Raw genomic sequence first — 288,358 nt, forward strand, 5'->3', positions numbered from 1 at the left:
TTTTCTCGTGAACCTTCAACTGACGGGATGCATATGCCACCGGTCTCTTGTCTTGCATTAACACGCATCCGAGTCCTTGATAAGATGCATCACAAAAAACTTCGAAAGCTTTACTAGTATCTGGGACAATTAAAACTGGAGCAGTTGTCAACCTTCGCTTCATCTCTTCAAAACTAGCCTCACACTTGTCAGACCAGATAAAAGGTTGATCCTTGCGTGTCAACTGGGTCAAAGGTCCCACAATTTTGGAGAACCCTTCCACAAACCTCCTATAGTAACCAGCCAAGCCGACAAAACTTCGTATCTCCGTTACAGACTTCGGTCGCTCCCACTTTAATATTGCCTCCACTTTTGCTGGGTCTACTGAGATCCCTTTAGCAGAAATCACATGCCCCAAAAACTGCACTTCTTCTAACCAGAACTCACACTTGGAGAATTTTCCATATAGTTGACGTTCTCTCAAGATCTCCAACACGGTTCTCAAATGTTTAGCATGCTCTTCCCGACTCTTAGAATAGATGAGAATGTCGTCAATGAATACGACCACAAACTGGTCCAGGCAAGATCAGAAAATGCGATTCATATAATCCATAAAAATTGCAGGAGCATTCGTCACTCCGAACGGCATCACCACATACTCATAGTGTCCATAACGTGACCGAAAAGCTGTCTTTTGAACATCATTTGGCTTAACCAACATCTGATGATATCCTGACCTTAGATCAATCTTTGAAAACACACCGGCGCCTCTCAACTGATCCAATAAATCCTCGATCCTAGGCAAAGGGTACTTGTTTTTAATCGTGACTTTGTTCAGCTGTCGGTAGTCAACACACAACCGTGAACTCCCATCCTTCTTTTTCACAAGCAAAACTGGAGCTCCCCATGGTGATACACTTGGACAGATAAATTTCTTTTCCAAGAGATCTTCTAACTGCTTTTTCAATTCTGCAAGCTCAGCGGGGGCCATTCTATATGGAGCTACTGACACCGGACCTGCTCCTGGCACTAAATCAATTGCAAATTCGACTTCCCGACTTGGTGGTAACCCTGGGACTTCTTCTGGAAAAACATCCGCGAATTCCTCCACTACTGGTATGCCAGTGATTTTCTCTTCTGTGTTCTTCGGTTTTTCTTCTTCAACCCATACTACGTAGCATTCAGCTCCTTCTCTGATCTCCTGTATGACCGCCCGTGATTTTACAATCTGCCCATCTTTTATGTCTGGAACAACCACCTTTTGTTTCCCACAATCTATGATGACATCATTGGTCGTCAACCAATCCATCCCTAAAATCACATCCAACCCTTCTAGTGGCAAGCGTACCAAGTTAACCATGAACTTGCGTCCAGCTACTTCAATCGGACACCCAACGCAAACTGAACTGGTTGAGACTTGTCCTGATGCTGGCGTAGAAACCACTAACTCACATCCGAGATCACGGACTGGTAACCCGAGCTTTTCCGAACACATCAAGGATACAAACGAATGCGATGCACCCGAATCAAACAGAACATTCACACGTTCACCAAACAACAAACAAGTATCCTGAATTAATTTACCTGACTTATTTGCCTCTGATCCAGACATAGCGAACACCCTTCCTGCTGCCTTCGTCTTTTCTCCGAAAGACTTTTGCTGCTGCGGAGGTGCTCCAGACTTCTTCTCAGGACAAGAGTTCGCGAAGTGACCTGGCTTCTGGCAATTGTAGCATTTCCTCTCATCTGGCTTTGCCCCATGGAGTTTAGGACAATTACGCCGGAGATGAGCTCCTCCACATTCATAACACTTCATCAATCCCTGTCCACCACGCTGAGGTCTAGAATAAGGTTTCTTCTGTTGTCTACCTCCAGTGTTATTACCAGGGTGTGACCTCATAACTCGATGCGGGTCCGCTTCCAATTGTTCTATCATCTTCGCCTGCTCTACTAAAAGTGGAAACTCTCTGATCCTCATAGGCATTATCACCTTCATCAGATTGTGACGCAATCCCCTTTCGAATTTTCTGCACCGCCACTCTTCACTCATGTTATGAGAGTAGAATCGAGCTAGATATTCAAAGCGATCAACGTAAGCTTGCACTGATTTGTCTCTCTGAAGTAGTGTCAAAAATTCTGCTTCCCTCTCATGTCTAGCGCTATCTGGAAAGTACTGCCCCATAAACTTTGTCCGGAAATTTGTCCAATCGATGACCTCGTTACGAGCTTCCATCATCCGTTGCATGCCTCCCCACCAGTACTCAGCCTCGCCATTAAGCAAAAAAATAGCATACTCCAGCTTTTGTGCGTTACTGCAGCCGAGCACTCGAAAAATCTTCTCAATCTCTCGAATCCATGCATCTGCCTCATCTGGAGTTGCTTTACCATCGAACTTTGGCGGTTTGTGACGCATGAATTCATTCATACCATTATGTTGCACTGGTGCGTGCACCGCCTGCGATTGTTGGTGTTGCATTGCGTCGACCAACCGCTGAATAGCTTGAGCCATTTCGTCAACAGAGTTGGTCGAATTCTGAGATCTACGTGCCATTGTTCTAATATGTATATAATCAAATAATTACCAGTTAAATATTATAAAACACAATACAGTTCAAAGTCACACAACATCAACTAGACGAGCTCACTCCCCACAATCCCAAAGTTTTTTCGAAAACCTGGCTCTGATACCAAAATGTAACACCCCAAATTTTGGGACGTCACAGAACGTTAGAAAATTTTTCTGTTTCGCAGAAAAGAAATAACCATTGAAAATGTTCTAATTAAAACCTTTTAATTTAAAAGTAAGTAGGTAATCCAAATGTTAACTTGAAATAATAATATTAATAAATAAACAAAGTTCCAACTAAATACTAGAAATTAAAAGAAAATAGTCTTCCATGTTCAATATACTAAGAATCCAAAATAAAATCTCATAGTCTTCACTGTTTAATTTAAATCAACAAAATAAACCATAAATCCCCGAGTCCACTCCATCCTTTCCGATATCTACTTCGAGTCAGAATTATCTGCATTACCGTCTGCTCCCGTATAGCACACACGTTATACGATCATCGCACAGGCAACAAACATACAAACAAACAAATAGGGGTAAGCTAACCATAAACAATGATATTCATAAAAGAAATTTATACATAAAATATATGTCTAACAATACTTAACGTCGCATTCCAGAAACAATTAACCAAAATTAAATTAATCATGCCAAATTAAGTATAACATCACACTCATCTCAATTCTTCAAATATAGTAATCATAAACAATCCTTGGTTTTCCGCGGCCTCTCACCCCACAACAACATCTAGTTTCCTAGAACAGATGGTTTGATGTGTCCTGCTTAATGCAGCCAGACTGTCTCCCTTATCCCTCAAGGAATTATGAGTAAAAACGTCGATGCATCGCACATCGGGCACTATACTCGCAACTAGCCGAAATAAGGAGAAAACATCTTTCCCCTCCCCACTGCTTCACACAGGCGAGAGGGTACAACACTCTAACCAATCCTCTACCACTGCTTCACACAGGCGAAGAGGACCCCTTTCCACTGCTTCACACAGGCGAAAGAGTCTCCACTGGGCTCCTAGGTACGGAAAACCTCACACAACATTTAATTCCACCAAGAGCTCTTCAAGCAAGACAAACACTTCCAACATACAACACATAAAAATCACATATCGGCAACAAAGTACTCACCACCACCTCACGCATAGCACCCCAAAATTTAACGGGAAAAGAACAAAACATGTGAGAGAAAATACTATTGTAAACCAAAGCTTTCAGGATGAAAACTTTGCATGCGGAACCATGACTTTTCACCATTTAAACCAATATGATGAGAGAGAAATGTAAACAAGATAAAGAAACCACTGCAACATGGAGAGGAAAATGAAAAAGAAAGGAAATATCATTGGTTGGACTACTTTTACGTGTGATTAAAGTTAAGGAAAGAGAAAAATAGTTTTACATTGAGCCCAACTAACATGTGAAGTAAAACCCTAAAAAAACAAAAGCTAATCAATGAAAAGAAAAAGTAACGTCAATGCACTATCTCTGAATGCATGCTATGTATTTTTACATGTAATAAAAGACCACATAATACCCCTTAAAATAAACTCCAAAAGAAAAGAAAAGGTACTTATGGAAGGCACGTGACTGCACCGTAAAGAGAAGACCTTCTATGCATGTTAAGGTTTCAAAGAAATCTTTACACAAAACCCATGCCAATTATAAGCATCAACCAATCCATGCAACAACCCCAAAAACTTAAAAGAAAGTCTAATGTATTTGTTATCCATGGCAAGGTGCAAAGCTAACGGATGAAGAATAAGAACATAAAACCTGCACCAAGAAAATTGGCTAGTGTACAAGCAATAGTATCCCATCCAAGGATCAATCTACAATTCATCTACAACAAGGCACCCTAACCCTCTATTACCATGCAAAACTATTTAACAAGTAAGATATAAAACCAAAAAGAACTTCAACACGTGAAAAGTGAGAAAGTTTCTCACTCTGCGGCCCCAGAAGAAAGAGAAAAAAACTAAGAAAATGATATGACTTTTCCTCCATCAATGAACACATTACACTGCAACGTAAAATGAAACACTTGATGCATGTTATGGGTTCCTATAATGAAATCAAAACTATCCCAGCAACCTCACACAGCGTCAGGAAATTATGGGAAATTTGAATATTAACGAAAACACACGATACATAAAGGAAGCAGATGCGAAAACATGCCTCACTCATTCCATAACGCATGCATGCCTTTCACAATTTAAACATCAACAAATACAAACATAAAAAGAGAAAAGAGACAAGATTAAGCTTCCCCATGCATACTTTTCAAGTTTTATCAAGCAAACAAAAAGAAAACAAGAGAAGAAAGCAAGGTTGGCTTCCCCTACCTCTCTTGATGATTCCTCTTCTCTATCACAGTCACTAAAAACTCTAACTTTCACTCTTCCTCTCTTTTCCTTCTCCCGTCTCACCCCCTTCTCTTCTAAGGAATATTTCTAGGGTTTTACTTTATCTATTCTCACCTAATAATTCTGTTATGATTCTCTTAGTTTAAATTTTTTCACTGGCCCATTTTATTTTTTCTTATCTTTTAACTCCAAAAGATAAAAACCAAAACAGAAAGATAAAACAGAAAAGAAAAATAAGCACATGAAGAAAATAAATTGGCTGCAGTGTGCTTGAACCCAATATTTCCGCATGCAGCATGCTTGGAAACCACAACCCCATTCGCTCCCCATGGGTCCCATCCCTTCCAAAGAGAAGAAAAACTGAATTTAAAATAAAACACAACATTAAGGCCCTTTCCGTCCCCGCAAGATTCGAACCCCTGCACCTGCCCATCTATGCACGGAACCAACACCACTAGGCTATATGCCATCACATGATTTAATTTGCATTATAAGCATTAAAGTCTTATACTCTACAAACCATAATTTCTTAAGGTAGATAAATAGCAACTCTAATTACCTATTTAATTAAATTTAGTCCTAGATCATGACTAAATTTATTTATAGATCCATACCAGAATATACATCACTATTTAATTTTTACCTAAAATGTTCCAAGTTGTTCGTGGGTCTTACAAGGGACATGAAACGAAGTTGAAATTTATGACCCCAAGACAACCCAAGAAGGATCAACATACGTTTAAGGAGAAAATAGAAAAAGAAAGAATAGAAAAAGAAGAAATATAAACTGCAGAAGGAAGGGAAATTGAAGAAAAAGAAAAGGAAGTAAAGAAAATGGTTAAGGAAAAGGTAGTAGAGAAACAAGGTGTTTAATTGAAGGCCACCCATGTTTAGTTGCATTCGTTTATGAAAGCAACAACAATGTTGTAAGCCAAAGATTGATGGAGAAACTCCAGTTACCAACAAGCTTTCATTCGAATCAAGCGAGGATCAAATTCAGTACAGGACAATGTGTGAAAGAAGTATTATGTGATATTGCTCCCATGAACTCTTATCACATTGTTTTGAGATGGGCATGGCTTAATTTTAAAACACTCAATCTTGATGAACGTTCCCTTTATTGGAGGCATGAGGGACATGAAATGAAGTTGAAATTTATGACACCAAGACAAGCCAAGAAGGATCAACATACGTTGAAGGAGAAAATAGAAAAAGAAGAAATATAAACTGCAGAAGGAAGGGAAATTGAAGAAAAAGAAAAGGAAGTAAAGAAAATGATTATGGAAAAGGTAGTAGAGAAACAAGGTGTTTAATCGAAGACAACCCATGTTTAGTTGCATTCGTTTACGAAAGCAACAACAATGTTGTAAGCCAAAGATTGATGGAGAAACTCCAGTTACCAACAAGCTTTCGTTCGAATCAAGCGAGGATCAAATTCAGTACAGGACAATGTGTGAAAGAAGTATTATGTGATATATTATGTGATATTGCTCCCATGAACTCTTGTCATCTTCTTTTGAGATGGGCATGACTTAATTTTAAAACACTCAATCTTGATGAACGTTCCCTTTATCGGAGGCATGAGGGACATGAAATGAAGTTGAAATTTATGACACCAAGACAGGCCAAGAAGGATCAACATACGTTGAAGGAGAAAATAGAAAAAGAAAGCATAGAAAAAGAAGAAATATAAATTGCAGAAGGAAGGGAAATTGAAGAAAAAGAAAAGGAAGTAAAGAAAATGATTATGGAAAAGGTAGTATAGAAACAGGGTGTTTAATCGAAGGCAACCCATGTTTAGTTGCTTTCGTTTACGAAAGCAACAACAATGTTGTAAGCCAAAGATTGATGGAGAAACTCCACTTACCAACAAGCTTTCGTTCGAATCAAGCGAGGATCAAATTCAGTACAGGACAATGTGTGAAAGAAGTATTATGTGATATTGCTCCCATGAACTCTTGTCATCTTGTTTTGAGATGGGCATGACTTAATTTTAAAACACTCAATCTTGATGAACGTTCCCTTTATTTGAGACATGAGGGACATGAAATGAAGTTGAAATTTATGACACCAAGACAAGCCAAGAAGGATCAACATACGTTGAAAGAGAAAATAGAAAAAGAAGAAATATAAACTGCAGAAGGAAGGGAAATTGATGAAAAAGGAAAGGAAGTAAAGAAAATGATTATGGAAAATGTAGTAGAGAAACAAGGGGTTTAATGGAAGGCCACCCATGTTTAGTTGCATTCGTTTACGAAAGCAACAACAATGTTGTAAGCCAAAGATTGATGGAGAAACTCCAGTTACCAACAAGCTTTCATTCGAATCAAGCGAGGATCAAATTCAGTACAGGACAATGTGTGAAAAAAGTATTATGTGATATTGCTCCCATGAACACTTGTCATCTTGTTTTGAGATGGGCATGGCTTAATTTTAAAACACTCAATCTTGATGAACGTTCCCTTTATTGGAGGCATGAGGGACATGAAATGAAGTTGAAATTTATGACACCAAGACAAGCCAAGAAGGATCAACATACGTTGAAGGAGAAAATAGAAAAAGAAGAAATATAAACTGCAGAAGGAAGGGAAATTGATGAAAAAGGAAAGGAAGTAAAGAAAATGATTATGGAAAATGTAGTAGAGAAACAAGGGGTTTAATTGAAGGCCACCCATGTTTAGTTGCATTCGTACGAAAGCAACAACAATGTTGTAAGCCAAAGATTGATGGAGAAACTCCAGTTACCAACAAGCTTTCATTCGAATCAAGCGAGGATCAAATTCAGTACAGGACAATGTGTGAAAAAAGTATTATGTGATATTGCTCCCATGAACACTTGTCATCTTGTTTTGAGATGGGCATGGCTTAATTTTAAAACACTCAATCTTGATGAACGTTCCCTTTATTGGAGGCATGAGGGACATGAAATGAAGTTGAAATTTATGACACCAAGACAAGCCAAGAAGGATCAACATACGTTGAAGGAGAAAATAGAAAAAGAAGAAATATAAACTGCAGAAGGAAGGGAAATTGAAGAAAAAGAAAAGGAAGTAAAGAAAATGATTATGGAAAAGGTAGTAGAGAAACAAGGTGTTTAATCGAAGACAACCCATGTTTAGTTGCATTCGTTTACGAAAGCAACAACAATGTTGTAAGCCAAAGATTGATGGAGAAACTCCAGTTACCAACAAGCTTTCGTTCGAATCAAGCGAGGATCAAATTCAGTACAGGACAATGTGTGAAAGAAGTATTATGTGATATATTATGTGATATTGCTCCCATGAACTCTTGTCATCTTCTTTTGAGATGGGCATGACTTAATTTTAAAACACTCAATCTTGATGAACGTTCCCTTTATCGGAGGCATGAGGGACATGAAATGAAGTTGAAATTTATGACACCAAGACAGGCCAAGAAGGATCAACATACGTTGAAGGAGAAAATAGAAAAAGAAAGCATAGAAAAAGAAGAAATATAAATTGCAGAAGGAAGGGAAATTGAAGAAAAAGAAAAGGAAGTAAAGAAAATGATTATGGAAAAGGTAGTAGAGAAACAGGGTGTTTAATCGAAGGCAACCCATGTTTAGTTGCTTTCGTTTACGAAAGCAACAACAATGTTGTAAGCCAAAGATTGATGGAGAAACTCCACTTACCAACAAGCTTTCGTTCGAATCAAGCGAGGATCAAATTCAGTACAGGACAATGTGTGAAAGAAGTATTATGTGATATTGCTCCCATGAACTCTTGTCATCTTGTTTTGAGATGGGCATGACTTAATTTTAAAACACTCAATCTTGATGAACGTTCCCTTTATTTGAGACATGAGGGACATGAAATGAAGTTGAAATTTATGACACCAAGACAAGCCAAGAAGGATCAACATACGTTGAAAGAGAAAATAGAAAAAGAAGAAATATAAACTGCAGAAGGAAGGGAAATTGATGAAAAAGGAAAGGAAGTAAAGAAAATGATTATGGAAAATGTAGTAGAGAAACAAGGGGTTTAATGGAAGGCCACCCATGTTTAGTTGCATTCGTTTACGAAAGCAACAACAATGTTGTAAGCCAAAGATTGATGGAGAAACTCCAGTTACCAACAAGCTTTCATTCGAATCAAGCGAGGATCAAATTCAGTACAGGACAATGTGTGAAAAAAGTATTATGTGATATTGCTCCCATGAACACTTGTCATCTTGTTTTGAGATGGGCATGGCTTAATTTTAAAACACTCAATCTTGATGAACGTTCCCTTTATTGGAGGCATGAGGGACATGAAATGAAGTTGAAATTTATGACACCAAGACAAGCCAAGAAGGATCAATATACGTTGAAGGAGAAAATAGAAAAAGAAGAAATATAAACTGCAGAAGGAAGGGAAATTGATGAAAAAGGAAAGGAAGTAAAGAAAATGATTATGGAAAATGTAGTAGAGAAACAAGGGGTTTAATTGAAGGCCACCCATGTTTAGTTGCATTCGTACGAAAGCAACAACAATGTTGTAAGCCAAAGATTGATGGAGAAACTCCAGTTACCAACAAGCTTTCATTCGAATCAAGCGAGGATCAAATTCAGTACAGGACAATGTGTGAAAAAAGTATTATGTGATATTGCTCCCATGAACACTTGTCATCTTGTTTTGAGATGGGCATGGCTTAATTTTAAAACACTCAATCTTGATGAACGTTCCCTTTATTGGAGGCATGAGGGACATGAAATGAAGTTGAAATTTATGACACCAAGACAAGCCAAGAAGGATCAACATACGTTGAAGGAGAAAATAGAAAAAGAAGAAATATAAACTGCAGAAGGAAGGGAAATTGAAGAAAAAGAAAAGGAAGTAAAGAAAATGATTATGGAAAAGGTAGTAGAGAAACAAGGTGTTTAATCGAAGACAACCCATGTTTAGTTGCATTCGTTTACGAAAGGAACAACAATGTTGTAAGCCAAAGATTGATGGAGAAACTCCAGTTACCAACAAGCTTTCGTTCGAATCAAGCGAGGATCAAATTCAGTACAGGACAATGTGTGAAAGAAGTATTATGTGATATATTATGTGATATTGCTCCCATGAACTCTTGTCATCTTCTTTTGAGATGGGCAATACTTAATTTTAAAACACTCAATCTTGATGAACGTTCCCTTTATCGGAGGCATGAGGGACATGAAATGAAGTTGAAATTTATGACACCAAGACAGGCCAAGAAGGATCAACATACGTTGAAGGAGAAAATAGAAAAAGAAAGCATAGAAAAAGAAGAAATATAAATTGCAGAAGGAAGGGAAATTGAAGAAAAAGAAAAGGAAGTAAAGAAAATGATTATGGAAAAGGTAGTAGAGAAACAGGGTGTTTAATCAAAGGCAACCCATGTTTAGTTGCTTTCGTTTACGAAAGCAACAACAATGTTGTAAGCCAAAGATTGATGGAGAAACTCCACTTACCAACAAGCTTTCGTTCGAATCAAGCGAGGATCAAATTCAGTACAGGACAATGTGTGAAAGAAGTATTATGTGATATTGCTCCCATGAACTCTTGTCATCTTGTTTTGAGATGGGCATGACTTAATTTTAAAACACTCAATCTTGATGAACGTTCCCTTTATTTGAGACATGAGGGACATGAAATGAAGTTGAAATTTATGACACCAAGACAAGCCAAGAAGGATCAACATACGTTGAAAGAGAAAATAGAAAAAGAAGAAATATAAACTGCAGAAGGAAGGGAAATTGATGAAAAAGGAAAGGAAGTAAAGAAAATGATTATGGAAAATGTAGTAGAGAAACAAGGGGTTTAATGGAAGGCCACCCATGTTTAGTTGCATTCGTTTACGAAAGCAACAACAATGTTGTAAGCCAAAGATTGATGGAGAAACTCCAGTTACCAACAAGCTTTCATTCGAATCAAGCGAGGATCAAATTCAGTACAGGACAATGTGTGAAAAAAGTATTATGTGATATTGCTCCCATGAACACTTGTCATCTTGTTTTGAGATGGGCATGGCTTAATTTTAAAACACTCAATCTTGATGAACGTTCCCTTTATTGGAGGCATGAGGGACATGAAATGAAGTTGAAATTTATGACACTAAGACAAGCCAAGAAGGATCAACATACGTTGAAGGAGAAAATAGAAAAAGAAGAAATATAAACTGCAGAAGGAAGGGAAATTGATGAAAAAGGAAAGGAAGTAAAGAAAATGATTATGGAAAATGTAGTAGAGAAACAAGGGGTTTAATTGAAGGCCACCCATGTTTAGTTGCATTCGTTTACGAAAGCAACAACAATGTTGTAAGCCAAAGATTGATGGAGAAACTCCAGTTACCAACAAGCTTTCATTCGAATCAAGCGAGGATCAAATTCAGTACAGGACAATGTGTGAAAAAAGTATTATGTGATATTGCTCCCATGAACACTTGTCATCTTGTTTTGAGATGGGCATGGCTTAATTTTAAAACACTCAATCTTGATGAACGTTCCCTTTATTGGAGGCATGAGGGACATGAAATGAAGTTGAAATTTATGACACCAAGACAAGCCAAGAAGGATCAACATACGTTGAAGGAGAAAATAGAAAAAGAAGAAATATAAACTGCAGAAGGAAGGGAAATTGAAGAAAAAGAAAAGGAAGTAAAGAAAATGATTATGGAAAAGGTAGTAGAGAAACAAGGTGTTTAATCGAAGACAACCCATGTTTAGTTGCATTCGTTTACGAAAGCAACAACAATGTTGTAAGCCAAAGATTGATGGAGAAACTCCAGTTACCAACAAGCTTTCGTTCGAATCAAGCGAGGATCAAATTCAGTACAGGACAATGTGTGAAAGAAGTATTATGTGATATATTATGTGATATTGCTCCCATGAACTCTTGTCATCTTGTTTTGAGATGGGCATGACTTAATTTTAAAACACTCAATCTTGATGAACGTTCCCTTTATCGGAGGCATGAGGGACATGAAATGAAGTTGAAATTTATGACACCAAGACAAGCCAAGAAGGATCAACATACGTTGAAGGAGAAAATAGAAAAAGAAAGAATAGAAAAAGAAGAAAGATAAACTACGGAAGGAAGGGAAATTGAAGAAAAAGAAAAGGAAGTAAAGAAAATGATTATGGAAAAGGTAGTAGAAAAACAAGGTGTTTAATCGAAGGCCACCCATGTTTAGTTGCATTCGTTTACGAAAGCAACAACAATGTTGTAAGCCAAAGATTGATGGAGAAACTCCAGTTACCAACAAGCTTTCATTCGAATCAAGCGAGGATCAAATTCAGTACAGGACAATGTGTGAAAGAAGTATTATGTGATATTGCTCCCATGAACTCTTATCATCTTGTTTTGAGATGGGCATGGCTTAATTTTAAAACACTCAATCTTGATGAACGTTCCCTTTATTTGAGGCATGAGGGACATGAAATGAAGTTGAAATTTATGACACCAAGACAAGCCAAGAAGGATCAACATACGTTGAAGGAGAAAATAGAAAAAGAAGAAATATAAACTGCAGAAGGAAGGGAAATTGAAGAAAAAGAAAGGGAAATAAAGAAAATGATTATGGAAAAGGTAGTAGATAAACAAGGTGTTTAATCGAAGGCCACCCATGTTTAGTTGCATTCGTTTACGAAAGCGACAACAATGTTGTAAGTCAGAGATTGGTGGAGAAACTCCAGTTACCAACAAGCTTTCATTCGAATCAAGCGAGGATCAAATTCAGTACAGGACAATGTGTGAAAGAAGTATTATGTGATATTGCTCCCATGAACTCTTATCACATTGTTTTGAGATGGGCATGGCTTAATTTTAAAACACTCAATCTTGATGAACGTTCCCTTTATTGGAGGCATGAGGGACATGAAATGAAGTTGAAATTTATGACACCAAGACAAGCCAAGAAGGATCAACATACGTTGAAGGAGAAAATAGAAAAAGAAGAAATATAAACTGCAGAAGGAAGGGAAATTGAAGAAAAAGAAAAGGAAGTAAAGAAAATGATTATGGAAAAGGTAGTAGAGAAACAAGGTGTTTAATCGAAGGCCACCCATGTTTAGTTGCATTCGTTTACGAAAGCAACAACAATGTTGTAAGCCAAAGATTGATGGAGAAACTCCAGTTACCAACAAGCTTTCATTCGAATCAAGCGAGGATCAAATTCAGTACAGGACAATGTGTGAAAGAAGTATTATGTGATATTGCTCCCATGAACTCTTATCATCTTGTTTTGAGATGGGCATGGCTTAATTTTAAAACACTCAATCTTGATGAACATTCCCTTTATTGGAGGCATGAGGGACATGAAATGAAGTTGAAATTTATGACACCAAGACAAGCCAAGAAGGATCAACATACGTTGAAGGAGAAAATAGAAAAAGAAAGCATAGAAAAAGAAGAAATATAAATTGCAAAAGGAAGGGAAATTGAAGAAAAAGAAAAGGAAGTAAAGAAAATGATTATGGAAAAGGTAGTAGAGAAACAAGGTGTTTAATCGAAGGCCACCCATGTTTAGTTGCATTCGTTTACGAAAGTAACAACAATGTTGTAAGCCAAAGATTGATGGAGAAACTCCAGTTACCAACAAGCTTTCATTCGAATCAAGCGAGGATCAAATTCAGTACAGGACAATGTGTGAAAGAAGTATTATGTGATATTCCTCCCATGAACTCTTATCATCTTGTTTTGAGATGGGCATGGCTTAATTTAAAACACTCAATCTTGATGAACGTTCCCTTTATTTTAGACATGAGGGACATGAAATGAAGTTGAAATTTATGACACCAAGACAAGCCAAGAAGGATCAACATACGTTGAAGGAGAAAATAGAAAAAGAAGAAATATAAACTGCAGAAGGAAGGGAAATTGAAGAAAAAGAAAAGGAAATAAAGAAAATGATTATGGAAAAGGTAGTAGAGAAACAAGGTGTTTAATCGAAGGCCACCCATGTTTAGTTGCATTCGTTTACGAAAGCAACAACAATGTTGTAAGCCAAAGATTGATGGAGAAACTCCAGTTACCAACAAGCTTTCATTCGAATCAAGCGAGGATCAAATTCAGTACAGGACAATGTGTGAAAGAAGTATTATGTGATATTGCTCCCATGAACTCTTGTCATCTTGTTTTGAGATGGGCATGACTTAATTTTAAAACACTTAATCTTGATGAACGTTCCCTTTATTTGAGGCATGAGGGACATGAAATGAAGTAGAAATTTATGACACCAAGACAAGCCAAGAAGGATCAACATACGTTGAAGGAGAAAATAGAAAAAGAAGAAATATAAACTGCAGAAGGAAGGGAAATTGATGAAAAAGGAAAGGAAGTAAAGAAAATGATTATGGAAAATGTAGTAGAGAAACAAGGTGTTTAATCGAAGGCCACCCATGTTTAGTTGCATTTGTTTACGAAAACAACAACAATGTTGTAAGCCAAAGATTGATGGAGAAACTCCAGTTACCAATAAGCTTTCATTTGAATCAAGCGAGGATCAAATTTAGTACAGGACAATGTGTGAAAGAAGTATTATGTGATATTGCTCCCATGAACTGTTATCACATTGTTTTGAGATGGGCATTGCTTAATTTTAAAACACTCAATCTTGATGAACGTTCCCTTTATTGGAGGCATGAGGGACATGAAATGAAGTTGAAATTTATGACACCAAGACAAGCCAAGAAGGATCAACATACGTTGAAGGAGAAAATAGAAAAAGAAGAAATATAAACTGCAGAAGGAAGGGAAATTGAAGAAAACGAAAAGGAAGTAAAGAAAATGATTATGGAAAAGGTAGTAGAGAAACAAGGTGTTTAATCGAAGGCCACCCATGTTTAGTTGCATTCGTTTACGAAAGCAACAACAATGTTGTAAGCCAAAGATTGATGGAGAAACTCCAGTTACCAACAAGCTTTCATTCGAATCAAGCGAGGATCAAATTCAGTACAGGACAATGTGTGAAAGAAGTATTATGTGATATTGCTCCCATGAACTCTTGTCATGTTGTTTTGAGATGGGCATGACTTAATTTTAAAACACTCAATCTTGATGAACGTTCCCTTTATTTGAGGCATGAGGGACATGAAATGAAGTTGAAATTTATGACACCAAGACAAGCCAAGAAGGATCAACATACGTTGAAGGAGAAAATAGAAAAAGAAGAAATATAAACTGCCGAAGGTAGGGAAATTGATGAAGAAGGAAAGGAAGTAAAGAAAATGATTATGGAAAATGTAGTAGAGAAACAAGGTGTTTAATCGAAGGCCACCCATGTTTAGTTGCATTTGTTTACGAAAACAACAACAATGTTGTAAGCCAAAGATTGATGGAGAAACTCCAGTTACCAACAAGCTTTCATTCGAATCAAGCGAGGATCAAATTCAGTACAGGACAATGTGTGAAAGAAGTATTATGTGATATTGCTCCCATGAACTCTTATCACATTGTTTTGAGATGGGCATGGCTTAATTTTAAAACACTCAATCTTGATGAACGTTTCCTTTATTGGAGGCATGAGGGATATGAAATGAAGTTGAAATTTATGACACCAAGACAAGCCAAGAAGGATCAACATACGTTGAAGGAGAAAATAGAAAAAGAAGAAATATAAACTGCTGAAGGAAGGGAAATTGATGAAAAAGGAAAGGAGGTAAAGAAAATGGTTATGGAAAATGTAGTAGAGAAACAAGGTGTTTAATCGAAGGCCACCCATGTTTAGTTGCATTCGTTTACGAAAGCAACAACAATGTTGTAAGCCAAAGATTGATGGAGAAACTCCAGTTACCAACAAGCTTTCATTCGAATCAAGCGAGGATCAAATTCAGTACAGGACAATGTGTGAAAGAAGTATTATGTGATATTGCTCCCATGAACTCTTGTCATCTTGTTTTCAGATGGGCATGGCTTAATTTTAAAACACTCAATCTTGATGAACGTTCCCTTTATTGGAGGCATGAGGGACATGAAATGAAGTTGAAATTTATGACACCAAGACAAGCCAAGAAGGATCAACATACGTTGAAGGAGAAAATAGAAAAAGAAGAAATATAAACTGCAGAAGGAAGGGAAATTGATGAAAAAGGAAAGGAAGTAAAGAAAATGATTATGGAAAATGTAGTAGAGAAACAAGGTGTTTAATCGAAGGCCACCCATGTTTAGTTGCATTCGTTTACGAAAGCAACAACAATGTTGTAAGCCAAAGATTGATGGAGAAACTCCAGTTACCAACAAGCTTTCATTCGAATCAAGCGAGGATCAAATTCAGTACAGGACAATGTGTGAAAGAAGTATTATGTGATATTCCTCCCATGAACTCTTATCATCTTGTTTTCAGATGGGCATGGCTTAATTTTAAAACACTCAATCTTGATGAACGTTCCCTTTATTGGAGGCATGAGGGACATGAAATGAAGTTGAAATTTATGACACCAAGACAAGCCAAGAAGGATCAACATACGTTGAAGGAGAAAATAGAAAAAGAAGAAATATAAACTGCAGAAGGAAGGGAAATTGATGAAAAAGGAAAGGAAGTAAAGAAAATGATTATGGAAAATGTAGTAGAGAAACAAGGTGTTTAATCGAAGGCCACCCATGTTTAGTTGCATTCATTTACGAAAGCAACAACAATGTTGTAAGCCAAAGGTTGATGGAGAAACTCCAGTTACCAACAAGCTTTCATTCGAATCAAGCGAGGATCAAATTCAGTACAGGACAATGTGTGAAAGAAGTATTATGTGATATTGCTCCCATGAACTCTTATCATCTTGTTTTGAGATGGGCATGGCTTAATTTTAAAACACTCAATCTTGATGAACGTTCCCTTTATTGGAGGCATGAGGGACATGAAATGAAGTTGAAATTTATGACACCAAGACAAGCCAAGAAGGATCAACATACGTTGAAGGAGAAAATAGAAAAAGAAAGCATAGAAAAAGAAGAAATATAAATTGCAAAAGGAAGGGAAATTGAAGAAAAAGAAAAGGAAGTAAAGAAAATGATTATGGAAAAGGTAGTAGAGAAACAAGGTGTTTAATCGAAGGCAACCCATGTTTAGTTGCATTCGTTTACGAAAGCAACAACAATGTTGTAAGCCAAAGATTGATGGAGAAACTCTAGTTACCACCAAGCTTTCATTCGAATCAAGCGAGGATCAAATTCAATACAGGACAATGTGTGAAAGAAGTATTATGTGATATTGCTGCCATGAACTCTTATCATCTTGTTTTGAGATGGGCATGGCTTAATTTTAAAACACTCAATCTTGATGAACGTTCGCTTGATTTAAGGCATGAGGGACATGAAATGAAGTTGAAATTTATGACACCAAGGCAAGCCAAGAAGGATCAACATACGTTGAAGGAGAAAATAGAAAAAGAAGAAATATAAACTGCAGAAGGAAGGGAGATTGAAGAAAAAGAAAAGGAAGTAAAGAAAATGATTATGGAAAAGGTAGTAGAGAAACAAGGTGTTTAATCGAAGGCAACCCATGTTTAGTTGCATTCGTTTACGAAAGTAACAACAGTGTTGTAAGCCAAAGCCTGATGGAGAAACTTCAGCTACCAACAAGCTTTCATTCGAATCAAGTGAGGATCAAATTCAGTACAAGACAATGTGTGAAAGAAGTATTATGTGATATTGCTTCCATGAACTCTTGTCATCTTGTTTTCAGATGGGCATGGCTTAATTTTAAAACACTCAATCTTGATGAACGTTCCCTTTATTGGAGGCATGAGGGACATGAAATGAAGTTGAAATTTATGACACCAAGACAAGCCAAGAAGGATCAACATACGTTGAAGGAGAAAATAGAAAAAGAAGAAATATAAACTGCAGAAGGAAGGGAAATTGATGAAAAAGGAAAGGAAGTAAAGAAAATGATTATGGAAAATGTAGTAGAGAAACAAGGTGTTTAATCGAAGGCCACCCATGTTTAGTTGCATTCGTTTACGAAAGCAACAACAATGTTGTAAGCCAAAGATTGATGGAGAAACTCCAGTTACCAACAAGCTTTCATTCGAATCAAGCGAGGATCAAATTCAGTACAGGACAATGTGTGAAAGAAGTATTATGTGATATTCCTCCCATGAACTCTTATCATCTTGTTTTCAGATGGGCATGGCTTAATTTTAAAACACTCAATCTTGATGAACGTTCCCTTTATTGGAGGCATGAGGGACATGAAATGAAGTTGAAATTTATGACACCAAGACAAGCCAAGAAGGATCAACATACGTTGAAGGAGAAAATAGAAAAAGAAGAAATATAAACTGCAGAAGGAAGGGAAATTGGTGAAAAAGGAAAGGAAGTAAAGAAAATGATTATGGAAAATGTAGTAGAGAAACAAGGTGTTTAATCGAAGGCCACCCATGTTTAGTTGCATTCGTTTACGAAAGCAACAACAATGTTGTAAGCCAAAGATTGATGGAGAAACTCCAGTTACCAACAAGCTTTCATTCGAATCAAGCGAGGATCAAATTCAGTACAGGACAATGTGTGAAAGAAGTATTATGTGATATTGCTCCCATGAACTCTTATCATCTTGTTTTGAGATGGGCATGGCTTAATTTTAAAACACTCAATCTTGATGAACGTTCCCTTTATTGGAGGCATGAGGGACATGAAATGAAGTTGAAATTTATGACACCAAGACAAGCCAAGAAGGATCAACATACGTTGAAGGAGAAAATAGAAAAAGAAAGCATAGAAAAAGAAGAAATATAAATTGCAAAAGGAAGGGAAATTGAAGAAAAAGAAAAGGAAGTAAAGAAAATGATTATGGAAAAGGTAGTAGAGAAACAAGGTGTTTAATCGAAGGCCACCCATGTTTAGTTGCATTCGTTTACGAAAGCAACAACAATGTTGTAAGCCAAAGATTGATGGAGAAACTCTAGTTACCACCAAGCTTTCATTCGAATCAAGCGAGGATCAAATTCAATACAGGACAATGTGTGAAAGAAGTATTATGTGATATTGCTGCCATGAACTCTTATCATCTTGTTTTGAGATGGGCATGGCTTAATTTTAAAATACTCAATCTTGATGAACGTTCGCTTGATTTGAGGCATGAGGGACATGAAATGAAGTTGAAATTTATGACACCAAGACAAGCCAAGAAGGATCAACATACGTTGAAGGAGAAAATAGAAAAAGAAGAAATATAAACTGCAGAAGGAAGGGAGATTGAAGAAAAAGAAAAGGAAGTAAAGAAAATGATTATGGAAAAGGTAGTAGAGAAACAAGGTGTTTAATCGAAGGCAACCCATGTTTAGTTGCATTCGTTTACGAAAGCAACAACAGTGTTGTAAGCCAAAGCCAGATGGAGAAACTTCAGCTACCAACAAGCTTTCATTCGAATCAAGCGAGGATCAAATTCAGTACAGGACAATGTGTGAAAGAAGTATTATGTGATATTGCTCCCATGATCTCTTATCACATTATTTTGAGATGGGCATGGCTTAATTTTAAAACACTCAATCTTGATGAACGTTCCCTTTATTGGAGGCATGAGGGACATGAAATGAAGTTGAAATTTATGACACCAAGACAAGCCAAGAAGGATCAACATAGGTTGAAGGAGAAAATAGAAAAAGAAGAAATATAAACTGCAGAAGGGAGGGAAATTGAAGAAAAAGAAAAGGAAGCAAAGAAAATGATTATGGAAAAGGTAGTAGAGAAACAAGGTGTTTAATCGAAGGCAACCCATGTTTAGTTGCATTCGTTTACGAAAGCAACAACAATGTTATAAGCCAGAGATTGATGGAAAAACTCCAGTTACCAACAAGCTTTCATTCGAATCAAGCGAGGATCAAATTCAGTACAAGACAATGTGTGAAAGAAGTATTATGTGATATTGCTCCCATGAACTCTTATCATCTTGTTTTGAGATGGGCATGGCTTAATTTTAAAACACTCAATCTTGATGAACGTTCCCTTTATTGGAGGCATGAGGGACATGAAATGAAGTTGAAATTTATGACACCAAGACAAGCCAAGAAGGATCAACATACGTTGAAGGAGAAAATAGAAAAAGAAGAAATATAAACTGCAGAAGGAAGGGAAATTGATGAAAAAGGAAAGGAAGTAAAGAAAATGATTATGGAAAATGTAGTAGAGAAACAAGGTGTTTAATCGAAGGCCACCCATGTTTAGTTGCATTCATTTACGAAAGCAACAACAATGTTGTAAGCCAAAGGTTGATGGAGAAACTCCAGTTACCAACAAGCTTTCATTCGAATCAAGCGAGGATCAAATTCAGTACAGGACAATGTGTGAAAGAAGTATTATGTGATATTGCTCCCATGAACTCTTATCATCTTGTTTTGAGATGGGCATGGCTTAATTTTAAAACACTCAATCTTGATGAACGTTCCCTTTATTGGAGGCATGAGGGACATGAAATGAAGTTGAAATTTATGACACCAAGACAAGCCAAGAAGGATCAACATACGTTGAAGGAGAAAATAGAAAAAGAAAGCATAGAAAAAGAAGAAATATAAATTGCAAAAGGAAGGGAAATTGAAGAAAAAGAAAAGGAAGTAAAGAAAATGATTATGGAAAAGGTAGTAGAGAAACAAGGTGTTTAATCGAAGGCAACCCATGTTTAGTTGCATTCGTTTACGAAAGCAACAACAATGTTGTAAGCCAAAGATTGATGGAGAAACTCTAGTTACCACCAAGCTTTCATTCGAATCAAGCGAGGATCAAATTCAATACAGGACAATGTGTGAAAGAAGTATTATGTGATATTGCTGCCATGAACTCTTATCATCTTGTTTTGAGATGGGCATGGCTTAATTTTAAAACACTCAATCTTGATGAACGTTCGCTTGATTTAAGGCATGAGGGACATGAAATGAAGTTGAAATTTATGACACCAAGGCAAGCCAAGAAGGATCAACATACGTTGAAGGAGAAAATAGAAAAAGAAGAAATATAAACTGCAGAAGGAAGGGAGATTGAAGAAAAAGAAAAGGAAGTAAAGAAAATGATTATGGAAAAGGTAGTAGAGAAACAAGGTGTTTAATCGAAGGCAACCCATGTTTAGTTGCATTCGTTTACGAAAGTAACAACAGTGTTGTAAGCCAAAGCCTGATGGAGAAACTTCAGCTACCAACAAGCTTTCATTCGAATCAAGTGAGGATCAAATTCAGTACAAGACAATGTGTGAAAGAAGTATTATGTGATATTGCTTCCATGAACTCTTGTCATCTTGTTTTCAGATGGGCATGGCTTAATTTTAAAACACTCAATCTTGATGAACGTTCCCTTTATTGGAGGCATGAGGGACATGAAATGAAGTTGAAATTTATGACACCAAGACAAGCCAAGAAGGATCAACATACGTTGAAGGAGAAAATAGAAAAAGAAGAAATATAAACTGCAGAAGGAAGGGAAATTGATGAAAAAGGAAAGGAAGTAAAGAAAATGATTATGGAAAATGTAGTAGAGAAACAAGGTGTTTAATCGAAGGCCACCCATGTTTAGTTGCATTCGTTTACGAAAGCAACAACAATGTTGTAAGCCAAAGATTGATGGAGAAACTCCAGTTACCAACAAGCTTTCATTCGAATCAAGCGAGGATCAAATTCAGTACAGGACAATGTGTGAAAGAAGTATTATGTGATATTCCTCCCATGAACTCTTATCATCTTGTTTTCAGATGGGCATGGCTTAATTTTAAAACACTCAATCTTGATGAACGTTCCCTTTATTGGAGGCATGAGGGACATGAAATGAAGTTGAAATTTATGACACCAAGACAAGCCAAGAAGGATCAACATACGTTGAAGGAGAAAATAGAAAAAGAAGAAATATAAACTGCAGAAGGAAAGGAAATTGGTGAAAAAGGAAAGGAAGTAAAGAAAATGATTATGGAAAATGTAGTAGAGAAACAAGGTGTTTAATCGAAGGCCACCCATGTTTAGTTGCATTCGTTTACGAAAGCAACAACAATGTTGTAAGCCAAAGATTGATGGAGAAACTCCAGTTACCAACAAGCTTTCATTCGAATCAAGCGAGGATCAAATTCAGTACAGGACAATGTGTGAAAGAAGTATTATGTGATATTGCTCCCATGAACTCTTATCATCTTGTTTTGAGATGGGCATGGCTTAATTTTAAAACACTCAATCTTGATGAACGTTCCCTTTATTGGAGGCATGAGGGACATGAAATGAAGTTGAAATTTATGACACCAAGACAAGCCAAGAAGGATCAACATACGTTGAAGGAGAAAATAGAAAAAGAAAGCATAGAAAAAGAAGAAATATAAATTGCAAAAGGAAGGGAAATTGAAGAAAAAGAAAAGGAAGTAAAGAAAATGATTATGGAAAAGGTAGTAGAGAAACAAGGTGTTTAATCGAAGGCCACCCATGTTTAGTTGCATTCGTTTACGAAAGCAACAACAATGTTGTAAGCCAAAGATTGATGGAGAAACTCTAGTTACCACCAAGCTTTCATTCGAATCAAGCGAGGATCAAATTCAATACAGGACAATGTGTGAAAGAAGTATTATGTGATATTGCTCCCATGATCTCTTATCACATTATTTTGAGATGGGCATGGCTTAATTTTAAAATACTCAATCTTGATGAACGTTCGCTTGATTTGAGGCATGAGGGACATGAAATGAAGTTGAAATTTATGACACCAAGACAAGCCAAGAAGGATCAACATACGTTGAAGGAGAAAATAGAAAAAGAAGAAATATAAACTGCAGAAGGAAGGGAGATTGAAGAAAAAGAAAAGGAAGTAAAGAAAATGATTATGGAAAAGGTAGTAGAGAAACAAGGTGTTTAATCGAAGGCAACCCATGTTTAGTTGCATTCGTTTACGAAAGCAACAACAGTGTTGTAAGCCAAAGCCAGATGGAGAAACTTCAGCTACCAACAAGCTTTCATTCGAATCAAGCGAGGATCAAATTCAGTACAGGACAATGTGTGAAAGAAGTATTATGTGATATTGCTCCCATGATCTCTTATCACATTATTTTGAGATGGGCATGGCTTAATTTTAAAACACTCAATCTTGATGAACGTTCCCTTTATTGGAGGCATGAGGGACATGAAATGAAGTTGAAATTTATGACACCAAGACAAGCCAAGAAGGATCAACATAGGTTGAAGGAGAAAATAGAAAAAGAAGAAATATAAACTGCAGAAGGGAGGGAAATTGAAGAAAAAGAAAAGGAAGCAAAGAAAATGATTATGGAAAAGGTAGTAGAGAAACAAGGTGTTTAATCGAAGGCAACCCATGTTTAGTTGCATTCGTTTACGAAAGCAACAACAATGTTATAAGCCAGAGATTGATGGAAAAACTCCAGTTACCAACAAGCTTTCATTCGAATCAAGCGAGGATCAAATTCAGTACAAGACAATGTGTGAAAGAAGTATTATGTGATATTGCTCCCATGAACTCTTATCATCTTGTTTTGAGATGGCCATGGCTTAATTTTAAAACACTCAATCTTGATGAACGTTTCCTTTATTTGAGGCATGAGGGACATGAAATGAAGTTGAAATTTATGACACCAAGACAAGCCAAGAAGGATCAACATACGTTGAAGGAGAAAATAGAAAAGGAAGAAATATAAACTGCAGAAGAAAGGGAAATTGATGAAAAAGGAAAGGAAGTAAAGAAAATGATTATGGAAAAGGTAGTAGAGAAACAAGGTGTTTAATCGAAGGCAACCCATGTTTAATTGCATTCGTTTACGAAAGCAACAACAATGTTGTAAGCCAAACATTGATGGAGAAACTCTAGTTACCAACAAGCTTTCATTCGAATCAAGCGAGGATCAAATTCAGTACAGGACGATGTGTGAAAGAAGTATTATGTGATATTGCTCCCATGAACTCTTGTCATCTTGTTTTGAGATGGGCATGGCTTAATTTTAAAACACTCAATCTTGATGAATGTTCCCTTTATTGGAGGCATGAGGGACATGAAATGAAGTTGAAATTTATGACACCAAGACAAGCCAAGAAGGATCAACATACGTTGAAGGAGAAAATAGAAAAAGAAAGCATAGAAAAAGATGAAATATAAATTGCAGAAGGAAGGGAAATTGAAGAAAAAGAAAATGAAGTAAAGAAAATGATTATGGAAAAGGTAGTAGAGAAACAAGGTGTTTAATCGAAGGCCACCCATGTCTAATTGTATTCGTTTACGAAAGCAACAACAATGTTGTAAGCCAAAGATTGATGGAGAAACTCCAGTTACCAACAAGCTTTCATTCGAATCAAGCGAGGATCAAATTCAGTACAGGACAATGTGTGAAAGAAGTATTATGTGATATTGCTCCCATGAACTCTTGTCATCTTGTTTTGAGATGGGCATGACTTAATTTTAAACCACTCAATCTTGATGAACGTTCCCTTTATTTGAGGCATGAGGGACATGAAATGAAGTTGAAATTTATGACACCAAGACAAGCCAAGAAGGATCAAAATACGTTGAAGGAGAAAATAGAAAAGGAAGAAATATATACTGCAGAAGGAAGGGAAATTGATGAAAAAGGAAAGGAAGTAAAGAAAATGATTATGGAAAATGTAGTAGAAAAACAAGGTGTTTAATCGGAGGCCACCCATGTTTAGTTGCATTCGTTTACGAAAGCAACAACCATGTTGTAAGCCAAAGATTGATGGAGAAACTCCAGTTACCAACAAGCTTTCATTCGAATCAAGCGAGGATCAAATTCAGTACAGGACAATGTGTGAAAGAAGTATTATGTGATATTGCTCCCATGAACTCTTATCATCTTGTTTTTAGATGGGCATGGCTTAATTTTAAAACACTCAATCTTGATGAACGTTTCCTTTATTTGAGGCATGAGGGACATGAAATGAAGTTGAAATTTATGACACCAAGACAAGCCAAGAAGGATCAACATACGTTGAAGGAGAAAATAGAAAAGGAAGAAATATAAACTGCAGAAGAAAGGGAAATTGATGAAAAAGGAAAGGAAGTAAAGAAAATGATTATGGAAAAGGTAGTAGAGAAACAAGGTGTTTAATCGAAGGCAACCCATGTTTAATTGCATTCGTTTACGAAAGCAACAACAATGTTGTAAGCCAAACATTGATGGAGAAACTCTAGTTACCAACAAGCTTTCATTCGAATCAAGCGAGGATCAAATTCAGTACAGGACGATGTGTGAAAGAAGTATTATGTGATATTGCTCCCATGAACTCTTGTCATCTTGTTTTGAGATGGGCATGGCTTAATTTTAAAACACTCAATCTTGATGAATGTTCCCTTTATTGGAGGCATGAGGGACATGAAATGAAGTTGAAATTTATGACACCAAGACAAGCCAAGAAGGATCAACATACGTTGAAGGAGAAAATAGAAAAAGAAGAAATATAAACTGCAGAAGGAAGGGAAATTGATGAAAAAGGAAAGGAAGTAAAGAAAATGATTATGGAAAATGTAGTAGAGAAACAAGGGGTTTAATTGAAGGCCACCCATGTTTAGTTGCATTCGTTTACGAAAGCAACAACAATGTTGTAAGCCAAAGATTGATGGAGAAACTCCACTTACCAACAAGCTTTCGTTCGAATCAAGCGAGGATCAAATTCAGTACAGGACAATGTGTGAAAGAAGTATTATGTGATATTGCTCCCATGAACTCTTGTCATCTTGTTTTGAGATGGGCATGACTTAATTTTAAAACACTCAATCTTGATGAACGTTCCCTTTATTTGAGACATGAGGGACATGAAATGAAGTTGAAATTTATGACACCAAGATAAGCCAAGAAGGATCAACATACGTTGAAGGAGAAAATAGAAAAAGAAGAAATATAAACTGCAGAAGGAAGGGAAATTGATGAAAAAGGAAAGGAAGTAAAGAAAATGATTATGGAAAATGTAGTAGAGAAACAAGGTGTTTAATCGAAGGCCACCCATGTTTAGTTGCATTCGTTTACGAAAACAACAACAATGTTGTAAGCCAAAGATTGATGGAGAAACTCCAGTTACCAACAAGCTTTCATTCGAATCAAGCGATGATCAAATTCAGTACAGGACAATGTGTGAAAGAAGTATTATGTGATATTGCTCCCATGAACTCTTATCACATTGTTTTGAGATGGGCATGCCTTAATTTTAAAACACTCAATCTTGATGAACGTTCCCTTTATTGGAGGCATGAGGGACATGAAATCAAGTTGAAATTTATGACACCAAGACAAGCCAAGAAGGATCAACATACGTTGAAGGAGAAAATAGAAAAAGAAGAAATATAAACTGCAGAAGGAAGGGAAATTGAAGAAAAAGAAAAGGAAGTAAAGAAAATGATTATGGAAAAGTTAGTAGAGAAACAAGGTGTTTAATCCAAGGCAACCCATGTTTAGTTGCATTCGTTTACGAAAGCAACAACAATGTTGTAAGCCAAAGATTGATGGAGAAACTCCAGTTACCAACAAGCTTTCATTCGAATCAAGCGAGGATCAAATTCAGTACAGGACAATGTGTGAAAGAAGTATTATGTGATATTGCTCCCATGAACTCTTGTCATCTTGTTTTGAGATGGGCATGGCTTAATTTTAAAACACTCAATCTTGATGAATGTTCCCTTTATTGGAGGCATGAGGGACATGAAATGAAGTTGAAATTTATGACACCAAGACAAGCCAAGAAGGATCAACATACGTTGAAGGAGAAAATAGAAAAAGAAGAAATATAAACTGCAGAAGGAAGGGAAATTGAAGAAAAAGAAAAGGAAGTAAAGAAAATGATTATGGAAAAGTTAGTAGAGAAACAAGGTGTTTAATCGAAGGCAACCAATGTTTAGTTGCATTCGTTTACGAAAGCAACAACAATGTTGTAAGCCAAAGATTGATGGAGAAACTCCAGTTACCAACAAGCTTTCGTTCGAATCAAGCGAGGATCAAATTCAGTACAGGACAATGTGTGAAAGAAGTATTATGTGATATTGCTCCCATGAACTCTTGTCATCTTGTTTTGAGATGGGCATGGCTTAATTTTAAAACACTCAATCTTGATGAACGTTCCCTTTATTTGAGGCGTGAGGGACATGAAATGAAGTTGAAATTTATGACACCAAGACAAGCCAAGAAGGATCAACATACGTTGAAGGAGAAAATAGAAAGAGAAGAAATATAAACTGCAGAAGGAAGGGAAATAGATGAAAAAGGAAAGGAAGTAAAGAAAATGATTATGGAAAATGTAGTAAAGAAACAAGGTGTTTAATCGAAGGCCACCCATGTTTAGTTGCATTCGTTTACGAAAGCAACAACAATGTTGTAAGCCAAAGATTGATGGAGAAACTCCAGTTACCAACAAGCTTTCATTCGAATCAAGCGAGGATCAAATTCAGTACAGGACAATGTGTGAAAGAAGTATTATGTGATATTGCTCCCATGAACTCTTATAATCTTGTTTTGAGATGGGCATGGCTTAATTTTAAAACACTCAATCTTGATGAACGTTCCCTTTATTGGAGGCATGAGGGACATGAAATGAAGTTGAAATTTATGACACCAAGACAAGCCAAGAAGGATCAACATACGTTGAAGGAGAAAATAGAAAAAGAAAGCATAGAAAAAGAAGAAATATAAACTGCAGAAGGAAGGGAAATTGATGAAAAAGGATAGGAAGTAAAGAAAATGATTATGGAAAAGGTAGTAGAGAAACAAGGTGTTTAATCGAAGGCCACCGATGTTTAGTTGCATTCGTTTACGAAAGCAACAACAATGTTGTAAGCCAAAGATTGATGAAGAAACTGCAGTTACCAACAAGCTTTCATTCGAATCAAGCGAGGATCAAATTCAGTACAGGACAATGTGTGAAAGAAGTATTATGTGATATTGCTCCCATGAACTGTTATCACATTGTTTTGAGATGGGCATGACTTAATTTTAAAACACTCAATCTTGATGAACGTTCCCTTTATTGGAGGCATGAGGGACATGAAATGAAGTTGAAATTTATGACACCAAGACAAGCCAAGAAGGATCAACATACGTTGAAGGAGAAAATAGAAAAAGAAGAAATATAAACTGCAGAAGGAAGGGAAATTGAAGAAAACGAAAAGGAAGTAAAGAAAATGATTATGGAAAAGGTAGTAGAGAAACAAGGTGTTTAATCGAAGGCCACCCATGTTTAGTTGCATTCGTTTACGAAAGCAACAACAATGTTGTAAGCCAAAGATTGATGGAGAAACTCCAGTTACCAACAAGCTTTCATTCGAATCAAGCGAGGATCAAATTCAGTACAGGACAATGTGTGAAAGAAGTATTATGTGATATTGCTCCCATGAACTCTTGTCATCTTGTTTTGAGATGGGCATGACTTAATTTTAAAACACTCAATCTTGATGAACGTTCCCTTTATTTGAGGCATGAGGGACATGAAATGAAGTTGAAATTTATGACACCAAGACAAGCCAAGAAGGATCAACATGCGTTGAAGGAGAAAATAGAAAAAGAAGAAATATAAACTGCAGAAGGAAGGGAAATTGATGAAAAAGGAAAGGAAGTAAAGAAAATGATTATGGAAAATGTAGTAGAGAAACAAGGTGTTTAATCGAAGGCCACCCATGTTTAGTTGCATTCATTTACGAAAGCAACAACAATGTTGTAAGCCAAAGATTGATGGAGAAACTCCAGTTACCAACAAGCTTTCATTCGAATCAAGCGAGGGTCAAATTCAGTACAGGACAATGTGTGAAAGAAGTATTATGTGATATTGCTCCCATGAACTCTTATCACATTATTTTGAGATGGGCATGGCTTAATTTGAAAACACTCAATCTTGATGAACGTTCCCTTTATTGGAGGCATGAGGGACATGAAATGAAGTTCAAATTTATGACACCAAGACAAGCCAAGAAGGATCAACATACGTTGAAGGAGAAAATAGAAAAAGAAGAAATATAAACTGCAGAAGGAAGGGAAATTGATGAAAAAGGATAGGAAGTAAAGAAAATGATTATGGAAAATGTAGTAGAGAAACAAGGTGTTTAATCGAAGGCCACCCATGTTTAGTTGCATTCGTTTACGAAAGCAACAACAATGTTGTAAGCCAAAGATTGATGAAGAAACTGCAGTTACCAACAAGCTTTCATTCGAATCAAGCGAGGATCAAATTTAGTACAGGACAATGTGTGAAAGAAGTATTATGTGATATTGCTCCCATGAACTGTAATCACATTGTTTTGAGATGGGCATGGCTTAATTTTTAAACACTCAATCTTGATGAACGTTCCCTTTATTGGAGGCATGAGGGACATGAAATGAAGTTGAAATTTATGACACCAAGACAAGCCAAGAAGGATCAACAGACGTTGAAGGAGAAAATAGAAAAAGAAGAAATATAAACTGCAGAAGGAAGGGAAATTGAAGAAAACGAAAAGGAAGTAAAGAAAATGATTATAGAAAAGGTAGTAGAGAAACAAGGTGTTTAATCGAAGGCCACCCATGTTTAGTTGCATTCGTTTACGAAAGCAACAACAATGTTGTAAGCCAAAGATTGATGGAGAAACTCCAGTTACCAACAAGCTTTCATTCGAATCAAGCGAGGATCAAATTCAGTACAGGACAATGTGTGAAAGAAGTATTATGTGATATTGCTCCCATGAACTCTTGTCATCTTGTTTTCAGATGGGCATGGCTTAATTTTAAAACACTCAATCTTGATGAACGTTCCCTTTATTGGAGGCATGAGGGACATGAAATGAAGTTGAAATTTATGACACCAAGACAAGCCAAGAAGGATCAACATACGTTGAAGGAGAAAATAGAAAAAGAAGAAATATAAACTGCAGAAGGAAGGGAAACTGATGAAAAAGGAAAGGAAGTAAAGAAAATGGTTATGGAAAAGGTAGTAGAGAAACAAGGTGTTTAATCGAAGGCCACCCATGTTTAGTTGCATTCATTTACGAAAGCAACAACAATGTTGTAAGCCAAAGATTGATGGAGAAACTCCAGTTACCAACAAGCTTTCATTCGAATCAAGCGAGGGTCAAATTCAGTACAGGACAATGTGTGAAAGAAGTATTATGTGATATTGCTCCCATGAACTCTTATCACATTATTTTGAGATGGGCATGGCTTAATTTGAAAACACTCAATCTTGATGAACGTTCCCTTTATTGGAGGCATGAGGGACATGAAATGAAGTTCAAATTTATGACACCAAGACAAGCCAAGAAGGATCAACATACGTTGAAGGAGAAAATAGAAAAAGAAGAAATATAAACTGCAGAAGGAAGGGAAATTGATGAAAAAGGATAGGAAGTAAAGAAAATGATTATGGAAAATGTAGTAGAGAAACAAGGTGTTTAATCGAAGGCCACCCATGTTTAGTTGCATTCGTTTACGAAAGCAACAACAATGTTGTAAGCCAAAGATTGATGAAGAAACTGCAGTTACCAACAAGCTTTCATTCGAATCAAGCGAGGATCAAATTCAGTACAGGACAATGTGTGAAAGAAGTATTATGTGATATTGCTCCCATGAACTGTAATCACATTGTTTTGAGATGGGCATGGCTTAATTTTAAAACACTCAATCTTGATGAACGTTCCCTTTATTGGAGGCATGAGGGACATGAAATGAAGTTGAAATTTATGACACCAAGACAAGCCAAGAAGTATCAACAGACGTTGAAGGAGAAAATAGAAAAAGAAGAAATATAAACTGCAGAAGGAAGGGAAATTGAAGAAAACGAAAAGGAAGTAAAGAAAATGATTATAGAAAAGGTAGTAGAGAAACAAGGTGTTTAATCGAAGCCACCCATGTTTAGTTGCATTCATTTACGAAAGCAACAACAATGTTGTAAGCCAAAGATTGATGCAGAAACTCCAATTACCAACAAGCTTTCATTCGAATCAAGCGAGGATCAAATTCAGTACAGGACAATGTGTGAAAGAAGTATTATGTGATATTGCTCCCATGAACTCTTGTTATCTTGTTTTGAGATGGGCATGACTTAATTTTAAAACACTCAATCTTGATGAACGTTCCCTTTATTTGAGGCATGAGGGACATGAAATGAAGTTGAAATTTATGACACCCAGACAAGCCAAGAAGGATCAACATACGTTGAAGGAGAAAATAGAAAAAGAAGAAATATAAACTGCAGAAGGAAGGGAAATTGATCAAAAAGAAAAGGAAGTAAAGAAAATGATTATGGAAAAGGTAGTAGAGAAACAAGGTGTTTAATCGAAGGCCACCCATGTTTAGTTGCATTCGTTTACGAAAGCAACAACATTGTTGTAAGCCAAAGATTGATGGAGAAACTCCAGTTACCAACAGGCTTTCGTTCGAATCAAGCGAGGATCAAATTCAGTACAGGACAATGTGTGAAAGAAGTATTATGTGATATTGCTCCCATGAACTTTTGTCATCTTGTTTTGAGATGGGCATGACTTAAGTTTAAAACACTCAAGCTTGATGAACGTTCCCTTTATTTGAGGCATGAGGGACATGAAATGAAGTTAAAATTTATGACACCAAGACAAGCCAAGAAGGATCAACATACGTTGAAGGAGAAAATAGAAAAAGAAGAAATATAAACTGCAGAAGGAAGGGAAATTGATGAAAAAGGAAAGAAAGTAAAGAAAATGGTTATGGAAAAGGTAGTAGAGAAACAAGGCGTTTAATCGAAGGCCACCCATGTTTAGTTGCATTCATTTACGAAACCAACAACAATGTTTTAAGCCAAAGATTGATGGAGAAACTCCAGTTACCAACAAGCTTTCATTCGAATCAAGCGAGGGTCAAATTCAGTACAGGACAATGTGTGAAAGAAGTATTATGTGATATTGCTCCCATGAACTCTTATCACATTGTTTTGAGATGGGCATGGCTTAATTTTAAAACACTGAATCTTGATGAACGTTCCCTTTATTTGAGGCATGAGGGACATGAAATGAAGTTGAAATTTATGACACCGAGACAAGCCAAGAAGGATCAACATACGTTGAAGGAGAAAATAGAAAAAGAAGAAATATAAACTGCAGAAGGAAGGGAAATTGAAGAAAACGAAAAGAAAGTAAAGAAAATGGTTATGGAAAAGGTAGTAGAGAAACAAGGCGTTTAATCGAAGGCCACCCATGTTTAGTTGCATTCATTTACGAAACCAACAACAATGTTTTAAGCCAAAGATTGATGGAGAAACTCCAGTTACCAAGAAGCTTTCATTCGAATCAAGCGAGGGTCAAATTCAGTACAGGACAATGTGTGAAAGAAGTATTATGTGATATTGCTCCCATGAACTCTTATCACATTATTTTGAGATGGGCATGGCTTAATTTGAAAACACTCAATCTTGATGAACGTTCCCTTTATTGGAGGCATGAGGGACATGAAATGAAGTTCAAATTTATGACACCAAGACAAGCCAAGAAGGATCAACATACGTTGAAGGAGAAAATAGAAAAAGAAGAAATATAAACTGCAGAAGGAAGGGAAATTGATGAAAAAGGAAAGGAAGTAAAGAAAATGATTATGGAAAATGTAGTAGAGAAACAAGGTGTTTAATCGAAGGCCACCCATGTTTAGTTGCATTCGTTTACGAAAGCAACAACAATGTTGTAAGCCAAAGATTGATGAAGAAACTGCAGTTACCAACAAGCTTTCATTCGAATCAAGCGAGGATCAAATTCAGTACAGGACAATGTGTGAAAGAAGTATTATGTGATATTGCTCCCATGAACTGTTATCACATTGTTTTGAGATGGGCATGGCTTAATTTTAAAACACTCAATCTTGATGAACGTTCCCTTTATTGGAGGCATGAGGGACATGAAATGAAGTTGAAATTTATGACACCAAGACAAGCCAAGAAGGATCAACATACGTTGAAGGAGAAAATAGAAAAAGAAGAAATATAAACTGCAGAAGGAAGGGAAATTGAAGAAAACGAAAAGGAAGTAAAGAAAATGATTATAGAAAAGGTAGTAGAGAAACAAGGTGTTTAATCGAAGGCCACCCATGTTTAGTTGCATTCATTTACGAAAGCAACAACAATGTTGTAAGCCAAAGATTGATGCAGAAACTCCAGTTACCAACAAGCTTTCATTCGAATCAAGCGAGGATCAAATTTAATACAGGACAATGTGTGAAAGAAGTATTATGTGATATTGCTCCCATGAACTCTTATCACATTGTTTTGAGATGGGCATGGCTTAATTTTAAAACACTGAATCTTGATGAACGTTCCCTTTATTTGAGGCATGAGGGACATGAAATGAAGTTGAAATTTATGACACCGAGACAAGCCAAGAAGGATCAACATACGTTGAAGGAGAAAATAGAAAAAGAAGAAATATAAACTGCAGAAGGAAGGGAAATTGAAGAAAAAGAAAAGGAAGTAAAGAAAATGATTATGGAACAGGTAGTAGAGAAACAAGGTGTTTAATCGAAGGCCACCCATGTTTAGTTGCATTCGTTTACGAAAGCAACAACAATGTTGTAAGCCAAAGATTGATGGAGAAACTCCAGTTACCAACAAGCTTTCATTCGAATCAAGCGAGGATCAAATTCAGTACAGGACAATGTGTGAAAGAAGTATTATGTGATATTGCTCCCATGAACTCTTGTCATCTTGTTTTGAGATGGGCATGACTTAATTTTAAAACACTCAATCTTGATGAACGTTCCCTTTATTTGAGGCATGAGGGACATGAAATGAAGTTCAAATTTATGACACCAAGACAAGCCAAGAAGGATCAACATACGTTGAAGGAGAAAATAGAAAAAGAAGAAATATAAACTGCAGAAGGAAGGGAAATTGATGAAAAAGGAAAGGAAGTAAAGAAAATGATTATGGAAAATGTAGTAGAGAAACAAGGTGTTTAATCGAAGGCCACCCATGTTTAGTTGCATTTGTTTACGAAAACAACAACAATGTTGTAAGCCAAAGATTGATGGAGAAACTCCAGTTACCAACAAGCTTTCATTCGAATCAAGCGATGATCAAATTCAGTACAGGACAATGTGTGAAAGAAGTATTATGTGATATTGCTCCCATGAACTGTTATCACATTGTTTTGAGATGGGCATTGCTTAATTTTAAAACACTCAATCTTGATGAACGTTCCCTTTATTGGAGGCATGAGGGACATGAAATGAAGTTGAAATTTATGACACCAAGACAAGCCAAGAAGGATCAACATACGTTGAAGGAGAAAATAGAAAAAGAAGAAATATAAACTGCAGAAGGATGGGAAATTGATGAAAAAGGAAAGGAAGTAAAGAAAATGATTATGGAAAATGTAGTAGAGAAACAAGGTGTTTAATCGAAGGCCACCCATGTTTAGTTGCATTCGTTTACGAAAGCAACAACAATGTTGTAAGCCAAAGATTGATGAACAAAACTGCAGTTACCAACAAGCTTTCATTCGAATCAAGCGAGGATCAAATTCAGTACAGGACAATGTGTGAAAGAAGTATTATGTGATATTGCTCCCATGAACTCTTGTCATCTTGTTTTCAGATGGGCATGGCTTAATTTTAAAACACTCAATCTTGATGAACGTTCCCTTTATTGGAGGCATGAGGGACATGAAATGAAGTTGAAATTTATGACACCAAGACAAGCCAAGAAGGATCAACATACGTTGAAGGAGAAAATAGAAAAAGAAGAAATATAAACTGCAGAAGGAAGGGAAATTGATGAAAAAGGAAAGGAAGTAAAGAAAATGATTATGGAAAATGTAGTAGAGAAACAAGGTGTTTAATCGAAGGCCACCCATGTTTAGTTGCATTCGTTTACGAAAGCAACAACAATGTTGTAAGCCAAAGATTGATGGAGAAACTCCAGTTACCAACAAGCTTTCATTCGAATCAAGCGAGGATCAAATTCAGTACAGGACAATGTGTGAAAGAAGTATTATGTGATATTGCTCCCATGAACTCTTATCATCTTGTTTTGAGATGGGCATGGCTTAATTTTAAAACACTCAATCTTGATGAACGTTCCCTTTATTGGAGGCATGAGGGACATGAAATGAAGTTGAAATTTATGACACCAAGACAAGCCAAGAAGGATCAACATACGTTGAAGGAGAAAATAGAAAAAGAAAGCATAGAAAAAGAAGAAATATAAATTGCAAAAAGAAGGGAAATTGAAGAAAAAGAAAAGGAAGTAAAGAAAATGATTATGGAAAAGGTAGTAGAGAAACAAGGTGTTTAATCGAAGGCCACCCATGTTTAGTTGCATTCGTTTACGAAAGCAACAACAATGTTGTAAGCCAAAGATTGATGGAGAAACTCCAGTTACCAACAAGCTTTCATTCGAATCAAGCGAGGATCAAATTCAGTACAGGACAATGTGTGAAAGAAGTATTATGTGATATTCCTCCCATGAACTCTTATCATCTTGTTTTAAGATGGGCATGGCTTAATTTAAAACACTCAATCTTGATGAACGTTCCCTTTATTTTAGGCATGAGGGACATGAAATGAAGTTGAAATTTATGACACCAAGACAAGCCAAGAAGGATCAACATAGGTTGAAGGAGAAAATAGAAAAAGAAAAAATATAAACTACAGAAGGAAGGGAAATTGATGAAAAAGGAAAGGAAGTAAAGAAAATGATTATGGAAAATGTAGTAGAGAAACAAGGTGTTTAATCGAAGGCCACCCATGTTTAGTTGCATTCGTTTACGAAAGCAACAACACTGTTGTAAGCCAAAGATTGATGAAGAAACTGCAGTTACCAACAAGCTTTCATTCGAATCAAGCGAGGATCAAATTCAGTACAGGACAATGTGTGAAAGAAGTATTATGTGATATTGCTCCCATGAACTGTTATCACATTGTTTTGAGATGGGCATGGCTTAATTTTAAAACACTCAATCTTGATGAACGTTCCCTTTATTGGAGGCATGAGGGACATGAAATGAAGTTCAAATTTATGACACCAAGACAAGCCAAGAAGGATCAACATACGTTGAAGGAGAAAATAGAAAAAGAAGAAATATAAACTGCAGAAGGAAGGGAAATTGAAGAAAACAAAAAGGAAGTAAAGAAAATGATTATAGAAAAGGTAGTAGAGAAACAAGGTGTTTAATCGAAGGCCACCCATGTTTAGTTGCATTCATTTACGAAAGCAACAACAATTTTGTAAGCCAAAGATTGATGCAGAAACTCCAGTTACCAACAAGCTTTCATTCGAATCAAGCGAGGATCAAATTCAGTACAGGACAATGTGTGAAAGAAGTATTATGTGATATTGCTCCCATGAACTGTTATCACATTGTTTTGAGATGGGCATGGCTTAATTTTAAAACACTCAATCTTGATGAACGTTCCCTTTATTGGAGGCATGAGGGACATGAAATGAAGTTGAAATTTATGACACCAAGACAAGCCAAGAAGGATCAACATACGTTGAAGGAGAAAATAGAAAAAGAAAGCATAGAAAAAGAAGAAATATAAATTGCAAAAGGAAGGGAAATTGAAGAAAAAGAAAAGCAAGTAAAGAAAATGATTATGGAAAAGGTAGTAGAGAAACAAGGTGTTTAATCGAAGGCCACCCATGTTTAGTTGCATTCGTTTACGAAAGCAACAACAATGTTGTAAGCCAAAGATTGATGGAGAAACTTCAGTTACCAACAAGCTTTCATTCGAATCAAGCGAGGATCAAATTCAGTACAGGACAATGTGTGAAAGAAGTATTATGTGATATTCCTCCCATGAACTCTTATCATCTTGTTTTAAGATGGGCATGGCTTAATTTAAAACACTCAATCTTGATGAACGTTCCCTTTATTTTAGGCATGAGGGACATGAAATGAAGTTGAAATTTATGACACCAAGACAAGCCAAGAAGGATCAACATAGGTTGAAGGAGAAAATAGAAAAAGAAAAAATATAAACTACAGAAGGAAGGGAAATTGATGAAAAAGGAAAGGAAGTAAAGAAAATGATTATGGAAAATGTAGTAGAGAAACAAGGTGTTTAATCGAAGGCCACCCATGTTTAGTTGCATTCGTTTACGAAAGCAACAACACTGTTGTAAGCCAAAGATTGATGAAGAAACTGCAGTTACCAACAAGCTTTCATTCGAATCAAGCGAGGATCAAATTCAGTACAGGACAATGTGTGAAAGAAGTATTATGTGATATTGCTCCCATGAACTGTTATCACATTGTTTTGAGATGGGCATGGCTTAATTTTAAAACACTCAATCTTGATGAACGTTCCCTTTATTGGAGGCATGAGGGACATGAAATGAAGTTGAAATTTATGACACCAAGACAAGCCAAGAAGGATCAACATACGTTGAAGGAGAAAATAGAAAAAGAAGAAATATAAACTGCAGAAGGAAGGGAAATTGAAGAAAACAAAAAGGAAGTAAAGAAAATGATTATAGAAAAGGTAGTAGAGAAACAAGGTGTTTAATCGAAGGCCACCCATGTTTAGTTGCATTCATTTACGAAAGCAACAACAATTTTGTAAGCCAAAGATTGATGCAGAAACTCCAGTTACCAACAAGCTTTCATTCGAATCAAGCGAGGATCAAATTCAGTACAGGACAATGTGTGAAAGAAGTATTATGTGATATTGCTCCCATGAACTGTTATCACATTGTTTTGAGATGGGCATGGCTTAATTTTAAAACACTCAATCTTGATGAACGTTCCCTTTATTGGAGGCATGAGGGACATGAAATGAAGTTGAAATTTATGACACCAAGACAAGCCAAGAAGGATCAACATACGTTGAAGGAGAAAATAGAAAAAGAAGAAATATAAACTGCAGAAGGAAGGGAAATTGAAGAAAACGAAAAGGAAGTAAAGAAAATGATTATAGAAAAGGTAGTAGAGAAACAAGGTGTTTAATCGAAGGCCACCCATGTTTAGTTGCATTCATTTACGAAAGCAACAACAATTTTGTAAGCCAAAGATTGATGCAGAAACTCCAGTTACCAACAAGCTTTCATTCGAATCAAGCGAGGATCAAATTCAGTACAGGACAATGTGTGAAAGAAGTATTATGTGATATTGCTCCCATGAACTCTTATCACATTGTTTTGAGATGGGCATGGCTTAATTTTAAAACACTCAATCTTGATGAACGTTCCCTTTATTGGAGGCATGAGGGACATGAAATGAAGTTGAAATTTATGACACCAAGACAAGCCAAGAAGGATCAACATACGTTGAAGGAGAAAATAGAAAAAGAAGAAATATAAACTGCAGAAGGAAGGGAAATTGAAGAAAAAGAAAAGGAAGTAAAGAAAATGATTATGGAAAAGGTAGTAGAGAAACAAGGTGTTTAATCGAAGGCCACCCATGTTTAGTTGCATTCGTTTACGAAAGCAACAACAATGTTGTAAGCCAAAGATTGATGGAGAAACTCCAGTTACCAACAAGCTTTCATTCGAATCAAGCGAGGATCAAATTCAGTACAGGACAATGTGTGAAAGAAGTATTATGTGATATTGCTCCCATGAACTCTTATCATCTTGTTTTGAGATGGGCATGGCTTAATTTTAAAACACTCAATCTTGATGAACATTCCCTTTATTGGAGGCATGAGGGACATGAAATGAAGTTGAAATTTATGACACCAAGACAAGCCAAGAAGGATCAACATACGTTGAAGGAGAAAATAGAAAAAGAAAGCATAGAAAAAGAAGAAATATAAATTGCAAAAGGAAGGGAAATTGAAGAAAAAGAAAAGGAAGTAAAGAAAATGATTATGGAAAAGGTAGTAGAGAAACAAGGTGTTTAATCGAAGGCCACCCATGTTTAGTTGCATTCGTTTACGAAAGTAACAACAATGTTGTAAGCCAAAGATTGATGGAGAAACTCCAGTTACCAACAAGCTTTCATTCGAATCAAGCGAGGATCAAATTCAGTACAGGACAATGTGTGAAAGAAGTATTATGTGATATTCCTCCCATGAACTCTTATCATCTTGTTTTGAGATGGGCATGGCTTAATTTAAAACACTCAATCTTGATGAACGTTCCCTTTATTTTAGACATGAGGGACATGAAATGAAGTTGAAATTTATGACACCAAGACAAGCCAAGAAGGATCAACATACGTTGAAGGAGAAAATAGAAAAAGAAAAAATATAAACTACAGAAGGAAGGGAAATTGATGAAAAAGGAAAGGAAGTAAAGAAAATGATTATGGAAAATGTAGTAGAGAAACAAGGTGTTTAATCGAAGGCCATCCATGTTTAGTTGCATTCGTTTACGAAAACAACAACATTGTTGTAAGCCAAAGATTGATGAAGAAACTGCAGTTACCAACAAGCTTTCATTCGAATCAAGCGAGGATCAAATTCAGTACAGGACAATGTGTGAAAGAAGTATTATGTGATATTGCTCCCATGAACTGTTATCACATTGTTTTGAGATGGGCATGGCTTAATTTTAAAACACTCAATCTTGATGAACGTTCTCTTTATTGGAGGCATGAGGGACATGAAATGAAGTTGAAATTTATGACACCAAGACAAGCCAAGAAGGATCAACATACGTTGAAGGAGAAAATAGAAAAAGAAGAAATATAAACTGCAGAAGGAAGGGAAATTGAAGAAAACGAAAAGGAAGTAAAGAAAATGATTATAGAAAAGGTAGTAGAGAAACAAGGTGTTTAATCGAAGGCCACCCATGTTTAGTTGCATTCATTTACGAAAGCAACAACAATTTTGTAAGCCAAAGATTGATGCAGAAACTCCAGTTACCAACAAGCTTTCATTCGAATCAAGCGAGGATCAAATTCAGTACAGGACAATGTGTGAAAGAAGTATTATGTGATATTGCTCCCATGAACTCTTATCACATTGTTTTGAGATGGGCATGGCTTAATTTTAAAACACTCAATCTTGATGAACGTTCCCTTTATTGGAGGCATGAGGGACATGAAATGAAGTTGAAATTTATGACACCAAGACAAGCCAAGAAGGATCAACATACGTTGAAGGAGAAAATAGAAAAAGAAGAAATATAAACTGCAGAAGGAAGGGAAATTGAAGAAAAAGAAAAGGAAATAAAGAAAATGATTATGGAAAAGGTAGTAGAGAAACAAGGTGTTTAATCGAAGGCCACCCATGTTTAGTTGCATTCGTTTACGAAAGCAACAACAATGTTGTAAGCCAAAGATTGATGGAGAAACTCCAGTTACCAACAAGCTTTCATTCGAATCAAGCGAGGATCAAATTCAGTACAGGACAATGTGTGAAAGAAGTATTATGTGATATTGCTCCCATGAACTCTTGTCATCTTGTTTTGAGATGGGCATGACTTAATTTTAAAACACTTAATCTTGATGAACGTTCCCTTTATTTGAGGCATGAGGGACATGAAATGAAGTAGAAATTTATGACACCAAGACAAGCCAAGAAGGATCAACATACGTTGAAGGAGAAAATAGAAAAAGAAGAAATATAAACTGCAGAAGGAAGGGAAATTGATGAAAAAGGAAAGGAAGTAAAGAAAATGATTATGGAAAATGTAGTAGAGAAACAAGGTGTTTAATCGAAGGCCACCCATGTTTAGTTGCATTTGTTTACGAAAACAACAACAATGTTGTAAGCCAAAGATTGATGGAGAAACTCCAGTTACCAATAAGCTTTCATTTGAATCAAGCGAGGATCAAATTTAGTACAGGACAATGTGTGAAAGAAGTATTATGTGATATTGCTCCCATGAACTGTTATCACATTGTTTTGAGATGGGCATTGCTTAATTTTAAAACACTCAATCTTGATGAACGTTCCCTTTATTGGAGGCATGAGGGACATGAAATGAAGTTGAAATTTATGACACCAAGACAAGCCAAGAAGGATCAACATACGTTGAAGGAGAAAATAGAAAAAGAAGAAATATAAACTGCAGAAGGAAGGGAAATTGAAGAAAACGAAAAGGAAGTAAAGAAAATGATTATGGAAAAGGTAGTAGAGAAACAAGGTGTTTAATCGAAGGCCACCCATGTTTAGTTGCATTCGTTTACGAAAGCAACAACAATGTTGTAAGCCAAAGATTGATGGAGAAACTCCAGTTACCAACAAGCTTTCATTCGAATCAAGCGAGGATCAAATTCAGTACAGGACAATGTGTGAAAGAAGTATTATGTGATATTGCTCCCATGAACTCTTGTCATGTTGTTTTGAGATGGGCATGACTTAATTTTAAAACACTCAATCTTGATGAACGTTCCCTTTATTTGAGGCATGAGGGACATGAAATGAAGTTGAAATTTATGACCCCAAGACAAGCCAAGAAGGATCAACATACGTTGAAGGAGAAAATAGAAAAAGAAGAAATATAAACTGCCGAAGGTAGGGAAATTGATGAAGAAGGAAAGGAAGTAAAGAAAATGATTATGGAAAATGTAGTAGAGAAACAAGGTGTTTAATCGAAGGCCACCCATGTTTAGTTGCATTTGTTTACGAAAACAACAACAATGTTGTAAGCCAAAGATTGATGGAGAAACTCCAGTTACCAACAAGCTTTCATTCGAATCAAGCGAGGATCAAATTCAGTACAGGACAATGTGTGAAAGAAGTATTATGTGATATTGCTCCCATGAACTCTTATCACATTGTTTTGAGATGGGCATGGCTTAATTTTAAAACACTCAATCTTGATGAACGTTTCCTTTATTGGAGGCATGAGGGATATGAAATGAAGTTGAAATTTATGACACCAAGACAAGCCAAGAAGGATCAACATACGTTGAAGGCGAAAATAGAAAAAGAAGAAATATAAACTGCTGAAGGAAGGGAAATTGATGAAAAAGGAAAGGAGGTAAAGAAAATGGTTATGGAAAATGTAGTAGAGAAACAAGGTGTTTAATCGAAGGCCACCCATGTTTAGTTGCATTCGTTTACGAAAGCAACAACAATGTTGTAAGCCAAAGATTGATGGAGAAACTCCAGTTACCAACAAGCTTTCATTCGAATCAAGCGAGGATCAAATTCAGTACAGGACAATGTGTGAAAGAAGTATTATGTGATATTGCTCCCATGAACTCTTGTCATCTTGTTTTCAGATGGTCATGGCTTAATTTTAAAACACTCAATCTTGATGAACGTTCCCTTTATTGGAGGCATGAGGGACATGAAATGAAGTTGAAATTTATGACACCAAGACAAGCCAAGAAGGATCAACATACGTTGAAGGAGAAAATAGAAAAAGAAGAAATATAAACTGCAGAAGGAAGGGAAATTGATGAAAAAGGAAAGGAAGTAAAGAAAATGATTATGGAAAATGTAGTAGAGAAACAAGGTGTTTAATCGAAGGCCACCCATGTTTAGTTGCATTCGTTTACGAAAGCAACAACAATGTTGTAAGCCAAAGATTGATGGAGAAACTCCAGTTACCAACAAGCTTTCATTCGAATCAAGCGAGGATCAAATTCAGTACAGGACAATGTGTGAAAGAAGTATTATGTGATATTCCTCCCATGAACTCTTATCATCTTGTTTTCAGATGGGCATGGCTTAATTTTAAAACACTCAATCTTGATGAACGTTCCCTTTATTGGAGGCATGAGGGACATGAAATGAAGTTGAAATTTATGACACCAAGACAAGCCAAGAAGGATCAACATACGTTGAAGGAGAAAATAGAAAAAGAAAGCATAGAAAAAGAAGAAATATAAATTGCAAAAGGAAGGGAAATTGAAGAAAAAGAAAAGGAAGTAAAGAAAATGATTATGGAAAATGTAGTAGAGAAACAAGGTGTTTAATCGAAGGCCACCCATGTTTAGTTGCATTCATTTACGAAAGCAACAACAATGTTGTAAGCCAAAGGTTGATGGAGAAACACCAGTTACCAACAAGCTTTCATTCGAATCAAGCGAGGATCAAATTCAGTACAGGACAATGTGTGAAAGAAGTATTATGTGATATTGCTCCCATGAACTCTTATCATCTTGTTTTGAGATGGGCATGGCTTAATTTTAAAACACTCAATCTTGATGAACGTTCCCTTTATTGGAGGCATGAGGGACATGAAATGAAGTTGAAATTTATGACACCAAGACAAGCCAAGAAGGATCAACATACGTTGAAGGAGAAAATAGAAAAAGAAGAAATATAAACTGCAGAAGGAAGGGAAATTGATGAAAAAGGAAAGGAAGTAAAGAAAATGATTATGGAAAATGTAGTAGAGAAACAAGGTGTTTAATCGAAGGCCACCCATGTTTAGTTGCATTCGTTTACGAAAGCAACAACAATGTTGTAAGCCAAAGATTGATGGAGAAACTCCAGTTACCAACAAGCTTTCATTCGAATCAAGCGAGGATCAAATTCAGTACAGGACAATGTGTGAAAGAAGTATTATGTGATATTCCTCCCATGAACTCTTATCATCTTGTTTTCAGATGGGCATGGCTTAATTTTAAAACACTCAATCTTGATGAACGTTCCCTTTATTGGAGGCATGAGGGACATGAAATGAAGTTGAAATTTATGACACCAAGACAAGCCAAGAAGGATCAACATACGTTGAAGGAGAAAATAGAAAAAGAAGAAATATAAACTGCAGAAGGAAGGGAAATTGATGAAAAAGGAAAGGAAGTAAAGAAAATGATTATGGAAAATGTAGTAGAGAAACAAGGTGTTTAATCGAAGGCCACCCATGTTTAGTTGCAATCATTTACGAAAGCAACAACAATGTTGTAAGCCAAAGGTTGATGGAGAAACTCCAGTTACCAACAAGCTTTCATTCGAATCAAGCGAGGATCAAATTCAGTACAGGACAATGTGTGAAAGAAGTATTATGTGATATTGCTCCCATGAACTCTTATCATCTTGTTTTGAGATGGGCATGGCTTAATTTTAAAACACTCAATCTTGATGAACGTTCCCTTTATTGGAGGCATGAGGGACATGAAATGAAGTTGAAATTTATGACACCAAGACAAGCCAAGAAGGATCAACATACGTTGAAGGAGAAAATAGAAAAAGAAAGCATAGAAAAAGAAGAAATATAAATTGCAAAAGGAAGGGAAATTGAAGAAAAAGAAAAGGAAGTAAAGAAAATGATTATGGAAAAGGTAGTAGAGAAACAAGGTGTTTAATCGAAGGCAACCCATGTTTAGTTGCATTCGTTTACGAAAGCAACAACAATGTTGTAAGCCAAAGATTGATGGAGAAACTCTAGTTACCACCAAGCTTTCATTCGAATCAAGCGAGGATCAAATTCAATACAGGACAATGTGTGAAAGAAGTATTATGTGATATTGCTGCCATGAACTCTTATCATCTTGTTTTGAGATGGGCATGGCTTAATTTTAAAACACTCAATCTTGATGAACGTTCGCTTGATTTAAGGCATGAGGGACATGAAATGAAGTTGAAATTTATGACACCAAGACAAGCCAAGAAGGATCAACATACGTTGAAGGAGAAAATAGAAAAAGAAGAAATATAAACTGCAGAAGGAAGGGAGATTGAAGAAAAAGAAAAGGAAGTAAAGAAAATGATTATGGAAAAGGTAGTAGAGAAACAAGGTGTTTAATCGAAGGCAACCCATGTTTAGTTGCATTCGTTTACGAAAGTAACAACAGTGTTGTAAGCCAAAGCCTGATGGAGAAACTTCAGCTACCAACAAGCTTTCATTCGAATCAAGTGAGGATCAAATTCAGTACAAGACAATGTGTGAAAGAAGTATTATGTGATATTGCTCCCATGAACTCTTGTCATCTTGTTTTCAGATGGGCATGGCTTAATTTTAAAACACTCAATCTTGATGAACGTTCCCTTTATTGGAGGCATGAGGGACATGAAATGAAGTTGAAATTTATGACACCAAGACAAGCCAAGAAGGATCAACATACGTTGAAGGAGAAAATAGAAAAAGAAGAAATATAAACTGCAGAAGGAAGGGAAATTGATGAAAAAGGAAAGGAAGTAAAGAAAATGATTATGGAAAATGTAGTAGAGAAACAAGGTGTTTAATCGAAGGCCACCCATGTTTAGTTGCATTCGTTTACGAAAGCAACAACAATGTTGTAAGCCAAAGATTGATGGAGAAACTCCAGTTACCAACAAGCTTTCATTCGAATCAAGCGAGGATCAAATTCAGTACAGGACAATGTGTGAAAGAAGTATTATGTGATATTCCTCCCATGAACTCTTATCATCTTGTTTTCAGATGGGCATGGCTTAATTTTAAAACACTCAATCTTGATGAACGTTCCCTTTATTGGAGGCATGAGGGACATGAAATGAAGTTGAAATTTATGACACCAAGACAAGCCAAGAAGGATCAACATACGTTGAAGGAGAAAATAGAAAAAGAAGAAATATAAACTGCAGAAGGAAGGGAAATTGGTGAAAAAGGAAAGGAAGTAAAGAAAATGATTATGGAAAATGTAGTAGAGAAACAAGGTGTTTAATCGAAGGCCACCCATGTTTAGTTGCATTCGTTTACGAAAGCAACAACAATGTTGTAAGCCAAAGATTGATGGAGAAACTCCAGTTACCAACAAGCTTTCATTCGAATCAAGCGAGGATCAAATTCAGTACAGGACAATGTGTGAAAGAAGTATTATGTGATATTGCTCCCAAGAACTCTTATCATCTTGTTTTGAGATGGGCATGGCTTAATTTTAAAACACTCAATCTTGATGAACGTTCCCTTTATTGGAGGCATGAGGGACATGAAATGAAGTTGAAATTTATGACACCAAGACAAGCCAAGAAGGATCAACATACGTTGAAGGAGAAAATAGAAAAAGAAAGCATAGAAAAAGAAGAAATATAAATTGCAAAAGGAAGGGAAATTGAAGAAAAAGAAAAGGAAGTAAAGAAAATGATTATGGAAAAGGTAGTAGAGAAACAAGGTGTTTAATCGAAGGCCACCCATGTTTAGTTGCATTCGTTTACGAAAGCAACAACAATGTTGTAAGCCAAAGATTGATGGAGAAACTCTAGTTACCACCAAGCTTTCATTCGAATCAAGCGAGGATCAAATTCAATACAGGACAATGTGTGAAAGAAGTATTATGTGATATTGCTGCCATGAACTCTTATCATCTTGTTTTGAGATGGGCATGGCTTAATTTTAAAACACTCAATCTTGATGAACGTTCGCTTGATTTGAGGCATGAGGGACATGAAATGAAGTTGAAATTTATGACACCAAGACAAGCCAAGAAGGATCAACATACGTTGAAGGAGAAAATAGAAAAAGAAGAAATATAAACTGCAGAAGGAAGGGAGATTGAAGAAAAAGAAAAGGAAGTAAAGAAAATGATTATGGAAAAGGTAGTAGAGAAACAAGGTGTATAATCGAAGGCAACCCATGTTTAGTTGCATTCGTTTACGAAAGCAACAACAGTGTTGTAAGCCAAAGCCAGATGGAGAAACTTCAGCTACCAACAAGCTTTCATTCGAATCAAGCGAGGATCAAATTCAGTACAGGACAATGTGTGAAAGAAGTATTATGTGATATTGCTCCCATGATCTCTTATCACATTATTTTGAGATGGGCATGGCTTAATTTTAAAACACTCAATCTTGATGAACGTTCCCTTTATTGGAGGCATGAGGGACATGAAATGAAGTTGAAATTTATGACACCAAGACAAGCCAAGAAGGATCAACATAGGTTGAAGGAGAAAATAGAAAAAGAAGAAATATAAACTGCAGAAGGGAGGGAAATTGAAGAAAAAGAAAAGGAAGCAAAGAAAATGATTATGGAAAAGGTAGTAGAGAAACAAGGTGTTTAATCGAAGGCAACCCATGTTTAGTTGCATTCGTTTACGAAAGCAACAACAATGTTATAAGCCAGAGATTGATGGAAAAACTCCAGTTACCAACAAGCTTTCATTCGAATCAAGCGAGGATCAAATTCAGTACAAGACAATGTGTGAAAGAAGTATTATGTGATATTGCTCCCATGAACTCTTATCATCTTGTTTTGAGATGGGCATGGCTTAATTTTAAAACACTCAATCTTGATGAACGTTTCCTTTATTTGAGGCATGAGGGACATGAAATGAAGTTGAAATTTATGACACCAAGACAAGCCAAGAAGGATCAACATACGTTGAAGGAGAAAATAGAAAAGGAAGAAATATAAACTGCAGAAGAAAGGGAAATTGATGAAAAAGGAAAGGAAGTAAAGAAAATGATTATGGAAAAGGTAGTAGAGAAACAAGGTGTTTAATCGAAGGCAACCCATGTTTAATTGCATTCGTTTACGAAAGCAACAACAATGTTGTAAGCCAAACATTGATGGAGAAACTCTAGTTACCAACAAGCTTTCATTCGAATCAAGCGAGGATCAAATTCAGTACAGGATGATGTGTGAAAGAAGTATTATGTGATATTGCTCCCATGAACTCTTGTCATCTTGTTTTGAGATGGGCATGGCTTAATTTTAAAACACTCAATCTTGATGAATGTTCCCTTTATTGGAGGCATGAGGGACATGAAATGAAGTTGAAATTTATGACACCAAGACAAGCCAAGAAGGATCAACATACGTTGAAGGAGAAAATAGAAAAAGAAAGCATAGAAAAAGAAGAAATATAAATTGCAGAAGGAAGGGAAATTGAAGAAAAAGAAAATGAAGTAAAGAAAATGATTATGGAAAAGGTAGTAGAGAAACAAGGTGTTTAATCGAAGGCCACCCATGTCTAATTGTATTCGTTTACGAAAGCAACAACAATGTTGTAAGCCAAAGATTGATGGAGAAACTCCAGTTACCAACAAGCTTTCATTCGAATCAAGCGAGGATCAAATTCAGTACAGGAGAATGTGTGAAAGAAGTATTATGTGATATTGCTCCCATGAACTCTTGTCATCTTGTTTTGAGATGGGCATGACTTAATTTTAAACCACTCAATCTTGATGAACGTTCCCTTTATTTGAGGCATGAGGGACATGAAATGAAGTTGAAATTTATGACACCAAGACAAGCCAAGAAGGATCAAAATACGTTGAAGGAGAAAATAGAAAAGGAAGAAATATATACTGCAGAAGGAAGGGAAATTGATGAAAAAGGAAAGGAAGTAAAGAAAATGATTATGGAAAATGTAGTAGAAAAACAAGGTGTTTAATCGGAGGCCACCCATGTTTAGTTGCATTCGTTTACGAAAGCAACAACCATGTTGTAAGCCAAAGATTGATGGAGAAACTCCAGTTACCAACAAGCTTTCATTCGAATCAAGCGAGGATCAAATTCAGTACAGGACAATGTGTGAAAGAAGTATTATGTGATATTGCTCCCATGAACTCTTATCATCTTGTTTTGAGATGGGCATGGCTTAATTTTAAAACACTCAATCTTGATGAACGTTTCCTTTATTTGAGGCATGAGGGACATGAAATGAAGTTGAAATTTATGACACCAAGACAAGCCAAGAAGGATCAAAATACGTTGAAGGAGAAAATAGAAAAGGAAGAAATATATACTGCAGAAGGAAGGGAAATTGATGAAAAAGGAAAGGAAGTAAAGAAAATGATTATGGAAAATGTAGTAGAAAAACAAGGTGTTTAATCGGAGGCCACCCATGTTTAGTTGCATTCGTTTACGAAAGCAACAACCATGTTGTAAGCCAAAGATTGATGGAGAAACTCCAGTTACCAACAAGCTTTCATTCGAATCAAGCGAGGATCAAATTCAGTACAGGACAATGTGTGAAAGAAGTATTATGTGATATTGCTCCCATGAACTCTTATCATCTTGTTTTGAGATGGGCATGGCTTAATTTTAAAACACTCAATCTTGATGAACGTTTCCTTTATTTGAGGCATGAGGGACATGAAATGAAGTTGAAATTTATGACACCAAGACAAGCCAAGAAGGATCAACATACGTTGAAGGAGAAAATAGAAAAGGAAGAAATATAAACTGCAGAAGAAAGGGAAATTGATGAAAAAGGAAAGGAAGTAAAGAAAATGATTATGGAAAAGGTAGTAGAGAAACAAGGTGTTTAATCGAAGGCAACCCATGTTTAATTGCATTCGTTTACGAAAGCAACAACAATGTTGTAAGCCAAACATTGATGGAGAAACTCTAGTTACCAACAAGCTTTCATTCGAATCAAGCGAGGATCAAATTCAGTACAGGACGATGTGTGAAAGAAGTATTATGTGATATTGCTCCCATGAACTCTTGTCATCTTGTTTTGAGATGGGCATGGCTTAATTTTAAAACACTCAATCTTGATGAATGTTCCCTTTATTGGAGGCATGAGGGACATGAAATGAAGTTGAAATTTATGACACCAAGACAAGCCAAGAAGGATCAACATACGTTGAAGGAGAAAATAGAAAAAGAAAGCATAGAAAAAGAAGAAATATAAATTGCAGAAGGAAGGGAAATTGAAGAAAAAGAAAATGAAGTAAAGAAAATGATTATGGAAAAGGTAGTAGAGAAACAAGGTGTTTAATCGAAGGCCACCCATGTCTAATTGTATTCGTTTACGAAAGCAACAACAATGTTGTAAGCCAAAGATTGATGGAGAAACTCCAGTTACCAACAAGCTTTCATTCGAATCAAGCGAGGATCAAATTCAGTACAGGACAATGTGTGAAAGAAGTATTATGTGATATTGCTCCCATGAACTCTTGTCATCTTGTTTTGAGATGGGCATGACTTAATTTTAAACCACTCAATCTTGATGAACGTTCCCATTATTTGAGGCATGAGGGACATGAAATGAAGTTGAAATTTATGACACCAAGACAAGCCAAGAAGGATCAAAATACGTTGAAGGAGAAAATAGAAAAGGAAGAAATATATACTGCAGAAGGAAGGGAAATTGATGAAAAAGGAAAGGAAGTAAAGAAAATGATTATGGAAAATGTAGTAGAAAAACAAGGTGTTTAATCGGAGGCCACCCATGTTTAGTTGCATTCGTTTACGAAAGCAACAACCATGTTGTAAGCCAAAGATTGATGGAGAAACTCCAGTTACCAACAAGCTTTCATTCGAATCAAGCGAGGATCAAATTCAGTACAGGACAATGTGTGAAAGAAGTATTATGTGATATTGCTCCCATGAACTCTTGTCATCTTGTTTTGAGATGGGCATGGCTTAATTTTAAAACACTCAATCTTGATGAATGTTCCCTTTATTGGAGGCATGAGGGACATGAAATGAAGTTGAAATTTATGACACCAAGACAAGCCAAGAAGGATCAATATACGTTGAAGGAGAAAATTCAAAAAGAAAGCATAGAAAAAGAAGAAATATAAATTGCAGAAGGAAGGGAAATTGAAGAAAAAGAAAAGGAAGTAAAGAAAATGATTATGGAAAAGGTAGTAGAGAAACAAGGTGTTTAATCGAAGGCCACCCATGTTTAGTTGCATTCGTTTACGAAAGCAACAACAGTGTTGTAAGCCAAAGATTGATGGAGAAACTCCAGTTACCAACAAGCTTTCATTCGAATCAAGCGAGGATCAAATTCAGTACAGGACAATGTGTGAAAGAAGTATTATGTGATATTGCTCCCATGAACTCTTATCATCTTGTTTTGAGATGGGAATGGCTTAATTTTAAAACACTCAATCTTGATGAACGTTCCTTTTATTTGAGGCATGAGGGACATGAAATGAAGTTGAAATTTATGACACCAAGACAAGCCCAGAAGGATCAACATACGTTGAAGGAGAAAATAGAAAAAGAAGAAATATAAACTGCAGAAGGAAGGGAAATTGATGAAAAAGGAAAGGAAGTAAAGAAAATGATTATGGAAAATGTAGTAGAAAAACAAGGTGTTTAATCGGAGGCCACCCATGTTTAGTTGCATTCGTTTACGAAAGCAACAACCATGTTGTAAGCCAAAGATTGATGGAGAAACTCCAGTTACCAACAAGCTTTCATTCGAATCAAGCGAGGATCAAATTCAGTACAGGACAATGTGTCAAAGAAGTATTATGTGATATTGCTCCCATGAACTCTTGTCATCTTGTTTTGAGATGGGCATCGCTTAATTTTAAAACACTCAATCTTGATGAATGTTCCCTTTATTGGAGGCATGAGGGACATGAAATGAAGTTGAAATTTATGACACCAAGACAAGCCAAGAAGGATCAATATACGTTGAAGGAGAAAATAGAAAAAGAAAGCATAGAAAAAGAAGAAATATAAATTGCAGAAGGAAGGGAAATTGAAGAAAAAGAAAAGGAAGTAAAGAAAATGATTATGGAAAAGGTAGTAGAGAAACAAGGTGTTTAATCGAAGGCCACCCATGTTTAGTTGCATTCGTTTACGAAAGCAACAACAATGTTGTAAGCCAAAGATTGATGGAGAAACTCCAGTTACCAACAAGCTTTCATTCGAATCAAGCGAGGATCAAATTCAGTACAGGACAATGTGTGAAAGAAGTATAATGTGATATTGCTCCCATGAACTCTTATCATCTTGTTTTGAGATGGGAATGGCTTAATTTTAAAACACTCAATCTTGATGAACGTTCCTTTTATTTGAGGCATGAGGGACATGAAATGAAGTTGAAATTTATGACACCAAGACAAGCCCAGAAGGATCAACATACGTTGAAGGAGAAAATAGAAAAAGAAGAAATATAAACTGGAGAAGGAAGGGAAATTGAAGAAAAAGGAAAGGAAGTAAAGAAAATGATTATGGAAAAGGTAGTAGAGAAACAAGGTGTTTAATCGAAGGCAACCCATGTTTAGTTGCATTCGTTTACGAAAGCAACAACAATGTTGTAAGCCAAAGATTGATGGAGAAACTCTAGTTACCAACAAGCTTTCATTCGAATCAAGAGAGGATCAAATTCAATACAGGACAATGTGTGAAAGAAGTATTATGTGATATTGCTGCCATGAACTCTTATCATCTTGTTTTGAGATGGGCATGGCTTAATTTTAAAACACTCAATCTTGATGAACGTTCGCTTGATTTGAGGCATGAGGGACATGAAATGAAGTTGAAATTTATGACACCAAGACAAGCCAAGAAGGATCAACATACGTTGAAGGAGAAAATAGAAAAAGAAGAAATATAAACTGGAGAAGGAAGGGAGATTGAAGAAAAAGAAAAGGAAGTAAAGAAAATGATTATGGAAAAGGTAGTAGAGAAACAAGGTGTTTAATCGAAGGCAACCCATGTTTAGTTGCATTCGTTTACGAAAGCAACAACAGTGTTGTAAGCCAAAGCCTGATGGAGAAACTTCAGTTACCAACAAGCTTTCATTCGAATCAAGCGAGTATCAAATTCAGTACAGGACAATGTGTGAAAGAAGTATTATGTGATATTGCTCCCATGAACTCTTATCACATTATTTTGAGATGGGCATGGCTTAATTTTAAAACACTCAATCTTGATGAACGTTCCCTTTATTGGAGGCATGAGGGACATGAAATGAAGTTGAAATTTATGACACCAAGACAAGCCAAGAAGGATCAACATACGTTGAAGGAGAAAATAGAAAAAGAAGAAATATAAACTGCAGAAGGGAGGGAAATTGAAGAAAAAGAAAAGGAAGCAAAGAAAATGATTATGGAAAAGGTAGTAGAGAAACAAGGTGTTTAATCGAAGGCAACCCATGTTTAGTTGCATTCGTTTACGAAAGCAACAACAATGTTTTAAGCCAAAGATTGATGGAGAAACTCCAGTTACCAACAAGCTTTCATTCGAATCAAGCGAGGATCAAATTCAGTATAGGACAATGTGTGAAAGAAGTATTATGTGATATTGCTCCCATGAACTCTTGTCATCTTGTTTTGAGATGGGCATGGCTTAATTTTAAAACACTCAATCTTGATGAATGTTCCCTTTATTGGAGGCATGAGGGACATGAAATGAAGTTGAAATTTATGACACCAAGACAAGCCAAGAAGGATCAATATACGTTGAAGGAAAAAATAGAAAAAGAAAGCATAGAAAAAGAAGAAATATAAATTGCAGAAGGAAGGGAAATTGAAGAAAAAGAAAAGGAAGTAAAGAAAATGATTATGGAAAAGGTAGTAGAGAAACAAGGTGTTTAATCGAAGGCCACCCATGTTTAGTTGCATTCGTTTACGAAAGCAACAACAATGTTGTAAGCCAAAGATTGATGGAGAAACTCCAGTTACCAACAAGCTTTCATTCGAATCAAGCGAGGATCAAATTCAGTACAGGACAATGTGTGAAAGAAGTATTATGTGATATTGCTCCCATGAACTCTTATCATCTTGTTTTGAGATGGGAATGGCTTAATTTTAAAACACTCAATCTTGATGAACGTTCCTTTTATTTGAGGCATGAGGGACATGAAATGAAGTTGAAATTTATGACACCAAGACAAGCCCAGAAGGATCAACATACGTTGAAGGAGAAAATAGAAAAAGAAGAAATATAAACTGGAGAAGGAAGGGAAATTGAAGAAAAAGGAAAGGAAGTAAAGAAAATGATTATGGAAAAGGTAGTAGAGAAACAAGGTGTTTAATCGAAGGCAACCCATGTTTAGTTGCATTCGTTTACGAAAGCAACAACAATGTTGTAAGCCAAAGATTGATGGAGAAACTCTAGTTACCAACAAGCTTTCATTCGAATCAAGAGAGGATCAAATTCAATACAGGACAATGTGTGAAAGAAGTATTATGTGATATTGCTGCCATGAACTCTTATCATCTTGTTTTGAGATGGGCATGGCTTAATTTTAAAACACTCAATCTTGATGAACGTTCGCTTGATTTGAGGCATGAGGGACATGAAATGAAGTTGAAATTTATGACACCAAGACAAGCCAAGAAGGATCAACATACGTTGAAGGAGAAAATAGAAAAAGAAGAAATATAAACTGCAGAAGGAAGGGAGATTGAAGAAAAAGAAAAGGAAGTAAAGAAAATGATTATGGAAAAGGTAGTAGAGAAACAAGGTGTTTAATCGAAGGCAACCCATGTTTAGTTGCATTCGTTTACGAAAGCAACAACAGTGTTGTAAGCCAAAGCCTGATGGAGAAACTTCAGTTACCAACAAGCTTTCATTCGAATCAAGCGAGGATCAAATTCAGTACAGGACAATGTGTGAAAGAAGTATTATGTGATATTGCTCCCATGAACTCTTATCACATTATTTTGAGATGGGCATGGCTTAATTTTAAAACACTCAATCTTGATGAACGTTCCCTTTATTGGAGGCATGAGGGACATGAAATGAAGTTGAAATTTATGACACCAAGACAAGCCAAGAAGGATCAACATACGTTGAAGGAGAAAATAGAAAAAGAAGAAATATAAACTGCAGAAGGGAGGGAAATTGAAGAAAAAGAAAAGGAAGCAAAGAAAATGATTATGGAAAAGGTAGTAGAGAAACAAGGTGTTTAATCGAAGGCAACCCATGTTTAGTTGCATTCGTTTACGAAAGCAACAACAATGTTTTAAGCCAAAGATTGATGGAGAAACTCCAGTTACCAACAAGCTTTCATTCGAATCAAGCGAGGATCAAATTCAGTATAGGACAATGTGTGAAAGAAGTATTATGTGATATTGCTCCCATGAACTCTTGTCATCTTGTTTTGAGATGGGCATGGCTTAATTTTAAAACACTCAATCTTGATGAATGTTCCCTTTATTGGAGGCATGAGGGACATGAAATGAAGTTGAAATTTATGACACCAAGACAAGCCAAGAAGGATCAATATACGTTGAACGAAAAAATAGAAAAAGAAAGCATAGAAAAAGAAGAAATATAAATTGCAGAAGGAAGGGAAATTGAAGAAAAAGAAAAGGAAGTAAAGAAAATGATTATGGAAAAGGTAGTAGAGAAACAAGGTGTTTAATCGAAGGCCACCCATGTTTAGTTGCATTCGTTTACGAAAGCAACAACGGTGTTGTAAGCCAAAGATTGATGGAGAAACTCCAGTTACCAACAAGCTTTCATTCGAATCAAGCGAGGATCAAATTCAGTACAGGACAATGTGTGAAAGAAGTATTATGTGATATTGCTCCCATGAACTCTTATCATCTTGTTTTGAGATGGGAATGGCTTAATTTTAAAACACTCAATCTTGATGAACGTTCCTTTTATTTGAGGCATGAGGGACATGAAATGAAGTTGAAATTTATGACACCAAGACAAGCCAAGAAGGATCAACATACGTTGAAGGAGAAAATAGAAAAAGAAGAAATATAAACTGGAGAAGGAAGGGAAATTGAAGAAAAAGGAAAGGAAGTAAAGAAAATGATTATGGAAAAGGTAGTAGAGAAACAAGGTGTTTAATCGAAGGCAACCCATGTTTAGTTGCATTCGTTTACGAAAGCAACAACAATGTTGTAAGCCAAAGATTGATGGAGAAACTCTAGTTACCAACAAGCTTTCATTCGAATCAAGCGAGGATCAAATTCAGTACAGGACAATGTGTGAAAGAAGTATTATGTGATATTGCTGCCATGAACTCTTATCATCTTGTTTTGAGATGGGCATGGCTTAATTTTAAAACACTCAATCTTGATGAACGTTCGCTTGATTTGAGGCATGAGGGACATGAAATGAAGTTGAAATTTATGACACCAAGACAAGCCAAGAAGGATCAACATACGTTGAAGGAGAAAATAGAAAAAGAAGAAATATAAACTGCAGAAGGAAGGGAGATTGAAGAAAAAGAAAAGGAAGTAAAGAAAATGATTATGGAAAAGGTAGTAGAGAAACAAGGTGTTTAATCGAAGCCAACCCATGTTTAGTTGCATTCGTTTACGAAAGCAACAACAGTGTTGTAAGCCAAACCCTGATGGAGAAACTTCAGTTACCAACAAGCTTTCATTCGAATCAAGCGAGGATCAAATTCAGTACAGGACAATGTGTGAAAGAAGTATTATGTGATATTGCTCCCATGAACTCTTATCACATTATTTTGAGATGGGCATGGCTTAATTTTAAAACACTCAATCTTGATGAACGTTCCCTTTATTGGAGGCATGAGGGACATGAAATGAAGTTGAAATTTACGACACCAAGACAAGCCAAGAAGGATCAACATACGTTGAAGGAGAAAATAGAAAAAGAAGAAATATAAACTGCAGAAGGGAGGGAAATTGAAGAAAAAGAAAAGGAAGCAAAGAAAATGATTATGGAAAAGGTAGTAGAGAAACAAGGTGTTTAATCGAAGGCAACCCATGTTTAGTTGCATTCGTTTACGAAAGCAACAACAATGTTGTAAGCCAGAGATTGATGGAAAAACTCCAGTTACCAACAAGCTTTCATTCGAATCAAGCGAGGATCAAATTCAGTACAGGACAATGTGTGAAAGAAGTATTATGTGATATTGCTCCCATGAACTCTTATCATCTTGTTTTGAAATGAGCATGGCTTAATTTTAAAACACTCAATCTTGATGAACGTTCCCTTTATTGGAGGCATGAGGGACATGAAATGAAGTTGAAATTTATGACACCAAGACAAGCCAAGAAGGATTAACATACGTTGAAGGAGAAAATAGAAAAAGAAGAAATATAAACTGCAGAAGGAAGGGAAATTGAAGAAAAAGAAAAGGAAGTAAAGAAAATGATTATGGAAAAGGTAGTAGAGAAACAAGGTGTTTAATCGAAGGCCACCCATGTTTAGTTGCATTCGTTTACGAAAGCAACAACAATGTTGTAAGCCAAAGATTGATGGAGAAACTCCAGTTACCAACAAGTTTTCATTCGAATCAAGCGAGGATCAAATTCAGTACAGGACAATGTGTGAAAGAAGTATTATGTGATATTGCTCCCATGAACTCTTGTCATCTTGTTTTGAGATGGGCATGACTTAATTTTAAAACACTCAATCTTGATGAACGTTCCTTTTATTTGAGGCATGAGGGACATGAAATGAAGTTGAAATTTATGACACCAAGACAAGCCAAGAAGGATCAACATACGTTGAAGGAGAAAATAGAAAAAGAAGAAATATAAACTGCAGAAGGAAGGGAGGTTGAAGAAAAAGAAAAGGAAGTAAAGAAAATGATTATGGAAAAGGTAGTAGAGAAACAAGGTGTTTAATCGAAGGCAACCCATGTTTAGTTGCATTCGTTTACGAAAGCAACAACAGTGTTGTAAGCCAAAGATTGATGGAGAAACTCCAGTTACCAACAAGTTTTCATTCGAATCAAGCGAGGATCAAATTCAGTACAGGACAATGTGTGAAAGAAGTATTATGTGATATTGCTCCCATGAACTCTTGTCATCTTGTTTTGAGATGGGCATGACTTAATTTTAAAACACTCAGTCTTGATGAACGTTCCTTTTATTTGAGGCATGAGGGACATGAAAGGAAGTTGAAATTTATGACACCAAGACAAGCCAAGAAGGATCAACATACGTTGAAGGTGAAAATAGAAAAAGAAGAAAAATAAACTGCAGAAGGAAGGGAAATTGAAGAAAAAGAAAAGGAAGTAAAGAAAATGATTTTGGAAAATGTAGTAGAGAAACAAGGTGTTTAATCGAAGGCCACCCATGTTTAGTTGCATTCGTTTACGAAAGCAACAACAATGTTGTAAGCCAAAGATTATTGGAGAAACTCCAGTTACCAACAAGCTTTCATTCGAATCAAGCGAGGATCAAATTCAGTACAGGACAATGTGTGAAAGAAGTATTATATGATATTGCTCCCATGAACTCTTATCATCTTGTTTTGAAATGGGCATGGCTTAATTTTAAAACACTCAATCTTGATGAACGTTCCCTTTATTGGAGGCATGAGGGACATGAAATGAAGTTGAAATTTATGACACCAAGACAAGCCAAGAAGGATCAACATACGTTGAAGGAGAAAATAGAAAAAGAATAAATATAAACTGCAGAAGGAAGGGAAATTGATGAAAAAGAAAAGGAAGTAAAGAAAATGATTATGGAAAAGGTAGTAGAGAAACAAGGTGTTTAATCGAAGGCCACCCATGTTTAGTAGCATTCGTTTACGAAAGCAACAACAATGTTGTAAGCCAAGGATTGATGGAGAAACTCCAGTTACCAACAAACTTTCATTCGAATCAAGCGAGGATTAAATTCAGTACAGGACAATGTGGGAAAGAAGTATTATGTGATATTCCTCCCATGAACTCTTATCATCTTGTTTTGAGATGGGCATGGCTTAATTTTAAAACACTCAATCTTGATGAACGTTCCCATTATTTTAGGCATGAGGAACATGAAATGAAGTTGAAATTTATGACACCAAGACAATCCAAGAAGGATTAACATACGTTGAAGGAGAAAATAGAAAAAGAAGAAATATAAACTGTAGAAGGAAGGAAAATTGATGAAAAAGGAGAGGAAGTAAAGAAAATGATTATGGAAAATGTAGTAGAGAAACAAGGTGTTTAATCGAAGGCCACCCATGTTTAGTTGCATTCGTTTACGAAAGCAACAACATTGTGGTAAGCCAAAGATTGATGGAGAAACTCCAGTTACCAACAAGCTTTCATTCGAATCAAGCGAGGATCAAATTCAGTACAGGACAATGTGTGAAAGAAGTATTATGTGATATTGCTCCCATGAACTCTTGTCATCTTGTTTTGAGATGGGCATGGCTTAATTTTAAAACACTCAATCTTGATGAACGTTCCCTTTATTTGAGGCATGAGGGACATGAAATGAAGTTGAAATTTATGACACCAAGACAAGCCCAGAAGGATCAACATACGTTGAAGGAGAAAATAGAAAAAGAAAGAATAGAAAAAGAAGAAATATAAACTGCAGAAGGAAGGGTAATTGAAGAAAAAGAAAAGGAAGTAAAGAAAATGATTATGGAAAAGGTAGTAGAGAAACAAGGTGTTTAATCGAAGGCCACCCATGTTTAGTTGCATTCGTTTACGAAAGGAATAACAATGTTGTAAGCCAAAGATTGATGGAGAAACTCCAGTTACCAACAAGCTTTCATTCGAATCAAGCGAGGATCAAATTCAGTACAGGACAATGTGTGAAAGAAGTATTATGTGATATTGCTCCCATGAACTCTTGTCATCTTGTTTTGAGATGGGCATGACTTAATTTTAAAACACTCAATCTTGATGAACGTTCCTTTTATTTGAGGCATGAGGGACATGACATGAAGTTGAAATTTATGACACCAAGACAAGCCAAGAAGGATCAACATACGTTGAAGGAGAAAATAGAAAAAGAAAGAATAGAAAAAGAAGAAATATAAAATGCAGAAGGAAGGGAAATTGAAGAAAAAGAAAAGGAAGTAAAGAAAATGATTATGGAAAAGGTAGTAGAGAAACAAGGTGTTTAATCGAAGGCCACCCATGTTTAGTTGCATTCGTTTACGAAAGCAACAACATTGTTGTAAGCCAAAGATTGATGGAGAAACTCCAGTTACCAATAAGCTTTCATTCGAATCAAGCGAGGATCAAATTCAGTACAGGACAATGTGTGAAAGAAGTATTATGTGATATTGCTCCCATGAACTCTTGTCATCTTGTTTTGAGATGGGCATGGCTTAATTTTAAAACACTCAATCTTGATGAACGTTCCCTTTATTTTAGGCATGAGGGACATGAAATGAAGTTGAAATTTATGACACCAAGACAAGCCAAGAAGGATCAACATACGTTGAAGGAGAAAATAGAAAAAGAAGAAATATAAACTACAGAAGGAAGGGAAATTGATGAAAAAGGAAAGGAAGTAAAGAAAATGATTATGGAAAATGTAGTAGAAAAACAAGGTGTTTAATCGGAGGCCACCCATGTTTAGTTGCATTCGTTTACAAAAGCAACAACCATGTTGTAAGCCAAAGATTGATGGAGAAACTCCAGTTACCAACAAGCTTTCATTCGAATCAAGCGAGGATCAAATTCAGTACAGGACAATGTGTGGAAGAAGTATTATGTGATATTGCTCCCATGAACTCTTATCATCTTGTTTTGAGATGGGCATGGCTTAATTTTAAAACACTCAATCTTGATGAACGTTCCCTTTATTGGAGGCATGAAGGACATGAAATGAAGTTGAAATTTATGACACCAAGACAAGCCAAGAATTATCAATATACGTTGAAGGAGAAAATAGAAAAAGAAAGCATAGAAAAAGAAGAAATATAAATTGCAGAAGGAAGGGAAATTGAAGAAAAAGAAAAGGAAGTAAAGAAAATGATTATGGAAAAGGTAGTAGAGAAACAATGTGTTTAATCGAAGGCAACCCATGTTTAGTTGCATTCGTTTACGAAAGCAACAACAATGTTGTAAGCCAAAGATTGATGGAGAAACTCTAGTTACCACCAAGCTTTCATTCGAATCAAGCGAGGATCAAATTCAATACAGGACAATGTGTGAAAGAAGTATTATGTGATATTGCTGCCATGAACTCTTATCATCTTGTTTTGAGATGGGCATGGCTTAATTTTAAAACACTCAATCTTGATGAACGTTCCCTTTATTTTAGGCATGAGGGACATGAAATGAAGTTGAAATTTATGACACCAAGACAAGCCAAGAAGGATCAACATACGTTGAAGGAGAAAATAGAAAAAGAAGAAATATAAACTACAGAAGGAAGGGAAATTGATGAAAAAGAAAAGGAAGTAAAGAAAATGATTATGGAAAAGGTAGTAGAGAAACAATGTGTTTAATCGAAGGCAACCCATGTTTAGTTGCATTCGTTTACGAAAGCAACAACAATGTTGTAAGCCAAAGATTGATGGAGAAACTCTAGTTACCACCAAGCTTTCATTCGAATCAAGCGAGGATCAAATTCAATACAGGACAATGTGTGAAAGAAGTATTATGTGATATTGCTGCCATGAACTCTTATCATCTTGTTTTGAGATGGGCATGGCTTAATTTTAAAACACTCAATCTTGATGAACGTTCGCTTGATTTGAGGCATGAGGGACATGAAATGAAGTTGAAATTTATGACACCAAGACAAGCCAAGAAGGATCAACATACGTTGAAGGAGAAAATAGAAAAAGAAGAAATATAAACTGCAGAAGGAAGGGAGATTGAAGAAAAAGAAAAGGAAGTAAAGAAAATGATTATGGAAAAGGTAGTAGAGAAACAAGGTGTTTAATCGAAGGCAACCAAAGTTTAGTTGCATTCGTTTACGAAAGCAACAACAGTGTTGTAAGCCAAAGCCTGATGGAGAAACTTCAGCTACCAACAAGCTTTCATTCGAATCAAGCGAGGATCAAATTCAGTACAGGACAATGTGTGAAAGAAGTATTATGTGATATTGCTCCCATGATCTCTTATCACATTATTTTGAGATGGGCATGGCTTAATTTTAAAACACTCAATCTTGATGAACGTTCCCTTTATTGGAGGCATGAGGGACATGAAATGAAGTTGAAATTTATGACACCAAGACAAGCCAAGAAGGATCAACATACGTTGAAGGAGAAAATAGAAAAAGAAGAAATATAAACTGCAGAAGGGAGGGAAATTGAAGAAAAAGAAAAGGAAGCAAAGAAAATGATTATGGAAAAGGTAGTAGAGAAACAAGGTGTTTAATCGAAGGCAACCCATGTTTAGTTGCATTCGTTTACGAAAGCAACAACAATGTTGTAAGCCAGAGATTGATGGAAAAACTCCAGTTACCAACAAGCTTTCATTCGAATCAAGCGAGGATCAAATTCAGTACAAGACAATGTGTGAAAGAAGTATTATGTGATATTGCTCCCATGAACTCTTATCATCTTGTTTTGAGATGGGCATGGCTTAATTTTAAAACACTAAATCTTGATGAACGTTTCCTTTATTTGAGGCATTAGGGACATGAAATGAAGTTGAAATTTATGACACCAAGACAAGCCAAGAAGGATCAACATACGTTGAAGGAGAAAATAGAAAAGGAAGAAATATAAACTGCAGAAGAAAGGGAAATTGATGAAAAAGGAAAGGAAGTAAAGAAAATGATTATGGAAAAGGTAGTAGAGAAACAAGGTGTTTAATCGAAGGCAACCCATGTTTAATTGCATTCGTTTACGAAAGCAACAACAATGTTGTAAGCCAAACATTGATGGAGAAACTCCAGTTACCAACAAGCTTTCATTCGAATCAAGCGAGGATCAAATTCAGTACAGGACGATGTGTGAAAGAAGTATTATGTGATATTGCTCCCATGAACTCTTGTCATCTTGTTTTGAGATGGGCATGGCTTAATTTTAAAACACTCAATCTTGATGAATGTTCCCTTTATTGGAGGCATGAGGGACATGAAATGAAGTTGAAATTTATGACACCAAGACAAGCCAAGAAGGATCAACATACGTTGAAGGAGAAAATAGAAAAAGAAAGCATAGAAAAAGAAGAAATATAAATTGCAGAAGGAAGGGAAATTGAAGAAAAAGAAAATGAAGTAAAGAAAATGATTATGGAAAAGGTAGTAGAGAAACAAGGTGTTTAATCGAAGGCCACCCATGTCTAATTGTATTCGTTTACGAAAGCAACAACAATGTTGTAAGCCAAAGATTGATGGAGAAACTCCAGTTACCAACAAGCTTTCATTCGAATCAAGCGAGGATCAAATTCAGTACAGGACAATGTGTGAAAGAAGTATTATGTGATATTGCTCCCATGAACTCTTGTCATCTTGTTTTGAGATGGGCATGACTTAATTTTAAACCACTCAATCTTGATGAACGTTCCCTTTATTTGAGGCATGAGGGACATGAAATGAAGTTGAAATTTATGACACCAAGACAAGCCAAGAAGGATCAAAATACGTTGAAGGAGAAAATAGAAAAGGAAGAAATATAAACTGCAGAAGGAAGGGAAATTGATGAAAAAGGAAAGGAAGTAAAGAAAATGATTATGGAAAATGTAGTAGAAAAACAAGGTGTTTAATCGGAGGCCACCCATGTTTAGTTGCATTCGTTTACGAAAGCAACAACCATGTTGTAAGCCAAAGATTGATGGAGAAACTCCAGTTACCAACAAGCTTTCATTCGAATCAAGCGAGGATCAAATTCAGTACAGGACAATGTGTGAAAGAAGTATTATGTGATATTGCTCCCATGAACTCTTGTCATCTTGTTTTGAGATGGGCATGGCTTAATTTTAAAACACTCAATCTTGATGAATGTTCCCTTTATTGGAGGCATGAGGGACATGAAATGAAGTTGAAATTTATGACACCAAGACAAGCCAAGAAGGATCAATATACGTTGAAGGAGAAAATAGAAAAAGAAAGCATAGAAAAAGAAGAAATATAAATTGCAGAAGGAAGGGAAATTGAAGAAAAAGAAAAGGAAGTAAAGAAAATGATTATGGAAAAGGTAGTAGAGAAACAAGGTGTTTAATCGAAGGCCACCCATGTTTAGTTGCATTCGTTTACGAAAGCAACAACAATGTTGTAAGCCAAAGATTGATGGAGAAACTCCAGTTACCAACAAGCTTTCATTCGAATCAAGCGAGGATCAAATTCAGTACAGGACAATGTGTGAAAGAAGTATTATGTGATATTGCTCCCATGAACTCTTATCATCTTGTTTTGAGATGGGAATGGCTTAATTTTAAAACACTCAATCTTGATGAACGTTCCTTTTATTTGAGGCATGAGGGACATGAAATGAAGTTGAAATTTATGACACCAAGACAAGCCCAGAAGGATCAACATACGTTGAAGGAGAAAATAGAAAAAGAAGAAATATAAACTGGAGAAGGACGAGAAATTGAAGAAAACGGAAAGGAAGTAAAGAAAATGATTATGGAAAAGGTAGTAGAGAAACAAGGTGTTTAATCGAAGGCCACCCATGTTTAGTTGCATTCGTTTACGAAAGCAACAACAATGTTGTAAGCCAAAGATTGATGGAGAAACTCCAGTTACCAACAAGCTTTCATTCGAATCAAGCGAGGATCAAATTCAGTACAGGACAATGTGTGAAAGAAGTATTATGTGATATTGCTCCCATGAACTCTTATCATCTTGTTTTGAGATGGGAATGGCTTAATTTTAAAACACTCAATCTTGATGAACGTTCCTTTTATTTGAGGCATGAGGGACATGAAATGAAGTTGAAATTTATGACACCAAGACAAGCCCAGAAGGATCAACATACGTTGAAGGAGAAAATAGAAAAAGAAGAAATATAAACTGCAGAAGGAAGGGAGATTGAAGAAAAAGAAAAGGAAGTAAAGAAAATGATTATGGAAAAGGTAGTAGAGAAACATGGTGTTTAATCGAAGGCAACCCATGTTTAGTTGCATTCGTTTACGAAAGCAACAACAGTGTTGTAAGCCAAAGCCTGATGGAGAAACTTCAGTTACCAACAAGCTTTCATTCGAATCAAGCGAGGATCAAATTCAGTACAGGACAATGTGTGAAAGAAGTATTATGTGATATTGCTCCCATGAACTCTTATCACATTATTTTGAGATGGGCATGGCTTAATTTTAAAACACTCAATCTTGATGAACGTTCCCTTTATTGGAGGCATGAGGGACATGAAATGAAGTTGAAATTTATGACACCAAGACAAGCCAAGAAGGATCAACATACGTTGAAGGAGAAAATAGAAAAAGAAGAAATATAAACTGCAGAAGGGAGGGAAATTGAAGAAAAAGAAAAGGAAGCAAAGAAAATGATTATGGAAAAGGTAGTAGAGAAACAAGGTGTTTAATCGAAGGCAACCCATGTTTAGTTGCATTCGTTTACGAAAGCAACAACAATGTTTTAAGCCAAAGATTGATGGAGAAACTCCAGTTACCAACAAGCTTTCATTCGAATCAAGCGAGGATCAAATTCAGTACAGGACAATGTGTGAAAGAAGTATTATGTGATATTGCTCCCATGAACTCTTGTCATCTTGTTTTGAGATGGGCATGGCTTAATTTTAAAACACTCAATCTTGATGAATGTTCCCTTTATTGAAGGCATGAGGGACATGAAATGAAGTTGAAATTTATGACACCAAGACAAGCCAAGAAGGATCAATATACGTTGAAGGAAAAAATAGAAAAAGAAAGCATAGAAAAAGAAGAAATATAAATTGCAGAAGGAAGGGAAATTGAAGAAAATGAAAAGGAAGTAAAGAAAATGATTATGGAAAAGGTAGTAGAGAAACAAGGTGTTTAATCGAAGGCAACCCATGTTTAGTTGCATTCGTTTACGAAAGCAACAACAATGTTGTAAGCCAAAGATTGATGGAGAAACTCTAGTAACCAACAAGCTTTCATTCGAATCAAGCGAGGATCAAATTCAATACAGGACAATGTGTGAAAGAAGTATTATGTGATATTGCTGCCATGAACTCTTATCATCTTGTTTTGAGATGGGCATGGCTTAATTTTAAAACACTCAATCTTGATGAACATTCCCTTTATTGGAGGCATGAGGGACATGAAATGAAGTTGAAATTTATGACACCAAGACAAGCCAAGAAGGATCAACATACGTTGAAGGAGAAAATAGAAAAAGAAGAAATATAAACTGCAGAAGGGAGGGAAATTGAAGAAAAAGAAAAGGAAGCAAAGAAAATGATTATGGAAAAGGTAGTAGAGAAACAAGGTGTTTAATCAAAGGCAACCCATGTTTAGTTGCATTCGTTTACGAAAGCAACAACAATGTTGTAAGCCAGAGATTGATGGAAAAACTCCAGTTACCAAGAAGCTTTCATTCGAATCAAGCGAGGATCAAATTCAGTACAAGACAATATGTGAAAGAAGTATTATGTGATATTGCTCCCATGAACTCTTATCATCTTGTTTTGAGATGGGCATGGCTTAATTTTAAAACACTCAATCTTGATGAACGTTCCCTTTATTTGAGGCATGAGGGACATGAAATGAAGTTGAAATTTATGACCCCAAGACAAGCCAAGAAGGATCAACATACGTTGAAGGAGAAAATAGAAAAGGAAGAAATATAAACTGCAGAAGAAAGGGAAATTGATGAAAAAGGAAAGGAAGTAAACAAAATGATTATGGAAAATGTAGTAGAAAAACAAGGTGTTTAATCGAAGGCCACCCATGTTTAGTTGCATTCGTTTACGAAAGCAACAACAATGTTGTAAGCCAAAGATTGATGGAGAAACTCCAGTTACCAACAAGCTTTCATTCGAATCAAGCGAGGATCAAATTCAGTACAGGACAATGTGTGAAAGAAGTATTATGTGATATTGCTCCCATGAACACTTATCATCTTGTTTTGAGATGGGCATGGCTTAATTTTAAAATACTCAATCTTGATGAACGTTCCCTTTATTGGAGGCATGAGGGACATGAAATGAAGTTGAAATTTATGACACCAAGAGAAGCCAAGAAGGATCAACATACGTTGAAGGAGAAAATAGAAAAAGAAGAAATATAAACTGCAGAAGGAAGGGAAATTGAAGAAAAAGAAAAGTAAGTAAAGAAAATGGTTAAGGAAAAGGTAGTAGAGAAACAAGGTGTTTAATCGAAGGCCACCCATGTTTAGTTGCATTCGTTTACGAAAGCAACAACAATGTTGTAAGCCCAAGATTGATGGAGAAACTCCAGTTACCAACAAGCTTTCATTCGAATCAAGCGAGGATCAAATTCAGTACAGGACAATGTGTGAAAGAAGTATTATGTGATATTGCTCCCATGAACTCTTATCATCTTGTTTTGAGATGGGCATGGCTTAATTTTAAAACACTCAATCTTGATGAACGTTCCCTTTATTTGAGGCATGAGGGACATGAAATGAAGTTGAAATTTTTGACACCAAGACAAGCCAAGAAGGATCAACATACGTTGAAGGAGAAAGTAGAAAAAGAAAGCATAGAAAAAGAAGAAATATAAATTGCAGAAGGAAGGGAAATTGAAGAAAAAGAAAAGGAAGTAAAGAAAATGATTATGGAAAAGGTAGTAGAGAAACAAGGTGTTTAATCGAAGGCCACCCATGTTTAGTTGCATTCATTTACGAAAGCAACAACAATGTTGTAAGCCAAAGATTGATGGAGAAACTCCAGTTACCAACAAGCTTTCATTCGAATCAAGCGAGGATAAAATTCAGTACAGGACAATGTGTGAAAGAAGTATTATGTGATATTGCTCCCATGAACTCTTATCACATTGTTTTGAGATGGGCATGGCTTAATTTTAAAATACTCAATCTTGATGAACGTTCCCTTTATTGGAGGCATGAGGGACATGAAATGAAGTTGAAATTTATGACACCAAGAGAAGCCAAGAAGGATCAACATACGTTGAAGGAGAAAATAGAAAAAGAAGAAATATAAACTGCAGAAGGAAGGTAAATTGAAGAAAAAGAAAAGGAAGTAAAGAAAATGATTATGGAAAAGGTAGTAGAGAAACAAGGTGTTTAATCGAAGGCAACCCATGTTTAGTTGCATTCGTTTACGAAAGCAACAACAATGTTGTAAGCCAAAGATTGATGGAGAAACTCCAGTTACCAACAAGCTTTCATTCGAATCGAGCGAGGATCAAATTCAGTACAGGACAATGAGTGAAAGAAGTATTATGTGATATTGCTCCCATGAACTCTTGGCATCTTGTTTTGAGATGGGCATGACTTAATTTTAAAACACTCAATCTTGATGAACGTTCCCTTTATTTGAGGCATGAGGGACATGAAATAAAGTTAAAATTTATGACACCAAGACAAGCCAAGAAGGATCAACATACGTTGAAGGAGAAAATAGAAAAAGAAGAAATATAAACTGCAGAAGGAAGGGAAATTGATCAAAAAGAAAAGGAAGTAAACAAAATGATTATGGAAAAGGTAGTAGAGAAACAAGGTGTTTAATCGAAGGCCACCCATGTTTAGTTGCATTCGTTTACGAAAGCAACAATATTGTTGTAAGCCAAAGATTGATGGAGAAACTCCAGTTACCAACAAGCTTTCATTCGAATCAAGCGAGGATCAAATTCAGTACAGGACAATGTGTGAAAGAAGTATTATGTGATATTGCTCCCATGAACTCTTGTCATCTTGTTTTGAGATGGGCATGGCTTAATTTTAAAACACTCAATCTTGATGAACGTTCCATTTATTTGAGGCATGAGGGACATGGAATGAAGTTGAAATTTATGACACCAAGAGAAGGAAGGGAAATTGAAGAAAAAGAAAAGGAAGTAAACAAAATGATTATGGAAAAGGTAGTAGAGAAACAAGGTGTTTAATCGAAGGCCACCCATGTTTAGTTGCATTCGTTTACGAAAGCAACAATATTGTTGTAAGCCAAAGATTGATGGAGAAACTCCAGTTACCAACAAGCTTTCATTCGAATCAAGCGAGGATCAAATTCAGTACAGGACAATGTGTGAAAGAAGTATTATGTGATATTGCTCCCATGAACTCTTGGCATCTTGTTTTGAGATGGGCATGACTTAATTTTAAAACACTCAATCTTGATGAACGTTCCCTTTATTTGAGGCATTAGGGACATGAAATGAAGTTGAAACTTATGACACCAAGACAAGCCAAGAAGGATCAAAATACGTTGAAGGAGAAAATAGAAAAAGAAGAAATATAAACTGCAGAAGGAAGGGAAATTGATCAAAAAGAAAAGGAAGTAAACAAAATGATTATGGAAAAGGTAGTAGAGAAACAAGGTGTTTAATCGAAGGCCACCCATGTTTAGTTGCATTCGTTTACGAAAGCAACAATATTGTTGTAAGCCAAAGATTGATGGAGAAACTCCAGTTACCAACAAGCTTTCATTCGAATCAAGCGAGGATCAAATTCAGTACAGGACAATGTGTGAAAGAAGTATTATGTGATATTGCTCCCATGAACTCTTGTCATCTTGTTTTGAGATGGGCATGGCTTAATTTTAAAACACTCAATCTTGATGAACGTTCCATTTATTTGAGGCATGAGGGACATGGAATGAAGTTGAAATTTATGACCCCAAGACAAGCCAAGAAGGATCAACATACGTTGAAGGAGAAAATAGAAAAAGAAGAAATATAAACTGCAGAAGGAAGGGAAATTGATCAAAAAGAAAAGGAAGTAAAGAAAATGATTATGGAAAAGGTAGTAGAGAAATAAGGTGTTTAATCGAAGGCCACCCATGTTTAGTTGCATTCGTTTACGAAAGCAACAACATTGTTGTAAGCTAAAGATTGATGGAGAAACTCCAGTTTCCAACAAGCTTTCATTCGAATCAAGCGAGGATCAAATTCAGTACATGACAATGTGTGAAAGAAGTATTATGTGATATTGCTCCCATGAACTCCTGTCATCTTGTTTTGAGATGGGCATGACTAAATTTTAAAACACTCAATCTTGATGAACGTTCCCTTTATTTAAGGCATGAGGGACATGAAATGAAGTTGAAATTTATGACCCCAAGACAAGCCAAGAAGGATCAACATACGTTGAAGGAGAAAATAGAAAAAGAAAGAATAGAAAAAGAAGAAATATAAACTGCGGAAGGAAGGGAAATTGAAGAAAAAGAAAAGGAAGTAAAGAAAATGATTATGGAAAAGGTAGTAGAAAAACAAGGTGTTTAATCGAAGGCCACCCATGTTTAGTTGCATTCGTTTACGAAAGCAACAACAATGTTGTAAGCCAAAGATTGATGGAGAAACTCCAGTTACCAACAAGCTTTCATTCGAATCAAGCGAGGATCAAATTCAGTACAGGACAATGTGTGAAAGAAGTATTATGTGATATTGCTCCCATGAACTCTTATCATCTTGTTTTGAGATGGGCATGGCTTAATTTTAAAACACTCAATCTTGATGAACGTTCCCTTTATTTGAGGCATGAGGGACATGAAATGAAGTTGAAATTTATGACACCAAGACAAGCCAAGAAGGATCAACATACGTTGAAGGAGAAAATAGAAAAAGAAGAAATATAAACTGCAGAAGGAAGGGAAATTGAAGAAAAAGAAAGGGAAATAAAGAAAATGATTATGGAAAAGGTAGTAGATAAACAAGGTGTTTAATCGAAGGCCACCCATGTTTAGTTGCATTCGTTTACGAAAGCGACAACAATGTTGTAAGTCAGAGATTGGTGGAGAAACTCCAGTTACCAACAAGCTTTCATCCGAATCAAGCGAGGATCAAATTCAATATAGGACAATGTGTGAAAGAAGTATTATGTAATATTGCTCCCACGAACTCCTGTCATCCTTTTTTGAGATGGGCATGGCTTAATTTTAAAACACTCAATCTTGATGAACGTTCCCTTTATATGAGGCATGAGGGACATGAAATGAAGTTGAAATTTATGACACCAAGACAAGCCAAGAAGGATCAACATACGTTGAAGGAGAAAATATAAAAAGCAGAAATATAAAATGCAGAAGGAAGGGAAATTGAACAAAAATAAAAGGAAGTAAAGAAAATGATTATGGAAAAGGTAGTAGAGAAACAAGGTGTTTAATCGAAGGCCACCCATGTTTAGTTGCATTCGTTTACGAAAGCAACAACAATGTTGTAAGCCAAAGATTGATGGAGAAACTCCAGTTACCAACAAGCTTTCATTCGAATCAAGCGAGGATCAAATTCAGTACAGGACAATGTGTGAAAGAAGTATAATGTGATATTGCTCCCATGAACTCTTATCATCTTGTTTTGAGATGGGCATGGCTTAATTTTAAAACACTCAATCTTGATGAACGTTCCCTTTATTTGAGGCATGAGGGACATGAAATGAAGTTGAAATTTATGACACCAAGACAAGCCAAGAAGGATCAACATACGTTGAAGGAGAAAATAGAAAAAGAAGAAATATAAACTGCAGAAGGAAGGGAAATTGAAGAAAAAGAAAAGGAAATAAAGAAAATGATTATGGAAAAGGTAGTAGATAAACAAGGTGTTTAATCGAAGGCCACCCATGTTTAGTTGCATTCGTTTACGAAAGCGACAACAATGTTGTAAGTCAGAGATTGGTGGAGAAACTCCAGTTACCAACAAGCTTTCATCCGAATCAAGCGAGGATCAAATTCAGTATAGGACAATGTGTGAAAGAAGTATTATGTAATATTGCTCCCACGAACTCCTGTCATCCTTTTTTGAGATGGGCATGGCTTAATTTTAAAACACTCAATCTTGATGAACGTTCCCTTTATATGAGGCATGAGGGACATGAAATGAAGTTGAAATTTATGACACCAAGACAAGCCAAGAAGGATCAACATACGTTGAAGGAGAAAATATAAAAAGCAGAAATATAAAATGCAGAAGGAAGGGAAATTGAACAAAAATAAAAGGAAGTAAAGAAAATGATTATGGAAAAGGTAGTAGAGAAACAAGGTGTTTAATCGAAGGCCACCCATGTTTAGTTGCATTCGTTTACGAAAGCAACAACAATGTTGTAAGCCAAAGATTGATGGAGAAACTCCAGTTACCAACAAGCTTTCATTCGACTCAAGCGAGGATCAAATTCAGTATAGGACAATGTGTGAAAGAAGTATTATGTGATATTGCTCCCATGAACTCTTATCATCTTGTTTTGAGATGGGCATGGCTTAATTTTAAAACACGCAATCTTGATGAACGTTCCCTTTATTGGAGGCATGAGGGACATGAAATAAAGTTGAAATTTATGACACCAAGACAAGCCAAGAAGGATCAACATACGTCGAAGAAGAAAATAGAAAAAGAAGAAATATAAACTACAGAAGGAAGGGAAATTGAAGAAAAAGACAAGGAAGTAAAGAAAATGATTATGGAAAAGGTAGTAGAGAAACAAGGTGTAATCGAAGGCCACCCATGTTTAGTTGCATTCGTTTACGAAAGCAACAACAATGTTGTAAGCCAAAGATTGATGGAGAAACTCCAGTTACCAACAAGCTTTTATTCGAATCAAGCGAGGATCAAATTCAGTACAGGACAATGTGTGAAAGAAGTATTATGTGATATTGCTCCCTTGAACTCTTGTCATCTTGTTTTGAGATGGGCATGGCTTAATTTTAAAACACTCAATCTTGATGAACGTTCCCTTTATTTGAGGCATGAGGGACATGAAATGAAGTTGAAATTTATGACACCAAGACAAGCCAAGAAGGATGAACATACGTTGAAGGAGAAAATAGAAAAAGAAGAAATATAAACTGCAGAAGGAAGGGAAATTGAAGAAAAAGAAAAGGAAGTAAAGAAAATGATTATGGAAAAGGTAGTAGAGAAACAAGGTGTTTAATCGAAGGCAACCCATGTTTAGTTGCATTCGTTTACGAAAGCAACAACAATGTTGTAAGCCAAAGATTGATGGAGAAACTCCAGTTACCAACAAGCTTTCATTCGAATCAAGCGAGGATCAAATTCAGTACAGGACAATGTGTGAAAAAAGTATTATGTGATATTGCTCCCTTGAACTCTTGTCATCTTGTTTTGAGATGGGCATGGCTTAATTTTAAAACACTCAATCTTGATGAACGTTCCCTTTATTTGAGGCATGAGGGACATGAAATGAAGTTGAAATTTATGACACCAAGACAAGCCAAGAAGGATCAACATACGTCGAAGAAGAAAATAGAAAAAGAAGAAATATAAACTACAGAAGGAAGGGAAATTGAAGAAAAAGACAAGGAAGTAAAGAAAATGATTATGGAAAAGGTAGTAGAGAAACAAGGTGTTTAATCGAAGGCCACCCATGTTTAGTTGCATTCGTTTACGAAAGCAACAATATTGTTGTAAGCCAAAGATTGATGGAGAAACTCCAGTTACCAACAAGCTTTCATTCGAATCAAGCGAGGATCAAATTCAGTATAGGACAATGTGTGAAAGAAGTATTATGTGATATTGCTCCCATGAACTCTTATCATCTTGTTTTGAGATGGGCATGGCTTAATTTTAAAACACGCAATCTTGATGAACGTTCCCTTTATTGGAGGCATGAGGGACATGAAATGAAGTTGAAATTTATGACACCAAGACAAGCCAAGAAGGATCAACATACGTCGAAGAAGAAAATAGAAAAAGAAGAAATATAAACTACAGAAGGAAGGGAAATTGAAGAAAAAGACAAGGAAGTAAAGAAAATGATTATGGAAAAGGTAGTAGAGAAACAAGGTGTAATCGAAGGCCACCCATGTTTAGTTGCATTCGTTTACGAAAGCAACAACAATGTTGTAAGCCAAAGATTGATGGAGAAACTCCAGTTACCAACAAGCTTTTATTCGAATCAAGCGAGGATCAAATTCAGTACAGGACAATGTGTGAAAGAAGTATTATGTGATATTGCTCCCTTGAACTCTTGTCATCTTGTTTTGAGATGGGCATGGCTTAATTTTAAAACACTCAATCTTGATGAACGTTCCCTTTATTTGAGGCATGAGGGACATGAAATGAAGTTGAAATTTATGACACCAAGACAAGCCAAGAAGGATGAACATACGTTGAAGGAGAAAATAGAAAAAGAAGAAATATAAACTGCAGAAGGAAGGGAAATTGAAGAAAAAGAAAAGGAAGTAAAGAAAATGATTATGGAAAAGGTAGTAGAGAAACAAGGTGTTTAATCGAAGGCAACCCATGTTTAGTTGCATTCGTTTACGAAAGCAACAACAATGTTGTAAGCCAAAGATTGATGGAGAAACTCCAGTTACCAACAAGCTTTCATTCGAATCAAGCGAGGATCAAATTCAGTACAGGACAATGTGTGAAAAAAGTATTATGTGATATTGCTCCCTTGAACTCTTGTCATCTTGTTTTGAGATGGGCATGGCTTAATTTTAAAACACTCAATCTTGATGAACGTTCCCTTTATTTGAGGCATGAGGGACATGAAATGAAGTTGAAATTTATGACACCAAGACAAGCCAAGAAGGATCCACATACGTCGAAGAAGAAAATAGAAAAAGAAGAAATATAAACTACAGAAGGAAGGGAAATTGAAGAAAAAGACAAGGAAGTAAAGAAAATGATTATGGAAAAGGTAGTAGAGAAACAAGGTGTTTAATCGAAGGCCACCCATGTTTAGTTGCATTCGTTTACGAAAGCAACAATATTGTTGTAAGCCAAAGATTGATGGAGAAACTCCAGTTACCAACAAGCTTTCATTCGAATCAAGCGAGGATCAAATTCAGTATAGGACAATGTGTGAAAGAAGTATTATGTGATATTGCTCCCATGAACTCTTATCATCTTGTTTTGAGATGGGCATGGCTTAATTTTAAAACACGCAATCTTGATGAACGTTCCCTTTATTGGAGGCATGAGGGACATGAAATGAAGTTGAAATTTATGACACCAAGACAAGCCAAGAAGGATCAACATACGTCGAAGAAGAAAATAGAAAAAGAAGAAATATAAACTACAGAAGGAAGGGAAATTGAAGAAAAAGACAAGGAAGTAAAGAAAATGATTATGGAAAAGGTAGTAGAGAAACAAGGTGTAATCGAAGGCCACCCATGTTTAGTTGCATTCGTTTACGAAAGCAACAACAATGTTGTAAGCCAAAGATTGATGGAGAAACTCCAGTTACCAACAAGCTTTTATTCGAATCAAGCGAGGATCAAATTCAGTACAGGACAATGTGTGAAAGAAGTATTATGTGATATTGCTCCCTTGAACTCTTGTCATCTTGTTTTGAGATGGGCATGGCTTAATTTTAAAACACTCAATCTTGATGAACGTTCCCTTTATTTGAGGCATGAGGGACATGAAATGAAGTTGAAATTTATGACACCAAGACAAGCCAAGAAGGATGAACATACGTTGAAGGAGAAAATAGAAAAAGAAGAAATATAAACTGCAGAAGGAAGGGAAATTGAAGAAAAAGAAAAGGAAGTAAAGAAAATGATTATGGAAAAGGTAGTAGAGAAACAAGGTGTTTAATCGAAGGCAACCCATGTTTAGTTGCATTCGTTTACGAAAGCAACAACAATGTTGTAAGCCAAAGATTGATGGAGAAACTCCAGTTACCAACAAGCTTTCATTCGAATCAAGCGAGGATCAAATTCAGTACAGGACAATGTGTGAAAAAAGTATTATGTGATATTGCTCCCTTGAACTCTTGTCATCTTGTTTTGAGATGGGCATGGCTTAATTTTAAAACACTCAATCTTGATGAACGTTCCCTTTATTTGAGGCATGAGGGACATGAAATGAAGTTGAAATTTATGACACCAAGACAAGCCAAGAAGGATCAACATACGTCGAAGAAGAAAATAGAAAAAGAAGAAATATAAACTACAGAAGGAAGGGAAATTGAAGAAAAAGACAAGGAAGTAAAGAAAATGATTATGGAAAAGGTAGTAGAGAAACAAGGTGTTTAATCGAAGGCCACCCATGTTTAGTTGCATTCGTTTACGAAAGCAACAATATTGTTGTAAGCCAAAGATTGATGGAGAAACTCCAGTTACCAACAAGCTTTCATTCGAATCAAGCGAGGATCAAATTCAGTACAGGACAATGTGTGAAAGAAGTATTATGTGATATTGCTCCCATGAACTCTTGGCATCTTGTTTTGAGATGGACATGACTTAATTTTAAAACACTCAATCTTGATGAACGTTCCCTTTATTTGAGGCATGAGGGACATGAAATGAAGTTGAAATTTATGACACCAAGACAAGCCAAGAAGGATCAACATACGTTGAAGGAGAAAATAGAAAAAGAAGAAATATAAACTGCAGAAGGAAGGGAAATTGAAGAAAAAGAAAAGGAAGTAAAGAAAATGATTATGGAAAAGGTAGTAGAGAAACAAGGTGTTTAATCGAAGGCAACCCATGTTTAGTTGCATTCATTTACGAAAGCAACAACAATGTTGTAAGCCAAAGATTGATGGAGAAACTCCAGTTACCAACAAGCTTTCATTCGAATCAAGCGAGGATCAAATTCAGTACAGGACAATGTGTGAAAGAAGTATTATGTGATATTGCTCCCATGAACTCTTGGCATCTTGTTTTGAGATGGACATGACTTAATTTTAAAACACTCAATCTTGATGAACGTTCCCTTTATTTGAGGCATGAGGGACATGAAATGAAGTTGAAATTTATGACACCAAGACAAGCCAAGAAGGATCAACATACGTTGAAGGAGAAAATAGAAAAAGAAGAAATATAAACTGCAGAAGGAAGGGAAATTGAAGAAAAAGAAAAGGAAGTAAAGAAAATGATTATGGAAAAGGTAGTAGAGAAACAAGGTGTTTAATCGAAGGCAACCCATGTTTAGTTGCATTCATTTACGAAAGCAACAACAATGTTGTAAGCCAAAGATTGATGGAGAAACTCCAGTTACCAACAAGCTTTCATTCGAATCAAGCGAGGATCAAATTCAGTACAGGACAATGTGTGAAAGAAGTATTATGTGATATTGCTCCCATGAACTCTTGGCATCTTGTTTTGAGATGGACATGATTTAATTTTAAAACACTCAATCTTGATGAACGTTCCCTTTATTAGAGGCATGAGGGACATGAAATGAAGTTGAAATTTATGACACCAAGACAAGCCAAGAAGGATCAACATACGTTGAAGGAGAAAATAGAAAAAGAAGAAATATAAAATGCAGAAGGAAGGGAAATTGAAGAAAAAGAAAAGGAAGTAAAGAAAATGATTATGGAAAATGTAGTAGATAAACAAGGTGTTTAATCGAAGGCCACCCATGTTTAGTTGCATTCGTTTACGAAAGCAACAACAATGTTGTAAGCCAAAGATTGATGGAGAAACTCCAGTTACCAACAAGCTTTCATTCGAATCAAGCGAGGATCAAATTCAGTACAGGACAATGTGTGAAAAAAGTATTATGTGATATTGCTCCCTTGAACTCTTGTCATCTTGTTTTGAGATGGGCATGGCTTAATTTTAAAACACTCAATCTTGATGAACGTTCCCTTTATTTGAGGCATGAGGGACATGAAATGAAGTTGAAATTTATGACACCAAGATAAGCCAAGAAGGATCAACATACGTTGAAGGAGAAAATAGAAAAGGAAAGAATAGAAAAAGAAGAAATATAAACTGCAGAAGGAAGGGAAATTGAAGAAAAAGAAAAGGAAGTAAAGAAAATGGTTAAGGAAAAGGTAGTAGAGAAACAAGGTGTTTAATCGAAGCCCACCCATGTTTAGTTGCATTCGTTTACGAAAGCAACAATATTGTATTAAGCCAAAGATTGATGGAGAAACTCCAGTTACCAACAAGCTTTCATTCGAATCAAGCGAGGATCAAATTCAGTACAGGACAATGTGTGAAAGAAGTATTATGTGATATTGCTCCCTTGAACTCTTGTCATCTTGTTTTAAGATGGGCATGACTTAATTTTAAAACACTCAATCTTGATGAACGTTCCCTTTATTTGAGGAATGAGAGACATGAAATGAAGTTGAAATTTATGACCCAAAGACAAGCCAAGAAGGATCAACGTACGTTGAAGGAGAAAATAGAAAAAGAAGAAATATAAAATGCAGAAGGAAGGGAAATTGAAGAAAAAGAAAAGGAAGTAAAGAAAATGATTATGGAAAATGTAGTAGAGAAACAAGGTGTTTAATCGAAGGCCACCCATGTTTAGTTGCATTCGTTTACGAAAGCAACAATATTGTATTAAGCCAAAGATTGATGGAGAAACTCCAGTTACCAACAAGCTTTCATTCGAATCAAGCGAGGATCAAATTCAGTACAGGACAATGTGTGAAAGAAGTATTATGTGATATTGCTCCCTTGAACTCTTGTCATCTTGTTTTGAGATGGGCATGGCTTAATTTTAAAACACTCAATCTTGATGAACGTTCCCTTTATTTGAGGCATGAGGGACATGAAATGAAGTTGAAATTTATGACACCAAGACAAGCCAAGAAGGATCAATATACGTTGAAGGAGAAAATAGAAAAAGAAGAAATATAAACTGCAGAAGGAAGGGAAATTGAAGAAAAAGAAAAGGAAGTAAAGAAAATGATTATGGAAAATGTAGTAGATAAACAAGGTGTTTAATCGAAGGCAACCCATGTTTAGTTGCATTCGTTTACGAAAGCAACAACAATGTTGTAAGCCAAAGATTGATGGAGAAACTCCAGTTACCAACAAGCTTTCATTCGAATCAAGCGAGGATCAAATTCAGTACAGGATAATGTGTGAAAGAAGTATTATGTGATATTGCTCCCATGAACTCTTGTCATCTTGTTTTGAGATGGGCATGGCTTAATTTTAAAACACTCAATCTTGATGAACGTTCCCTTTATTTGAGGCATGAGGGACATGAAATGAAGTTGAAATTTATGACCCAAAGACAAGCCAAGAAGGATCAACATACGTTGAAGGAGAAAGTAGAAAAAGAAGAAATATAAACTGCAGAAGGAAGGGAAATTGAAGAAAAAGAAAAGGAAGTAAAGAAAATGATTATGGAAAATATAGTAGATAAAGAAGGTGTTTAATGGAAGGCCACCCATGTTTAGTTGCATTCGTTTACGAAAGCAACAACAATGTTGTAAGCGAAAGATTGATGGAGAAACTACAGTTACCAACAAGCTTTCATTCGAATCAAGCGAGGATCAAATTCAGTACAGGACAATGTGTGAAAGAAGTATTATGTGATATTGCTCCCATGAACTCTTGGCATCTTGTTTTGAGATGGGCATGGCTTAATTTTAAAACACTCAATCTTGATGAACGTTCCCTTTATTTGAGGCATGAGGGACATGAAATGAAGTTGAAATTTATGACCCAAAGACAAGCCAAGAAGGATCAACATACGTTGAAGGAGAAAGTAGAAAAAGAAGAAATACAAACTGCAGAAGGAAGGGAAATTGAAGAAAAAGAAAAGGAAGTAAAGAAAATGATTATGGAAAATGTAGTAGAGAAACAAGGTGTTTAATCGAAGGCCACCCATGTTTAGTTGCATTCGTTTACGAAAGCAACAATATTGTATTAAGCCAAAGATTGATGGAGAAACTCCAGTTACCAACAAGCTTTCATTCGAATCAAGCGAGGATCAAATTCAGTACAGGACAATGTGTGAAAGAAGTATTATGTGATATTGCTCCCTTGAACTCTTGTCATCTTGTTTTAAGATGGGCATGACTTAATTTTAAAACACTCAATCTTGATGAACGTTCCCTTTATTTGAGGAATGAGAGACATGAAATGAAGTTGAAATTTATGACCCAAAGACAAGCCAAGAAGGATCAACATACGTTGAAGGAGAAAATAGAAAAAGAAGAAATATAAAATGCAGAAGGAAGGGAAATTGAAGAAAAAGAAAAGGAAGTAAAGAAAATGATTATGGAAAATGTAGTAGAGAAACAAGGTGTTTAATCGAAGGCAACCCATGTTTAGTTGCATTCATTTACGAAAGCAACAACAATGTTGTAAGCCAAAGATTGATGGAGAAACTCCAGTTACCAACAAGCTTTCATTCGAATCAAGCGAGGATCAAATTCAGTACAGGACAATGTGTGAAAGAAGTATTATGTGATATTGCTCCCATGAACTCTTGGCATCTTGTTTTGAGATGGACATGATTTAATTTTAAAACACTCAATCTTGATGAACGTTCCCTTTATTAGAGGCATGAGGGACATGAAATGAAGTTGAAATTTATGACACCAAGACAAGCCAAGAAGGATCAACATACGTTGAAGGAGAAAATAGAAAAAGAAGAAATATAAAATGCAGAAGGAAGGGAAATTGAAGAAAAAGAAAAGGAAGTAAAGAAAATGATTATGGAAAATGTAGTAGATAAACAAGGTGTTTAATCGAAGGCCACCCATGTTTAGTTGCATTCGTTTACGAAAGCAACAACAATGTTGTAAGCCAAAGATTGATGGAGAAACTCCAGTTACCAACAAGCTTTCATTCGAATCAAGCGAGGATCAAATTCAGTACAGGACAATGTGTGAAAGAAGTATTATGTGATATTGCTCCCATGAACTCTTGGCATTTTGTTTTGAGATGGACATGACTTAATTTTAAAACACTCAATCTTGATGAACGTTCCCTTTATTTGAGGAATGAGAGACATGAAATGAAGTTGAAATTTATGACCCAAAGACAAGCCAAGAAGGATCAACATACGTTGAAGGAGAAAATAGAAAAAGAAGAAATATAAAATGCAGAAGGAAGGGAAATTGAAGAAAAAGAAAAGGAAGTAAAGAAAATGATTATGGAAAATGTAGTAGAGAAACAAGGTGTTTAATCGAAGGCCACCCATGTTTAGTTGCATTCGTTTACGAAAGCAACAATATTGTATTAAGCCAAAGATTGATGGAGAAACTCCAGTTACCAACAAGCTTTCATTCGAATCAAGCGAGGATCAAATTCAGTACAGGACAATGTGTGAAAGAAGTATTATGTGATATTGCTCCCTTGAACTCTTGTCATCTTGTTTTAAGATGGGCATGACTTAATTTTAAAACACTCAATCTTGATGAACGTTCCCTTTATTTGAGGAATGAGAGACATGAAATGAAGTTGAAATTTATGACCCAAAGACAAGCCAAGAAGGATCAACATACGTTGAAGGAGAAAATAGAAAAAGAAGAAATATAAAATGCAGAAGGAAGGGAAATTGAAGAAAAAGAAAAGGAAGTAAAGAAAATGATTATGGAAAATGTAGTAGAGAAACAAGGTGTTTAATCGAAGGCAACCCATGTTTAGTTGCATTCATTTACGAAAGCAACAACAATGTTGTAAGCCAAAGATTGATGGAGAAACTCCAGTTACCAACAAGCTTTCATTCGAATCAAGCGAGGATCAAATTCAGTACAGGACAATGTGTGAAAGAAGTATTATGTGATATTGCTCCCATGAACTCTTGGCATCTTGTTTTGAGATGGACATGATTTAATTTTAAAACACTCAATCTTGATGAACGTTCCCTTTATTAGAGGCATGAGGGACATGAAATGAAGTTGAAATTTATGACACCAAGACAAGCCAAGAAGGATCAACATACGTTGAAGGAGAAAATAGAAAAAGAAGAAATATAAAATGCAGAAGGAAGGGAAATTGAAGAAAAAGAAAAGGAAGTAAAGAAAATGATTATGGAAAATGTAGTAGATAAACAAGGTGTTTAATCGAAGGCCACCCATGTTTAGTTGCATTCGTTTACGAAAGCAACAACAATGTTGTAAGCCAAAGATTGATGGAGAAACTCCAGTTACCAACAAGCTTTCATTCCAATCAAGCGAGGATCAAATTCAGTACAGGACAATGTGTGAAAAAAGTATTATGTGATATTGCTCCCTTGAACTCTTGTCATCTTGTTTTGAGATGGGCATGGCTTAATTTTAAAACACTCAATCTTGATGAACGTTCCCTTTATTTGAGGCATGAGGGACATGAAATGAAGTTGAAATTTATGACACCAAGATAAGCCAAGAAGGATCAACATACGTTGAAGGAGAAAATAGAAAAGGAAAGAATAGAAAAAGAAGAAATATAAACTGCAGAAGGAAGGGAAATTGAAGAAAAAGAAAAGGAAGTAAAGAAAATGGTTAAGGAAAAGGTAGTAGAGAAACAAGGTGTTTAATCGAAGCCCACCCATGTTAGTTGCATTCGTTTACGAAAGCAACAATATTGTATTAAGCCAAAGATTGATGGAGAAACTCCAGTTACCAACAAGCTTTCATTCGAATCAAGCGAGGATCAAATTCAGTACAGGACAATGTGTGAAAGAAGTATTATGTGATATTGCTCCCTTGAACTCTTGTCATCTTGTTTTAAGATGGGCATGACTTAATTTTAAAACACTCAATCTTTATGAACGTTCCCTTTATTTGAGGAATGAGAGACATGAAATGAAGTTGAAATTTATGACCCAAAGACAAGCCAAGAAGGATCAACGTACGTTGAAGGAGAAAATAGAAAAAGAAGAAATATAAAATGCAGAAGGAAGGGAAATTGAAGAAAAAGAAAAGGAAGTAAAGAAAATGATTATGGAAAATGTAGTAGAGAAACAAGGTGTTTAATCGAAGGCCACCCATGTTTAGTTGCATTCGTTTACGAAAGCAACAATATTGTATTAAGCCAAAGATTGATGGAGAAACTCCAGTTACCAACAAGCTTTCATTCGAATCAAGCGAGGATCAAATTCAGTACAGGACAATGTGTGAAAGAAGTATTATGTGATATTGCTCCCTTGAACTCTTGTCATCTTGTTTTGAGATGGGCATGGCTTAATTTTAAAACACTCAATCTTGATGAACGTTCCCTTTATTTGAGGCATGAGGGACATGAAATGAAGTTGAAATTTATGACACCAAGACAAGCCAAGAAGGATCAATATACGTTGAAGGAGAAAATAGAAAAAGAAGAAATATAAACTGCAGAAGGAAGGGAAATTGAAGAAAAAGAAAAGGAAGTAAAGAAAATGATTATGGAAAATGTAGTAGATAAACAAGGTGTTTAATCGAAGGCAACCCATGTTTAGTTGCATTCGTTTACGAAAGCAACAACAATGTTGTAAGCCAAAGATTGATGGAGAAACTCCAGTTACCAACAAGCTTTCATTCGAATCAAGCGAGGATCAAATTCAGTACAGGATAATGTGTGAAAGAAGTATTATGTGATATTGCTCCCATGAACTCTTGTCATCTTGTTTTGAGATGGGCATGGCTTAATTTTAAAACACTCAATCTTGATGAACGTTCCCTTTATTTGAGGCATGAGGGACATGAAATGAAGTTGAAATTTATGACCCAAAGACAAGCCAAGAAGGATCAACATACGTTGAAGGAGAAAGTAGAAAAAGAAGAAATATAAACTGCAGAAGGAAGGGAAATTGAAGAAAAAGAAAAGGAAGTAAAGAAAATGATTATGGAAAATATAGTAGATAAAGAAGGTGTTTAATGGAAGGCCACCCATGTTTAGTTGCATTCGTTTACGAAAGCAACAACAATGTTGTAAGCGAAAGATTGATGGAGAAACTACAGTTACCAACAAGCTTTCATTCGAATCAAGCGAGGATCAAATTCAGTACAGGACAATGTGTGAAAGAAGTATTATGTGATATTGCTCCCATGAACTCTTGGCATCTTGTTTTGAGATGGGCATGGCTTAATTTTAAAACACTCAATCTTGATGAACGTTCCCTTTATTTGAGGCATGAGGGACATGAAATGAAGTTGAAATTTATGACCCAAAGACAAGCCAAGAAGGATCAACATACGTTGAAGGAGAAAGTAGAAAAAGAAGAAATATAAACTGCAGAAGGAAGGGAAATTGAAGAAAAAGAAAAGGAAGTAAAGAAAATGATTATGGAAAATGTAGTAGAGAAACAAGGTGTTTAATCGAAGGCCACCCATGTTTAGTTGCATTCGTTTACGAAAGCAACAATATTGTATTAAGCCAAAGATTGATGGAGAAACTCCAGTTACCAACAAGCTTTCATTCGAATCAAGCGAGGATCAAATTCAGTACAGGACAATGTGTGAAAGAAGTATTATGTGATATTGCTCCCTTGAACTCTTGTCATCTTGTTTTAAGATGGGCATGACTTAATTTTAAAACACTCAATCTTGATGAACGTTCCCTTTATTTGAGGAATGAGAGACATGAAATGAAGTTGAAATTTATGACCCAAAGACAAGCCAAGAAGGATCAACATACGTTGAAGGAGAAAATAGAAAAAGAAGAAATATAAAATGCAGAAGGAAGGGAAATTGAAGAAAAAGAAAAGGAAGTAAAGAAAATGATTATGGAAAATGTAGTAGAGAAACAAGGTGTTTAATCGAAGGCCACCCATGTTTAGTTGCATTCGTTTACGAAAGCAACAACAATGTTGTAAGCCAAAGATTGATGGAGAAAATCCAGTTACCAACAAGCTTTCATTCGAATCAAGCGAGGATCAAATTCAGTACAGGACAATGTGTGAAAGAAGTATTATGTGATATTGCTCCCTTGAACTCTTGTCATCTTGTTTTGAGATGGGCATGGCTTAATTTTAAAACACTCAATCTTGATGAACGTTCCCTTTATTTGAGGCATGAGGGACATGAAATGAAGTTGAAATTTATGACCCAAAGACAAGCCAAGAAGGATCAACATACGTTGAAGGAGAAAATAGAAAAAGAAGAAATATAAAATGCAGAAGGAAGGGAAATTGAAGAAAAAGAAAAGGAAGTAAAGAAAATGATAATGGAAAATGTAGTAGATAAACAAGGTGTTTAATCGAAGGCCACCCATGTTTAGTTGCATTCGTTTACGAAAGCAACAAGAATGTTGTAAGCCAAAGATTGATGGAGAAACTCCAGTTACCAACAAGCTTTCATTCGAATCAAGCAACGATCAAATTCAGTACAGGACAATGTGTGAAAAAAGTATTATGTGATACTGCTCCCTTGAACTCTTGTCATCTTGTTTTGAGATGGGCATTGCTTAATTTTAAAACACTCAATCTTGATGAACATTCCCTTTATTTGAGGCATGAGGGACATGAAATGAAGTTGAAATATATGACACCAAGATAAGCCAAGAAGGATCAACATACGTTGAAGGAGAAAATAGAAAAAGAAAGAATAGAAAAAGAAGAAATATAAACTGCAGAAGGAAGGGAAATAGAAGAAAAAGAAAAGGAAGTAAAGAAAATGGTTAAGGAAAAGGTAGTAGAGAAACAAGGTGTTTAATCGAAGGCCACCCATGTTTAGTTGCATTCGTTTACGAAAGCAACAACATTGTTGTAAGCCAAAGATTGATGGAGAAACTCCTGTTACCAACAAACTTTCATTCGAATCAAGCGAGGATCAAATTCAGTACAGGACAATGTGTGAAAGAAGTATTATGTGATATTGCTCCCTTGAACTCTTGTCATCTTGTTTTGAGATGGGCATGGCTTAATTTTAAAACACTCAATCTTGATGAACGTTCCCTTTATTTGAGGCATGAGGGACATGAAATGAAGTTTAAATTTATGACCCAAAGACAAGCCAAGAAGGATCAACATACGTTGAAGGAGAAAATAGAAAAAGAAGAAATATAAAATGCAGAACGAAGGGAAATTGAAGAAAAAGAAAAGGAAGTAAAGAAAATGATTATGGAAAATGTGGTAGATAAACAAGGTGTTTAATCGAAGGCCACCCATGTTTAGTTGTATTCATTTACGAAAGCAACAACAATGTTGTAAGCCAAAGATTGATGGAGAAACTCCAGTTACCAACAAGCTTTCATTCGAATCAAGCGAGGATCAAATTCAGTACAGGACAAGGTGTGAAAGAAGTATTATGTGATATTGCTCCCATGAACTCTTGTCATCTTGTTTTGAGATGGGCATGGCTTAATTTTAAAACACTCAATCTTGATGAACGTTCCCTTTATTTGAGGCATGAGGGACATGAAATGAAGTTGAAATTTATGACCCAAAGACAAGCCAAGAAGGATCAACATACGTTGAAGGAGAAAATAGAAAAAGAAGAAATATAAACTGCAGAAGGAAGGGAAATTGAAGAAAAAGAAAAGGAAGTAAAGAAAATGATTATGGAAAATGTAGTAGATAAACAAGGTGTTTAATGGAAGGCCACCCATGTTTAGTTGCATTCGCTTACGAAAGCAACAACAATGTTGTAAGCCAAAGATTGATGGAGAAACTCCAGTTACCAACAAGCTTTCATTCGAATCAACCGAGGATCAAATTCAGTACAGTACAATGTGTGAAAGAAGTATTATGTAATATTGCTCCCTTGAACTCATGTCATCTTTTTTTGAGATGGGCATGGCTTAATTTTAAAACACTCAATCTTGATGAACGTTCCCTTTATTTGAGGCATGAGGGACATGAAATGAAGTTGAAATTTATGACCCAAAGACAAGCCAAGAAGGATCAACATACGTTGAAGGATAAAATAGAAAAAGAAGAAATATAAAATGCAGAAGGAAGGGAAATTGAAAAAAAGAAAAGGAAGTAAAGAAAATGATTATGGAAAATGTAGTAGATAATCAAGGTGTTTAATCGAAGGCCACCCATGTTTAGTTGCATTCGTTTACGAAAGCAACAACAATGTTGTAAGCCAAAGATTGATGGAGAAACTCCAGTTACCAACAAGCTTTCATTCGAATCAAGCGAGGATCAAATTCAGTACAGGACAATGTGTGAAAGAAGTATTATGTGATATTGCTCCCATGAACTCTTATCACATTGTTTTGAGATGGGCATGACTTAATTTTAAAACACTCAATCTTGATGAACATTCCCTTTATTTGAGGCATGAGGGACATGAAATGAAGTTGAAATTTATGACACCAAGACAAGCCAAGAAGGATCAACAAACGTTGAAGGAGAAAATAGAAAAAGAAGAAATATAAACTGCAGAAGGAAGGGAAATTGAAGAAAAAGAAAAGGAAGTAAAGAAAATGATTATGGAAAATGTAGTAGACAAACAAGGTGTTTAAACGAAGGCAACCCATGTTTAGTTGCATTCGTTTACGAAGGCAACAACAATGTTGTAAGCCAAAGATTGATGGAGAAACTCCAGTTACCAACAAGCTTTCATTCGAATCAAGCGAGGATCAAATTCAGTACAGGACAATGTGTGAAAGAAGTATTATGTGATATTGCTCTCATGAACTCTTGTCATCTTGTTTTGAGATGGGCATGACTTAATTTTAAAACACTCAATCTTGATGAACGTTCCCTTTATTTGAGGCATGAGGGACATGAAATGAAGTTGAAATTTATGACCCAAAGACAAGCCAAGAAGGATCAACATACGTTGAAGGAGAAAATAGAAAAAGAAGAAATATAAACTGCAGAAGGAAGGGAAATTGAAGAAAAAGAAAAGGAAGTAAAGAAAATGATTATGGAAAATGTAGTAGATAAACAAGGTGTTTAATCGAAGGCCACCCATGTTTAGTTGCATTCGTTTACGAAAGCAACAACAATGTTGTAAGCCAAAGATTGATGGAGAAACTCCAGTCACCAACAAGCTTTCATTCGAATCAAGCGAGGATCAAATTCAGTACAGTACAATGTGTGTAAGAAGTATTATGTGATATTGCTCCCTTGAACTCTTGTCATCTTGTTTTGAGATGGGCATGGCTTAATTTTAAAACACTCAATCTTGATGAACGTTCCCTTAATTTGAGGCATGAGGGACATGAAATGAAGTTGAAATTTATGACCCAAAGACAAGCCAAGAAGGATCAACATACGTTGAAGGAGAATATAGAAAAAGAAAGAATAGAAAAAGAAGAAATATAAACTGCAGAGGGAAGGGAAATTGAAGAAAAAGAAAAGGAAGTAAAGAAAATGATTATGGAAAAGGTAGTAGAGAAACAAGTTGTTTAATCGAAGGCCACCCATGTTTAGTTGCATTCGTTTACGAAAGCAACAACAATGTTGTAAGCCAAAGATTGATGGAGAAACTCCAGTTACCAACAAGCTTTCATTCGAATCAAGCGAGCATCAAATTCAGTACAGGACAATGTGTGAAAGAAGTATTATGTGATATTGCTCCCATGAACTCTTATCATCTTGTTTTGAGATGGGCATGACTTAATTTTAAAACACTCAATCCTGATGAACGTTCCCTTTATTTGAGGCATGAGGGACATGAAATAAAGTTGAAATTTATGACAGCAAGACAAGCCAAGAAGGATCAACATACGTTGGAGGAGAAAATAGAAAAAGAAGAAATATAAACTGCAGAAGGAAGGGAAATTGATGAAAAAGGATAGGAAGTAAAGAAAATGATTATGGAAAATGTAGTAGAGAAACAAGGTGTTTAATCGAAGGCCACCCATGTTTAGTTGCATTCGTTTACGAAAGCAACAACAATGTTGTAAGCCAAAGATTGATGGAGAAACTCCTGTTACCAACAAACTTTCATTCGAATCAAGTGAGGATCAAATTCAGTACAGGACAATGCGTGAAAGAAGTATTATGTGATATTGCTCCCATGAACTCTTGTCATCTTGTTTTGAGATGGGCATGACTTGATTTGAAAACACTCAATCTTGATGAACGTTCCCCTTATTTGAGGAATGAGGGACATCAAATGAAGTTGAAATTTATGACACCAAGACAAGCCAAGAAGGATCACAATACGTTGAAGGAGAAAACAGAAAAAGAAGAAATATAAACTGTAGTTGGAAGGGAAATTGATGAAAAAGGAAAGGAAGTAAAGAAAATGATGATGGAAAATGTAGTAGAGAAACAAGGTGTTTAATCGAAGGCCACCCATGTTTAGTTGCATTCGTTTACGAAAGCAACAACAATGTTGTAAGCCAAAGATTGATGGAGAAACTCCTGTTACCAACAAACTTTCATTCGAATCAAGCGAGGATCAAATTCAGTACAGGACAATGCGTGAAAGAAGTATTATGTGATATTGCTCCCATGAACTCTTGTCATCTTGTTTTGAGATGGGCATGACTTGATTTGAAAACACTCAATCTTGATGAACGTTCCCCTTATTTGAGGCATGAGGGACATGAAATGAACTTGAAATTTATGACACCAAGACAAGCCAAGAAGGATCAGAATACGTTGAAGGAGAAAATAGAAAAAGAAGAAATATAAACTGTAGTTGGAAGGGAAATTGATGAAAAAGGAAAGGAAGTAAAGAAAATGATTATGGAAAATGTAGTAGAGAAACAAGGTGTTTAATCGAAGGCCACCCATGTTTAGTTGCATTCGTTTACGAAAGCAACAACAATGTTGTAAGCCAAAGATTGATGGAGAAACTCCAGTTACCAACAAGCTTTCATTCGAATCAAGCGAGGATCAAATTCAGTACAGGACAATGTGTGAAAGAAGTATTATGTGATATTGCTCCCATGAACTCTTACATCTTGTTTTGAGATGGGCATAGCTTAATTTTAAAACACTTAATCTTGATGAACGTTCCCTTTATTTGAGGCATGAGGGACATGAAATGAAGTTGAAATTTATGACACCAAGACAAGCCAAGAAGGATCAACATACGTTGAAGGAGAAAATAGAAAAAGAAGAAATATAAACTGCAGAAGGAAGGGAAATTGAAGAAAAAGAAAAGGAAGTAAAGAAAATGATTATGGAAAAGGTAGTAGAGAAACAAGGTGTTTAAACGAAGGCAACCCATGTTTAGTTGCATTCGTTTACGAAAGCAACAACAATGTTGTAAGCCAAAGATTGATGGAGAAACTCCAGTTACCAACAAACTTTCATTCGAATCAAGCGAGGATCAAATTCAGTACAGGACAATGTGTGAAAGAAGTATTATGTGATATTGCTCCCATGAACTCTTGTCATCTTGCTTTGAGATGGGCATGACTTAATTTTAAAACACTTAATCTTGATGAACGTTCCCTTTATTTGAGGCATGAGGGACATGAAATGAAGTTGAAATTTATGACACCAAGACAAGCCAAGAAGGATCAACATACGTTGAAGGAGAAAATAGAAAAAGAAGAAATATAAACTGCAGAAGGAAGGGAAATTGAAGAAAAAGAAAAGGAAGTAAAGAAAATGATTATGGAAAAGGTAGTAGAGAAACAAGGTGTTTAAACGAAGGCAACCCATGTTTAGTTGCATTCGTTTACGAAAGCAACAACAATGTTGTAAGCCAAAGATTGATGGAGAAACTCCAGTTACCAACAAACTTTCATTCGAATCAAGCGAGGATCAAATTCAGTACCGGACAATGTGTGAAAGAAGTATTATGTGATATTGCTCCCATGAACTCTTGTCATCTTGCTTTGAGATGGGCATGACTTAATTTTAAAACACTCAATCTTGATGAACGTTCCCTTTATTTGAGGCATGAGGGACATGAAATGAAGTTGAAATTTATGACACCAAGACAAGCCAAGAAGGATCAACATACGTTGAAGGAGAAAATAGAAAAAGAAGAAATATAAACTGCAGAAGGAAGGGAAATTGATGAAAAAGGAAAGGAAGTAAAGAAAATGATTATGGAAAATGTAGTAGAGAAACAAGGTGTTTAATCGAAGACAACCCATGTTTAGTTGCATTCGTTTACGAAAGCAACAACAATGTTGTAAGCCAAAGATTGATGGAGAAACTCCAGTTACCAACAAACTTTCATTCGAATCAAGCGAGGATCAAATTCAGTACAGGACAATGTGTGAAAGAAGTATTATGTGATATTGCTCCCATGAACTCTTGTCATCTTGTTTTGAGATGGGCATGACTTAATTTTAAAAGACTCAATCTTGATGAACGTTCCCTTTATTTGAGGCATGAGGGACATGAAATGAAGTTGAAATTTATGACACCAAGACAAGCCAAGAAGGATCAACATACGTTGAAGGAGAAAATAGAAAAAGAAGAAATATAAACTGCAGAAGGAAGGGAAATTGATGAAAAAGGAAAGGAAGTAAAGAAAATGATTTTGGAAAATGTAGTAGAGAAACAAGGTGTTTAATCGAAGGTCACCCATGTTTAGTTGCATTCGTTTACGAAAGCAACAACAATGTTGTAAGCCAAAGATTGATGGAGAAACTCCAGTTACCAACAAGCTTTCATTCGAATCAAGCGAGGATCAAATTCAGTACAGGACAATGTGTGAAAGAAGTATTATGTGATATTGCTCCCTTGAACTCTTGTCATCTTGTTTTGAGATGGGCATGGCTTAATTTTAAAACACTCAATCTTGATGAACGTTCCCTTAATTTGAGGCATGAGGGACATGAAATGAAGTTGAAATTTATGACCCAAAGACAGGCCAAGAAGGATCAACAAACATTGAAGGAGAAAATAGAATAAGAAAGAATAGAAAAAGAAGAAATATAAACTGCAGAGGGAAGGGAAATTGAAGAAAAAGAAAAGGAAGTAAAGAAAATGATTATGGAAAAGGTAGTAGAGAAACAAGTTGTTTAATCGAAGGCCACCCATGTTTAGTTGCATTCGTTTACGAAAGCAACAACAACGTTGTAAGCCAAAGATTGATGGAGAAACTCCAGTTACCAACAAGCTTTCATTCGAATCAAGCGAGCATCAAATTCAGTACAGGACAATGTGTGAAAGAAGTATTATGTGATATTGCTCCCATGAACTCTTACATCTTGTTTTGAGATGGGCATAGCTTAATTTTAAAACACTTAATCTTGATGAACGTTCCCTTTATTTGAGGCATGAGGGACATGAAATGAAGTTGAAATTTATGACACCAAGACAAGCCAAGAAGGATCAACATACGTTGAAGGAGAAAATAGAAAAAGAAGAAATATAAACTGCAGAAGGAAGGGCAATTGAAGAAAAAGAAAAGGAAGTAAAGAAAATGATTATGGAAAAGGTAGTAGAGAAACAAGGTGTTTAAACGAAGGCAACCCATGTTTAGTTGCATTCGTTTACGAAAGTAACAACAATGTTGTAAGCCAAAGATTGATGGAGAAACTCCAGTTACCAACAAACTTTCATTCGAATCAAGCGAGGATCAAATTCAGTACAGGACAATGTGTGAAAGAAGTATTATGTGATATTGCTCCCATGAACTCTTGTCATCTTGCTTTGAGATGGGCATGACTTAATTTTAAAACACTCAATCTTGATGAACGTTCCCTTTATTTGAGGCATGAGGGACATGAAATGAAGTTGAAATTTATGACACCAAGACAAGCCAAGAAGGATCAACATACGTTGAAGGAGAAAATAGAAAAAGAAGAAATATAAACTGCAGAAGGAAGGGAAATTGATGAAAAAGGAAAGGAAGTAAAGAAAATGATTATGGAAAATGTAGTAGAGAAACAAGGTGTTTAATCGAAGACAACCCATGTTTAGTTGCATTCGTTTACGAAAGCAACAACAATGTTGTAAGCCAAAGATTGATGGAGAAACTCCAGTTACCAACAAACTTTCATTCGAATCAAGCGAGGATCAAATTCAGTACAGGACAATGTGTGAAAGAAGTATTATGTGATATTGCTCCCATGAACTCTTGTCATCTTGTTTTGAGATGGGATGACTTAATTTTAAAACACTCAATCTTGATGAACGTTCCCTTTATTTGAGGCATGAGGGACATGAAATGAAGTTTAAATTTATGACACCAAGACAAGCCAAGAAGGATCAACATACGTTGAAGGAGAAAATAGAAAAAGAAGAAATATAAACTGCAGAAGGAAGGGAAATTGATGAAAAAGGAAAGGAAGTAAAGAAAATGATTTTGGAAAATGTAGTAGAGAAACAAGGTGTTTAATCGAAGGTCACCCATGTTTAGTTGCATTCGTTTACGAAAGCAACAACAATGTTGTAAGCCAAAGATTGATGGAGAAACTCCAGTTACCAACAAGCTTTCATTCGAATCAAGCGAGGATCAAATTCAGTACAGGACAATGTGTGAAAGAAGTATTATGTGATATTGCTCCCATGAACTCTTGTCATCTTGTTTTGAGATGGGCATGACTTAATTTTAAAACACTCAATCTTGATGAACGTTCCCTTTATTTGAGGCATGAGGGACATGAAATGAAGTTGAAATTTATGACACCAAGACAAGCCAAGAAGGATCAACATACGTTGAAGGAGAAAATAGAAAAAGAAGAAATATAAACTGCAGAAGGTAGGGAAATTGATGAAAAAGGAAAGGAAGTAAAGAAAATGATTATGGAAAATGTAGTAGAGAAACAAGGTGTTTAATCGAAGGCCACCCATGTTTAGTTGCATTCGTTTACGAAAGCAACAACAATGTTGTAAGCCAAAGATTGATGGAGAAACTCCTGTTACCAACAAACTTTCATTCGAATCAAGCGGGGATCAAATTCAGTACAGGACAATGCGTGAAAGAAGTATTATGTGATATTGCTCCCATGAACTCTTGTCATCTTGTTTTGAGATGGCCATGACTTAATTTGAAAACACTCAATCTTGATGAACGTTCCCCTTATTTGAGTCATGAGGCACATGAAATGAAGTTGAAATTTATGACACCAAGACAAGCCAAGAAGGATTAGAATACGTTGAAGGAGAAAATAGAAAAAGAAGAAATATAAACTGCAGTTGGAAGGGAAAATGGTGAAAAAGGAAAGGAAGTAAAGAAAATGATTATGGAAAATGTAGTAGAGAAACAAGGTGTTTAATCGACGGCCACCCATGTTTAGTTGCATTCGTTTACGAAAGCAACAACAATGTTGTAAGCCAAAGATTGATGGAGAAACTCCAGTTACCAACAAGCTTTCATTCGAATCAAGCGAGGATCAAATTCAGTACAGGACAATGTGTGAAAGAAGTATTATGTGATATTGCTCCCATGAACTCTTGTCATCTTGTTTTGAGATGGGCATGACTTAATTTGAAAACACTCAATCTTGATGAACGTTCCCTTTATTTGAGGCATGAGGGACATGAAATGAAGTTGAAATTTATGACACCAAGACAAGCCAAGAAGGATCAACATACGTTGAACGAGAAAATAGGAAAAGAAGAAATATAAACTGCAGAAGGAAGGGAAATTGATGAAAAAGGAAAGGAAGTAAAGAAAATGATTATGGAAAATGTAGTAGAGAAACAAGGTGTTTAATCGAAGGCCACCCATGTTTAGTTGCATTCGTTTACGAAAGCAACAACAATGTTGTAAGCCAAAGATTGATGGAGAAACTCCAGTTACCAACAAGCTTTCATTCGAATCAAGCGAGGATCAAATTCAGTACAGGACAATGTGTGAAAGAAGTATTATGTGATATTGCTCCCATGAACTCTTATCATCTTGTTTTGAGATGGGAATAGCTTAATTTTAAAACACTTAATCTTCATGAACGTTCCCTTTATTTGAGACATGAGGGACATGAAATGAAGTTGAAATTTATGACACCAGGACAAGCCAAGAAGGATCAACATACGTTGAAGGAGAAAATAGAAAAAGAAGAAATATAAACTGCAGATGGAAGGGAAATTGAAGAAAAAGAAAAGGAAGTAAAGAAAATGATTATGGAAAAGGTAGTAGAGAAACAAGGTGTTTAATCGAAGGCAACCCATGTTTAGTTGCATTCGTTTACGAAAGCAACAACAATGTTGTAAGCCAAAGATTGATGGAGAAACTCCAGTTACCAACAAACTTTCATTCGAATCAAGCGAGGATCAAATTCAGTACAGGACAATGTGTGAAAGAAGTATTTTGTGATATTGCTCCCGTGAACTCTTGTCATCTTGTTTTGAGATGGGCATGACTTAATTTGAAAACACTCAATCTTGATGAACGTTCCCCTTATTTGAGGCATGAGGGACATGAAATGAAGTTGAAATTTATGACACCAAGACAAGCCAAGAAGGATCAGAATACGTTGAAGGAGAAAATAGAAAAAGAAGAAATATAAACTGCAGTTGGAAGGGAAATTGATGAAAAAGGAAAGGAAGTAAAGAAAATGATTATGGAAAATGTAGTAGAGAAACAAGGTGTTTAATCGAAGGCCACCCATGTTTAGTTGCATTCGTTTACGAAAGCAACAACAATGTTGTAAGCCAAAGATTGATGGAGAAACTCCAGTTACCAACAAGCTTTCATTCGAATCAAGCGAGGATCAAATTCAGTACAGGACAATGTGTGAAAGAAGTATTATGTGATATTGCTCCCATGAACTCTTACATCTTGTTTTGAGATGGGCATAGCTTAATTTTAAAACACTTAATCTTGATGAACGTTCCCTTTATTTGAGGCATGAGGGACATGAAATGAAGTTGAAATTTATGACACCAAGACAAGCCAAGAAGGATCAACATACGTTGAAGGCGAAAATAGAAAAACAAGAAATATAAACTGCAGAAGGAAGGGAAATTGAAGAAAAAGAAAAGGAAGTAAAGAAAATGATTATGGAAAATGTAGTAGAGAAACAAGGTGTTTAATCGACGGCCACCCATGTTTAGTTGCATTCGTTTACGAAAGCAACAACAATGTTGTAAGCCAAAGATTGATGGAGAAACTCCAGTTACCAACAAGCTTTCATTCGAATCAAGCGAGGATCAAATTCAGTACAGGACAATGTGTGAAAGAAGTATTATGTGATATTGCTCCCATGAACTCTTGTCATCTTGTTTTGAGATGGGCATGACTTAATTTGAAAACACTCAATTTTGATGAACGTTCCCTTTATTTGAGGCATGAGGGACATGAAATGAAGTTGAAATTTATGACACCAAGACAAGCCAAGAAGGATCAACATACGTTGAACGAGAAAATAGGAAAAGAAGAAATATAAACTGCAGAAGGAAGGGAAATTGATGAAAAAGGAAAGGAAGTAAAGAAAATGATTATGGAAAATGTAGTAGAGAAACAAGGTGTTTAATCGAAGGCCACCCATGTTTAGTTGCATTCGTTTACGAAAGCAACAAAAATGTTGTAAGCCAAAGATTGATGGAGAAACTCCAGTTACCAACAAGCTTTCATTCGAATCAAGCGAGGATCAAATTCAGTACAGGACAATGTGTGAAAGAAGTATTATGTGATATTGCTCCCATGAACTCTTATCATCTTGTTTTGAGATGGGAATAGCTTAATTTTAAAACACTTAATCTTCATGAACGTTCCCTTTATTTGAGGCATGAGGGACATGAAATGAAGTTGAAATTTATGACACCAGGACAAGCCAAGAAGGATCAACATACGTTGAAGGAGAAAATAGAAAAAGAAGAAATATAAACTGCAGATGGAAGGGAAATTGAAGAAAAAGAAAAGGAAGTAAAGAAAATGATTATGGAAAAGGTAGTAGAGAAACAAGGTGTTTAATCGAAGGCAACCCATGTTTAGTTGCATTCGTTTACGAAAGCAACAACAATGTTGTAAGCCAAAGATTGATGGAGAAACTCCAGTTACCAACAAACTTTCATTCGAATCAAGCGAGGATCAAATTCAGTACAGGACAATGTGTGAAAGAAGTATTTTGTGATATTGCTCCCGTGAACTCTTGTCATCTTGTTTTGAGATGGGCATGACTTAATTTGAAAACACTCAATCTTGATGAACGTTCCCCTTATTTGAGGCATGAGGGACATGAAATGAAGTTGAAATTTATGACACCAAGACAAGCCAAGAAGGATCAGAATACGTTGAAGGAGAAAATAGAAAAAGAAGAAATATAAACTGCAGTTGGAAGGGAAATTGATGAAAAAGGAAAGGAAGTAAAGAAAATGATTATGGAAAATGTAGTAGAGAAACAAGGTGTTTAATCGAAGGCCACCCATGTTTAGTTGCATTCGTTTACGAAAGCAACAACAATGTTGTAAGCCAAAGATTGATGGAGAAACTCCAGTTACCAACAAGCTTTCATTCGAATCAAGCGAGGATCAAATTCAGTACAGGACAATGTGTGAAAGAAGTATTATGTGATATTGCTCCCATGAACTCTTACATCTTGTTTTGAGATGGGCATAGCTTAATTTTAAAACACTTAATCTTGATGAACGTTCCCTTTATTTGAGGCATGAGGGACATGAAATGAAGTTGAAATTTATGACACCAAGACAAGCCAAGAAGGATCAACATACGTTGAAGGCGAAAATAGAAAAAGAAGAAATATAAACTGCAGAAGGAAGGGAAATTGAAGAAAAAGAAAAGGAAGTAAAGAAAATGATTATGGAAAAGATAGTAGAGAAACAAGGTGTTTAAACGAAGGCAACCCATGTTTAGTTGCATTCGTTTACGAAAGCAACAACAATGTTGTAAGCCAAAGATTGATGGAGAAACTCCAGTTACCAACAAACTTTCATTCGAATCAAGCGAGGATCAAATTCAGTACAGGACAATGTGTGAAAGAAGTATTATGTGATATTGCTCCCATGAACTCTTGTCATCTTGTTTTGAGATAGGCATGGCTTAATTTTAAAACAGTCAATCTTGATGAACGTTCCCTTTATTTGAGGCATGAGGGACATGAAATGAAGTTGAAATTTATGACACCAAGACAAGCCAAGAAGGATCAACATACATTGAAGGAGAAAATAGAAAAAGAAAGAATAGGAAAAGAAGAAATATAAACTGCAGAAGGAAGGGAAATTGAAGAAAAAGAAAAGGAAGTAAAGAAAATGATTATGGAAAAGGTGGTAGAGAAACAAGGTGTTTAATCGAAGGCCACGCATGTTTAGTTGCATTCGTTTACAAAAGCAACAACAATGTTGATGGAGAAACTCCAGTTACCAACAAGCTTTCATTCGAATCAAGCGAGGATCAAATTCAGTAGAGGACAATGTGTGAAAGAAGTATTATGTGATATTGCTCCCATGAACTCTTATCATCTTGTTTTGAGATGGGCATAGCTTAATTTTAAAACACTCAATCTTGATGAACGTTCCCTTTATTTGAGGCATTAGGGACATGAAATGAAGTTGAAATTTATGACACCAAGACAAGCCAAGAAGGATCAACATACGTTGAAGGAGAAAATAGAAAAAGAAGAAATATAAAATGCAGAAGGAAGGGAAATTGAAGAAAAAGAAAAGGAAGTAAAGACAATGATTATGGAAAAGGTAGTAGAGAAACAAGGTGTTTAATCGAAGGCCACCGATGTTTAGTTACATTAATTTACGAAAGCAACAACAATGTTGTAAGCCAAAGATTGATGGAGAAACTCCAGTTACCAACAAGCTTTCATTCGAATCAAGCGAGGATCAAATTCAGTACAGGACAATGTGTGAAAGAAGTATTATGTGATATTGGTCCCATGAACTCTTGTCATCTTGTTTTGAGATGGGCATGACTTAATTTTAAAACACTCAATCTTGATGAACGTTCCCTTTGTTTGAGGCATGAGGGAGATGAAATGAAGTTGAAATTTATGACACCAAGACAAGCCAAGAAGGATCAACATACGTTGAAGGAGAAAATAGAAAAAGGAGAAATATAAACTGCAGAAAGAAGGAAAATTGATGAAAAAGGAAAGGAAGTAAAGAAAATGATTATGGAAAATGTAGTAGAGAAACAAGGTGTTTAATCGAAGGCCACCCATGTTTAGTTGCATTCGTTTATGAAAGCAACAATAATGTCGTAAGCCAAAGATTGATGGAGAAACTCCAATTACCAACAAGCTTTCATTCGAATCAAGCGAGGATCAAATTCAGTACAGGACAATGTGTGAAAGAAGTATTATGTGATGTTGCTCCCTTGAACTCTTGTCATCTTGTTTTGAGATGGGCATGGCTTAATTTGAAAACACTCAATCTTAATGAACGTTCCCTTTATTTGAGGCATGAGGGACATGAAATGAAGTTGAAATTTATGACACCAAGACAAGCCAAGAAGGATCAACATACGGTGAAGGAGAAAATAGAAAAAGAAAGAATAGAAAAAGAAGAAATATAAACTGCAGAAGGAAGGGAAATTGAAGAAAAAGAAAAGGAAGTAAAGAAAATGGTTAAGGAAAAGGTAGTAGAGAAACAAGGTGTTTAATCGAAGGCCACCCATGTTTAGTTTCATTCGTTTACGAAAGCAACAACATTGTTGTAAGCCAAAGATTGATGGAGAAACTCCAGCTACCAATAAGCTTTCATTCGAATCAAGCGAGGATCAAATTCAGTACAGGACAATGTGTGAAAGAAGTATTATGTGATATTGCTCCCATGAACTCTTGTCATCTTGTTTTGAGATGGGCATGGCTTAATTTTAAAACACTCAATCTTGATGAACGTTCCCTTTATTTGAGGCATGAGGGACATGAAATGAAGTTGAAATTTATGACACCAACACAAGCCAAGAAGGATCAACATACGTTGAAGGTGAAAATAGAAAAAAGAAGAAATATAAACTGCAGAAGGAAGGAAAATTGAAGAAAAAGAAAAGGAAGTAAAGAAAATGATTATGGAAAAGGTAGTAGATAAACAAGGTGTTTAATCGAAGGTCACCCATGTTTAGTTGCATTCGTTTACGAGAGCCACAACATTGTTGTAAGCCAAAGATTGATGGAGAAACTCCAGTTACCAACAAGCTTTCATTCGAATCAAGCGAGGATCAAATTGAGTACAGGACAATGTGTGAAAGAAGTATTATGTGATATTGTGATGAAGGACCGTCTCGGATTTGGGGGTAATTTGTCTAGAATGAAAATGGGTATGAACCCTAAAACGAAAACGGGGAAAATGGAGGACGTCGATTGGGGGTTTTTGCGGAACGGAAGGAAATCACGCCACTTGGAAGAGATTCCAAGATAAGTGAGGAAGATCCGCCACTTTGAATCGGAGATTCAAAGATAAGGATCGGTGGTTCTGAGGAGAACCTCGAGACTTGAGAGAAAACTCACTGTTTCATAAAACTCAAATCTGAATACAAATGTGTCTCACAATGGCTTATATACTATGGGCCGAAACACCAAAAAGGCCCAATATAACTAAAGGTCCGGTAAAGCCCAAACAAAAACATTACAAGAATTATAAGAGTTCCTATTCTATGATCTAAAGCTAATCCGAGATCTCTTTAAAGGTCTTGGGCATGATCCCATCAACTGCTCTGAAAACCATGTGATGATCCCGAACCACGCCTCCATCATTGCCTCCAGGTTGGAGAAAATTCGACCTCGAATTTTAGCGCTTTATTACCTACAACCAAACACACAAAGATAAGTGTGAACGCACACAAAACCATAATAGTCTAAGGACAGAAATGGAAGGCTATATATAAAAAAAAATGAGATTGGAATAATAAAAGAGGCCAATCTCTTATTATCAAGGTGTTTGGAGATTGTCCTCCTGGATCAAAGATAAACCTGTAGAACAAATCAAAGAGTTTAAACACAAATATATTATCCACAATGAAACAAAAAGGAAAACAACCCATAGTAATCATAATAGAAAAAGAGTGCCCTTGAAATCCCTTAGGATTTTCAGGACAGGACAAACACACAAGCAAATGATTAAAGGCAGGTTCATGTGTTGCCCATGTTGTTGTTGCCTTTTCTATCATCCTTTCCTCACCCCATTGCTTATGCCATTGCTCCTTAATGTATAAGTCTTCCCTAGGCATTAAGACAAAAAGAGAGGGGTTAGTAAGTGTTCCCAATGAAAAATCATGATGTGAATGGGAACAACAATTTAACACATTATCATCCCCCTTTAAGGATTTCATCTTAACCATGCATGCCACGGGTGTGAGGAGAGACTCATTCTCGTGTTTCTCTCTTTGTTCTTTCTCTTCTCGCTCTCTTAGCAGTTTTTCTTTTCTTTCTCTAAGCTCTTTCATCTTTTGTTCTCTTAGCTCTTGCTCCTTTCTCTCTTTTAGCTCTCTCTTTTGTCTTGCTTTTTCCCACATTTCCTTTAATGCTCTTTCCGCCTTTTCATGCTCCCTTTTTGCTTGTTGCTCTTGCCTAACTTCGAGCTTTCGCCTAACACTCCTCTTTACCTCTTTCAAGTATACAATGTAATCCTGGAGTTCTTGAAGATTCATGTACTTTGCATTCCAATTAGGACATTGATAATTTTCGTGTCCATAACCTTCACACTTGGTGCATCTAATAGCACTTGTTTTGTCTTTTGGCAATGATCGTCTTTCTTCATGGTGCTCCCTTCTAAGATTCCCAAGTTTGCTATTCAACTTGATAATTCTGGACACAATGAAGTTGATATCTTCTATCAAGGTTGAACGTGTATGGAACATTCTGGAGTGCTCAGAATTCCTAATTCCTGCAGTGAAAGAGAGGAAACAAGAACTAACACAAAACACAGTAAGTGGTTAGCAAAATTAATGGGGATAAAATTATTAAATGGGCCTCACCACTGCTTACGTGTTTACACTCAATTCCACTCGTGTTTCACCCTCAAAGTGTATTCACTCGCTCTCAAGTTCTTGTTCAATTCTTCAAAGAACCTCCAATCAACCCATCAAGAATTCAACATCAAAGTGAAAGATGTAACAGATCTAAGCCCAACTCAGGAGGCCAAGGAAAGAAAACTCTATGACAAAACCAAGGAAATTTGAAGACAAACTACAAAAGCACCAAAATCAAGAAAGGGCTAAACCAAGAGGAGTAATATGTGACAAAACTAGGACTATGACAACGAGAAAAGCACTTTTAAAGACAAAAGTAATCTAAACAGCTATTTAGAATTACTACTAGAAATGTGAAACAAAATACTCAAGCTAAAATGTGATGATTAATTCAAACTCCCACAAGCAATACTTCCAACAATTTAGCTCAAGGTACATTGCCCCACAACACAATAAACCAAGGAAAATCAAACTCAAAGAGAAATGATGGACAAGCGACTCAAGCAAAGCAATAATGAACAATTTCTAACTCTAAATGATAAGAACTAAGCAAAGCAAAATGCAAAAAGTGCATCACAAATTCAACTAGAAACATGACTAAAATGCCCCAATTTTGCACCAAAGAATACCCCAAAACAGCACCAAAAATCACCTCAGGATAGCATCCACGGTGGTAGGCCAAAGCAGCAGTAAAAGATGAATAACACGCATGAAATGGCTGCTGTTTCAAGCTTCAAATCAGCACCAAAATAGCCAGGACAAATTCTGCACTGCTTCAAAAAGCACATGTAACTAAGCCACATGCACCAATTCAAGAAAAACTTACTACAGCACTTGAAGCTAGGGGTGTGGTTGTCACGTTTCGATTCAATTGCACCGAGTGGAGTAAGGAGCCAACCACAATGACCAAAATATTCCACCACCTTTTAAAGAAATATGTTGAACCCGCAAACAAATACTCCAACCAAATTCTATCCACTACACCAAGGAATCTAGAAAGTATTGGCACCGCTTGGACTAAAATTGGTTGTTGTCATTTTCCAGAATTTCCAAAAAACATGTTGCTGCAAATTGTTTCGCTTAAGCGACGGGGTTGAGGTCCTGCACCAAAGTGAGTAGACTAGCTGTTGTGAATTGCAAGAAGCAAAGGAGGCTGCTACCAATTCTAGACAATTCAGGTTCTGCTGCACTAAAACTCTACGCTGCACCGAATGACAATTAGAATTGTAATCCTAGAAAGGCTGCCACTGAATGCCACGTGAAACATCACATCCATTTAGCGGCACCGACTGGATTTTAAGTTGTAATCCTTAGCACTAAACTCCTGCACCGAGAGAAAATAAATGGAGTTGCTACCAAATCTTGAAACAAAAGTTTGCTCCAATGAACCGTTGTCCAATTTCCCTACATAAAACAAATTTAGCTGCTGTAATTTGCGCCGAATGGACCAAGAAGATTATGACATCACAAAGAGAGAACCAGCTGCTGCCACACGTGTTCAAAAATCAAGTTGTTCTGCTTAAAAAATTCAAGACTGCCACTGAATCAATTCAGAAAACTGCACCAAGAAAATTATAGATGTTTTGCTTCCAAGCACCATTTCACTACTGCCAATCAAAGGTTACAGTTACACCGCTTAGGCCAAGGGCTTAATTTGGCCAATACTTCACCTAATAAGGCTGCCAAATAAACAAAAGAGGTGTTGTTGTAACGTGAGGTTGCTGCACCCAATTCCAATACGCATTGCTGATGCAATTTATGTAGAAACAAACTTGGAAGTGAACCAATTAAGTGGACCATTCAGCTTTGGAAAAAGGCTGGAAATACTCTTCAAAGTGGATGTTGTTGTTTGCAGGGTTTAAGCGAGGGAGGCATAAATATAGCTACAGCCAATTAAACGTGTTGATGCTGGACCAACTAAAATCCACCGCTTCAAGCACAAGTCCTCCACCTACAATCACAATTGTGTCACACCTCTCCAATGTGACATTATTGGACCCTTTGCTGCCAAAAGGAATCGGAACTCCATGCTACCATCACTTGGATTGTAGCTCTTCACCACAACGGACATCAGGAAATTGATTGGCGTCAAGCATTGCAGACCAAAGGATGATTAAATTGTTTCTACACGTGTGGCTAAAGTAATTAGTGCATCCAACTTGGAAGGATATAATTTAGGTAATTGCAAAGGTCTGAACCGAATGAGGCTCTAGTAATATCAATATCACGCTGCCGCTTCCACACCAAAAGACAATTACCTCCAATTTCAATTTCCATCAACGATCTACACTCCACCTAGCCAAATGAACTAATTTCTCTCTGCAGCAAATAGAAGACTTCAAACTTGCGCTTAATCTTCGGCACTACTAAGCAAAAAGAGAGTATTAGATTTGCACCGAGAAGCCAAACACAACGTGGTAATCCAAATTCACTGCACTACATCAAAATTTTCTTTGGAAACCAGAATGGCTCTCTCCACTTGGCCAACCTTTGTCGCGCTTGTCACAAGTAACTTCAATTTCACAATTTATCTCCGCTGAATCAATTTCACAAACACATGGGCTGCAACCAAATTTCACCAGTTCAATTGATCCAAATATTCACCAATCGCCAGAGATCCAACCAGCACCTACAATCTCAATTTCTCCTCCAAAGATCTGCACTTAACTGAACCAAGATGTTGCAACGCACTCGAATCGGTACTGGTGTGTGCCAACCAAAAGTTCAGTTGGGCCACTGATTATTGGTCATGCGGAAGGAGAAACAACAACTGCCTTCTACTTGATATGTTCTAGAGATCACTGAATCAATGCCCGAGAACAAACACGAGAATCCAGAATGCAAAATAACACAACAAGAAACGCACGACGACCCACTTCGGAAGGAAAAACGTGAAAATACGAAACGAAACACAAAAGACTACGAACCGAGCTCTGATTACCAGATGATGAAGGACCGTCTCGGATTTGGGGGTAATTTGTCTAGAATGAAAATGGGTATGAACCCTAAAACGAAAACGGGGAAAATGGAGGACGTCGATTGGGGGTTTTTGCGGAACGGAAGGAAATCACGCCACTTGGAAGAGATTCCAAGATAAGTGAGGAAGATCCGCCACTTTGAATCGGAGATTCAAAGATAAAGATCGGTGGTTCTGAGGAGAACCTCGAGACTTGAGAGAAAACTCACTGTTTCATAAAACTCAAATCTGAATACAAATGTGTCTCACAATGGCTTATATACTATGGGCCGAAACACCAAAAAGGCCCAATATAACTAAAGGTCCGGTAAAGCCCAAACAAAAACATTACAAGAATTATAACAGTTCCTATTCTATGATCTAAAGCTAATCCGAGATCTCTTTAAAGGTCTTGGGCATGATCCCATCAACTGCTCTGAAAACCATGTGATGATCCCGAACCACGCCTCCATCATATTGCTCCCATGAACTCTTGTCATCTTGTTTTGAGATGGGCATGGCTTAATTTTAAAACACTCAATCTTGATGAACGTTCCCTTCATTTGAGGCATCACGAACATGAAATGAAGTTGAAATTTATGACACCAAGACAAGCCAAGAAGGATCAACATACGTTGAAGGAGAAAATAGAAAAAGAAGAAACATAAACTGCAGAAGGAAGGGAAATTGGTGAAAAAGAAAAGGAAGTAAAGAAAATGATTATGGAAAATGTAGTAGAGAAACAAGGTGTTTAATCGAAGGCCACTCATGTTTAGTTGCATTCGTTTACGAAAGCAACAATATTGTTGTAAGCCAAAGATTGATGGAGAAACTCCAGTTACCAACAAGCTTTCATTCGAATCAAGCGAGGATCAAATTCAGTACAGGACAATGTGCGAAAGAAGTATTATGTGATATTGCTCCCACGAACTCTTGTCATCTTGTTTTGAGATGGGCATGGCTTAATTTTAAAACACTCAATCTTGATGAACGTTCCCTTTATTGGAGGCATGAGGGACATGAAATGAAGTTGAAATTTATGACACCAAGACAAGCCAAGAAGGATCAACATACGTTCAAGGAGAAAATAGAAAAAGAAGAAATATAAACTGCAGAAGGAAGGGAAATTGAGTAAAAAGGATAGGAAGTAAAGAAAATGATTATGGAAAATGTAGTAGAGAAACAAGGTGTTTAATCGAAGGCCACCCATGTTTAGTTGCATTCGTTTACGAAAGCAACAACAATGTTGTAAGCCAAAGAGTGATGGAGAAACTCCAGTTACCAACAAGCTTTGATTCGAATCAAGCGAGGATCAAATTCAGTACAGGACAATGTGTGAAAGAAGTATTATGTGATATTGCTCCCATGAACTCTTATCATCTTGTTTTGAGATGGGCATGGCTTAATATTAAAACACTCAATCTTGATGAACGTTCCCTTTATTGGAGGCATGAGGGACATGAAATAAAGTTGAAATTGATGACACCAAGACAAGCCAAGAAGGATCAACATACGTTGAAGGATAAAATAGAAAAAGAAGAAATATAAACTGCAGAAGGAAGGGAAATTGATGAAAAAGGATAGGAAGTAAAGAAAATGATTATGGAAAATGTAGTAGAGAAACAAGGTGTTTAATCGAAGGCCACCCATGTTTAGTTGCATTCGTTTACGAAAGCAACAACAATGTTGTAAGCCAAAGATTGATGGAGAAACTCCAGTTACCAACAAGCTTTCATTCGAATCAAGCAAGGATCAAATTCAGTACAGGACAATGTGTGAAAGAAGTATTGTGTGATATTGCTCCCTTGAACTCTTGTCATCTTGTTTTGAGATGGACATGGCTTAATTTTAAAACACTCAATCTTGTTGAACGTTCCCTTTATTTGAGGCATGAGGAACATGAAATAAAGTTGAAATTTATGACACCAAGACAAGCCAAGAAGGATGAACATACGTTGAAGGAGAAAATAGAAAAAGAAAGAATAGAAAAAGAAGAAATATAAACTGCCGAAGGAAGGGAAATTGAAGAAAAAGAAAAGGAAGTAAAGAAAATGGTTAAGGAAAAGGTAGTAGAGAAACAAGGTGTTTAATCGAAGGCAAACCATGTTTAGTTGCATTCGTTTACGAAAGCAACAACATTGTTGTAAGCCAAAGATTGATGGAGAAACTCCAGTTACCAACAAGTTTTCATTCGAATCAAGCGAGGATCAAATTCAGTACAGGACAATGTGTGAAAGAAGTATTATGTGATATTGCTCCCATGAACTCTTGTCATCTTGTTTTGAGATGGGCATGGCTTAATTTTAAAACACTCAATCTTGATGAACGTTCCCTTCATTTGAGGCATCACGAACATGAAATGAAGTTGAAATTTATGACACCAAGACAAGCCAAGAAGGATCAACATACGTTGAAGGAGAAAATAGAAAAAGAAAGAATAGAAAAAGAAGAAACATAAACTGCAGAAGGAAGGGAAATTGGTGAAAAAGAAAAGGAAGTAAACAAAATGATTATGGAAAATGTAGTAGAGAAAAAAGGTGTTTAATCGAAGGCCACCCATGTTTAGTTGCATTCGTTTACGAAAGCAACAACATTGTTGTAAGCCAAAGATTGATGGAGAAACTCCAGTTACCAACAAGCTTTCATTCGAATCAAGCGAGGATCAAATTCAATACAAGACAATGTGTGAAAGAAGTATTATGTGATATTGCTCCCCTGAACTCTTATCATCTTGTTTTGAGATGGGCATAGCGTAATTTTAAAACACTCAATCTTGATGAACGTTCCCTTTATTTGAGGCATGAGGGACATGAAATGAAGTTGAAATTTATGACACCAAGACAAGCCAAGAAGGATCAACGTATGTTGAAGGAGAAAATAGAAAAAGAATAAATATAAACTGCAGAAGGAAGGGAAATTGAAGAAAAAGAAAAGGAAGTAAAGAAAATGATTATGGAAAAGGTAGTAGAGAAACAAGGTGTTTAATCGAAGGCAACCCATGTTTAGTTGCATTCGTTTACGAAAGCAACAACATTGTTCTAAGCCAAAGATTGATGGAGAAACTCCAGTTACCAACAAGCTTTCATTCGAATCAAGCGAGGATCAAATTCAGTACAGGACAATGTGTGAAAGAAGTATTATGTGATATTGCTCCCATGAACTCTTGTCATCTTGTTTTGAGATGGGCATGGCTTAATTTTAAAACACTCAATCTTGATGAACGTTCCCTTCATTTGAGGCATCACGAACATGAAATGAAGTTGAAATTTATGACACCAAGACAAGCCAAGAAGGATCAACACACGTTGAAGGAGAAAATAGAAAAAGAAGAAACATAAACTGCAGAAGGAAGGGAAATTGGTGAAAAAGAAAAGGAAGTAAAGAAAATGATTATGGAAAATGTAGTAGAGAAACAAGGTGTTTAATCGAAGGCCACCCATGTTTAGTTGCATTCGTTTACGAAAGCAACAATATTGTTGTAAGCCAAAGATTGATGGAGAAACTCCAGTTACCAACAAGCTTTCATTCGAATCAAGCGAGGATCAAATTCAGTACAGGACAATGTGCGAAAGAAGTATTATGTGATATTGCTCCCATGAACTCTTGTCATCTTGTTTTGAGATGGGCATGGCTTAATTTTAAAACACTCAATCTTGATGAACGTTCCCTTTATTTGAGGCATGAGGGACATGAAATGAAGTTGAAATTTATGACACCAAGACAAGCCAAGAAGGATCAACATACGTTGAAGGAGAAAATAGAAAAACAAAGAATAGAAAAAGAAGAAGTATAAACTGCAGAAGGAAGGGAAATTGAAGAAAAAGAAAAGGAAGTAAAGAAAATGATTATGGAAAAGGTAGTTGAGAAACAAGGTGTTTAATCGAAGGCCACCCATGTTTAGTTGCATTCGTTTACGAAAGCGACAACAATGTTGTAAGTCAAAGATTGGTGGAGAAACTCCAGTTACCAACAAGCTTTCATCCGAATCAAGCGAGGATCAAATTCAGTATAGGACAATGTGTGAAAGAAGTGTTATGTAATATTGCTCCCACGAACTCCTGTCATCCTTTTTTGAGATGGGCATAGCTTAATTTTAAAACACTCAATCTTGATGAACGTTCCCTTTATATGAGGCATGAAGGACATGAAATGAAGTTGAAATTTATGACACCAAGACAAGCCAAGAAGGATCAGCATACGTCGAAGAAGAAAATAGAAAAAGAAGAAATATAAACTGCAGAAGGAAGGGAAATTGAAGAAAAAGAAAAGGAAGTAAAGAAAATGATTATGGAAAAGGTAGTAGATAAACAAGGTGTTTAATCGAAGGCCACCCATGTTTAGTTGCATTCGTTTACGAAAGCAACAACATTGTTGTAAGCCAAAGATTGATGGAGAAACTCCAATTACCAACAAGCTTTCATTCGAATCAAGCGAGGATCAAATTCAGTACAGGACAATGTGTGAAAGAAGTATTATGTGATATTGCTCCCATGAACTCTTGTCATCTTGTTTTGAGATGGGCATGGCTTAATTTTAAAACACTCAATCTTGATGAACGTTCCCTTTATTGGAGGCATGAGGGACATGAAATGAAGTTGAAATTTATGACACCAAGACAAGCCAAGAAGGATCAACATACGTTGAAGGAGAAAATATAAAAAGCAGAAATATAAAATGCAGAAGGAAGGGAAATTGAAGAAAAATAAAAGGAAGTAAAGAAAATGATTATGGACAAGGTAGTAGAGAAACAAGGTGTTTAATCGAAGGCCACCCATGTTTAGTTGCATTCGTTTACGAAAGCAACAACAATGTTGTAAGCCAAAGATTGATGGAGAAACTCCAGTTACCAACAAGCTTTCTTTCGAATCAAGCGAGGATCAAATTCAGTATAGGACAATGTGTGAAAGAAGTATTATGTGATATTGCTCCCATGAACTCTTGTCATCTTGTTTTGAGATGGGCATGGCTTAATTTTAAAACACTCAATCTTGATGAACGTTCCCTTCATTTGAGGCATCACGAACATGAAATGAAGTTGAAATTTATGACACCAAGACAAGCCAAGAAGGATCAACATACGTTGAAGGAGAAAATAGAAAAAGAAGAAACATAAACTGCAGAAGGAAGGGAAATTGGTGAAAAAGAAAAGGAAGTAAAGAAAATGATTATGGAAAATGTAGTAGAGAAACAAGGTGTTTAATCGAAGGCCACCCATGTTTAGTTGCATTCGTTTACGAAAGCAACAATATTGTTGTAAGCCAAAGATTGATGGAGAAACTCCAGTTACCAACAAGCTTTCATTCGAATCAAGCGAGGATCAAATTCAGTACAGGACAATGTGCGAAAGAAGTATTATGTGATATTGCTCCCACGAACTCTTGTCATCTTGTTTTGAGATGGGCATGGCTTAATTTTAAAACACTCAATCTTGATGAACGTTCCCTTTATTGGAGGCATGAGGGACATGAAATGAAGTTGAAATTTATGACACCAAGACAAGCCAAGAAGGATCAACATACGTTGAAGGAGAAAATAGAAAAAGAAGAAATATAAACTGCAGAAGGAAGGGAAATTGATGAAAAAAATAGGAAGTAAAGAAAATGATTATGGAAAATGTAGTAGAGAAACAAGGTGTTTAATCGAAGGCCACCCATGTTTAGTTGCATTCGTTTACGAAAGCAACAACATTGTTGTAAGCCAAAGATTGATGGAGAAACTCCAGTTACCAACAAGCTTTCATTCGAATCAAGCGAGGATCAAATTCAGTACAGGACAATGTGTGAAAGAAGTATTATGTGATATTGCTCCCTTGAACTCTTGTCATCTTGTTTTGAGATGGGCATGGCTTAATTTTAAAACACTCAATCTTGTTGAACGTTCCCTTTATTTGAAGCATGAGGAACATGAAATAAAGTTGAAATTTATGACACCAAGACAAGCCAAGAAGGATGAACATACGTTGAAGGAGAAAATAGAAAAAGAAAGAATAGAAAAAGAAGAAATATAAACTGCCGAAGGAAGGGAAATTGAAGAAAAAGAAAAGGAAGTAAAGAAAATGGTTAAGGAAAAGGTAGTAGAGAAACAAGGTGTTTAATCGAAGGCAACCCATGTTTAGTTGCATTCGTTTACGAAAGCAACAACATTGTTGTAAGCCAAAGATTGATGGAGAAACTCTAGTTACCAACAAGCTTTCATTTGAATCAAGCGAGGATCAAATTCAATACAGGACAATGGGTGAAAGAAGTATTATGTGATATTGCTCCCATGAACTTTTATCATCTTGTTTTGAGATAGGCATAGCGTAATTTTAAAACACTCAATCTTGATGAACGTTCCCTTTATTTGAGGCATGAGGGACATGAAATGAAGTTGAAATTTATGACACCAAGACAAGCCAAGAAGGATCAACATACGTTGAAGGAGATAATAGAAAAAGAAAGAATAGAAAAAGAAGATATATAAACTGCAGAAGGAAGGGAAATTGAAGAAAAAGAAAAGGAAGTAAAGAAAATGATTATGGAAAAGGTAGTAGAGAAACAAGGTGTTTAATCGAAGGCCACCCATGTTTAGTGGCATTCGTTTACGAAGGCGACAACAATGTTGTAAGTCAAAGATTGGTGGAGAAACTCCAGTTACCAACAAGCTTTCATCCGAATCAAGCGAGGATCAAATTTAGTATAGGACAATGTGTGAAAGAAGTATTATGTGATATTGCTCCCACGAACTCCTGTCATCCTTTTTTAGGATGGGCATGGCTTAATTTTAAAACACTCAATCTTGATGAACGTTCTCTTTATTTGAGGCATGAGGGACATGAAATGAAGTTGAAATTTATGACACCAAGACAAGCCAAGAAGGATCAACATACGTTGAAGGAGAAAATAGAAAAACAAAGAATAGAAAAAGAAGAAATATAAACTGTAGAAGGAAGGGAAAATGAAGAAAAAGAAAAGGAAGTAAAGAAAATGATTATGGAAAAGGTAGTAGAGAAACAAGGTGTTTAATCGAAGGCCACCCATGTTTAGTTGCATTCGTTTACGAAAGCGACAACAATGTTGTAAGTCAAAGATTGGTGGAGAAACTCCAGTTACCAACAAGCTTTCATCCGAATCAAGCGAGGATCAAATTCAGTATAGGACAATGTGTGAAAGAAGTGTTATGTAATATTGCTCCCACGAACTCCTGTCATCCTTTTTTGAGATGGGCATAGCTTAATTTTAAAACACTCAATCTTGATGAACGTTCCCTTTATATGAGGCATGAAGGACATGAAATGAAGTTGAAATTTATGACACCAAGACAAGCCAAGAAGGATCAACATACGTCGAAGAAGAAAATAGAAAAAGAAGAAATATAAACTGCAGAAGGAAGGGAAATTGAAGAAAAAGAAAAGGAAGTAAAGAAAATGATTATGGAAAAGGTAGTAGATAAACAAGGTGTTTAATCGAAGGCCACCCATGTTTAGTTGCATTCGTTTACGAAAGCAACAACATTGTTGTAAGCCAAAGATTGATGGAGAAACTCCAATTACCAACAAGCTTTCATTCGAATCAAGCGAGGATCAAATTCAGTACAGGACAATGTGTGAAAGAAGTATTATGTGATATTGCTCCCATGAACTCTTGTCATCTTGTTTTGAGATGGGCATGGCTTAATTTTAAAACACTCAATCTTGATGAACGTTCCCTTTATTGGAGGCATGAGGGACATGAAATGAAGTTGAAATTTATGACACCAAGACAAGCCAAGAAGGATCAACATACGTTGAAGGAGAAAATATAAAAAGCAGAAATATAAAATGCAGAAGGAAGGGAAATTGAAGAAAAATAAAAGGAAGTAAAGAAAATGATTATGGACAAGGTAGTAGAGAAACAAGGTGTTTAATTGAAGGCCACCCATGTTTAGTTGCATTCGTTTACGAAAGCAACAACAATGTTGTAAGCCAAAGATTGATGGAGAAACTCCAGTTACCAACAAGCTTTCTTTCGAATCAAGCGAGGATCAAATTCAGTATAGGACAATGTGTGAAAGAAGTATTATGTGATATTGCTCCCATGAACTCTTGTCATCTTGTTTTGAGATGGGCATGGCTTAATTTTAAAACACTCAATCTTGATGAACGTTCCCTTCATTTGAGGCACCACGAACATGAAATGAAGTTGAAATTTATGACACCAAGACAAGCCAAGAAGGATCAACATACGTTGAAGGAGAAAATAGAAAAAGAAGAAACATAAACTGCAGAAGGAAGGGAAATTGGTGAAAAAGAAAAGGAAGTAAAGAAAATGATTATGGAAAATGTAGTAGAGAAACAAGGTGTTTAATCGAAGGCCACCCATGTTTAGTTGCATTCGTTTACGAAAGCAACAATATTGTTGTAAGCCAAAGATTGATGGAGAAACTCCAGTTACCAACAAGCTTTCATTCGAATCAAGCGAGGATCAAATTCAGTACAGGACAATGTGCGAAAGAAGTATTATGTGATATTGCTCCCACGAACTCTTGTCATCTTGTTTTGAGATGGGCATGGCTTAATTTTAAAACACTCAATCTTGATGAACGTTCCCTTTATTGGAGGCATGAGGGACATGAAATGAAGTTGAAATTTATGACACCAAGACAAGCCAAGAAGGATCAACATACGTTCAAGGAGAAAATAGAAAAAGAAGAAATATAAACTGCAGAAGGAAGGGAAATTGAGTAAAAAGGATAGGAAGTAAAGAAAATGATTATGGAAAATGTAGTAGAGAAACAAGGTGTTTAATAGAAGGCCACCCATGTTTAGTTGCATTCGTTTACGAAAGCAACAACAATGTTGTAAGCCAAAGAGTGATGGAGAAACTCCAGTTACCAACAAGCTTTGATTCGAATCAAGCGAGGATCAAATTCAGTACAGGACAATGTGTGAAAGAAGTATTATGTGATATTGCTCCCATGAACTCTTATCATCTTGTTTTGAGATGGGCATGGCTTAATATTAAAACACTCAATCTTGATGAACGTTCCCTTTATTGGAGGCATGAGGGACATGAAATAAAGTTGAAATTTATGACACCAAGACAAGCCAAGAAGGATCAACATACGTTGAAGGAGAAAATAGAAAAAGAAGAAATATAAACTGCAGAAGGAAGGGAAATTGATGAAAAAGGATAGGAAGTAAAGAAAATGATTATGGAAAATGTAGTAGAGAAACAAGGTGTTTAATCGAAGGCCACCCATGTTTAGTTGCATTCGTTTACGAAAGCAACAACATTGTTGTAAGCCAAAGATTGATGGAGAAACTCCAGTTACCAACAAGCTTTCATTCGAATCAAGCGAGGATCAAATTCAGTACAGGACAATGTGTGAAAGAAGTATTATGTGATATTGCTCCCTTGAACTCTTGTCATCTTGTTTTGAGATGGGCATGGCTTAATTTTAAAACACTCAATCTTGTTGAACGTTCCCTTTATTTGAAGCATGAGGAACATGAAATAAAGTTGAAATTTATGACACCAAGACAAGCCAAGAAGGATGAACATACGTTGAAGGAGAAAATAGAAAAAGAAAGAATAGAAAAAGAAGAAATATAAACTGCCGAAGGAAGGGAAATTGAAGAAAAAGAAAAGGAAGTAAAGAAAATGGTTAAGGAAAAGGTAGTAGAGAAACAAGGTGTTTAATCGAAGGCAACCCATGTTTAGTTGCATTCGTTTACGAAAGCAACAACATTGTTGTAAGCCAAAGATTGATGGAGAAACTCTAGTTACCAACAAGCTTTCATTTGAATCAAGCGAGGATCAAATTCAATACAGGACAATGGGTGAAAGAAGTATTATGTGATATTGCTCCCATGAACTTTTATCATCTTGTTTTGAGATAGGCATAGCGTAATTTTAAAACACTCAATCTTGATGAACGTTCCCTTTATTTGAGGCATGAGGGACATGAAATGAAGTTGAAATTTATGACACCAAGACAAGCCAAGAAGGATCAACATACGTTGAAGGAGATAATAGAAAAAGAAAGAATAGAAAAAGAAGATATATAAACTGCAGAAGGAAGGGAAATTGAAGAAAAAGAAAAGGAAGTAAAGAAAATGATTATGGAAAAGGTAGTAGAGAAACAAGGTGTTTAATCGAAGGCCACCCATGTTTAGTGGCATTCGTTTACGAAGGCGACAACAATGTTGTAAGTCAAAGATTGGTGGAGAAACTCCAGTTACCAACAAGCTTTCATCCGAATCAAGCGAGGATCAAATTTAGTATAGGACAATGTGTGAAAGAAGTATTATGTGATATTGCTCCCACGAACTCCTGTCATCCTTTTTTGAGATGGGCATGGCTTAATTTTAAAACACTCAATCTTGATGAACGTTCTCTTTATTTGAGGCATGAGGGACATGAAATGAAGTTGAAATTTATGACACCAAGACAAGCCAAGAAGGATCAACATACGTTGAAGGAGAAAATAGAAAAACAAAGAATAGAAAAAGAAGAAATATAAACTGTAGAAGGAAGGGAAAATGAAGAAAAAGAAAAGGAAGTAAAGAAAATGATTATGGAAAAGGTAGTAGAGAAACAAGGTGTTTAATCGAAGGCCACCCATGTTTAGTTGCATTCGTTTACGAAAGCGACAACAATGTTGTAAGTCAAAGATTGGTGGAGAAACTCCAGTTACCAACAAGCTTTCATCCGAATCAAGCGAGGATCAAATTCAGTATAGGACAATGTGTGAAAGAAGTATTATGTAATATTGCCCCCACGAACTCTTGTCATCCTTTTTTGAGATGGGCATGGATTAATTTTAAAACACTCAATCTTGATGAACGTTCCCTTTATATGAGGCATGAGGGACATGAAATGAAGTTGAAATTTATGACACCAAGACAAGCCAAGAAGGATCAACATACGTTGAAGGAGAAAATATAAAAAGCAGAATAATAAAATGCAGACGGAAGGGAAATTGAAGAAAAATAAAAGGAAGTAAAGAAAATGATTATGGACAAGGTAGTAGAGAAACAAGGTGTTTAATCGAAGGCCACCCATGTTTAGTTGCATTCGTTTACGAAAGCAACAACAATCTTGTAAGCCAAAGATTGATGGAGAAGCTCTAGTTACCAACAAGCTTTCGTTCGAATCAAGCGAGGATCAAATTCAGTATAGGAGAATGTGTGAAAGAAGTATTATGTGATATTGCTCCCACGAACTCCTGTCATCCTTTTTTGAGATGGGCATGGCTTAATTTTAAAACACTCAATCTTGATGAACGTTCTCTTTATTTGAGGCATGAGGGACATGAAATGAAGTTGAAATTTATGACACCAAGACAAGCCAAGAAGGATCAACATACGTTGAAGGAGAAAATAGAAAAACAAAGAATAGAAAAAGAAGAAATATAAACTGTAGAAGGAAGGGAAAATGAAGAAAAAGAAAAGGAAGTAAAGAAAATGATTATGGAAAAGGTAGTAGAGAAACAAGGTGTTTAATCGAAGGCCACCCATGTTTAGTTGCATTCGTTTACGAAAGCGACAACAATGTTGTAAGTCAAAGATTGGTGGAGAAACTCCAGTTACCAACAAGCTTTCATCCGAATCAAGCGAGGATCAAATTCAGTATAGGACAATGTGTGAAAGAAGTATTATGTAATATTGCCCCCACGAACTCTTGTCATCCTTTTTTGAGATGGGCATGGATTAATTTTAAAACACTCAATCTTGATGAACGTTCCCTTTATATGAGGCATGAGGGACATGAAATGAAGTTGAAATTTATGACACCATGACAAGCCAAGAAGGATCAACATACGTTGAAGGAGAAAATATAAAAAGCAGAATAATAAAATGCAGACGGAAGGGAAATTGAAGAAAAATAAAAGGAAGTAAAGAAAATGATTATGGACAAGGTAGTAGAGAAACAAGGTGTTTAATCGAAGGCCACCCATGTTTAGTTGCATTCGTTTACGAAAGCAACAACAATCTTGTAAGCCAAAGATTGATGGAGAAGCTCTAGTTACCAACAAGCTTTCATTCGAATCAAGCGAGGATCAAATTCAGTATAGGAGAATGTGTGAAAGAAGTATTATGTCATATTGCTCCCATCAACTCTTATCATCTTGTTTTGAGATGGGCATGGCTTAATTTTAAAACACTCAATCTTGATGAACGTTCCCTTTATTGGAGGCATGATGGACATGAAATGAAGTTGAAATTTATGACACCAAGACAAGCCAAGAAGGATCAACATACGTCGAAGAAGAAAATAGAAAAAGAAGAAATATAAACTACAGAAGGAAGGGAAATTGAAGAAAAAGAAAAGGAAGTGAAGAAAATGATTATGGAAAAGGTAGTAGATAAACAAGGTGTTTAATCGAATGCCACCCATGTTTAGTTGCATTCGTTTAAGAAAGTAACAACAATGTTGTAAGCCAAAGATTGATGGAGAAACTCCAGTTACCAACAAGCTTTCATTTGAATCAAGCGAGGATCAAATTCAGTATAGGAGAATGTGTGAAAGAAGTATTATGTGATATTGCTCCCATCAACTCTTATCATCTTGTTTTGAGATGGGCATGGCTTAATTTTAAAACACTCAATCTTGATGAACGTTCCCTTTATTGGAGGCATGATGGACATGAAATGAAGTTGAAATTTATGACACCAAGACAAGCCAAGAAGGATCAACATACGTCGAAGAAGAAAATAGAAAAAGAAGAAATATAAACTACAGAAGGAAGGGAAATTGAAGAAAAAGAAAAGGAAGTGAAGAAAATGATTATGGAAAAGGTAGTAGATAAACAAGGTGTTTAATCGAAGGCCACCCATGTTTAGTTGCATTCGTTTAAGAAAGTAACAACAATGTTGTAAGCCAAAGATTGATGGAGAAACTCCAGTTACCAACAAGCTTTCATTCGAATCAAGCGAGGATCAAATTCAGCACAGGACAATGTGTGAAAAAAGTATTATGTGATATTGCTCCCATGAACTCTTATCATCTTGTTTTGGGATGGGCATGGCTTAATTTTAAAACACTCAATCTTGATGAACGTTCCCTTTATTTGAGGCATGAGGGACATGAAATGAAGTTGAAATTTATGACACCAAGACAAGCCAAGAAGGATCAACATACGTTGAAGGAGATAATAGAAAAAGAAGAAATATAAACTGCAGAAGGAAGGGAAATTGAAGAAAAAGAAAAGGAAGTAAAGAAAATGATTATGGAAAATGTAGTAGAGAAACAAGGTGTTTAATCGAAGGCCACCCATGTTTAGTTGCATTCGGTTACGAAAGCAACAACATTGTTGTAAGCCAAAGATTTATGGAGAAACTCCAGTTACCAACAAGCTTTCATTCGAATCAAGCGAGGATCAAATCCAGTACAGGACAATGTGTGAAAAAAGTATTATGTGATATTGCTCCCATGAACTCTTATCATCTTGTTTTGGGATGGGCATGGCTTAATTTTAAAACACTCAATCTTGATGAACGTTCCCTATATTTGAGGCACGAGGGACATGAAATGAAGTTGAAATTTATGACACCAAGACAAGCCAAGTAGGATCAACATACGTTGAAGGAGATAATAGAAAAAGAAGAAATATAAACTGCAGAAGGAAGGGAAATTGAAGAAAAAAAAAGGAAGTAAAGAAAATGATTATGGAAAAGGTAGTATAGAAACAAGGTGTTTAATCGAAGGCAGCCCATGTTTAGTTGCATTCCTTTACGAAAGCAACGACAATGTTGTAAGCCAAAGATTGATGGAGAAACTCTAGTTACCCACAAGCTTTCATTCGAATCAAGCGAGGATGAAATTCAGTACAGGACAATGTGTGAAAGAAGTATTATGTGATATTGCTCCCATGAACTCTTGTGATCTTGTTTTGAGATAGGCATGGCTTAGTTTTAAAAACACTCAATCTTGATGAACATTCCCTTTATTTGAGGCATGAGGGACATGAAATGAAGTTGAAATTTATGACACCAAGACTAGCCAAGAAGGATCAACATACGTTGAAGGAGAAAGTAGAAAAAGAAAAAATATAAACTGCAGAAGGAAGGGAAATTGAAGAAAAAGAAAAGGAAGTAAAGAAAATGATTATGGAAGAGGTAGTAGAGAAACAAGGTGTTTAATCGATGGCCACCCATGTTTAGTTGCATTCGTTTACGAAAGCAACAACAATGTTGTAAGCCAAAGACTGATGGAGAAACTCCAGTTACCAACAAGCTTTCATTCCAATCAAGCGAGGATCAAATTCAGTACAGGACAATGTGTGAAAGAAGTATTATGTGATATTGCTCCCATGAACTCTTGTCATCTTGTTTTGAGATGGGCATGGCTTAATTTTAAAACACTCAATCTTGATGAACGTTCTCTTTATTTGAGGCATGAGGGACATGAAATGAAGTTGAAATTTAAGACACCAAGACATGCCAAGAAGGATCAACATACGTTGAAGGAGAAAATAGAAAAAGAAGAAATATAAACTGCAGAAGGAAGGGAAATTGAAGAGAAGGAAGGGAAATTGAAGAAAAAGAAAATGAAGTAAAGAAAATGATTATGGAAAATGTAGTAGAGAAACAAGGTGTTTAATCGAAGGCCACCCATGTTTAGTTGCATTCGTTTACGAAAGCAACAACATTGTTGTAAGCCAAAGATTTATGGAGAAACTCCAGTTACCAACAAGTTTTCATTCGAATCAAGCGAGGATCAAATTCAGTACAGGACAATGTGTGAAAGAAGTATTATGTGATATTGCTGCCATGAACTCTTGTCATCTTGTTTTGAGATGGGCATGGCTTAATTTTAAAACACTCAATCTTGATGAACGTTCCCTTCATTTGAGGCATCACGAACATGAAATGAAGTTGAAATTTATGACACCAAGACAAGCCAAGAAGGATCAACATACGTTGAAGGAGAAAATAGAAAAAGAAAGAATAGAAAAAGAAGAAACATAAACTGCAGAAGGAAGGGAAATTGGTGAAAAAGAAAAGGAAGTAAAGAAAATGATTATGGAAAATGTAGTAGAGAAACAAGGTGTTTAATCGAAGGCCACCCATGTTTAGTTGCATTCGTTTAGGAAAGCAACAACATTGTTGTAAGCCAAAGATTGATGGAGAAACTCCAGTTACCAACAAGCTTTCATTCCAATCAAGCGAGGATCAAATTTAGTACAGGACAATGTGTGAAAGAAGTATGATGTGATATTGGTCCCATGAACTCTTGTCATCTTGTTTTGAGATGGGCATGGCTTAATTTTAAAACACTCAATCTTGATGAACGTTCCCTTTATTTGAGGCATGAGGGACATGAAATGAAGTTGAAATTTATGACACCAAGACAAGCCAAGAAGAATCAACATACGTTGAAGGAGAAAATAGAAAAAGAAGGAATAGAAAAAGAAGATATTTAAACTGCAGAAGGAAGGGAAATTGAAGAAAAAGAAAAGGAAGTGAAGAAAATGATTATGGAAAAGGTAGTAGAGAAACAAGGTGTTTAATCGAAGGCCACCCATGTTTAGTTTCATTCGTTTACGAAAGCAACAACAATGTTGAAAGCCAAAGATTGATGGAGAAACTCCAGTTACCCACAAGCTTTCATTCGAATCAAGCGAGGATGAAATTCAGTACAGGACAATGTGTGAAAGAAGTATTATGTGATATTGCTGCCATGAACTCTTGTCATCTTGTTTTGAGATGGGCATGGCTTAATTTTAAAACACTCAATCTTGATGAACATTCCCTTTATTTTAGGCATGAGGGACATTAAATGAAGTTGAAATTTATGACACCAAGACAAGCCAAGAAGGATCAACACACGTTGAAGGAGAAAATAGAAAAAGAAGAAATATAAACTACAGAAGGAAGGGAAATTGAAGAAAAAAAAAGGAAGTAAAGAAAATGTTTATGGAAAAGGTAGTATAGAAACAAGGTGTTTAATCGAAGGCAGCCCATGTTTAGTTGCATTCCTTTACGAAAGCAACGACAATGTTGTAAGCCAAAGATTGATGGAGAAACTCTAGTTACCCACAAGCTTTCATTCGAATCAAGCGAGGATGAAATTCAGTACAGGACAATGTGTGAAAGAAGTATTATGTGATATTGCTCCCATGAACTCTTGTGATCTTGTTTTGAGATAGGCATGGCTTAGTTTTAAAAACACTCAATCTTGATGAACATTCCCTTTATTTGAGGCATGAGGGACATGAAATGAAGTTGAAATTTATGACACCAAGACTAGCCAAGAAGGATCAACATACGTTGAAGGAGAAAGTAGAAAAAGAAAACATATAAACTGCAGAAGGAAGGGAAATTGAAGAAAAAGAAAAGGAAGTAAAGAAAATGATTATGGAAAATGTAGTAGAGAAACAAGGTGTTTAATCGAAGGCCACCCGTGTTTTGTTGCACTCGTTTACGAAAGAAACAACAATGTTGTAAGCCAAAGATTGATGGAGAAACTCCAGTTACTATCAAGCTTTCATTCGAATCAAGCGAGGATGAAATTCAGTACAGGACAATGTGTGAAAGAAGTATTATGTGATATTGCTCCCATGAACTCTTGTCATCTTGTTTTGAGATGGGCATGGCTTAGTTTTAAAAACACTCAATCTTGATGAACGTTCCCTTTATTTGAGGCATGAGGGACATGAAATGAAGTTGAAATTTATGACACCAAGACTAGCCAAGAAGGATCAACATTTGTTGAAGGAGAAAATAGAAAAAGAAGAAATATAAACTGTAGAACGAAGGGAAATTGAAGAAAAAGAAAAGGAAGTAAAGAAAATGATTATGGAAAATGTAGTAGAGAAACAAGGTGTTTAATCGAAGACCACCCATGTTTAGTCGCATTCGTTTACGAAAGCAACAACATTGTTGTAAGCCAAAGATTTATGGAGAAACTCCAGTTACCAACAAGCTTTCATTCGAATCAAGCGAGGATCAAATTCAGTACAGGACAATGTGTGAAAGAAGTATTATGTGATATTGCTCCCATGAACTCTTGTCATCTTGTTTTGAGATGGGCATGGCTTAATTTTAAAAACACTCAATCTTGATGAACGTTCCCTTTATTTGAGGCATGAGGGACATGAAATGAAGTTGAAATTTATGACACCAAGACTAGCCAAGAAGGATCAACATACGTTGAAGGAGAAAATAGAAAAAGAAGAAATATAAACAGCAGAAGGAAGGGAAATTGAAGAAAAAGAAAAGGAAGTAAAGAAAATGATTATGGAAAATGTAGTAGAGAAACAAGGTGTTTAATCGAAGGCCACCCATGTTTAGTTGCATTCGTTTACGAAAGCAACAACATTGTTCTAAGCCAAAGATTTACGGAGAAACTCCAGTTACCAACAAGCTTTCATTCGAATCAAGCGAGCATCAAATTCAGTACAGGACAATGTGTGAAAGAAGTATTATGTGATATTGCTCTCATGAACTCTTGTCATCTTGTTTTGAGATGGGCATGACTTAATTTTAAAACACTCAATCTTGATGAACGTTCCCTTTATTTGAGGCATGACGGACATGAAATGAAGTTGAAATTTATGACACCAAGACTAGCCAAGAAGGATCAACATACGTTGAAGGAGAAAATAGAAAAAGAAGAAATATAAACAGCAGAAGGAAGGGAAATTGAAGAAAAAGAAAAGGAAGTAAAGAAAATGATTATGGAAAATGTAGTAGAGAAACAAGGTGTTTAATCGAAGGCCACCCATGTTTAGTTGCATTCGTTTACGAAAGCAACAACATTGTTCTAAGCCAAAGATTTACGGAGAAACTCCAGTTACCAACAAGCTTTCATTCGAATCAAGCGAGGATCAAATTCAGTACAGGACAATGTGTGAAAGAAGTATTATGTGATATTGCTCCCATGAACTCTTGTCATCTTCTTTTGAGATGGGCATGGCTTAATTTTAAAATACTCAATCTTGATGAACGTTCCCTTTATTTTAGGCATGAGGGACATTAAATGAAGTTGAAATTTATGACACCAAGACAAGCCAAGAAGGATCAACACACGTTGAAGGAGAAAATAGAAAAAGAAGAAATATAAACTGCAGAAGGAAGGGAAATTGAAGAAAAAAAAAGGAAGTAAAGAAAATGATTATGGAAAATGTAGTAGAGAAACAAGGTGTTTAATCGAAGGCCACCCATGTTTAGTTGCATTCGTTTACGAAAGCAACAAGATTGTTCTAAGCCAAAGATTTATGGAGAAACTCCAGTTACCAACAAGCTTTCATTCGAATCAAGCGAGGATCAAATTTAGTACAGGACAATGTGTGAAAAAAGTATTATGTGATATTGCTCCCATGAACTCTTGTCATTTTGTTTTGAGATGGGCATGGCTTAATTTTAAAACACTCAATCTTGATGAACGTTCCCTTTATTTGAGGCATGAGGGACATGAAATGAAGTTGAAATTTATGACACCAAGACTAGCCAAGAAGGATCAACATACGTTGAAGGAGAAAATAGAAAAAGAAAGAATAGAAAAAGAAGAAATATAAACTGCAGAAGGAAGGGAAATTGAAGAAAAAGAAAAGGAAGTAAAGAAAATGATTATGGAAAAGGTAGTAGAGAAACAAGGTGTTTAATCGAAGGCCACCCATTTTTAGTTGCATTCGTTTACGAAAGCAACAACAATGTTGTAAGCCAAAGATTGATGGAGAAACTCTAGTTATCAACAAGCTTTGATTCGAATCAAGCGAGGATCAAATTCAGTACAGGACAATGTGTGAAAGAAGTATTATGTGATATTGCTCTCATGAACTCTTGTCATCTTGTTTTGAGATGGGCATGGCTTAATTTTAAAACACTCAATCTTGATGAACTTTCCCTTTATCTGAGGCATGACGGACATGAAATGAAGTTGAAATTTATGACACCAAGACAAGCCAAGAAGGATCAACACACGTTGAAGGAGAAAATAGAAAAAGAAGAAATATAAACTGCAGAAGGAAGGGAAATTGAAGAAAAAGAAAAGGAAGTAAAGAAAATGATTATGGAAAGGGTAGTAGAGAAACAAGGGGTTTAATCGAAGGCCACCCATGTTTAGTTGCATTCGTTTACGAAAGCAACAACATTGTTCTAAGCCAAAGATTTACGGAGAAACTCCAGTTACCAACAAGCTTTCATTCGAATCAAGCGAGGATCTAATTCAGTACAGGACAATGTGTGAAAGAAGTATTATGTGATATTGCTTCCATGAACTCTTGTCATCTTGTTTTGAGATGGGCATGGCTTAATTTTAAAACACTCAATCTTGATGAACGTTCCCTTTATTTGAGGCATGAGGGACATGAAATGAAGTTGAAATTTATGACACCAAGACTAGCCAAGAAGGATCAACATTTGTTGAAGGAGAAAATAGAAAAAGAAGAAATATAAACTGTAGAACGAAGGGAAATTGAAGAAAAAGAAAAGGAAGTAAAGAAAATGATTATGGAAAATGAAGTAGAGAAACAAGGTGTTTAATCGAAGGCCACCCATGTTTAGTCGCATTCGTTTACGAAAGCAACAACATTGTTGTAAGCCAAAGATTTATGGAGAAATTCCAGTTACCAACAAGCTTACATTCGAATCAAGCGAGGATCAAATTCAGTACAGGACAATGTGTGAAAGAAGTATTATGTGATATTGCTCCCATGAACTCTTGTCATCTTGTTTTGAGATGGGCATGGCTTAATTTTAAAAACACTCAATCTTCATGAACGTTCCCTTTATTTGAGGCATGAGGGACATGAAATGAAGTTGAAATTTATGACACCAAGACTAGCCAAGAAGGATCAACATACGTTGAAGGAGAAAATAGAAAAAGAAGAAATATAAACAGCAGAAGGAAGGGAAATTGAAGAAAAAGAAAAGGAAGTAAAGAAAATGATTATGGAAAATGTAGTAGAGAAACAAGGTGTTTAATCGAAGGCCACCCATGTTTAGTTGCATTCGTTTACGAAAGCAACAACATTGTTCTAAGCCAAAGATTTACGGAGAAACTCCAGTTACCAACAAGCTTTCATTCGAATCAAGTGAGGATCAAATTCAGTACAGGACAATGTGTGAAAGAAGTATTATGTGATATTGCTCTCATGAACTCTTGTCATCTTGTTTTGAGATGGGCATGACTTAATTTTAAAACACTCAATCTTGATGAACGTTCCCTTTATTTGAGGCATGACGGACATGAAATGAAGTTGAAATTTATGACACCAAGACAAGCCAAGAAGGATCAACATACGTTGAACAAGAAAATAGAAAAAGAAAGAATAGAAAAAGAAGAAATATAAACTGCAGAAGGAAGGGAAATTGAAGAAAAAGAAGAGGAAGTAAAGAAAATGATTATAGAAAATGTAGTAGAGAAACAAGGTGTTTAATCGAAGGCCACGCATGTTTAGTTGCATTCGTTTACGAAAGCAACAACAATGTTGTAAGCCAAAGATTGATGGAGAAACTCCAGTTACCAACAAGCTTTGATTCGAATCAAGCGAGGATCAAATTCAGTACAGGACAATGTGTGAAAGAAGTATTATGTGATATTGCTCCCATGAACTCTTGTCATCTTGTTTTGAGATGGGCATGGCTTAATTTTAAAACACTCAATCTTAATGAACGTTCCCTTTATTTTAGGCATGAGGGACATTAAATGAAGTTGAAATTTATGACACCAAGACAAGCCAAGAAGGATCAACACACGTTGAAGGAGAAAATAGAAAAAGAAGAAATATAAACTGCAGAAGGAAGGGAAATTGAAGAAAAAAAAAGGAAGTAAAGAAACTGATTATGGAAAAGGTAGTATAGAAACAAGGTGTTTAATCGAAGGCCACCCATGTTTAGTCGCATTCGTTTACGAAAGCAACAACATTGTTGTAAGCCAAAGATTTTTGGAGAAACTCCAGTTACCAACAAGCTTTCATTCAAATCAAGCGAGGATAAAATTCAGTACAGGACAATGTGTGAAAGAAGTATTATGTGATATTGCTCCCATGAAATCTTGTCATCTTGTTTTGAGATGGGCATGGCTTAATTTTAAAAACACACAATCTTGATGAACGTTCCCTTTATTTGAGGCATGAGGGACATGAAATGAAGTTGAAATTTATGACACCAAGACTAGCCAAGAAGGATCAACATACGTTGAAGGAGAAAATAGAAAAAGAAGAAATATAAACAGCAGAAGGAAGGGAAATTGAAGAAAAAGAAAAGGAAGTAAAGAAAATGATTATGGAAAATGTAGTAGAGAAACAAGGTGTTTAATCGAAGGCCACCCATGTTTAGTTGCATTCGTTTACGAAAGCAACAACATTGTTCTAAGCCAAAGATTTATGGAGAAACTCCAGTTACCAACAAGCTTTCATTCGAATCAAGCGAGGATCAAATTTAGTACAGGACAATGTGTGAAAGAAGTATTATGTGATATTGCTCCCATGAACTCTTGTCATTTTGTTTTGAGATGGGCATGGCTTAATTTTAAAACACTCAATCTTGATGAACGTTCCCTTTATTTGAGGCATGAGGGACATGAAATGAAGTTGAAATTTATGACACCAAGACTAGCCAAGAAGGATCAACATACGTTGAAGGAGAAAATAGAAAAAGAAAGAATAGAAAAAGAAGAAATATAAACTGGAGAAGGAAGGGAAATTGAAGAAAAAGAAAAGGAAGTAAAGAAAATGATTATGGAAAAGGTAGTAGAGAAACAAGGTGTTTAATCGAAGGCCACCCATGTTTAGTTGCATTCGTTTACGAAAGCAACAACAATGTTGTAAGCCAAAGATTGATGGAGAAACTCTAGTTACCAACAAGCTTTGATTCGAATCAAGCGAGGATCAAATTCAGTACAGGACAATGTGTGAAAGAAGTATTATGTGATATTGCTCTCATGAACTCTTGTCATCTTGTTTTGAGATGGGCATGGCTTAATTTTAAAACACTCAATCTTGATGAACTTTCCCTTTATCTGAGGCATGACGGACATGAAATGAAGTTGAAATTTATGACACCAAGACAAGCCAAGAAGGATCAACACACGTTGAAGGAGAAAATAGAAAAAGAAGAAATATAAACTGCAGAAGGAAGGGAAATTGAAGAAAAAGAAAAGGAAGTAAAGAAAATGATTATGGAAAATGTAGTAGAGAAACAAGGTGTTTAATCGAAGGCCACCCATGTTTAGTTGCATTCTTATACGAAAGCAACAACATTGTTGTAAGCCAAAGATTTATGGAGAAATTCCAGTTACCAACAAGCTTTCATTCGAATCAAGCGAGGATCAAATTCAGTACAGGACAATGTGTGAAAGAAGTATTATGTGATATTGCTCCCATGAACTCTTGTCATCTTGTTTTGAGATGGGCATGGCTTAATTTTAAAAACACTCAATCTTGATGAACGTTCCCTTTATTTGAGGCATGAGGGACATGAAATGAAGTTGAAATTTATGACACCAAGACTAGCCAAGAAGGATCAACATACGTTGAAGGAGAAAATAGAAAAAGAAGAAATATAAACAGCAGAAGGAAGGGAAATTGAAGAAAGAGAAAAGGAAGTAAAGAAAATGATTATGGAAAATGTAGTAGAGAAACAAGGTGTTTAATCGAAGGCCACCCATGTTTTGTTGCATTCGTTTACGAAAGCAACAACAATGTTGTAAGACAAAGATTGATGGAGAAACTCCAGTTACCATCAAGCTTTCATTCGAATCAAGCGAGGATGAAATTCAGTACAGGACAATGTGTGAAAGAAGTATTATGTGATATTGCTCCCATGAACTCTTGTCATCTTGTTTTGAAATGGGCATAGCTTAGTTTTAAAAACACTCAATCTTGATGAACGTTCCCTTTATTTGAGGCATGAGGGACATGAAATGAAGTTGAAATTTATGACACCAAGACTAGCTAAGAAGGATCAACATTTGTTGAAGGAGAAAATAGAAAAAGAAGAAATATAAACTGTAGTACGAAGGGAAATTGAAGAAAAAGAAAAGGAAGTAAAGAAAATGATTATGGAAAATGTAGTAGAGAAACAAAGTGTTTAATCGAAGGCCACCCATGTTTAGTCGCATTCGTTTACGAAAGCAACAACATTGTTGTAAGCCAAAGATTTTTGGAGAAACTTCAGCTACCAACAAACTTTCATTCAAATCAAGCGAGGATCAAATTCAGTACAGGACAATGTGTGAAAGAAGTATTATGTGATATTGCTCCCATGAACTCTTGTCATCTTGTTTTGAGATGGGCATGGCTTAATTTTAAAACACTCAATCTTGATGAACGTTCCCTTTATTTTAGGCATGAGGGACATTAAATGAAGTTGAAATTTATGACACCAAGACAAGCCAAGAAGGATCAACACACGTTGAAGGAGAAAATAGAAAAAGAAGAAATATAAACTGCAGAAGGAAGGGAAATTGAAGAAAAAGAAAAGGAAGTAAAGAAAATGATTATGGAAAGGGTAGTAGAGAAACAAGGGGTTTAATTGAAGGCCACCCATGTTTAGTTGCATTCGTTTACGAAAGCAACAACAATGTTGAAAGCCAAAGATTGATGGAGAAACTCCAGTTACCAACAAGCTTTCATTCCAATCAAGCGAGGATCAAATTCAGTACAGCACAATGTGTGAAAGAAGTATTATGTGATATTGCTCCCATGAACTCTTGTCATCTTGTTTTGAGATGGGCATGGCTTAATTTTAAAACACTCAATCTTGATGAACGTTCCCTTTATTTGAGGCATGAGGGACATGAAATGAAGTTGAAATTTATGACACCAAGACTAGCCAAGAAGGATCAACATACGTTGAAGGAGAAAATAGAAAAAGAAAGAATAGAAAAAGAAGAAATATAAACTGCAGAAGGAAGGGAAATTGAAGAAAAAGAAAAGGAAGTAAAGAAAATGATTATGGAAAAGGTAGTAGAGAAATAAGGTGTTTAATCGAAGGCCACCCATGATTAGTTGCATTCGTTTACGAAAGCAACAACAATGTTGTAAGCCAAAGATTGATGGAGAAACTCTAGTTACCAACAAGCTTTCATTCATATCAAGCGAGGATCAAATTCAGTACAGGACAATGTGTGAAAGAAGTATTATGTGATATTGCTCCCATGAACTCTTGTCATCTTGTTTTGAGACGGGCATGGCTTAATTTTAAAACACTCAATCTTCATGAACGTTCCCTTTATTTGAGGCATGAGGGACATGAAATGAAGTTGAAATTTATGACACCAAGACAAGCCAAGAAGGATCAACGTACATTGAAGGAGAAAATAGAAAAAGAAAGAATAGAAAAAGAAGAAATATAAACTGCAAAAGGAAGGGAAATTGAAGAAAAAGAAAAGGAAGTGAAGAAAATGATTATGGAAAAGGTAGTAGAGAAAAAAGGTGTTTAATCGAAGGCCACCCATGTTTAGTTGCATTCGTTTACGAAAGCAACAACAATGTTGAAAGCCAAAGATTGATGGAGAAACTCCAGTTACCCACAAGCTTTCATTCGAATCAAGCGAGGATGAAATTCAGTACAGGACAATGTGTGAAAGAAGTATTATGTGATATTGCTCCCATGAACTCTTGTGATCTTGTTTTGAGATGGGCGTGGCTTAGTTTTAAAAACACTCAATCTTGATGAACATTCCCTTTATTTGAGGCATGAGGGACATGAAATGAAGTTGAAATTTATGACACCAAGACTAGCCAAGAAGGATTAACATACGTTGAAGGAGAAAATAGAAAAAGAAGAAATATAAACTGCAGAAGGAAAGGAAATTGAAGAAAAAGAAAAGGAAGTAAAGAAAATGATTATGGAACATGTAGTAGAGAAACAAGGTGTTTAATCGAAGGCCACCCATGTTTTGTTGCATTCGTTTACGAAAGCAACAACAATGTTGTAAGACAAAGATTGATGGAGAAACTCCAGTTACCATCAAGCTTTCATTCGAATCAAGCGAGGATGAAATTCAGTACAGGACAATGTGTGAAAGAAGTATTATGTGATATTGCTCCCATGAACTCTTGTCCTCTTGTTTTGAAATGGGCATGGCTTAGTTTTAAAAACACTCAATCTTGGTGAACGTTTCCTTTATTTGAGGAATGAGGGACATGAAATGAAGTTGAAATTTATGACACCAAGACTAGCCAAGAAGGATCAACATTTGTTGAAGGAGAAAATAGAAAAAGAAAGAATAGAAAAAGAAGAAATATAAACTGCAGAAGGAAGGGAAATTGAAGAAAAAGAAAAGGAAGTAAAGAAAATGATTATGGAAAAGGTAGTAGAGAAATAAGGTGTTTAATCGAAGGCCACCCATGATTAGTTGCATTCGTTTACGAAAGCAACAACAATGTTGTAAGACAAAGATTGATGGAGAAACTCCAGTTACCATCAAGCTTTCATTCGAATCAAGCGAGGATGAAATTCAGTACAGGACAATGTGTGAAAGAAGTATTATGTGATATTGCTCCCATGAACTCTTACATCTTGTTTTGAGATGGGCATAGCTTAATTTTAAAACACTCAATCTTGATGAACGTTCCCTTTATTTGAGGCATGAGGGACATGAAATGAAGTTGAAATTTATGACACCAAGACTAGCCAAGAAGGATCAACATACGTTGAAGGAGAAAATAGAAAAAGAAAGAATAGAAAAAGAAGAAATATAAACTGCAGAAGGAAGGGAAATTGAAGAAAAAGAAAAGGAAGTAAAGAAAATGATTATGGAAAAGGTAGTAGAGAAACAAGGTGTTTAATCGAAGGCCACCCATGTTTAGTCGCATTCGTTTACGAAAGCAACAACATTGTTGTAAGCCAAAGATTTTTGGAGAAACTCCAGTTACCAACAAACTTTCATTCAAATCAAGCGAGGATCAAATTCAGTACAGGACAATGTGTGAAAGAAGTATTATGTGATATTGCTCCCATGAACTCTTGTCATCTTGTTTTGAGATGGGCATGGCTTAATTTTAAAACACTCAATCTTGATGAACGTTCCCTTTATTTTAGGCATGAGGGACATTAAATGAAGTTGAAATTTATGACACCAAGACAAGCCAAGAAGGATCAACACACGTTGAAGGAGAAAATAGAAAAAGAAGAAATATAAACTGCAGAAGGAAGGGAAATTGAAGAAAAAAAAGGAAGTAAAGAAACTGATTATGGAAAAGGTAGTATAGAAACAAGGTGTTTAATCGAAGGCCACCCATGTTTAGTTGCATTCCTTTACGAAAGCAACGACAATGTTGTAAGCCAAAGATTGATGGAGAAACTCCAGTTACCCACAAGCTTTCATTCGAATCAAGCGAGGATGAAATTCAATACAGGACAATGTGTGAAAGAAGTATTATGTGATATTGCTCCCATGAACTCTTGTGATCTTGTTTTGAGATGGGCATGGCTTAGTTTTAAAAACACTCAATCTTGATGAACATTCCCTTTATTTGAGGCATGAGGGACATGAAATGAAGTTGAAATTTATGACACCAAGACAAGCCAAGAAGGATCAACACACGTTGAAGGAGAAAATAGAAAAAGAAGAAATATAAACTGCAGAAGGAAGGGAAATTGAAGAAAAAGAAAAGGAAGTAAAGAAAATGATTATGGAAAGGGTAGTAGAGAAACAAGGGGTTTAATTGAAGGCCACCCATGTTTAGTTGCATTCGTTTACGAAAGCAACAACAATGTTGAAAGCCAAAGATTGATGGAGAAACTCCAGTTACCAACAAGCTTTCATTCCAATCAAGCGAGGATCAAATTCAGTACAGGACAATGTGTGAAAGAAGTATTATGTGATATTGCTCCCATGAACTCTTGTCATCTTGTTTTGAGATGGGCATGGCTTAATTTTAAAACACTCAATCTTGATGAACGTTCCCTTTATTTGAGGCATGAGGGACATGAAATGAAGTTGAAATTTATGACACCAAGACTAGCCAAGAAGGATCAACATACGTTGAAGGAGAAAATAGAAAAAGAAAGAATAGAAAAAAAAGAAATATAAACTGCAGAAGGAAGGGAAATTGAAGAAAAAGAAAAGGAAGTAAAGAAAATGATTATGGAAAAGGTAGTAGAGAAATAAGGTGTTTAATCGAAGGCCACCCATGATTAGTTGCATTCGTTTACGAAAGCAACAACAATGTTGTAAGCCAAAGATTGATGGAGAAACTCTAGTTACCAACAAGCTTTCATTCATATCAAGCGAGGATCAAATTCAGTACAGGACAATGTGTGAAAGAAGTATTATGTGATATTGCTCCCATGAACTCTTGTCATCTTGTTTTGAGACGGGCATGGCTTAATTTTAAAACACTCAATCTTCATGAACGTTCCCTTTATTTGAGGCATGAGGGACATGAAATGAAGTTGAAATTTATGACACCAAGACAAGGCAAGAAGGATCAACATACATTGAAGGAGAAAATAGAAAAAGAAAGAATAGAAAAAGAAGAAATATAAACTGCAAAAGGAAGGGAAATTGAAGAAAAAGAAAAGGAAGTGAAGAAAATGATTATGGAAAAGGTAGTAGAGAAACAAGGTGTTTAATCGAAGGCCACCCATGTTTAGTTTCATTCGTTTACGAAAGCAACAACAATGTTGAAAGCCAAAGATTGATGGAGAAACTCCAGTTACCCACAAGCTTTCATTCGAATCAAGCGAGGATGAAATTCAGTACAGGACAATGTGTGAAAGAAGTATTATGTGATATTGCTCCCATGAACTCTTGTGATCTTGTTTTGAGATGGGCGTGGCTTAGTTTTAAAAACACTCAATCTTGATGAACATTCCCTTTATTTGAGGCATGAGGGACATGAAATGAAGTTGAAATTTATGACACCAAGACTAGCCAAGAAGGATTAACATACGTTGAAGGAGAAAATAGAAAAAGAAGAAATATAAACTGCAGAAGGAAGGGAAATTGAAGAAAAAGAAAAGGAAGTAAAGAAAATGATTATGGAAAATGTAGTAGAGAAACAAGGTGTTTAATCGAAGGCCACCCATGTTTTGTTGCATTCGTTTACGAAAGCAACAACAATGTTGTAAGACAAAGATTGATGGAGAAACTCCAGTTACCATCAAGCTTTCATTCGAATCAAGCGAGGATGAAATTCAGTACAGGACAATGTGTGAAAGAAGTATTATGTGATATTGCTCCCATGAACTCTTGTCATCTTGTTTTGAAATGGGCATGGCTTAGTTTTAAAAACACTCAATCTTGATGAACGTTTCCTTTATTTGAGGCATGAGGGACATGAAATGAAGTTGAAATTTATGACACCAAGACTAGCCAAGAAGGATCAACATTTGTTGAAGGAGAAAATAGAAAAAGAAGAAATATAAACTGTAGAACGAAGGGAAATTGAAGAAAAAGAAAAGGAAGTAAAGAAAATGATTATGGAAAATGTAGTAGAGAAACAAGGTGTTTAATCGAAGCCCACCCATGTTTAGTTGCATTCGTTTACGAAAGCAACAACAATGTTGTAAGCCAAAGATTTTTGGAGAAACTCCAGTTACCAACAAGCTTTCATTCAAATCAAGCGAGGATCAAATTCAGTACAGGACAATGTGTGAAAGAAGTATTATGTGATATTGCTCCCATGAACTCTTGTCATCTTGTTTTGAGATGGGCATGGCTTAATTTTAAAAACACTCAATCTTGATGAACGTTCCCTTTATTTGAGGCATGAGGGACATGAAATGAAGTTGAAATTTATGACACCAAGACTAGCCAAAAAGGATCAACATACGTTGAAGGAGAAAATAGAAAAAGAAGAAATATAAACAGTAGAAGGAAGGGAAATTGAAGAAAAAGAAAAGGAAGTAAAGAAAATGATTATGGAAAATGTAGTAGAGAAACAAGGTGTTTAATCGAAGGCCACCCATGTTTAGTTGCATTCGTTTACGAAAGCAACAACATTGTTCTAAGCCAAAGATTTATGGAGAAACTCCAGTTACCAACAAGCTTTCATTCGAATCAAGCGAGAATCAAATTCAGTATAGGACAATGTGTGTGATGAAGGATTGACCCCAACCAAGGATGGAGGCACATGCTTAAGAAGACTAAGCTTGTTTAGAAAGGAAGTTCACTAATCCTTCATCCCTTTCATTTGTGTTTGTTATTTTTTTATTCCCTAAGTTGGCTTAGTTGAATCAATTTTAGTTGACTTGTTGACCTTTGACTAGGTTTGACTTGTTGACTATAGTTGACTTGACTTAAGCCAACATGCTAATCTATGTTTATTTGCTTTGTAGGTTAATTAGGAGTAAGAAAGCAATGCTAGGTGGCGCAAGGTGATTGGGGAGCATAAATGATGTGGAGGAGAGAGTAAAGCAAAGGCATAAAGCATAAAGTAAAAGGCATGAAGCAAGTGTACCTATGTACCTTTGGTCTCCTTTGTTTTTAGCACACTTTGGCCACTTTTTGGAGACATATGAGACACATTCTTTGTCTCCTTTTGTGCTAGAACGAAATTAGCCTTGCACACACCATAGTTGGCTCTTTTGTCTCTCATTTTTGTAACCTTATTTGACCTAGTTTCTAGAAGCTAGGGTTAGGTTTTTGTAGAGACATCCTTAGGTATCTTTTATTTGCTTAGAGGCCCCTAAACTCTTCTATATAAGGGGTGCTCCTAGACATGTAAAAGGGTTGAACATTTTGAAGTAAAAACACTCTTGTGTCTCAACCATTTGTGAGAGTTTCCTCCCTTGGGAGTGAATACTTTTAAGCCTTATCTTGCATAGCAAGTGGCGGCACACATCCACTCATCTTCAAGGTTGCCATGGCTTCTAGCCTAGCCTTGTAGTGGCGTGCTTCTCACATTTTTACCATTTCTTCCCTTTTCATTTTATGTTTTCTTCTTCCTTTAATTGTTCTTGGTTTTCTATGATTTATGTGCTTTTCATTTCCTTTTCATTTTGAATCAATCCATCATCTTCTTCTTTTGAGCTTTGTGAAAGGAACCTTCACATCTAGATAGCTTGCTATCTTAATGTCCAGTGGGGATTTCACTTAGCTTTCTTAATCAACTCACACCATATTCAAAAATCTAAAAAGGAACAAGTTAATCCTTCATCATTTGGTATCTAGAGCCTAGGTTATCTTGAATATGGTGTTTTCATGTTCTAACCTTGTCTTGTTGTAGCTATCTTTGTATGGTTCAAATCCACTTCCATTGCACACAAAAACAATGCTGGCAGAAATTGTTCACGATTTTAAAAGATTAAACTGCACCATCTCAGTTGTCCAAAAGTTACGTTCTTGGTGTCAAAAGAAAGCTCTTTGTGTCTAGTTTCCAGCAAAAAAAGAACCAACGCATTTGGAGTTCTGTGGAGAGAGTTATGATCAAATGAGTGAGCAAAGGTCAGAGCTGCCGAGAATACGAAAAACAACGTTTTCAGGTTATGTTGTGGCAATTTTGGCTTCGGTTTTGCACCTCTTTAAGCTCCTAAATGTGGTTGGATAACATGTCTTTGGATGCTTAGTCTTTGAGCCTCAAATCCATGAGTTTAAATGCATGATAGCTACATGTTTGTGTCTTTGTGTATGTCATGTTGAGTCTTTAAATGTGTCTAACTTTTGCTTGAGTCTCTTGTCATATGCTTCTTTGAGTTTTCTTGTTTTTGTTTCTAAGTTTTTGAACTAGTGCTTGAGATCTATGCCTTGTGTTGTTGTATGCTCCTTGAAATTGATTTTGACCTAATTTTAAGGAACTAAGTGTTCAAGACACCCTAAAACATCCTTCTCATCATTTTAAGTACCTAGTTTTGAAAAGAAAAAGTGTTTTCAAGACCAAAAACAGTTTGGCCGAGAGCTTTTACAATGCTTGGTGAATCCATTTGGCCATTTTTACTAGGTGTTATGCTACCAAATTTTATACTTGGATTTTGGGTGATATTGGCAAATTAGTTCCATGTTTTAACTTGGTTATGATCTTTCTTGGTGTATGCATAATTTGAGGTATAATCTTGGCTTGTTCAAATGCTTTCCATAGAGTCTTTAAAAGTGTTTTTCATTGCTTTAGTCTTATTCAAGTTTTGTCTTTAAAACAAAATTTCCTTAGAAGCTAAACTTTCTTGTTTTTGTGCTTTTCTTGCTTGTCACTAGGTGTTCTTTGTTGTGTCTTAGTAGTTTTCTTTTCTTGAAACTCTTGAGATGTTGTGGCCGAATCACTTGTCTTGCATTTGAAAGGTTTTGAACAAGTTTTTAAAAGTGTTTGCTTCACTCCTTTGGTGGATTTTGAGTGCTAGCCTTGCCTTGTTACTTTGGGAGAGTGATCTAAACACTTGGGTTACAATTTGGGTTGGATTTGGTCTCGGTTTTCATGTTGTCTAACCTCTAATCCATTTATTTTGTCTCAGATTTGAGTGTTTTTGTTGTAGGAATCATGGCAAGTTCATCAAATGCACCTACACCAAACAAAAACAATACATTGATGAGATTGCTTCGGGATTTGGAGTTGTCTAGGAAGGAGGCCTTTGAACAATTAAGAAAAGACAAGGAGCAAAGTGACCTAAGAATCCAAGAGCACATTCAAAGGCTTGAAGCTAAAGAGCAAGAAAGAGAGGCTAGGAAAAGAGGGCATTCTAGGCGTAACCCATCACAAGAAAAGCAAACTCCAAAGATTCCTAAGTTCTATGGAGGAAGTGATCCCAAAGTCTTCCTTGATTGGGAAGCTAAAGTTGATCAAATTTTCAATGAAAATCATGTAAAGGATCAAACACAAGTTGATTTAGTAGTTTTAGGATTTTTGGAGTATGCCAATACTTGGTGGCATAAAGTTTGTAAGAATTATGACCAAGGGCCACCCGCGGCTTCTTGGATGGACATTAAAACTCTTATGCGCGCTAGATTTGTTCCTCCCTCCTATAGGAAGGAACTTCTTTTGAAGCTCCAAAGGCTTCACCCAGGTTCTATGAGTGTGAGTGAGTACTTTAAAGAATTAGAGTCTCAAATGCATAGAGTTGAAATAAAAGAAACTAACAAAGAAAAAATAAAAAGATTTGTGAGTGGTCTTAGGAGAGACATACAAGACCAAGTAGAGTTGTATGAGTACTCCACTCTTGAAAATGTTTTCACACTTGCCCTTGGGATTGAAATTCAATTGAAAAGAAAAAGAAGGGCAAGGAAGAGTTACTCACCCAACCACTACTTTAGTCACTCATGGAAGGGAAATGATAAAAAGAAACATGATAAGTTCCCTTCTAACTCTCATCAAGAACCACCAAGTAAAAGTAAGTCACCAAGTGATCACATTCACCATTCCACTTCTCAAAGATCAAGTTCCATTAAATGTTTTAAATGTTTGGGTTATAATCACATTGCTTTAAATTGCCCAACCAAAAGGACCATGATCTTAAAGAAGAGTAATGATGTTGAAAGTGAACACTCATCTCCCTATTCTCTTTCAAAAGAATCTTCTTCCTCTAGTAAAACTAAAATTTTTGAGAAAGACCCTATGTTATTAAGGCGCATGATAGGTCAAGATCAAAGTGAGCTTGAGCCAACTCAAAGAGAAAACATTTTTCAATCTAGGTGCAAAATTAACAAATGGGTTTGCTCTCTAATTATTGATGGAGGAAGTAGTACCAATGTAGCTAGCACAAGGTTGGTGGAAAAGCTTAGCTTAGAGACCATTCCTCATGCTAAGCCCTACAAGCTTGCTTGGATAAGTAAAGAGGGAGAAATAGATGTTAATAAACAAGTCCTAATTAACTTCTCTATAGGAAGCTACAAAGATGAGGTGCTATGTGATGTTGTTCCCATGGAAGTCACACATATCTTACTAGGTAGGCCATGGCAATTTGATAAACAAACTTTACATGATGGCCATACCAACCAATACATTTTCTTCAAAAATGGGAAAAAGACAACTTTACTACCTCTATCACCTCAAGAAGTTAATAAGGATAGAAATAAAATAAGAAAAGATAAAGAAAAAAAAGAAAAGGGGCAAGCTTTCACCAAGGTGTTACTTGCCTACAAAAAAATTCTTCCAAAGCAAGATGTGCATCACTCTTCCTTCTCTTCCCAAGCCAAAAAGGAAGGCCCAAAGCATAAGCAAGAGAGGAAGAGTAGTCTAGAAAATAAAGATGGCCTAACCAAAGCTAGGGGTAATACCCTTAGAAAGGATGGAATAAAAGCTCATAAAAGGGAGGCGCAAATCCTCCCCCAAATCAAGTCAAGTTCCATCCACAAAGGCTTAAAGAATTTGTGGTCAAATTCTCTCCAAGAAGGGGAGGATGATGAAGGATTGACCCCAACCAAGGATGGAGGCACATGCTTAAGAAGACTAAGCTTGTTTAGAAAGGAAGTTCACTAATCCTTCATCCCTTTCATTTGTGTTTGTTATTTTTTTATTCCCTAAGTTGGCTTAGTTGAATCAATTTTAGTTGACTTGTTGACCTTTGACTAGGTTTGACTTGTTGACTATAGTTGACTTGACTTAAGCCAACATGCTAATCTATGTTTATTTGCTTTGTAGGTTAATTAGGAGTAAGAAAGCAATGCTAGGTGGCGCAAGGTGATTGGGGAGCATAAATGATGTGGAGGAGAGAGTAAAGCAAAGGCATAAAGCATAAAGTAAAAGGCATGAAGCAAGTGTACCTATGTACCTTTGGTCTCCTTTGTTTTTAGCACACTTTGGCCACTTTTTGGAGACATATGAGACACATTCTTTGTCTCCTTTTGTGCTAGAACGAAATTAGCCTTGCACACACCATAGTTGGCTCTTTTGTCTCTCATTTTTGTAACCTTATTTGACCTAGTTTCTAGAAGCTAGGGTTAGGTTTTTGTAGAGACATCCTTAGGTATCTTTTATTTGCTTAGAGGCCCCTAAACTCTTCTATATAAGGGGTGCTCCTAGACATGTAAAAGGGTTGAACATTTTGAAGTAAAAACACTCTTGTGTCTCAACCATTTGTGAGAGTTTCCTCCCTTGGGAGTGAATACTTTTAAGCCTTATCTTGCATAACAAGTGGCGGCACACATCCACTCATCTTCAAGGTTGCCATGGCTTCTAGCCTAGCCTTGTAGTGGCGTGCTTCTCACATTTTTACCATTTCTTCCCTTTTCATTTTATGTTTTCTTCTTCCTTTAATTGTTCTTGGTTTTCTATGATTTATGTGCTTTTCATTTCCTTTTCATTTTGAATCAATCCATCATCTTCTTCTTTTGAGCTTTGTGAAAGGAACCTTCACATCTAGATAGCTTGCTATCTTAATGTCCAGTGGGGATTTCACTTAGCTTTCTTAATCAACTCACACCATATTCAAAAATCTAAAAAGGAACAAGTTAATCCTTCATCAGTGTGAAAGAAGTATTATGTGATATTGCTCTCATGAACTCTTGTCATCTTGTTTTGAGATGGGCATGACTTAATTTTAAAACACTCAATCTTGATGAACGTTCCATTTATTTGAGGCATGACGGACATGAAATGAAGTTGAAATTTATGACACCAAGACAAGCCAAGAAGGATCAACATACGTTGAACAAGAAAATAGAAAAAGAAAGAATAGAAAAAGAAGAAATATAAACTGCAGAAGGAAGGGAAATTGAAGAAAAAGAAGAGGAAGTAAAGAAAATGATTATAGAAAATGTAGTAGAGAAACAAGGTGTTTAATCGAAGGCCACCCATGTTTAGTTGCATTCGTTTACGAAAGCAACAACAATGTTGTAAGCCAAAGATTGCTGGAGAAACTCCAGTTACCAACAAGCTTTCATTCGAATCAAGCGAGGATCAAATTTAGTACAGGACAATGTGTGAAAGAAGTATTATGTGATATTGCTCCCATGAACACTTGTCATTTTGTTTTGAGATGGGCGTGGCTTAATTTTAAAACACTCAATCTTGATGAACGTTCCCTTTATTTGAGGCATGAGGGACATGAAATGAAGTTGAAATTTATGACACCAAGACAAGCCAAGAAGAATCAACATACGTTGAAGGAGAAAATAGAAAAAGAAAGAATAGAAAAAGAAAAATTTAAACTGCAAAAGGAAGGGAAATTGAAGAAAAAGAAAAGGAAGTGAAGAAAATGATTATGGAAAAGGTAGTAGAGAAACAAGGTGTTTAATCGATGGCCACCCATGTTTAGTTGCATTCGTTTACGAAAGCAACAACAATGTTGTAAGCCAAAGATTGATGGAGAAACTCTAGTTACCAACAAGCTTTGATTCGAATCAAGCGAGGATCAAATTCAGTACAAGACAATGTGTGAAAGAAGTATTATGTGATATTGCTCTCATGAACTCTTGTCATCTTGTTTTGAGATGGGCATGACTTAATTTTAAAACACTCAATCTTGATGAACGTTCCCTTTATCTGAGGCATGACGGACATGAAATGAAGTTGAAATTTATGACACCAAGACAAGCCAAGAAGGATCAACACACGTTGAAGGAGAAAATAGAAAAAGAAGAAATATAAACTGCAAAAGGAAGGGAAATTGAAGAAAAAGAAAAGGAAGTAAAGAAAATGATTATGGAAAGGGTAGTAGAGAAACAAGGGGTTTAATCGAAGGCCACCCATGTTTAGTTGCATTCGTTTACGAAAGCAACAACAATGTTGAAAGCCAAAGATTGATGGAGAAACTCCAGTTACCAACAAGCTTTCATTCGAATCAAGCGAGGATAAAATTCAGTACAGGACAATGTGTGAAAGAAGTATTATGTGATATTGCTCCCATGAACTCTTGTCATCTTGTTTTGAGATGGGCATGGCTTAATTTTAAAACACTCAATCTTGATGAACGTTCCCTTTATTTGAGGCATGAGGGACATGAAATGAAGTTCAAATTTATGACACCAAGACTAGCCAAGAAGGATCAACATACGTTGAAGGAGAAAATAGAAAAAGAAAGAATAGAAAAAGAAGAAATATAAACTGCAGAAGGAAGGGAAATTGAAGAAAAAGAAAAGGAAGTAAAGAAAATGATTATGGAAAAGGTAGTAGAGAAACAAGGTGTTTAATCGAAGGCCACCCATGATTAGTTGCATTCGTTTACGAAAGCAACAACAATGTTGTAAGCCAAAGATTGATGGAGAAACTCCAGTTACGAACAAGCTTTCATTCATATCAAGCGAGGATCAAATTCAGTACAGGACAATGTGTGAAAGAAGTATTATGTCATATTGCTCCCATGAACTCTTGTCATCTTATTTTGAGATGGGCATGGCTTAATTTTAAAACACTCAATCTTCATGAACGTTCCCTTTATTTGAGGCATGAGGGACATGAAATAAAGTTGAAATTTATGACACCAAGACAAGCCAAGAAGGATCAACATACGTTGAAGGAGAAAATAGAAAAAGAAGAAATATAAACTGCGAAAGGAAGGGAAATTGGAGAAAAAGAAAAGGAAGTGAAGAAAATGATTATGGTAAAGGTAGTAGAGAAACAAGGTGTTTAATCGAAGGCCACCCATGTTTAGTTGCATTCGTTTACGAAAGCAACAACAATGTTGAAAGCCAAAGATTGATGGAGAAACTCCAGTTACCAACAAGCTTTCATTCGAATCAAGCGAGGATCAAATTCAGTACAGGAAAATGTGTGAAAGAAGTATTATGTGATATTGCTCCCATGAACTCTTGTCATCTTGTTTTGAGATGGGCATGGCTTAATTTTAAAACACTCAATCTTGATGAACGTTCCCTTTATTTGAGGCATGACGGACATGAAATGAAGTTGAAATTTATGACACCAAGACAAGCCAAGAAGGATCAACATACGTTGAACAAGAAAATAGAAAAAGAAAGAATAGAAAAAGAAGAAATATAAACTGCAGAAGGAAGGGAAATTGAAGAAAAAGAAGAGGAAGTAAAGAAAATGATTATAGAAAATGTAGTAGAGAAACAAGGTGTTTAATCGAAGGCCACCCATGTTTAGTTGCATTCGTTTACGAAAGCAACAACAATGTTGTAAGCCAAAGATTGCTGGAGAAACTCCAGTTACCAACAAGCTTTCATTCGAATCAAGCGAGGATCAAATTTAGTACAGGACAATGTGTGAAAGAAGTATTATGTGATATTGCTCCCATGAACACTTGTCATTTTGTTTTGAGATGGGCGTGGCTTAATTTTAAAACACTCAATCTTGATGAACGTTCCCTTTATTTGAGGCATGAGGGACATGAAATGAAGTTGAAATTTATGACACCAAGGCAAGCCAAGAAGAATCAACATACGTTGAAGGAGAAAATAGAAAAAGAAAGAATAGAAAAAGAAAAATTTAAACTGCAAAAGGAAGGGAAATTGAAGAAAAAGAAAAGGAAGTGAAGAAAATGATTATGGAAAAGGTAGTAGAGAAACAAGGTGTTTAATCGATGGCCACCCATGTTTAGTTGCATTCGTTTACGAAAGCAACAACAATGTTGTAAGCCAAAGATTGATGGAGAAACTCCAGTTACCAACAAGCTTTGATTCATATCAAGCGAGGATCAAATTCAGTACAGGACAATCTGTGAAAGAAGTATTATGTGATATTGCTCTCATGAACTCTTGTCATCTTGTTTTGAGATGGGCATGACTTAATTTTAAAACACTCAATCTTGATGAACGTTCCCTTTATCTGAGGCATGACGGACATGAAATGAAGTTGAAATTTATGACACCAAGACAAGCCAAGAAGGATCAACACATGTTGAAGGAGAAAATAGAAAAAGAAGAAATATAAACTGCAAAAGGAAGGGAAATTGAAGAAAAAGAAAAGGAAGTAAAGAAAATGATTATGGAAAGGGTAGTAGAGAAACAAGGGGTTTAATCGAAGGCCACCCATGTTCAGTTGCATTCGTTTACGAAAGCAACAACAATGTTGAAAGCCAAAGATTGATGGAGAAACTCCAGTTACCAACAAGCTTTCATTCGAATCAAGCGAGGATAAAATTCAGTACAGGACAATGTGTGAAAGAAGTATTATGTGATATTGCTCCCATGAACTCTTGTCATCTTGTTTTGAGATGGGCATGGCTTAATTTTAAAACACTCAATCTTGATGAACGTTCCCTTTATTTGAGGCATGAGTGACATGAAATGAAGTTGAAATTTATGACACCAAGACAAGCCAAGAAGGATCAACATACGTTGAAGGAGAAAATAGAAAAAGAAGAAATATAAACTGCAGAAGGAAGGGAAATTGATGAAAAAGGATAGGAAGTAAAGAAAATGATTATGGAAAATGTAGTAGAGAAACAAGGTGTTTAATCGAAGGCCACCCATGTTTAGTTGCATTCGTTTATGAAAGCAACAACATTGTTGTAAGCCAAAGATTGGTGGAGAAACTCCAGTTACCAACAAGCCTTGATTCGAATCAAGCGAGGATCAAATTCAGTACAGGACCATGTGTGAAAGAAGTATTATGTGATATTGCTCCCATGAACTCTTGTCATCTTGTTTTGAGATGGGCATGGCTTAATTTTAAAACACTCAATCTTGATGAACGTTCCCTTTATTTGAGGCATGAGGGACATGAAATGAAGTTGAAATTTATGACACCAAGACTAGCCAAGAAGGATCAACATACGTTGAAGGAGAAAATAGAAAAAGAAAGAATAGAAAAAGAAGAAATATAAACTGCAGAAGGAAGGGAAATTGAAGAAAAAGAAAAGGAAGTAAAGAAAATGATTATGGAAAAGGTAGTAGAGAAACAAGGTGTTTAATCGAAGGCCACCCATGATTAGTTGCATTCGTTTACGAAAGCAACAACAATGTTGTATGCCAAAGATTGATGGAGAAACTCCAGTTACCAACAAGCTTTCATTCATATCAAGCGAGGATCAAATTCAGTACAGGACAATGTGTGAAAGAAGTATTATGTGATATTGCTCCCATGAACTCTTGTCATCTTGTTTTGAGATGGGCATGGCTTAATTTTAAAACACTCAATCTTCATGAACGTTCCCTTTATTTGAGGCATGAGGGACATGAAATAAAGTTGAAATTTATGACACCAAGACAAGCCAAGAAGGATCAACATACGTTGAAGGAGAAAATAGAAAAGGAAGAAATATAAACTGCAAAAGGAAGGGAAATTGAAGAAAAAGAAAAGGAAGTGAAGAAAATGATTATGGAAAAGGTAGTAGAGAAACAAGGTGTTTAATCGAAGGCCACCCATGTTTAGTTGCATTCGTTTACGAAAGCAAGAACAATGTTGAAAGCCAAAGATTGATGGAGAAACTCCAGTTACCAACAAGCTTTCATTCGAATCAAGCGAGGATCAAATTTAGTACAGGACAATGTGTGAAAGAAGTATTATGTGATATTGCTCCCATGAACTCTTGTCATCTTGTTTTGAGATGGGCATGGCTTAATTTTAAAACACTCAATGTTCATGAACGTTCCCTTTATTTGAGGCATGAGGGACATGAAATGAAGTTGAAATTTATGACACCAAGACAAGCCAAGAAGAATCAACATACGTTGAAGGAGAAAATAGAAAAAGAAAGAATAGAAAAAGAAAAATAAAAACTGCAAAAGGAAGGGAAATTGAAGAAAAAGAAAAGGAAGTGAAGAAAATGATTATGGAAAAGGTAGTAGAGAAACAAGGTGTTTAATCGATGGCCACCCATGTTTAGTTGCATTCGTTTACGAAAGCAACAACAATGTTGTAAGCCAAAGATTGATGGAGAAACTCCAGTTACCAACAAGCTTTGATTCGAATCAAGCGAGGATCAAATTCAGTACAGGACAATGTGTGAAAGAAGTATTATGTGATATTGCTCTCATGAACTCTTGTCATCTTGTTTTGAGATGGGCATGGCTTAATTTTAGAACACTCAATCTTGATGAACGTTCCCTTTATCTGAGGCATGACGGACATGAAATGAAGTTGAAATTTATGACACCAAGACAAGCGAAGAAGGATCAACACTCGTTGAAGGAGAAAAAAGAAAAAGAAGAAATATAAACTGCAGAAGGAAGGGAAATTGAAGAAAAAGAAAAGGAAGTAAAGAAAATGATTATGGAAAGGGTAGTAGAGAAACAAGGGGTTTAATCGAAGGCCACCCATGTTTAGTTGCATTCGTTTACGAAAGCAACAACAATGTTGAAAGCCAAAGATTGATGGAGAAACTCCAGTTACCAACAAGCTTTCATTCGAATCAAGCGAGGATAAAATTCAGTACAGGACAATGTGTGAAAGAAGTATTATGTGATATTGCTCCCATGAACTCTTGTCATCTTGTTTTGAGATGGGCATGGCTTAATTTTAAAACACTCAATCTTGATGAACGTTCCCTTTATTTGAGGCATGAGGGACATGAAATGAAGTTCAAATTTATGACACCAAGACTAGCCAAGAAGGATCAACATACGTTGAAGGAGAAAATAGAAAAAGAAAGAATAGAAAAAGAAGAAATATAAACTGCAGAAGGAAGGGAAATTGAAGAAAAAGAAAAGGAAGTAAAGAAAATGATTATGGAAAAGGTAGTAGAGAAACAAGGTGTTTAATCGAAGGCCACCCATGATTAGTTGCATTCGTTTACGAAAGCAACAACAATGTTGTAAGCCAAAGATTGATGGAGAAACTCCAGTTACCAACAAGCTTTCATTCATATCAAGCGAGGATCAAATTCAGTACAGGACAATGTGTGAAAGAAGTATTATGTCATATTGCTCCCATGAACTCTTGTCATCTTATTTTGAGATGGGCATGGCTTAATTTTAAAACACTCAATCTTCATGAACGTTCCCTTTATTTGAGGCATGAGGGACATGAAATAAAGTTGAAATTTATGACACCAAGACAAGCCAAGAAGGATCAACATACGTTGAAGGAGAAAATAGAAAAAGAAGAAATATAAACTGCGAAAGGAAGGGAAATTGGAGAAAAAGAAAAGGAAGTGAAGAAAATGATTATGGTAAAGGTAGTAGAGAAACAAGGTGTTTAATCGAAGGCCACCCATGTTTAGTTGCATTCGTTTACGAAAGCAACAACAATGTTGAAAGCCAAAGATTGATGGAGAAACTCCAGTTACCAACAAGCTTTCATTCGAATCAAGCGAGGATCAAATTCAGTACAGGAAAATGTGTGAAAGAAGTATTATGTGATATTGCTCCCATGAACTCTTGTCATCTTGTTTTGAGATGGGCATGGCTTAATTTTAAAACACTCAATCTTGATGAACGTTCCCTTTATTTGAGGCATGACGGACATGAAATGAAGTTGAAATTTATGACACCAAGACAAGCCAAGAAGGATCAACATACGTTGAACAAGAAAATAGAAAAAGAAAGAATAGAAAAAGAAGAAATATAAACTGCAGAAGGAAGGGAAATTGAAGAAAAAGAAGAGGAAGTAAAGAAAATGATTATAGAAAATGTAGTAGAGAAACAAGGTGTTTAATCGAAGGCCACCCATGTTTAGTTGCATTCGTTTACGAAAGCAACAACAATGTTGTAAGCCAAAGATTGCTGGAGAAACTCCAGTTACCAACAAGCTTTCATTCGAATCAAGCGAGGATCAAATTTAGTACAGGACAATGTGTGAAAGAAGTATTATGTGATATTGCTCCCATGAACACTTGTCATTTTGTTTTGAGATGGGCGTGGCTTAATTTTAAAACACTCAATCTTGATGAACGTTCCCTTTATTTGAGGCATGAGGGACATGAAATGAAGTTGAAATTTATGACACCAAGACAAGCCAAGAAGAATCAACATACGTTGAAGGAGAAAATAGAAAAAGAAAGAATAGAAAAAGAAAAATTTAAACTGCAAAAGGAAGGGAAATTGAAGAAAAAGAAAAGGAAGTGAAGAAAATGATTATGGAAAAGGTAGTAGAGAAACAAGGTGTTTAATCGATGGCCACCCATGTTTAGTTGCATTCGTTTACGAAAGCAACAACAATGTTGTAAGCCAAAGATTGATGGAGAAACTCCAGTTACCAACAAGCTTTGATTCATATCAAGCGAGGATCAAATTCAGTACAGGACAATCTGTGAAAGAAGTATTATGTGATATTGCTCTCATGAACTCTTGTCATCTTGTTTTGAGATGGGCATGACTTAATTTTAAAACACTCAATCTTGATGAACGTTCCCTTTATCTGAGGCATGACGGACATGAAATGAAGTTGAAATTTATGACACCAAGACAAGCCAAGAAGGATCAACACACGTTGAAGGAGAAAATAGAAAAAGAAGAAATATAAACTGCAAAAGGAAGGGAAATTGAAGAAAAAGAAAAGGAAGTAAAGAAAATGATTATGGAAAGGGTAGTAGAGAAACAAGGGGTTTAATCGAAGGCCACCCATGTTCAGTTGCATTCGTTTACGAAAGCAACAACAATGTTGAAAGCCAAAGATTGATGGAGAAACTCCAGTTACCAACAAGCTTTCATTCGAATCAAGCGAGGATAAAATTCAGTACAGGACAATGTGTGAAAGAAGTATTATGTGATATTGCTCCCATGAACTCTTGTCATCTTGTTTTGAGATGGGCATGGCTTAATTTTAAAACACTCAATCTTGATGAACGTTCCCTTTATTGGAGGCATGAGGGACATGAAATAAAGTTGAAATTTATGACACCAAGACAAGCCAAGAAGGATCAACATACGTTGAAGGAGAAAATAGAAAAAGAAGAAATATAAACTGAAGAAGGAAGGGAAATTGATGAAAAAGGATAGGAAGTAAAGAAAATGATTATGGAAAATGTAGTAGAGAAACAAGGTGTTTAATCGAAGGCCACCCATGTTTAGTTGCATTCGTTTATGAAAGCAACAACATTGTTGTAAGCCAAAGATTGATGGAGAAACTCCAGTTACCAACAAGCCTTGATTCGAATCAAGCGAGGATCAAATTCAGTACAGGACAATGTGTGAAAGAAGTATTATGTGATATTGCTCCCATGAACTCTTGTCATCTTGTTTTGAGATGGGCATGGCTTAATTTTAAAACACTCAATCTTGATGAACGTTCCCTTTATTTGAGGCATGAGGGACATGAAATGAAGTTGAAATTTATGACACGAAAACTAGCCAAGAAGGATCAACATACGTTGAAGGAGAAAATAGAAAAAGAAAGAATAGAAAAAGAAGAAATATAAACTGCAGAAGGAAGGGAAATTGAAGAAAAACAAAAGGAAGTAAAGAAAATGATTATGGAAAAGGTAGTAGAGAAACAAGGTGTTTAATCGAAGGCCACCCATGATTAGTTGCATTCGTTTACGAAAGCAACAACAATGTTGTATGCCAAAGATTGATGGAGAAACTCTAGTTACCAACAAGCTTTCATTCATATCAAGCGAGGATCAAATTTAGTACAGGACAATGTGTGAAAGAAGTGTTATGTGATATTGCTCCCATGAACTCTTGTCATCTTGTTTTGAGATGGGCATGGCTTAATTTTAAAACACTCAATCTTCATGAACGTTCCCTTTATTTGAGGATGAGGGACATGAAATAAAGTTGAAATTTATGACACCAAGACAAGCCAAGAAGGATCAACATACGTTGAAGGAGAAAATAGAAAAGGAAGAAATATAAACTGCAAAAGGAAGGGAAATTGAAGAAAAAGAAAAGGAAGTGAAGAAAATGATTATGGAGAAGGTAGTAGAGAAACAAGGTGTTTAATCGAAGGCCACCCATGTTTAGTTGCATTCATTTACGAAAGCAAGAACAATGTTGAAAGCCAAAGATTGATGGAGAAACTCCAGTTACCAACAAGCTTTCATTCGAATCAAGCGAGGATCAAATTTAGTACAGGACAATGTGTGAAAGAAGTGTTATGTGATATTGCTCCCATGAACTCTTGTCATCTTGTTTTGAGATGGGCATGGCTTAATTTTAAAACACTCAATGTTCATGAACGTTCCCTTTATTTGAGGCATGAGGGACATGAAATGAAGTTGAAATTTATGACACCAAGACAAGCCAAGAAGAATCAACATACGTTGAAGGAGAAAATAGAAAAAGAAAGAATAGAAAAAGAAAAATTTAAACTGCAAAAGGAAGGGAAATTGAAGAAAAAGAAAAGGAAGTGAAGAAAATGATTATGGAAAAGGTAGTAGAGAAACAAGGTGTTTAATCGATGGCCACCCATGTTTAGTTGCATTCGTTTACGAAAGCAACAACAATGTTGTAAGCCAAAGATTGATGGAGAAACTCTAGTTACCAACAAGCTTTGATTCGAATCAAGCGAGGATCAAATTCAGTACAAGACAATGTGTGAAAGAAGTATTATGTGATATTGCTCTCATGAACTCTTGTCATCTTGTTTTGAGATGGGCATGACTTAATTTTAAAACACTCAATCTTGATGAACGTTCCCTTTATCTGAGGCATGACGGACATGAAATGAAGTTGAAATTTATGACACCAAGACAAGCCAAGAAGGATCAACACACGTTGAAGGAGAAAATAGAAAAAGAAGAAATATAAACTGCAAAAGGAAGGGAAATTGAAGAAAAAGAAAAGGAAGTAAAGAAAATGATTATGGAAAGGGTAGTAGAGAAACAAGGGGTTTAATCGAAGGCCACCCATGTTTAGTTGCATTCGTTTACGAAAGCAACAACAATGTTGAAAGCCAAAGATTGATGGAGAAACTCCAGTTACCAACAAGCTTTCATTCGAATCAAGCGAGGATAAAATTCAGTACAGGACAATGTGTGAAAGAAGTATTATGTGATATTGCTCCCATGAACTCTTGTCATCTTGTTTTGAGATGGGCATGGCTTAATTTTAAAACACTCAATCTTGATGAACGTTCCCTTTATTTGAGGCATGAGGGACATGAAATGAAGTTCAAATTTATGACACCAAGACTAGCCAAGAAGGATCAACATACGTTGAAGGAGAAAATAGAAAAAGAAAGAATAGAAAAAGAAGAAATATAAACTGCAGAAGGAAGGGAAATTGAAGAAAAAGAAAAGGAAGTAAAGAAAATGATTATGGAAAAGGTAGTAGAGAAACAAGGTGTTTAATCGAAGGCCACCCATGATTAGTTGCATTCGTTTACGAAAGCAACAACAATGTTGTAAGCCAAAGATTGATGGAGAAACTCCAGTTACCAACAAGCTTTCATTCATATCAAGCGAGGATCAAATTCAGTACAGGACAATGTGTGAAAGAAGTATTATGTCATATTGCTCCCATGAACTCTTGTCATCTTATTTTGAGATGGGCATGGCTTAATTTTAAAACACTCAATCTTCATGAACGTTCCCTTTATTTGAGGCATGAGGGACATGAAATAAAGTTGAAATTTATGACACCAAGACAAGCCAAGAAGGATCAACATACGTTGAAGGAGAAAATAGAAAAAGAAGAAATATAAACTGCGAAAGGAAGGGAAATTGGAGAAAAAGAAAAGGAAGTGAAGAAAATGATTATGGTAAAGGTAGTAGAGAAACAAGGTGTTTAATCGAAGGCCACCCATGTTTAGTTGCATTCGTTTACGAAAGCAACAACAATGTTGAAAGCCAAAGATTGATGGAGAAACTCCAGTTACCAACAAGCTTTCATTCGAATCAAGCGAGGATCAAATTCAGTACAGGAAAATGTGTGAAAGAAGTATTATGTGATATTGCTCCCATGAACTCTTGTCATCTTGTTTTGAGATGGGCATGGCTTAATTTTAAAACACTCAATCTTGATGAACGTTCCCTTTATTTGAGGCATGACGGACATGAAATGAAGTTGAAATTTATGACACCAAGACAAGCCAAGAAGGATCAACATACGTTGAACAAGAAAATAGAAAAAGAAAGAATAGAAAAAGAAGAAATATAAACTGCAGAAGGAAGGGAAATTGAAGAAAAAGAAGAGGAAGTAAAGAAAATGATTATAGAAAATGTAGTAGAGAAACAAGGTGTTTAATCGAAGGCCACCCATGTTTAGTTGCATTTGTTTACGAAAGCAACAACAATGTTGTAAGCCAAAGATTGCTGGAGAAACTCCAGTTACCAACAAGCTTTCATTCGAATCAAGCGAGGATCAAATTTAGTACAGGACAATGTGTGAAAGAAGTATTATGTGATATTGCTCCCATGAACACTTGTCATTTTGTTTTGAGATGGGCGTGGCTTAATTTTAAAACACTCAATCTTGATGAACGTTCCCTTTATTTGAGGCATGAGGGACATGAAATGAAGTTGAAATTTATGACACCAAGGCAAGCCAAGAAGAATCAACATACGTTGAAGGAGAAAATAGAAAAAGAAAGAATAGAAAAAGAAAAATTTAAACTGCAAAAGGAAGGGAAATTGAAGAAAAAGAAAAGGAAGTGAAGAAAATGATTATGGAAAAGGTAGTAGAGAAACAAGGTGTTTAATCGATGGCCACCCATGTTTAGTTGCATTCGTTTACGAAAGCAACAACAATGTTGTAAGCCAAAGATCGATGGAGAAACTCCAGTTACCAACAAGCTTTGATTCATATCAAGCGAGGATCAAATTCAGTACAGGACAATCTGTGAAAGAAGTATTATGTGATATTGCTCTCATGAACTCTTGTCATCTTGTTTTGAGATGGGCTTGACTTAATTTTAAAACACTCAATCTTGATGAACGTTCCCTTTATCTGAGGCATGACGGACATGAAATGAAGTTGAAATTTATGACACCAAGACAAGCCAAGAAGGATCAACACACGTTGAAGGAGAAAATAGAAAAAGAAGAAATATAAACTGCAAAAGGAAGGGAAATTGAAGAAAAAGAAAAGGAAGTAAAGAAAATGATTATGGAAAGGGTAGTAGAGAAACAAGGGGTTTAATCGAAGGCCACCCATGTTCAGTTGCATTCGTTTACGAAAGCAACAACAATGTTGAAAGCCAAAGATTGATGGAGAAACTCCAGTTACCAACAAGCTTTCATTCGAATCAAGCGAGGATAAAATTCAGTACAGGACAATGTGTGAAAGAAGTATTATGTGATATTGCTCCCATGAACTCTTGTCATCTTGTTTTGAGATGGGCATGGCTTAATTTTAAAACACTCAATCTTGATGAACGTTCCCTTTATTTGAGGCATGAGTGACATGAAATGAAGTTGAAATTTATGACACCAAGACAAGCCAAGAAGGATCAACATACGTTGAAGGAGAAAATAGAAAAAGAAGAAATATAAACTGCAGAAGGAAGGGAAATTGATGAAAAAGGATAGGAAGTAAAGAAAATGATTATGGAAAATGTAGTAGAGAAACAAGGTGTTTAATCGAAGGCCACCCATGTTTAGTTGCATTCGTTTATGAAAGCAACAACATTGTTGTAAGCCAAAGATTGGTGGAGAAACTCCAGTTACCAACAAGCCTTGATTCGAATCAAGCGAGGATCAAATTCAGTACAGGACCATGTGTGAAAGAAGTATTATGTGATATTGCTCCCATGAACTCTTGTCATCTTGTTTTGAGATGGGCATGGCTTAATTTTAAAACACTCAATCTTGATGAACGTTCCCTTTATTTGAGGCATGAGGGACATGAAATGAAGTTGAAATTTATGACACCAAGACTAGCCAAGAAGGATCAACATACGTTGAAGGAGAAAATAGAAAAAGAAAGAATAGAAAAAGAAGAAATATAAACTGCAGAAGGAAGGGAAATTGAAGAAAAAGAAAAGGAAGTAAAGAAAATGATTATGGAAAAGGTAGTAGAGAAACAAGGTGTTTAATCGAAGGCCACCCATGATTAGTTGCATTCGTTTACGAAAGCAACAACAATGTTGTATGCCAAAGATTGATGGAGAAACTCCAGTTACCAACAAGCTTTCATTCATATCAAGCGAGGATCAAATTCAGTACAGGACAATGTGTGAAAGAAGTATTATGTGATATTGCTCCCATGAACTCTTGTCATCTTGTTTTGAGATGGGCATGGCTTAATTTTAAAACACTCAATCTTCATGAACGTTCCCTTTATTTGAGGCATGAGGGACATGAAATAAAGTTGAAATTTATGACACCAAGACAAGCCAAGAAGGATCAACATACGTTGAAGGAGAAAATAGAAAAGGAAGAAATATAAACTGCAAAAGGAAGGGAAATTGAAGAAAAAGAAAAGGAAGTGAAGAAAATGATTATGGAAAAGGTAGTAGAGAAACAAGGTGTTTAATCGAAGGCCACCCATGTTTAGTTGCATTCGTTTACGAAAGCAAGAACAATGTTGAAAGCCAAAGATTGATGGAGAAACTCCAGTTACCAACAAGCTTTCATTCGAATCAAGCGAGGCTCAAATTTAGTACAGGACAATGTGTGAAAGAAGTATTATGTGATATTGCTCCCATGAACTCTTGTCATCTTGTTTTGAGATGGGCATGGCTTAATTTTAAAACACTCAATGTTCATGAACGTTCCCTTTATTTGAGGCATGAGGGACATGAAATGAAGTTGAAATTTATGACACCAAGACAAGCCAAGAAGAATCAACATACGTTGAAGGAGAAAATAGAAAAAGAAAGAATAGAAAAAGAAAAATAAAAACTGCAAAAGGAAGGGAAATTGAAGAAAAAGAAAAGGAAGTGAAGAAAATGATTATGGAAAAGGTAGTAGAGAAACAAGGTGTTTAATCGATGGCCACCCATGTTTAGTTGCATTCGTTTACGAAAGCAACAACAATGTTGTAAGCCAAAGATTGATGGAGAAACTCCAGTTACCAACAAGCTTTGATTCGAATCAAGCGAGGATCAAATTCAGTACAGGACAATGTGTGAAAGAAGTATTATGTGATATTGCTCTCATGAACTCTTGTCATCTTGTTTTGAGATGGGCATGGCTTAATTTTAGAACACTCAATCTTGATGAACGTTCCCTTTATCTGAGGCATGACGGACATGAAATGAAGTTGAAATTTATGACACCAAGACAAGCGAAGAAGGATCAACACTCGTTGAAGGAGAAAATAGAAAAAGAAGAAATATAAACTGCAAAAGGAAGGGAAATTGAAGAAAAAGAAAAGGAAGTAAAGAAAATGATTATGGAAAGGGTAGTAGAGAAACAAGGGGTTTAATCGAAGGCCACCCATGTTCAGTTGCATTCGTTTACGAAAGCAACAACAATGTTGAAAGCCAAAGATTGATGGAGAAACTCCAGTTACCAACAAGCTTTCATTCGAATCAAGCGAGGATAAAATTCAGTACAGGACAATGTGTGAAAGAAGTATTATGTGATATTGCTCCCATGAACTCTTGTCATCTTGTTTTGAGATGGGCATGGCTTAATTTTAAAACACTCAATCTTGATGAACGTTCCCTTTATTTGAGGCATGAGTGACATGAAATGAAGTTGAAATTTATGACACCAAGACAAGCCAAGAAGGATCAACATACGTTGAAGGAGAAAATAGAAAAAGAAGAAATATAAACTGCAGAAGGAAGGGAAATTGATGAAAAAGGATAGGAAGTAAAGAAAATGATTATGGAAAATGTAGTAGAGAAACAAGGTGTTTAATCGAAGGCCACCCATGTTTAGTTGCATTCGTTTATGAAAGCAACAACATTGTTGTAAGCCAAAGATTGGTGGAGAAACTCCAGTTACCAACAAGCCTTGATTCGAATCAAGCGAGGATCAAATTCAGTACAGGACCATGTGTGAAAGAAGTATTATGTGATATTGCTCCCATGAACTCTTGTCATCTTGTTTTGAGATGGGCATGGCTTAATTTTAAAACACTCAATCTTGATGAACGTTCCCTTTATTTGAGGCATGAGGGACATGAAATGAAGTTGAAATTTATGACACCAAGACTAGCCAAGAAGGATCAACATACGTTGAAGGAGAAAATAGAAAAAGAAAGAATAGAAAAAGAAGAAATATAAACTGCAGAAGGAAGGGAAATTGAAGAAAAAGAAAAGGAAGGAAAGAAAATGATTATGGAAAGGGTAGTAGAGAAAAAAGGGGTTTAATCGAAGGCCACCCATGTTTAGTTGCATTCGTTTACGAAAGCAACAACAATGTTGAAAGCCAAAGATTGATGGAGAAACTCCAGTTATAAACAAGCTTTCATTCAGATCAAGCGAGGATCAAATTCAGTACAGGACAATGTGTGAAAGAAGTATTATGTGATATTGCTCCCATTGAACTCTTGTCATCTTGTTTTGAGATGGGCATGGCTTAATTTTAAAACACTCAATCTTGATGAACGTTCCCTTTATTTGAGGCATGAGAGACATGAAATGAAGTTGAAATTTATGACACCAAGACAAGCCAAGAAGGATCAACATACGTTGAAGGAGAAAATAGAAAAAGAAAGAATAGAAAAAGAAGAAATATAAACTACAGAAGGAAGGGAAATTGAAGAAAAAGAAAAGGAAGTAAAGAAAATGATTATGGAAAAGGTAGTAGAGAAACAAGGTGTTTAATCGAAGGCCACCCATGATTAGTTGCATTCGTTTACGAAAGCAACAACAATGTTGTAAGCCAAAGATTGATGGAGATACTCCAGTTACCAACAAGCTTTCATTCATATCAAGCGAGGATCAAATTCAGTACAGGACAATGTGTGAAAGAAGTATTATGTGATATTGCTCCCATGAACTCTTGTCATCTTGTTTTGAGATGGGCATGGCTTAATTTTAAAACACTCAATCTTCATGAACGTTCCCTTTATTTGAGGCATGAGGGACATGAAATGAAGTTGAAATTTATGACACCAAGACAAGCGAAGAAGGATCAACATACGTTGAAGGAGAAAATAGAAAAAGAAGAAATATAAACTGCAAAAGGAAGGGAAATTGAAGAAAAAGAAAAGGAAGTGAAGAAAATGATTATGGAAAAGGTAGTAGAGAAACAAGGTGTTTAATCGAAGGCCACCCATGTTTAGTTGTATTCGTTTACGAAAGCAACAACAATGTTGAAAGCCAAAGATTGATGGAGAAACTCCAGTTACCAACAAGCTTTCATTCCAATCAAGCGAGGATCAAATTCAGTACAGGACAATGTGTGAAAGAAGTATTATGTGATATTGCTCCCATGAACTCTTGTCATCTTGTTTTGAGATGGGCATGGCTTAATTTTAAAACACTCAATCTTGATGAACGCTCCCTTTATTTGAGGCATGAGGGACATGAAATGAAGTTGAAATTTATGACACCAAGACTAGCCAAGAAGGATCAACATACTTGAAGGAGAAAATAGAAAAAGAAAGAATAGAAAAAGAAGAAATATAAACTGCAGAAGGAAGGGAAATTGAAGAAAAAGAAAAGGAAGTAAAGAAAATGATTATAGAAAAGGTAGTAGAGAAACAAGGTGTTTAATCGAAGGCCACCCATGATTAGTTGCATTCGTTTACGAAAGCAACAACAATGTTGTAAGCCAAAGATTGATGGAGAAACTCCAGTTACCAACAAGCTTTCATTCATATCAAGCGAGGATCAAATTCAGTACAGGACAATGTGTGAAAGAAGTATTATGTGATATTGCTCCCATGAACTCTTGTCATCTTGTTTTGAGATGGGCATGGCTTAATTTTAAAACACTCAATGTTCATGAACGTTCCCTTTATTTGAGGCATGAGGGACATGAAATGAAGTTGAAATTTATGACACCAAGACAAGCCAAGAAGAATCAACATACGTTGAAGGAGAAAATAGAAAAAGAAAGAATAGAAAAAGAAGAAATATAAACTGCAGAAGGAAGGGAAATTGAAGAAAAAGAAAAGGAAGTAAAGAAAATGATTATGGAAAAGGTAGTAGAGAAACAAGGTGTTTAATCGAAGGCCACCCATGATTAGTTGCATTCGTTTACGAAAGCAACAACAATGTTGTAAGCCAAAGATTGATGGAGAAACTCCAGTTACCAACAAGCTTTCATTCATATCAAGCGAGGATCAAATTCAGTACAGGACAATGTGTGAAAGAAGTATTATGTGATATTGCTCCCATGAACTCTTGTCATCTTGTTTTGAGATGGGCATGGCTTAATTTCAAAACACTCAATCTTGATGAACGTTCCCTTTATTTGAGGCATGAGGGACATGAAATGAAGTTGAAATTTATGACACCAAGACAAGCCAAGAAGGATCAACATACGTTGAAGGAGAAAATAGAAAAAGAAGAAATATAAACTGCAAAAGGAAGGGAAATTGAAGAAAAAGAAAAGGAAGTGAAGAAAATGATTATGGAAAAGGTAGTAGAGAAACAAGGTGTTTAATCGAAGGCCACCCATGATTAGTTGCATTCGTTTACGAAAGCAACAACAATGTTGTAAGCCAAAGATTGATGGAGAAACTCCAGTTACCAACAAGCTTTCATTCATATCAAGCGAGGATCAAATTCAGTACAAGACAATGTGTGAAAGAAGTATTATGTGATATTGCTCCCATGAACTCTTGTCATCTTGTTTTGAGATGGGCATGGCTTAATTTCAAAACACTCAATCTTGATGAACGTTCCCTTTATTTGAGGCATGAGGGACATGAAATGAAGTTGAAATTTATGACACCAAGACTAGCCAAGAAGGATCAACATACGTTGAAGGAGAAAATAGAAAAAGAAAGAATAGAAAAAGAAGAAATATAAACTGCAGAAGGAAGGGAAATTGAAGAAAAAGAAAAGGAAGTAAAGAAAATGATTATGGAAAAGGTAGTAGAGAAACAAGGTGTTTAATCGAAGGCCACCCATGATTAGTTGCATTCGTTTACGAAAGCAACAACAATGTTGTAAGCCAAAGATTGATGGAGATACTCCAGTTACCAACAAGCTTTCATTCATATCAAGCGAGGATCAAATTCAGTACAGGACAATGTGTGAAAGAAGTATTATGTGATATTGCTCCCATGAACTCTTGTCATCTTGTTTTGAGATGGGCATGGCTTAATTTTAAAACACTCAATCTTGATGAACGTTCCCTTTATTTGAGGCATGAGGGACATGAAATGAAGTTGAAATTTATGACACCAAGACAAGCCAAGAAGGATCAACATACGTTGAAGGAGAAAATAGAAAAAGAAAGAATAGAAAAAGAAGAAATATAAACTGCAAAAGGAAGGGAAATTGAAGAAAAAGAAAAGGAAGTGAAGAAAATGATTATGGAAAAGGTAGTAGAGAAACAAGGTGTTTAATCGAAGGCCACCCATGTTTAGTTGCATTTGTTTACGAAAGCAACAACAATGTTGAAAGCCAAAGATTGATGGAGAAACTCCAGTTACCAACAAGCTTTGATTCGAATCAAGCGAGGATCAAATTCAGTACAGGACAATGTGTGAAAGAAGTATTATATGATATTGCTCCCATTAACTCTTGTCATCTTGTTTTGAGATGGGCATGGCTTAATTTTAAAACACTCAATCTTGATGAACGTTCCCTTTATTTGAGGCATGAGGGACATGAAATGAAGTTGAAATTTATGACACGAAAACTAGCCAAGAAGGATCAACATACGTTGAAGGAGAAAATAGAAAAAGAAAGAATAGAAAAAGAAGAAATATAAACTGCAGAAGGAAGGGAAATTGAAGAAAAAGAAAAGGAAGTAAAGAAAATGATTATGGAAAAGGTAGTAGAGAAACAAGGTGTTTAATCGAAGGCCACCCATGATTAGTTGCATTCGTTTACGAAAGCAACAACAATGTTGTAAGCCAAAGATTGATGGAGAAACTCCAGTTACCAACAAGCTTTCATTCATATCAAGCGAGGATCAAATTCAGTACAGGACAATGTGTGAAAGAAGTATTATGTGATATTGCTCCCATGAACTCTTGTCATCTTGTTTTGAGATGGGCATGGCTTAATTTCAAAACACTCAATCTTGATGAACGTTCCCTTTATTTGAGGCATGAGGGACATGAAATGAAGTTGAAATTTATGACACCAAGACAAGCCAAGAAGGATCAACATACGTTGAAGGAGAAAATAGAAAAAGAAGAAATATAAACTGCAAAAGGAAGGGAAATTGAAGAAAAAGAAAAGGAAGTGAAGAAAATGATTATGGAAAAGGTAGTAGAGAAACAAGGTGTTTAATCGAAGGCCACCCATGATTAGTTGCATTCGTTTACGAAAGCAACAACAATGTTGTAAGCCAAAGATTGATGGAGAAACTCCAGTTACCAACAAGCTTTCATTCATATCAAGCGAGGATCAAATTCAGTACAGGACAATGTGTGAAAGAAGTATTATGTGATATTGCTCCCATGAACTCTTGTCATCTTGTTTTGAGATGGGCATGGCTTAATTTCAAAACACTCAATCTTGATGAACGTTCCCTTTATTTGAGGCATGAGGGACATGAAATGAAGTTGAAATTTATGACACCAAGACTAGCCAAGAAGGATCAACATACGTTGAAGGAGAAAATAGAAAAAGAAAGAATAGAAAAAGAAGAAATATAAACTGCAGAAGGAAGGGAAATTGAAGAAAAAGAAAAGGAAGTAAAGAAAATGATTATGGAAAAGGTAGTAGAGAAACAAGGTGTTTAATCGAAAGCCACCCATGATTAGTTGCATTCGTTTACGAAAGCAACAACAATGTTGTAAGCCAAAGATTGATGGAGAAACTCCAGTTACCAACAAGCTTTCATTCATATCAAGCGAGGATCAAATTCAGTACAAGACAATGTGTGAAAGAAGTATTATGTGATATTGCTCCCATGAACTCTTGTCATCTTGTTTTGAGATGGGCATGGCTTAATTTTAAAACACTCAATCTTGATGAACGTTCCCTTTATTTGAGGCATGAGGGACATGAAATGAAGTTGAAATTTATGACACCAAGACTAGCCAAGAAGGATCAACATACGTTGAAGGAGAAAATAGAAAAACAAAGAATACAAAAAGAAGAAATATAAACTGCAGAAGGAAGGGAAATTGAAGAAAAAGAAAAGGAAGTAAAGAAAATGATTATGGAAAGGGTAGTAGAGAAACAAGGGGTTTAATCGAAGGCCACCCATGTTTAGTTGCATTCGTTTACGAAAGCAACAACAATGTTGAAAGCCAAAGATTGATGAAGAAACTCCAGTTACCAACAAGCTTTCATTCCAATCAAGCGAGGATCAAATTCAGTACAGGACAATGTGTGAAAGAAGTATTATGTGATATTGCTCCCATGAACTCTTGTCATCTTGTTTTGAGATGGGCATGGCTTAATTTTAAAACACTCAATCTTGATGAACGTTCCCTTTATTTGAGGAATGAGGGACATGAAATGAAGTTGAAATTTATGACACCAAGAATAGCCAAGAAGGATCAACATACGTTGAAGGAGAAAATAGAAAAAGAAAGAATAGAAAAAGAAGAAATATAAACTGCAGAAGGAAGGGAAATTGAAGAAAAAGAAAAGGAAGTAAAGAAAATGATTATAGAAAAGGTAGTAGAGAAACAAGGTGTTTAATCGAAGGCCACCCATGATTAGTTGCATTCGTTTACGAAAGCAACAACAATGTTGTAAGCCAAAGATTGATGGAGAAACTCCAGTTACCAACAAGCTTTCATTCATATCAAGCGAGGATCAAATTCAGTACAGGACAATGTGTGAAAGAAGTATTATGTGATATTGCTCCCATGAACTCTTGTCATCTTGTTTTGAGATGGGCATGGCTTAATTTTAAAACACTCAATGTTCATGAACGTTCCCTTTATTTGAGGCATGAGGGACATGAAATGAAGTTGAAATTTATGACACCAAGACAAGCCAAGAAGAATCAACATACGTTGAAGGAGAAAATAGAAAAAGAAAGAATAGAAAAAGAAAAATATAAACTGCAAAAGGAAGGGAAATTGAAGAAAAAGAAAAGGAAGTGAAGAAAATGATTATGGAATAAGTAGTAGAGAAACAAGGTGTTTAATCGATGGCCACCCATGTTTAGTTGCATTCGTTTACGAAAGCAACAACAATGTTGTAAGCCAAAGATTGATGGAGAAACTCCAGTTACCAACAAGCTTTGATTCGAATCAAGCGAGGATCAAATTCAGTACAAGACAATGTGTGAAAGAAGTATTATGTGATATTGCTCTCATGAACTCTTGTCATCTTGTTTTGAGATGGGCATGGCTTAATTTTAGAACACTCAATCTTGATGAACGTTCCCTTTATCTGAGGCATGACGGACATGAAATGAAGTTGAAATTTATGACACCAAGACAAGCCAAGAAGGATCAACACACGTTGAAGGAGAAAATAGAAAAAGAAGAAATATAAACTGCAGAAGGAAGGGAAATTGAAGAAAAAGAAAAGGAAGTAAAGAAAATGATTATGGAAAGGGTAGTAGAGAAACAAGGGGTTTAATCGAAGGCCACCCATGTTTAGTTGCATTCGTTTACGAAAGCAACAACAATGTTGAAAGCCAAAGATTGATGGAGAAACTCCAGTTACCAACAAGCTTTCATTCATATCAAGCGAGGATCAAATTCAGTACAGGACAATGTGTGAAAGAAGTATTATGTGATATTGCTCCCATGAATTCTTGTCATCTTGTTTTGAGATGGGCATGGCTTAATTTTAAAACACTCAATCTTGATGAACGTTCCCTTTATTTGAGGCATGAGGGACATGAAATGAAGTTGAAATTTATGACACCAAGACAAGCCAAGAAGGATCAACATACGTTGAAGGAGAAAATAGAAAAAGAAAGAATAGAAAAAGAAGAAATATAAACTACAAAAGGAAGGGAAATTGAAGAAAAAGGAAAGGAAGTGAAGAAAATGATTATGGAAAAGGTAGTAGAGAAACAAGGTGTTTAATCGAAGGCCACCCATGTTTAGTTGCATTCGTTTACGAAAGCAACAACAATGTTGAAAGCCAAAGATTGATGGAGAAACTCCAGTTACCAACAAGCTTTCATTCGAATCAAGCGAGGATCAAATTCAGTACAGGACAATGTGTGAAAGAAGTATTATGTGATATTGCTCCCATGAACTCTTGTCATCTTGTTTTGAGATGGGCATGGCTTAATTTTAAAACACTCAATCTTGATGAACGTTCCCTTTATTTGAGGCATGAGGGACATGAAATGAAGTTGAAATTTATGACACCAAGACTAGCCAAGAAGGATCAACATACGTTGAAGGAGAAAATAGAAAAAGAAAGAATAGAAAAAGAAGAAATATAAACTGCAGAAGGAAGGGAAATTGAAGAAAAAGAAAAGGAAGTAAAGAAAATGATTATGGAAAAGGTAGTAGAGAAACAAGGTGTTTAATCGAAGGCCACCCATGATTAGTTGCATTCGTTTACGAAAGCAACAACAATGTTGTAAGCCAAAGATCGATGGAGAAACTCCAGTTACCAACAAGCTTTCATTCATATCAAGCGAGGATCAAATTCAGTACAGGACAATGTGTGAAAGAAGTATTATGTGATATTGCTCCCATGAACTCTTGTCATCTTGTTTTGAGATGGGCATGGCTTAATTTTAAAACACTCAATCTTGATGAACGTTCCCTTTATTTGAGGCATGAGGGACATGAAATGAAGTTGAAATTTATGACACCAAGACTAGCCAAGAAGGATCAACATACGTTGAAGGAGAAAATAGAAAAAGAAAGAATAGAAAAAGAAGAAATATAAACTACAGAAGGAAGGGAAATTGAAGAAAAAGAAAAGGAAGTAAAGAAAATGATTATGGAAAAGGTAGTAGAGAAACAAGGTGTTTAATCGAAGGCCACCCATGATTAGTTGCATTCGTTTACGAAAGCAACAACAATGTTGTAAGCCAAAGATTGATGGAGAAACTCCAGTTACCAACAAGCTTTCATTCATATCAAGCGAGGATCAAATTCAGTACAGGACAATGTGTGAAAGAAGTATTATGTGATATTGCTCCCATGAACTCTTGTCATCTTGTTTTGAGATGGGCATGGCTTAATTTTAAAACACTCAATCTTGATGAACGTTCCCTTTATTTGAGGCATGACGGACATGAAATGAAGTTGAAATTTATGACACCAAGACAAGCCAAGAAGGATCAACACACGTTGAAGGAGAAAACAGAAAGAGAAGAAATATAAACTGCAGAAGGAAGGTAAATTGAAGAAAAAGAAAAGGAAGTAAAGAAAATGATTGTGAAAAATGTAGTAGAGAAACAAGGTGTTTAATCGAAGGCCACCCATGTTTAGTTGCATTCGTTTACGAAAGGAACAACAATGTTGAAAGCCAAAGATTGATGAAGAAACTCCAGTTACCAACAAGCTTTGATTCGAATCAAGCGAGGATCAAATTCAGTACAGGACAATGTGTGAAAGAAGTATTATATGATATTGCTCCCATTAACTCTTGTCATCTTGTTTTGAGATGGGCGTGGCTTAATTTTAGAACACTCAATCTTGATGAACGTTCCCTTTATTTGAGGCATGAGGGACATGAAATGAAGTTGAAATTTATGACACCAAGACAAGCCAAGAAGAATCAACATACGTTGAAGGAGAAAATAGAAAAAGAAAGAATAGAAAAAGAAGAAATATAAACTGCAGAAGGAAGGGAAATTGAAGAAAAAGAAAAGGAAGGAAAGAAAATGATTATGGAAAGGGTAGTAGAGAAAAAAGGGGTTTAATCGAAGGCCACCCATGTTTAGTTGCATTCGTTTACGAAAGCAACAACAATGTTGAAAGCCAAAGATTGATGGAGAAACTCCAGTTACCAACAAGCTTTCATTCCAATCAAGCGAGGATCAAATTCAGTACAAGACAATGTGTGAAAGAAGTATTATGTGATATTGCTCCCATGAACTCTTGTCATCTTGTTTTGAGATGGGCATGGCTTAATTTTACAACACTCAATCTTGATGAACGTTCCCTTTATTTGAGGCATGAGGGACATGAAATGAAGTTGAAATTTATGACACCAAGACTAGCCAAGAAGGATCAACATACGTTGAAGGAGAAAATAGAAAAACAAAGAATACAAAAAGAAGAAATATAAACTGCAGAAGGAAGGGAAATTGAAGAAAAAGAAAAGGAAGTAAAGAAAATGATTATGGAAAGGGTAGTAGAGAAACAAGGGGTTTAATCGAAGGCCACCCATGTTTAGTTGCATTCGTTTACGAAAGCAACAACAATGTTGTAAGCCAAAGATTGATGGAGAAACTCCAGTTACCAACAAGCTTTCATTCATATCAAGCGAGGATCAAATTCAGTACAGGACAATGTGTGAAAGAAGTATTATGTGATATTGCTCCCATGAACTCTTGTCATCTTGTTTTGAGATGGGCATGGCTTAATTTTAAAACACTCAATGTTCATGAACGTTCCCTTTATTTGAGGCATGAGGGACAGGAAATGAAGTTGAAATTTATGACACCAAGACAAGCCAAGAAGAATCAACATACGTTGAAGGAGAAAATAGAAAAAGAAAGAATAGAAAAAGAAAAATATAAACTGCAAAAGGAAGGGAAATTGAAGAAAAAGAAAAGGAAGTGAAGAAAATGATTATGGAAAAAGTAGTAGAGAAACAAGGTGTTTAATCGATGGCCACCCATGTTTAGTTGCATTCGTTTACGAAAGCAACAACAATGTTGTAAGCCAAAGATTGATGGAGAAACTCCAGTTACCAACAAGCTTTGATTCGAATCAAGCGAGGATCAAATTCAGTACAGGACAATGTGTGAAAGAAGTATTATGTGATATTGCTCTCATGAACTCTTGTCATCTTGTTTTCAGATGGGCATGGCTTAATTTTAGAACACTCAATCTTGATGAACGTTCCCTTTATCTGAGGCATGACGGACATGAAATGAAGTTGAAATTTATGACACCAAGACAAGCCAAGAAGGATCAACACACGTTGAAGGAGAAAATAGAAAAAGAAGAAATATAAACTGCAGAAGGAAGGGAAATTGAAGAAAAAGAAAAGGAAGTAAAGAAAATGATTATGGAAAGGGTAGTAGAGAAACAAGGGGTTTAATCGAAGGCCACCCATGTTTAGTTGCATTCGTTTACGAAAGCAACAACAATGTTGAAAGCCAAAGATTGATGGAGAAACTCCAGTTACCAACAAGCTTTCATTCCAATCAAGCGAGGATCAAATTCAGTACAGGACAATGTGTGAAAGAAGTATTATGTGATATTGCTCCCATGAATTCTTGTCATCTTGTTTTGAGATGGGCATGGCTTAATTTTAAAACACTCAATCTTGATGAACGTTCCCTTTATTTGAGGCATGAGCGACATGAAATGAAGTTGAAATTTATGACACCAAGACTAGCCAAGAAGGATCAACATACGTTGAAGGAGGAAATAGAAAAAGAAAGAATAGAAAAACAAGAAATATAAACTGCAAAAGGAAGGGAAATTGAAGAAAAAGAAAAGGAAGTGAAGAAAATGATTATGGAAAAGGTAGTAGAGAAACAAGGAGTTTAATCGAAGGCCACCCATGTTTAGTTGCATTCGTTTACGAAAGCAACAACAATGTTGAAAGCCAAAGATTGATGGAGAAACTCCAGTTACCAACAAGCTTTGATTCGAATCAAGCGAGGATCAAATTCAGTACAGGACAATGTGTGAAAGAAGTATTATGTGATATTGCTCCCATGAACTCTTGTCATCTTGTTTTGAGATGGGCATGGCTTAATTTTAAAACACTCAATCTTGATGAACGTTCCCTTTATTTGAGGCATGAGGGACATGAAATGAAGTTGAAATTTATGACACCAAGACTAGCCAAGAAGGATCAACATACGTTGAAGGAGAAAATAGAAAAAGAAAGAATAGAAAAAGAAGAAATATAAACTGCAGAAGGAAGGGAAATTGAAGAAAAAGAAAAGGAAGTAAAGAAAATGATTATGGAAAAGGTAGTAGAGAAACAAGGTGTTTAATCGAAGGCCACCCATGATTAGTTGCATTCGTTTACGAAAGCAACAACAATGTTGTAAGCCAAAGATTGATGGAGAAACTCCAGTTACCAACAAGCTTTCATTCATATCAAGCGAGGATCAAATTCAGTACAGGACAATGTGTGAAAGAAGTATTACGTGATATTGCTCCCATGAACTCTTGTCATCTTGTTTTGAGATGGGCATGGCTTAATTTTAAAACACTCAATCTTCATGAACGTTTCCTTTATTTGAGGCATGAGGGACATGAAATGAAGTTGAAATTTATGACACCAGGACAAGCCAAGAAGGATCAACATACGTTGAAGGAGAAAATAGAAAAAGAAGAAATATAAACTGCAGAAGGAAGGGAAATTGAAGAAAAAGAAAAGGAAGTAAAGAAAATGATTATGGAAAGGGTAGTAGAGAAACAAGGGGTTTAATCAAAGGTCACCCATGTTTAGTTGCATTCGTTTACGAAAGCAACAACAATGTTGTAAGCCAAAGACTGATGGAGAAACTCCAGTTACCAACAAGCTTTGATTCGAATCAAGCGAGGATCAAATTCAGTACAGGACACTGTGTGAAAGAAGTATTATGTGATATTGCTCTCATGAACTCTTGTCATCTTGTTTTGAGATGGGCATGGCTTAATTTTAAAACACTCAATCTTGATGAACGTTCCCTTTATTTGAGGCATGACGGACATGAAATGAAGTTGAAATTTATGACACCAAGACAAGCCCAGAAGGATCAACATACGTTGAAGGAGAAAATAGAAAAAGAAAGAATAGAAAAAGAAGAAATATAAACTACAGAAGGAAAGGAAATTGAAGAAAAAGAAAAGGAAGTAAAGAAAATGATTATGGAAAAGGTAGTAGAGAAACAAGGTGTTTAATTGAAGGCCACCCATGATTAGTTGCATTCGTTTACGAAAGCAACAACAATGTTGTAAGCCAAAGATTGATGGAGAAACTCCAGTTATAAACAAGCTTTCATTCAGATCAAGCGAGGATCAAATTCAGTACAGGACAATGTGTGAAAGAAGTATTATGTGATATTGCTCCCATTGAACTCTTGTCATCTTGTTTTGAGATGGGCATGGCTTAATTTTAAAACACTCAATCTTCATGAACGTTCCCTTTATTTGAGGCATGAGGGACATGAAATGAAGTTGAAATTTATGACACCAGGACAAGCCAAGAAGGATCAACATACGTTGAAGGAGAAAATAGAAAAAGAAGAAATATAAACTGCAGAAGGAAGGGAAATTGAAGAAAAAGAAAAGGAAGTAAAGAAAATGATTATGGAAAGGGTAGTAGAGAAACAAGGGGTTTAATCAAAGGTCACCCATGTTTAGTTGCATTCGTTTACGAAAGCAACAACAATGTTGTAAGCCAAAGACTGATGGAGAAACTCCAGTTACCAACAAGCTTTGATTCGAATCAAGCGAGGATCAAATTCAGTACAGGACAATGTGTGAAAGAAGTATTATGTGATATTGCTCTCATGAACTCTTGTCATCTTGTTTTGAGATGGGCATGGCTTAATTTTAAAACACTCAATCTTGATGAACGTTCCCTTTATTTGAGGCATGACGGACATGAAATGAAGTTGAAATTTATGACACCAAGACAAGCCAAGAAGGATCAACATACGTTGAAGGAGAAAATAGAAAAAGAAAGAATAGAAAAAGAAGAAATATAAACTACAGAAGGAAAGGAAATTGAAGAAAAAGAAAAGGAAGTAAAGAAAATGATTATGGAAAAGGTAGTAGAGAAACAAGGTGTTTAATTGAAGGCCACCCATGATTAGTTGCATTCGTTTACGAAAGCAACAACAATGTTGTAAGCCAAAGCTTGATGGAGAAACTCCAGTTATAAACAAGCTTTCATTCAGATCAAGCGAGGATCAAATTCAGTACAGGACAATGTGTGAAAGAAGTATTATGTGATATTGCTCCCATTGAACTCTTGTCATCTTGTTTTGAGATGGGCATGGCTTAATTTTAAAACACTCAATCTTGATGAACGTTCCCTTTATTTGAGGCATGAGAGACATGAAATGAAGTTGAAATTTATGACACCAAGACAAGCCAAGAAGGATCAACATACGTTGAAGGAGAAAATAGAAAAAGAAAGAATAGAAAAAGAAGAAATATAAACTACAGAAGGAAGGGAAATTGAAGAAAAAGAAAAGGAAGTAAAGAAAATGATTATGAAAAAGGTAGTAGAGAAACAAGGTGTTTAATCGAAGGCCACCCATGATTAGTTGCATTCGTTTACGAAAGCAACAACAATGTTGTAAGCCAAAGATTGATGGAGAAACTCCAGTTATAAACAAGCTTTCATTCAGATCAAGCGAGGATCAAATTCAGTACAGGACAATGTGTGAAAGAAGTATTATGTGATATTGCTCCCATTGAACTCTTGTCATCTTGTTTTGAGATGGGCATGGCTTAATTTTAAAACACTCAATCTTCATGAACGTTCCCTTTATTTGAGGCATGAGGGACATGAAATGAAGTTGAAATTTATGACACCAGGACAAGCCAAGAAGGATCAACATACGTTGAAGGAGAAAATAGAAAAAGAAGAAATATAAACTGCAGAAGAAGGGAAATTGAAGAAAAAGAAAAGGAAGTAAAGAAAATGATTATGGAAAGGGTAGTAGAGAAACAAGGGGTTTAATCGAAGGTCACTCATGTTTAGTTGCATTCATTTATGAAAGCAACAACAATGTTGTAAGCCAAAGATTGATGGAGAAACTCAAGTTACCAACAAGCTTTGATTCGAATCAAGCGAGGATCAAATTCAGTACAGGACAATGTGTGAAAGAATTATTATGTGATATTGCTCTCATGAACTCTTGTCATCTTGTTTTGAGATGGGCATGGCTTAATTTTAAAACACTCAATCTTGATGAACGTTCCCTTTATTTGAGGCATGACGGACATGAAATGAAGTTGAAATTTATGACACCAAGACAAGCCAAGAAGGATCAACACACGTTGAAGGAGAAAATAGAAAAAGAAAGAATAGAAAAAGAAGAAATATAAACTGCAAAAGGAAGGGAAATTGAAGAAAAAGAAAAGGAAGTGAAGAAAATGATTATGGAAAAGGTAGTGGAGAAACAAGGTGTTTAGTCGATGGCCACCCATGTTTAGTTGCATTCGTTTGCGAAAGCAACAACAATGTTGTAAGCCAAAGATTGATGGAGAAACTCCAGTTACCAACAAGCTTTGATTCGAATCAAGCGAGGATCAAATTCAGTACAGGACAATGTGTGAAAGAAGTATTATGTGATATTGCTCTCATGAACTCTTGTCATCTTGTTTTGAGATGGGCATGGCTTAATTTTAAAACACTCAATCTTCATGAACGTTCCCTTTATTTGAGGTATGAGGGACATGAAATAAAGTTGAAATTTATGACACCAGGACAAGCCAAGAAGGATCAACATACGTTGAAGGAGAAAATAGAAAAAGAAGAAATATAAACTGCAGAAGAAGGGAAATTGAAGAAAAAGAAAAGGAAGTAAAGAAAATGATTATGGAAAGGGTAGTAGAGAAACAAGGGGTTTAATCGAAGGTCACTCATGTTTAGTTGCATTCATTTATGAAAGCAACAACAATGTTGTAAGCCAAAGATTGATGGAGAAACTCCAGTTACCAACAAGCTTTGATTCGAATCAAGCGAGGATCAAATTCAGTACAGGACAATGTGTGAAAGAAGTATTATGTGATATTGCTCTCATGAACTCTTGTCATCTTGTTTTGAGATGGGCATGGCTTAATTTTTAAAACACTCAATCTTGATGAACGTTCCCTTTATTTGAGGCATGACGGACATGAAATGAAGTTGAAATTTATGACACCAAGACAAGCCAAGAAGGATCAACACACGTTGAAGGAGAAAATAGAAAAAGAAAGAATAGAAAAAGAAGAAATATAAACTGCAAAAGGAAGGGAAATTGAAGAAAAAGAAAAGAAAGTGAAGAAAATGATTATGGAAAAGGTAGTAGAGAAACAAGGAGTTTAATCGATGGCCACCCATGTTTAGTTGCATTCGTTTGCGAAAGCAACAACAATGTTGTAAGCCAAAGATTGATGGAGAAACTCCAGTTACCAACAAGCTTTGACTCGAATGAAGCGAGGATCAAATTCAGTACAGGACAATGTGTGAAAGAAGTATTATGTGATATTGCTCCCATGAACTCTTGTCATCTTGTTTTGAGATGGGCATGGCTTAATTTTAAAACACTCAATCTTGATGAACGTTCCCTTTATTTGAGGCATGAGAGACATGAAATGAAGTTGAAATTTATGACACCAAGACAAGCCAAGAAGGATCAACATACGTTGAAGGAGAAAATAGAAAAAGAAAGAATAGAAAAAGAAGAAATATAAACTACAGAAGGAAGGGAAATTGAAGAAAAAGAAAAGGAAGTAAAGAAAATGATTATGGAAAAGGTAGTAGAGAAACAAGGTGTTTAATCGAAGGCCACCCATGATTAGTTGCATTCGTTTACGAAAGCAACAACAATGTTGTAAGCCAAAGATTGATGGAGAAACTCCAGTTATAAACAAGCTTTCATTCAGATCAAGCGAGGATCAAATTCAGTACAGGACAATGTGTGAAAGAAGTATTATGGGATATTGCTCCCATTGAACTCTTGTCATCTTGTTTTGAGATGGGCATGGCTTAATTTTAAAACACTCAATCTTCATGAACGTTCCCTTTATTTGAGGCATGAAGGACATGAAATGAAGTTGAAATTTATGACACCAAGACAAGCCAAGAAGGATCAACATACGTTGAAGGAGAAAATAGAAAAAGAAAGAATAGAAAAAGAAGAAATATAAACTGCAAAAGGAAGGGAAATTGAAGAAAAAGAAAAGGAAGTGAAGAAAATGATTCTGGAAAAGGTAGTAGAGAAACAAGGTGTTTAATCGAAGGCCACCCATGTTTAGTTGCATTCGTTTACGAAAGCAACAACAATGTTGAAAGCCAAAGATTGATGGAGAAACTCCAGTTACCAACAAGCTTTGATTCGAATCAAGCGAGGATCAAATTCAGTACAGGACAATGTGTGAAAGAAGTATTATGTGATATTGCTCCCATGAACTCTTGTCATCTTGTTTTGAGATGGGCATGGCTTAATTTTTAAAACACTCAATCTTGATGAACGTTCCCTTTATTTGAGGCATGACGGACATGAAATGAAGTTGAAATTTATGACACCAAGACAAGCCAAGAAGGATCAACACACGTTGAAGGAGAAAATAGAAAAAGAAAGAATAGAAAAAGAAGAAATATAAACTGCAAAAGGAAGGGAAATTGAAGAAAAAGAAAAGAAAGTGAAGAAAATGATTATGGAAAAGGTAGTAGAGAAACAAGGAGTTTAATCGATGGCCACCCATGTTTAGTTGCATTCGTTTGCGAAAGCAACAACAATGTTATAAGCCAAAGATTGATGGAGAAACTCCAGTTACCAACAAGCTTTGACTCGAATGAAGCGAGGATCAAATTCAGTACAGGACAATGTGTGAAAGAAGTATTATGTGATATTGCTCCCATGAACTCTTGTCATCTTGTTTTGAGATGGGCATGGCTTAATTTTAAAACACTCAATCTTGATGAACGTTCCCTTTATTTGAGGCATGAGAGACATGAAATGAAGTTGAAATTTATGACACCAAGACAAGCCAAGAAGGATCAACATACGTTGAAGGAGAAAATAGAAAAAGAAAGAATAGAAAAAGAAGAAATATAAACTACAGAAGGAAGGGAAATTGAAGAAAAAGAAAAGGAAGTAAAGAAAATGATTATGGAAAAGGTAGTAGAGAAACAAGGTGTTTAATCGAAGGCCACCCATGATTAGTTGCATTCGTTTACGAAAGCAACAACAATGTTGTAAGCCAAAGATTGATGGAGAAACTCCAGTTATAAACAAGCTTTCATTCAGATCAAGCGAGGATCAAATTCAGTACAGGACAATGTGTGAAAGAAGTATTATGGGATATTGCTCCCATTGAACTCTTGTCATCTTGTTTTGAGATGGGCATGGCTTAATTTTAAAACACTCAATCTTCATGAACGTTCCCTTTATTTGAGGCATGAAGGACATGAAATGAAGTTGAAATTTATGACACCAAGACAAGCCAAGAAGGATCAACATACGTTGAAGGAGAAAATAGAAAAAGAAAGAATAGAAAAAGAAGAAATATAAACTGCAAAAGGAAGGGAAATTGAAGAAAAAGAAAAGGAAGTGAAGAAAATGATTATGGAAAAGGTAGTAGAGAAACAAGGTGTTTAATCGAAGGCCACCCATGTTTAGTTGCATTCGTTTACGAAAGCAACAACAATGTTGAAAGCCAAAGATTGATGGAGAAACTCCAGTTACCAACAAGCTTTGATTCGAATCAAGCGAGGATCAAATTCAGTACAGGACAATGTGTGAAAGAAGTATTATGTGATATTGCTCCCATGAACTCTTGTCATCTTGTTTTGAGATGGGCATGGCTTAATTTTAAAACACTCAATCTTGATGAACGTTCCCTTTATTTGAGGCATGAGGGACATGAAATGAAGTTGAAATTTATGACACCAAGACTAGCCAAGAAGGATCAACATACGTTGAAGGAGAAAATAGAAAAAGAAAGAATAGAAAAAGAAGAAATATAAACTGCAGAAGGAAGGGAAATTGAAGAAAAAGAAAAGGAAGTAAAGAAAATGATTATGGAAAAGGTAGTAGAGAACCAAGGAGTTTAATCGAAGGCCACCCATGATTAGTTGCATTCGTTTACGAAAGCAACAACAATGTTGTAAGCCAAAGATTGATGGAGAAACTCCAGTTACCAACAAGCTTTCATTCATATCAAGCGAGGATCAAATTCAGTACAGGACAATGTGTGAAAGAAGTATTATGTGATATTGCTCCCATGAACTCTTGTCATCTTGTTTTGAGATGGGCATGGCTTAATTTCAAAACACTCAATCTTGATGAACGTTCCCTTTATTTGAGGCATGAGGGACATGAAATAAAGTTGAAATTTATGACACCAAGACTAGCCAAGAAGGATCAACATACGTTGAAGGAGAAAATAGAAAAAGAAAGAATAGAAAAAGAAGAAATATAAACTGCAGAAGGAAGGGAAATTGAAGAAAAAGAAAAGGAAGTAAAGAAAATGATTATGGAAAAGATAGTAGAGAAACAAGGTGTTTAATCGAAGGCCACCCATGATTAGTTGCATTCGTTTACGAAAGCAACAACAATGTTGTAAGCCAAAGATTGATGGAGAAACTCCAGTTACCAACAAGCTTTCATTCATATCAAGCGAGGATCAAATTCAGTACAAGACAATGTGTGAAAGAAGTATTATGTGATATTGCTCCCATGAACTCTTGTCATCTTGTTTTGAGATGGGCATGGCTCAATTTTAAAACACTCAATCTTCATGAACGTTCCCTTTATTTGAGGCATGAGGGACATGAAATGAAGTTGAAATTTATGACACCAAGACAAGCCAAGAAGGATCAACATACGTTGAAGGAGAAAATAGAAAAAGAAGAAATATAAACTGCAAAAGGAAGGGAAATTGAAGAAAAAGAAAAGGAAGTGTAGAAAATGATTATGGAAAAGGTAGTAGAGAAACAAGGTGTTTAATCGAAGGCCACCCATGTTTAGTTGCATTCGTTTACGAAAGCAACAACAATGTTGAAAGCCAAAGATTGATGGAGAAACTCCAGTTACCAACAAGCTTTGATTCGAATCAAGCGAGGATCAAATTCAGTACAGGACAATGTGTGAAAGAAGTATTATGTGATATTGCTCCCATGAACTGTTGTCATCTTGTTTTGAGATGGGCATGGCTTAATTTTAAAACACTCAATCTTGATGAACGTTCCCTTTATTTGAGGCATGAGGGACATGAAATGAAGTTGAAATTTATGACACCAAGACTAGCCAAGAAGGATCAACACACGTTGAAGGAGAAAATAGAAAAAGAAAGAATAGAAAAAGAAGAAATATAAACTGCAGAAAGAAGGGAAATTGAAGAAAAAGAAAAGGAAGTAAAGAAAATGATTATGGAAAAGGTAGTAGAGAAACAAGGTATTTAATCGAAGGCCACCCATGATTAGTTGCATTCGTTTACGAAAGTAACAACAATGTTGTAAGCCAAATATTGATGGAGAAACTCCAGTTACCAACAAGCTTTCATTCATATCAAGCGAGGATCAAATTCAGTACAGGACAATGTGTGAAAGAAGTATTATGTGATATTGCTCCCATGAACTCTTGTCATCTTGTTTTGAGATGGGCATGGCTTAATTTTAAAACACTCAATCTTCATGAACGTTCCCTTTATTTGAGGCATGAGGGACATGAAATGAAGTTGAAATTTATGACACCAAGACAAGCCAAGAAGGATCAACATACGTTGAAGGAGAAAATAGAAAAAGAAAGAATAGAAAAAGAAGAAATATAAACTGCAAAAGGAAGGGAAATTGAAGAAAAAGAAAAGGAAGTGAAGAAAATGATTATGGAAAAGGTAGTAGAGAAACAAGGTGTTTAATCGAAGGCCACCCATGATTAGTTGCATTCGTTTACGAATGCAACAACAATGTTAAAGCCAAAGATTGATGGAGAAACTCCAGTTACCAACAAGCTTTCATTCATATCAAGCGAGGATCAAATTCAGTACAGGACAGTGTGTGAAAGAAGTATTATGTGATATTGCTCCCATGAACTCTTGTCATCTTGTTTTGGGATGGGCATGGCTTAATTTTAAAACACTCAATCTTGATGAACGTTCCCTATATTTGAGGCATGCGGACATGAAATGAAGTTGAAATTTATGACACCAAGACAAGCCAAGAAGGATCAACACACGTTGAAGGAGAAAATAGAAAAAGAAAGAATAGAAAAAGAAGAAATATAAACTACAGAAGGAAGGGAAATTGAAGAAAAAGAAAAGGAAGTAAAGAAAATGATTATGGAAAAGGTAGTAGAGAAACAAGGTGTTTAATCGAAGGCCACCCATGATTAGTTGCATTCATTTACGAAAGCAACAACAATGTTGTAAGCCAAAGATTGATGGAGAAACTCCAGTTATAAACAAGCTTTCATTCAGATCAAGCGAGGATCAAATTCAGTACAGGACAATGTGGGAAAGAAGTATTATGTGATATTGCTCCCATTAAACTCTTGTCATCTTGTTTTGAGATGGGCATGGCTTAATTTTAAAACACTCAATCTTCATGAACGTTCCCTTTATTTGAGGCATGAGGGACATGAAATGAAGTTGAAATTTATGACACCAGGACAAGCCAAGAAGGATCAACATACGTTGAAGGAGAAAATAGAAAAAGAAGAAATATAAACTGCAGAACGAAGGGAAATTGAAGAAAAAGAAAAGGAAGTAAAGAAAATGATTATGGAAAGGGTAGTAGAGAAACAAGGGGTTTAATCGAAGGCCACCCATGTTTAGTTGCATTCGTTTACGAAAGCAACAAGAATGTTGTGAGCCAAAGATTGATGGAGAAACTCCAGTTACCAACAAGCTTTGATTCGACTCAAGCGAGGATCAAATTCAGTACAGGACAATGTGTGAAAGAAGTATTATGTGATATTGCTCTCATGAACTCTTGTCATCTTGTTTTGAGATGGGCATGGCTTAATTTTAAAACACTCAATCTTCATGAACGTTCCCTTTATTTGAGGCATGACGGACATGAAATGAAGTTGAAATTTATGACACCAGGACAAGCCAAGAAGGATCAACATACGTTGAAGGAGAAAATAGAAACAGAAGAAATATAAACTGCAGAAGGAAGGGAAATTGAAGAAAAAGAAAAGGAAGTAAAGAAAATGATTATGGAAAGGGTAGTAGAGAAACAAGGGGTTTAATCGAAGGTCACCCATGTTTAGTTGCATTCGTTTACGAAAGCAACAACAATGTTGTGAGCCAAAGACTGATGGAGAAACTCCAGTTACCAACAAGCTTTGATTCGAATCAAGCGAGGATCAAATTCAGTACAGGACAATGTGTGAAAGAAGTATTATGTGATATTGCTCTCATGAACTCTTGTCATCTTGTTTTGAGATGGGCATGGCTTAATTTTAAAACACTCAATCTTGATGAACGTTCCCTTTATTTGAGGCATGACGGACATGAAATGAAGTTGAAATTGACGACACCAAGACAAGCCAAGAAGGATCAACACACGTTGAAGGAGAAGATAGAAAAAGAAGAAATATAAACTGCAAAAGGAAGGGAAATTGAAGAAAAAGAAAACGAAGTGAAGAAAATGATTATGGAAAAGGTAGTGGAGAAACAAGGTGTTTAATCGATGGCCACCCATGTTTAGTTGCATTTGTTTGCGAAAGCAACAACAATGTTGTAAGCCAAAGATTGATGGAGAAACTCCAGTTACCAACAAGCTTTGATTCGAATCAAGCGAGGATCAAATTCAGTACAGGACAATGTGTGAAAGAAGTATTATGTGATATTGCTCTCATGAACTCTTATCATCTTGTTTTGAGATGGGCATGGCTTAATTTTAAAACACTCAATCTTGATGAACGTTCCCTTTATTTGAGGCATGACGGACATGAAATGAAGTTGAAATTTATGACACCAAGACAAGCCAAGAAGGATCAACACACATTGAAGGAGAAAACAGAAAGAGAAGAAATATAAACTGCAGAAGGAAGGGAAATTGAAGAAAAAGAAAAGGAAGTAAAGAAAATGATTATGGAAAATGTAGTAGAGAAACAAGGTGTTTAATCGAAGGCCACCCATGTTTAGTTGCATTCGTTTACGAAAGGAACAACAATGTTGAAAGCCAAAGATTGATGGAGAAACTCCAGTTATAAACAAGCTTTCATTCAGATCAAGCGAGGATCAAATTCAGTACAGGACAATGTGTGAAAGAAGTATTATGTGATATTGCTCCCATTGAACTCTTGTCATCTTGTTTTGAGATGGGCATGGCTTAATTTTAAAACACTCAATCTTCATGAACGTTCCCTTTATTTGAGGCATGAGGGACATGAAATGAAGTTGAAATTTTTGACACCAGGACAAGCCAAGAAGGATCAACATACGTTGAAGGAGAAAATAGAAAAAGAAAGAATAGAAAAAGAAGAAATATAAACTGCAGAAGGAAGGGAAATTGAAGAAAAAGAAAAGGAAGTAAAGAAAATGATTATGGAAAAGGTAGTAGAGAAACAAGGTGTTTAATCGAAGGCCACCCATGATTAGTTGCATTCGTTTACGAAAGCAACAACAATGTTGTAAGCCAAAGATTGATGGAGAAACTCCAGTTATAAACAAGCTTTCATTCAGATCAAGCGAGGATCAAATTCAGTACAGGACAATGTGTGAAAGAAGTATTATGTGATATTGCTCCCATTGAACTCTTGTCATCTTGTTTTGAGATGGGCATGGCTTAATTTTAAAACACTCAATCTTCATGAACGTTCCCTTTATTTGAGGCATGAGGGACATGAAATGAAGTTGAAATTTTTGACACCAGGACAAGCCAAGAAGGATCAACATACGTTGAAGGAGAAAATAGAAAAAGAAAGAATAGAAAAAGAAGAAATATAAACTGCAGAAGGAAGGGAAATTGAAGAAAAAGAAAAGGAAGTAAAGAAAATGATTATGGAAAAGGTAGTAGAGAAACAAGGTGTTTAATCGAAGGCCACCCATGATTAGTTGCATTCGTTTACGAAAGCAACAACAATGTTGTAAGCCAAAGATTGATGGAGAAACTCCAGTTATAAACAAGCTTTCATTCAGATCAAGCGAGGATCAAATTCAGTACAGGACAATGTGTGAAAGAAGTATTATGTGATATTGCTCCCATTGAACTCTTGTCATCTTGTTTTGAGATGGGCATGGCTTAATTTTAAAACACTCAATCTTCATGAACGTTCCCTTTATTTGAGGCATGAGGGACATGAAATGAAGTTGAAATTTTTGACACCAGGACAAGCCAAGAAGGATCAACATACGTTGAAGGAGAAAATAGAAAAAGAAAGAATAGAAAAAGAAGAAATATAAACTGCAGAAGGAAGGGAAATTGAAGAAAAAGAAAAGGAAGTAAAGAAAATGATTATGGAAAAGGTAGTAGAGAAACAAGGTGTTTAATCGAAGGCCACCCATGATTAGTTGCATTCGTTTACGAAAGCAACAACAATGTTGTAAGCCAAAGATTGATGGAGAAACTCCAGTTATAAACAAGCTTTCATTCAGATCAAGCGAGGATCAAATTCAGTACAGGACAATGTGTGAAAGAAGTATTATGTGATATTGCTCCCATTGAACTCTTGTCATCTTGTTTGTAGATGGGCATGGCTTAATTTTAAAACACTCAATCTTCATGAACGTTCCCTTTATTTGAGGCATGAGGGACATGAAATGAAGTTGAAATTTATGACACCAGGACAAGCCAAGAAGGATCAACATACGTTGAAGGAGAAAATAGAAAAAGAAGAAATATAAACTGCAGAACGAAGGGAAATTGAAGAAAAAGAAAAGGAAGTAAAGAAAATGATTATGGAAAGGGTAGTAGAGAAACAAGGGGTTTAATCGAAGGTCACCCATGTTTAGTTGCATTCGTTTACGAAAGCAACAACAATGTTGTGAGCCAAAGATTGATGGAGAAACTCCAGTTACCAACAAGCTTTGATTCGAATCAAGCGAGGATCAAATTCAGTACAGGACAATGTGTGAAAGAAGTATTATGTGATATTGCTCCCATGAACTCTTATCATCTTGTTTTGAGATGGGCATGGCTTAATTTTAAAACACTCAATCTTGATGAACGTTCCCTTTATTTGAGGCATGACGGACATGAAATGAAGTTGAAATTTACGACACCAAGACAAGCCAAGAAGGATCAACACACGTGGAAGGAGAAAATAGAAAAGAAAGAATAGAAAAAGAAGAAATATAAACTACAAAAGGAAGGGAAATTGAAGAAAAAGAAAACGAAGTGAAGAAAATGATTATGGAAAAGGTAGTGGAGAAACAAGGTGTTTAATCGATGGCCACCCATGTTTAGTTGCATTTGTTTGCGAAAGCAACAACAATGTTGTGAGCCAAAGATTGATGGAGAAACTCCAGTTACCAACAAGCTTTGATTCGAATCAAGCGAGGATCAAATTCAGTACAGGACAATGTGTGAAAGAAGTATTATGTGATATTGCTCTCATGAACTCTTGTCATCTTGTTTTGAGATGGGCATGGCTTAATTTTAAAACACTCAATCTTGATGAACGTTCCCTTTCTTTGAGGCATGACGGACATGAAATGAAGTTGAAATTTACGACACCAAGACAAGCCAAGAAGGATCAACACACGTTGAAGGAGAAAATAGAAAAAGAAAGAATAGAAAAAGAAGAAATATAAACTGCAAAAGGAAGGGAAATTGAAGAAAAAGAAAACGAAGTGAAGAAAATGATTATGGAAAAGGTAGTGGAGAAACAAGGTGTTTAATCGATGGCCACCCATGTTTAGTTGCATTTGTTTGCGAAAGCAACAACAATGTTGTAAGCCAAAGATTGATGGAGAAACTCCAGTTACCAACAAGCTTTGATTCGAAGCAAGCGAGGATCAAATTCAGTACAGGACAATGTGTGAAAGAAGTATTATGTGATATTGCTCTCATGAACTCTTGTCATCTTGTTTTCAGATGGGCATGGCTTAATTTTAAAACACTCAATCTTGATAAACGTTCCCTTTATTTGAGGCATGACGGACATGAAATGAAGTTGAAATTTATGACACCAAGACAAGCCAAGAAGGATCAACACACATTGAAGGAGAAAACAGAAAGAGAAGAAATATAAACTGCAGAAGGAAGGGAAATTGAAGAAAAAGAAAAGGAAGTAAAGAAAATGATTATGGAAAATGTAGTAGAGAAACAAGGTGTTTAATCGAAGGCCACCCATGTTTAGTTGCATTCATTTACGAAAGGAACAACAATGTTGAAAGCCAAAGATTGATGGAGAAACTCCAGTTATAAACAAGCTTTCATTCAGATCAAGCGAGGATCAAATTCAGTACAGGACAATGTGGGAAAGAAGTATTATGTGATATTGCTCCCATTCAACTCTTGTCATCTTGTTTTAAGATGGGCATGGCTTAATTTTAAAACACTCAATCTTCATGAACGTTCCCTTTATTTGAGGCATGAGGGACATGAAATGAAGTTGAAATTTATGACACCAGGACAAGCCAAGAAGGATCAACATACGTTGAAGGAGAAAATAGAAAAAGAAGAAATATAAACTGCAGAACGAAGGGAAATTGAAGAAAAAGAAAAGGAAGTAAAGAAAATGATTATGGAAAGGGTAGTAGAGAAACAAGGGGTTTAATCGAAGGTCAGCCATGTTTAGTTGCATTCGTTTACGAAAGCAACAACAATGTTGTGAGCCAAAGATTGATGGAGAAACTCCAGTTACCAACAAGCTTTGATTCGAATCAAGCGAGGATCAAATTCAGTACAGGACAATGTGTGAAAGAAGTATTATGTGATATTGCTCTCATGAACTCTTGTCATCTTGTTTTGAGATGGGCATGGCTTAATTTTAAAACACTCAATCTTGATGAACGTTCCCTTTATTTGAGGCATGACGGACATGAAATGAAGTTGAAATTTACGACACCAAGACAAGCCAAGAAGGATCAACACACGTTGAAGGAGAAAATAGAAAAAGAAAGAATAGAAAAAGAAGAAATATAAACTGCAAAAGGAAGGGAAATTGAAGAAAAAGAAAACGAAGTGAAGAAAATGATTATGGAAAAGCTAGTGGAGAAACAAGGTGTTTAATCGATGGCCACCCATGTTTAGTTGCATTTGTTTGCGAAAGCAACAACAATGTTGTAAGCCAAAGATTGATGGAGAAACTCCAGTTACCAACAAGCTTTGATTCGAATCAAGCGAGGATCAAATTCAGTACAGGACAATGTGTGAAAGAAGTATTATGTGATATTGCTCTCATGAACTCTTGTCATCTTGTTTTGAGATGGGCATGGCTTAATTTTAAAACACTCAATCTTGATGAACGTTCCCTTTATTTGAGGCATGACGGACATGAAATGAAGTTGAAATTTATGACACCAAGACAAGCCAAGAAGGATCAACACACATTGAAGGAGAAAACAAGAAGAGAAGAAATATAAACTGCAGAAGGAAGGGAAACTGAAGAAAAAGAAAAGGAAGTAAAGAAAATGATTATGGAAAATGTAGTAGAGAAACAAGGTGTTTAATCGAAGGCCACCCATGTTTAGTTGCATTCGTTTACGAAAGGAACAACAATGTTGAAAGCCAAAGATTGATGGAGAAACTCTAGTTACCAACATGCTTTCATTCGAATCAAGCGAGGATAAAATTCAATACAGGACAATGTGTGAAAGAAGTATTATGTGATATTGCTCCCATGAACTCTTGTCATCTTGTTTTGAGATGGGCATGGCTTAATTTTAAAACACTCAATCTTGATGAACGTTCCCGTTATTGGAGGCATGAGGGACATGAAATGAAGTTGAAATTTATGACACCAAGACAAGCCATGAAGGATCAACATACGTTGAAGGAGAAAATAGAAAAAGAAAGAATAGAAAAAGAAGAAATATAAACTTCAAAAGGAAGGGAAATTGAACAAAAAGAAAAGGAAGTAAAGAAAATGATTATGGAAAAGGTAGTAGAGAAACAAGGTGTTTAATCGAAGGCCACCCATGATTAGTTGCATTCGTTTACGAAAGCAACAACAATGTTGTAAGCCAAAGATTGATGGAGAAACTCCAGTTATAAACAAGCTTTCATTCAGATCAAGCGAGGATCAAATTCAGTACAGGACAATGTGTGAAAGAAGTATTATGTGATATTGCTCCCATTGAACTCTTGTCATCTTGTTTTAAGATGGGCATGGCTTAATTTTAAAACACTCAATCTTCATGAACGTTCCCTTTATTTGAGGCATGAGGGACATGAAATGAAGTTGAAATTTATGACACCAGGACAAGCCAAGAAGGATCAACATACGTTGAAGGAGAAAATAGAAAAAGAAGAAATATAAACTGCAGAACGAAGGGAAATTGAAGAAAAAGAAAAGGAAGTAAAGAAAATGATTATGGAAAGGGTAGTAGAGAAACAAGGGGTTTAATCGAAGGTCAGCCATGTTTAGTTGCATTCGTTTACGAAAGCAACAACAATGTTGTGAGCCAAAGATTGATGGAGAAACTCCAGTTACCAACAAGCTTTGATTCGAATCAAGCGAGGATCAAATTCAGTACAGGACAATGTGTGAAAGAAGTATTATGTGATATTGCTCTCATGAACTCTTGTCATCTTGTTTTGAGATGGGCATGGCTTAATTTTAAAACACTCAATCTTGATGAACGTTCCCTTTATTTGAGGCATGATGGACATGAAATGAAGTTGAAATTTACGACACCAAGACAAGCCAAGAAGGATCAACACACGTTGAAGGAGAAAATAGAAAAAGAAAGAATAGAAAAAGAAGAAATATAAACTGCAAAAGGAAGGGAAATTGAAGAAAAAGAAAACGAAGTGAAGAAAATGATTATGGAAAAGCTAGTGGAGAAACAAGGTGTTTAATCGATGGCCACCCATGTTTAGTTGCATTTGTTTGCGAAAGCAACAACAATGTTGTAAGCCAAAGATTGATGGAGAAACTCCAGTTACCAACAAGCTTTGATTCGAATCAAGCGAGGATCAAATTCAGTACAGGACAATGTGTGAAAGAAGTATTATGTGATATTGCTCTCATGAACTCTTGTCATCTTGTTTTGAGATGGGCATGGCTTAATTTTAAAACACTCAATCTTGATGAACGTTCCCTTTATTTGAGGCATGACGGACATGAAATGAAGTTGAAATTTATGACACCAAGACAAGCCAAGAAGGATCAACACACATTGAAGGAGAAAACAAAAAGAGAAGAAATATAAACTGCAGAAGGAAGGGAAATTGAAGAAAAAGAAAAGGAAGTAAAGAAAATGATTATGGAAAATGTAGTAGAGAAACAAGGTGTTTAATCGAAGGCCACCCATGTTTAGTTGCATTCGTTTACGAAAGGAACAACAATGTTGAAAGCCAAAGATTGATGGAGAAACTCTAATTACCAACATGCTTTCATTCGAATCAAGCGAGGATAAAATTCAATACAGGACAATGTGTGAAAGAAGTATTATGTGATATTGCTCCCATGAACTCTTGTCATCTTGTTTTGAGATGGGCATGGCTTAATTTTAAAACACTCAATCTTGATGAACGTTCCCGTTATTTGAGGCATGAGGGACATGAAATGAAGTTGAAATTTATGACACCAAGACAAGCCAAGAAGGATCAACATACGTTGAAGGAGAAAATAGAAAAAGAAAGAATAGAAAAAGAAGAAATATAAACTTCAAAAGGAAGGGAAATTGAAGAAAAAGAAAAGGAAGTAAAGAAAATGATTATGGAAAATGTAGTAGAGAAACAAGGTGTTTAATCGAAGGCCACCCATGATTAGTTGCATTCGTTTACGAAAGCAACAACAATGTTGTAAGCCAAAGATTGATGGAGAAACTCCAGTTATAAACAAGCTTTCATTCAGATCAAGCGAGGATCAAATTCAGTACAGGACAATGTGTGAAAGAAGTATTATGTGATATTGCTCCCATTGAACTCTTGTCATCTTGTTTTAAGATGGGCATGGCTTAATTTTAAAACACTCAATCTTCATGAACGTTCCCTTTATTTGAGGCATGAGTGACATGAAATGAAGTTGAAATTTATGACACCAGGACAAGCCAAGAAGGATCAACATACGTTGAAGGAGAAAATAGAAAAAGAAGAAATATAAACTGCAGAAGGAAGGGAAATTGAAGAAAAAGAAAAGGAAGTAAAGAAAATGATTATGGAAAGGGTAGTAGAGAAACAAGGGGTTTAATCGAAGGTCACCCATGTTTAGTTGCATTCGTTTACGAAAGCAACAACAATGTTGAAAGCCCAAGATTGATGGAGAAACTCCAGTTACCAACAAGTTTTCATTCGAATCAAGCGAGGATCAAATTCAGTACAGGACAATGTGTGAAAGAAGTATTATGTGATATTGCTCCCATGAACTCTTATCACATTGTTTTGAGATGGGCATGGCTTAATTTTAAAACACTCAATCTTGATGAACGTTCCCTTTATTTGAGGCATGAGGGACATGAAATGAAGTTGAAATTTATGACACCAAGACTAGCCAAGAAGGATCAACATACGTTGAAGGAGAAAATAGAAAAAGAAAGAATAGAAAAAGAAGAAATATAAACTGCAGAAGGAAGGGAAATTGAAGAAAAAGAAAAGGAAGTAAAGAAAATGATTATGGAAAAGGTAGTAGAGAAACAAGGTGTTTAATCGAAGGCCACCCATGATTAGTTGCATTCGTTTACGAAAGCAACAACAATGTTGTAAGCCAAAGATTGACGGAGAAACTCCAATTATAAACAAGCTTTCATTCAGATCAAGCGAGGATCAAATTTAGTACAGGACAATGTGTGAAAGAAGTATTATGTGATATTGCTCCCATTGAACTCTTGTCATCTTGTTTTGAGATGGGCATGGCTTAATTTTAAAACACTCAATCTTCATGAACGTTCCCTTTATTTGAGGCATGAGGGACATGAAATGAAGTTGAAATTTATGACACCAGGACAAGCCAAGAAGGATCAACATACGTTGAAGGAGAAAATAGAAAAAGAAGAAATATAAACTGCAGAAGGAAGGGAAATTGAAGAAAAAGAAAAGGAAGTAAAGAAAATGATTATGGAAAGGGTAGTAGAGAAACAAGGGGTTTAATCGAAGGTCACCCATGTTTAGTTGCAATCGTTTACGAAAGCAACAACAATGTTGTAAGCCAAAGATTGATGGAGAAACTCCAGTTACCAACAAGCTTTGATTCGAATCAAGCGAGGATCAAATTCAGTACAGGACAATGTGTGAAAGAAGTATTATGTGATATTCCTCTCATGAACTCTTGGCATCTTGTTTTGAGATGGGCATGGCTTAATTTTAAAACACTCAATCTTGATGAACGTTCCCTTTATTTGAGGCATGACGGACATGAAATGAAGTTGAAATTTATGACACCAAGACAAGCCAAGAAGGATCAACACACGTTGAAGGAGAAAACAGAAAAAGAAGAAATATAAACTGCAGAAGGAAGGGAAATTGAAGAAAAAGAAAAGGAAGTAAAGAAAATGATTATGGAAAGGGTAGTAGAGAAACAAGGGGTTTAATCGAAGGTCACCCATGTTTAGTTGCATTCGTTTACGAAAGCAACAACAATGTTGAAAGCCCAAGATTGATGGAGAAACTCCAGTTACCAACAAGTTTTCATTCGAATCAAGCGAGGATCAAATTCAGTACAGGACAATGTGTGAAAGAAGTATTATGTGATATTGCTCCCATGAACTCTTATCACATTGTTTTGAGATGGGCATGGCTTAATTTTAAAACACTCAATCTTGATGAACGTTCCCTTTATTTGAGGCATGAGGGACATGAAATGAAGTTGAAATTTATGACACCAAGACTAGCCAAGAAGGATCAACATACGTTGAAGGAGAAAATAGAAAAAGAAAGAATAGAAAAAGAAGAAATATAAACTGCAGAAGGAAGGGAAATTGAAGAAAAAGAAAAGGAAGTAAAGAAAATGATTATGGAAAAGGTAGTAGAGAAACAAGGTGTTTAATCGAAGGCCACCCATGATTAGTTGCATTCGTTTACGAAAGCAACAACAATGTTGTAAGCCAAAGATTGACGGAGAAACTCCAGTTATAAACAAGCTTTCATTCAGATCAAGCGAGGATCAAATTTAGTACAGGACAATGTGTGAAAGAAGTATTATGTGATATTGCTCCCATTGAACTCTTGTCATCTTGTTTTGAGATGGGCATGGCTTAATTTTAAAACACTCAATCTTCATGAACGTTCCCTTTATTTGAGGCATGAGGGACATGAAATGAAGTTGAAATTTATGACACCAGGACAAGCCAAGAAGGATCAACATACGTTGAAGGAGAAAATAGAAAAAGAAGAAATATAAACTGCAGAAGGAAGGGAAATTGAAGAAAAAGAAAAGGAAGTAAAGAAAATGATTATGGAAAGGGTAGTAGAGAAACAAGGGGTTTAATCGAAGGTCACCCATGTTTAGTTGCATTCGTTTACGAAAGCAACAACAATGTTGAAAGCCCAAGATTAATGGAGAAACTCCAGTTACCAACAAGTTTTCATTCGAATCAAGCGAGGATCAAATTCACTACAGGACAATGTGTGAAAGAACTATTATGTGATATTGCTCCCATGAACTCTTGTCATCTTGTTTTGAGATGGGCATGGCTTAATTTTAAAACACTCAATCTTGACGAACGTTCCCTTTATTTGAGGCATGAGGGACATGAAATGAAGTTGAAATTTATGACACCAAGACTAGCCAAGAAGGATCAACATACGTTGAAGGAGAAAATAGAAAAAGAAAGAATAGAAAAAGAAGAAATATAAACTGCAGAAGGAAGGGAAATTGAAGAAAAAGAAAAGGAAGTAAAGAAAATGATTATGGAAAAGGTAGTAGAGAAACATGGTGTTTAATCGAAGGCCACCCATGATTAGTTGCATTCGTCTACGAAAGCAACAACAATGTTGTAAGCCAAAGATTGATGGAGAAACTCCAGTTACCAAGAAGCTTTCATTCAGATCAAGCGAGGATCAAATTCAGTACAGGACAATGTGTGAAAGAAGTATTATGTGATATTGCTCCCATGAACTCTTGTCATCTTGTTTTGAGATGGGCATGGCTTAATTTTAAAACACTCAATCTTCATGAACGTTCCCTTTATTTGAGGCATGAGGGACATGAAATGAAGTTGAAATTTATGACATCAAGACAAGCCAAGAAGGATAAACATACGTTGATGGAGAAAATAGAAAAAGAAAAAATAGAAAAAGAAGAAATATAAGCTGCAGAAGGAAGGGAAATTGAAGAAAAAGAAAAGGAAGTAAAGAAAATGATTATGGAAAAGGTAGTAGAGAAACAAGGTGTTTAATCGAAGGCCACCCATGATTAGTTGCATTCGTTTACGAAAGCAACAACAATGTTGTAAGCCAAAGATTGACGGAGAAACTCCAGTTATAAACAAGCTTTCATTCAGATCAAGCGAGGATCAAATTTAGTACAGGACAATGTGTGAAAGAAGTATTATGTGATATTGCTCCCATTGAACTCTTGTCATCTTGTTTTGAGATGGGCATGGCTTAATTTTAAAACACTCAATCTTCATGAACGTTCCCTTTATTTGAGGCATGAGGGACATGAAATGAAGTTGAAATTTATGACACCAGGACAAGCCAAGAAGGATCAACATACGTTGAAGGAGAAAATAGAAAAAGAAGAAATATAAACTGCAGAAGGAAGGGAAATTGAAGAAAAAGAAAAGGAAGTAAAGAAAATGATTATGGAAAGGGTAGTAGAGAAACAAGGGGTTTAATCGAAGGTCACCCATGTTTAGTTGCATTCGTTTACGAAAGCAACAACAATGTTGAAAGCCCAAGATTGATGGAGAAACTCCAGTTACCAACAAGTTTTCATTCGAATCAAGCGAGGATCAAATTCAGTACAGGACAATGTGTGAAAGAACTATTATGTGATATTGCTCCCATGAACTCTTGTCATCTTGTTTTGAGATGGGCATGGCTTAATTTTAAAACACTCAATCTTGATGAACGTTCCCTTTATTTGAGGCATGAGGGACATGAAATGAAGTTGAAATTTATGACACCAAGACTAGCCAAGAAGGATCAACATACGTTGAAGGAGAAAATGGAAAAAGAAAGAATAGAAAAAGAAGAAATATAAACTGCAGAAGGAAGGGAAATTGAAGAAAAAGAAAAGGAAGTAAAGAAAATGATTATGGAAAAGGTAGTAGAGAAACCAGGTGTTTAATCGAAGGCCTCCCATGATTAGTTGCATTCGTCTACGAAAGCAACAACAATGTTGTAAGCCAAAGATTGATGGAGAAACTCCAGTTACCAAGAAGCTTTCATTCAGATCAAGCGAGGATCAAATTTAGTACAGGACAATGTGTGAAAGAAGTATTATGTGATATTGCTCCCATGAACTCTTGTCATCTTGTTTTGAGATGGGCATGGCTTAATTTTAAAACACTCAATCTTCATGAACGTTCCCTTTATTTGAGGCATGAGGGACATGAAATGAAGTTGAAATTTATGACATCAAGACAAGCCAAGAAGGATAAACATACGTTGATGGAGAAAATAGAAAAAGAAAAAATAGAAAAAGAAGAAATATAAGCTGCAGAAGGAAGGGAAATTGAAGAAAAAGAAAAGGAAGTAAAGAAAATGATTATGGAAAAGGTAGTAGAGAAACAAGGTGTTTAATCGAAGGCCACCCATGTTTAGTTGCATTCGTTTACGAAAGGAACAACAATGTTGAAAGCCAAAGATTGATGGAGAAACTCTAGTTAACAACAAGCTTTCATTCGAATCAAGCGAGGATAAAATTCAGTACAGGACAATGTGTGAAAGAAGTATTATGTGATATTGCTCCCATGAACTCTTGTCATCTTGTTTTGAGATGGGCATGGCTTAATTTTAAAACACTCAATCTTGATGAACGTTCCCGTTATTTGAGGCATGAGGGACATGAAATGAAGTTGAAATTTATGACACCAAGACAAGCCAAGAAGGATCAACATACGTTGAAGGAGAAAATAGAAAAAGAAAGAATAGAAAAAGAAGAAATATAAACTACAAAAGGAAGGGAAATTGAAGAAAAAGAAAAGGAAGTAAAGAAAATGATTATGGAAAGGGTAGTAGAGAAACAAGGGGTTTAATCGAAGGTCACCCATGTTTAGTTGCATTCGTTTACGAAAGCAACAACAATGTTGAAAGCCCAAGATTGATGGAGAAACTCCAGTTACCAACAAGTTTTCATTCGAATCAAGCGAGGATCAAATTCAGTACAGGACAATGTGTGAAAGAAGTATTATGTGATATTGCTCCCATGAACTCTTGTCATCTTGTTTTGAGATGGGCATGGCTTAATTTTAAAACACTCAATCTTGATGAACGTTCCCGTTATTTGAGGCATGAGGGACATGAAATGAAGTTGAAATTTATGACACCAAGACAAGCCAAGAAGGATCAACATACGTTGAAGGAGAAAATAGAAAAAGAAAGAATAGAAAAAGAAGAAATATAAACTACAAAAGGAAGGGAAATTGAAGAAAAAGAAAAGGAAGTAAAGAAAATGATTATGGAAAGGGTAGTAGAGAAACAAGGGGTTTAATCGAAGGTCACCCATGTTTAGTTGCATTCGTTTACGAAAGCAACAACAATGTTGAAAGCCCAAGATTGATGGAGAAACTCCAGTTACCAACAAGTTTTCATTCGAATCAAGCGAGGATCAAATTCAGTACAGGACAATGTGTGAAAGAAGTATTATGTGATATTGCTCCCATGAACTCTTGTCATCTTGTTTTGAGATGGGCATGGCTTAATTTTAAAACACTCAATCTTGATGAACGTTCCCTTTATTTGAGGCATGAGGGACATGAAATGAAGTTGAAATTTATGACACCAAGACTAGCCAAGAAGGATCAACATACGTTGAAGGAGAAAATAGAAAAAGAAAGAATAGAAAAAGAAGAAATATAAACTGCAGAAGGAAGGGAAATTGAAGAAAAAGAAAAGGAAGTAAAGAAAATGATTATGGAAAAGGTAGTAGAGAAACAAGGTGTTTAATCGAAGGCCACCCATGATTAGTTGCATTCGTTTACGAAAGCAACAACAATGTTGTAAGCCAAAGATTGACGGAGAAACTCCAGTTATAAACAAGCTTTCATTCAGATCAAGCGAGGATCAAATTTAGTACAGGACAATGTGTGAAAGAATTATTATGTGATATTCCTCTCATGAACTCTTGGCATCTTGTTTTGAGATGGGCATGGCTTAATTTTAAAACACTCAATCTTGATGAACGTTCCCTTTATTTGAGGCATGACGGACATGAAATGAAGTTGAAATTTATGACACCAAGACAAGCCAAGAAGGATCAACACACGTTGAAGGAGAAAACAGAAAAAGAAGAAATATAAACTGCAGAAGGAAGGGAAATTGAAGAAAAAGAAAAGGAAGTAAAGAAAATGATTAAGGAAAATGTAGTAGAGAAACAAGGTGTTTAATCGAAGGCCACCCATGTTTAGTTGCATTCGTTTACGAAAGGAACAACAATGTTGAAAGCCAAAGATTGATGGAGAAACTCTAGTTACCAACAAGCTTTCATTCGAATCAAGCGAGGATAAAATTCAGTACAGGACAATGTGTGAAAGAAGTATTATGTGATATTGCTCCCATGAACTCTTGTCATCTTGTTTTGAGATGGGCATGGCTTAATTTTAAAACACTCAATCTTCATGAACGTTCCCTTTATTTGAGGCATGAGGGACATGAAATGAAGTTGAAATTTATGACACCAAGACTAGCCAAGAAGGATCAACATACGTTGAAGGAGAAAATAGAAAAAGAAAGAATAGAAAAAGAAGAAATATAAACTGCAGAAGGAAGGGAAATTGAAGAAAAAGAAAAGGAAGTAAAGAAAATGATTATGGAAAAGGTAGTAGAGAAACAAGGTGTTTAATCGAAGGCCACCCATGATTAGTTGCATTCGTTTACGAAAGCAACAACAATGTTGTAAGCCAAAGATTGACGGAGAAACTCCAGTTATAAACAAGCTTTCATTCAGATCAAGCGAGGATCAAATTTAGTACAGGACAATGTGTGAAAGAAGTATTATGTGATATTGCTCCCATTGAACTCTTGTCATCTTGTTTTGAGATGGGCATGGCTTAATTTTAAAACACTCAATCTTCATGAACGTTCCCTTTATTTGAGGCATGAGGGACATGAAATGAAGTTGAAATTTATGACACCAGGACAAGCCAAGAAGGATCAACATACGTTGAAGGAGAAAATAGAAAAAGAAGAAATATAAACTGCAGAAGGAAGGGAAATTGAAGAAAAAGAAAAGGAAGTAAAGAAAATGATTATGGAAAGGGTAGTAGAGAACAAGGGGTTTAATCGAAGGTCACCCATGTTTAGTTGCAATCGTTTACGAAAGCAACAACAATGTTGTAAGCTAAAGATTGATGGAGAAACTCCAGTTACCAACAAGCTTTGATTCGAATCAAGCGAGGATCAAATTCAGTACAGGACAATGTGTGAAAGAAGTATTATGTGATATTCCTCTCATGAACTCTTGGCATCTTGTTTTGAGATGGGCATGGCTTAATTTTAAAACACTCAATCTTGATGAACGTTCCCTTTATTTGAGGCATGACGGACATGAAATGAAGTTGAAATTTATGACACCAAGACAAGCCAAGAAGGATCAACACACGTTGAAGGAGAAAACAGAAAAAGAAGAAATATAAACTGCAGAAGGAAGGGAAATTGAAGAAAAAGAAAAGGAAGTAAAGAAAATGATTATGGAAAATGTAGTAGAGAAACAAGGTGTTTAATCGAAGGCCACCCATGTTTAGTTGCATTCGTTTACTAAAGGAACAACAATGTTGAAAGCCAAAGATTGATGGAGAAACTCTAGTTACCAACAAGCTTTCATTCGAATCAAGCGAGGATAAAATTCAGTACAGGACAATGTGTGAAAGAAGTATTATGTGATATTGCTCCCATGAACTCTTGTCATCTTGTTTTGAGATGGGCATGGCTTAATTTTAAAACACTCAATCTTGATGAACGTTCCCGTTATTTGAGGCATGAGGGACATGAAATGAAGTTGAAATTTATGACACCAAGACAAGCCAAGAAGGATCAACATACGTTGAAGGAGAAAATAGAAAAAGAAAGAATAGAAAAAGAAGAAATATAAACTACAAAAGGAAGGGAAATTGAAGAAAAAGAAAAGGAAGTAAAGAAAATGATTATGGAAAGGGTAGTAGAGAAATAAGGGGTTTAATCGAAGGTCACCCATGTTTAGTTGCATTCGTTTACGAAAGCAACAACAATGTTGAAAGCCCAAGATTGATGGAGAAACTCCAGTTACCAACAAGTTTTCATTCGAATCAAGCGAGGATCAAATTCAGTACAGGACAATGTGTGAAAGAAGTATTATGTGATATTGCTCCCATGAACTCTTGTCATCTTGTTTTGAGATGGGCATGGCTTAATTTTAAAACACTCAATCTTGATGAACGTTCCCTTTATTTGAGGCATGAGGGACATGAAATGAAGTTGAAATTTATGACACCAAGACTAGCCAAGAAGGATCAACATACGTTGAAGGAGAAAATAGAAAAAGAAAGAATAGAAAAAGAAGAAATATAAACTGCAGAAGGAAGGGAAATTGAAGAAAAAGAAAAGGAAGTAAAGAAAATGATTATGGAAAAGGTAGTAGAGAAACAAGGTGTTTAATCGAAGGCCACCCATGATTAGTTGCATTCGTTTACGAAAGCAACAACAATGTTGTAAGCCAAAGATTGACGGAGAAACTCCAGTTATAAACAAGCTTTCATTCAGATCAAGCGAGGATCAAATTTAGTACAGGACAATGTGTGAAAGAAGTATTATGTGATATTCCTCTCATGAACTCTTGGCATCTTGTTTTGAGATGGGCATGGCTTAATTTTAAAACACTCAATCTTGATGAACGTTCCCTTTATTTGAGGCATGACGGACATGAAATGAAGTTGAAATTTATGACACCAAGACAAGCCAAGAAGGATCAACACACGTTGAAGGAGAAAACAGAAAAAGAAGAAATATAAACTGCAGAAGGAAGGGAAATTGAAGAAAAAGAAAAGGAAGTAAAGAAAATGATTATGGAAAATGTAGTAGAGAAACAAGGTGTTTAATCGAAGGCCACCCATGTTTAGTTGCATTCGTTTACGAAAGGAACAACAATGTTGAAAGCCAAAGATTGATGGAGAAACTCTAGTTACCAACAAGCTTTCATTCGAATCAAGCGAGGATAAAATTCAGTACAGGACAATGTGTGAAAGAAGTATTATGTGATATTGCTCCCATGAACTCTTGTCATCTTGTTTTGAGATGGGCATGGCTTAATTTTAAAACACTCAATCTTGATGAACGTTCCCTTTATTTGAGGCATGAGGGACATGAAATGAAGTTGAAATTTATGACACCAAGACTAGCCAAGAAGGATCAACATACGTTGAAGGAGAAAATAGAAAAAGAAAGAATAGAAAAAGAAGAAATATAAACTACAAAAGGAAGGGAAATTGAAGAAAAAGAAAAGGAAGTAAAGAAAATGATTATGGAAAAGGTAGTAGAGAAACAAGGTGTTTAATCGAAGGCCACCCATGATTAGTTGCATTCGTTTACGAAAGCAACAACAATGTTGTAAGCCAAAGATTGATGGAGAAACTCCAGTTATAAACAAGCTTTCATTCAGATCAAGCGAGGATCAAATTCAGTACAGGACAATGTGTGAAAGAAGTATTATGTGATATTGCTCCCATTGAACTCTTGTCATCTTGTTTTAAGATGGGCATGGCTTAATTTTAAAACACTCAATCTTCATGAACGTTCCCTTTATTTGAGGCATGAGGGACATGAAATGAAGTTGAAATTTATGACACCAGGACAAGCCAAGAAGGATCAACATACGTTGAAGGAGAAAATAGAAAAAGAAGAAATATAAACTGCAGAAGGAAGGGAAATTGAAGAAAAAGAAAAGGAAGTAAAGAAAATGATTATGGAAAGGGTAGTAGAGAAACAAGGGGTTTAATCGAAGGTCACCCATGTTTAGTTGCATTCGTTTACGAAAGCAACAACAATGTTGAAAGCCCAAGATTGATGGAGAAACTCCAGTTACCAACAAGTTTTCATTCGAATCAAGCGAGGATCAAATTCAGTACAGGACAATGTGTGAAAGAAGTATTATGTGATATTGCTCCCATGAACTCTTGTCATCTTGTTTTGAGATGGGCATGGCTTAATTTTAAAACACTCAATCTTGATGAACGTTCCCTTTATTTGAGGCATGAGGGACATGAAATGAAGTTGAAATTTATGACACCAAGACTAGCCAAGAAGGATCAACATACGTTGAAGGAGAAAATAGAAAAAGAAAGAATAGAAAAAGAAGAAATATAAACTGCAGAAGGAAGGGAAATTGAAGAAAAAGAAAAGGAAGTAAAGAAAATGATTATGGAAAAGGTAGTAGAGAAACAAGGTGTTTAATCGAAGGCCACCCATGATTAGTTGCATTCGTCTACGAAAGCAACAACAATGTTGTAAGCCAAAGATTGATGGAGAAACTCAAGTTACCAAGAAGCTTTCATTCAGATCAAGCGAGGATCAAATTCAGTACAGGACAATGTGTGAAAGAAGTATTATGTGATATTGCTCCCATGAACTCTTGTCATCTTGTTTTGAGATGGGCATGGCTTAATTTTAAAACACTCAATCTTCATGAACGTTCCCTTTATTTGAGGCATGAGGGACATGAAATGAAGTTGAAATTTATGACATCAAGACAAGCCAAGAAGGATAAACATACGTTGATGGAGAAAATAGAAAAAGAAAAAATAGAAAAAGAAGAAATATAAGCTGCAGAAGGAAGGGAAATTGAAGAAAAAGAAAAGGAAGTAAAGAAAATGATTATGGAAAATGTAGTAGAGAAACAAGGTGTTTAATCGAAGGCCACCCATGTTTAGTTGCATTCGTTTACGAAAGGAACAACAATGTTGAAAGCCAAAGATTGATGGAGAAACTCTAGTTACCAACAAGCTTTCATTCGAATCAAGCGAGGATAAAATTCAGTACAGGACAATGTGTGAAAGAAGTATTATGTGATATTGCTCCCATGAACTCTTGTCATCTTGTTTTGAGATGGGCATGGCTTAATTTTAAAACACTCAATCTTGATGAACGTTCCCGTTATTTGAGGCATGAGGGACATGAAATGAAGTTGAAATTTATGACACCAAGACAAGCCAAGAAGGATCAACATACGTTGAAGGAGAAAATAGAAAAAGAAAGAATAGAAAAAGAAGAAATATAAACTACAAAAGGAAGGGAAATTGAAGAAAAAGAAAAGGAAGTAAAGAAAATGATTATGGAAAAGGTAGTAGAGAAACAAGGTGTTTAATCGAAGGCCACCCATGATTAGTTGCATTCGTTTACGAAAGCAACAACAATGTTGTAAGCCAAAGATTGATGGAGAAACTCCAGTTATAAACAAGCTTTCATTCAGATCAAGCGAGGATCAAATTCAGTACAGGACAATGTGTGAAAGAAGTATTATGTGATATTGCTCCCATTGAACTCTTGTCATCTTGTTTTAAGATGGGCATGGCTTAATTTTAAAACACTCAATCTTCATGAACGTTCCCTTTATTTGAGGCATGAGGGACATGAAATGAAGTTGAAATTTATGACACCAGGACAAGCCAAGAAGGATCAACATACGTTGAAGGAGAAAATAGAAAAAGAAGAAATATAAACTGCAGAAGGAAGGGAAATTGAAGAAAAAGAAAAGGAAGTAAAGAAAATGATTATGGAAAGCGTAGTAGAGAAACAAGGGGTTTAATCGAAGGTCACCCATGTTTAGTTGCATTCGTTTACGAAAGCAACAACAACGTTGAAAGCCCAAGATTGATGGAGAAACTCCAGTTACCAACAAGTTTTCATTCGAATCAAGCGAGGATCAAATTCAGTACAGGACAATGTGTGAAAGAAGTATTATGTGATATTGCTCCCATGAACTCTTGTCATCTTGTTTTGAGATGGGCATGGCTTAATTTTAAAACACTCAATCTTGATGAACGTTCCCTTTATTTGAGGCATGAGGGACATGAAATGAAGTTGAAATTTATGACACCAAGACTAGCCAAGAAGGATCAACATACGTTGAAGGAGAAAATAGAAAAAGAAAGAATAGAAAAAGAAGAAATATAAACTGCAGAAGGAAGGGAAATTGAAGAAAAAGAAAAGGAAGTAAAGAAAATGATTATGGAAAAGGTAGTAGAGAAACAAGGTGTTTAATCGAAGGCCACCCATGATTAGTTGCATTCGTCTACGAAAGCAACAACAATGTTGTAAGCCAAAGATTGATGGAGAAACTCAAGTTACCAAGAAGCTTTCATTCAGATCAAGCGAGGATCAAATTCAGTACAGGACAATGTGTGAAAGAAGTATTATGTGATATTGCTCCCATGAACTCTTGTCATCTTGTTTTGAGATGGGCATGGCTTAATTTTAAAACACTCAATCTTCATGAACGTTCCCTTTATTTGAGGCATGAGGGACATGAAATGAAGTTGAAATTTATGACATCAAGACAAGCCAAGAAGGATAAACATACGTTGATGGAGAAAATAGAAAAAGAAAAAATAGAAAAAGAAGAAATATAAGCTGCAGAAGGAAGGGAAATTGAAGAAAAAGAAAAGGAAGTAAAGAAAATGATTATGGAAAATGTAGTAGAGAAACAAGGTGTTTAATCGAAGGCCACCCATGTTTAGTTGCATTCGTTTACGAAAGGAACAACAATGTTGAAAGCCAAAGATTGATGGAGAAACTCTAGTTACCAACAAGCTTTCATTCGAATCAAGCGAGGATAAAATTCAGTACAGGACAATGTGTGAAAGAAGTATTATGTGATATTGCTCCCATGAACTCTTGTCATCTTGTTTTGAGATGGGCATGGCTTAATTTTAAAACACTCAATCTTGATGAACGTTCCCGTTATTTGAGGCATGAGGGACATGAAATGAAGTTGAAATTTATGACACCAAGACAAGCCAAGAAGGATCAACATACGTTGAAGGAGAAAATAGAAAAAGAAAGAATAGAAAAAGAAGAAATATAAACTACAAAAGGAAGGGAAATTGAAGAAAAAGAAAAGGAAGTAAAGAAAATGATTATGGAAAAGGTAGTAGAGAAACAAGGTGTTTAATCGAAGGCCACCCATGATTAGTTGCATTCGTTTACGAAAGCAACAACAATGTTGTAAGCCAAAGATTGATGGAGAAACTCCAGTTATAAACAAGCTTTCATTCAGATCAAGCGAGGATCAAATTCAGTACAGGACAATGTGTGAAAGAAGTATTATGTGATATTGCTCCCATGAACTCTTGTCATCTTGTTTTGAGATGGGCATGGCTTAATTTTAAAACACTCAATCTTCATGAACGTTCCCTTTATTTGAGGCATGAGGGACATGAAATGAAGTTGAAATTTATGACACCAAGACTAGCCAAGAAGGATCAACATACGTTGAAGGAGAAAATAGAAAAAGAAAGAATAGAAAAAGAAGAAATATAAACTGCAGAAGGAAGGGAAATTGAAGAAAAAGAAAAGGAAGTAAAGAAAATGATTATGGAAAAGGTAGTAGAGAAACAAGGTGTTTAATCGAAGGCCACCCATGATTAGTTGCATTCGTCTACGAAAGCAACAACAATGTTGTAAGCCAAAGATTGATGGAGAAACTCCAGTTACCAAGAAGCTTTCATTCAGATCAAGCGAGGATCAAATTCAGTACAGGACAATGTGTGAAAGAAGTATTATGTGATATTGCTCCCATGAACTCTTGTCATCTTGTTTTGAGTTGGGCATGGCTTAATTTTAAAACACTCAATCTTCATGAACGTTCCCTTTATTTGAGGCATGAGGGACATGAAATGAAGTTGAAATTTATGACATCAAGACAAGCCAAGAAGGATAAACATACGTTGATGGAGAAAATAGAAAAAGAAAAAATAGAAAAAGAAGAAATATAAGCTGCAGAAGGAAGGGAAATTGAATAAAAAGAAAAGGAAGTAAAGAAAATGATTATGGAAAAGGTAGTAGAGAAACAAGAGGTTTAATCGAAGGTCACCCATGTTTAGTTGCATTCGTTTACGAAAGCAACAACAATGTTGTAAGCCAAAGATTGATGGAGAAACTCCAGTTACCAACAAGCTTTCATTCATATCAAGCGAGGATCAAATTCAGTACAGGACAATGTGTGAAAGAAGTATTATGTGATATTGCTCCCATTGAACTCTTGTCATCTTGTTTTGAGATGGGCATGGCTTAATTTTAAAACACTCAATCTTCATGAACGTTCTCTTTATTTGAGGCATGAGGGACATGAAATGAAGTTGAAATTTATGACACCAGGACAAGCCAAGAAGGATCAGCATACGTTGAAAGAGAAAATAGAAAAAGAAGAAATATAAACTGCAGAAGGAAGGGAAATTGAAGAAAAAGAAAAGGAAGTAAAGAAAATGATTATGGAAAGGGTAGTAGAGAAACAAGAGGTTTAATCGAAGGTCACCCATGTTTAGTTGCATTCGTTTACGAAAGCAATAACAATGTTGAAAGCCAAAGATTGATGGAGAAACTCCAGTTACCAACAAGCTTTGATTCGAATCAAGCGAGGATCAAATTCAGTACAGGACAATGTGTGAAAGAAGTATTATGTGATATTGCTCCCATGAACTCTTGTCATCTTGTTTTGAGATGGGCATGGCTTAATTTTAAAACACTCAATCTTGATGAACGTTCCCTTTATTTGAGGCATGAGGGACACGAAATGAAGTTGAAATTTATGACACCAAGACTAGCCAAGAAGGATCAACAAACGTTGAAGGAGAAAATAGAAAAAGAAGAAATATAAACTGCAGAAGGAAGGGAAATTGAAGAAAAAGAAAAGTAAGTAAAGAAAATGATTATGGAAAAGGTAGTAGAGAAATAAGGTGTTTAATCGAAGGCCACCCATGATTAGTTGCATTCGTCTACGAAAGCAACAACAATGTTGTAAGCCAAAGATTGATGGAGAAACTCCAGTTACCAAGAAGCTTTCATTCAGATCAAGCGAGGATCAAATTCAGTACAGGACAATGTGTGAAAGAAGTATTATGTGATATTGCTCCCATGAACTCTTGTCATCTTGTTTTGAGATGGGCATGGCTTAATTTTAAAACACTCAATCTTCATCAACGTTCCCTTTATTTGAGGCATGAGGAACATGAAATGAAGTTGAAATTTATGACATCAAGACAAGCCAAGAAGGATAAACTTACGTTGAAGGAGAAAATAGAGAAAGAAAAAATAGAAAAAGAAGAAATATAAGCTGCAGAAGGAAGGGAAATTGAAGAAAAAGAAAAGGAAGTAAAGAAAATGATTATGGAAAAGGTAGTAGAGAAATAAGGTGTTTAATCGAAGGCCATCCATGATTAGTTGCATTCGTCTACGAAAGCAACAACAATGTTGTAAGCCAAAGATTGATGGAGAAACTCCAGTTACCAACAAGCTTTCATTCGAATCAAGCGAGGATCAAATTCCGTACAGGACAATGTGTGAAAGAAGTATTATGTGATATTGCTCCCATGAACTCTTGTCATCTTGTTTTGAGATGGGCATGGCTTAATTTTAAAACACTCAATCTTGATGAACGTTCCCTTTATCTGAGGCATGACGGACATGAAATGAAGTTGAAATTTATGACACCAAGACAAGCCAAGAAGGATCAACACGTTGAAGGAGAAAATAGAAAAAGAAGAAATATAAACTGCAGAAGGAAGGGAAATTGAAGAAAAAGAAAAGGAAGTAAAGAAAATGATTATGGAAAGGGTAGTAGAGAAACAAGGGGTTTAATCGAAGGCCACCCATGTTTAGTTGCATTCGTTTACGAAAGCAACAACAATGTTGTAAGCCAAAGATTGATGGAGAAACTCCAGCTACCAACAAGCTTTCATTCAGATCAAGCGAGGATCAAATTCAGTATAGGACATTGTGTGAAAGAAGTATTATATGATATTGCTCCCACGAACTCTTGTCATCTTGTTTTGAGATGGGCATGGCTTAATTTTAAAACACTCAATCTTTATAAACGTTCCCTTTATTTGAGGCATGAGGGACATGAAATGAAGTTGAAATTTATGACACCAAGACTAGCCAAGAAGGATCAACATACGTTGAAGGAGAAAATAGAAAAAGAAAGAATAGAAAAAGAAGAAATATAAACTGCAGAAGGAAGGAAAATTGAAGAAAAAGAAAAGGAAGTAAAGAAAATGGTTATGGAAAAGGTAGTAGAGAAACAAGGTGTTTAATCGAAGGCCACCCATGATTAGTTGCATTCGTCTACGAAAGCAACAACAATGTTGTAAGCCAAAGATTGATGGAGAAACTCCAGTTACCAAGAAGCTTTCATTCAGATCAAGCGAGGATCAAATTCAGTACAGGACAATGTGTGAAAGAAGTATTATGTGATATTGCTCCCACGAACTCTTGTCATCTTGTTTTGAGATGGGCATGGCTTAATTTTAAAACACTCAATCTTTATAAACGTTCCTTTTATTTGAGGCATGAGGGACATGAAATGAAGTTGAAATTTATGACACCAAGACTAGCCAAGAAGGATCAACATACGTTGAATGAGAAAATAGAAAAAGAAAGAATAGAAAAAGAAGAAATATAAACTGCAGAAGGAAGGAAAATTGAAGAAAAAGAAAAGCAAGTAAAGAAAATGATTATGGAAAAGGTAGTAGACAAACAAGGTGTTTAATCGAAGGCCACCCATGATTAGTTGCATTCGTCTACGAAAGCAACAACAATGTTGTAAGCCAAAGATTGATGGAGAAACTCCAGTTACCAAGAAGCTTTCATTCAGATCAAGCGAGGATCAAATTCAGTACAGGACAATGTGTGAAAGAAGTATTATGTGATACTGCTCCCATGAACTCTTGTCATCTTGTTTTGAGATGGGCATGGCTTAATTTTAAAACACTCAATCTTGATGAACGTTCCCTTTATTTGAGGCATGAGGGACATGAAATGAAGTTGAAATTTATGACATCAAGACAAGCCAAGCAGGATAAACATACGTTGAAGGAGAAAATAGAAAAAGAAAAAATAGAAAAAGAAGAAATATAAGCTGCAGAAGGAAGGGAAATTGAAGAAAAAGAAAAGGAAGTAAAGAAAATGATTATGGAAAGGGTAGTAGAGAAACAAGGGGTTTAATCGAAGGCCACCCATGTTTAGTTGCATTCGTTTACGAAAGCAACAACAATGTTGAAAGCCAAAGATTGATGGAGAAACTCCAGTTACCAACAAGCTTTCATTCGAATCAAGCGAGGATCAAATTCACTACAGGACAATGTGTGAAAGAAGTATTATGTGATATTGCTCCCATGAACTCTTGTCATCTTGTTTTGAGATGGGCATGGCTTAATTTTAAAACACTCAATCTTGATGAACGTTCCCTTTATTTGAGGCATGAGGGACATGAAATGAAGTTGAAATTTATGACACCAAGACAAGCCAAGAAGGACCAACATACGTTGAAGGAGAAAATAGAAAAAGAAGAAATATAAACTGCAGAAGGAAGGAAAATTGAAGAAGAAGAAAAGGAAGTAGAGAAAATGATTATGGAAAGGGTAGTAGAGAAACAAGGGGTTTAATCGATGGCCACCCATGTTTAGTTGCATTCGTTTACGAAAGCAACAACAATGTTGTAAGCCAAAGATTGATGGAGAAACTCCAGCTACCAACAAGCTTTCATTCAGATCAAGCGAGGATCAAATTCAGTACAGGACAATGTGTGAAAGAAGTATTATGTGATATTGCTCCCATGAACTCTTGTCATCTTGTTTTGAGATGGGCATGGCTTAATTTTAAAACACTCAATCTTCATGAACGTTCCCTTTATTTGAGGCATGAGGGACATGAAATGAAGTTGAAATTTATGACACCAAGACAAGCCAAGAAGGATCAACATACGTTGAAGGAGAAAATAGGAAAAGAAGAAATATAAACTGCAGAAGGAAGGGAAATTGAAGAAGAAGAAAAGGAAGTAAAGAAAATGATTATGGAAAGGGTAGTAGAGAAACAAGGGGTTTAATCGATGGCCACCCATGTTTAGTTGCATTCGTTTACGAAAGCAACAACAATGTTGAAAGCCAAAGATTGATGGAGAAACTCCAGTTACCAAAAAGCTTTCATTCGAATCAAGCGAGGATCAAATTCAGTACAGGACAATGTGTGAAAGAAGTATTACGTGATATTGCTCCCATGAACTCTTGTCATCTTTTTTTGAGATGGGCATGGCTTAATTTTAAAACACTCAATCTTGATGAACGTTCCCTTTATTTGAGGCATGAGGGACACGAAATGAAGTTGAAATTTATGACACCAAGACTAGCAAGAAAAATCAACAAACGTTGAAGGAGAAAATAGAAAAAGAAGAAATATAAACTGCAGAAGGAAGGGAAATTGAAGAAGAAGAAAAGGAAGTAAAGAAAATGATTATGGAAAGGGTAGTAGAGAAACAAGGGGTTTAATCGATGGCCACCCATGTTTAGTTGCATTCGTTTACGAAAGCAACAACAATGTTGAAAGCCAAATATTGATGGAGAAACTCCAATTACCAACAAGCTTTCATTCCGATCAAGCGAGGATCAAATTCAGTACAGGACAATGTGTGAAAGAAGTATTATGTGATATTACTCCCATGAACTCTTGTCATCTTGTTTTGAGATGGGCATGGCTTAATTTTAAAACACTCAATCTTGATGAACGTTCCCTTTATTTGAGGCATGAGGGACATGAAATGAAGTTGAAATTTATGACACCAAGACTAGCCAAGAGGGATCAACATACGTTGAAGGAGAAAATAGAAAAACAAAGAATAGAAAAAGAAGAAATATAAACTGCAGAAGGAAGGGAAATTGAAGAAAAAGAAAAGGAAGTAAAGAAAATGATTATGGAAAGGGTAGTAGAGAAACAAGGGGTTTAATCGATGGCCACCCATGTTTAGTTGCATTCGTTTACGAAAGCAACAACAATGTTGAAAGCCAAAGATTGATGGAGAAACTCCAGTTACCAAAAAGCTTTCATTCGAATCAAGCGAGGATCAAATTCAGTACAGGACAATGTGTGAAAGAAGTATTACGTGATATTGCTCCCATGAACTCTTGTCATCTTGTTTTGAGATGGGCATGGCTTAATTTTAAAACACTCAATCTTGATGAACGTTCCCTTTATTTGAGGCATGAGGGACACGAAATGAAGTTGAAATTTATGACACCAAGACTAGCCAAGAAGGATCAACAAAAGTTGAAGGAGAAAATAGAAAAAGAAGAAATATAAACTGCAGAAGGAAGGGAAATTGAAGAAAAAGAAAAGGAAGTAAAGAAAATGATTATGGAAAAGGTAGTAGAGAAATAAGGTGTTTAATCGAAGGCCACCCATGATTAGTTGCATTCGTCTACGAAAGCAACAACAATGTTGTAAGCCAAAGATTGATGGAGAAACTCCAGTTACCAAGAAGCTTTCATTCAGATCAAGCGAGGATCAAATTCAGTACAGGACAATGTGTGAAAGAAGTATTATGTGATATTGCTCCCATGAACTCTTGTCATCTTGTTTTGAGATGGGCATGGCTTAATTTTAAAACACTCAATCTTCATGAACGTGCCCTTTATTTGAGGCATGAGGGACATGAAATGAAGTTGAAATTTATGACACCAAGACAAGCCAAGAAGGATCAACATACGTTGAAGGAGAAAATAGAAAAAGAAGAAATATAAACTGCAGAAGGAAGGGAAATTGAAGAAGAAGAAAAGGAAGTAAAGAAAATCATTATGGAAAGGGTAGTGGAGAAACAAGGGGTTTAATCGATGGCCACCCATGTTTAGTTGCATTCGTTTACGAAAGCAACAACAATGTTGAAAGCCAAAGATTGATGGAGAAACTCCAGTTACCAAAAAGCTTTCATTCGAATCAAGCGAGGATCAAATTCAGTACAGGACAATGTGTGAAAGAAGTATTACGTGATATTGCTCCCATGAACTCTTGTCATCTTTTTTTGAGATGGGCATGGCTTAATTTTAAAACACTCAATCTTGATGAACGTTCCCTTTATTTGAGGCATGAGGGACACGAAATGAAGTTGAAATTTATGAAACCAAGACTAGCCAAGAAGGATCAACAAACGTTGAAGGAGAAAATAGAAAAAGAAGAAATATAAACTGCAGAAGGAAGGGAAATTGAAGAAAAAGAAAAGGAAGTAAAGAAAATGATTATGGAAAAGGTAGTAGAGAAATAAGGTGTTTAATCGAAGGCCACCCATGTTTAGTTGCATTCGTTTACGAAAGCAACAACATTGTTGTAAGCCAAAGATTTATGGAGAAACTCTAGTTACCAACAAGCTTTCATTCGAATCAAGCGAGGATCAAATTCAGTATAGGACAATGTGTGAAAGAAGTATTATGTGATAGTGCTCTCATGAACTCTTGTCATCTTGTTTTTAGATGGGCATGGCTTAATTTTAAAACACTCAATGTTGATGAACGTTCCCTTTATTTGAGGCAAGAGGGACATGAAATGAAGTTGAAATTTATGACACCAAGACAAGCCAAGAAGGATCAACATACGTTGAAGGAGAAAATAGAAAAAGAAGAAATATAAACTGCAGAAGGAAGGGAAATTGAAGAAGAAGAAAAGGAAGTAAAGAAAATGATTATGGAAAATGTAGTAGAGAAACAAGGTGTTTAATCGAAGGCCACCCATGTTTAGTTTCATTCATTTACAAAAGCAACAACATTGTTGTAAGCCAAAGATTGATGGAGAAACTCCAGTTACCAACAAGCTTTCATTCGAATCAAGCGAGGATCAAATTCATTACAGGACAATGTGTGAAAGAAGTATTATGTGATATTGCTCCCATGAACTCTTGTCATCTTGTTTTGAGATGGGCATGGCTTAGTTTTAAAAACACTCAATCTTGATGAACGTTCCCTTTATTTGAGGCATGAGGGACATGAAATGAAGTTGAAATTTATGACACCAAGACAAGCAAAGAAGGATCAACATACGTTGAAGGAGAAAATAGAAAAAGAAGAAATATAAACTGCAGAAGGAAGGGAAATTGAAGAAAAAGAAAAGGAAGTAAAGAAAATGATTATGGAAAATGTAGTAGAGAAACAAGGTGTTTAATCGAAGGCCACCCATGTTTAGTTGCATTCGTTTACGAAAGCAACAACAATGTTGTAAGCCAAAGATTGATGGAGAAACTGCAGTTACCAACAAACTTTCATTTGAATCAAGCGGGGATCAAATTCAGTACAGGACATTGTGTGAAAGAAGTATTATGTGATATTGCTCCCATGAACTCTTGTCATCTTGTTTTGAGATGGGCATGGCTTAATTTTAAAGCACTCAATCTTGATGAACGTTCCCTTTATTTGAGGCATGAGGGACATGAAATGAAGTTGAAATTTATGACACCAAGACTAGCCAAGAGGGATCAACATACGTTGAAGGAGAAAATAGAAAAACAAAGAATAGAAAAAGAAGAAATATTAACTGCAGAAGGAAGGGAAATTGAAGAAAAAGAAAAGGAAGTAAAGAAAATGATTATGGAAAGGGTAGTAGAGAAACAAGGGGTTTAATCGATGGCCACCCATGTTTAGTTGCATTCGTTTACGAAAGCAACAACAATGTTGAAAGCCAAATATTGATGGAGAAACTCCAGTTACCAAAAAGCTTTCATTCGAATCAAGCGAGGATCAAATTCAGTACAGGACAATGTGTGAAAGAAGTATTATGTGATATTGCTCTCATGAACTCTTGTCATCTTGTTTTGAGATGGGCATGGCTTAATTTTAAAACACTCAATCTTGATGAACGTTCCCTTTATTTGAGGCATGAGGGACACGAAATGAAGTTGAAATTTATGACACCAAGACTAGCCAAGAAGGATCAGCAAACGTTAAAGAAGAAAATAGAAAAAGAAGAAATATAAACTGCAGAAGGAAGGGAAATTGAAGAAAAAGAAAAGGAAGTAAAGAAAATGATTATGGAAAAGGTAGTAGAGAAATAAGGTGTTTAAACGAAGGCCACCCATGTTTAGTTGCATTCGTTTACGAAAGCAACAACAATGTTGAAAGCCAAAGATTGATGGAGAAATTCCAGTTACCAACAAGCTTTCATTCGAATCAAGCGGGGATCAAATTCAGTACAGGACAATGTGTGAAAGAAGTATTATGTGATATTGCTCCCATGAACTCTTGTCATCTTGTTTTGAGATGGGCATGGCTTAGTTTTAAAAACACTCAATCTTGATGAACGTTCCCTTTATTTGAGGCATGAGGGACATGAAATGAAGTTGAAATTTATGACACCAAGACAAGCAAAGAAGGATCAACATACGTTGAAGGAGAAAATAGAAAAACAAAGAATAGAAAAAGAAGAAATATTAACTGCAGAAGGAAGGGAAATTGAAGAAAAAGAAAAGGAAGTAAAGAAAATGATTACGGAAAAGGTAGTAGAGAAACAAGGTGTTTAATCGAAGGCCACCCATGATTAGTTGCATTCGTTTACGAAAGCAACAACAATGTTGTAAGCCAAAGATTGATGGAGAAACTCCAGTTACCAACAACCTTTCATTCATATCAAGCGAGGATCAAATTCAGTACAGGACAATGTGTGAAAGAAGTATTATGTGATATTGCTCCCATGAACTCTTGTCATCTTGTTTTGAGATGGGCATGGCTTAGTTTTTAAAAACACTCAATCTTGATGAACGTTCCCTTTATTTGAGGCATGAGTGACATGAAATGAAGTTGAAATTTATGACACCAAGACAAGCCAAGAAGGATCAACATACGTTGAAGGAGAAAATAGAAAAAGAAGAAATATAAACTGCAGAAGGAAGGGAAATTGAAGAAAAAGAAAAGGAAGTAAAGAAAATGATTATGGAAAATGTAGTAGAGAAACAAGGTGTTTAATCGAAGGCCACCCATGTTTAGTTTCATTCATTTACAAAAGCAACAACATTGTTGTAAGCCAAAGATTTATGGAGAAACTCCAATTACCAACAAGCTTTCATTCGAATCAAGCGAGGATCAAATTCAGTACAGGACAATGTGTGGAAGAAGTATTATGTGATAGTGCTCTCATGAACTCTTGTCATCTTGTTTTTAGATCGGCATGGCTTAATTTTAAAACACTCAATGTTGATGAACGTTCCCTTTATTTGAGGCATGACGGACATGAAATGAAGTTGAAATTTATGACACCAAGACAAGCCAAGAAGGATCAACATACGTTGAAGGAGAAAATAGAAAAAGAAAGAATAGAAAAAGAAGAAATATAAACTGCAGAAGGAAGGGAAATTGAAGAAAAAGAAAAGGAAGTAAAAAAAATCATTATGGAAAAGGTAGTAGAGAAATATGGTGTTTAATCGAAGGCCATCCATGTTTAGTTGCATTCGTTTATGAAAGCGACAACAATGTTGTAAGTCAAAGATTGGTGGAGAAACTCGAGTTACAAACCAGCTTTCATCCGAATCAAGCGAGGATCAAATTCATTATAGGACAATGTGTGAAAGAAGTATTATGTAATATTGCTCCCACGAACTATTGTCATCTTGTTTTGAGATGGGTATGGCTTAATTTTAAAACACTCAATTTTGATGAACGTTCCCTTTATTTGAGGCATGAGGGACATGAAATGAAGTTGAAATTTATGACACCAAGACAAGCCAAGAAGGACCAACATACGTTGAACGAGAAAATAGAAAAAGAAAGAATAGAAATGGAAGAAATATAAACTGCAGAAGGAAAGGAAATTGAATAAAAAGAAAAGGAAGTAAAGAAAATGTTTATGGAAAAGGTAGTAGGGAAACAAGGTGTTTAATCGCAGCCCACCCATGTTTAGTTGTATTCGTTTACAAAAGCAACAACAATGTTGTAAGCCAAAGATTGATGGAGAAACTCCAGTTACCAACAAGCTCTCATTCGAATCAAGCGAGGATCAAATTCAGTACAGGACAATGTGTGAAAGAAGTATTATGTGATATTGCTCCCATGAACTCTTGTCATCTTGTTTTGAGATGGGCATGGCTTAATTTTAAAACACTCAATCTTGATGAACGTTCCCTTTATTTGAGGCATGAGGGACATGAAATGAAGTTGAAATTTATGACACCAAGACTAGCCAAGAAGGATCAACATACGTTGAAGGAGAAAATAGAAAAAGAAAGAATAGAAAAAGAAGAAATATAAACTACAGAAGGAAGGGAAATTGAAGAAAAAGAAAAGGAAGTAAAGAAAATGATTATGGAAAAGGTAGTAGAGAAACAAGGTGTTTAATCGAAGACCACCCATGAGTAGTTGCATTCGTTTACGAAAGCAAGAACAATGTTGTAAGCCAAAGATTGATGGAGAAACTCCAGTTACCAACAAGCTTTCATTCAAATCAAGCGAGGATCAAATTCAGTACAGGACAATGTGTGAAAGAAGTATTATGTGATATTGCTCCCATGAACTCTTGTCATCTTGTTTTGAGATGGGCATGGCTTAATTTTAAAACACTCAATCTTCATGAGCGTTCCCTTTATTTGAGGCATGAGGGACATGAAATGAAGTTGAAATTTATGACACCAAGACAAGCCAAGAAGGATCAACATACGTTGAAGGAGAAAATAGAAAAAGAAGAAATATAAACTGTAGAAGGAAGGGCAATTGAAGAAGAAGAAAAGGAAGTAAAGAAAATGATTATGGAAAGGGTAGTAGAGAAACAAGGGGTTTAATCGCAGGCCACCCATGTTTACTTGCATTCGTTTACGAAAGCAACAACAATGTTGAAAGCCAAAGATTGATGGAGAAACTCCAGTTACCAACAAGCTTTCATTCGAATCAAGCGAGGATCAAATTCAGTACAGGACAATGTGTGAAAGAAGTATTACGTGATATTGCTCCCATGAACTCTTGTCATCTTGTTTTGAGATGGGCATGGCTTAATTTTAAAACACTCAATCATGATGAAGGTTCCCTTTATTTGAGGCATGAGGGACACGAAATGAAGTTGAAATTTATGACACCAAGACTAGCCAAGAAGGATCAACATACGTTGAAGGAGGAAATAGAAAAAGAAGAAATATAAACAGCAGAAGGAAGGGAAATTGAAGAAAAAGAAAAGGAAGTAAAGAAAATGATTATGGAAAAGGTAGTAGAGAAACAAGGTGTTTAATCGAAGGCCACCCATGTTTAGTTGCATTCGTTTACGAAAGCAACAACAATGTTGTAAGCCAAAGATTGATGGAGAAACTCCAGTTACCAACAAGCTTTCATTCGAATCAAGCGAGGATCAAATTCATTACAGGACAATGTGTGAAAGAAGTATTATGTGATATTGCTCCCATGAACTCTTGTCATCTTGTTTTGAGATGGGCATGGCTTAGTTTTAAAAACACTCAATCTTGATGAACGTTCCCTTTATTTGAGGCATGAGGGACATGAAATGAAGTTGAAATTTATGACACCAAGACAAGCAAAGAAGGATCAACATACGTTGAAGGAGAAAATAGAAAAAGAAGAAATATAAACTGCAGAAGGAAGGGAAATTGAAGAAAAAGAAAAGGAAGTAAAGAAAATGATTATGGAAAATGTAGTAGAGAAACAAGGTGTTTAATCGAAGGCCACCCATGTTTAGTTGCATTCGTTTACGAAAGCAACAACAATGTTGTAAGCCAAAGATTGATGGAGAAACTGCAGTTACCAACAAACTTTCATTTGAATCAAGCGGGGATCAAATTCAGTACAGGACAATGTGTGAAAGAAGTATTATGTGATATTGCTCCCATGAACTCTTGTCATCTTGTTTTGAGATGGGCATGGCTTAGTTTTAAAAATGCTCAATCTTGATGAACGTTCCCATTATTTGAGGCATGAGGGACATGAAATGAAGTTGAAATTTATGACACCAAGACAAGCCAAGAAGGATCAACATACGTTGAAGGAGAAAATAGAAAAAGAAGAAATATGAACTGCAGAACGAAGGGAAATTGAAGAAAAAGAAAAAGAAGTAAAGAAAATGATTATAGAAAATGTAGTAGAGAAACAAGGTGTTTAATCGAAGGCCACCCATGTTTAGTTTCATTCATTTACAAAAGCAACAACATTGTTGTAAGCCAAAGATTTATGGAGAAACTCCAGTTACCAACAAGCTTTCATTCGAATCAAGCGAGGATCAAATTCAGTACAGGACAATGTGTGGAAGAAGTATTATGTGATAGTGGTCTCATGAACTCTTGTCATCTTGTTTTTAGATCGGCATGGCTTAATTTTAAAACACTCAATGTTGATGAACGTTCCCTTTATTTGAGGCGTGACGGACATGAAATGAAGTTGAAATTTATGACACCAAGACAAGCCAAGAAGGATCAACATACGTTGAAGGAGAAAATAGAAAAAGAAGAAATATAAACTGCAGAAGGAAGGGAAATTGAAGAAAAAGAAAAGGAAGGAAAGAAAATCATTATGGAAAAGGTAGTAGAGAAATAGGGTGTTTAATCGAAGGCCATCCATGTTTAGTTGCATTCGTTTACGAAAGCGACAACAATGTTGTAAGTCAAAGATTGGTGGAGAAACTCGAGTTACAAACAAGCTTTCATCCGAAGCAAGCGAGGATCAAATTCAGTATAGGACAATGTGTGAAAGAAGTATTATGTAATATTGCTCCCACGAACTATTGTCATCTTGTTTTGAGATGGGCATGGCTTAATTTTAAAACACTCAATCTTGATGAACGTTCCCTTTATTTGAGGCATGAGGGACATGAAATGAAGTTGAAATTTATGACACCAAGACAAGCCAAGAAGGATCAACATACGTTGAAGGAGAAAATCGAAAAGGAAAGAATAGAAAAAGAAGAAATATAAACTGCAGAAGGAAGGGAAATTGAAGAAAAAGAAAAGGAAGTAAAGAAAATCATTATGGAAAAGGTAGTAGAGAAATAGGGTGTTTAATCGAAGGCCATCCATGTTTAGTTGCATTCGTTTACGAAAGCGACAATAATGTTGTAAGTCAAAGATTGGTGGAGAAACTCGAGTTACGAACCATCTTTCATCCGAATCAAGCGAGGATCAAATTCAGTACAGGACAATGTGTGAAAGAAGTATTATGTGATATTATTCCCATGAACTCTTGTCATCTTGTTTTGAGATGGGCATGGCTTAATTTTAAAACACTCAATCTTGATGAACGTTCCCTTTATTTGAGGCATGAGGGACATGAAATGAAGTTGAAATTTATGACACCAAGACAAGCCAAGAAGGATCAACATACGTTGAAGGAGAAAATAGAAAAAGAAAGAATAGAAAAAGAAGAAATATAAACTGCAGAAGGAAGGGAAATTGAAGAAAAAGAAAAGGAAGTAAAGAAGATGAGTATGGAAAAGGTAGTAGAGAAACAAGGTGTTTAATCGAAGGCCACCCATGTTTAGTTGCATTCGTTTACGAAAGCAACAACAATGTTGTAAGCCAAAGATTGATGGAGAAAATCCAGTTACCAACAAGATTTCATTCGAATCAAGCGAGGATCAAATTCAGTACAGGACAATGTGTGAAAGAAGTATTATGTGATATTGCTCCCATGAACTCTTCTCATCTTGTTTTGAGATGGGCATGGCTTAATTTTAAAACACTCAATCTTGATGAACGTTCCCTTTATTTGAGGCATGAGGGACATGAAATGAAGTTGAAATTTATGACACCAAGACAAGCCAAGAAGGATCAACATACCTTGAAGGAGAAAATAGAAAAAGAAAGAATAGAAAAAGAAGAAATATAAACTACAGAAGGAAGGGAAATTGAAGAAAAAGAAAACGAAGTAAAGAAAATGATTATGGAAAAGGTAGTAGAGAAACAAGGTGTTTAATCGAAGGCCACCCATGATTAGTTGCATTCGTTTACGAAAGCAACAACAATGTTGTAAGCCAAAGATTGATGGAGAAACTCCAGTTACCAACAAGCTTTCATTCAGATCAAGCGAGGATCAAATTCAGTACAGGACAATGTGTGAAAGAAGTATTATGTGATATTGCTCCCATGAACTCTTGTCATCTTGTTTTGAGATGGGCATGGCTTAATTTTAAAACACTCAATCTTCATGAACGTTCCCTTTATTTGAGCCATGACGGACATGAAATGAAGTTGAAATTTATGACACCAAGACAAGCCAAGAAGGATCAACATACGTTGAAGGAGAAAATAGAAAAAGAAAGAATAGAAAAAGAAGAAATATAAACTGCAGAAGGAAGGGAAATTGAAGAAAAAGAAAAGGAAGTAAAGAAAATGATTATGGAAAGGGTAGTAGATAAACAAGGGGTTTAATCGAAGGCCACCCATGTTTAGTTGCATTCGTTTACGAAGGCAACAACAATGTTGAAAGCCAAAGATTGATGGAGAAACTCCAGTTACCAACAAGCTTTCATTCGAATCAAGCGAGGATCAAATTCAGTACAGGACAATGTGTGAAAGAAGTATTATGTGATATTGCTCCCATGAACTCTTCTCATCTTGTTTTGAGATGGGCATGGCTTAATTTTAAAACACTCAATCTTGATGAACGTTCCCTTTATTTGAGGCTTGAGGGACATGAAATGAAGTTGAAATTTATGACACCAAGACAAGCCAAGAAGGATCAACACACGTTGAAGGAGGAAATTCAAGAAAAACAAAAGGAAGTAAAGAAAATGATTATGGAAAAGGTAGTAGAGAGGGTGTTTAATCGAAGGCCATCCATTTTTAGTTGCATTCGTTTACGAAAGCAACAACAATGTTATAAGTCAAAGATTGGTGGAGCAACTCGAGTTACCAACAAGCTTTCATCCGAATCAAGCAATGATCAAATTCAGTAGAGGACAATGTGTGAAAGAAGTATTATGTGATATTGCTCCCACGAAATCTTGTCATCTTGTTTTGAGATGGGCATGGCTTAATTTTAAAACACTCAATCTTGATGAACGTTCCCTTTATTTGAGGCATGAGGGACATGAAATGAAGTTGAAATTTATGACACCAAGACTAGCCAAGAAGGATCAATATACGTTGAAGGAGAAAATAGAAAAAGAAGAAATATAAACTGCAGAAGGAAGGGAAATTGAAGAAAAAGAAAAGGAAGTAAAGAAAATGATTATGGAAAAGGTAGTAGAGAAACAAGGTGTTTAATCGAAGGCCACCCATGTTTAGTGGCATTCGTTTACGAAAGCAACAACAATGTTGTAAGCCAAAGATTGATGGAGAAAATCCAGTTACCAACAAGCTTTCATTCGAATCAAGCGAGGATCAAATTCAGTACAGGACAATGTGTGAAAGAAGTATTATGTGATATTGCTCCCATGAACTCTTCTCATCTTGTTTTGTGATGGGCATGGCTTAATTTTAAAACACTCAATCTTGATGAACGTTCCCTTTATTTGAGGCTTGAGGGACATGAAATGAAGTTGAAATTTATGACACCAAGACAAGCCAAGAAGGATCAACACACGTTGAAGGAGGAAATTCAAGAAAAAGAAAAGGAAGTAAAGAAAATGATTATGGAAAAGGTAGTAGAGAAGGTGTTTAATCGAAGGCCATCCATGTTTAGTTGCATTCGTTTACGAAAGCAACAACAATGTTGTAAGTCAAAGATTGGTGGAGCAACTCGAGTTACCAACAAGCTTTCATCCGAATCAAGCGAGGATCAAATTCAGTATAGGACAATGTGTGAAAGAAGTATTATGTGATATTGCTCCCACGAACTCTTGTCATCTTGTTTTGATATGGGCATGGCTTAATTTTAAAACACTCAATCTTGATGAACGTTCCCTTTATTTGAGGCATGAGGGACATGAAATGAAGTTGAAATTTATGACACCAAGACAAGCCAAGAAGGATCAACATATGTTGAAGGAGAAAATAGAAAAAGAAAGAATAGAAAAAGAAGAAATATAAACTGCAGAAGGAAAGGAAATTGAAGAAAAAGAAAAGGAAGTAAAGAAAATGATTATGGAAAAGGTAGTAGAGAAACAAGGTGTTTAATCGAAGGCCGCCCATGAGTAGTTGCATTCGTTTACGAAAGCAACAACAATGTTGTAAGCCAAAGATTGATGGAGAAACTCCAGTTACCAACAAGCTTTCATTCAGATCAAGCGAGGATCAAATTCAGTACAGGACAATGTGTGAAAGAAGTATAATGTGATATTGCTCCCACGAACTCTTGTCATCTTGTTTTGAGATGGGCATGGCTTAATTTTAAAACACTCAATCTTGATGAACGTTCCCTTTATTTGAGGCATGAGGGACATGAAATGAAGTTGAAATTTATGACACCAAGACTAGTCAAGAAGGATCAACATACGTTGAAGGAGAAAATAGAAAAAGAAGAAATATAAACTGCAGAAGGAAGGGAAATTGAAGAAAAAGAAAAGGAAGTAAAGAAAATGATTATGGAAAAGGTAGTAGAGAAACAAGGTGTTTAATCGAAGGCCACCCATGTTTAGTTGCATTCGTTTACGAAAGCAACAACAATGTTGTAAGCCAAAGATTGATGGAGAAAATCCAGTTACCAACAAGCTTTCATTCGAATCAAGCGAGAATCAAATTCAGTACAGGACAATGTGTGAAAGAAGTATTATGTGATATTGCTCCCATGAACTCTTCTCATCTTGTTTTGAGATGGGCATGGCTTAATTTTAAAACACTCAATCTTGATGAACGTTCCCTTTATTTGAGGCTTGAGGGACATGAAATGAAGTTGAAATTTATGACACCAAGACAAGCCAAGAAGGATCAACACACGTTGAAGGAGGAAATTCAAGAAAAAGAAAAGGAAGTAAAGAAAATGATTATGGAAAAGGTAGTAGAGAGGGTGTTTAATCGAAGGCCATCCATGTTTAGTTGCATTCATTTACGAAAACAACAACAATGTTGTAAGTCAAAGATTGGTGGAGCAACTCGAGTTACCAACAAGCTTTCATCCGAATCAAGCGAGGATCAAATTCAGTACAGGACAATGTGTGAAAGAAGTATTATGTGATATTGCTCCCACGAACTCTTGTCATCTTGTTTTGAGATGGGCATGGCTTAATTTTAAAACACTCAATCTTGATGAGCGTTCCCTTTATTTGAGGCATGAGGGACATGAAATGAAGTTGAAATTTATGACACCAAGACAAGCCAAGAAGGATCAACATACGTTGAAGGAGAAAATAGAAAAAGAAAGAATAGAAAAAGAAGAAATATAAACTGCAGAAGGAAAGGAAATTGAAGAAAAAGAAAAGGAAGTAAAGAAAATGATTATGGAAAAGGTAGTAGAGAAACAAGGTGTTTAATCGAAGGCCACCCATGTTTAGTTGCATTCGTTTACGAAAGCAACAACAAAGTTGTAAGCCAAAGATTGATGGAGAAAATCCAGTTACCAACAAGCTTTCATTCGAATCAAGCGAGGATCAAATTCAGTACAGGACAATGTGTGAAAGAAGTATTATGTGATATTGCTCCCATGAACTCTTCTCATCTTGTTTTGAGATGGGCATGGCTTAATTTTAAAACACTCAATCTTAATGAACGTTCCCTTTATTTGAGGCTTGAGGGACATGAAATGAAGTTGAAATTTATGACACCAAGACAAGCCAAGAAGGATCAACACACGTTGAAGGAGGAAATTCAAGAAAAAGAAAAGGAAGTAAAGAAAATGATTATGGAAAGGGTAGTAGAGAAACAAGGGGTTTAATCGATGGCCACCCATGTTTAGTTGCATTCGTTTACGAAAGCAACAACAATTTTGAAAGCCAAATATTGATGGAGAAACTCCAGTTACCAAAAAGCTTTCATTCGAATCAAGCGAGGATCAAATTCAGTACAGGACAATGTGTGAAAGAAGTATTATGTGATATTGCTCTCATGAACTCTTGTCATCTTGTTTTGAGATGGGCATGGCTTAATTTTAAAACACTCAATCTTGATGAACGTTCCCTTTATTTGAGGCATGAGGGACACGAAATGAAGTTGAAATTTATGACACCAAGACTAGCCAAGAAGGATCAGCAAACGTTGAAGAAGAAAATAGAAAAAGAAGAAATATAAACTGCAGAAGGAAGGGAAATTGAAGAAAAAGAAAAGGAAGTAAAGAAAATGATTATGGAAAAGGTAGTAGAGAAATAAGGTGTTTAAACGAAGGCCACCCATGTTTAGTTGCATTCGTTTACGAAAGCAACAACAATGTTGAAAACCAAAGATTGATGGAGAAATTCCAGTTACCAACAAGCTTTCATTCGAATCAAGCGAGGATCAAATTCAGTACAGGACAATGTGTGAAAGAAGTATTATGTGATATTGCTCCCATGAACTCTTGTCATCTTGTTTTGAGATGGGCATGGCTTAATTTTAAAACACTCAATCTTGATGAACGTTCCCTTTATTTGAGGCATGAGGGACATGAAATGAAGTTGAAATTTATGACACCAAGACTAGCCAAGAGGGATCAACATACGTTGAAGGAGAAAATAGAAAAACAAAGAATAGAAAAAGAAGAAATATAAAATGCAGAAGGAAGGGAAATTGAAGAAAAAGAAAAGGAAGTAAAGAAAATGATTATGGAAAAGGTAGTAGAGAAACAAGGTGTTTAATCGAAGGCCACCCATGATTAGTTGCATTCGTTTACGAAAGCAACAACAATGTTGTAAGCCAAAGATTGATGGAGAAACTCCAGTTACCAACAACCTTTCATTCATATCAAGCGAGGATCAAATTCAGTACAGGACAATGTGTGAAAGAAGTATTATGTGATATTGCTCCCATGAACTCTTGTCATCTTGTTTTGAGATGGGCATGGCTTAGTTTTTAAAAACACTCAATCTTGATGAACGTTCCCTTTATTTGAGGCATGAGTGACATGAAATGAAGTTGAAATTTATGACACCAAGACAAGCCAAGAAGGATCAACATACGTTGAAGGAGAAAATAGAAAAAGAAGAAATATAAACTGCAGAAGGAAGGGAAATTGAAGAAAAAGAAAAGGAAGTAAAGAAAATGATTATGGAAAATGTAGTAGAGAAACAAGGTGTTTAATCGAAGGCCACCCATGTTTAGTTTCATTCATTTACAAAAGCAACAACATTGTTGTAAGCCAAAGATTTATGGAGAAACTCCAGTTACCAACAAGCTTTCATTCGAATCAAGCGAGGATCAAATTCAGTACAGGACAATGTGTGGAAGAAGTATTATGTGATAGTGCTCTCATGAACTCTTGTCATCTTGTTTTTAGATCGGCATGGCTTAATTTTAAAACACTCAATGTTGATGAACGTTCCCTTTATTTGAGGCATGACGGACATGAAATGAAGTTGAAATTTATGACACCAAGACAAGCCAAGAAGGATCAACATACGTTGAAGGAGAAAATAGAAAAAGAAAGAATAGAAAAAGAAGAAATATAAACTGCAGAAGGAAGGGAAATTGAAGAAAAAGAAAAGGAAGTAAAGAAAATGATTATGGAAAGGGTAGTAGATAAACAAGGGGTTTAATCGAAGGCCACCCAAGTTTAGTTGCATTCGTTTACGAAGGCAACAACAATGTCGAAAGCCAAAGATTGATGGAGAAACTCCAGTTACCAACAAGCTTTCATTCGAATCAAGCGAGGATCAAATTCAGTACAGGACAATGTGTGAAAGAAGTATTATGTGATATTGCTCCCATGAACTCTTCTCATCTTGTTTTGAGATGGGCATGGCTTAATTTTAAAACACTCAATCTTGATGAACGTTCCCTTTATTTGAGGCTTGAGGGACATGAAATGAAGTTGAAATTTATGACACCAAGACAAGCCAAGAAGGATCAACACACGTTGAAGGAGGAAATTCAAGAAAAACAAAAGGAAGTAAAGAAAATGATTATGGAAAAGGTAGTAGAGAGGGTGTTTAATCGAAGGCCATCCATTTTTAGTTGCATTCGTTTACGAAAGCAACAACAATGTTATAAGTCAAAGATTGGTGGAGCAACTCGAGTTACCAACAAGCTTTCATCCGAATCAAGCAATGATCAAATTCGGTAGAGGACAATGTGTGAAAGAAGTATTATGTGATATTGCTCCCACGAAATCTTGTCATCTTGTTTTGAGATGGGCATGGCTTAATTTTAAAACACTCAATCTTGATGAACGTTCCCTTTATTTGAGGCATGAGGGACATGAAATGAAGTTGAAATTTATGACACCAAGACTAGCCAAGAAGGATCAACATACGTTGAAGGAGAAAATAGAAAAAGAAGAAATATAAACTGCAGAAGGAAGGGAAATTGAAGAAAAAGAAAAGGAAGTAAAGAAAATGATTATGGAAAAGGTAGTAGAGAAACAAGGTGTTTAATCGAAGGCCACCCATGTTTAGTGGCATTCGTTTACGAAAGCAACAACAATGTTGTAAGCCAAAGATTGATGGAGAAAATCCAGTTACCAACAAGCTTTCATTCGAATCAAGCGAGGATCAAATTCAGTACAGGACAATGTGTGAAAGAAGTATTATGTGATATTGCTCCCATGAACTCTTCTCATCTTGTTTTGTGATGGGCATGGCTTAATTTTAAAACACTCAATCTTGATGAACGTTCCCTTTATTTGAGGCTTGAGGGACATGAAATGAAGTTGAAATTTATGACACCAAGACAAGCCAAGAAGGATCAACACACGTTGAAGGAGGAAATTCAAGAAAAAGAAAAGGAAGTAAAGAAAATGATTATGGAAAAGGTAGTAGAGAGGGTGTTTAATCGAAGGCCATCCATGTTTAGTTGCATTCGTTTACGAAAGCAACAACAATGTTGTAAGTCAAAGATTGGTGGAGCAACTCGAGTTACCAACAAGCTTTCATCCGAATCAAGCGAGGATCAAATTCAGTATAGGACAATGTGTGAAAGAAGTATTATGTGATATTGCTCCCACGAACTCTTGTCATCTTGTTTTGATATGGGCATGGCTTAATTTTAAAACACTCAATCTTGATGAACGTTCCCTTTATTTGAGGCATGAGAGACATGAAATGAAGTTGAAATTTATGACACCAAGACAAGCCAAGAAGGATCAACATATGTTGAAGGAGAAAATAGAAAAAGAAAGAATAGAAAAAGAAGAAATATAAACTGCAGAAGGAAAGGAAATTGAAGAAAAAGAAAAGGAAGTAAAGAAAATGATTATGGAAAAGGTAGTAGAGAAACAAGGTGTTTAATCGAAGGCCGCCCATGAGTAGTTGCATTCGTTTACGAAAGCAACAACAATGTTGTAAGCCAAAGATTGATGGAGAAACTCCAGTTACCAACAAGCTTTCATTCAGATCAAGCGAGGATCAAATTCAGTACAGGACAATGTGTGAAAGAAGTATAATGTGATATTGCTCCCACGAACTCTTGTCATCTTGTTTTGAGATGGGCATGGCTTAATTTTAAAACACTCAATCTTGATGAACGTTCCCTTTATTTGAGGCATGAGGGACATGAAATGAAGTTGAAATTTATGACACCAAGACTAGTCAAGAAGGATCAACATACGTTGAAGGAGAAAATACAAAAAGAAGAAATATAAACTGCAGAAGGAAGGGAAATTGAAGAAAAAGAAAAGGAAGTAAAGAAAATGATTATGGAAAAGGTAGTAGAGAAACAAGGTGTTTAATCGAAGGCCACCCATGTTTAGTTGCATTCGTTTACGAAAGCAACAACAATGTTGTAAGCCAAAGATTGGTGGAGAAAATCCAGTTACCAACAAGCTTTCATTCGAATCAAGCGAGAATCAAATTCAGTACAGGACAATGTGTGAAGGAAGTATTATGTGATATTGCTCCCATGAACTCTTCTCATCTTGTTTTGAGATGGGCATGGCTTAATTTTAAAACACTCAATCTTGATGAACGTTCCCTTTATTTGAGGCTTGAGGGACATGAAATGAAGTTGAAATTTATGACACCAAGACAAGCCAAAAAGGATCAACACACGTTGAAGGAGGAAATTCAAGAAAAAGAAAAGGAAGTAAAGAAAATGATTATGGAAAAGGTAGTAGAGAGGGTGTTTAATCGAAGGCCATCCATGTTTAGTTGCATTCATTTACGAAAACAACAACAATGTTGTAAGTCAAAGATTGGTGGAGCAACTCGAGTTACCAACAAGCTTTCATCCGAATCAAGCGAGGATCAAATTCAGTATAGGACAATGTGTGAAAGAAGTATTATGTGATATTGCTCCCACGAACTCTTGTCATCTTGTTTTGAGATGGGCATGGCTTAATTTTAAAACACTCAATCTTGATGAGCGTTCCCTTTATTTGAGGCATGAGGGACATGAAATGAAGTTGAAATTTATGACACCAAGACAAGCCAAGAAGGATCAACATACGTTGAAGGAGAAAATAGAAAAAGAAAGAATAGAAAAAGAAGAAATATAAACTGCAGAAGGAAAGGAAATTGAAGAAAAAGAAAAGGAAGTAAAGAAAATGATTATGGAAAAGGTAGTAGAGAAACAAGGTGTTTAATCGAAGGCCACCCATGTTTAGTTGCATTCGTTTACGAAAGCAACAACAAAGTTGTAAGCCAAAGATTGATGGAGAAAATCCAGTTACCAACAAGCTTTCATTCGAATCAAGCGAGGATCAAATTCAGTACAGGACAATGTGTGAAAGAAGTATTATGTGATATTGCTCCCATGAACTCTTCTCATCTTGTTTTGAGATGGGCATGGCTTAATTTTAAAACACTCAATCTTGATGAACGTTCCCTTTATTTGAGGCTTGAGGGACATGAAATGAAGTTGAAATTTATGACACCAAGACAAGCCAAGAAGGATCAACACACGTTGAAGAAGGAAATTCAAGAAAAAGAAAAGGAAGTAAAGAAAATGATTATGGAAAGGGTAGTAGAGAAACAAGGGGTTTAATCGATGGCCACCCATGTTTAGTTGCATTCGTTTACGAAAGCAACAACAATGTTGAAAGCCAAATATTGATGGAGAAACTCCAGTTACCAAAAAGCTTTCATTCGAATCAAGCGAGGATCAAATTCAGTACAGGACAATGTGTGAAAGAAGTATTATGTGATATTGCTCTCATGAACTCTTGTCATCTTGTTTTGAGATAGGCATGGCTTAATTTTAAAACACTCAATCTTGATGAACGTTCCCTTTATTTGAGGCATGAGGGACACGAAATGAAGTTGAAATTTATGACACCAAGACTAGCCAAGAAGGATCAGCAAACGTTGAAGAAGAAAATAGAAAAAGAAGAAATATAAACTGCAGAAGGAAGGGAAATTGAAGAAAAAGAAAAGGAAGTAAAGAAAATGATTATGGAAAACGTAGTAGAGAAATAAGGTGTTTAAACGAAGGCCACCCATGTTTAGTTGCATTCGTTTACGAAAGCAACAACAATGTTGAAAACCAAAGATTGATGGAGAAATTCCAGTTACCAACAAGCTTTCATTCGAATCAAGCGAGGATCAAATTCAGTACAGGACAATGTGTGAAAGAAGTATTATGTGATATTGCTCCCATGAACTCTTGTCATCTTGTTTTGAGATGGGCATGGCTTAATTTTAAAACACTCAATCTTGATGAACGTTCCCTTTATTTGAGGCATGAGGGACATGAAATGAAGTTGAAATTTATGACACCAAGACTAGCCAAGAGGGATCAACATACGTTGAAGGAGAAAATAGAAAAACAAAGAATAGAAAAAGAAGAAATATAAACTGCAGAAGGAAGGGAAATTGAAGAAAAAGAAAAGGAAGTAAAGAAAATGATTATGGAAAAGGTAGTAGAGAAACAAGGTGTTTAATCGAAGGCCACCCATGATTAGTTGCATTCGTTTACGAAAGCAACAACAATGTTGTAAGCCAAAGATTGATGGAGAAACTCCAGTTACCAACAACCTTTCATTCATATCAAGCGAGGATCAAATTCAGTACAGGACAATGTGTGAAAGAAGTATTATGTGATATTGCTCCCATGAACTCTTGTCATCTTGTTTTGAGATGGGCATGGCTTAGTTTTTAAAAACACTCAATCTTGATGAACGTTCCCTTTATTTGAGGCATGAGTGACATGAAATGAAGTTGAAATTTATGACACCAAGACAAGCCAAGAAGGATCAACATACGTTGAAGGAGAAAATAGAAAAAGAAGAAATATAAACTGCAGAAGGAAGGGAAATTGAAGAAAAAGAAAAGGAAGTAAAGAAAATGATTATGGAAAATGTAGTAGAGAAACAAGGTGTTTAATCGAAGGCCACCCATGTTTAGTTTCATTCATTTACAAAAGCAACAACATTGTTGTAAGCCAAAGATTTATGGAGAAACTCCAGTTACCAACAAGCTTTCATTCGAATCAAGCGAGGATCAAATTCAGTACAGGACAATGTGTGGAAGAAGTATTATGTGATAGTGCTCTCATGAACTCTTGTCATCTTGTTTTTAGATCGGCATGGCTTAATTTTAAAACACTCAATCTTGATGAACGTTCCCTTTATTTGAGGCATGAGGGACATGAAATGAAGTTGAAATTTTTGACACCAAGACTAGCCAAGAAGGATCAACATACGTTGAAGGAGAAAATAGAAAAAGAAGAAATATAAACTGCAGAAGGAAGGGAAATTGAAGAAAAAGAAAAGGAAGTAAAGAAAATGATTATGGAAAAGGTAGTAGAGAAACAAGGTGTTTAATCGAAGGCCACCCATGTTTAGTTGCATTCGTTTACGAAAGCAACAACAATGTTGTATGCCAAAGATTGATGGAGAAAATCCAGTTACCAACAAGCTTTCATTCGAATCAAGCGAGGATCAAATTCAGTACACGACAATGTGTGAAAGAAGTATTATGTGATATTGCTCCCATGAACTCTTCTCATCTTGTTTTGAGATGGGCATGGCTTAATTTTAAAACACTCAATCTTGATGAACGTTCCCTTTATTTGAGGCTTGAGGGACATGAAATGAAGTTGAAATTTATGACACCAAGACAAGCCAAGAAGGGTCAACACACATTGAAGGAAGAAATTCAAGAAAAAGAAAAGGAAGTAAAGAAAATGATTATGGAAAAGGTAGTAGAGAGGGTGTTTAATCGAAGCCCGTCCATGTTTAGTTGCATTCGTTTACGAAAGCAACAACAATGTTGTAAGTCAAAGATTGGTGGAGCAACTCGAGTTACCAACAAGCTTTCATCCGAATCAAGCGATGATCAAATTCAGTAGAGGACAATGTGTGAAAGAAGTATTATGTGATATTGCTCCCACGAACTCTTGTCATCTTGTTTTGAGATGGGCATGGCTTAAATTTAAAACACTCAATCTTGATGAACGTTCCCTTTATTTGAGGCATGAGGGACATGAAATGAAGTTGAAATTTATGACACCAAGACTAGCCAAGAAGGATCAACATACGTTGAAGGAGAAAATAGAAAAAGAAGAAATATAAACTGCAGAAGGAAGGGAAATTGAAGAAAAAGAAAAGGAAGTAAAGAAAATGATTATGGAAAAGGTAGTAGAGCAACAAGGTGTTTAATCGAAGGCCACCCATGTTTAGTTGCATTCGTTTACGAAAGCAACAACAATGTTGTAAGCCAAAGATTGATGGAGAAAATCTAGTTACCAACAAGCTTTCATTCAAATCAAGCGAGGATCAAATTCAGTACAGGACAATGAGTGAAAGAAGTATTATGTGATATTGCTCCCATGAACTCTTGTCATCTTGTTTTGAGATGGGCATGGCTTAATTTTAAAACACTCAATCTTGATGAACGTTCCCTTTATTTGAGGCTTGAGGGACATGAAATGAAGTTGAAATTTATGACACCAAGACAAGCCAAGAAGGATCAACACACGTTGAAGGAGGAAATTCAAGAAAAAGAAAAGGAAGTAAAGAAAATTATTATGGAAAAGGTAGTAGAGATGGTGTTTAATCGAAGGCCATCCATGTTTAGTTGCATTCGTTTACGAAAGCAACAACAATGTTGTAAGTCAAAGATTGGTGGAGCAACTCGAGTTACCAACAAGCTTTCATCCGAATCAAGCGAGGATCAAATTCAGTATAGGACAATGTGTGAAAGAATTATTATGTGATATTGCTCCCACGAACTCTTGTCATCTTTTTTTGAGATGGGCATGGCTTTATTTTAAAACACTCATTCTTGATGAACGTTCCCTTTATTTAAGGCATGAGGGACATGAAATGAAGTCGAAATTTATGACACCAAGACAAGCCAAGAAGGATCAACATACGTTGAAGGAGAAAATAGAAAAAGAAAGAATACAAAAAGAAGAAATATAAACTGCAAAAGGAAGGGAAATTGAAGAAAAAGAAAAGGAAGTAAAAAAAATGAGTATGGAAAAGGTAGTAGAGAAACAAGGTGTTTAATCGACGGCCACCCATGTTTAGTTGCATTCGTTTACGAAAGCAACAACAATGTTGTAAGCCAAAGATTGATGGAGAAAATCCAGTTACCAACAAGCTTTCATCCGAATTAAGCGAGGATCAAATTCAGTATAGGACAATGTGTGAAAGAAGTATTATGTGATATTGCTCCCACGAACTCTTGTCATCTTGTTTTGAGATGGGCATGGCTTAATTTTAAAACACTCAATCTTGATGAACGTTCCCTTTATTTAAGGCATGAGGGACATGAAATGAAGTCGAAATTTATGACACCAAGACAAGCCAAGGAGGATCAACATACGTTGAAGGAGAAACTAGAAAAAGAAAGAATAGAAAAAGAAGAAATATAAACTGCAGAAGGAAGGGAAATTGAAGAAAAAGAAAAGGAAGTAAAGAAAATGAGTATGGAAAAGGTAGTAGAGAAACAAGGTGTTTAATCGACGGCCACCCATGTTTAGTTGCATTCGTTTACGAAAGCAACAACAATGTTGTAAGCCAAAGATTGATGGAGAAAATCCAGTTACCAACAAGCTTTCATCCGAATTAAGCGAGGATCAAATTCAGATAGGACAATGTGTGAAAGAAGTATTATGTGATATTGCTCCCACGAACTCTTGTCATCTCGTTTTGAGAAGGGCATGGCTTAATTTTAAAACACTCAATCTTGATGAACGTTTCCTTTATTGGAGGCATGATTGACATGAAATGAAGTTGAAATTTATGACACCAAGACAAGCCAAGAAGGATCAACATACGTTGAAGGAGAAAATAGAAAAAGAAGAAATATAAACTGCAGAAGGAAGGGAAATTGAAGAAAAAGAAAAGGAAGTAAAGAAAATTATTATGGAAAAGGTAGTAGAGAAACAAGGTGTTTAATCGAAGGCCACCCATGTTTAGGTTCATTAGTTTACAAAAGCAACAACAATGTTGTAAGCCAAAGATTGATGGAGAAACTCCTGTTACCAACAAGCTTTCATTCGAATCAAGCGAGGATGAAATTCAATACAGGACAATGTGTGAAAGAAGTATTATGTGATAATGCTCCCATGAACTCTTGTCATCTTGTTTTGAGATGGGCATGGCTTAATTTTAAAACACTCAATCTTGATGAACGTTCCCTTTATTTGAGGCATGAGGGACATGAAACGAAGTTGAAATTTATGACACCAAGACAAGCCAAGAAGGATCAACATACGTTGAAGGAGAAAATAGAAAAAGAAAGAATAGAAAAAGAAGAAATATAAACTGCAGAAGGAAGGGAAATTGAAGAAAAAGAAAAGGAAGTAAAGAAAATGATTATGGAAAAGGTAGTAGAGAAACAAGGTGTTTAATCGAAGGCCACCCATGTTTAGTTGCATTCGTTTACGAAAGCAACAACAATGTTGTAAGCCAAAGGTTGATGGAGAAACTCGAGTTACCAACAAGCTTTCATTCGAATCAAGCGAGGATCAAATTCAGTACAGGACAATGTGTGAAAGAAGTATTATGTGATATTGCTCCCATGAACTCTTGTCATCTTGTTTTGAGAAGGGCATGGCTTAATTTTAAAACACTCAATCTTGATGAACGTTTCCTTTATTGGAGGCATGGTGGACATGAAATGAAGTCGAAATTTATGACACCAAGACAAGCCAAGAAGGATCAACATACGTTGAAGGAGAAAATAGAAAAAGAAAGAATACAAAAAGAAGAAATATAAACTGCAAAAGGAAGGGAAATTGAAGAAAAAGTAAAGGAAGTAAAAAAAATGAGTATGGAAAAGGTAGTAGAGAAACAAGGTGTTTAATCGACGGCCACCCATGTTTAGTTGCATTCGTTTACGAAAGCAACAACAATGTTGTAAGCCAAAGATTGATGGAGAAAATCCAGTTACCAACAAGCTTTCATCCGAATTAAGCGAGGATCAAATTCAGTATAGGACAATGTGTGAAAGAAGTATTATGTGATATTGCTCCCACGAACTCTTGTCATCTTGTTTTGACATGGGCATGGCTTAATTTTAAAACACTCAATCTTGATGAACGTTCCCTTTATTTAAGGCATGAGGGACATGAAATGAAGTCGAAATTTATGACACCAAGACAAGCCAAGAAGGATCAACATACGTTGAAGGAGAAACTAGAAAAAGAAAGAATAGAAAAAGAAGAAATATAAACTGCAGAAGGAAGGGAAATTGAAGAAAAAGAAAAGGAAGTAAAGAAAATGAGTATGGAAAAGGTAGTAGAGAAACAAGGTGTTTAATCGACGGCCACCCATGTTTAGTTGCATTCGTTTACGAAAGCAACAACAATGTTGTAAGCCAAAGATTGATGGAGAAAATCCAGTTACCAACAAGCTTTCATCCGAATTAAGCGAGGATCAAATTCAGTATAGGACAATGTGTGAAAGAAGTATTATGTGATATTGCTCCCACGAACTCTTGTCATCTCGTTTTGAGAAGGGCATGGCTTAATTTTAAAACACTCAATCTTGATGAACGTTTCCTTTATTGGAGGCATGATTGACATGAAATGAAGTTGAAATTTATGACACCAAGACAAGCCAAGAAGGATCAACATACGTTGAAGGAGAAAATAGAAAAAGAAGAAATATAAACTGCAGAAGGAAGGGAAATTGAAGAAAAAGAAAAGGAAGTAAAGAAAATTATTATGGAAAAGGTAGTAGAGAAACAAGGTGTTTAATCGAAGGCCACCCATGTTTAGGTTCATTAGTTTACAAAAGCAACAACAATGTTGTAAGCCAAAGATTGATGGAGAAACTCCTGTTACCAACAAGCTTTCATTCGAATCAAGCGAGGATGAAATTCAGTACAGGACAATGTGTGAAAGAAGTATTATGTGATAATGCTCCCATGAACTCTTGTCATCTTGTTTTGAGATGGGCATGGCTTAATTTTAAAACACTCAATCTTGATGAACGTTCCCTTTATTTGAGGCATGAGGGACATGAAACGAAGTTGAAATTTATGACACCAAGACAAGCCAAGAAGGATCAACATACGTTGAAGGAGAAAATAGAAAAAGAAAGAATAGAAAAAGAAGAAATATAAACTGCAGAAGGAAGGGAAATTGAAGAAAAAGAAAAGGAAGTAAAGAAAATGATTATGGAAAAGGTAGTAGAGAAACAAGGTGTTTAATCGAAGGCCACCCATGTTTAGTTGCATTCGTTTACGAAAGCAACAACAATGTTGTAAGCCAAAGGTTGATGGAGAAACTCGAGTTACCAACAAGCTTTCATTCGAATCAAGCGAGGATCAAATTCAGTACAGGACAATGTGTGAAAGAAGTATTATGTGATATTGCTCCCATGAACTCTTGTCATCTTGTTTTGAGAAGGGCATGGCTTAATTTTAAAACACTCAATCTTGATGAACGTTTCCTTTATTGGAGGCATGGTGGACATGAAATGAAGTTGAAATTTATGACACCAAGACAAGCCAAGAAGGATCAACATACGTTGAAGGAGAAAATAGAAAAAGAAGAAATATAAACTGCAGAAGGAAGGGAAATTGAAGAAAAAGAAAAGGAAGTAAAGAAAATGATTATGGAAAAGGTAGTAGACAAACAAGGTGTTTAATCGAAGGCCACCCATGTTTAGGTTCATTCGTTTACGAAAGCAACAACAATGTTGTAAGCCAAAGATTGATGGAGAAACTCCTGTTACCAAGAAGCTTTCATTCGAATCAAGCGAGGATGAAATTCAGTACAGGACAATATGTGAAAGAAGTATTATGTGATAATGCTCCCATGAACTCTTGTCATCTTGTTTTGAGATGGGCATGGCTTAATTTTAAAACACTCAATCTTGATGAACGTTCCCTTTATTTGAGGCATGAGGGACATGAAATGAAGTTGAAATTTATGACACCAAGACAAGCCAAGAAGGATCAACATACGTTGAAGGAGAAAATAGAAAAAGAAAGAATAGAAAAAGAAGAAATATAAACTGCAGAAGGAAGGGAAATTGAAGAAAAAGAAAAGGAAGTAAAGAAAATGATTATGGAAAAGGTAGTAGAGAAACAAGGTGTTTAATCGAAGGCCACCCATGTTTAGTTGCATTCGTTTACGAAAGCAACAACAATGTTGTAAGCCAAAGATTGATGGAGAAACTCCAGTTACCAACAAGCTTTCATTCGAATCAAGCGAGGATCAAATTCAGTACAGGACAATGTGTGAAAGAAGTATTATGTGATATTGCTCCCATGAACTCTTGTCATCTTGTTTTGAGAAGGGCATGGCTTAATTTTAAAACACTCAATCTTGATGAACGTTTCCTTTATTGGAGGCATGGTGGACATGAAATGAAGTTGAAATTTATGACACCAAGACAAGCCAAGAAGGATCAACATACGTTGAAGGAGAAAATAGAAAAAGAAGAAATATAAACTACAGAAGGAAGGGAAATTGAAGAAAAAGAAAAGGAAGTAAAGAAAATGATTATGGAAAAGGTAGTAGAGAAACAAGGTGTTTATTCGAAGGCCACCCATGTTTAGTTGCATTCGTTTACGAAAGCTACAACAATGTTGTAAGCCAAAGATTGATGGAGAAACTCCAGTTACCAACAAGCTTTCATTCGAATCAAGCGAGGATCAAATTCAGTACAGGACAATGTGTGAAAGAAGTATTATGTGATATTGCTCCCTTGAACTCTTGTCATCTTGTTTTGAGATGGGCATGGCTTAATTTTAAAAACACTCAATCTTGATGAACGTTCCCTTTATTTGAGGCATGAGGGACATGAAATGAAGTTGAAATTTATGACACCAAGACAAGCCAAGAAGGATCAACATACGTTGAAGGAGAAAATAGAAAAAGAAGAAATATAAACTGCAGAAGGAAGGGAAATTTAAGAAAAAGAAAAGGAAGTAAAGAAAATGATTATGGAAAAGGTAGTAGAGAGGGTGTTTAATTGAAGGCCATCCATTTTTAGTTGCATTCGTTTACGAAAGCAACAACAAATGTTGTAAGTCAAAGATTGGTGGAGAAACTCGAGTTACCAACAAGCTTTCATCCGAATCAAGCGAGGATCAAATTCAGTATAGGACAATGTGTGAAAGAAGTATTATGTGATATTGCTCCCACGAACTCTTGTCATCTTGTTTTGAGATGGGCATGGCTTAATTTTAAAACACTCAATCTTGATGAACGTTCCCTTTATTTGAGGCATGAGGGACATGAAATGAAGTTGAAATTTATGACACCAAGACAAGCCAGGAAGGATCAACATACGTTGAAGGAGAAAATAGAAAAAGAAGAAATATAAATTGCAGAAGGAAGGGAAATTGAAGAAAAAGAAAAGGAAGTAAAGAAAATTATTATGGAAAAGGTAGTAGAGAAACAAAGTGTCTAATCGAAGGCCACCCATGTTTAGTTGCATTCGTTTACGAAAGCAACAACAATGTTGTAAGCCAAAGATTGATGGAGAAACTCCAATTACCAACAAGCTTTCATTCGAATCAAGCGAGGATCAAATTCAGTACAGGACAATGTGTGAAAGAAGTATTATGTGATATTGCTCCCTTGAACTCTTGTCATCTTGTTTTGAGATGGGCATGGCTTAATTTTAAAAACACTCAATCTTGATGAACGTTCCCTTTATTTGAGGCATGAGGGACATGAAATGAAGTTGAAATTTATGACACCAAGACAAGCCAAGAAGGATCAACATACGTTGAAGGAGAAAATAGAAAAAGAAATAATAGAAAAAGAAGAAATATAAACTGTAGAAGGAAGGGAAATTGAAGAAAAAGAAAAGGAAGTAAAGAAAATGATTATGGAAAAGGTAGTAGAGAAACAAGGTGTTTAATCGAAGGCAACCCATGTTTAGTTGCATTCTTTTACGAAAGCAACAACAATGTTGTAAGCCAAAGATTGATGGAGAAACTCCAGTTACCAACAAGCTTTCATTCGAATCAAGTGAGGATCAAATTCAGTATAGGACAATGTGTGAAAGAAGTATTATGTGATATTGCTCCCTTCAACTCTTGTCATCTTGTTTTGAGATGGGCATGGCTTAATTTTAAAAACACTCAATCTTGATGAACGTTCCCTTTATTTGAGGCATGAGGGACATGAAATGAAGTTGAAATTTATGACACCAAGACATGCCAAGAAGGATCAACATACGTTGAAGGAGAAAATAGAAAAAGAAGAAATATAAACTGCAGAAGGAAGGGAAATTGAAGAAAAAGAAAAGGAAGTAAAGAAAATGATTATGGAAAAGGTAGTAGAGAGGGTGTTTAATTGAAGGCAATCCATTTTTAGTTGCATTCGTTTATGAAAGCAACAACAAATGTTGTAAGTCAAAGATTGGTGGAGAAACTCGAGTTACCAACAAGCTTTCATCCGAATCAAGCGAGGATCAAATTCAGTATAGGACAATGTGTGACAGAAGTATTATGTGATATTGCTCCCACGAACTCTTGTCATCTTGTTTTGAGAAGGGCATGGCTTAATTTTAAAACACTCAATCTTGATGAACGTTCCCTTTATTTGAGGCACGAGGGACATGAAATGAAGTTGAAATTTATGACACCAAGACATGCCAAGAAGGATCAACATACGTTGAAGGAGAAAATAGAAAAAGAAGAAATATAAACTGCAGAAGGAAGGGAAATTGAAGAAAAAGAAAAGGAAGTAAAGAAAATGATTATGGAAAAGGTAGTAGAGAGGGTGTTTAATTGAAGGCAATCCATTTTTAGTTGCATTCGTTTATGAAAGCAACAACAAATGTTGTAAGTCAAAGATTGGTGGAGAATCTCGTGTTACCAACAAGCTTTCATCCGAATCAAGCGAGGATGAAATTCAGTACAGGACAATATGTGAAAGAAGTATTATGTGATAATGCTCCCATGAACTCTTGTCATCTTGTTTTGAGATGGGCATGGCTTAATTTTAAAACACTCAATCTTGATGAACGTTCCCTTTATTTGAGGCATGAGGGACATGAAATGAAGTTGAAATTTATGACACCAAGACAAGCCAAGAAGGATCAACATACGTTGAAGGAGAAAATAGAAAAAGAAAGAATAGAAAAAGAAGAAATATAAACTGCAGAAGGAAGGGAAATTGAAGAAAAAGAAAAGGAGGTAAAGAAAATGATTATGGAAAAGGTAGTAGAGAAACAAGGTGTTTAATCGAAGGCCACCCATGTTTAGTTGCATTCGTTTACGAAAGCAACAACAATGTTGTAAGCCAAAGGTTGATGGAGAAACTCGAGTTACCAACAAGCTTTCATTCGAATCAAGTGAGGATCAAATTCAGTATAGGACAATGTGTGAAAGAAGTATTATGTGATATTGCTTCCTTCAACTCTTGTCATCTTGTTTTGAGATGGGCATCGCTTAATTTTAAAAACACTCAATCTTGATGAACGTTCCCTTTATTTGAGGCATGAGGGACATGAAATGAAGTTGAAATTTATGACACCAAGACAAGCCAAGAAGGATCAACATACGTTGAAGGAGAAAATAGAAAAAGAAGAAATATAAAATGCAGAAGGAAGGAAAATTGAAGAAAAAGAAAAAGAAGTAAAGAAAATGATTATGGAAAAGGTAGTAGAGAAACAAGGTGTTTAATCGAAGACCACCCATGTTTAGTTGCATTCGTTTACGAAAGCAACAACAATGTTGTAAGCCAAGGATTGATGGAGAAACTCCAGTTACCAACAACCTATCATTCGAACCAAGTGAGGATCAAATTCAGTACAGGACAATGTGTTAAAGAAGTATTATGTGATATTGCTCCCTTGAACTCTTGTCATCTTGTTTTGAGATGGGCATGGCTTAATTTTAAAAACACTCAATCTTGATGAACGTTCCCTTTATTTGAGGCATGAGGGACATGAAATGAAGTTGAAATTGATGACACCAAGACAAGCCAAGAAGGATCAACATACGTTGAAGGAGAAAATAGAAAAAGAAATAATAGAAAAAGAAGAAATATAAACTGTAGAAGGAAGGGAAATTGAAGAAAAAGAAAAGGAAGTAAAGAAAATGATTATGGAAAAGGTAGTAGAGAAACAAGGTGTTTAATCGAAGGCAACCCATGTTTAGTTGCATTCGTTTACGAAAGCAACAACAATGTTGTAAGCCAAAGATTGATGGAGAAACTCCAGTTACCAACAAGCTTTCATTCGAATCAAGTGAGGATCAAATTCAGTATAGGACAATGTGTGAAAGAAGTATTATGTGATATTGCTCCCTTCAACTCTTGTCATCTTGTTTTGAGATGGGCATGGCTTAATTTTAAAAACACTCAATCTTGATGAACGTTCCCTTTATTTGAGGCATGAGGGACATGAAATGAAGTTGAAATTTATGACACCAAGACATGCCAAGAAGGATCAACATACGTTGAAGGAGAAAATAGAAAAAGAAGAAATATAAACTGCAGAAGGAAGGGAAATTGAAGAAAAAGAAAAGGAAGTAAAGAAAATGATTATGGAAAAGGTAGTAGAGAGGGTGTTTAATTGAAGGCAATCCATTTTTAGTTGCATTCGTTTATGAAAGCAACAACAAATGTTGTAAGTCAAAGATTGGTGGAGAAACTCGAGTTACCAACAAGCTTTCATCCGAATCAAGCGAGGATCAAATTCAGTATAGGACAATGTGTGACAGAAGTATTATGTGATATTGCTCCCACGAACTCTTGTCATCTTGTTTTGAGAAGGGCATGGCTTAATTTTAAAACACTCAATCTTGATGAACGTTCCCTTTATTTGAGGCACGAGGGACATGAAATGAAGTTGAAATTTATGACACCAAGACATGCCAAGAAGGATCAACATACGTTGAAGGAGAAAATAGAAAAAGAAGAAATATAAACTGCAGAAGGAAGGGAAATTGAAGAAAAAGAAAAGGAAGTAAAGAAAATGATTATGGAAAAGGTAGTAGAGAGGGTGTTTAATTGAAGGCCATCCATTTTTAGTTGCATTCGTTTACGAAAGCAACAACAAATGTTGTAAGTCAAAGATTGGTGGAGAATCTCGAGTTACCAACAAGCTTTCATCCGAATCAAGCGAGGATCAAATTCAGTATAGGACAATGTGTGAAAGAAGTATTATGTGATATTGCTCCCACGAACTCTTGTCATCTTGTTTTGAGAAGGGCATGGCTTAAATTTAAAACACTCAATCTTGATGAACGTTCCCTTTATTTGAGGCACGAGGGACATGAAATGAAGTTGAAATTTATGACACCAAGACATGCCAAGAAGGATCAACATACGTTGAAGGAGAAAATAGAAAAAGAAGAAATATAAACTGCAGAAGGAAGGGAAATTGAAGAAAAAGAAAAGGAAGTAAAGAAAATGATTATGGAAAAGGTAGTAGAGAGGGTGTTTAATTGAAGGCCATCCATTTTTAGTTGCATTCGTTTACGAAAGCAACAACAAATGTTGTAAGTCAAAGATTGGTGGAGAATCTCGAGTTACCAACAAGCTTTCATCCGAATCAAGCGAGGATCAAATTCAGTATAGGACAATGTGTGAAAGAAGTATTATGTGATATTGCTCCCACGAACTCTTGTCATCTTGTTTTGAGATGGGCATGGCTTAATTTTAAAACACTCAATCTTGATGAACGTTCCCTTTATTTGAGGCATGAGGGACATGAAATGAAGTTGAAATTTATGACACCAAGACAAGCCAAGAAGGATCAACATACGTTGAAGGAGAAAATAGAAAAAGAAGAAATATAAAATGCAGAAGGAAGGAAAATTGAAGAAAAAGAAAAAGAAGTAAAGAAAATGATTATGGAAAAGGTAGTAGAGAAACAAGGTGTTTAATCGAAGACCACCCATGTTTAGTTGCATTCGTTTACGAAAGCAACAACAATGTTGTAAGCCAAGGATTGATGGAGAAACTCCAGTTACCAACAACCTTTCATTCGAACCAAGTGAGGATCAAATTCAGTACAGGACAATGTGTGAAAGAAGTATTATGTGATATTGCTCCCTTGAACTCTTGTCATCTTGTTTTGAGATGGGCATGGCTTAATTTTAAAAACACTCAATCTTGATGAACGTTCCCTTTATTTGAGGCATGAGGGACATGAAATGAAGTTGAAATTTATGACACCAAGACAAGCCAAGAAGGATCAACATACGTTGAAGGAGAAAATAGAAAAAGAAATAATAGAAAAAGAAGAAATATAAACTGTAGAAGGAAGGGAAATTGAAGAAAAAGAAAAGGAAGTAAAGAAAATGATTATGGAAAAGGTAGTAGAGAAACAAGGTGTTTAATCGAAGGCAACCCATGTTTAGTTGCATTCTTTTACGAAAGCAACAACAATGTTGTAAGCCAAAGATTGATGGAGAAACTCCAGTTACCAACAAGCTTTCATTCGAATCAAGTGAGGATCAAATTCAGTATAGGACAATGTGTGAAAGAAGTATTATGTGATATTGCTCCCTTCAACTCTTGTCATCTTGTTTTGAGATGGGCATGGCTTAATTTTAAAAACACTCAATCTTGATGAACGTTCCATTTATTTGAGGCATGAGGGACATGAAATGAAGTTGAAATTTATGACACCAAGACATGCCAAGAAGGATCGACATACGTTGAAGGAGAAAATAGAAAAAGAAGAAATATAAACTGCAGAAGGAAGGGAAATTGAAGAAAAAGAAAAGGAAGTAAAGAAAATGATTATGGAAAAGGTAGTAGAGAGGGTGTTTAATTGAAGGCAATCCATTTTTAGTTGCATTCGTTTATGAAAGCAACAACAAATGTTGTAAGTCAAAGATTGGTGGAGAAACTCGAGTTAACAACAAGCTTTCATCCGAATCAAGCGAGGATCAAATTCAGTATAGGACAATGTGTGACAGAAGTATTATGTGATATTGCTCCCACGAACTCTTGTCATCTTGTTTTGAGAAGGGCATGGCTTAATTTTAAAACACTCAATCTTGATGAACGTTCCCTTTATTTGAGGCATGAGGGACATGAAATGAAGTTGAAATTTATGACACCAAGACTAGCCAAGAAGGATCAACATACGTTGAAGGAGAAAATAGAAAAAGAAGAAATATAAACTGCAGAAGGAAGGGAAATTGAAGAAAAAGAAAAGGAAGTAAAGAAAATGATTATGGAAAAGGTAGTAGAGAAACAAGGTGTTTAATCGAAGGCCACCCATGTTTAGTTGCATTCGTTTACGAAAGCAACAACAATGTTGTAAGCCAAAGATTGATGGAGAAAATCTAGTTACCAACAAGCTTTCATTCAAATCAAGCGAGGATCAAATTCAGTACAGGACAATGAGTGAAAGAAGTATTATGTGATATTGCTCCCATGAACTCTTGTCATCTTGTTTTGAGATGGGCATGGCTTAATTTTAAAACACTCAATCTTGATGAACGTTCCCTTTATTTGAGGCTTGAGGGACATGAAATGAAGTTGAAATTTATGACACCAAGACAAGCCAAGAAGGATCAACACACGTTGAAGGAGGAAATTCAAGAAAAAGAAAAGGAAGTAAAGAAAATTATTATGGAAAAGGTAGTAGAGATGGTGTTTAATCGAAGGCCATCCATGTTTAGTTGCATTCGTTTACGAAAGCAACAACAATGTTGTAAGTCAAAGATTGGTGGAGCAACTCGAGTTACCAACAAGCTTTCATCCGAATCAAGCGAGGATCAAATTCAGTATAGGACAATGTGTGAAAGAATTATTATGTGATATTGCTCCCACGAACTCTTGTCATCTTTTTTTGAGATGGGCATGGCTTTATTTTAAAACACTCATTCTTGATGAACGTTCCCTTTATTTAAGGCATGAGGGACATGAAATGAAGTCGAAATTTATGACACCAAGACAAGCCAAGAAGGATCAACATACGTTGAAGGAGAAAATAGAAAAAGAAAGAATACAAAAAGAAGAAATATAAACTGCAAAAGGAAGGGAAATTGAAGAAAAAGAAAAGGAAGTAAAAAAAATGAGTATGGAAAAGGTAGTAGAGAAACAAGGTGTTTAATCGACGGCCACCCATGTTTAGTTGCATTCGTTTACGAAAGCAACAACAATGTTGTAAGCCAAAGATTGATGGAGAAAATCCAGTTACCAACAAGCTTTCATCCGAATTAAGCGAGGATCAAATTCAGTATAGGACAATGTGTGAAAGAAGTATTATGTGATATTGCTCCCACGAACTCTTGTCATCTTGTTTTGAGATGGGCATGGCTTAATTTTAAAACACTCAATCTTGATGAACGTTCCCTTTATTTAAGGCATGAGGGACATGAAATGAAGTCGAAATTTATGACACCAAGACAAGCCAAGAAGGATCAACATACGTTGAAGGAGAAAATAGAAAAAGAAAGAATACAAAAAGAAGAAATATAAACTGCAAAAGGAAGGGAAATTGAAGAAAAAGAAAAGGAAGTAAAAAAAATGAGTATGGAAAAGGTAGTAGAGAAACAAGGTGTTTAATCGACGGCCACCCATGTTTAGTTGCATTCGTTTACGAAAGCAACAACAATGTTGTAAGCCAAAGATTGATGGAGAAAATCCAGTTACCAACAAGCTTTCATCCGAATTAAGCGAGGATCAAATTCAGATAGGACAATGTGTGAAAGAAGTATTATGTGATATTGCTCCCACGAACTCTTGTCATCTCGTTTTGAGAAGGGCATGGCTTAATTTTAAAACACTCAATCTTGATGAACGTTTCCTTTATTGGAGGCATGATTGACATGAAATGAAGTTGAAATTTATGACACCAAGACAAGCCAAGAAGGATCAACATACGTTGAAGGAGAAAATAGAAAAAGAAGAAATATAAACTGCAGAAGGAAGGGAAATTGAAGAAAAAGAAAAGGAAGTAAAGAAAATTATTATGGAAAAGGTAGTAGAGAAACAAGGTGTTTAATCGAAGGCCACCCATGTTTAGGTTCATTAGTTTACAAAAGCAACAACAATGTTGTAAGCCAAAGATTGATGGAGAAACTCCTGTTACCAACAAGCTTTCATTCGAATCAAGCGAGGATGAAATTCAGTACAGGACAATGTGTGAAAGAAGTATTATGTGATAATGCTCCCATGAACTCTTGTCATCTTGTTTTGAGATGGGCATGGCTTAATTTTAAAACACTCAATCTTGATGAACGTTCCCTTTATTTGAGGCATGAGGGACATGAAACGAAGTTGAAATTTATGACACCAAGACAAGCCAAGAAGGATCAACATACGTTGAAGGAGAAAATAGAAAAAGAAAGAATAGAAAAAGAAGAAATATAAACTGCAGAAGGAAGGGAAATTGAAGAAAAAGAAAAGGAAGTAAAGAAAATGATTATGGAAAAGGTAGTAGAGAAACAAGGTGTTTAATCGAAGGCCACCCATGTTTAGTTGCATTCGTTTACGAAAGCAACAACAATGTTGTAAGCCAAAGGTTGATGGAGAAACTCGAGTTACCAACAAGCTTTCATTCGAATCAAGCGAGGATCAAATTCAGTACAGGACAATGTGTGAAAGAAGTATTATGTGATATTGCTCCCATGAACTCTTGTCATCTTGTTTTGAGAAGGGCATGGCTTAATTTTAAAACACTCAATCTTGATGAACGTTTCCTTTATTGGAGGCATGGTGGACATGAAATGAAGTCGAAATTTATGACACCAAGACAAGCCAAGAAGGATCAACATACGTTGAAGGAGAAAATAGAAAAAGAAAGAATACAAAAAGAAGAAATATAAACTGCAAAAGGAAGGGAAATTGAAGAAAAAGTAAAGGAAGTAAAAAAAATGAGTATGGAAAAGGTAGTAGAGAAACAAGGTGTTTAATCGACGGCCACCCATGTTTAGTTGCATTCGTTTACGAAAGCAACAACAATGTTGTAAGCCAAAGATTGATGGAGAAAATCCAGTTACCAACAAGCTTTCATCCGAATTAAGCGAGGATCAAATTCAGTATAGGACAATGTGTGAAAGAAGTATTATGTGATATTGCTCCCACGAACTCTTGTCATCTTGTTTTGACATGGGCATGGCTTAATTTTAAAACACTCAATCTTGATGAACGTTCCCTTTATTTAAGGCATGAGGGACATGAAATGAAGTCGAAATTTATGACACCAAGACAAGCCAAGAAGGATCAACATACGTTGAAGGAGAAACTAGAAAAAGAAAGAATAGAAAAAGAAGAAATATAAACTGCAGAAGGAAGGGAAATTGAAGAAAAAGAAAAGGAAGTAAAGAAAATGAGTATGGAAAAGGTAGTAGAGAAACAAGGTGTTTAATCGACGGCCACCCATGTTTAGTTGCATTCGTTTACGAAAGCAACAACAATGTTGTAAGCCAAAGATTGATGGAGAAAATCCAGTTACCAACAAGCTTTCATCCGAATTAAGCGAGGATCAAATTCAGTATAGGACAATGTGTGAAAGAAGTATTATGTGATATTGCTCCCACGAACTCTTGTCATCTCGTTTTGAGAAGGGCATGGCTTAATTTTAAAACACTCAATCTTGATGAACGTTTCCTTTATTGGAGGCATGATTGACATGAAATGAAGTTGAAATTTATGACACCAAGACAAGCCAAGAAGGATCAACATACGTTGAAGGAGAAAATAGAAAAAGAAGAAATATAAACTGCAGAAGGAAGGGAAATTGAAGAAAAAGAAAAGGAAGTAAAGAAAATTATTATGGAAAAGGTAGTAGAGAAACAAGGTGTTTAATCGAAGGCCACCCATGTTTAGGTTCATTAGTTTACAAAAGCAACAACAATGTTGTAAGCCAAAGATTGATGGAGAAACTCCTGTTACCAACAAGCTTTCATTCGAATCAAGCGAGGATGAAATTCAGTACAGGACAATGTGTGAAAGAAGTATTATGTGATAATGCTCCCATGAACTCTTGTCATCTTGTTTTGAGATGGGCATGGCTTAATTTTAAAACACTCAATCTTGATGAACGTTCCCTTTATTTGAGGCATGAGGGACATGAAACGAAGTTGAAATTTATGACACCAAGACAAGCCAAGAAGGATCAACATACGTTGAAGGAGAAAATAGAAAAAGAAAGAATAGAAAAAGAAGAAATATAAACTGCAGAAGGAAGGGAAATTGAAGAAAAAGAAAAGGAAGTAAAGAAAATGATTATGGAAAAGGTAGTAGAGAAACAAGGTGTTTAATCGAAGGCCACCCATGTTTAGTTGCATTCGTTTACGAAAGCAACAACAATGTTGTAAGCCAAAGGTTGATGGAGAAACTCGAGTTACCAACAAGCTTTCATTCGAATCAAGCGAGGATCAAATTCAGTACAGGACAATGTGTGAAAGAAGTATTATGTGATATTGCTCCCATGAACTCTTGTCATCTTGTTTTGAGAAGGGCATGGCTTAATTTTAAAACACTCAATCTTGATGAACGTTTCCTTTATTGGAGGCATGGTGGACATGAAATGAAGTTGAAATTTATGACACCAAGACAAGCCAAGAAGGATCAACATACGTTGAAGGAGAAAATAGAAAAAGAAGAAATATAAACTGCAGAAGGAAGGGAAATTGAAGAAAAAGAAAAGGAAGTAAAGAAAATGATTATGGAAAAGGTAGTAGACAAACAAGGTGTTTAATCGAAGGCCACCCATGTTTAGGTTCATTCGTTTACGAAAGCAACAACAATGTTGTAAGCCAAAGATTGATGGAGAAACTCCTGTTACCAAGAAGCTTTCATTCGAATCAAGCGAGGATGAAATTCAGTACAGGACAATATGTGAAAGAAGTATTATGTGATAATGCTCCCATGAACTCTTGTCATCTTGTTTTGAGATGGGCATGGCTTAATTTTAAAACACTCAATCTTGATGAACGTTCCCTTTATTTGAGGCATGAGGGACATGAAATGAAGTTGAAATTTATGACACCAAGACAAGCCAAGAAGGATCAACATACGTTGAAGGAGAAAATAGAAAAAGAAAGAATAGAAAAAGAAGAAATATAAACTGCAGAAGGAAGGGAAATTGAAGAAAAAGAAAAGGAAGTAAAGAAAATGATTATGGAAAAGGTAGTAGAGAAACAAGGTGTTTAATCGAAGGCCACCCATGTTTAGTTGCATTCGTTTACGAAAGCAACAACAATGTTGTAAGCCAAAGATTGATGGAGAAACTCGAGTTACCAACAAGCTTTCATTCGAATCAAGCGAGGATCAAATTCAGTACAGGACAATGTGTGAAAGAAGTATTATGTGATATTGCTCCCATGAACTCTTGTCATCTTGTTTTGAGAAGGGCATGGCTTAATTTTAAAACACTCAATCTTGATGAACGTTTCCTTTATTGGAGGCATGGTGGACATGAAATGAAGTTGAAATTTATGACACCAAGACAAGCCAAGAAGGATCAACATACGTTGAAGGAGAAAATAGAAAAAGAAGAAATATAAACTACAGAAGGAAGGGAAATTGAAGAAAAAGAAAAGGAAGTAAAGAAAATGATTATGGAAAAGGTAGTAGAGAAACAAGGTGTTTATTCGAAGGCCACCCATGTTTAGTTGCATTCGTTTACGAAAGCTACAACAATGTTGTAAGCCAAAGATTGATGGAGAAACTCCAGTTACCAACAAGCTTTCATTCGAATCAAGCGAGGATCAAATTCAGTACAGGACAATGTGTGAAAGAAGTATTATGTGATATTGCTCCCTTGAACTCTTGTCATCTTGTTTTGAGATGGGCATGGCTTAATTTTAAAAACACTCAATCTTGATGAACGTTCCCTTTATTTGAGGCATGAGGGACATGAAATGAAGTTGAAATTTATGACACCAAGACAAGCCAAGAAGGATCAACATACGTTGAAGGAGAAAATAGAAAAAGAAGAAATATAAACTGCAGAAGGAAGGGAAATTTAAGAAAAAGAAAAGGAAGTAAAGAAAATGATTATGGAAAAGGTAGTAGAGAGGGTGTTTAATTGAAGGCCATCCATTTTTAGTTGCATTCGTTTACGAAAGCAACAACAAATGTTGTAAGTCAAAGATTGGTGGAGAAACTCGAGTTACCAACAAGCTTTCATCCGAATCAAGCGAGGATCAAATTCAGTATAGGACAATGTGTGAAAGAAGTATTATGTGATATTGCTCCCACGAACTCTTGTCATCTTGTTTTGAGATGGGCATGGCTTAATTTTAAAACACTCAATCTTGATGAACGTTCCCTTTATTTGAGGCATGAGGGACATGAAATGAAGTTGAAATTTATGACACCAAGACAAGCCAGGAAGGATCAACATACGTTGAAGGAGAAAATAGAAAAAGAAGAAATATAAATTGCAGAAGGAAGGGAAATTGAAGAAAAAGAAAAGGAAGTAAAGAAAATTATTATGGAAAAGGTAGTAGAGAAACAAAGTGTCTAATCGAAGGCCACCCATGTTTAGTTGCATTCGTTTACGAAAGCAACAACAATGTTGTAAGCCAAAGATTGATGGAGAAACTCCAATTACCAACAAGCTTTCATTCGAATCAAGCGAGGATCAAATTCAGTACAGGACAATGTGTGAAAGAAGTATTATGTGATATTGCTCCCTTGAACTCTTGTCATCTTGTTTTGAGATGGGCATGGCTTAATTTTAAAAACACTCAATCTTGATGAACGTTCCCTTTATTTGAGGCATGAGGGACATGAAATGAAGTTGAAATTTATGACACCAAGACAAGCCAAGAAGGATCAACATACGTTGAAGGAGAAAATAGAAAAAGAAATAATAGAAAAAGAAGAAATATAAACTGTAGAAGGAAGGGAAATTGAAGAAAAAGAAAAGGAAGTAAAGAAAATGATTATGGAAAAGGTAGTAGAGAAACAAGGTGTTTAATCGAAGGCAACCCATGTTTAGTTGCATTCTTTTACGAAAGCAACAACAATGTTGTAAGCCAAAGATTGATGGAGAAACTCCAGTTACCAACAAGCTTTCATTCGAATCAAGTGAGGATCAAATTCAGTATAGGACAATGTGTGAAAGAAGTATTATGTGATATTGCTCCCTTCAACTCTTGTCATCTTGTTTTGAGATGGGCATGGCTTAATTTTAAAAACACTCAATCTTGATGAACGTTCCCTTTATTTGAGGCATGAGGGACATGAAATGAAGTTGAAATTTATGACACCAAGACATGCCAAGAAGGATCAACATACGTTGAAGGAGAAAATAGAAAAAGAAGAAATATAAACTGCAGAAGGAAGGGAAATTGAAGAAAAAGAAAAGGAAGTAAAGAAAATGATTATGGAAAAGGTAGTAGAGAGGGTGTTTAATTGAAGGCAATCCATTTTTAGTTGCATTCGTTTATGAAAGCAACAACAAATGTTGTAAGTCAAAGATTGGTGGAGAAACTCGAGTTACCAACAAGCTTTCATCCGAATCAAGCGAGGATCAAATTCAGTATAGGACAATGTGTGACAGAAGTATTATGTGATATTGCTCCCACGAACTCTTGTCATCTTGTTTTGAGAAGGGCATGGCTTAATTTTAAAACACTCAATCTTGATGAACGTTCCCTTTATTTGAGGCACGAGGGACATGAAATGAAGTTGAAATTTATGACACCAAGACATGCCAAGAAGGATCAACATACGTTGAAGGAGAAAATAGAAAAAGAAGAAATATAAACTGCAGAAGGAAGGGAAATTGAAGAAAAAGAAAAGGAAGTAAAGAAAATGATTATGGAAAAGGTAGTAGAGAGGGTGTTTAATTGAAGGCAATCCATTTTTAGTTGCATTCGTTTATGAAAGCAACAACAAATGTTGTAAGTCAAAGATTGGTGGAGAATCTCGTGTTACCAACAAGCTTTCATCCGAATCAAGCGAGGATGAAATTCAGTACAGGACAATATGTGAAAGAAGTATTATGTGATAATGCTCCCATGAACTCTTGTCATCTTGTTTTGAGATGGGCATGGCTTAATTTTAAAACACTCAATCTTGATGAACGTTCCCTTTATTTGAGGCATGAGGGACATGAAATGAAGTTGAAATTTATGACACCAAGACAAGCCAAGAAGGATCAACATACGTTGAAGGAGAAAATAGAAAAAGAAAGAATAGAAAAAGAAGAAATATAAACTGCAGAAGGAAGGGAAATTGAAGAAAAAGAAAAGGAGGTAAAGAAAATGATTATGGAAAAGGTAGTAGAGAAACAAGGTGTTTAATCGAAGGCCACCCATGTTTAGTTGCATTCGTTTACGAAAGCAACAACAATGTTGTAAGCCAAAGGTTGATGGAGAAACTCGAGTTACCAACAAGCTTTCATTCGAATCAAGTGAGGATCAAATTCAGTATAGGACAATGTGTGAAAGAAGTATTATGTGATATTGCTTCCTTCAACTCTTGTCATCTTGTTTTGAGATGGGCATCGCTTAATTTTAAAAACACTCAATCTTGATGAACGTTCCCTTTATTTGAGGCATGAGGGACATGAAATGAAGTTGAAATTTATGACACCAAGACAAGCCAAGAAGGATCAACATACGTTGAAGGAGAAAATAGAAAAAGAAGAAATATAAAATGCAGAAGGAAGGAAAATTGAAGAAAAAGAAAAAGAAGTAAAGAAAATGATTATGGAAAAGGTAGTAGAGAAACAAGGTGTTTAATCGAAGACCACCCATGTTTAGTTGCATTCGTTTACGAAAGCAACAACAATGTTGTAAGCCAAGGATTGATGGAGAAACTCCAGTTACCAACAACCTATCATTCGAACCAAGTGAGGATCAAATTCAGTACAGGACAATGTGTTAAAGAAGTATTATGTGATATTGCTCCCTTGAACTCTTGTCATCTTGTTTTGAGATGGGCATGGCTTAATTTTAAAAACACTCAATCTTGATGAACGTTCCCTTTATTTGAGGCATGAGGGACATGAAATGAAGTTGAAATTGATGACACCAAGACAAGCCAAGAAGGATCAACATACGTTGAAGGAGAAAATAGAAAAAGAAATAATAGAAAAAGAAGAAATATAAACTGTAGAAGGAAGGGAAATTGAAGAAAAAGAAAAGGAAGTAAAGAAAATGATTATGGAAAAGGTAGTAGAGAAACAAGGTGTTTAATCGAAGGCAACCCATGTTTAGTTGCATTCGTTTACGAAAGCAACAACAATGTTGTAAGCCAAAGATTGATGGAGAAACTCCAGTTACCAACAAGCTTTCATTCGAATCAAGTGAGGATCAAATTCAGTATAGGACAATGTGTGAAAGAAGTATTATGTGATATTGCTCCCTTCAACTCTTGTCATCTTGTTTTGAGATGGGCATGGCTTAATTTTAAAAACACTCAATCTTGATGAACGTTCCCTTTATTTGAGGCATGAGGGACATGAAATGAAGTTGAAATTTATGACACCAAGACATGCCAAGAAGGATCAACATACGTTGAAGGAGAAAATAGAAAAAGAAGAAATATAAACTGCAGAAGGAAGGGAAATTGAAGAAAAAGAAAAGGAAGTAAAGAAAATGATTATGGAAAAGGTAGTAGAGAGGGTGTTTAATTGAAGGCAATCCATTTTTAGTTGCATTCGTTTATGAAAGCAACAACAAATGTTGTAAGTCAAAGATTGGTGGAGAAACTCGAGTTACCAACAAGCTTTCATCCGAATCAAGCGAGGATCAAATTCAGTATAGGACAATGTGTGACAGAAGTATTATGTGATATTGCTCCCACGAACTCTTGTCATCTTGTTTTGAGAAGGGCATGGCTTAATTTTAAAACACTCAATCTTGATGAACGTTCCCTTTATTTGAGGCACGAGGGACATGAAATGAAGTTGAAATTTATGACACCAAGACATGCCAAGAAGGATCAACATACGTTGAAGGAGAAAATAGAAAAAGAAGAAATATAAACTGCAGAAGGAAGGGAAATTGAAGAAAAAGAAAAGGAAGTAAAGAAAATGATTATGGAAAAGGTAGTAGAGAGGGTGTTTAATTGAAGGCCATCCATTTTTAGTTGCATTCGTTTACGAAAGCAACAACAAATGTTGTAAGTCAAAGATTGGTGGAGAATCTCGAGTTACCAACAAGCTTTCATCCGAATCAAGCGAGGATCAAATTCAGTATAGGACAATGTGTGAAAGAAGTATTATGTGATATTGCTCCCACGAACTCTTGTCATCTTGTTTTGAGAAGGGCATGGCTTAAATTTAAAACACTCAATCTTGATGAACGTTCCCTTTATTTGAGGCACGAGGGACATGAAATGAAGTTGAAATTTATGACACCAAGACATGCCAAGAAGGATCAACATACGTTGAAGGAGAAAATAGAAAAAGAAGAAATATAAACTGCAGAAGGAAGGGAAATTGAAGAAAAAGAAAAGGAAGTAAAGAAAATGATTATGGAAAAGGTAGTAGAGAGGGTGTTTAATTGAAGGCCATCCATTTTTAGTTGCATTCGTTTACGAAAGCAACAACAAATGTTGTAAGTCAAAGATTGGTGGAGAATCTCGAGTTACCAACAAGCTTTCATCCGAATCAAGCGAGGATCAAATTCAGTATAGGACAATGTGTGAAAGAAGTATTATGTGATATTGCTCCCACGAACTCTTGTCATCTTGTTTTGAGATGGGCATGGCTTAATTTTAAAACACTCAATCTTGATGAACGTTCCCTTTATTTGAGGCATGAGGGACATGAAATGAAGTTGAAATTTATGACACCAAGACAAGCCAAGAAGGATCAACATACGTTGAAGGAGAAAATAGAAAAAGAAGAAATATAAAATGCAGAAGGAAGGAAAATTGAAGAAAAAGAAAAAGAAGTAAAGAAAATGATTATGGAAAAGGTAGTAGAGAAACAAGGTGTTTAATCGAAGACCACCCATGTTTAGTTGCATTCGTTTACGAAAGCAACAACAATGTTGTAAGCCAAGGATTGATGGAGAAACTCCAGTTACCAACAACCTTTCATTCGAACCAAGTGAGGATCAAATTCAGTACAGGACAATGTGTGAAAGAAGTATTATGTGATATTGCTCCCTTGAACTCTTGTCATCTTGTTTTGAGATGGGCATGGCTTAATTTTAAAAACACTCAATCTTGATGAACGTTCCCTTTATTTGAGGCATGAGGGACATGAAATGAAGTTGAAATTTATGACACCAAGACAAGCCAAGAAGGATCAACATACGTTGAAGGAGAAAATAGAAAAAGAAATAATAGAAAAAGAAGAAATATAAACTGTAGAAGGAAGCGAAATTGAAGAAAAAGAAAAGGAAGTAAAGAAAATGATTATGGAAAAGGTAGTAGAGAAACAAGGTGTTTAATCGAAGGCAACCCATGTTTAGTTGCATTCTTTTACGAAAGCAACAACAATGTTGTAAGCCAAAGATTGATGGAGAAACTCCAGTTACCAACAAGCTTTCATTCGAATCAAGTGAGGATCAAATTCAGTATAGGACAATGTGTGAAAGAAGTATTATGTGATATTGCTCCCTTCAACTCTTGTCATCTTGTTTTGAGATGGGCATGGCTTAATTTTAAAAACACTCAATCTTGATGAACGTTCCATTTATTTGAGGCATGAGGGACATGAAATGAAGTTGAAATTTATGACACCAAGACATGCCAAGAAGGATCGACATACGTTGAAGGAGAAAATAGAAAAAGAAGAAATATAAACTGCAGAAGGAAGGGAAATTGAAGAAAAAGAAAAGGAAGTAAAGAAAATGATTATGGAAAAGGTAGTAGAGAGGGTGTTTAATTGAAGGCAATCCATTTTTAGTTGCATTCGTTTATGAAAGCAACAACAAATGTTGTAAGTCAAAGATTGGTGGAGAAACTCGAGTTAACAACAAGCTTTCATCCGAATCAAGCGAGGATCAAATTCAGTATAGGACAATGTGTGACAGAAGTATTATGTGATATTGCTCCCACGAACTCTTGTCATCTTGTTTTGAGAAGGGCATGGCTTAATTTTAAAACACTCAATCTTGATGAACGTTCCCTTTATTTGAGGCACGAGGGACATGAAATGAAGTTGAAATTTATGACACCAAGACATGCCAAGAAGGATCAACATACGTTGAAGGAGAAAATAGAAAAAGAAGAAATATAAACTGCAGAAGGAAGGGAAATTGAAGAAAAAGAAAAGGAAGTAAAGAAAATGATTATGGAAAAGGTAGTAGAGAGGGTGTTTAATTGAAGGCCATCCATTTTTAGTTGCATTCGTTTACGAAAGCAACAACAAATGTTGTAAGTCAAAGATTGGTGGAGAATCTCGAGTTACCAACAAGCTTTCATCCGAATCAAGCGAGGATCAAATTCAGTATAGGACAATGTGTGAAAGAAGTATTATGTGATATTGCTCCCACGAACTCTTGTCATCTTGTTTTGAGATGGGCATGGCTTAATTTTAAAACACTCAATCTTGATGAACGTTCCCTTTATTTGAGGCATGAGGGACATCAAATGAAGTTGAAATTTATGACACCAAGACAAGCCAAGAAGGATCAACATACGTTGAAGGAGAAAATAGAAAAAGAAGAAATATAAAATGCAGAAGGAAGGAAAATTGAAGAAAAAGAAAAAGAAGTAAAGAAAATGATTATGGAAAAGGTAGTAGAGAAACAAGGTGTTTAATCGAAGACCACCCATGTTTAGTTGCATTCGTTTACGAAAGCAACAACAATGTTGTAAGCCAAGGATTGATGGAGAAACTCCAGTTACCAACAACCTTTCATTCGAACCAAGTGAGGATCAAATTCAGTACAGGACAATGTGTGAAAGAAGTATTATGTGATATTGCTCCCTTGAACTCTTGTCATGTTGTTTTGAGATGGGCATGGCTTAATTTTAAAAACACTCAATCTTGATGAACGTTCCCTTTATTTGAGGCATGAGGGACATGAAATGAAGTTGAAATTTATGACACCAAGACAAGCCAAGAAGGATCAACATACGTTGAAGGAGAAAATAGAAAAAGAAGTAATAGAAAAAGAAGAAATATAAACTGTAGAAGGAAGGGAAATTGAAGAAAAAGAAAAGGAAGTAAAGAAAATGATTATGGAAAAGGTAGTAGAGAAACAAGGTGTTTAATCGAAGGCAACCCATGTTTAGTTGCATTCATTTACGAAAGCAACAACAATGTTGTAAGCCAAAGATTGATGTAGAAACTCCAGTTACCAACAAGCTTTCATTCGAATCAAGTGAGGATCAAATTCAGTATAGGACAATGTGTGAAAGAAGTATTATGTGATATTGCTTCCTTCAACTCTTGTCATCTTGTTTTGAGATGGGCATCGCTTAATTTTAAAAACACTCAATCTTGATGAACGTTCCCTTTATTTGAGGCATGAGGGACATGAAATGAAGTTGAAATTTATGACACCAAGACATGCCAAGAAGGATCAACATACGTTGAAGGAGAAAATAGAAAAAGAAGAAATATAAACTGCAGAAGGAAGGGAAATTGAAGAAAAAGAAAAGGAAGTAAAGAAAATGATTATGGAAAAGGTAGTAGAGAGGGTGTTTAATTGAAGGCAATCCATTTTTAGTTGCATTCGTTTATGAAAGCAACAACAAATGTTGTAAGTCAAATATTGGTGGAGAAACTCGAGTTACCAACAAGCTTTCATCCGAATCAAGCGAGGATCAAATTCAGTATAGGACAATGTGTGACAGAAGTATTATGTGATATTGCTCCCACGAACTCTTGTCATCTTGTTTTGAGAAGGGCATGGCTTAATTTTAAAACACTCAATCTTGATGAACGTTCCCTTTATTTGAGGCACGAGGGACATGAAATGAAGTTGAAATTTATGACACCAAGACATGCCAAGAAGGATCAACATACGTTGAAGGAGAAAATAGAAAAAGAAGAAATATAAACTGCAGAAGGAAGGGAAATTGAAGAAAAAGAAAAGGAAGTAAAGAAAATGATTACGGAAAAGGTAGTAGAGAGGGTGTTTAATTGAAGGCCATCCATTTTTAGTTGCATTCGTTTACGAAAGCAACAACAAATGTTGTAAGTCAAAGATTGGTGGAGAATCTCTAGTTACCAACAAGCTTTCATCCGAATCAAGCGAGGATCAAATTCAGTATAGGACAATGTGTGAAAGAAGTATTATGTGATATTGCTCCCACGAACTCTTGTCATCTTGTTTTGAGATGGGCATGGCTTAATTTTAAAACACTCAATCTTGATGAACGTTCCCTTTATTTGAGGCATGAGGGACATCAAATGAAGTTGAAATTTATGACACCAAGACAAGCCAAGAAGGATCAACATACGTTGAAGGAGAAAATAGAAAAAGAAGAAATATAAAATGCAGAAGGAAGGAAAATTGAAGAAAAAGAAAAAGAAGTAAAGAAAATGATTATGGAAAAGGTAGTAGAGAAACAAGGTGTTTAATCGAAGACCACCCATGTTTAGTTGCATTCGTTTACGAAAGCAACAAAAATGTTGTAAGCCAAGGATTGATGGAGAAACTCCAGTTACCAACAACCTTTCATTCGAACCAAGTGAGGATCAAATTCAGTACAGGACAATGTGTGAAAGAAGTATTATGTGATATTGCTCCCTTGAACTCTTGTCATCTTGTTTTGAGATGGGCATGGCTTAATTTTAAAAACACTCAATCTTGATGAACGTTACCTTTATTTGAGGCATGAGGGACATGAAATGAAGTTGAAATTTATGACACCAAGACAAGCCAAGAAGGATCAACATACGTTGAAGGAGAAAATAGAAAAAGAAGTAATAGAAAAAGAAGAAATATAAACTGTAGAAGGAAGGGAAATTGAAGAAAAAGAAAAGGAAGTAAAGAAAATGATTATGGAAAAGGTAGTAGAGAAACAAGGTGTTTAATCGAAGGCAACCCATGTTTAGTTGCATTCATTTACGAAAGCAACAACAATGTTGTAAGCCAAAGATTGATGTAGAAACTCCAGTTACCAACAAGCTTTCATTCGAATCAAGTGAGGATCAAATTCAGTATAGGACAATGTGTGAAAGAAGTATTATGTGATATTGCTTCCTTCAACTCTTGTCATCTTCTTTTGAGATGGGCATCGCTTAATTTTAAAAACACTCAATCTTGATGAACGTTCCCTTTATTTGAGGCATGAGGGACATGAAATGAAGTTGAAATTTATGACACCAAGACATGCCAAGAAGGATCAACATACGTTGAAGAAGAAAATACAAAAAGAAGAAATATAAACTGCAGAAGGAAGGGAAATTGAAGAAAAAGAAAAGGAAGTAAAGAAAATGATTATGGAAAAGGTAGTAGAGAGGGTGTTTAATTGAAGGCCATCCATTTTTAGTTGCATTCGTTTACGAAAGCAACAACAAATGTTGTAAGTCAAAGATTGGTGGAGAAACTCGAGTTACCAACAAGCTTTCATCCGAATCAAGCGAGGATCAAATTCAGTATAGGACAATGTGTGAAAGAAGTATTATGTGATATTGCTCCCACGAACTCTTGTCATCTTGTTTTGAGATGGGCATGGCTTAATTTTAAAACACTCAATCATGATGAACGTTCCCTTTATTTGAGGCATGAGGGACAACAAATGAAGTTGAAATTTATGACACCAAGACAAGCCAAGAAGGATCAAGATACGTTGAAGGAGAAAATAGAAAAAGAAGAAATATAAAATGCAGAAGGAAGGGAAATTGAAGAAAAAGAAAAGGAAGTAAAGAAAATTATTATGGAAAAGGTAGTAGAGAAACAAAGTGTCTAATCGAAGGCCACCCATGTTTAGTTGCATTCGTTTACGAAAGCAACAATAATGTTGTAAGCCAAAGATTGATGGAGAAACTCCAATTACCAACAAGCTTTCATTCGAATCAAGTGAGGATCAAATTCAGTATAGGACAATGTGTGAAAGAAGTATTATGTGATATTGCTTCCTTCAACTCTTGTCATCTTGTTTTGAGATGGGCATCGCTTAATTTTAAAAACACTCAATCTTGATGAACGTTCCCTTTATTTGAGGCATGAGGGACATGAAATGAAGTTGAAATTTATGACACCAAGACATGCCAAGAAGGATCAACATACGTTGAAGAAGAAAATACAAAAAGAAGAAATATAAACTGCAGAAGGAAGGGAAATTGAAGAAAAAGAAAAGGAAGTAAAGAAAATGATTATGGAAAAGGTAGTAGAGAGGGTGTTTAATTGAAGGCCATCCATTTTTAGTTGCATTCGTTTACGAAAGCAACAACAAATGTTGTAAGTCAAAGATTGGTGGAGAAACTCGAGTTACCAACAAGCTTTCATCCGAATCAAGCGATGATCAAATTCAGTATAGGACAATGTGTGAAAGAAGTATTATGTGATATTGCTCCCACGAACTCTTGTCATCTTGTTTTGAGATGGGCATGGCTTAATTTTAAAACACTCAATCATGATGAACGTTCCCTTTATTTGAGGCATGAGGGACAACAAATGAAGTTGAAATTTATGACACCAAGACAAGCCAAGAAGGATCAAGATACGTTGAAGGAGAAAATAGAAAAAGAAGAAATATAAAATGCAGAAGGAAGGGAAATTGAAGAAAAAGAAAAGGAAGTAAAGAAAATTATTATGGAAAAGGTAGTAGAGAAACAAAGTGTCTAATCGAAGGCCACCCATGTTTAGTTGCATTCGTTTACGAAAGCAACAATAATGTTGTAAGCCAAAGATTGATGGAGAAACTCCAATTACCAACAAGCTTTCATTCGAATCAAGCGAGGATCAAATTCAGTACACGACAATATGTGAAAGAAGTATTATGTGATATTGCTCCCATGAACTCTTGTCATCTTGTTTTGAGATGGGCATGGGTTAATTTTAAAACACTCAATCTTGATGAACGTTCCCTTTATTTGAGGCATGAGGGACATGAAATGAAGTTGAAATTTATGACACCAAGACAAGCCCAGAAGGATCAACATACGTTGAAGGAGAAAATAGAAGAAGAAATAATAGAAAAAGAAGAAATATAAACTGCAGAAGGAAGAGAAATTGAAGAAAAAGAAAAGGAAGTAAAGAAAATGATTATGGAAGAGGTAGTAGAGAAACAAGGTGTTTAATCGAAGGCAACCCATGTTTAGTTGCATTCGTTTACGAAAGCAACAACAATGTTGTAAGTCAAAGATTGGTGGAGAAACTCGAGTTACCAACAAGGTTTCATCCGAATCAAGCGAGGATCAAATTTAGTATAGGACAATGTGTGAAAGAAGTATTATGTGATATTGCTCCCACGAACTCTTGTTATCTTGTTTTGAGATGGCCATGGCTTAATTTTAAAACACTCAATCTTGATGAACGTTCCCTTTATTTGAGGCATGAGGGACATGAAATGAAGTTTAAATTTATGACACTAAGACATGCCAAGAAGGATCAACATACGTTGAAGGAGAAATTAGAAAACGAAAGAACAGAAAAAGAAGAAATATAAACTACAGAAGGAAGGGAAATTGAAGAAAATGAAAAGGAAGTAAAGAAAATGATTATGGAAAAGGTAGTAGAGAAACAAGGTGTTTAATCGAAGGCCACCCATGTTTAGTTGCATTCGTTTACGAAAGCAACAACAATGTTGTAAGTCAAAGATTGGTGGAGAAATTCGAGTTACCAACAAGCTTTCATCCGAATCAAGCGAGGATCAAATTCAGTATAGGACAATGTGTGAAAGAAGAATTATGTGATATTGCTCCCACGAAGTCTGGTCATATTGTTTTCAGATGGGCATGGCTTAATTTTAAAACACTCAATCTTGATGAACGTTCCCTTTATTTGAGGCATGAGGGACATCAAATGAAGTTGAAATTTATGACACCAAGACAAGCCAAGAAGGATCAACATACGTTGAAGGAGAAAATAGAAAAAGAAGAAATGTGAACTGCAGAAGGAAGGGAAATTGAAGTAAAAGAAAAGGAAGTAAAGAAAATGATTATGGAAAAGGTAGTAGAGAAACAAGGTGTTTAATCGAAGGCCACCCATGTTTAGTTGCATTCGTATACGAAAGCAACAACAATGTTGTAAGCCAAAGATTGATGGAGAGACTCCAGTTACCAACAAGCTTTCATTCGAATCAAGCGAGGATCAAATTCAGTACAGGACAATGTGTGGAAGAAGTATTATGTGATATTGCTCCCGTGAACTCTTATCATCTTGTTTTGAGATGGGCATGGCTTAATTTTAAAACACTCAATCTTGATGAACGTTCCCTTTATTTGAGGCATGAGGGACATGAAATGAAGTTGAAATTTATGACACCAAGACAAGCCAAGAAGGATCAACATACGTTGAAGGAGAAAATAGAAAAAGAAAGAATAGAAAAAGAAGAAACATAAACTGCAGAAGGAAGGGAAATTAAAGAAAAAGAAAAGGAAGTAAAGAAAATGATTATGGAAAAGGTAGTAGAGAAACAAGGTGTTTAATCGAAGGCAACCCATGTTTAATTGCATTCGTTTACGAAAGCATCAACAATGTTGTAAGTCAAAGATTGGTGGAGAAACTCGAGTTACCAACAAGCTTTCATCCGAATCAAGCGAGGATCAAATTCAGTATAGGACAATGTGTGAAAGAAGTATTATGTGATATTGCTCCCACGAACTCTTGTTATCTTGTTTTGAGATGGCCATGGCTTAATTTTAAAACACTCAATCTTGATGAACGTTCCCTTTATTTGAGGCATGAGGGACATGAAATGAAGTTGAAATTTATGACACTAAGACATGCCAAGAAGGATCAACATACGTTGAAGGAGAAATTAGAAAAAGAAAGAACAGAAAAAGAAGAAATATAAACTACAGAAGGAAGGGAAATTGAAGAAAAAGAAAAGGAAGTAAAGAAAATGATTATGGAAAAGGTAGTAGAGAAACAAGGTGTTTAATCGAAGGCCACCCATGTTTAGTTGCATTCGTTTACGAAAGCAACAACAATGTTGTAAGTCAAAGATTGGTGGAGAAATTCGAGTTACCAACAAGCTTTCATCCGAATCAAGCGAGGATCAAATTCAGTATAGGACAATGTGTGAAAGAAGAATTATGTGATATTGCTCCCACGAACTCTGGTCATATTGTTTTCAGATGGGCATGGCTTAATTTTAAAACACTCAATCTTGATGAACGTTCCCTTTATTTGAGGCATGAGGGACATCAAATGAAGTTGAAATTTATGACACCAAGACAAGCCAAGAAGGATCAACATACGTTGAAGGAGACAATAGAAAAAGAAGAAATACAAAATGCAGAAGGAAGGGAAATTGAAGAAAAAGAAAAGGAAGTAAAGAAAATGATTATGGAAAAGGTAGTAGAGAAACAAAGTGTCTAATCCAAGGCCACCCATGTTTAGTTGCATTCGTTTACGAAAGCAACAACAATGTTGTAAGCCAAAGATTGATGGAGAAACTCCAATTACCAACAAGCTTTCATTCGAATCAAGCGAGGATCAAATTCAGTACACGACAATGTGTGAAAGAAGTATTATGTGATATTGCTCCCATGAACTCTTGTCATCTTGTTTTGAGATGGGCATGGGTTAATTTTAAAACACTCAATCTTGATGAACGTTCCCTTTATTTGAGGCATGAGGGACATGAAATGAAGTTGAAATTTATGACACCAAGACAAGCCAAGAAGGTTCAACATACGTTGAAGGAGAAAATAGAAAAAGAAATAATAGAAAAAGAAGAAATATAAACTGCAGAAGGAAGAGAAATTGAAGAAAAAGAAAAGGAAGTAAAGAAAATGATTATGGAAGAGGTAGTAGAGAAACAAGGTGTTTAATCGAAGGCAACCCATGTTTAGTTGCATTCGTTTACGAAAGCAACAACAATGTTGTAAGTCAAAGATTGGTGGAGAAACTCGAGTTACCAACAAGGTTTCATCCGAATCAAGCGAGGATCAAATTTAGTATAGGACAATGTGTGAAAGAAGTATTATGTGTTATTGCTCCCACGAACTCTTGTTATCTTGTTTTGAGATGGCCATGGCTTAATTTTAAAACACTCAATCTTGATGAACGTTCCCTTTATTTGAGGCATGAGGGACATGAAATGAAGTTTAAATTTATGACACTAAGACATGCCAAGAAGGATCAACATACGTTGAAGGAGAAATTAGAAAAAGAAAGATTAGAAAAAGAAGAAATATAAACTACAGAAGGAAGGGAAATTGAAGAAAATGAAAAGGAAGTAAAGAAAATGATTATGGAAAAGGTAGTAGAGAAACAAGGTGTTTAATCGAAGGCCACCCATGTTTAGTTGCATTCGTTTACGAAAGCAACAACAATGTTGTAAGTCAAAGATTGGTGGAGAAATTCGAGTTACCAACAAGCTTTCATCCGAATCAAGCGAGGATCAAATTCAGTATAGGACAATGTGTGAAAGAAGAATTATGTGATATTGCTCCTACGAAGTCTGGTCATATTGTTTTCAGATGGGCATGGCTTAATTTTAAAACACTCAATCTTGATGAACGTTCCCTTTATTTGAGGCATGAGGGACATCAAATGAAGTTGAAATTTATGACACCAAGACAAGCCAAGAAGGATCAACATACGTTGAAGGAGAAAATAGAAAAAGAAGAAATGTGAACTGCAGAAGGAAGGGAAATTGAAGTAAAAGAAAAGGAAGTAAAGAAAATGATTATGGAAAAGGTAGTAGAGAAACAAGGTGTTTAATCGAAGGCCACCCATGTTTAGTTGCATTCGTATACGAAAGCAACAACAATGTTGTAAGCCAAAGATTGATGGAGAGACTCCAGTTACCAACAAGCTTTCATTCGAATCAAGCGAGGATCAAATTCAGTACAGGACAATGTGTGGAAGAAGTATTATGTGATATTGCTCCCATGAACTCTTATCATCTTGTTTTGAGATGGGCATGGCTTAATTTTAAAACACTCAATCTTGATGAACGTTCCCTTTATTTGAGGCATGAGGGACATGAAATGAAGTTGAAATTTATGACACCAAGACAAGCCAAGAAGGATCAACACACGTTGAAGGAGAAAATAGAAAAAGAAAGAATAGAAAAAGAAGAAACATAAACTGCAGAAGGAAGGGAAATTAAAGAAAAAGAAAAGGAAGTAAAGAAAATGATTATGGAAAAGGTAGTAGAGAAACAAGGTGTTTAATCGAAGGCAACCCATGTTTAATTGCATTCGTTTACGAAAGCATCAACAATGTTGTAAGTCAAAGATTGGTGGAGAAACTCGAGTTACCAACAAGCTTTCATCCGAATCAAGCGAGGATCAAATTCAGTATAGGACAATGTGTGAAAGAAGTATTATGTGATATTGCTCCCACGAACTCTTGTTATCTTGTTTTGAGATGGCCATGGCTTAATTTTAAAACACTCAATCTTGATGAACGTTCCCTTTATTTGAGGCATGAGGGACATGAAATGAAGTTGAAATTTATGACACTAAGACATGCCAAGAAGGATCAACATACGTTGAAGGAGAAATTAGAAAAAGAAAGAACAGAAAAAGAAGAAATATAAACTACAGAAGGAAGGGAAATTGAAGAAAAAGAAAAGGAAGTAAAGAAAATGATTATGGAAAAGGTAGTAGAGAAACAAGGTGTTTAATCGAAGGCCACCCATGTTTAGTTGCATTCGTTTACGAAAGCAACAACAATGTTGTAAGTCAAAGATTGGTGGAGAAATTCGAGTTACCAACAAGCTTTCATCCGAATCAAGCGATGATCAAATTCAGTATAGGACAATGTGTGAAAGAAGAATTATGTGATATTGCTCCCACGAACTCTGGTCATATTGTTTTCAGATGGGCATGGCTTAATTTTAAAACACTCAATCTTGATGAACGTTCCCTTTATTTGAGGCATGAGGGACATCAAATGAAGTTGAAATTTATGACACCAAGACAAGCCAAGAAGGATCAACATACGTTGAAGGAGAAAATAGAAAAAGAAGAAATGTGAACTGCAGAAGGAAGGGAAATTGAAGTAAAAGAAAAGGAAGTAAAGAAAATGATTATGGAAAAGGTAGTAGAGAAACAAGGTGTTTAATCGAAGGCCACCCATGTTTAGTTGCATTCGTATACGAAAGCAACAACAATGTTGTAAGCCAAAGATTGATGGAGAGACTCCAGTTACTAACAAGCTTTCATTCGAATCAAGCGAGGATCAAATTCAGTACAGGACAATGTGTGGAAGAAGTATTATGTGATATTGCTCCCATGAACTCTTATCATCTTGTTTTGAGATGGGCATGGCTTAATTTTAAAACACTCAATCTTGATGAACGTTCCCATTATTCAAGGCATGAGGGACATGAAATGAAGTTGAAATTTATGACACCAAGACAAGCCAAGAAGGATCAACATACGTTGAAGGAGAAAATAGAAAAAGAAAGAATAGAAAAGAAGAAACATAAACTGTAGAAGGAAGGGAAATTAAAGAAAAAGAAAAGGAAGTAAAGAAAATGATTATGGAAAAGGTAGTAGAGAAACAAGGTGTCTAATCGAAGGCCACCCATGTTTAGTTGCATTCGTTTACGAAAGCAACAACAATGTTGTTAGCCAAAGATTGATGGAGAAACTGCAGTTACCAACAAGCTTTCATTCGAATCAAGCGAGGATCAAATTCAGTACAGGACAATGTGTGAAAGAAGTATTGCGTGATATTGCTCCCACGAACTCTTGTCATCTTGTTTTGAGAAGGGCATGGCTTAATTTTAAAACACTCAATCTTGATGAACGTTCCCTTTATTGGAGGCATGAGGGACACGAAATGAAGTTGAAATTTATGACACCAAGACAAGCCAAGAAGGATCAACATACGTTGAAGGAGAAAATAGAAAAAGAAAGAGTAGAAAAAGAAGAAATATGAATTGCAGAAGGAAGGGAAATTGAAGTAAAAGAAAAGGAAGTAAAGAAAACGATTATGGAAAAGGTAGTAGAGAAACAAGGTGTTTAATCGAAGGCCACCCATGTTTAGTTGCATTCGTATACGAAAGCAACAGCAATGTTGTAAGCCAAAGATTGATGGAGAAACTCCAGTTACCAACAAGCTTTCATTAGAATCAAGCGAGGATCAAATTCAGTACAGGACAATGTGTGAAAGAAGTATTATGTGATATTGCTCCCATGAACTCTTATCATCTTGTTTTGAGATGGGCATGGCTTAATTTTAAAACACTCAATCTTGATGAACGTTCCCTTTATTTGAGGCATGAGGGACATGAAATGAAGTTGAAATTTATGACACCAAGACAAGCCAAGAAGGATCAACATACGTTGAAGGAGAAAATAGAAAAAGAAAGAATAGAAAAAGAAGAAACATAAACTGCAGAAGGAAGGGAAATTAAAGAAAAAGAAAAGGAAGTAAAGAAAATGATTATGGAAAAGGTAGTAGAGAAACAAGGTGTTTAATCGAAGGCAACCCATGTTTAATTGCATTCGTTTACGAAAGCATCAACAATGTTGTAAATCAAAGATTGGTGGAGAAACTCGAGTTACCAACAAGCTTTCATCCGAATCAAGCGAGGATCAAATTCAGTATAGGACAATGTGTGAAAGAAGTATTATGTGATATTGCTCCCACGAACTCTTGTTATCTTGTTTTGAGATGGCCATGGCTTAATTTTAAAACACTCAATCTTGATGAACGTTCCCTTTATTTGAGGCATGAGGGACATGAAATGAAGTTGAAATTTATGACACTAAGACATGCCAAGAAGGATCAAAATACGTTGAAGGAGAAATTAGAAAAAGAAAGAACAGAAAAAGAAGAAATATAAACTACAGAAGGAAGGGAAATTGAAGAAAAAGAAAAGGAAGTAAAGAAAATGATTATGGAAAAGGTAGTAGAGAAACAAGGTGTTTAATCGAAGGCCACCCATGTTTAGTTGCATTCGTTTACGAAAGCAACAACAATGTTGTAAGTCAAAGATTGGTGGAGAAATTCGAGTTACCAACAAGCTTTCATCCGAATCAAGCGAGGATCAAATTCAGTATAGGACAATGTGTGAAAGAAGAATTATGTGATATTGCTCCCACGAACTCTGGTCATATTGTTTTCAGATGGGCATGGCTTAATTTTAAAACACTCAATCTTGATGAACGTTCCCCTTATTTGAGGCATGAGGGACATCAAATGAAGTTGAAATTTATGACACCAAGACAAGCCAAGAAGGATCAACATACGTTGAAGGAGAAAATAGAAAAAGAAAAAATGTGAACTGCAGAAGGAAGGGAAATTGAAGTAAAAGAAAAGGAAGTAAAGAAAATGATTATGGAAAAGGTAGTAGAGAAACAAGGTGTTTAATCGAAGGCCACCCATGTTTAGTTGCATTCGTATACGAAAGCAACAACAATGTTGTAAGCCAAAGATTGATGGAGAGACTCCAGTTACCAACAAGCTTTCATTCGAATCAAGCGAGGATCAAATTCAGTACAGGACAATGTGTGGAAGAAGTATTATGTGATATTGCTCCCATGAACTCTTATCATCTTGTTTTGAGATGGGCATGGCTTAATTTTAAAACACTCAATCTTGATGAACGTTCCCATTATTTGAGGCATGAGGGACATGAAATGAAGTTAAAATTTATGACACCAAGACAAGCCAAGAAGGATCAACATACGTTGAAGGAGAAAATAGAAAAAGAAAGAATAGAAAAACAAGAAACATAAACTGCAGAAGGAAGGGAAATTAAAGAAAAAGAAAAGGAAGTAAAGAAAATGATTATGGAAAAGGTAGTAGAGAAATAAGGTGTCTAATCGAAGGCCACCCATGTTTAGTTGCATTCGTTTACGAAAGCAACAACAATGTTGTTAGCCAAAGATTGATGGAGAAACTGCAGTTACCAACAAGCTTTCATTCGAATCAAGCGAGGATCAAATTCAGTACAGGACAATGTGTGAAAGAAGTATTATGTGATATTGCTCCCATGAACTCTTATCATCTTGTTTTGAGATGGGCATGACTTAATTTTAAAACACTCAATCTTGGTGAACGTTCCCTTTATTTGAGGCATGAGGAACATGAAATGAAGTTGAAATCTATGACACCAAGAGAAGCCAAGAAGGATCAACATACGTTGAAGAAGAAAATAGAAAAAGAAATAATAATAAAAGAAGAAATATAAACTACAGAAGGAAGGGAAATTGAAGAAAAAGAAAAGGAAGTAAAGAAAATGATTATGGAAAAGGTAGTAGAGAAAAAAGGTGTTTAATCGACGGCAACCCATGTTTAGTTGCATTCGTTTACGAAATCAACAACAATGTTGTAAGCCAAAGATTGATGGAGAAACTGCAGTTACCAACAAGCTTTCATTCGAATCAAGCGAGGATCAAATTCAGTACAGGACAATGTGTGAAAGAAGTATTATGTGATATTGCTCCCATGAACTCTTGTCATCTTGTTTTGAGATGGGCATGACTTAATTTTCAAACACTCAATCTTGGTGAACGTTCCCTTTATTTGAGGCATGAGAGACATGAAATGAAGTTGAAATTTATGACAGCAAGACAAGCCAAGAAGGATCAACATACGTTGAAGGAGAAAATAGAAAAAGAAGAAATATAAACTGCAGAAGGAAGGGAAATTGAAGAAAAAGAAAAGGAAGTAAAGAAAATGGTTATGGAAAAGGTAGTAGAGAAACAACGTGTCTAATCGAAGGCCACCCATGTTTAGTTGCATTCGTTTACGAAAGCAACAATAATGTTGTAAGCCAAAGATTGATGGAGAAACCCAGTTACCAACAAGCTTTCATTCGAATTAAGCGAGGATTAAATTCAGTACAGGACAATGTGTGAAAGAAGTATTATGTGATATTGCTCCCATGAACTCTTGTCATCTTGTTTTGAGATGGGCATCGGTTAATTTTAAAACACTCAATCTTGATGAACGTTCCTTTTATTTGAGGCATGAGGGACATGAAATGAATTTGAAATTTATGACACTAAGACAAGCCAAGAAGGATCAACATACGTTGAAGGAGAAAATAGAAAAAGAAGAAATATAAAATGCCGAACGAAGGGAAATTGAAGAAAAAGAAAAGGAAGTAAAGAAAATGATTATGGAAAAGGTAGTAGAGAAACAAGGTGTCTAATCGAAGGCCACCCATGTTTAGTTACATTCGTTTACGAAAGCAACAACAATGTTGTAAGCCAAAGATTGATGGAGAAACTCCGGTTACCAACAAGCTTTCATTCTAATCAAGCGAGGATCAAATTCAGTACAAGACAATGTGTGAAAGAAGTATTGCGTGATATTGCTCCCATGAACTCTTGTCATCTTGTTTTGAGAAGGGCATGGCTTAATTTTAAAACACTCAATCTTGATGAACGTTCCCTTTATTGGGGGCATGAGGGACATGAAATGAAGTTGAAATTTACGACACCAAGACAAGCCAAGAAGGATCAACATACATTGAAGGAGAAAATAGAAAAAGAAAGAATAGAAAAAAAAGAAATATAAACTGCAGAAGGAAGGGAAATTGAAGAAAAAGAAAAGGAAGTAAAGAAAATGATTATGGAAAAGGTAGTAGAGAAATAGGGTGTTTAATCGAAGGCCATCCATGTTTAGTTGCATTCATTTACGAAAGCGACAACAATGTTGTAAGTCAAAGATTGATGGAGACACTCCAGTTACCTACAAGCTTTCATTCGAATCAAGCGAGGATCAAATTCAGTACAGGACAATGTGTGAAAGAAGTATTATGTGATATTGCTCCCATGAACTCTTGTCATCTTGTTTTGAGAAGGGCATGGCTTAATTTTAAAACACTCAATCTTGATGAACGTTCCCTTTATTGGAGGCATGAGGGACATGAAATGAAGTTGAAATTTATGACACCAAGACAAGCCAAGAAGGATCAACATACGTTGAAGGAGAAAATAGAAAAAGAAGAAATATAACTGCAAAAGGTAGGGAAATTCAAGAAAAAGAAAAGGAAGTAAAAAAAATGATTATGGAAAAGGTAGTAGAGAGGGTGTTTAATCGAAGGCCATCCATTTTTAGTTGCATTCGTTTACGAAAGCAACAACAATGTTGTAAGTCAAAGATTGGTGGAGAAACTCGAGTTAACAACAAGCTTTCATCCGAATCAAGCGAGGATCAAATTCAGTATAGGACAATGTGTGAAAGAAGTATTATGTGATATTGCTCCCACGAACTCTTGTCATATTGTTTTCAGATGGCCATGGCTTAATTTGAAAACACTCAATCTTGATGAACGTTCCCTTTATTTGAGGCATGCGGGACATGAAATGAAGTTGAAATTTATGACACCAAGACAAGCCAAGAAGGATCAACATACGTTGAAGGAGAAAATAGAAAAAGAAATAATAGAAAAAGAAGAAATATAAACTGCAAAAGGAAGAGAAATTGAAGAAAAAGAAAAGGAAGTAAAGAAAATGATTATGGAAAAGGTAATAGAGAAACAAGGTGTTTAATCGAAGGCAACCCATGTTTAGTTGCATTCATTTACGACAGCAACAACAATGTTGTAAGCCAAAGATTGATGGAGAAACTCGAGTTACCAACAAGCTTTCATTCGAATCAAGCGAGGATCAAATTCAGTACAGGACAATGTGTGAAAGAAGTATTATGTGATATTGCTCCCTTGAACTCTTGTCATCTTGTTCTGAGATGGGCATGGCTTAATTTTAAAAACACTCAATCTTGATGAACGTTTTCTTTATTTGAGGCATGAGGGATATGAAATGAAGTTGAAATTTATGACACCAAGACAAGCCAAGAAGGATCAACATACGTTGAAGGAGAAAATAGAAAAAGAAATAATAGAAAAACAAGAAATATAAACTGCAGAAGGAAGGGAAATTGAAGAAAAAGAAAAGGAAGTAAAGAAAATGATTATGGAAAAGGTAGTAGAGAAACAAGGTGTTTAATCCAAGGCCATCCATGTTTAGTTGCATTCGTTTACGAAAGCGACAACAATGTTGTAAGTCAAACATTGGTGGAGAAACTCGAGTTACCAACAAGCTTTTATCCGAAACAAGCGAGGATCAAATTCAGTATAGGACAATGTGTGAAAGAAGTATTATGTGATATTGCTCCCACGAACTTTTGTCATCTTGTTTTGAGATGGGCATGGCTTAATTTTAAAATACTCAATCTTGATGAACGTTCCCTTTATTTGAGGCATGAGGGACATGAAATGAAGTTGAAATTTATGACACTAAGACAAGCCAAGAAGGATCAACATACGTTGAAGGAGAAAATAGAAAAAGAAAGAATAGAAAAAGAAGAAATATAAACTGTAGAAGGAAGGGAAATTGAAGAAAAAGAAAAGGAGGTAAAGAAAATGATTATGGAAAAGGTAGTAGAGAAACAAGGTGTTTAATCGAAGGCCACCCATGTTTAGTTGCATTCGTTTACGACAGCAACAACAACGTTGTAAGCCAAAGATTGATGGAGAAACTCCGGTTACCAACAAGCTTTCATTCTAATCAAGCGAGGATCAAATTCAGTACAGGACAATGTGTGAAAGAAGTATTGCGTGATATTGCTCCCATGAACTCTTGTCATCTTGTTTTGAGAAGGGCATGGCTTAATTTTAAAACACTCAATCTTGATGAACGTTTCCTTTATTGGAGGCATGAGGGACATGAAATGAAGTTGAAATTTATGACACCAAGAAAAGCCAAGAAGGATCAACATACGTTGAAGGAGAAAATAGAAAAAGAAGAAATATAAACTGCAGAAGGAAGGGAAATTGAAGAAAAAGAAAAGGAAGTAAAGAAAATGATTATGGAAAAGGTAGTAGAGAGGGTGTTTAATCGAAGGCCATCCATTTTTAGTTGCATTCGTTTACGAAAGCAACAACAATGTTGTAAGTCAAAGATTGGTGGAGAAACTCGAGTTACCAACAAGCTTTCATCCGAATGAAGCGAGGATCAAATTCAGTATAGGACAATGTGTGAAAGAAGTATTATGTGATATTGCTCCCATGAACTCTTGTCATCTTGTTTTCAAATGGGCATGGCTTAATTTTAAAACACTCAATCTTGATGAACGTTCCCTTTATTTGAGGCATGAGGGACATCAAATGAAGTTGAAATTTATGACACCAAGACAAGCCAAGAAGGATCAACATACATTGAAGTACAAAATAGAAAAAGAAAGAATAGAAAAAGAAGAAATATGAACTGCAGAAGGAAGGGAAATTGAAGAAAAAGAAAAGGAAGTAAAGAAAATGATTATGGAAAAGGTAGTACAGAGGGTGTTTAATCGAAGGCCATCCATTTTTAGTTGCATTCGTTTACGAAAGCAACAACAATGTTGTAAGTCAAAGATTGGTGGAGAAACTCGAGTTACCAACAAGCTTTCATCCGAATCAAGCGACGATCAAATTCAGTATAGGACAATGTGTGAAAGAAGTATTATGTGATATTGCTCCCACAAACTCTTGTCATCTTGTTTTGAGATGGGCATGGCTTAATTTTAAAACACTCAATCTTGATGAACGTTCCCTTTATTTGAGGCATGAGGGACATGAAATGAAGTTGAAATTTATGACACCCAGACAAGCCAAGAAGGATCAACATACGTTGAAGGAGAAAATAGAAAACGAAGAAATATAAAATGTAGAAGGAAGGGAAATTGAAGAAAAAGAAAAGAAAGTAAAGAAGATGATTACGGAAAAGGTAGTAGAGAAACAAGGTGTTTAATCGAAGGCAACCCATGTTTAGTTGCATTCGTTTACGAAAGCAACAACAATGTTGTAAGCCAAAGATTGATGGCGAAACTCCAGTTACCAACAAGCTTTCATTTGAATCAAGCGAGGATCAAATTCAGTACAGGACAATGGGTGAAAGAAGTATTATGTGATAATGGTCCCATGAACTCTTGTCATCTTGTTTTGAGATGGGCATGGCTTAATTTTAAAACACTCAATCTTGATGAACGTTCCCTTTATTTGAGGCATGAGGGACATGAAATGAAGTTGAAATTTATGACACCCAGACAAGCCAAGAAGGACCAACATAGGTTGAAGGAGAAAATAGAAAACGAAGAAATATAAAATGCAGAAGGAAGGGAAATTGAAGAAAAAGAAAAGGAAGTAAAGAAAATGATTACGGAAAAGGTAGTAGAGAAACAAGGTGTTTAATCGAAGCCAACCCATGTTTAGTTGCATTCGTTTACGAAAGCAACAACAATGTTGTAAGCCAAAGATTGATGGAGAAACTCCAGTTACCAACAAGCTTTCATTCGAATCAAGCGAGGATCAAATTCAGTACAGGACAATGTGTGAAAGAAGTATTATGTGATATTGCTCCCATCAACTCTTTTCATCTTGTTTTGAGATGGGCAGGACTTAATTTTAAAACACTCAATCTTGATGAACGTTCCCTTTATTTGAGGTGTGAGGGACATGAAATGAAGTTGAAATTTATGACACCAAGACAAGCCAAGAAGGATCAACATACGTTGAAGGAGAAAATAGAAAAAGAAAGAATAGAAAAAGAAGAAATATAAACTGCAGAAGGAAGGGAAATTGTAGAAAAAGAAAAGGAAGTAAAGAAAATGATTATGGAAAAGGTAGTAGAGAAACAAGGTGTTTAATCGAAGGCCACCCATGTTTAGTTGCATTCGTTTATGAAAGCAACAACAATGTTGTATGCCAAAGATTGATGGAGAAACTCCAGTTACCAACAAGCTTTCATTCGAATCAAGCGAGGATCAAATTCAGTACAGGACAATGTGCGAAAGAAGTATTATGTGATATTGCTCCCATGAACTCTTGTCATCTTGTTTTGAGAAGGGCATGGCTTAATTTTAAAACACTCAATCATGATGAACGTTTCCTTTATTGGAGGCATGAGGGACATGAAAGGAAGTTGAAATTTATGACACCAAGACAAGCCAAGAAGGATCAACATACGTTGAAGGAGAAAATAGAAAAAGAAGAAATATAAACTGCAGGAGGAAGGGAAATTGAAGAAAAAGAAATGGAAGTAAAGAAAATGATTATGGAAAAGGTAGTAGAGAAACAAGGTGTTTAATCGAAGGCAACCTATGTTTAGTTGCATTAGTTTATGAAAGGAACAACAATGTTGTAAGCCAAAGATTGATGGAGAAACTCCTGTTACCAACAAGCTTTCATTCGAATCAAGCGAGGATCAAATTTAGTACAGGACAATGTGTGAAAGAAGTATTATGTGATATTGCTCCCATGAACTCTTGTCATCTTGTTTTGAGATGGTCAGGACTTAATTTTAAAACACTCAATCTTGATGAACGTTCCCTTTATTTGAGGCATGAGGGACATGAAATGAAGTTGAAATTTATGACACCAAGACAAGCAAAGAAGGATCAACATACGTTGAAGGAGAAAATAGAAAAAGAAGAAATATAAACTGCAGAAGGAAGGGAAATTGATGAAAAAGGATAGGAAGTAAAGAAAATGATTATGGAAAATGTAGTAGAGAAACAAGGTGTTTAATCGAAGGCCACCCATGTTTAGTTGCATTCGTTTACGAAAGCAACAACAATGTTGTAAGCCAAAGATTGATGGAGAAACTCCTGTTACCAACAAGCTTTCATTCGAATCAAGCGAGGATCAAATTCAGTACAGGACAATGTGTGAAAGAAGTATTATGTGATAATGCTCCCATGAACTCTTTTCATCTTGTTTTGAGATGGGCATGGCTTAATTTTAAAACACTCAATCTTGATGAACTTTTCCTTTATTTGAGGCGTGAGGGACATGAAATGAAGTTGAAATTTATGACACCAAGACAAGCCAAGAAGGATCAACATACGTTGAAGGAGAAAATAGAAAAAGAAGAAATATAAACTGCAGAAGGAAGGGAAATTGATGAAAAAGGATAGGAAGTAAAGAAAATGATTATGGAAAATGTAGTAGAGAAACAAGGTGTTTAATCGAAGGCCACCCATGTTTAGTTGCATTCGTTTACGAAAGCAACAACAATGTTGTAAGCCAAAGATTGATGGAGAAACTCCTGTTACCAACAAGCTTTCATTCGAATCAAGCGAGGATCAAATTCAGTACAAGACAATGTGTGAAAGAAGTATTATGTGATAATGCTCCCATGAACTCTTTTCAACTTGTTTTGAGATGGGCATGGCTTAATTTTAAAACACTCAATCTTGATGAACGTTCCCTTTATTTGAGGCGTGAGGGACATGAAATGAAGTTGAAATTTATGACACCAAGACAAGCCAAGAAGGATCAACATACATTGAAGGAGAAAATAGAAAAAGAAAGAATAGAAAAAGAAGAAATATAAACTGCAGAAGGAAGGGAAATTGAAGAAAAAGAAAAGGAAGTAAAGAAAATGATTATGGAAAAGGTAGTAGAGAAACAAGGTGTTTAATCGAAGGCCAACCATGTTTAGGTTCATTCATTTACGAAAGCAACAACAATGTTGTAAGCCAAAGATTGATGGAGAAACTCCAGTTACCAACAAGCTTTCATTCGAATCAAGCGAGGATCAAATTCAGTACAGGACAATGTGTGAAAGAAGTATTATGTGATATTGCTCCCTTGAACTCTTGTCATCTTGTTTTGAGATGGGCATGGCTTAATTTTAAAAACACTCAATCTTGATGAACGTTCCCTTTATTTGAGGCATGAGGGACATGAAATGAAGTTGAAGTTTATGACACCAAGACATGCCAAGAAGGATCAACATACGTTGAAGGAGAAAATAGAAAAAGAAGAAATATAAACTGCAGAAGGAAGGGAAATTGAAGAAAAAGTAAAGGAAGTAAAGAAAATGATTATGGAAAAGGTAGTAGAAAGGGTGTTTAATGGAAGGCCATCCATTTTTAGTTGCATTCGTTTACGAAAGCAACAACAATGTTGTAAGTCAAAGATTGGTGGAGAAACTCGAGTTACCAACAAGTTTTCATCCGAATCAAGCGAGGATCAAATTCAGTATAGGACAATGTGTGAAAGAAGTATTATGTGATATTGCTCCCTTGAACTCTTGTCATCTTGTTTTGAGATGGGCATGGCTTAATTTTAAAAACACTCAATCTTGATGAACGTTCCCTTTATTTGAGGCATGAGGGACATGAAATGAAGTTGAAATTTATGACACCAAGACATGCCAAGAAGGATCAACATACGTTGAAGGAGAAAATAGAAAAAGAAGAAATATAAAATGCAGAAGGAAGGGAAATTGAAGAAAAAGAAAAGGAAGTAAAGAAAATGATTATGGAAAAGGTAGTAGAGAAACAAGGTGTCTAATCGAAGGCCACCCATGTTTAGTTGCATTCGTTTACGAAAGCAACAACAATGTTGTAAGCCAAAGATTGATGGAGAAACTCCAGCTACCAACAAGCTTTCATTCGAACCAAGCGAGGATCAAATTCAGTACAGGACAATGGGTGAAAGAAGTATTATGTGATAATGGTCCCATGAACTCTTGTCATCTTGTTTTGAGATGGGCATGGCTTAATTTTAAAACACTCAATCTTGATGAACGTTCCCTTTATTTGAGGCATGAGGGACATGAAATGAAGTTGAAATTTATGACACCCAGACAAGCCAAGAAGGATCAACATAGGTTGAAGGAGAAAATAGAAAACGAAGAAATATAAAATGCAGAAGGAAGGGAAATTGAAGAAAAAGAAAAGGAAGTAAAGAAAATGATTACGGAAAAGGTAGTAGAGAAACAAGGTGTTTAATCGAAGCCAACCCATGTTTAGTTGCATTCGTTTACGAAAGCAACAACAATGTTGTAAGCCAAAGATTGATGGAGAAACTCCAGTTACCAACAAGCTTTCATTCGAATCAAGCGAGGATCAAATTCAGTACAGGACAATGTGTGAAAGAAGTATTATGTGATATTGCTCCCATCAACTCTTTTCATCTTGTTTTGAGATGGGCAGGACTTAATTTTAAAACACTCAATCTTGATGAACGTTCCCTTTATTTGAGGCATGAGGGACATGAAATGAAGTTGAAATTTATGACACCAAGACAAGCAAAGAAGGATCAACATACGTTGAAGGAGAAAATAGAAAAAGAAGAAATATAAACTGCAGAAGGAAGGGAAATTGATGAAAAAGGATAGGAAGTAAAGAAAATGATTATGGAAAATGTAGTAGAGAAACAAGGTGTTTAATCGAAGGCCACCCATGTTTAGTTGCATTCGTTTACGAAAGCAACAACAATGTTGTAAGCCAAAGATTGATGGAGAAACTCCAGTTACCAACAAGCTTTCATTCGAATCAAGCGAGGATCAAATTCAGTACAGGACAATGTGTGAAAGAAGTATTATGTGATATTGCTCCCATCAACTCTTTTCATCTTGTTTTGAGATGGGCAGGACTTAATTTTAAAACACTCAATCTTGATGAACGTTCCCTTTATTTGAGGCATGAGGGACATGAAATGAAGTTGAAATTTATGACACCAAGACAAGCAAAGAAGGATCAACATACGTTGAAGGAGAAAATAGAAAAAGAAGAAATATAAACTGCAGAAGGAAGGGAAATTGATGAAAAAGGATAGGAAGTAAAGAAAATGATTATGGAAAATGTAGTAGAGAAACAAGGTGTTTAATCGAAGGCCACCCATGTTTAGTTGCATTCGTTTACGAAAGCAACAACAATGTTGTAAGCCAAAGATTGATGGAGAAACTCCTGTTACCAACAAGCTTTCATTCGAATCAAGCGAGGATCAAATTCAGTACAGGACAATGTGTGAAAGAAGTATTATGTGATAATGCTCCCATGAACTCTTTTCATCTTGTTTTGAGATGGGCATGGCTTAATTTTAAAACACTCAATCTTGATGAACTTTCCCTTTATTTGAGGCGTGAGGGACATGAAATGAAGTTGAAATTTATGACACCAAGACAAGCCAAGAAGGATCAACATACGTTGAAGGAGAAAATAGAAAAAGAAAGAATAGAAAAAGAAGAAATATAAACTGCAGAAGGAAGGGAAATTGAAGAAAAAGAAAAGGAAGTAAAGAAAATGATTATGGAAAAGGTAGTAGAGAAACAAGGTGTTTAATCGAAGGCCACCCATGTTTAGTTGCATTCGTTTATGAAAGCAACAACAATGTCGTAAGCCAAAGATTGATGGAAAAACTCCAGTTACCAACAAGCTTTCATTCGAATCAAGCGAGGATCAAATTCAGTACAGGACAATGTGCGAAAGAAGTATTATGTGATATTGCTCCCATGAACTCTTGTCATCTTGTTTTGAGAAGGGCATGGCTTAATTTTAAAACACTCAATCATGATGAACGTTTCCTTTATTGGAGGCATGAGGGACATGAAATGAAGTTGAAATTTATGACACCAAGACAAGCCAAGAAGGATCAACATACGTTGAAGGAGAAAATAGAAAAAGAAGAAATATAAACCGCAGGAGGAAGGGAAATTGAAGAAAAAGAAAAGGAAGTAAAGAAAATGATTATGGAAAAGGTAGTAGAGAAACAAGGCGTTTAATCGAAGGCCACCCATGTTTAGTTGCAATCGTTTACGAAAGCAACAACAATGTTGTAAGCCAACGATTGATGGAGAAACTCCTGTTACCAACAAGCTTTCATTCGAATCAAGCGAGGATCAAATTCAGTACAACACAATGTGTGAAAGAAGTATTATGTGATAATGCTCCCATGAACTCTTGTCATCTTATTTTGAGATGGGCATGGCTTAATTTTAAAACACTCAATCTTGATGAACATTCCCTTTATTTGAGGCATGAGTGACATGAAATGAAGTTGAAATTTATGACACCAAGACAAGCTAAGAAGGATCAACATACATTGAAGGAGAAAATAGAAAAAATAAGAAATATAAACTGCAGGAGGAAGGGAAATTGAAGAAAAAGAAAAGGAAGTAAAGAAAATGATTATGGAAAAGGTAGTAGAGAAACAAGGTGTTTAATCGAAGGCAACCCATGTTTAGTTGCATTAGTTTATGAAAGCAACAACAATGTTGTAAGCCAAAGATTGATGGAGAAACTCCTGTTACCAACAAGCTTTCATTCAAATCAAGCGAGGATCAAATTTAGTACAGGACAATGTGTGAAAGAAGTATTATGTGATATTGCTCCCATGAACTCTTGTCATCTTGTTTTGAGATTGGCAGGACTTAATTTTAAAACACTCAATCTTGATGAACGTTCCCTTTATTTGAGGCTTGAGGGACATGAAATGAAGTTGAAATTTATGACACCAAGACAAGCCAAGAAGGATCAACATACGTTGAAGGAGAAAATAGAAAAAGAAGAAATATAAACTGCAGAAGGAAGGGAAATTGATGAAAAAGGATAGGAAGTAAAGAAAATGATTATGGAAAATGTAGTAGAGAAACAAGGTGTTTAATCGAAGGCCACCCATGTTTAGTTGCATTCGTTTACGAAAGCAACAACAATGTTGTAAGCCAAAGATTGATGGAGAAACTCCTGTTACCAACAAGCTTTCATTCGAATCAAGCGAGGATCAAATTCAGTACAAGACAATGTGTGAAAGAAGTATTATGTGATAATGCTCCCATGAACTCTTTTCATCTTGTTTTGAGATGGGCATGGCTTAATTTTAAAACACTCAATCTTGATGAACGTTCCCTTTATTTGAGGCGTGAGGGACATGAAATGAAGTTGAAATTTATGACACCAAGACAAGCCAAGAAGGATCAACATACATTGAAGGAGAAAATAGAAAAAGAAAGAATAGAAAAAGAAGAAATATAAACTGCAGAAGGAAGGGAAATTGAAGAAAGAGAAAAGGAAGTAAAGAAAATGATTATGGAAAAGGTAGTAGAGAAACAAGGTGTTTAATCGAAGGCCAACCATGTTTAGGTTCATTCGTTTACGAAAGCAACAACAATGTTGTAAGCCAAAGATTGATGGAGAAACTCCAGTTACCAACAAGCTTTCATTCGAATCAAGCAAGGATCAAATTCAGTACAGGACAATGTGTGAAAGAAGTATTATGTGATATTGCTCCCTTGAACTCTTGTCATCTTGTTTTGAGATGGGCATGGCTTAATTTTAAAAACACTCAATCTTGATGAACGTTCCCTTTATTTGAGGCATGAGGGACATGAAATGAAGTTGAAGTTTATGACACCAAGACATGCCAAGAAGGATCAACATACGTTGAAGGAGAAAATAGAAAAAGAAGAAATATAAACTGCAGAAGGAAGGGAAATTGAAGAAAAAGTAAAGGAAGTAAAGAAAATGATTATGGAAAAGGTAGTAGAAAGGGTGTTTAATGGAAGGCCATCCATTTTTAGTTGCATTCGTTTACGAAAGCAACAACAATGTTGTAAGTCAAAGATTGGTGGAGAAACTCGAGTTACCAACAAGTTTTCATCCGAATCAAGCGAGGATCAAATTCAGTATAGGACAATGTGTGAAATAAGTATTATGTGATACTGCTCCCTTGAACTCTTGTCATCTTGTTTTGAGATGGGCATGGCTTAATTTTAAAAACACTCAATCTTGATGAACGTTCCCTTTATTTGAGGCATGAGGGACATGAAATGAAGTTGAAATTTATGACACCAAGACATGCCAAGAAGGATCAACATACGTTGAAGGAGAAAATAGAAAAAGAAGAAATATAAAATGCAGAAGGAAGGGAAATTGAAGAAAAAGAAAAGGAAGTAAAGAAAATGATTATGGAAAAGGTAGTAGAGAAACAAGGTGTCTAATCGAAGGCCACCCATGTTTAGTTGCATTCGTTTACGAAAGCAACAACAATGTTGTAAGCCAAAGATTGATGGAGAAACTCCAGCTACCAACAAGCTTTCATTCGAACCAAGCGAGGATCAAATTCAGTACAGGACAATGTGTGAAAGAAGTATTATGTGATATTGCTCCCATGAACTCTTGTCATCTTGTTTTGAGATGGGCATGGGTTAATTTTAAAACACTCAATCTTGATGAACGTTCCCTTTATTTGTGGCATGAGGGTCATGAAATGAAGTTGAAATTTATGACACAAAGAGAAGCCAAGAAGGATCAACATACGTTGAAGGAGAAAATAGAAAAAGAAAGAACAGAAAAAGAAGAAATATGAACTGCAGAAGGAAGGGAAATTGAAGTAAAAGAAAAGGAAGTAAAGAAAATGATTATGGAAAAGGTAGTAGAGAAACAAGGTGTTTAATCGAAGGCCACCCATGTTTAGTTGCATTCGTATACGAAAGCAACAACAATGTTGTAAGCCAAAGATTGATGGAGAATCTCCAGTTACCAACAAGCTTTCATTCGAATCGAGCGAGGATCAAATTCAGTACAGGACAATGTGTGAAAGAAGTATTATGTGATATTGCTCCCATGAACTCTTATCATCTTGTTTTGAGATGGGCATGGCTTAATTTTAAAACACTCAATCTTGATGAATGTTCCCTTTATTTGAGGCATGAGGGACATGAAATGAAGTTGAAATTTATGACACCAAGACAAGCCAAGAAGGATCAACATACGTTGAAGGAGAAAATAGAAAAAGAAAGAATAGAAAAAGAAGAAACATAAACTGCAGAAGGAAGGGAAATTGAAGAAAAAGAAAAGGAAGTAAAGAAAATGATTATGGAAAAGGTAGTAGAGAAGCAAGGTGTTTAATCGAAGGCCAACCATGTTTAGGTTCATTCGTTTACGAAAGCAACAATAATGTTGTAAGCCTAAGATTGATGGAGAAACTCCAGTTACCAACAAGCTTTCATTCGAATCAAGCGAGGATCAAATTCAGTACAGGACAATGTGTGAAAGAAGTATTTTGTGATATTGCTCCCATGAACTCTTATCATCTTGTTTTAAGATGGGCATGGCTTAATTTTAAAACACTCAATCTTGATGAACGTTCCCTTTATTTGAGGCATGAGGGACATCAAATGAAGTTGAAATTTATGACACCAAGACAAGCCAAGAAGGATCAACATACGTTGAAGGAGAAAATAGAAAAAGAAGAAATATAAAATGCAGAAGCAAGGGAAATTGAAGAAAAAGAAAAGGAAGTAAAGAAAATGATTATGGAAAACGTAGTAGAGAAACAAGGTGTCTAATCGAAGGCCACCCATGTTTAGTTGCATTCGTTGACGAAAGCAACAACAAAGTTATAAGCCAACGATTGATGGAGAAACTCCAGTTACCAACAAGCTTTCATTCGAATCAAGCGAGGATCAAATTCAGTACAGGACAATGTGTGAAAGAAGTATTATGTGATATTGCTCCCATGAACTCTTATCATCTTGTTTTGAGATGGGCATGGCTTAATTTTAAAAGACTCAATCTTGATGAACGTTCCCTTTATTTGAGGCATGAGGGACATCAAATGAAGTTGAAATTTATGACACCAAGACATGCCAAGAAGGATCAACATACGTTGAAGGAGAAAATAGAAAAAGAAAGAATAGAAAAAGAAGAAATATAAACTGCAGAAGGAAGGGAAATTGAAGAAAAAGAAAAGGAAGTAAAGAAAATTATTATGGAAAAGGTAGTAGAGAAACAAGGTGTTTAATCGAAGGCAACCCATGTTTAGTTGCATTCGTTTACGAAAGCAACAACAATGTTGTAAGCCAAAGATTGATGGAGAAACTCCAGTTACCAACAAGCTCTCATTCGAATCAAGTGAGGATCAAATTCAGTACAGGACAATGTGTGAAAGAAGTATTATGTGATATTGCTCCCTTGAACTCTTGTCATCTTGTTTTGAGATGGGCATGGCTTAATTTTAAAAACACTAAATCTTTATGAACGTTCCCTTTATTTGAGGCATGAGGGACATGAAATGAAGTTGAAATTTATGACACCAAGACATGCCAAGAAGGATCAACATACGTTGAAGGAGAAAATATAAAAAGAAGAAATATAAACTGCAGAAGGAAGGGAAATTGAAGAAAAAGAAAAGGAAGTAAAGAAAATGATTATGGAAAAGGTAGTAGAAAGGGTGTTTAATGGAAGGCCATCCATTTTTAGTTGCATTCGTTTACGAAAGCAACAACAATGTTGTAAGTCAAAGATTGGTGGAGAAACTCGAGTTACCAACAAGTTTTCATCCGAATCAAGCGAGGATCAAATTCAGTATAGGACAATGTGTGAAATAAGTATTATGTGATACTGCTCCCTTGAACTCTTGTCATCTTGTTTTGAGATGGGCATGGCTTAATTTTAAAAACACTCAATCTTGATGAACGTTCCCTTTATTTGAGGCATGAGGGACATGAAATGAAGTTGAAATTTATGACACCAAGACATGCCAAGAAGGATCAACATACGTTGAAGGAGAAAATAGAAAAAGAAGAAATATAAAATGCAGAAGGAAGGGAAATTGAAGAAAAAGAAAAGGAAGTAAAGAAAATGATTATGGAAAAGGTAGTAGAGAAACAAGGTGTCTAATCGAAGGCCACCCATGTTTAGTTGCATTCGTTTACGAAAGCAACAACAATGTTGTAAGCCAAAGATTGATGGAGAAACTCCAGCTACCAACAAGCTTTCATTCGAACCAAGCGAGCATCAAATTCAGTACAGGACAATGTGTGAAAGAAGTATTATGTGATATTGCTCCCATGAACTCTTGTCATCTTGTTTTGAGATGGGCATGGGTTAATTTTAAAACACTCAATCTTGATGAACGTTCCCTTTATTTGTGGCATGAGGGTCATGAAATGAAGTTGAAATTTATGACACAAAGAGAAGCCAAGAAGGATCAACATACGTTGAAGGAGAAAATAGAAAAAGAAAGAACAGAAAAAGAAGAAATATGAACTGCAGAAGGAAGGGAAATTGAAGTAAAAGAAAAGGAAGTAAAGAAAATGATTATGGAAAAGGTAGTAGAGAAACAAGGTGTTTAATCGAAGGCCACCCATGTTTAGTTGCATTCGTATACGAAAGCAACAACAATGTTGTAAGCCAAAGATTGATGGAGAATCTCCAGTTACCAACAAGCTTTCATTCGAATCGAGCGAGGATCAAATTCAGTACAGGACAATGTGTGAAAGAAGTATTATGTGATATTGCTCCCATGAACTCTTATCATCTTGTTTTGAGATGGGCATGGCTTAATTTTAAAACACTCAATCTTGATGAATGTTCCCTTTATTTGAGGCATGAGGGACATGAAATGAAGTTGAAATTTATGACACCAAGACAAGCCAAGAAGGATCAACATACGTTGAAGGAGAAAATAGAAAAAGAAAGAATAGAAAAAGAAGAAACATAAACTGCAGAAGGAAGGGAAATTGAAGAAAAAGAAAAGGAAGTAAAGAAAATGATTATGGAAAAGGTAGTAGAGAAGCAAGGTGTTTAATCGAAGGCCAACCATGTTTAGGTTCATTCGTTTACGAAAGCAACAATAATGTTGTAAGCCTAAGATTGATGGAGAAACTCCAGTTACCAACAAGCTTTCATTCGAATCAAGCGAGGATCAAATTCAGTACAGGACAATGTGTGAAAGAAGTATTTTGTGATATTGCTCCCATGAACTCTTATCATCTTGTTTTAAGATGGGCATGGCTTAATTTTAAAACACTCAATCTTGATGAACGTTCCCTTTATTTGAGGCATGAGGGACATCAAATGAAGTTGAAATTTATGACACCAAGACAAGCCAAGAAGGATCAACATACGTTGAAGGAGAAAATAGAAAAAGAAGAAATATAAAATGCAGAAGCAAGGGAAATTGAAGAAAAAGAAAAGGAAGTAAAGAAAATGATTATGGAAAACGTAGTAGAGAAACAAGGTGTCTAATCGAAGGCCACCCATGTTTAGTTGCATTCGTTGACGAAAGCAACAACAAAGTTATAAGCCAACGATTGATGGAGAAACTCCAGTTACCAACAAGCTTTCATTCGAATCAAGCGAGGATCAAATTCAGTACAGGACAATGTGTGAAAGAAGTATTATGTGATATTGCTCCCATGAACTCTTATCATCTTGTTTTGAGATGGGCATGGCTTAATTTTAAAAGACTCAATCTTGATGAACGTTCCCTTTATTTGAGGCATGAGGGACATCAAATGAAGTTGAAATTTATGACACCAAGACATGCCAAGAAGGATCAACATACGTTGAAGGAGAAAATAGAAAAAGAAAGAATAGAAAAAGAAGAAATATAAACTGCAGAAGGAAGGGAAATTGAAGAAAAAGAAAAGGAAGTAAAGAAAATTATTATGGAAAAGGTAGTAGAGAAACAAGGTGTTTAATCGAAGGCAACCCATGTTTAGTTGCATTCGTTTACGAAAGCAACAACAATGTTGTAAGCCAAAGATTGATGGAGAAACTCCAGTTACCAACAAGCTCTCATTCGAATCAAGTGAGGATCAAATTCAGTACAGGACAATGTGTGAAAGAAGTATTATGTGATATTGCTCCCTTGAACTCTTGTCATCTTGTTTTGAGATGGGCATGGCTTAATTTTAAAAACACTAAATCTTTATGAACGTTCCCTTTATTTGAGGCATGAGGGACATGAAATGAAGTTGAAATTTATGACACCAAGACATGCCAAGAAGGATCAACATACGTTGAAGGAGAAAATATAAAAAGAAGAAATATAAACCGCAGAAGGAAGGGAAATTGAAGAAAAAGAAAAGGAAGTAAAGAAAATGATTATGGAAAAGGTAGTAGAGAGGTTGATTAATCGAAGGCCATCCATTTTTAGTTGCATTCGTTTACGAAAGCAACAACAATGTTGTAAGTCAAAGATTGGTGGAGAAACTCGAGTTACCAACAAGCTTTCATCCGAATCAAGCGAGGATCAAATTCAGTACAGGACAATGTGTGAAAGAAGTATTATGTGATATTGCTCCCACGAACTCTTGTCATCTTGTTTTCAGATGGGCATTGCTTAATTTTAAAACACTCAATCTTGATGAACGTTCCTTTTATTTGAGGCATGAGGGACATCAAATGAAGTTGAAATTTATGACACCAAGACAAGCCAAGAAGGATCAACATACGTTGAAGGAGAAAATAGAAAAAGAAGAAATATAAAATGCAGAAGGAATGGAAATTGAGGAAAAAGAAAAGGAAGTAAAGAAAATGATTATGGAAAAGGTAGTACAGAAACAAGGTGTCTAATCGAAGGCCACCCATGTTTAGTTGCATTCGTATACGAAAGCAACAACAATGTTGTAAGCCAAAGATTGATGGAGAAACTCCAGTTACCAACGAGCTTTCATTCGAATCAAGCGAGGATCAAAATCAGTATAGGACAATGTGTGAAAGAAGTATTATGTGATATTGCTCCCATGAACTCTTATCATCTTGTTTTGAGATGGGCATGGCTTAATTTTAAAACACTCAATCTTGATGAACGTTCCCTTTATTTGAGGCATGAGGGACATGAAATGAAGTTGAAATTTATGACACCAAGACAAGCCAAGAAGGATCAACATACGTTGAAGGAGAAAATAGAAAAAGAAAGAATAGAAAAAGAAGAAACATAAACTGCAGAAGGAAGGGAAATTGAAGAAAAAGAAAAGGAAATAAAGAAAATGATTATGGAAAAGGTAGTAGAGAAACAAGGTGTTTAATCGAAGGCCAACCATGTTTAGGTTCATTCGTTTACGAAAGCAACAACAATGTTGTAAGCCAAAGATTGAAGGAGAAACTCCAGTTACCAACAAGCTTTCATTCGAATCAAGCGAGGATCAAATTCAGTACAGGACAATGTGTGAAAGAAGTATTATGTGATATTGCTCCCATGAACTCTTATCATCTTGTTTTGAGATGGGCATGGCTTAATTTTAAAAGACTCAATCTTGATGAACGTTCCCTTTATTTGAGGCATGAGGGACATCAAATGAAGTTGAAATTTATGACACCAAGACATGCCAAGAAGGATCAACATACGTTGAAGGAGAAAATAGAAAAAGAAAGAATAGAAAAAGAAGAAATATAAACTGCAGAAGGAAGGGAAATTGAAGAAAAAGAAAAGGAAGTAAAGAAAATTATTATGGAAAAGGTAGTAGAGAAACAAGGTGTTTAATCGAAGGCAACCCATGTTTAGTTGCATTCGTTTACGAAAGCAACAACAATGTTGTAAGCCAAAGATTGATGGAGAAACTCCAGTTACCAACAAGCTCTCATTCGAATCAAGTGAGGATCAAATTCAGTACAGGACAATGTGTGAAAGAAGTATTATGTGATATTGCTCCCTTGAACTCTTGTCATCTTGTTTTGAGATGGGCATGGCTTAATTTTAAAAACACTAAATCTTTATGAACGTTCCCTTTATTTGAGGCATGAGGGACATGAAATGAAGTTGAAATTTATGACACCAAGACATGCCAAGAAGGATCAACATACGTTGAAGGAGAAAATATAAAAAGAAGAAATATAAACTGCAGAAGGAAGGGAAATTGAAGAAAAAGAAAAGGAAGTAAAGAAAATGATTATGGAAAAGGTAGTAGAGAGGTTGATTAATCGAAGGCCATCCATTTTTAGTTGCATTCGTTTACGAAAGCAACAACAATGTTGTAAGTCAAAGATTGGTGGAGAAACTCGAGTTACCAACAAGCTTTCATCCGAATCAAGCGAGGATCAAATTCAGTACAGGACAATGTGTGAAAGAAGTATTATGTGATATTGCTCCCACGAACTCTTGTCATCTTGTTTTCAGATGGGCATTGCTTAATTTTAAAACACTCAATCTTGATGAACGTTCCTTTTATTTGAGGCATGAGGGACATCAAATGAAGTTGAAATTTATGACACCAAGACAAGCCAAGAAGGATCAACATACGTTGAAGGAGAAAATAGAAAAAGAAGAAATATAAAATGCAGAAGGAATGGAAATTGAGGAAAAAGAAAAGGAAGTAAAGAAAATGATTATGGAAAAGGTAGTACAGAAACAAGGTGTCTAATCGAAGGCCACCCATGTTTAGTTGCATTCGTATACGAAAGCAACAACAATGTTGTAAGCCAAAGATTGATGGAGAAACTCCAGTTACCAACGACCTTTCATTCGAATCAAGCGAGGATCAAAATCAGTATAGGACAATGTGTGAAAGAAGTATTATGTGATATTGCTCCCATGAACTCTTATCATCTTGTTTTGAGATGGGCATGGCTTAATTTTAAAACACTCAATCTTGATGAACGTTCCCTTTATTTGAGGCATGAGGGACATGAAATGAAGTTGAAATTTATGACACCAAGACAAGCCAAGAAGGATCAACATACGTTGAAGGAGAAAATAGAAAAAGAAAGAATAGAAAAAGAAGAAACATAAACTGCAGAAGGAAGGGAAATTGAAGAAAAAGAAAAGGAAATAAAGAAAATGATTATGGAAAAGGTAGTAGAGAAACAAGGTGTTTAATCGAAGGCCAACCATGTTTAGGTTCATTCGTTTACGAAAGCAACAACAATGTTGTAAGCCAAAGATTGAAGGAGAAACTCCAATTACCAACAAGCTTTCATTCGAATCAAGCGAGGATCAAATTCAGTACAGGACAATGTGTGAAAGAAGTATTATGTGATATTGCTCCCATGAACTCTTGTCATCTTGTTTTAAGATGGGCATGGCTTAATTTTAAAACACCCAATCTTGATGAACGTTCCCTTTATTGGAGGCATGAGGGACATCAAATGAAGTTGAAATTTATGACACCAAGACAAGCCAAGAAGGATCAATATACGTTGAAGGAGAAAATAGAAAAAGAAAGAATAGAAAAAGAAGAAACATAAACTGCAGAAGGAAGGGAAATTGAAGAAAAAGAAAAGGAAGTAAAGAAAATGATTATGGAAAAGGTAGTAGAGAAACAAGGTGTTTAATCGAAGGCCAACCATGTTTAGGTTCATTCGTTTACGAAAGCAACAACAATGTTGTAAGCCAAAGATTGAAGGAGAAACTCCAGTTACCAACAAGCTTTCATTCGAATCAAGCGAGGATCAAATTCAGTACAGGACAATGTGTGAAAGAAGTATTATGTGATATTGCTCCCGTGAACTCTTGTCATCTTGTTTTAAGATGGGCATGGCTTAATTTTAAAACACCCAATCTTGATGAACGTTCCCTTTATTGGAGGCATGAGGGACATCAAATGAAGTTGAAATTTATGACACCAAGACAAGCCAAGAAGGATCAACATACGTTGAAGGAGAAAATAGAAAAAGAAGAAATATAAAATGCAGAAGGAATGGAAATTGAAGAAAAAGAAAAGGAAGTAAAGAAAATGATTATGGAAAAGGTAGTACAGAAACAAGGTGTCTAATCCAAGGCCACCCATGTTTAGTTGCATTCGTATACGAAAGCAACAACAATGTTGTAAGCCAAAGATTGATGGAGAAGCTCCTGTTACCAACAAGCTTTCATTCGAATCAAGCGAGGATCAAATTCAGTACAGGACAATGTGTGAAAGAAGTATTATGTGATATTGCTCCAATGAACTCTTATCATCTTGTTTTGAGATGGGCATAGCTTAATTTTAAAACACTCAATCTTGATGAACGTTCCCTTTATTTGAGGCATGAGGGACATGAAATGAAGTTGAAATTTATGACACCAAGACAAGCCAAGAAGGATCAACATACGTTGAAGGAGAAAATAGAAAAAGAAAGAATAGAAAAAGAAGAAACATAAACTGCAAAAGGAAGGGAAATTGAAGAAAAAGAAAAGGAAGTAAAGAAAATGATTATGGAAAAGGTAGTAGAGAAACAAGGTGTTTAATTGAAGGCCAACCATGTTTAGGTTCATTCGTTTACGAAAGCAACAACAATGTTGTAAGCCAAAGATTAATGGAGAAACTCCAGTTACTAACAAGCTTTCATTCGAATCAAGCGAGGATCAAATTCAGTACAGGACAATGTGTGAAAGAAGTATTATGTGATATTGCACCCATGAACTCTTATCATCTTGTTTTGAGATGGGCATGGCTTAATTTTAAAACACTCAATCTTGATGAACGTTCCCTTTATTTGAGGCATGAGGGACATGAAATGAAGTTGAAATTTATGACACCAAGACAAGCCAGGAAGGATCAACATACGTTGAAGGCGAAAATAGAAAAAGAAAGAATAGAAAAAGAAGAAATATAAACTGCAGAAGGAAGGGAAGTTGAAGAAAAAGAAAAGGAAGTAAAGAAAATTATTATGGAAAAGGTAGTAGAGAAACAAGGTGTTTAATCGAAGGCAACCCATGTTTAGTTGCATTCGTTTACGAAAGCAACAACAATGTTGTAAGCCAAAGATTGATGGAGAAACTCCAGTTACCAACAAGCTCTCATTCGAATCAAGTGAGGATCAAATTCAGTACAGGACAATGTGTGAAAGAAGTATTATGTGATATTGCTCCCTTGAACTCTTGTCATCTTGTTTTGAGATGGGCATGGCTTAATTTTAAAAACACTCAATCTTGATGAACGTTCCCTTTATTTGAGGCATGAGGGACATGAAATGAAGTTGAAATTTATGACACCAAGACATGCCAAGAAGGATCAACATACGTTGAAGGAGAAAATAGAAAAAGAAGAAATAAAAACTGCAGAAGGAAGGGAAATTGAAGAAAAAGAAAAGGAAGTAAAGAAAATGATTATGGAAAAGGTAGTAGAAAGGGTGTTTAATCGAAGGCCATCCATTTTTAGTTGCATTCGTTTACGAAAGCAACAACAATGTTCTAAGTCAAAGATTGATGGAGAAACTCCAGTTACCAACAAGCTTTCATCCGAATCAAGCGAGGATCAAATTCAGTATAGGACAATGTGTGAAAGAAGTATTATGTGATATTGCTCCCACGAACTCTTGTCATCTTGTTTTCAGATGGGCATGGCTTAATTTTAAAACACTCAATCTTGATGAACGTTCCCTTTATTTCAGACATGAGGGACATCAAATGAAGTTGAAATTTATGCCACCAAGACAAGCCAACAAGGATCAACATACGTTGAAGGAGAAAATAGAAAAAGAAGAAATATAAAATGCAGAAGGAATGGAAATTGAAGAAAAAGAAAAGGAAGTAAAGAAAATGATTATGGAAAAGGTAGTACAGAAACAAGGTGTCTAATCGAAGGCCACCCATGTTTAGTTGCATTCGTATACGAAAGCAACAACAATGTTGTAAGCCAAAGATTGATGGAGAAACTCCAGTTACCAACAAGCTTTCATTCGAATCAAGCGAGGATCAAATTCAGTACAGGACAATGTGTGAAAGAAGTATTATGTGATATTGCTCCCATGAACTCTTATCATCTTGTTTTGAGATGGGCATGGCTTAATTTTAAAACACTCAATCTTGATGAACGTTCCCTTTATTTGAGGCATGAGGGACATGAAATGAAGTTGAAATTTATGACACCAAGACAAGCCAAGAAGGATCAACATACGTTGAAGGAGAAAATAGAAAAAGAAAGAATAGAAAAAGAAGAAACATAAACTGCAGAAGGAAGGGAAATTGAAGAAAAAGAAAAGGAAGTAAAGAAAATGATTATGGAAAAGGTAGTAGAGAAACAAGGTGTTTAATCGAAGGCCAACCATGTTTAGGTTCATTCGTTTACGAAAGCAACAACAATGTTGTAAGCCAAAGATTGATGGAGAAACTCCAGTTACCAACAAGCTTTCATTCGAATCAAGCGAGGATCAAATTCAGTACAGGACAATGTGTGAAAGAAGTATTATGTGATATTGCTCCCACGAACTCTTGTCATCTTGTTTTCAGATGGGCATGGCTTAATTTTAAAACACCCAATCTTGATGAACGTCCCCTTTATTTGAGGCATGAGGGACATCAAATGAAGTTGAAATTTATGACACCAAGACAAGCCTAGAAGGATCAACATATGTTGAAGGAGAAAATAGAAAAAGAAGAAATATAAAATGCAGAAGGAATGGAAATTGAAGAAAAAGAAAAGGAAGTAAAGAAAATGATTATGGAAAAGGTAGTACAGAAACAAGGTGTCTAATCGAAGGCCACCCATGTTTAGTTGCATTCGTATACGAAAGCAACAACAATGTTGTAAGCCAAAGATTGATGGAGAAACTCCAGTTACCAACAAGCTTTCATTCGAATCAAGCGAGGATCAAATTCAGTACAGGACAATGTGTGAAAGAAGTATTATGTGATATTGCTCCAATGAACTCTTATCATCTTGTTTTGAGATGGGCATGGCTTAATTTTAAAACACTCAATCTTGATGAACGTTCCCTTTATTTGAGGCATGAGGGACATGAAATGAAGTTGAAATTTATGACACCAAGACAAGCCAAGAAGGATCAACATACGTTGAAGGAGAAACTAGAAAAAGAAAGAATAGAAAAAGAAGAAACATAAACTGCAGAAGGAAGGGAAATTGAAGAAAAAGAAAAGGAAGTAAAGAAAATGATTATGGAAAAGGTAGTAGAGAAACAAGGTGTTTAATCGAAGGCCAACCATGTTTAGGTTCATTCGTTTACGAAAGCAACAACAATGTTGTAAGCCAAAGATTGATGGAGAAACTCCAGTTACCAACAAGCTTTCATTCGAATCAAGCGAGGATCAAATTCAGTACAGGACAATGTGTGAAAGAAGTATTATGTGATATTGCTCCCACGAACTCTTGTCATCTTGTTTTAAGATGGGCATGGCTTAATTTTAAAACACTCAATCTTGATGAACGTTCCCTTTATTTGAGGCATGAGGGACATCCAATGAAGTTGAAATTTATGACACCAAGACAAGCCAAGAAGGATCAACATACGTTGAAGGAGAAAATAGAAAAAGAAGAAATATAAAATGCAGAAGGAATGGAAATTGAAGAAAAAGAAAAGGAAGTAAAGAAAATGATTATGGAAAAGGTAGTACATAAACAAGGTGTCTAATCGAACGCCACCCATGTTTAGTTGCATTCGTATACGAAAGCAACAACAATGTTGTAAGCCAAAGATTGATGGAGAAACTCCAGTTACCAACAAGCTTTCATTCGAATCAAGCGAGGATCAAATTCAGTACAGGACAATGTGTAAAAGAAGTATTATGTGATATTGCTCCCATGAACTCTTATCATCTTGTTTTGAGATGGGCATGGCTTAATTTTAAAACACTCAATCTTGATGAACGTTCCCTTTATTTGAGGCATGAGGGACATGAAATGAAGTTGAAATTTATGACACCAAGACAAGCCAAGAAGGATCAACATACGTTGAAGGAGAAAATAGAAAGAAAGAATAGGAAAAGAAGAAACATAAACTACAGAAGGAAGGGAAATTGAAGAAAAAGAAAAGGAAGTAAAGAAAATGATTATGGAAAAGGTAGTAGAGAAACAAGGTGTTTAATCGAAGGCCAACCATGTTTAGGTTCATTCGTTTACGAAAGCAACAACAATGTTGTAAGCCAAAGATTGATGGAGAAACTCCAGTTACCAACAAGCTTTCATTCGAATCAAGCGAGGATCAAATTCAGTACAGGACAATGTGTGAAAGAAGTATTATGTGATATTGCTCCCACGAACTCTTGTCATCTTGTTTTCAGATGGGCATGGCTTAATTTTAAAACACCCAATCTTGATGAACGTTCCCTTTATTTGAGGCATGAGGGACATCAAATGAAGTTGAAATTTATGACACCAAGACAAGCCAAGAAGGATCAACATACGTTGAAGGAGAAAATAGAAAAAGAAGAAATATAAAATGCAGAAGGAATGGAAATTGAAGAAAAAGAAAAGGAAGTAAAGAAAATGATTATGGAAAAGGTAGTACAGAAACAAGGTGTCTAATCGAAGGCCACCCATGTTTAGTTGCATTCGTATACGAAAGCAACAACAATGTCGTAAGCCAAAGGTTGATGGAGAAACTCCAGTTACCAACAAGCTTTCATTCGAATCAAGCGAGGATCAAATTCAGTACAGGACAATGTGTGAAAGAAGTATTATGTGATATTGCTCCAATGAACTCTTATCATCTTGTTTTGAGATGGGCATGGCTTAATTTTAAAACACTCAATCTTGATGAACGTTCCCTTTATTTGAGGCATGAGGGACATGAAATGAAGTTGAAATTTATGACACCAAGACAAGCCAAGAAGGATCAACATACGTTGAAGGAGAAAATAGAAAAAGAAAGAATAGAAAAAGAAGAAACATAAACTACAGAAGGAAGGGAAATTGAAGAAAAAGAAAAGGAAGTAAAGAAAATGATTATGGAAAAGGTAGTAGAGAAATAAGGTGTTTAATCGAAGGCCAACCATGTTTAGGTTCATTCGTTTACGAAAGCAACAACAATGTTGTAAGCCAAAGATTGATGGAGAAACTCCAGTTACCAACAAGCTTTCATTCGAATCAAGCGAGGATCAAATTCAGTACAGGACAATGTGTGAAAGAAGTATTATGTGATATTGCTCCCACGAACTCTTGTCATCTTGTTTTCAGATGGGCATGGCTTAATTTTAAAACACCCAATCTTGATGAACGTTCCCTTTATTTGAGGCATGAGGGACATCAAATGAAGTTGAAATTTATGACACCAAGACAAGCCAAGAAGGATCAACATACGTTGAAGGAGAAAATAGAAAAAGAAGAAATATAAAATGCAGAAGGAATGGAAATTGTAGAAAAAGAAAAGGAAGTAAAGAAAATGATTATGGAAAAGGTAGTACAGAAACAAGGTGTCTAATCGAAGGCCACCCATGTTTAGTTGCATTCGTATACGAAAGCAACAACAATGTTGTAAGCCAAAGATTGATGTAGAAACTCCAGTTACCAACAAGCTTTCATTCGAATCAAGCGAGGATCAAATTCAGTACAGGACAATGTGTGAAAGAAGTATTATGTGATATTGATCCAATAAACTCTTATCATCTTGTTTTGAGATGGGCATGGCTTAATTTTAAAACACTCAATCTTGATGAACGTTCCCTTTATTTGAGGCATGAGGGACATGAAATGAAGTTGAAACGTATGACACCAAGACAAGCCAAGAAGGATCAACATACGTTGAAGGAGAAAATAGAAAAAGAAAGAATAGAAAAAGAAGAAACATAAACTACAGAAGGAAGGGAAATTGAAGAAAAAGAAAAGGAAGTAAAGAAAATGATTATGGAAAAGGTAGTAGAGAAACAAGGTGTTTAATCGAAGGCCAACCATGTTTAGGTTCATTCGTTTACGAAAGCAACAACAATGTTGTAAGCCAAAGATTGATGGAGAAACTCCAGTTACCAACAAGCTTTCATTCGAATCAAGCGAGGATCAAATTCAGTACAGGACAATGTGTGAAAGAAGTATTATGTGATATTGCTCCCATGAACTCTTGTCATCTTGTTTTAAGATGGGCATGGCTTAATTTTAAAACACTCAATCTTGATGAACGTTCCCTTTATTTGAGGCATGAGGGACATCAAATGAAGTTGAAATTTATGACACCAAGACAAGCCAAGAAGGATCAACATACGTTGAAGGAGAAAATAGAAAAAGAAGAAATATAAAATGCAGAAGGAATGGAAATTGAAGAAAAAGAAAAGGAAGTAAAGAAAATGATTATGGAAAAGGTAGTACATAAACAAGGTGTCTAATCGAAGGCCACCCATGTTTAGTTGCATTCGTATACGAAAGCAACAACAATGTTGTAAGCCAAAGATTGATGGAGAAACTCCAGTTACTAATGAATATCACCCTAAGAGGCTTTTGATAGCATTGGCCAATGCTTAGGCCATTCCTTTTAATTTCCTTTAATTAAATAAAAGTTGTCTAATTGGGTTGGTTTACTAATTGCAGCTAAACTATTCAAATTGAAGCATTTGATGAAGTGTGGAATGGTATGTGTTAGACCAGCTACATAGCAGCATTTTAATTGGGCCGCCAATTACTTCATACATCATGCACCAATGCTTCCCGCACCACCCGTCCTGCTGTAACCTGTTTTCTCCTCTAGTAGAGGTTTTCTCCTCTTAGGATCCGTTTGAGTGAGAGTTTCCCACTGGAACTCGTGTGAGTGCCGTGTTCTTTCACTTACGCTATTTCATTCACCATTTCCACTACGAGAACGAGGGTTTGGCAACGTTCTACCGAACCGGCTGTCATCATGTGGTAATCAGAGCTTAGGTTTCGAGCTTGGAGCGAGGAGGTCTTCAAAGATAAGTTTCTTCACTTGTCTCTGATTCTTCTTTTTAAATCTGTTTGATTTTTGTCTTGTACGAATTTGTTTGAGTTCATTTTTGCTGCTCTTCGAGAATCTGTGTGTTGTTGGTTGTTTTCACTAAAATTGATTCAAATTTGTTGTTCCAAATAGTCTTGAATCAATACTGATGATTTTATGTCTAGCTCTCTGATTCTGCCATTCCAATGCATGTCAATTAGGTTCAATTTTGTTTTCTTACCTAGCTTACAATTTTATAATCTGTGTTTTGTCTTAAGAATTTTTTAGTTCCTTTATATGTCACTGATTCCATAGCAATTGTGCCTAAAACGTGATCTTGTTCACTGTTTTGTATGTGCTCCATATCTGTTCTGTTTTAATAGTTAGTTTTTGTGGTATGTTCAGTTCTGCCTTTGCTATTAGATCATTAGCAAGTGTTCTGCAGTGTATATTGATACTGTTCTTGTCCATTCGTGCTGGTTTTTCTTGTTTTCCTGTTACAATTGGATTTCGTGATCTGTTTGCTTCTGGTACTGCTCTGGAAATTGAAGTTGTTGGCCAATGATTGTTGCTACCCAAACCGAATCTGAGATATTGACATCTGATTGTGCTCAGAGTTCCTATGCGGTTTTGGTGTAGTTGAAAGCATAGGCAGAATTAGTGTTGTTTTTTTTTTGTGCCTGACTAGTTAATCGAATTTGCTGAAGTTTGGTTCACCTTTTACAGTATCTCCTTGCTGTTATCTCATAGTTTTTTTTTTGTTCCTATGAATGGGCTATGGTCTGTTGATTTTACAATTGCTTCACCTTGCTGTTTTGGTTCAGTTATACTGTCACAGACTCATTTTTTTTTCTGTTCTGTGATCTGTTATTGATAAGTCACATTGTGTTAATTGATCTGTGGTTGTGCCTATTGCTTTCCAGAGTCAACAATTTGTGTTCCATTCTTTTCCAGTGCTGGTTTATATTTTTTTCAGTATTTTCAACTCATGCTACTGTTTAGTTGATCAAACTTGTGCTGATATGATGCCTTCTCCCTTGCCTGTTCTTGTAGCTATATGCTGTTATGCAGCAATAAAATTGTGCATTCTGTTTTGCTTGAAAGTTGCTGCTATGACACAGTTTTAGTGTAGCTCATTGTTTTTGTTTGACTCACTTTTCTGCTGCATTTTGCTGCATAGTCTAGTTGTTGGACCATTTCTAGTTCCTTGCATCTACATTGCACTGTTTGAGAGTTTCTTGCTGTTTAGTGTGCTTTTCTTCATTTTTTTTAGTTGAATCAATTTTGCAATCTATCATATGCAATTGACCATTTGAATGGACTCGGAAAACTGCAATTGAAGTGAATTGTGATTTAAAGGAAAAGATGCATATGTGATCTATGTGAGTTGAAAAGAAAATCTGTAAAGAAAAACAAAGAAAGAAAATATGATGAGAAAATCTGGAAGAAAGATATTGTTTGAGTTATTTGGGTGAAAAGAAAGTGAGGCAAAATAGTTCACAACTTTAGTCTTGAATATCCATTTCAAATACAATTTGCTTATGTTCTTGATTCAACTAGTTTTGTGTCTTTTTGATTTTAGTTTTGTTAATCTTGTTCTAGACACATTCCTTAGGTTCTACTTTGTGTGCTATCCTTTGTTGCTTTGGCTTTTTCTTGCTTGTCCTTCTTGCTTATTCAATTGAGTTTGTCCATTTAATTCTATCATTTGATGTTGTCCAATTCTTCCAATTGAGCTTTTCTTGATTTTCTGCTTTGCTATTCTTATGTGGAAAACCGTGAGTGATCTTGGTTCCTTTGGCTTGAAACTCACTAATTTGGTAACTTTGTAGGTGATTTCCTTATCTTGAAGGTAGAGCTGCAGTGAAGGAGGAATTGTGAGGAAAGACTTTGAGATAGCATTCCGAGAGAATTTTGTGGAGTGAGCTGGGACTTAAAGAAGGAGTGCAAACACATGAGAGCACCCATTCTGTGGTTGGACTGAGAGCAAATAGAGAGCAAACTGGTCCAATTCCAGTTGCAGATTTTTTTTTTCCATTTTCTGTTTGTTGTGATATCACAGAATTTTGTGGTGTAATTTCTTTTTCTTCTTAATTTCAATTTCTGTTTCATTTGGCTTAGGTGGGAAAATGCTTTAGAGCAATCCTAACCTTAGCTTGGTGTGTAATAACTTCTTAACGTGTAGTGTGAGGTCATCAAGGGGTTCCAAGTGCCACTTGATTCTTCACTTAGGAAAACTTCTCGTCTAGTTTATGTTTTCCTGTTTTTTTTATGTTTTCTTGTTCTTTATGTTTTCCATGTCCAGGTTATGTGTGTGTTATGCATGTTGAAATTTATGTTTTACGTCTCTGTGATATCTAGGTGCAAATCTTTAAACACTTAGTTGACCTTTCTTTGGTCATAGGATTTCACACACTTTGAAAATTGTTTTTCACAATCAAGATCTGTTTTGCTGAGAAATTTTATTGAGAATTTTTGTGAAAGAAATTTAGAGATTTCTGGCTAGGAAAGGTTTGGTTTCTAAGCTTGT

Source organism: Vigna unguiculata, chromosome 10, assembly GCF_037176805.1.
Source record: "Vigna unguiculata cultivar grain cowpea cultivar isolate G323 ecotype 2 chromosome 10, ASM3717680v1, whole genome shotgun sequence".
Taxonomy (NCBI): Eukaryota; Viridiplantae; Streptophyta; class Magnoliopsida; order Fabales; family Fabaceae; genus Vigna; species Vigna unguiculata.